Here is a 287,385-nt window from a genome sequence, read left to right as displayed (position 1 = left end):
AAATAAGTGCAGAAATCTTTGCTTCAAAGTGAAAAATTCATGCTCCAGTTAAACCTCAATTATATTTCCAAACAATATTTATCAGATTTTCGGATGTGTGCTTAGTGCAGTTCAATTTTGTGCTATCAGTCAGAAGTGGCAGTGCTTGAGAAGGGGGGCTGGGGGTGTTTTTCAGGTGGGAAATGGAGCGTGCAGAGAGGAGGAGGCAGCGCTGCCAGGGCAGGTGAGAGGGGCCCATGGCTTGGGTCCACTTCTAATGAAATATCAGTGCATTAAAAAAAAAAAAATAAAAAAAAAAATCTCTGTAATGTTTCTCCCCTTGTAATGTTTCTCCCTGCAGAACAAGGGAACTGGATCTGAATTTTAAAGTCTGCTCCAGGGGCTTGGAATGGGAAGCTATTGTTTCATTCCATAATTCTGGGGAGGTAAAAACCAAGCACCTCTAATTTCATGACTCTCTGAATTTATTTCACCTAATCTTTTTTTCTACAGCTATTTACCACATTAATTTAGCAAAAAACCTGACAAGTGTGCACATGCAGAATTTAAGCTCTGTCCTCAGGTACACATTAAATAAAGATTTAAGGTCTTAAATATAAGATTAATTTAACTCTCGCTTACAGTTCCATTGCAACATTGTTGATTATCTAGAAACTCATGTTTCTTGTTCATGTGAATCTGACCATGTGTAATTCATTCTATGTATAGTGCTAACACTTATGATCAGAGAAGTAAAACTCTTGAGCTGAATGGGAATGAAGTGTGTGTTTTGAGGCTGTGACATGGAAGTGTTGAACAGATTCTTCTCAAAGTTTTGAGAGGAAACTTGTGGGCTGGAGCTGTGACAGGCTGCATACGTGAGGTGCTGGCTCTGAGCTCGTGTTTTAGGCAGCGTCCCCAGAATCTGGTGCCTCCCTGAATGTTCCTACTCCCACTCACCCACCCATTTACACCTGGAGCAGCTTCTTGAAGTCATTTGTGCTTCTTCCATTGATGTACTAAAATTGGGCTGTTCTCTTTGTTCTAAGGGAGCTTATTCTTTGGTCCTGTCCTCAAGGCAGGAATTAAACATTCATCTCAAAAGGGATTTGCTTTGGGCATGGGTAAATTTGATTCTTCGTAGGTTTGTGGGAGCACAAATTACAGCTCTGTGAAAGGAGAAATGGTAGGATGTTTCAGAAAGTCTCTGAACATGCAAGGCACATATTGTTGTTTATCTTTGATCTGTGCTTCAGAACGGGGCATTTTATATAGAAAAAGGAGGGACTGAGACAAGTGTTGGAAAAAACCACCAGTACCCAGCGACCAGATTCCAAGATTCCCATTTCAGATACATATAAAGAGGGGAGCTATAGCAGTATCATTCAAATGTGACAGCAGTCACTCCAACCTTTGCTATTACGGCACAAAATTACATGTTCTTGCCAGAGAAATAGGAAGGGCTGATAGGGACGACAGCTGGGATTTGCTTTCTTATCTATATTTTACACACATGCTCTTTCATTTCCCTCTCTCTCCCTCTGTTCCAGGATCCAGGCTGGCTCTTGGAGCTGCTGTTAGTTTGCAAACAATGGGACAGCTTTGTATCCTTTCATCCTCAGCCCTATAGATCCAGGTTGAAAATTAAATTACTTAATTCCTGTGCTTTGTAATTGGTAGCGTGAAGAGTGAAGCTCTGCCTGCAATGGGCTGTTTGTCCTGAAATGTCTCCAGAGGTCCTTTCCTGAGCTGTGGGTGAGGGACCCAGCTCTGGGGAATCGATGTGTGGTGCGTTTGACTTGGCTGCAAGGAAATGGGAATGGCAATCTCAGCCTGCACTGCTTCATGGCATGTGCAGAGAAAATGCTGAGCTGAAAATCCTCAGCAGAACAGATTCTGGGAGCTTGCATGACCTTGCTCTGCTGGAGTTAATGGCAGCTATTACTTACTGCTAATAGCTCATCAAAGCACTTTAAATTATCCACCTCTTGGGTGCATATTATAGATTCTATAAGTCGTAAGATGTGGAGTACCCTCTTGTCTCTGCCTTCCTGCTTCTTTTCTTGATCTCTGCAGCACCTGCTCATGGGTTCACCCATCAGTACCATGGAGAAGTCCATCCCCACGTTTCCATTAGAGATTGCTGAGGGATCTCTGCAGGGGGAGACCCCTGTGCCAGGGCTGTGGAAAAGGTGTTCCAGCAGTTACTCCTGCTTGGGATTCCAGCAGTCACACTGGAGAGGAGTGATTCTGAGCTATATTAAATGTAAAATCAAAGCAAGACGAGGGGCGCTGATTTGATGGATTAATAGAAAAGTTAATTGGCCTTCCCCAGAATGATTATCATTAACAAAATGCAGCTGCTAACCTGCCAGAACCAATCTGTGTAGACAGTGTTTGGGGCTTTTTGTTAGGCTGGTTTTTTATTCTGCTCATGGCTACTTGGGATAAAGGTACTTTTTTCAGTCTTTGCATTCTCTCCTGATGGATCTTGGCGTGGGCTGCCTCAGTGGTGGCTCTGGGAGTGGGTGAGCTCCAGCTCTGAGGATGGCCACGGAGTTGGATCCATGCCTGTGGTTCAGGAAACTTGAACTGACAAGCACTGTGGGCTGGCTGTGTGAATGCAGGGAAGTTTTCTGTGCCAAGTCACTTCCATTAATCTTGGGGCTGTGACATGTCTGTGCTCTTATTGATTTCCCAGCAGGCTGATCATCACCAGGCTGATCACGTTAGGAGCCAATATGGAGAAGGCACAGGGGGGAAATGGGGCTGGTGTGTTTATCTCTAGGGCACAGGATGCTCATAATCAATGCCACTTGGAGACAAAGCCAGATGGGCTGAGATAATTGATGAAAAGTGCCTTTAAGTAGCAGAGGTTCTACATAACTTACAGGGAGAGGGAGAAATGTTTTGGTTTTGTTTTTTGTTTGTTTTTTTTTTTTTTTTTTTTTAAGGACAGCAGATAGCTGTGTAGTCCTGGTAGTCAGAGCTGGTCCAGGGAGCACAGACCACACCTGGCCAGCCCCACAGGCCAGGTGGGCACTCAGGCTGGCTTGTCCCAGGCTGTGCCCCTGGAGAAGGCTCCTCTTCAGGGTGGTGGAGGGCTGGACACAGCTGAAAAGGGTAAATAACAAACAGGAGCAGCAAGTCTGTCCCATGGTCTGCACAGACACCACCCAGTGCCACAGACCACCACAGAACCAACCTCAGCTCCTGCAGCTCTAGCAGGGCTTGTGCAATTCTCTTGCTGTGCCAAAATACACAGACTCCCCCCTAAGTCCTTCATTTGGTCTCCAAAACTCTCCTCAAAGTAGTCTCAAAATGTATTTTTCAGGAACTTAATTATTTCTCCTCTACTCAATCAATAATGAGCTATCCCAGTCAAGCCCTACATATTAAGTTGTTTTCTTGTTGTTCTTTAAGACAGCTGCTTGGAATTAAAACAGCTCTTAGGCAAATCTTAGAGAAACAATTAAAAGCCTGGTGCTTGGGAGATTTTTGCAATTATGAACTGATCATGGTTTGGTCCTGGAAAGACTTGTGCCTCCGGCATTACTGGATGGGAGCTGTGTGCAGAGATAAGCACAGGAATTTTTTTTTTTTCCTTGATTGTGGTCTGAATGCAAACTTGGAGTTGCTGTTTGTTTATTTAGTATCACTTAATTTATCTTGTTGTCTGCTTTGCACATCCTGGAGTGGCTTTTGGCCGGGGGAGTGAGGACTGGGACAGGGCAGGCCCTGGCAGAGCTGCCTCTCTGACCAGGTGTGCTCTGCAGAGGGCAGGGCTGGTGGCGAATCCTGGCTTTTATCTGCAGAGAAATTACAGCCCAGATCTGGAAACTCTTCCCTTTAGGAGCCCGAGGAGGGTGAGCTGCTCCCCTGAGCTGCAGGTGCAGCCCCAGGCGTGCATTGGCCCAGCAGAGCCTCATCCCAAAGGCTGAACTCTGGGCCTTTGGTCTTGCAGGGAAGGGAGGAGAGTCAGGCTGTGAGTGCCTGAATGGTGCACTTGGAATTCTTGTCCTGTGTCTCTCCAACTATTATATCAAAGAAACAAACCTTGAGTAGCACCACAAAAAAAAAAAAAAAAAATAAAAAATTCCACAAAAACAGAAAACAAAAAAACCCCCAAACCAAATACAAAACAAAAAAACCCCAACCAAACAACAACAAAAAAACCCCACAAACCCCAAAAAACACACAAAACCAAAAAAAAACCCAAAAAAACCACCAAAAAACCAAAAAAAAAAAGCTCAAAAAAACTACAAAAACCCAAAAAACAAACCAAAACCACCCCAAAATATTTGTGTACATAGAATCCCAGAATGGTTTGAGTTGGAAGGGACTTCAGAGCCCACCCAGTTCCACCCTTTGCCATGGGCAGGGACACCTTCCACTATCCCAGGTGGCTCCAAGCCCCATCCAACCTGGCCTTGGGCACTTCCAGGGATGGAACAGCCACAGCTGCTCTGGGAAATGTGTCAGGGCCTCACCATCCTCACAGGGAACAACTTGTCATTAGCTCTCTCTCTCTTTTTATGTATATGTATATATATGTTTATATACACACATATATATGTATATTTGACCTCACCTTGCTGATGGGAGGCAGAAGCTTGAAAAAACAGAACAGGTTCCATTTTCAAAATTAAATTATTGTCTGGATGTTATAACAATTTATTGTTTCGTGTTTCTGGATACCAAAGAGCTTTTTCTGCCTTCATAGAGTAGAGGAAAGAAAAATCTAATTTATTTTTCTGTAGCTCATAAAAGGAAGCTCCTTTCCCCATGGCATGGCTTCTTCCTGTCAGTTAATAAGCTCCTACAGCCAAACCTATTAGGAGCACTTTTAAGTGCTTGCCAGCATGGTTTAATTTGCAGTGCCCCAGCGTCTGTTCCCACCCTCTGAAACTTCAGGTTGACACAATTGTTAAACCTTTAAGCTGCAAATAATTACAGTTAGTGTCTGATCAGGGACACATTTTTACATCATCAATATCAAAAGTCTGTGCCATGGGGAGCTGCTGAGGGAGCTGGGAAAGGGGTTCAGGCCTGAGAAAAGGAAGCTCAGGTGGGACCTTCTGGTTCTGCAACACTTCTGACAGGAGGGGACAGCCAAGGCAGGGGCTCAGGCTCTGCTCTCATTGATGCCTCAGGATTTCAGCTTTTCTATTTTTCATCTATTTATAATCCTGCAGTTCTTTAGTGTATAACTCCAAACTCCACACACAGTGGGAGCTGCTGCTTTCCCATTTGGGGCAGACACAACAATTCCTCTCCAGGCCTGGCAATCAAGGACACCTCACTGCCTCAGGCCCCAGAGAGGGAAACAAAAGTGAGTTGGGGGGAACAAACTTGGGGTCAATGACTTCATTAGCTGAAGCTGTAATTGGAAGATGAACCCCCAGTATGCAAATGGACCAAACTGAAAAAAATGTGAAAACCTGTGACCCATTGTCCATTTTGGGTGTGGCCCTTGGGGGGCTTTGTCTGCCCTAAATGTACCTGAAGACCCTTCAATAAACAGAACTGATTTTTATTGCCTTAATTTTATCTGGCCTCTGTTTTTAGGTAGCCCAGAAAGGAATCACCAGGGAACAAGGACAGGAGAAGAGGAAACAGCCTCAAGCTGTGCCAGGGGAGGGTCAGGCTGGAGACCAGCAGGAATTTCCCCATGGAAACGGGGGGGTCAGACATGGAGCTTTGGAGTCCCCATCCCTGGAGGTGCCCAAGGAACACCTGGAAGTGGCACTCAGTGCTCTGGGCTGGAGATCAGGCACAGCTTGGACTCGATGCTCTTGGAGGGCTTTTCCAGCCTTAATGATTCTGTGATTTTCTGCACCTTGGAGAGAAATAACAGTGTAAATTCTGTCATCCCTATCCAGTGTCAGAGCTTATGAGAGAGAGCTCTGTAATTAATGTATTTCTTTCCCAGCTGTATTTCTTTTCTTTCCCTTTTTATAAAAGACTCTCATTCCCAAGGTGGGCACAGCAAAAGGTGGGCTTATAACGTGTCATTAGAAGCTTTAGACCTTGTGCCTTGCAGGCTGTTATTACTGTTCAGTGTGGGAGAACAGATGCTATTTTACTGGAAAAGCAAAACTGCATTAAATTGACAGCACTTTAATTTTTCATGGTAGTAGCAAGAATCCTTACTTCCTATTTTATTTGCATTTTTATTACTGAGGAGCACGGTGACTGAGCTACCTGGTGGTTTTGTCAGTGCTGCTCATCTAGTCAGGCTCTGACCATCCAAGTAGCAGCTGGACTATGAATATGTATCATTTATTCATATGACAAACTTTTGGTACAGGATGCTGAATAGATGGAGGCTTCCTGCAGTTAATGACCTGGAGAGCAGAGGGCAAAATGAAGTGTTCTGAAGTGGAACACTCCATCAAGGCATTCATTTTTACCTAGAAGTGCTTCTTCTCTTGTTGACATTCTTGCCCAGACCATTATTTGCTGATTTGGAGCACTGTTTAGGCAGTGTTTGATGTGGGTTATTGAAATCGAAGAAGATGCTGCATTGAAAACCACCAAGATTTTGGTGTTTTTCTGGCATTCTCCAGCCAAGAGTCCTGGTAGGCTTCAGAAAACTCAGGGATTTTACTTTTCCTTGTTAAATTTAGCTTACATTAAAAGTTACTAGGGTATCTGATGCCCTCTGACCCCCTTCCTACAGAGGGACATAATGCTGATTTATAAATAAAGGTCAATGATATTGCTGTTACTCAGCCTATAAAAGATTGACTGGAATCTTCTTCAAATGTGTAAAAAACCCCCCAAACAAACCCAAAAAACTCCACAAACCATAGAGGGAGGAAATTCTCTTGTGTGTTCTAGACTGGGCTAGGAGAAATGGTGTTAAATAGCAAAGAATAGAGGTTTAATTGATCTTCTGCAAAAGCTTTCCATGATGAACCAAGTGAAGCATGGGCTTGTCATGGCTGGGGAGCACAGGGTGCCTGACACTGGGTGTTCTTTAAGAAAGCTGAGCAGGGATTTGCTTGAAATTCTTGCCTGTGAGGGTAGCTACTCTTTCCTCCATGGATATGTATAGCTATGTAGTTATTTATAGCCAGAATGTCTGTCCTCCTGTGAAATTGTGACAGGAATCAGTAAAAATAGAAAAAAAACCAAAACTTGTGATGCTTCAGGGCTGCGTCAAGGAAAAAGTCTGGGAAGCCACGAGTGTGATCCCTGAGTTGGGTGGGCACCATCTGGAAGGGTCGGTCCCACTTCTCCTGATGCGGCTGATGATCCTCAGGGAGCCCCTCTGGGGCACTGCTGGCTGGTTTCGCTGGAGGGGCAGGTGGGTGAGCTGCAGCAGCCTGGAGTGTGCAGGGGTTCAGAGTAAATAATTGAAATGTCTCATGGCCTTAAGCCCTGTGAACCTGTGAGGGATTCGGTTTGCTGCTGGTGGGAGCACCAGTGCTCTGGGGATTGTTCATCCCTGTGCCTGGAGGGCGCCCAGGCGGTTCCAGCCCCTTGGTCTCTTTGCTACAATTATTTATATTTATAAAAAGAGTGAAGTGCCTGCAGCACTTTGCCCAAAATGGTAATAAACACTCCTCAACAATGCAAAAGACTTTCTTTTGATAAGATCATTTTAAAAGGTAACTGCTTATGATAATACAATTTATTCGTAATGGCTTGAGGGCAAGCTAGGATGGAAATGAAGCATGTCTTCCATTAGAACCATACAGAAACAAACTAATAGGCTGCAGAGAGAACCATTTGTAATGTTACTATAATTCACATGATTCATTAAACTGAAATGGAAAATGATAGCATTTCCCCCCGAAAAAAAAATCCGTATGGAATTACATGCTGCGATCACTTAGCTGAACTATTTTATTGACTAAGCATCTTGTTGTGCTGATGTGGAGATTATAGAGGCCTGCAGCCATTTATTTTTCTGATTTCTAAAATTAGAACTCCTTTTTCTTATGGGATTGTTGGGATGTGTTTCCTCTCTGGCTGTGGCTGAGGGGTTGCTCTTGGGGCATTTCCTGGCAGTGGGAATTACTGGTACCTTGGAAATGTGCTGCTGGTGCTCACCCTCGCAGGTCACTGCAGGGAAGTGAAGGATTGAAGGGCTTTGAGGCAGTAAAAGGCACACAAGTGATGGGTTTTTAGCAGCTAGAGATAAAAACACAGTTGCTTTCCAGGTGATTCATGTCTTTGGGATCTGGAGAAGTTTCTCTTGACATGCACACTCAGCCCTCCCTAGAATGTCACCCGTGATTAATGTCAGCAAACACGCTGTGCCTTTTAAAGGATTTTTGGAAAACAGCACATTGAGCAGGTTTTAATGCTGATTTTTTGACAGCCTTCACGTTTGGCCCTGACATCCTGCAGAGGAGACTCTGTCTTCCACTGGCCATTTATCAGAAGTATCACAGGACAGAGAAAGAATATTTTAAATGAGCTCAGGATGACCTCAGAGTGGATTAATGTATTTGGGAGGACTGATCAACCTGACAATCTCACATTCATCAGTGTGAAATCAATCTGAAAGGTACAATGGATTGTATCTACTTAACTGTTGATAGAGGATGCCAGAGCTGACAGAATAACTTGGCACTTGCTATTTATTGCATAGGGATGCAGAGTACTTGCCTGGATACATAAACATCTCTTCCCTCTTTTGCAACACATTGTATGGCAAGAAAAACTAATGTCAGTCTGGGATAACTGGGCATTTTCTGACAGACACACACACATCTCTTCAGTCATCTGTAATTCCAGTGAATTCCCATATCATGCAACAAAGGAAAGCAGGAGCTTTCCTTCATTTGAGTGATGGAATGTGACTCTTGTGCCAGTGTCATTTACATTTTGCTTTATTAGACAAAAGTCAAGTAATTAATCAGTTGATTGCTTAATTCAAAATTCAGTCGATTGCAATTGAGGCTTTATCACTCTGCTTTCCACATAATGAGATCTGGTTGATAAATTTGATTCTGTTTTGGTTGCCTGGCTCTAAATAAAGTGAGTTTGGGTACAGGCAAGCCAGAGGTTTCAGGTTTTGTGTGTGAGTAAAAATTGAAGAATTGGGCTGTGAGCAACATTCCACAGGGAGGCTTTCAGACAACCCAGCTGGATTTCAGAAAGTGCACTCGGGGTTGTGTTTTCAGAAATGCTGAGCTGATGCTGGAGAGAGGGAATCCCATCAATCCATACAAATATCTCCACAGGGTGCCAAGAGGATGGTGCCAGACTCTTTTCAGTGGTTCCAGTGACAGGATGAGGAGCAATGGCCATAAACAAAAATACAACATTTCATCTCAACACGAGGAAGAGCTTCTCTGCATGGTGTGAGGCTGAGCACTGGAACAGGTGTCCAGGGAAGACATGGAATCTCCCTTTCCAGAGACATTCCAACCCCACCTGGACACTTGCTCTGGGTTCCTGTGGTTGTGTCTTGGCAGGAGATTGGACTGGATCATCTCCAGGGGTTCCTTCCAACCCCAGCTATTCTGTGATTGGGTTTGCTCCATTTATTTCATATTCTCACTTTGGGTGAATTTACCTGTGAAAGGTCAGATCCTGTGTTTCCAAGTGGGCAAAGCTTCCCTACTCAAGCCAACACCCACCCCTTGTAAAATACACCTGAGCCTCTGTTCAGTCCCACAGGGAGGAATCAGGGCTCTCATCCAGAGCTACTTCTGGGCAGAATTTCTGCCTTTGTGCCAATGCCCAGAGGTGCCTTGTGCAGTGAAGGAGAGCAGTGGGTGCAAGCAGAGGGGGGAACGTGAGGGGCTGTGAATTCCATGGATGTGCTGGGTCCCTCTCCAACTTGGCCATCAGTGCCTCTGAGCAGCCCTGAAGCAAGAGCAGCAACAGAAGAGACTTAAATTTCTGCTACAGAGGAGACCTAAATTCCTGCATTTAAGCAAATTGAAGTATGAGTACAAAGAACAACCAAATGTGTGGCTTTGAAGATGCTCACTTCCCTGTGAAGAATATGCATTCAGTGGTCTCCTACCTGCAAAGTCATAAATCTGCACTCCAGCCTGGATTCCCCCTGTAAGCTCCAGCAGAAGCTGTCATTTCTTATTGTCTAAACAATTTACAGCTGCCTTAAAAGGGTGTCTCAGCAATCTTGACATCTCGACTTGATCATAAATTCAGAGCTATCGTTGAAGGAAATGCTTTTCCCTTTAGATAAGCAGGCCAGTGGAAATGTCCCCAGCCTGAGCTGCAGGAGAGTGGCTGTGTCTGCCCCTTCCCTGGGCTCTGCTGTGCCAGCCAGGCAGGCCCATGGGCCTTGTCGCCCTTACCCAGGGCCAGGGGCAGGTACAGGACTGCTGCTCTACCAGCAAGTATTTCATTATCAGCTTGTATTGCTTTAAGAAACTCTCCACAGTGGAATTGTAATCGGGTAAACCTGGGGCCCATGAAATGAGATTTTCAGTTCTGTGAGTTAGCAATAGGTGTGATACATTAAAGCAGATTTACTCCCCAGGTGAGGGAGATTTTTATGAGAAATCTGATAAATTAAGCACAGAGATTTCTGGTACAGAGCACAGCTCACCTGCTGACCCACTACCCTCATTTGGCTTTTTCATCTGCTGGCTGTGTTTGAGGGAGTGCTCCACAAATAAAATTAGCCATAACATTACTGATACTTTTCTGCAGTGGCAAGGCCAGGGAATTTATTCTTGAAGATGTGAGAGACTGTAAGAAGGTGAAACTGCAGGGATGTGTTCCCAGTGTTCATTCCAGGAATAAAAATGGGGGTCTGGAGCATCCTGCTGACATCAGGAACATCTGCTGAGGCTGCTTGGCAGTGCTAGAGCAATTCATTCTGGATCCCTTGTGCTTCCACAGCCCTGCCCCAGCTTCCCAGGAGGCAGGAGAGGGGCCAGGTGTGCCAGGACTGTGAGCTGTGGTGCAAGGAGCAGGTGTGGCCTTGCCCTGATGCTGCCCTGGGTGTCCTGGGGCAGTGCCAGCCCCTGTGTGGGTGAGTCCACACTGCCAGCCCTGTCCTGCTGCTCATCTGGGGACAGCTGGTGCCTTTTCTGGCCGCCTAAAAACAGAGGCCAGACAAAATTAAAGGAATAAAAAGCAGTTATTTTTACTGAAGGGCCTTCAGGTACATTTAGGGCAGACGAAGCCCCCCTCCCCCCCCGCAAAAAGGGGCTACACCCAAAATGGACAATGGGTCACAGCTTTTCACACTTTTATAAGTTTGTGCCATTTGCATTTTGGGGAGTGAATCTTCCAATTACAGCTTCAGCTAATGAAGTCATTGACCCCAAGTTTGCTGCCCCCACTCACTTTTGTTTCCATCTCTGGGCCTGAGGCAGTGAGGTGTCCTTGATTGCCAGGCCTGGAGAGGAATTGTTGTGTCTGCCCCAAATGGGAAAGCAGCAGCTCCCACTGTGTGTGGAGTTTGGAGTTATACACTAAAGAACTGCAGGATATAATGAAAAATAGAAAAGCTGGAATCCTAAGGCCTCACAGCCAGATACACTTGACACCAGGGCTGGCCCAGTGGGGCATCAGAGAGTGCAAAGGCCCAGTGACATCAGTGAATTTCTGCTCATCTTCCTAAAAACCACTGGGCTTTCTGGATTTCCACCATTTTGGTTTTCTTCTTTCCCTTGCTGTTATTACAAATTTTCTTCTTAATACTATTCCTCTCTCTCTCTTAGCCTTCCTGGGCCCTTGTGCCCTTTGCCAGGCTTCTCCAGCTGTGGCACAGATGGGGTCAGGGGGGTTCAGTGTCCAGCAGCCGGGGTCAGGCCGAGCCCATCTCAGCTGTGGTGCTGCTGATCTCTGACACCATGGAGACATTCCAGTGTTTACCTCTCAGCCTGTTTGGCCCTGCAACCACCTGAAATGAAGGGTCAGGAAGAATAAAGTGGCTGTTTTGTGCTCTCTGTGCTGCCATAAGCCTTGCAGGAGGGTGGCTGTCCTGAGGCACTGGCGGAGCTTTGGTGTGGAATTGTTCCATGCAGAGGGAATTGAGCAGCAATCTCCAGCTGCACTGGGCTTCATGCGGCTGAAAAGCATGTTTCTTACAAAGAATAGCTAGAAATTCTATTTCTGTGAGGGGTTCTCACAGCCCTCTGGGTGAGATTCCCAGCTGGGGTGGCAGTAAATGCAGAAGGAAACAGGGTGGTGCAATATTGACCACAGTGACCAGTGTCACTGGAGAGAGCTGGCAGGCGTGCGACCATGGAAAAGTTATGGGGGCAAAATTTATGTGATTCATCTTCCTATCCACCATCAGAGGACTAACAGGGATTGTCCTAGCAAACTCCTCACTAGACCTTGCCCTACATGACACCTATTATGTGGTAGCCCACTTCCACTACGTACTGTCTGTAGGAGCAGTATTTGCAATCCTGGCAGGTTTTACCCACTGATTCCCCCTATTTACTGGGTACACTCTCCACTCCACAGGCAGCAGGTCATGGGGAATCCTTGCAAGCGCTTCTGTGTGATTGCAGAGGGAGAAATGAGCCTTGTTGTGTGTCTGTGAGCTGGGTACAAGGGTACCTGTAATCACCCTGTGCAGGTGGGGTGTGGCACTGCCCCTCACAGCTGTGAGTGTTTGTGCTCACTGCACACAGACCATTCCAGCTATGTTCATTTATTTCAAGTTTTTAATAAGATGTAATTGGAAAGGACTTCTACAAGATCTGCATGTGGAGTTGACATTTAAGGATATGATTAAGTGAAAGCTGCTGAGGTCATTGCTTGACTAAATTGGCTTAATGAATGTTGATTACACTGTACAAGTTAATTTAATTTCGTGAGATTTTCATCTTCTGGATTGGGTATCACCTTCTGTTCTGTTATTGATTGAAATATGGAGGATGCCAGGACTGGTTCTGTCTGAGCTGATGGGTCACTGGTCAGCCCTGGCTGCTCAGCATGCCTAGGAGCAGGGGCTGTGTGCTCCAAGAGAAAGCCTTTTTCTCTCAAAAAATTCCTCCAGGACAAGGAAGGGCTGATGCAATGTTCAGATTCTCACAGGAGCTGCCCACGCAGACGTTTTTGGGCTGTGGTTGGTGAGTGTGTCACTGATGTGCTGCTGCCTTTGGACAGCTGTGAGAACAGCCTGGCCCGAGCTGCCTCTGCTCACACAACTTTCCTGGCTGGTGGGCAGGGATCTGTCTGCACAAGGGAGGGAAGAGAACAAAGTCGCCTCCACAAAAAGGCTGCAGGGAACTTTAGTCATGAGGAGATGAATTTGTCTGTGTGTGTCTTGTGCAAGGCTGTGCTGCCCTGGCCAGAGTTTCAGGGTGGTGAGGATGGAGCTTTGCTGGCTGACACGTGTCCCTCTGGTGTTTTGGGCAGGAGAGGACACTTCTTTCCCTCCATCCCTTTGCATTCCCACGTTTCTAGAGCCTGCCCTGTCACTCCACTCTGTTATAATTAATTTGTGGGGAATTTTGGAAGGAATTCAAGACAGCACCTCTGAATTGTTTTTGATGATGTGGTTTATTTTTTCTTATCTTCTACTTAAGCAGGAAGGGTGAGTTCAGCTCACATCTTTACTGCATGGTTCAGAAGGTCACAAGACCCTTAGTTACAAGACCTTTTAAGGAGTTATTGACCAATGAAACACTGCTAACAAGGATATTTGTGCTTTTGACCCAATCCTTAAATATTCTGTCTTATGGACCCATACTACAGTGTCAGCTTTCTTAGCCAATCATGTTATGACACACAAACCCACAGTACTGCATTCTAATTTTCTTGTTTACCTCTGTAACTACTTTTATCTTTTCTATATCTTAAACTCTAAAACTCTGAACTTACTTAGCTTAACATGTCTCTACTTTAAACTATAAATCCACATTCTTGATTCTAGCACCTAAGGTTGGAAGCCTTTTCCAAGGTCTCAGATCAAATCCTGTGTTTAATTCTAAGCTTTGGCTTCCAGCCCCAAAGTTCTGAGAGCTCCCTGCGCTTTGGATTCCAACACAGCCTGGGATGGCAAAGGAGCCCAGAGAGCCCAGGGTGTCAGGGCTGTGACACTGCCAAGGAGCCCCTGCCCTCAGCACAGTGCATGGGGAGCTGTGCTGGTGCCTTTGGAGAGAGCAGCTCCCGAGGGAGCCGTGCTCCATATGGAATGTTTCAGTGGCATATGCCCTTAATCCTGTGTGCTGAATTATTCAGCGCTTTGGAATAATGAATCACCGAACAAAGCCTGCCTGTGCAGCTCCACAGGCCTTGGGCTGCCTGGTGCAGCAATCCTGGCCTGTGCTCCTGGGTGGGAGCACTGCAGATCAGGGTGGCACTCTGCTGGAGCTGTGATTCCAGGGAAAAACTGGGATTCCATTTTTTTTTTTGGGCCATTGCTTGTGGCTGCTAGAGCAGCACCTTCCAGCTGGCTGCCCAGGCAAGCTCAGAGGAGCAGCTCTGGCTCAGGCTGCTCCTCTCTGCCATGTGGATTTGCTGGAAGGTTGTTTGGTTGGAAAAACCATCCAAGACTGAGCCCAACCATTCCCCCTGCACTGCTAAGGCCACCACTAACACACATCCCCTAGTGCCACATCCACATGTCCTAAATCTCTCAAGGGATTCGACTGCATCACTGCCCTGGGCAATCTGTGCCAGGGTTTACCAATCCTTTTGGTGTAGAAATTATCCCCAGTAGCCAACCTGAACTTCTGATGGTGCAGCTTGAGGCCATCTGCTGAGATCCTGCCCTTGTCCCCTGCCAGCAGAGCCCAACATCCCCCTGGCTGTCCCCTCCTGGCAGGAGCTGTGCAGAGCCAGAAGGTCCCCCCTGAGCCTCCTTTTCTCCAGGCTGAGCCCCTCGAGCTCTGCCCATGTTTTCAGAATATTTTACTCTATGTAAGTATTGCCATTCTTGTGATCTTTTAAGATTCCTGTAGTTCTACTGCTCATGAACTGAATTTGGAATTCCTGCCCACACCCCAGCTCTGGTGTCACAGGCCCTGCGTGGAACCTCACCATGAATCTTTTGGGTGCTCAGAGGTGCTACAGAGATGCTTTTAATTTCAGTGGCATTTAAAAATTAATGTTTTTTAAAAAATACAGTTCTGCTTAATATCTTTCCACTTGTTTTCCAAGTTGTTTATCTCCATTCTCCAGAGCATGCAGTGGTTCTGAACTGGTATCAGTTGCTGAACATTAGATTGCTCAGTTTAAAAAATGCTGGAGCTCTCTGGGGTGCTTCAGCAAAAATGTAATCAACACTTAAAAATGCTTAAAGACCAACCAACCTGGAACTTCTTGGGATGATGCTCTGACACTGTCTGACATCTGCACTGATAGGTCTCATCACCCACCACAAACCCTGACCCTGCAGTCATGGACTGTGTATGAAATGGAGAGGAAAAAAACCCAGAGAATGTAGGGCTACAATTCATAATAACTTCCAAAATAAGTTAAAGTCCCAGAGCAACCCATTTAATGAGGAACTGAGCTGAAATACACTACAGTGGAATTGCTGACATTCTGATGTTGTTCCCACAGAGCCCATTAAACCTCTTTATGTAACATTGCTGCAGCCACACGTTGCTGAAGATTTCCTCATTGTGCATTTTGCTCGATGGTTTCACGGATTTTAATAATTCTTCTTTTTGTCCTTTCAATTTAAAAAAGGGAAAATCACAGTTCAACAACTTAATAAGGGGCAAATGAAATGTCTCATTTCTTTTGAAGGCAAATTCTGGTGTTTCAGGTTTTAGCAGAGCAATTCCACCCTAGAAAATAAAAAGCAGTATTTGTTGCCAGCCCTGAGAAGCTGAGCAATAAGAAAACTGTCAAAAAGAAAACATTCAGCACAGCATTCTCCAGCAAGCCTATGAAAATTGCCACAGCCTGTTTATTGAAAGGAATGGGTTTAGCTTTGCACTGTTGCATGAGGAAGTGGTGGCCATGGCTCTTTGGGACCAGAGATTTTGGATGAGAAATCGAAGGCTGTGCATGCTCTGCAGGGATTTTGGATGGAAAACTGATGGCTGTGGGTCTTTGGGTGGCATTTTGAAAGGCACGATTACACCAGCCTGGAATTACTGTGTTCTGGTCCCTAAAAGGCTGGAGGGGGAGTGGCTGCTGTGTGGGTGCTCTGCTGCCTCTGAGCACCCCAATAACTCGTCTGTGCTGCTGCTGGAGGTGGGCACTGGTGCACAGTTTCTTAATCACTCTCTGACAAACACTGTTAAGCCTCATTAATGCAAATTACCAGATGATCTATTTTTTGCAGAGTCTCAGTCCCATCACTTGAACTTGCACTACACAGCAACTTTAGAAAAATCAATTTTTAGTCCTTACTACAAATTGATTTATGGCTTTTTCTGCTTGGAGCTGCTGGGACCTCGAGCCCTGATCAACCAGGCTGCACGTTCCCCTGTGTGCCCCTGTGGGGCAGAGGGGGAACACTGGCATGGGGGAAGAGTCTCTAGAAGAAAAATCAGCCTTGAGAGTTCTTTCTGAAAGGGTGTGTAAAATCTTACAAAGAGTCACAGGGTTGGAAAAGCCCTCTAAGGCCATCAAGTCCAACTGTTCCCCCAGCACTGCCAAGGCCACCATTGACCCATGTTCCCAAGTGCCACATCCACATGGATTTTAATTCTCCCCACTCCACCACTGCCCTGGGCAGCCCTTTGGATGAAGAAAAGCTTCCAAATATCCGGATGTGCAAAAAGAAGGAAAGGATTTGTGGTGGTCATGTTTGAGAACCCTGCAAACCTTTCCTTAAAATGTTAGAGTAAAAATGTTAGAGTAAAAATGTTCAGATTGGTGACTTGTTTGGTTACATCCCTGCTGATGCCTCGTGGTTATCTTGGTGACAAGAATCCTCAGCTGGAGGTTGAGGTTGGAAATCACAATCACTTCACTTGAAAGTGGTGTCGTCTCCTGGGCTCTGACCAAGTAATTACGTTTCAAACTTGAAATGAAATGTCCTCCTTGAAATGAGAATTTAAATGAATTAGCTGCATCTCTTGGCAGGCACTGGTTTAATTTAAACTCCAGGTATAGTCCTGGCTTGGCACACAGAGCTTAACTGCAGCCACTTCTAACAAAGAAAAACAAGGGGAGAGCAGAGCCTGGCTGAGGCTGTGCTGGGGTTTGAAGTCTTTTACAGCTATTGAAATTGCTCTCTAATTAATTAACCCTGACCTAATGGTTTGTCTGTTGAAGGATGTTCACTTGATCCCACAGCTGAGTTCTCATTTACCACTCAAATCTGAGCCATCAGGGCAGGGCTGAGGGAGCTCCTGCTGGTCTTGTTGATGTGGTGGGGTTTGTCACAGGTTGGACTCAATGATCTCGGAGGTCTTTTCCAACCTGGCTGATTCTGAGAGGCTACAGAACTCATTGCTGTGGGGGAGGCTGTCCTGGTGCTGTTTTTGGGGTGTAAGAGTTGGCATTTCCCCCGGGGAGAGGTGGCAGGAGGCCTGGGATGGCAGCAGCCTTGAGCAGGATGGCTGGGTGGGATCTGGGAATGGCCACATCCACATGGATTTTAATTCTTTGTGATGGGGCAGGGTGGAGTGACTGGGATAGTGGGAGTCAGCATGAAAATAAGTACATTGGAATATTGGAAATGTTTTTAAAGAAAGGGAAGATTATACCCCAAATGCCAAAGCTACAAGAAAAATCTCATTACTCCCTGACATGAAATTGTTGGGGGAACACCACGGAGCTTCCCAAAGAGAACTCTTAGCTAATCATGAAGTCATTTGTTGATACACCTCCTAATTTTGCATCTGATATTTATTTAGCAGCCTAAAATGTTTTTGTCACGTCCTGGAAGCCACCTCATTAGCTCTGTTATTTGTCCCATTAGTGCAGTTGATCACACATTGGCGTTGGCGGCGCGTGCCTCGGAGCTCGGGCTGGTGTGGAGGCAGATGTGTTTCACAGGCCTGAGTATGAGCTGGAGCTGGCAAAACAGGGAGTGATTTAATGAAGTTTTGATACAGCTCATCAGATACTGAAATGGGAAGATGCAATATTAATTTAGAAACGCATTATCATTTCAATTGTAGTCGTTCCGAAGAGTATTAATAACAGGGGAGCTTGTGGCGGTTTGGGAGGATGATGTATTATTCTAAAGGCAAAAATATTCTTCAGAATTATGTTTCATTTGACACCTAAACATCTAGCATATTCCTATTATCACTGTGTAATCAATTTTTTTTTTGCTGTGTCTTCCGTGCTTACAAACATAATCACTGGAGGCATTTCAGCACTGCACAGGAGGTTCTGGAGGGGGGAGGCAGGATGAGCTTAAAACACCAGGCTGACATCTTCTATCTTTTAATCCTCAATTCTTCTGTGGATTTAAATGACTTGAAATTGTTTTTGACAGCAGGAAGTCCTTTTGCTGTCACAAGCAAAAGAAAGAAAGAATGCAAATGTTGTCTAAAACTTGTTCCATCTGTGTCAGATCAGGCCATGTCCCATGGGAGGGACTGACCATCTCTGAAAGCTTTGATCCTTCTTACACAGGACTTGGTGGATCCTGGGACGAGTGAGGGGTGTCCCAGTCTGCTGAAACAGATTTGGCTCAACCAGAGCAGCATTCCTGGTGATGAGAGATGTAGGAAACATATCCTGATTTTTCTGACCCCAGGAGATTTGACAAGCCTGATTTGGACAAACCTGAGTTAACTGTTTCTTGGTAATCTATGAAACCACCCTCCTTTTTACTGTGACACTTGTTGAGGGCATAGCCCCACTCTAAGTGCCCAGCCTGAAGTTCTTATGGAACCAAAGACCATTCAGGATCATCGAGTCCAGCTGTGAATTGTGTGGTGCAAATGGTGAGCTGAGCCTCTGAAGAGCAGTCAGGAGGGGCTGGCAGGAAGGGATGTGCTTTAAAAGTCTGCTTGGGGATGTCCCTCCTGCTGTGCCTGCCCCTGTAGCATATCTCTGCTCCTCAGCTTTCTGAGATGAGGTAAAAATGAATGTTCTGGAAAATACTTAGATGGCTTGAACTGTGCATTGTACTGTTGAAGCATGGCAATATTTCAATGGCTCTCAGTCATTAGTAGGAGCCCTGCCATCCTACATCTGAATAGTCCAGATCCTCCTGTGATGTGGGGATGTGACCAAGGCCATCAGTGTCATCTGTTCCTGCTGCCCTTTGGACCCATCCCAGTGGGGCAGCTCTGGAGCCTGTGAAGAATCTGGGGTTTCCTCTATGGCTCGGGCTGTAATCAAGGCCTATTCACATCCTGATGGTGCTTTGGGAAAATGTACAGGTTCTGTCCAAAAACCCTGCTCATGGCTTGGGTGAGCTCCAGCCCAAACAACCACTTAATTACCACAGTCTCCTGGCATTGGTATACAAGCAAATTCCCAGATAACTGCAGAACAAAGCAATACTTTGTGTTTATTTGTAGTCACAGCCATGTAATGTGTGAATTCTTGAATCCTAAAGCTTCACAGTGAATCCCAGCCTGCTCCTTCCTGCCCAAGATGCAGGGCTGGATGCTGGGCTGCTCTGGGGCATTGGGGCAGTTGTCCAGCAGCCACACCAGCTCTGCACAGCAGGCACAGCATCCTCGGGTGTGCAGGGCTTCCCAAAGGGCTCATCTCACACCACGTCATCTTCTGTTTCCAGCTGCTCCTGAAGATGCCTTCCTGGCAGTGTCCCAGGAAGTTTCTGAAGATCTTACTGGATCTCTGGACTTCAGCTTTTCTGCCTGGGTTTTAATAAACCTGTTACTGCTGCCTAGCTGGATGCTTGGCAGCTCTGCTGGGCTCCAGCTGCTCACACTGCAGCGCCTTCCATAATTTTCCTGACACAGGCAGCAAAACAACCTTGGCTGGTTTCTCCCAGCCTGTGGGACCTGTCATTCCCCCAAGAAGGCTCTCAGAGCCTGCTGGCTTTTTTTTTTTTTTTTGCCAGCTACAGCTCTGGTGGGGACAGGCAGGTGATGGATGAGCAGTGTTCCCTCAAGTGTGCAAGCAGCAGTGCATCATCTCGGCAGGCAGAGACAGCTGGGCATGAGGCACAGCCTGTTTGCTCAGAGCACACTCAGGCTCAGAAATACGTTTGCTGGACACTGTTCCCCCAGGGAGAATGCTGGAATTGAGCTTTTCTTAGGGAGCTGTGAGCCTGCTCTTACAGGCAGGGTTAGTCTTTCCTGACGCTGGTTTTTAGTGGAAATGCCATCTAGTGCTTCCCTAGTTCTGAGACTGTCACTGTGGGGGCTCAGCTGCGCTGCTGTGCCCAAGGACTGCCATGCTGGGCACTGCTGGTGGCAGGGTTTTGGGCTCCAGGGAAAGGAAGGAATTTCAACCTGAATATTCAAATTAATATTAGGAAGAAATTCTTCCCTGTGAGGGTGGTGAGGCCCTGGCACAGGTTGCCCAGAGAAGCTGTGGCTGCCCCTGGATCCCAAGGCCAGACTGAATGGGGCTTGGAGAAACCTGAGAGAGTGGATGGTGTCCCTGCCCATGGCATGGGGTGGAACTGGATGGGCTTTAATGTTTTTTCCAACCCAAACCATTCTGGGATTCTCTGTCTGTCAGTCTGTGCTCAGGCCTGAGGGATTGTGAAGGACAAAGTCACCTCTGAGGATGCTGTGGGTCAGGTCAGGATGGGAGCATGGCTGGAAGATCTCACACACCTGATCCAGGTGCAGATGAGAAAATAGCTTTGATGGTTTTATGCAGAAATTTAGAGGCAGCAACCAGACATGTGTTGTTGCCTCCACCATCTCATGGAATGAGAAGGCACCCGTTGGTTAAAAAGGACCAGATGCTCCAACAGCTGCCAGCAGACACCTCCTCCTCCTCCTCCTCTTAGGGTGTCTGCTCTTGGAACGAGGACTTTACCCCGTTGTGTGCATATATATGCAAAAAGTAACCAAGGATGAGCAAAGGCAAATCTGCCACTTCAAACGAAATTACAAAATTCAAATTTAAGGAATGTTTCTGTTAGGTGGAGATTCGGAAAAATAATTTCCTCACTAATTTCTTTACTTGATTCCCAAACCATGGAAAAAACGGGCTTAAACATCAGCTTTTACAGTGGTTTTCCTCTATGGGGACTGTGTTGTAGCTGCCCTCTGAGTTGAACTTTGAGCCTTACTTGAGTTTCAAATCTTTTGCACATTTGGGTGCTCTGAGTGAGAGTGCTGGAGGCTGAGTGTGCTGGAAGAGCCCATCACACAGTGCTGGTCCTGAGGAGTCACCACAGGTCACAGCAGCCTCAGGGACAGCTTTTGGCATGTTCTCATTGAATGGAATCTATAAAAATAAATCTTTGTGTTATACTGCTGTTTTCACAATAATTTAAATCAGCAAAGGCCTGAGCTCCCTCTCCAGTGGCTGCTGCTCTTGCCATGTGATGGGGGAAGACAAATAACCAGGCAATATTTTACTCCTCAGGCTCTGCCACTGGCAAACGCTTCCAAACACGCTCTGTGAATTTATGCTGCTTGGTGGCAGACTTCCCTGGCAATCCTGGTAATTAATCACTCTGTTTAACAATGAGGAACATTTCACTGCTCTGATTAGCACCAGGTGAAGTGATCAGCACAATTAATCAGGTTCAGGGAAGGACTGGCATTGGATTTGGGCAGAGAAAGTTTCGTTTGAAATCAAAGAGTTTCCTGTGTGTGGTGTGAGAAGAGCCATGGCACTCAGTTGTCCCCCAGACTGGGGACAAGGGCAGAATAAAGTGCATCTGGGAAAAAATACCCCAAATATGGCACCAGGTCCATCACTCAGGGAATCTGGGATGGCCAAGTGACTCACATGAGCTGCTCACAAGTACCCATGTTTGCACGTTCCCCTGGGAAAAACTCCGAAACTTCCACAAGTCCCAAAACACCTCCTAAAAATACATCCTCTAAAGACACTTTTCCTCTTTTTGCTGTTTATACCAGCTTTCCACTGCCTGCTCTTTGACTGTAAGACTCTAACAGGCTGGTGAATATTTCATGTGGCTCAGTTGCCAGCAGCTGCTCTGGAGAGCCCTGAAGGAGCCGCTTGTAGCCGTCACTGCGGTGCCAGGTGATGTGACAGTCCCTCCCATGTAGCTCTGCCACCAGTGCCACAGCTCCTGTCCTGTCCTCACCTTCTGAATTCATCCTGGAGCCACAGCGTGCACTTGCAGTGTTTAAATTGCAGCTCTGGCCCCTTCCTGTGCCCCGCAGAGACTCAGGCTCAGGGTTTTAGGGTTGTGGAATTGAACAGCCTTAGGGAACCACTGTCAGAGCCAAGAGGCTCCCGGCAATGATTTGAATCTGTTGGTGAATTACAACATACATTTCTCAGATGTTCGTGTGTTTATCCATTCCCATGGTGCTGTGTTGCCTTTGGAGAGACATGCTGATGAATTACCATCACAGGCAGTGGAGAGGAGCAGGTTTCCTTTGAGCCAGGTGATGTGGGCAGCCTTCAGAATCACTGAAAATAACAGAACAGCTTGAAAACAACGAGAAATACCTTCATCTGTGCTTATTCTCTTACCCTGTGCCACCATGAAGCTTTTCTACATGTTCCCAAAGCTGGGCTGGCAGCAGAGGGGTCTGTCACTGAACATCCAGAGGTGGAATCATAGAATCCTGGAAAAGACCTTTGAGACATCAAATCCAACTATCAACCCATATTCACCACAAAACCATGTCCTCAAGTGCCACATCCACATGTTTTTTGAATATTTCCAGGGATGGACACTCTACCACTGCCCTGGGCAGTCTGTGCCAATGTTTTACAACCCTTTCTGTGAAAAAATGTTTTCTAATATCTCATCTAAACCTCTCCTGGCACAGCTTAGGGCCATTTCCTCTCGTGCCTGCAGCCCACGCTCTGCTGAAGCATTGCTGGCTGAGGGTGATGGTGCTTTCCCTTGGGATTCCTTGATACCTAACCAGGGGTTTTCCTCTCTGGGTGGCTGAGGTGGGAGGAGGTTTTTCCTGGTCATGCTCTGCCTGCTCCAAGGATCAGTTCACATCTGACCCAGTTCTGCCTTGCTGTGGTTCCACTGAGTGCAGGAATGCAATTCTGAGGGAGGAAATGCAAAAAAAAAATAGAATTAGAATTAGAATTAGAATTAGAATTAGAATTAGAATTAGAATTAGAATTAGAATTAGAATTAGAATTAGAATTAGAACCAGGCCTGGTTGTGCCAGTTGCATCCTCTTTGAGGACCTTGAAACAAGTAAGATACAGACAGTCCAGACTGTTTCCTCTTCCTATTCCACACGTTCCATGCTTCCCAAAGGCAGTGGGTGAGCAGGTGCAGGATGTGGCAGCACATGCAGTAATTTCTGTTAGGCTGGAGTTTCATTATTAAGGCTTTCAGTGCATACCAACATCTCCCCATTGTTACTGGTCCCTTCTGGAGTAAGAGGGAGGCTCTCCCAGGAGGCAGCAGCAGCAGCTGCAGAGCTGTGGAGCCTTTGTCAGCAAGTGGCAGAGGGGATCTGAAACATGGACAGGGTGATTAATCTGGATTATGGCAGGAAACATGTTTTCCTGTGTCAGATCCATCTTACAAATCCCAGGGCGGCCGCTGCTCTTCAACAGAGTTCAGTGAATCCTTTGCTTAAATTAAACAGTCCAGTGACAGGAGAGATGCATGAAATGGCTCTCATTCCCTTTAAGCTGACTGCTCACATTCCTTCCTGCCTCTGTTTGCCTTTTCCAAAGGTAAGGCCGACCATTAATTTAGTAATTTGTGGGCCCGACAGACTCAGAGGCTTTCAAAGGTTATTGCTCGCACTGCCTCGTCTCCCAGCCCTCTGGGACGTGCTCTGTGAAGTGCTGGAAATGGTGCATGATGAGGGGGATGCCCTTTGGAAAAGGTTAAGCCTGCTGCTGGCTGATCACGGCCCTGGAGCAGGGGGAGGCCGGAGGGAAATCAGGGAGATCAGAGGGAGGAGGCCGGGAGTGAGCCCGGGCCCAGGGGTGAGGGTGGAATTCAGAGTGATGCCTTGGGATTTCAGCTTTTCTACTCTTCATAAACGTGTAATCCTGGAATTCTTTAGTGTCTAACTCCAAACTCCACATGCAAGGGAAAGAAGAAAGCCAAAATGGTGGAAATCCAGAGAGCCCAGTGGTTTTTAGGAAGATGAGCAGAAATTCACTGATGTCACCTGGTCTTTGCACTCTCTGATGCTCCACTGGGCCAGCCCTGGTGTCAAGTGTATCTGGCTGTGAGGCCTTAGGATTCAGCTTTTATATCTTTCATATATTTATAATCCTGCAGTTCCTTAGTGTATAACTCCAAACTCCACACACAGTGGGAGCTGCTGCTTTCCCATTTGGGGCAGACACAACAATTCCTCTCCAGGCCTGGCAGTCAGGGACACCTCACTGCTCCAGGCCCCAGAGATGGGAACAAAAGTGAGTTGGGGGGCAGCAAACTTGGGGTCAATGACTTCATTAGCTGAAGCTGTAATTGGAAGATGAACCCCCAATGTGCAAATGGCCCAAACTTATAAAAGTGTGAAAAGCTGTGACCCATTGTCCATTTTGGGTGTAACCCCTGAGGGGCTTTGTCTGCCCTAAATGTACCTGAAGGCCCTTCAGTAAAAATAACTGCTTTTTATTGCCTTAATTTTGATGAGTGGGATCAGATGAACCCTGCCACTGCCCCTGCTGCATTTTAGCCCCTCAGCAGTGTCCTGTGAGGGGATGCAATGTCATTGTGGCAGCAGCTTCTGCAGCCCCCCAGCTTCAATGGGGTGCTGCTGATTTTGGCTCTGCCCTGTTGGTAACCAACAGCCAAATGCTCTGTCCATGCAGTGGCTGTGCTTAGTTCATTTTTTTTTTTTTTTTAATGCAAAAATCACAGAATTGTTGAGGTTGGAAAAGGCCTCCAAGGTCATCAAGTCCAACCTGTGGCTGATTCCCACCTTGTCCCCAGCCCAGAGCACTGAGTGTCACGTTCAGCCCTTCCTTGGACACCTCCAGGGGTGGGGATTCCACCCTGAGCAGCCCATTCCACTGTCTCACCACCCTTTCCATGGAGAAGTTCTTCCTGGATATGCATAATTATACATTTGCAGGTGAAACAAGCCACAGACATATTTTGGGTAACTGGAAGGAAGGAGAACGGGAGCTGATATTTAGCTATTGAAATTTTATACTCCAGCATTGTATGCTTAATAACTTCATTATTGCTGCCCCCAAGCCTCCATTACACCACAATTGCAAAACTGGTTTTAGTCTGTGTTTTCGGATTAATTCTGTTTGCTCCTGTTTCCATCTACTTGTTTTTTCTTTCAAATCAGGAGAACTGAAACCTCCCAGCAGCCAACACAAGGAGAAGGGGAAATCTGAACAGAAAATCCCGGAATCTGAAGCCTCACCCAGGGAGGTGAGCTGGGCTCTGTCACTACCCCCTGTCCCTGGTGAGCTGTGCCTGCAGTGGGAATCCTGCAGGTTCCTTCCTCATAGCCTGCCCTGGGAGGGAACGTTCTGCAGCTTTTTCAGCTCCATTAGGTGGCACAGCTGAAATGGATGGAGCTAATGAACATGTGCTCAAACTGGATGGCTCAGGAGCTGGAGAGCCTGGGAGCAAGCGAGGCAGAATTAGGCAGGTAAAGAACCTGATTGTTTATCAGGTGATGAAAGATTGGTGTGAATTGCAGGAGACACTGGAAATTCGGAAGATATGTAGATCTAAATGGGTACATTTGTTCCAATTAAATAAGGGTAAGAGAGCAGAATGCCTGCTCAGAAGCATCACAGACTGAGGTTTTCATCTTATTTACTCTGATTCCTGGAAGAACAATTAATGGGAATGGTCCTGTGGCTGGAAAGCCCCATGGTGCTGGTTAAAGCCTCCCTCACATGTCCTTGAGAAGGGAAGGGATGGCAAACCAAGGTGACATGGAAACCCCTTCTGATAAGTTGGTTTTAGTGAATCTGAACTTTCCCCTTTGCTATGAGGCTTGGTTTCTTCTCTGTAAAGTTTTCTTTGGTTTTTAAAACAAATTTTAATTGGGAATTTTACCAGGTTCATTTCCTAAGCTGGTATTGCTTTTTTTCCAATTACAAGTGTTCTTCCTGCAGCCTTTGGAAAACACAATATTTCTGTGAAGGTTTTGGGAAGCATCTCAAAGAAAATTTTGATTAAAATCCTGCGAAGTGAAGCATGTGAGAAGTGTGTTGTTACGGGCAGCCTCCCCAAAGTAATCTATTTTTATGAAAAACTGGAATGTGCTCATTTACACCCATTGCCCTAAGGGCACAGAACTCTCTTGGGAGGGGGGAAGGATGTTTCCAGAGGTTTTTGATACAGAGAGAAAACTCAACCCCTTGAATTTCTCTTCTTTATGTCCCATCTTGAAGCTCTTGCTGTTGCTGTCACCCCTGTCCTGTCACTGCTGCTGTGCAGAATGTAAACACAGATATTTCCCAACCCCAGAGCCCCCTGGAAAATCTCCTGTCAGGTTCATGCAGCCACTGCTTGGCACCTTCCTCCCATTCAGGGCCCAGGATTACTGTGGCATTGATTGAACAGGAAATTCATGGAGGAAAATTAAGCCTCCAAAAGATACAATAATTTAAATAATTGGCAATTTTTTGTGTGTATCTGAGAACATGAGAAATGCAGCTTGTTCATTCACTGTCAGCTCCTCCAGGACCGCATTACAGGAGCAGATGAATTCTTATATGAAACAAAGATTCTATTTTCATGCAAATATCCCTCAGTAATAAAATACCCAGGGAATAAAAATGACAGGAAAATGTATGAGGTACAAGCAGAGCTGTTTCCAGAGCAGTGTGTTTCCCACGGGGCCTCAGTGGCTCCTTACGCCCCAGGCTGTGGTGGGACAAGGCGCTGGGCAGGATCAGGCTCTGGGAGCAGTGGGATGGGGCAAGTGGCTGCACCTGCTGCTCATGGAATCAGGGAACCATTCAGGGAGGAAAAGATGCTGCTTCTGAGCTGTGATTTCTGGGCAGAAATGATCTTTTCTGCTCCCATATTGTGACAGGGATACCCCTTTGTACAGGGTTAGAAGAGGCTGCCTGAACTACTGTGAAGGGAGGTTTTCAGAGCTACAAATTTGAAGTTTTTCTTCCCTCTATTTAAAATAACTTTAAATGATTCTGTCAAAGCAAAAATCTTTTGTTCAGAATTCCTTTGAATGCCAAAGCTGTTAAGGAATACTCAATGCCTCTGTTGTGATCCAGGTGTGAGGAATTTTTCTGGAATGGCAGCTGGTGGGATGTGGGGCAGGCTCAGCCTGTCCATACCTGGGTGGTTCCCAAAGCTAATTCCTGCATATTCTTAATTGGTCTTCTCTTCTTTTCCCTTTGGGTATGCCATGTCCATCTCTCAGGCTGCTGGGTGTCCTGCAAGCCTGTTGCAACATTCATCAGTTTTTTCCTGCTGTATCTCTGGCCTTCCAAGCATGGATTTAAACATTAGATGAAACTAAATTAATCAATGTATAAATTAATTACCAAAAATGACTTCGCCTCAAAGGCTGAAGCAGGGATGGGTGAGAAGAGAAACCTAAATACCCAAATTAAAATCTCGATCAAACTTTAAAAATAATGGATAATTACAGGGCTTTTTTTTTTTAATGTTCATATTAAATTGTAAGGAATTATTAGATATTTAACTGACATTTATCCAGATAGCCCACAGCAAGTTAGGTAGCGCTTACATGCTGTAATAAATGTCAGCATTTAAAAATTAATTGCCGTGCTATCTAACTTGCTGTGGGCTGTCTTGTTAAATATTAATGGGATGTCTAAAAATATGTTATGAGCTGAAAGGATTATTTGGATACGGGATTGCGGAGTTCTAAGGCCTAGAGGGGAAAGCTGTGTTTGAGCATCACCAGTTCCTTGGGATTGCTGCGTGATGAGGCAGCTCTGGCTGTGTCCTCTCCAGCAGGAATGGGGTCTGGGAGAAATCCTTCCCTGGGAGGGTGGGGAGGCCCTGGCACAGGATCCCCCTGGATCCCTGGGAATGTTCCAGGCTGGGTTGGACAGGGCTTGGAGGAGTCTGGGACAGTGGAAGGTGTCCCTGCCCATGGCAGGGGTGGAATGGGATGGGTTTAAGGTCCTTTCAACCCAAACCTGTCTGGGATTCTGTGATCCTTCAGTTCCTTCAATAATGCATTAAAGGAAACCAGTCCTGCCAGAGATTGATAAGCTCCTCAGCAAGGAGATAGGTTTTCCCTCTGCTCACCTGGAGGAGAATCAGGAGCTGTGGGTGCCCTGGTGATGCCTTAAGTTTTAACTTTTATATTTTTCAGATTCTGTGCTGTTTTAGTGTGTAGTTCTAAGCTTTGTATTATGGGATGGTGAGCTCTGTGCACAGAGCAGGGAGACAAAACAATTCCTTCTCCAGCTGGGGACCAAGGACAAATGATCCAAATCTCAGGCCCAAGAACACAAACAACGTGGGCTGAAGAGAGAAAAACAAGAAGGATGGGACTGCATGGGCTAAAGATGGAATTGGACAATTAACTCAGAAGACCCCGTGAGCGGTCGTACATTTTGTGACCATTTTGGTTCATCTTGGGTGCAGCCCTGGCTGGGCTCTTGTGCTGCCCAAGGTGCATCCATTGAGGCCTTCTAATAAATCCCTACTTTATTCTTTAACCCTGCCTAGTCTCTGTTCCAGGTCAGCCTTCTCAAGGCATCACTGGGACCCTGCTGGTGCAGGAAGAGCCAAGCAGTTCACACCTGACCCAGCTCTGTCTTGCTGTGCTTCCACTGAGTGCAGGAATGGGATTCCGAGGGAGGAAACACCAAAAAAATTAGAAGTTAAGGCCTGGTTGCTCCTGTTGCACCCTCTTTGAGGACCTTGAAGCAAACTCAGTGTTGCTGTTTCATATCTCTCCTTCTCCCCCATCTCCAGGGTGGGGATGGCCCTTGAGCTCAGGCTGGGAAGGAGGAGGAGGAGGAAGGGAGAAAGTCTGAGCGTGGCCTTGGCTGCTCCCTGGCAGGAGGAGATAACACACAGTGGGGAAGACAAAAGAGGAGGGAGGGAGATCCTGTCCAACATGAGTGCTGGTATTTATTATTTATTTTGAGCAAGCCTTGCCAAGTGCTTTGCAGGGAACACACAGCGAAGCGTGTGAGGGGTTTGGTTTAAAGAGCAGCACAAGCACCAGGAGGGAAAAGTCTTTTGCAGCTCAGTGAAAAACTGAAGGGATATTTCTGTCCTGAGTCAGTCTCCCCTATGAATTATGCATGCTGGCCTCCCAGAAACACGGGGTAATCAGGAATATGCCTGCCCGTGATAAACACAATGCATGTCGCTGTAATAGAGCTAAAGACCATTCCCAGCCACTCTTACTATTAAAGCTAAGAAATGTGCAGTGTTTTCCCACTCAGCCACCACTTGAACTCCAATGCTCTGCTATTCCCCAAACACCAATAAAGTGTGTAGAGTGAGTGAGAGCTTCTGCATGCAGAGCAAAGGCTGCTATAGGATGGTTCTTCCTGTGGCTGCAGGGTTTGGAGCCAGGACAGGTGCCTGGTGGGGTTCCCTGGTGAGCTCCTCTCCTGAGGGTTCATTCAACAATGAGCAATTTAACCCTACAACCAAGGAACTCCCAGTCCTGGGATCATTTCTGATCATCCCCTGAGTCCCCCATGCTCAGCCAGTCTGGCAGGGAATGGGGTCAATCTAAGAGGAGGATCTGTGAGTGTTCCAGGTGCTGGTGCTGCAGGGGCAGGTGCTACAGCCTGGTGGGGTGAGCTCAGGGGCTGCATCACCCCTCTCTGCCTCTGTTCCACTCCTCTTGTTTTTGACCATGTTAAACAAAGTCCAATAAAATTTGGACTTGGTGATCTTGGAGGTCTTTTCCAACCTAAATGGTTCTGTGATTCCCTGATTTTGTAGCTTCTGAGATGAAATCCACCACGACGTAGCTTTGCAGTCAGCTGAAGCATGTGGAAGAGATCTGCATGGATTTTGGAGAAGTGGCATCTTGGAAATAGAATTGGTGGGACTGCTGAAGGAACACCTGCTGAGCCCTCTGCCCACCTTGAGCAGGAGAAGACAAAGCATGTCCTGCACAATTTCTGTCATTTCCAGCCTCAACCTGTTCCCAGCATGCTCTGGAATGCCCACACAAAGTAGAACATTCTCTGCAAACACTCATCCAGCACGTTGACTTTGATTCAAAAAAAAACCCAGCAGAGAATTGAATTGAAGATGATTCAGAATTCCCACTTCCTTTCCCCTGAACAGACCAAGGAATGTGATTTCATTCATTGTATACTCAGTTCAAGGCACCATTTACTGCTAAAGGATCGAGCAAATATAATTTAAAGTTCCACTGTGCATGTGACAGATTTAATTAGTGTACTTGGGAGCTCGAAGTAACTCAGAAAGTATTTGTTTGCATAAAACCAGGCTATGTCTGCAATTTAAACTGGAATAAAGTAATGCAGTTATGGAGGATTTAATGAGTTGTTGCGTAAACACCATCCTGGATGGTGAATTAGATTAGGAAATAAAACTGGGTTAGTAAGTGCACCCAAATCCAGCCTGCCACATTCTCCTGCCCACAGAGGCTGTTAATGCCATTCAGCTAACATGGATGGAACTGTGTGCCTGTGGGAGGAGCTGGGGTGAGGATCCCTGGTGTTGTTATCCTGTCTGTGCATCCACTGGAGCATCATTCTTCTGGCTGGAAGTGACAGTGGTGAAGGCACTGATGGGATCAGCTCCTTGACAGGAGGGAAGTCTCACAGATAACTTCACCCCTTGTGGGCTCTGGGAGGTTTGTCCTAAAACACTGCAGTGTTTTGTGCAGGGCTGTCAGAAACAGGTCTTGGCTGGGAAGGTGAGGCAGAGGTAGAGCCTGCTCTGCTTTTGCTGTCTTGTACAAATCTGTCCCTCACACTCACGGGCTGGGCTGGCAGAACCTGCTCAGAACCTGCCTGTGAAGCTGGTGAGGATCCAGGCTGGAGGGAAAGGTGATGGCACAGCCCAGATGTTGGAACCCTGGATGCCGAGAATTTGAGACTTTCTGTGTTTTTTAGGCACAGACCCTCAAGAGAGCACTACATTTCACCTGAGGCCGTGGAGAAGGCTTCCAAAATTGAATGATAGAACTGGGATTGTGGCATTACCCAGATTTACGTGAGGAGCAGAGAAAATGGCTCACAGGGGTGGGGAGCAGGGTCACTGGCTGTGGGCAGGATGAGCGATGCTCTGTGAGCCCTCAGGGAGAAACCCTCAGGTATTGATTAAAGCCAGCACGAATTTTAGGCATTGCAGGCAGATGGTTCTCTCTGCCCACTCCCCAGAGGAATTTCCATCCTGAACTTGGCATATAAAACCCATTATCTCCTACAGCCCAGAGCTGCAGTGATGAAATTGGGGGGGTGAACTCTCGTTTCCGACTTGGGAAGTTCAGTTGTTACCTGGTACCTCTGGAGGTCACTATAACAAAGAAAAATACAGATACTGGAAGAGGGTTTTAAGGTTTTTTATTTGACTATTTGCTCTCGAAGTTATTTTTTGTGTTATAGCATGTGCATGTGTGAAACCTGATCAATTAATGTGGCTGTTTTAATTAATTTCTCTGTGGAAAGTTCTTGATCCTGCATGATTTTGATTTGTCTGTCCTTTTTACCTACAGCAGTCAATGCCTGCTGTGCCTTCCCAGTTTGAAGACTTTCCCACTGGTCAGAACTGGGAAATCTAACCTGGCACTCCACATCCTGCCAATCTGTGCAGACCCCCCAAAAATCTGAGGTGTGAGGAAGGTTTGATACAATTTAATGTTTTTTACACTGATGCCAGAACTGCAGCATGGGGTTCTTAAGAGACGTATTCTTAAACGGGAATAGTTTTAAGGCAAATTAGCTCAAGTAACACCTAATGCCCTGTCCAGTAGGTCATGTTCCACCACTGGGGTATCAGTTGGTCCTTCTTAATAAAGCAAAAATCTTTATTAAATAACGAATAATAAAGGGGGCAAACTGCAGTGGAATTTAACAGCTGCTAATTGTCTTATTTTTGTGACATACACCAAACCAAGAAAGGACTCAATACTCTCATTATTGTTTCTCTAATGCTTCTCTAAACTGCAGAGTGGTCAAAAAGACCTTTGACAACACAGGAGCAGTAATTTCTCTTTACTCCATCCTGCGTCCCTCCTTACTCCATCCCAGATCCCTCCTTACCTTGTCCCCCATCCCTCCTGTCCCCTGGAGGTTCTCTGGTGTTTGCTGGAAGCTCAGAGCACAAGCTAAAGGCTTCCACCCTGTAATACTGCTGCTCTCTCTCCTCTCTCTCCCGAATCTTCTCAAGGAATTGGTTGCAACAAGAGGTTGACACCTGCACTCTGCCAGATGTGGCAGAAACAGGCCAGGAAATGAAGGGGTTACTGCAGGAAGAGGGAATGAAAACAGACTCCCCTGAGGCACTGTTACCTTGTTCCCTTTTTCCCTTAGCAGAAAAAAATAGTACAGAGGACCCTGCAAGGATCCACCCAGCCCTGGCTCTCGTGTCTCTGCTGCTGACACTGCAAATGGCCTGAAGTTTGAAAAAAAAAAAAGAAAAATAAATATCCCTACAAAGGGAATTTCTGTTAATGCTACCATTTAAAACGTGTTTTGTTTGAAGAAAGATGCTGATGGAGCCATTTCCATTGGTTTCTGTTCAACAGGTTCTCAGTCCTTGCTGGTAGAGATGGGTGCTCATATCAGCAATTTCCCACCCTGTGTTGTGTCTTTATTTCAGGGCAGACAATTGCGGCATCACTCACAAGATGCGATTTGGGAACTTTCCAGGAGAAATAAGAATTTTTCATCCTGGTGATATGCAGCATGACCTTCAACTCCCAACACCCTAAAATAAAGTTTGTCTGAACTTTCCCATTGATGTATGCAGGCTGTAGGATAAAGCCTGAAGGTTCCTCCTGCTTGGAAGCTTGTGCTCTCCAGTAGTTTATCACCTGGAAAGTACAATGTCTATTCCCTGATATGTCAGGATAGAGACACTATTTTTTGTTTGATGGCTCAGCTTGACTTTTCAATGACCAAAATTTACATCATGGGGTTTCAATCATCTGAGTTAGTTCTCAAAAGCCTTTGATCACTGCCCGTGGGTTAACTGCTCCGAGGAGTCTCAAAACTGTTGGTATTGTTAAACAGACAACATATTTTTCTTTTGATTAGACACCGAGGCCAGCAACACTGTCTGCTGTGCAGAGTTATCTGAGCAGTCTTCTCAAGTGCTGCAAGTTTACCCTTGAATATGACAGATATAAACCACCTTTTCTGTGTCTGTGTATCTTTCAGTCAAGTGATTGATCTGCCACATTAGTGTGAGCTCCAGCTTTGTCACCCTGGCACTTGCAAGCTGAGCTATATATTCTGCAAGGGGAGCTTGCCAAGGACACTCCTAGGATGGAGTAATCACCAGAAGAAACCTTTGCATCATTTGCAAATATATGAATTTGGTTTGTATACTAGCAGGCACAGAATGTCCCTAACAGAAATTGTTTTCAAGGACAAGCACAGAGCCCAGAGAAAATTCTCCTGCAGCTTCCAGCCTCAGTCACACCACTTAACATCTTAACTTTTCAGAGGTGCTGCCAACCAGCTGGTTAAAAACCTCTGCTGGTATTATTTCAACAGATCTGTAAGGACATACAGGAAGGACACGAGGAATGTGGTATGAGCTCTGATTCATAATTTTTCTTTAAATTAATTTTTGGAAGTGAATGCAAAAAAGATGAAGATGCATCGCAGAAGTGGGACAGAGCATGGCAAATTCAATCACTTTATTCAGGACACGGGTAATTCCTAATGACAGTAGGCAGGACAGCAAGGCCCTATCAATTAGTGCCAATCAGGTGCTAAGTGTAACTTCTGTTCCAGGGTAAATGTGGGCAGGAGATGAAGCTCCTTCCTTTCGCTGGAGGAGCTGTTGGAGGAGCTGCACGTTCTCAGTGCTGTCTTGCACAATAGTCAAGCAGGAAAAAGCCCACGGTGTCACCCGTTGGGGCTGAGCTTCCTGAATTTCAAGGGCTTTAAGTGTGAATTAATTTCTTTTGGTGAGAGCAGGCACAGTTCAGAGTGAACAGGACACATTCAGTGGGGGAGAGAGTGTTTCTTGTTCTGCCTTGCAGTCACTCCATGCAAAAAATAAGGAAAAAGAGCTCAGTAAGAGTTAAACAACTGTTCTAAAGCCTGCAAAGTCAGGAAACTGTAAATAGCAATTAAAAAGGATGGGTTTTACAATGGCTTTGGAAAGTGATTTTTTTTTTTGGAAATGAACATTTAAGAAAAGCAAAACTTATTGTGTGGTAATGGAAATGGAATTTTGTACAAGAATCAGCACCTGTGACCTGGTGAACTGGGGAGCAGCAGGTCCTGGGTGTCCTTCCCTCAGTTCTGCCTCTGGTATGACTGTGACATTCCTTTAGGATTTGGGACCTTTCCTCTCCAAGCCTGCTGGTGCCACAGCAATGGGTGGCATTTACCTGTGGGGAGCTCAGCAGAATACAAACTGTCAGATGAAGCTGGGGAGAAAAGAACCCTTGAAGTCTGAATGGCAGCTGTCAAATGTGCAACCTCTGTTTAGTTTGCCTCAAGAGATGAGAGATTCCTTGGTGACATTTAGCTCTGTCTCCAGAGGGGTAGAGGTGAGGGGTTCTGGAGACCACATCTCTGAAGTGCTACAGAATAAGTATTCAGTTCTCTTTTCTCCTAAAAGACTCTGGGCATCTTGTTGAAATACCAAGGAGAGAAAGGTAGAAAGACATAAAAAGGTCATTAGAAAAATTTAAGAAAGTGGCATTTAGCAGATGGAATGGCCCTGTGATGGCTGCAGTGGCAGCCTTCACCCTAATTGTGGCTCAGAAACATCAGCAGGAACGTTTATAGAGGAATCTCAGAGAAATGTTCCAAGTCTCATTTGTCAATAGGCTTTACTGAGGGACTGTTGATGGAGTAAAGCAGAAAGCAACACATCCCTCTTCACTGCAGGGGCTGGAGGAAGTGAACTCTTTGAAGTTACAGTAGGAATTGCAAACACCAACAGGTTCTATCTCCCAGCTCAGTTTCGGGCAGTCTCAGTGGGGATGTGGAGTCCTACCCTGCTCCTCACCTCCTGGAAGAGTGAAAAGGTGGACATTCAGTGGAATCACTGAATTGTGGCATGGCCTGGGTTGGAAGGAAACTAAAGATCAGGTAATTCCACCCCCCTGATATGGGCAGGGACACCTTCCACTAGAACAGGTTGCTGAGAGTCCCCTCCAACCCGGCCTTGAACACTCCTAGGAATGGGGCAGTTCCTGGAAGAACTGATGGAGATTTGGTGGTTCCTGGGTGGTGTTTATTTGCTTTCAGAATAATCTCACTGCTGAATTTTTCATGAAGAAGGCAAACAGGTATTAAAAGGAATTTAGTTTCTTTCTTTTTTTTTTTTTTTTTGGTCTGGTTTTGTTTATTTCTTTTTTTTTTCTTTTTTTTTTTTTTAATTAGCATTTTAGCATGAACATCCCCCACCCCATACAGAGTCCACGCTCTCTATCCAGGGGGGAATATTCCCATCCAGGATTATTCCCTGGTGCTGATGTTCTGACTGGCTGGGAGGAAAGCTTGTTGAGAGGATTTTTCCCCAGTTCCTCCAACTCTCCTCGTTGCCTTGTTTGATGTGGGCAATCTGATATGAAGGCAAACACACCTTCAAGTGTTCAGGAAGTGCGAGGATCTGTGGAGATAATGAATTAAAACGCTGCCATGGAGCTCGTTCCACCTCAGATGTGCATGTTTAATTATGTGACAGGTTTTGATAGAAAGTACAATGTTTAAGTGTCTGTAAATTCCAAGCATCCTGTTTGATGAACTGATCTTTATGTATTCCTGCCTCATAAATGGCTTTGAATGCACTTCTAACAAGGGACTGGATTAGGCATAATAGGACAGGGACAGCACGGGGAGAGCGTTTCAATTGGCATCTAAAAGGCATCAGTTTCTGTGTGGGGTGAGAGTGTGAAAGTGCCTTTTAGAATAACCCGTGAAAAATGCAGGAGATGAGTTAAATGTGAACCCAGGAGGAAGGTCTTGAAGATTGTGCTTGCAGCAAAAATGTGATCAATGGGGAGCGAGAGCGAAACAATGCGGGGCTGCCGGCGAAGTAGGTCACCCGTTAACGAGGCACTGCCTCACGCAGAGGGAGAATTTAATTTTTAAACACCAGATCCTGCATTTGCCTGAAATAAAACCTATCTAGAAATTTAACAGCTGGCCAAATAAGAAAAGAAAAAAAAATGTTTCATTCTGCTGTGTTCGGTTTTTATTAAATTTACTTGTATAGTGGTTTAATAACTTTTAAGTCTTATTAGATGTGACTCCTTTGTGTTGCTGCTAAGGATTCCCATGAACCAGGAGCTGTTGAGCGATGGTGGTGCAGGGATAAAGCTGTGCATTTCTTGCACTTATGCTATGGGAAGTTGATAAATTCAAGTTCTTTGTGTGCTGTCTGTTCTCAGAAATAACATAAAAATCTATGTGTGGGTATGAAAAGCATGAGGTACCCAAACCTTTGAGAAAGCAGCTGCTGTTGGAGTATCCTTTATGTTATTCCAGGGCTGTATAAAGTGTGAGTAAAGTGACATAATTCAGATTAAGGCTTTCCCAGCATACTTGCTCTCCATGAACAGTCCATAATTTAACACATTGCTGTTCCTCCAAGAGCAGCTCCACATTCACTCGAACCCCTTCCTGTTGTAATTAGTGTTTTATCTTATTGATTAATAGAGAAAGATCTATAAGGCCAGTCTTAAAATCATTTAGCAGTAAAACACTGTGCAATAATACTGTCTCTGTAATCCCTTTAATAATGACACAAAGAAGTTATTATTTCTTCTCAGGTGTCCACACTGGATTTATGTCAATGGGAGGGAAATTCCTTGTGGGTCAGTGTGGTCACAGGCTGCAGTTTTGGAGTGCCAGACCTGAGCAGCTGAGCTGTGTGTAGCCAAGGCTCAGAGAGCTTAATAAATGCTGATAAACCACTAATCTATAATATTTAACCCTTCTGTCTTCTTTCATCTGCTACAATTTTGTGTTAGTGGAAAAATATCCTGTTCCATGCCCATACATTTTCCGCAGAGCAAATTTTTTCGAGAGTGTTATTTTTAATTGTTGTTTTTGCTGGTTAGCAGAGGGTGTAAGGGAAGGTCCTGGAGAATGCCCAGAGCCCCTTGTCAGGGTGATCTGTTCCAAAACAGTGTGCACTGAAGGCAGGATGCTCCACTTTTGGTCACACACCAAGTGACTTTTTATTTTTTGGTCCCAACTGAGCAGAGTTAAGCCCACATCATCCCATTTTAAAGACAGTATAAAATATCCACATGAAGCCATGCCCCAATTTAATGGGAACAGCTCTTGTGAGCTGCAGAATTCTAAATTGTAGCTGGTGACTAAAGGTTGAATTTTTGCCATTGTGCTTGGGCTTCTGCATTATCCAGAGCAACTCATCATCACGAGGTATTTAAAAGTATCCTTGAGAAATGAGCACAAATTCTAGACAATGGCCAGCATTCAGCTGGCAGAAAAATGTTTTATGTCTGGAAAATATTTGAAAAAAGAGATTTGAACCTTCCCCAAGCTTCATTAGGGGATGAGCTACCTGAAGAAAACTTCAGTGGAAGGAATGAAAGAGGAATTGGGACAATGATTAAAACAAAAGCAGAGTAATTGTCTTCTTCTCACCTGAGAATTATTTTCCCACAGAGCCAAACCTGCCTGTCTCTCTCCTTGGAGCAATGATGCTCCTTTGGACCGTGGCAAAGGTTAAGATAAGGCCTGAAGGAATTAGGGGGGAGTCTCTGTGCCTTCATTTCTGGTAGGGTGTTTTTACAACTGTCTGCTCCTAGGCATTGGTCTAACATAATGAAATGCACATGTATTTTTAGAGGTGATATGAATTTTGGATTAATTAAGAATGTAAGTCCCAGGCTCCTTCTTTAGATGTTAGCTGTTATTAATATTTATAAAAAACCAATTCCATATTAATACATTCATAATACATCAGATATGTGGCACTACGCTGTTTAATAGATTTTTTTCAGAACATCATTGTAACTGTGAGGATGTTCTCCTCTGTCCTTCTCTGAGTTGAAAGAGTATTCATATGGATTTTTCTCCCAATGTTTAGACAGGATTTTTCTGAAAAGCCTCCTTTTTAATTACCTCACCAGTCCATCAATAGAGGGCCGTAGGCAACGCAATTTCAGCAGCGAGCAGAGGTATAAACTGCAATGGGAACAGTCAAGGAGCAGAATTGCTGCAGGTGTGGATTGGATCACATCCAATACCTGGCACTGGTGCTGGGGAATGTGAATGGATGTGGGGCTGGGGGCCTCAGCCCTGCTCTGTGCTGTGTCCCCCTCCTGGTGCCCACTGAGGGGCTGTCCTGGGTCACCCAGGGCCAGGGGCTACTGTGGGGGCACTGCTGGGGTTGGCACATCACAGGGACCCCAAAGGGCACCAGGGGTGTCCAGCTTAAAACTGAAAATTGTGCGCCAGAAATTGCTTGAGACCAGGGCTGGGAGTGAGGCACATGGAGGAAGGAATAACTGCTGGTTTTGAGTCCTTCACAGAGCTGTAGCACCATGGAATGGTTTGGGTTGGAAGGCACCCTAAAGATCAGCTATTCTACTCCCTGGAAGGGGTAGAACTGGGTGGAAGTAGAAGGTAGAAAGAGGAAGGTAGGAAGTGGAAGGTAGAACATCCTCCACTGTCCCAGGGTTCTCCAAGCCCTGTCCAGCCTGGCCTTGGACACTGCCAGGGATCCAGGGGCAGCCACAGCTGCTCTGGGCACCGTGTGCCAGGGCCTCACCACCTTCACACACCCAGGAACTTCACCCTGGTTTTTCTAACCCGGGATATTCTAATTCTTTCACCTAACCCTGCCCTGTGGCAGTGTGAAGCCATTGTCCCCTTGTCCTGGCACTCCAGGCCTTGTAAACCCCCTCTGTCCATCTTTCCTGCAGCTCCCTTCAGCCACAAGGAGCTCACAAGGCCACAGTGGGGCCACTCCAAAGCTTCTCCTCTCCAGGCTGAACAATCCCAACTCTCTGGGCCTTTCCTTGTGGCAGAGATGCTCCAGCCTCTGATCACCTTGTGTTTAACCCTAAAGCAGTGAAGGTGGGGGCCTTGTGGCACCGTTTCCTTGCTCTTTTGTGCTGCTCTAGGGCTCAACTTCCCCCAGCTCCTTCCCCTGCAGTAATTAGGATTCCATATTTTTTTAAAATCTTTTTAACATTCCTCATTTCAAAGTTAATTTGCTTTGAGAACAACCCAATTAGAGGTGAATCACTCTCTATATGTGCAATTCTGCACTAATTGCTTTATTTGATCATTTTATATTTATAAGCTAAATGCCTTATTTTCTTTAGGAGGGAGCTCTTGCTGCCTCCCACCTCTCACAGCTCAAGGTCTTTTCCATTTGTGGGTGGCTGTTGGCAATAAAGAAGAATGTTATTATACCGTTGTTCAGAGAATTATGTCATTTGCAAAAGAATCACAGCTCAGACCGTGTGAGGGGAGCTGTGTGGGGGCTCGGGGGAGCAGCGTGTCCTCCTTGCCATCACAGGCTTGGAGGCTTGGCTTGATCCCTGGCCCAGGAGCTGGGGAAAATACAAAATTTGAGACAGTTTTCTGTGGCACTGAGGGAGATCTGATAGCTCGTCATGCCCACAGTTACTGAGGGTTCACACTGAAATTTAGCCACACATGATCCTGTGTTCTGGTGATGCCTCAGGATTTCAGCTTTTCTATTGCTCATATATTTATAATCCTGTAATTTAGTGTATAACTCCAAACTCCACACACAGTGGGAGCTGCTGCTTTCCCATTTTGGGCAGACACAACAATTCCTCTCCAGGCCTGGCAGTCAGGGACACCTCACTGCCTCAGGCCCTGAGAGATGGAAACAAAAGTGAGTTGGGGGCAGCAAACTTGGGGTCAATGACTTCATTAGCTGAAGCTGTAATTGGAAGATGAACCCCCAATATGCAAATGGCTCAAACTGATAAAAGTGTGAAAAGCTGTGACCCATTGTCCATTTTGGGTGCAGCCCCTTTTGGGGGGGGTTCTGCCCAAAATGTACCTGAAGGCCCTTCAATAAATAGACCTGCTTTTTATTGCCTTAAATTTGTTAGGCCTCTGTTTTAAGTAAGCCCAAAAAGGCATCACTGGGATGTTATTTTTTGGGTTGAGATGAGTGTCTACAAGTTTGCAGTAAAGATAAATCAATAATTATAATCTGTTCTGTTACATGGGTTCAGGGTTGACTCTGAATTAGTCCCCAGTGGTTTTTAATAAAACTAGCTGTAGGACATTTTGCTGCTGTTAGCAGGAGTGTGAAGCCAGGCCTAGGGGAGCCAGCTCAGGACAGCAGCTCCAGCTGCTCACAGCACTTCCTCAGCCTGGGTTAATGCCCATCAATCCTCGCTGCCGAATTAACACCCAACATTTGCAGTTGGGATCTTTATTACCTAAGTTCCAGCAGTCTTGTTGGAAATGGGAATTTTCCCAATCCTGGTTTTCCCTTGGAGGGGGTTGTCCTGACTTTGTACCCATCACTGTCATCCAAATCCATAATTTGCAAAAAAGAGTGAGTGTACTGTGTGTACAGATCTAGCAATAGAGAAAACCTGAATCTAAAATATTGAGGAGGAGGGTAAAGGTGAAACAGAGACTGGGTAAAATTCCAGATTGAGTGGTGGGAGCAGCTCATGAACCAGGCCTGGCAAGAGCCAGATGACTGTCCCAACCCCTAATTATATGGCAAAAAATATATTTATCTCCTCTAAAAAACTCCAAAAGACTCCAACAAAACAAACAAAAAAAACCCAAAAAACCCCCAAAACCCCAAAAATCAACAAGAAAAAAAAAAGCCAAAAAACAAAAGAAACCAAAAAAAAACACCCACAATAAAGGATCATGTCGTTTTGAAGCTCAGAGAAAATTTACAGGGGAGAGAAAGAAAGTTCTGTTTGTTAGTTTTTTTAACGTAGTGAATAAATCAATATTTCAGTGAGTTTCCTGGTGGTATTTACAACACTGACATTTGAACTCTTGGTTTATTTATAATTCCAAGGATCCTGTATCCAACTTAGTAATATAAAGATTGTCACCTTGTCCCATTTCAGAGCTGCAGGCAGCGCTCTCCATCCCTAGCAGAATCCCATCTACCAGCCCAGCAGCAGGGAAAGAAATTGGCACCAATTCAATTTATTCAGGCTGGAAATAAGATTGGGAAATACCATCACCTTAATTCATTATTATTTTCACTATGTGAGTTGTAATCTTGTCATTATCCTTTATGCCAGCCTTAAGATCATTCAGTTCTCCAGGGAGTTTCAAATGTTTCTTGCCAGGTAGCAGCGCTGGAACCCCATGTTCCAGCTGGCACTGAGCCCTGGGGGAAATCAGGGGTGCCTGGTGTGGGGCTGGGGAAGGTGCTGTGCCCCTTGTGCCACCCTGTGTTGCTCCACAGGTGTGTGTTAGATCAGGCTGGTTGTTAATTTGTTAATTCCATTCCTGAAAATCACAACTCTGGGCACAGAAAGCCCCCAGGATACGGTCAGGCCATAAATGTGCTTCCTTACCACTGGCTGTGTTTGAAATGAGGAACTTTGGTGAGTAATTTCCAAACCCACTGGACCAAGCAGGCACAGGGTGAGACCCTGCAGCCTGCAGAGCCAGGACAGCTGAGGAACACATTGGGAACACACTGGGGGCACATTGGGGGCACATTGGGAACACATTGGGAATGCTAGTTCTTCCTGGCCTTGATCCAGGGAAGCTGTGGGTGTTAAATGGGGTCTGGGGCAGAGTTTGTGCCCCTGGCTGGGACAGGAGGCAGGGAGCTCTGTGTGGAACCTGCCTGCCCTACCCTGAGCTATCCCTGCCAGTTCTGCCCTACCTTTGGCATCCTTGGAGTTCTGTCGTGCCCTCGGCATCCTGACAGTTCTATCCCAGCCCCTGATCAGGCAGACTGGACAGCAGGATGGGGAACACGTGCTGATATGTAGGACAAAACCACTGTAATGCAGAGGGAAAATAAACCAAGCCCTGAGAGGTGTATGGGGCCCTGTGGATGCTGCTCCTGTGGCTGCCCTGAGTCCCCAGCAGCTGCCACAGCCCCAGCAAACACGGAACTCCCTCATCCTGCAGGCTATAAAAACCCATGATGGGAAATATCTGCAGGAGCATCAATCTTCGTGAATGAGGAGAGGATGGGGCAGGGGAGTCACGAGTGAGTTATCCTGTCACTCCTGACAAATGGAGATAAATGGTGCAACACCAGCTATTTATTTATACACTTTGCTGGCTTTGCATATGGGTGTGAGCAGGAGGAACAGCACGGTGGCACATGTGCCACTGCTGCTGCAAAGGGCTTTGGTCAGGGTTTGTGGATGCCATGGGACAGAGAGAGAGAAACAGCAAGCATTTCTCACAGTGGCTTGTGAGAATTTTTAGGGAGCTGTAAGGATGTGATAACTTGTTAAGTATAAACAATCTACAATTGGTGTTTTTCTACTTCGTCTTTCTGTTCTTCTCAAGAGCTGTATGTGAGAAAAATGTTTTTGTTGGTTAGCCAATCAAATAAAATCCATCATATCACTCTATAAAAAAACCACGCAGTTCTCTTAAATAAAACCTTCTTTGCTCTTTCTACAATCCTGCCTCCTGCCTGTTCCTGTGTCATTCTTGGCACAAGAGTAATAAGGGCGAGCTTTGGGAGGTTTTCACTGTGTGGTCACAGCAGGCAAGGGCTGGGCTCCACAGAGAGAGATCAGAGAAGAGCTTTTCCAGCTGATGCTGTCTGGGCTGGATCCCTTTGTTTCCTGAAGCCCACAGTGCTGTGAAGATTGAAATCTGTAATTTTGAGAGCTCTGTATTGTTGGAACAAGGCCCTGATGGAGGTAATCCCTGATGCTTTGCAGTGCTTGAAGCACAGGTCTGATGGAAGGAGCTGGGAAGCTGTGGGATGTGCATCATGCACTTTGCATTATGCATCTTAGAAATGCAAATTTATTTTCATCTTAACCCTCAGCTCAGTGCAATCCTGCTAATCCTTTCACAAAGGCATGAACTACTAATCCAAGTGCTGCACAGGTCTTGCAGATCTCTGAGCAGTTTGGGATTCTCCTCTCCATGTTGAGAAGGAAATTTGTATTATTTGGATATCAAGAGTGCAGCTGAAATTGGGGGGTGACTTTTGCTTCTCTGGAGAGGTTTCCTGGGAGTGAGTGGTGTGAAACCTTCCTTCCCAGCTGCCTGAAACAGGGGGTGGCTGCAACTGAGTCCTGCTTCTCCCGGAACTCCTTCTGATGGAATTGGACTAACACAAAGTGACAAAGAATCAGACAAACTGACACTGAATTTAGGGGGCTGTGGAAGCCTGTATTGCCTGTACTTGGCCTTGTTAAGGAACAGGAAGTCTGAGTGGGTTTAAATGTGTGTTCGTTCATGAGCTGGTTTCTTTGCTAAAAAAACCCCATCATTTTTGTTTTGGAATAAATTCAGTACACAAATGTAATCACCCAGAAAAATATTTACTGTGACCAGCACAATCAATTCCCTGACCCCTTTATCTTTATAAAATCACCCAGCAAGGCTGCTTTATAATTTACTATTGTTTTATTAATTTTATCTCACTGTTCTTTCAGCAATCATTCCTGTCACAGTCAGGGATTTGTGATCCAAGCCAGCCAGCCAAAAACCCAAACCAGTTTGCAAACACCCAAACAGGAGCATTAACAGGCCAATGCTGTACATGCATTGTTGGTATCTCAACTCTGCTGCCAGCCCCATGGTGGGGGGACATCCTTGGCTGCCGAGGGTCCTGCAGGGCTGGACATGCTTCAGTCACCCCTCAGAGCCTCTGATTTACTGTGAGCGAGACATAAAAGGTCCCATGAGGTTAGAAAATGCTGCCTTTGGGGAGAGAGGGAAGGAGCCCACTGCCAGCATAACAAAATTGCTGCCCCTCCTGCCAACCTCCCCCCTCTCTGTGCATCAAGGGTTTCTCTAACATTTCTGGCTGGAGGGTGTGTGCGTTCAAATTTCTATATTTATTTCATATTCCATGGACACATGAGATGAGACCAAGCTGTATAATTTTCTTCCCACTCCCTGTGTGCAGCCACTGAATTCATCTTAATTTCCTGCACCAGTGCCCATGGACTGGGAGCTGCTTTCTGCCCCCCCTGAAGTGAATGATGCTGTTCAGGAGCTCAGGTGATTAAAACAGGCAGACTCCAGCTAGGCACAGAAAAGGGCATTTTCTCATGTGTGCTCTTGGTGTAATGCAGCAAAAAGCTGAGGGATTGTGGGGTGGTGTGGTGCCCTCAGGTGCCACCACTCTTTTGGTCTGTCACCACATGGAGTCGTGGCAAAGCTGAGCCCCAGAGACCCCCCTACAAACCACAGCCTTCCCCCCATCTTGGCTGTACTTGAGTTTTTGATTTTGCAAGCCCTTTTTCATGCTCTGGTTGTGTATTTGTGGGGACTCCCGGGGTGTTTTGTGCAGGAAGTCAGGACAAGGCCCCTGCAACCCTTGCACGCTGTGGAAAGAGGTGCTGGCACATTGTGGCTCACAGCAGGGCAGAGATGGAGGGAGGTAGGTAGGATATTTCCCATTAAAGGAAATTTTTCTTCCCTCTTCATCCTCAGGCTCCTCCTGCCCAAACAGAGCCCCTCAGAACGTCTGGGCCCTTGGAAACTGAGCTGCTGCCTCCTGTGTAGAGTCAGAACTCCACAGAACCACAGAATCAGGGAAAGGCTTGGGTTGGAAGAACCTTACAGCTCGTTTTCTTCATGGCAGGGACACCTTCCACTATCCCAGCTTGCTCCAAGCCCTGTCCAACCTGGCCTGGAACATTTGCAGGGATGAGGCAGCCACAGCTTCTCTGGGTAACCTGTGCCAGGGCCTCCCCACCCTCACAGGGAGGAATTTATTCCTAATATCCCATCTAACCCTGCCCTCTGTCAGTGTGAAGCCATTCCCCCTTGTCCTGTCACTGCATTCTCTTGCAAAAAAAAAATTAATTGAAATAAATAAACAAAGAATGTTTTATGGGCAGCTGAAAGGTTGGCAGAGGTCACACCGGATCATTGCTGATGCTCAGCCATCCTTTTTTGGCTTCTTGTTCAACCCCAGACAGAGAAGCCACAAGAGTTGTGCCTGTGCTGCCCCAGGGCCAGGGCCTGGCCCTGCTGTAACCAGCCAATGCTCCCACCTGCTGCAGGGGATAATTTTTTGTTTATAGAAAAATCCATAAGGTTTGAGTTATCAAAAGCTGTGTGCACTAGTGAGAAGGACACAAAATCAATGCTGAAATATTGTCTTATTTAATGGCCGCTGTAAATAGCTCTGTTCTGATTCTTTAGTAGCACTGAGTTATGGCAGGGGGTGGGGGGCAGTGGGGTCTGCAGCTCAGAGCTCCACAAGCCCCACCTGGCCCTGGGGGGAGCTGACAGAGGCTGTGACAGAACAGGGGGAAAGGCTTCACATGGCCAGATGTCAGGGATGGGATATTGGGAAAGAATTGTTCCCTGTGAGGGTGGGCAGGCCCTGGCACAGGTGCCCAGAGCAGCTGTGGCTGCCCCTGGATCCCTGGAAGTGCCCAAGGCCAGGCTGGATGGGGCTTGGAGCAGCCTGGGACAGTGGAAGGTGTCCCTGCCCTAGGGATGGAACAAGACAGGCTCTAAGGTGTCACAGCCATCTTTTATGGAAAAATCCTTTCCTTAGGATTTTTCCTCCTGAGAAGCTGAGAGGCCTCAGGAACAAAATGTAACCAATGGTTATCTGCTGCTGTGGAATGCAACAGGTGCATCTGGGATTGGTCTCATGTGGTTGTTTCTAATTAATGGCCAATCACAGCCCAGCTGGCTCGGACAGAGAGCTGAGCCACAAGCCTTTGTTATCATTCCTTCTGATTCTATTCTTAGCCAGCCTTCTGATGAAATCCTTTCTTCTATTCTTTTGGTATAGTTTTAATATAATATATATCATAAAATAATAAATCAAGCCTTCTGAAACATGGAGTCAGATCCTCATCTCTTCCCTCATCCTCAGACCCCTGTGAGCACGGTCACACTAAGGTGTCTTCCAACCCAAGCCACTCTGTGATATCTCAGTTCATGGGTTCATGGGATTGAATTTAGCAGAATCACAGATGCCACATGCAGGGACACTTTCCACTAGGCCAGGCTGTTCCAAGCCTCTCCAACCTGCCCTGGAACAGGGATGGGGAACAGGGTTACCCAAGGAGGGTGACATCCATAACTTTTCTGGACAACCTGTGGCAGTGTTTCACATGTGTCCTCCCCCCTTCTCCTTTTGTAAGACCTGTTTGTAGAAACATCACTGAGGCTTATAAATGAAGCTTTAAAAACTGTTTAAATACCTGTTATTTATGGTTTGTTTCCACGTCATTGCATGCAATTATCTCCTGGAGAAGTTCTTTCTAGAATATATTCAGGTAATTTGGAAAACACTGGTATTTTCCCCCTTTTCTGGAAAGGCCTGAGGTCTGGGTTGGGATTTCTGGAGTAACCCAGCTGTGTTTCCAGCAGCAATAGTAATCACTACCAGCGAGAAGAAAATAATATTGCAGAGTTCTTTGCTTGAAAGTTAGAAGGAATTAGGAAATCCTGCTCTGCACCGCTCCTTGAAGGTCAGGCAGGCATTGCTCAGTCCAATCACATGTGCAAACTCCAGCATCTGAGGGCTCCCAGAAGCTGATAAAGAGTTTTCCCTGAAGTCCTGCCGCAGCCAGTGGGATCATGCAGGCATCACCTCTGTCAATATTTAACTCTGGGTCAATACAGCTTGATGTTTGGCTTAACAGAACTTAATATCTGCTGAATGTCAGCCAAGTTCTTGCAAGTGCAGGAGCTGCCTGGTTCTGTGGGGAAGGGGTTCCTGGCTGAGGAGTGGTGGGGAAGGAGCCCAGCTCTGCTCACAGGTGAGGGCTGGAGTGGCTCCTGCTCCTCTCCACCCCAACAGACAGGGCTGCTAGCCCAGGATGGGTTACTGGGCTGTGCAGGGAACTGGGAGCTGAATTCCAGGGAATGAGCCTGTCACTGGTGCATGGGGCAATCACCAGGCAGGGCTGCAGCTCAAGGAGCAGCAGCTTCTCAAGGCATCTGTCCCTTTCTGTGTGAGCTGCTGGGGCTCATGGAGCTCCATCTGGCACAGAAGATGCACAGGAGAGAATCATTGGTTTGGATTGGAACGGACCCTAAAGTCCATCTTGTTCTAACCCCCTTCCACTAGACCAGTTCCTCCACTAGGGACCTTCTGGTCCCATCAACATCCCCAACATGTTGTGAGTGCTGCTGTTTCTCCCTGGATTTTTTGTTCTCATGAGTTTTTCCATTGACCTGCCTGGCAGTGATGCTCTGAGGCTGCTGCAGGCTGCAGGCAGCTGCAGTAAGGCCGGGCTGCCCCTCTGCCCTCCCCTCAGCCTGGCACTGTCCCCTCCTCCCCACATCTTTGGGCAGCACTTAGCCAGTGCCAGGGGTTTCTTTTTATCATGGTTTTAATATTCATGCCACATGCAAATGAGGGAAAAAGGTAATTGTCCCAATTAAGACTAAATAGGTTTTTCTCACACATCTTGAATAATTCGATGCTTCTGCTTATCTCATAAAAAGTTTCCTGGTGGAACTGCCTCAGCCTTGGTGTTCCTACAGGAGCCTGCTGAGCCTTGGTAATTAAGCTGTGATTAGCCAGCTATAAATACATGGGGTGGAATTCTGCATTGCACTCGTAGGGCACCCGGAGATGCTAATAAAGTGATCAGATCAGTGAGCACCTCAGGTACAGCAGCAGTGCTGGGAGGAAGCTTTTGCTGTTAATGCAGGTCAGCTGCCATGGCTCAGCTCCTCTGGGCTCTGAGCTGTGGCTGAGTGCTGGACCAAGGCTGGCACCTGTTGGAACTCAGTGCATCCCTCTGGGTGTCCAGAGTTGCCAAGGACCCTGCCGGGGGCTCGGGACCCTGGCACACAGCCCAGAACACCTGGGGATTTAATTATGATCCCTGGAGCGGGTTGCCAGCTTTGTATGAGGACCTGAAAGCCACACAGGTTTGAATAGTGTGATAATTAAATATTCACAGGGTGAAAATGTAGATTTTAGGATTTTTGGTGTGGGGGTTATGAGGACAAGATGGAGGAACTTGGGCGTGTCCAGCCTTTCTCTCTTCTTCTTGTTCTCCATTTTCTGCAGTGATGTTGGCACTTTGGGATTGGTTTAGAGTAGAAGTGCACTGTCTAACATAGGTGATAGGCATTGGGAATTAAGTGTAAATATGTTATATGTAGTTTGTAGTATAAAAGGACAACACCACCCTTGGGGCGGTCAGAGTGCCTGTGGCTGCCCTGCTGAGCAGATCTTGGCTGGGCAGAAAGAAAATTTTATAGATAAGAATTAATAAACAACTTCAAGAGCGAAAAGTGAAGAGTCCAGACTCGTTCTTCAGTTGTGTGGGCCGAAGCAGAGACACCTGCACATCTCAGGGCAGCAATTAACAACCAAAACCCGAGAGTGCTGGTGGATCACTTCCACTGGGAGCACCAGCATTTCCTCACAGAAAGGGAGGTCTGTTGCCCTGTTCTTCTCAGTTCTTCTAAGCCTTCTAATGTTTACATTTTTGTAATAGAGTTCTCACACACTTTTCATGTAAATAATGAGTGTTTTGCATTCCTTTCTAGAGGAGGAAAAAATTGATAAACTGTTAGTTTAACCAGTGTAACTAAAAAAGTAACAATTTCATCCTCCAATCTGGGGTCACTATTAAAATTCTATATATATTGAAGTAAAAAAATTAACTTTCCTCTTTTTATCTTAAAAATCTCAGCATGTGTGTGTCATTCATTTTGTGTCCTATTGCAACAGAGGTCAGGTGTTGGAATGGGCTGCCCAGGGAGGTTTGGAGTCCCCATCCCTGGAGGTGACCAAGGAATGACTGCATCTCATGGCACTCAGCGCTGTGGTCTGAGTGACAAGGTGGGCATGGGGCACAGCTTGGACTCGATGGTCCTGGAGGTGTTTTCTGGCCTTGGGGATTCTGGGGTTCTGTGATTCCTATGAAGGGGACAGTGGTGGTGAACTGGCTTTTTGAGGAGGTGGCTCTTTGGGCTCCGCTGCTCCTCCTGCCCCTGGGGTTTGGGCTCCAGAGATGTGATGAGGGGTCCAGTGAGTGAGATCCTCCTCCCACCCAGAGCAGAAGACAACTCCTGGGCTTGAAACCAAGGGCCATGAGATTGTGCTCATTCAGCCACAGACATGATGGATCTCATGGCCTCTGGACCCAACTGCAGCTGTTTGTGATGTCGGGGGACTGCTCTCCAGTGAATTACAGCTGATACTCCATCACACACATTATTCTGTAAGGAACAAACTGGAGGAAGCCAGGACAATTTGGAGAAGAAAACGAACTGACAGTTCCCAAGTAAATGATTCATTATTCACTCAGCTCTGTCTGCTTATTGCACTTGCCCCGACTCCTGAACAGAAGTTGGCTCGTTTCAAATCCTGCTGCATTCCGATTTCTCTGCTGTGACATGACCTGGCAGCTGAAATGTTCATGAACACACTTAGGAATTAAAACTTCTGTCAAACCTGATTCTGTGAACTGCTCACAGGAAATTCATATCAGCTGCTAATTTCCATCCCTTTACGTCTCAAATACCATTTGTGAGCTTTCTAACTCAATGCTATTTCAGTTTTAAAAGCACTTCAGGAAAACAACGTGGGATTATTTGGCAGGAGGCAGTTGTCTAAAGCACTGTCAGAACAAGCACTTTCTCTTTAGCAGCCTCTTTCCTCACCATTACAGCTCCTGCAGGGGCTGCTACAGACTCAGCCCCTCTGGGCCTAGAGGAACCACGTGCACAAAATCCTGATGATTTTGTAGAGTTTGATATACTGTCGTGGAACTGTTCCAGTCATGTGAATGAGGAGGCAAACAGGGAAATCTGAAACTTCAGAACACTGTGCAAGAGCAAAGGGTTGGATGCAAAGGAGTGCAGCACCAGAAAAGGAATGGGCAGAGCCCCTGTGCCCAGGTGAGGGGAGAAACAGAGGTGGAACAGAAAACAGTGAACCAGTTTATGTAAAATCAGAACTGAACAAAATGTTCACAAATGTCACTGCCATATCTTCTGAAAAATCCATTTGCCAGGATTTCTTCTCCTGGGAAGATGAGAAGCCTCACAGAAAAATGAAAACTATAATTATCTGATTGCTTCTCCTGTGTTTTGCTGCTTTGGAATGTGGTCTAGAGATTGTTTACCAGCTTGTCATTGTTTGATTGGTTTCACATGAATTGTTTTGACTTAATGACCAATCACAGCCAGCTGTGTCGGGACTCTGGAAGAGAGAGCCACGAGTTTTCGTTATCACTCTTGTTAAGCCTTCTAGCTGTATCCTTTCTCTATTCTTTAGTATAGTTTTAGTATAGTATTCTTATTTATAATATAATAACATAAAATAATAAATTAGCCTTCAAAGAACATGGAGTCAAATTTATCAATTCCTCCTTTGTCCTGGGGACCCAGAAAATTCAACACACAAAGAAGATCCCAAGCAAGAAATTCCGAGAAAGGAAAAGAAAGCCTCAGCCAGGGGCCTGCACTCTGGACTGTGTCAGGAAAATTAATCCACAAACACCAGAGGTTTACGTCCAAAAAGGAGACAGAGGAGTCCTGGAACTTTATTCCAATCAAGGCAGAGGCCATGGGGCATTCCCCTGGGGTCTCTCCAATTTTTGGAGGACGCAGCCTCCTTTTTATCCCAATTTCCCAGCTGCATTTCCCTTCTCTCTTTCCCCATTTCTGAGGTACTTGAGAGGTTCAGACTTCCCAGAACACCTGATCCCAAAGATTCCCTCTAATGTACAACCCTCCCTTTTAATTTTTAATTCTTATGGAATTTAGGGATTTTTCTTCTCCATTGTTTCTTTCATCTTTCAAGGTCTAATTTAATTTATCAGCAAACCTACAGTTTATTTGTAAAAGCAAATCTCTTTTTCCATTCATCAATCAGTGGAATCCTTCCCGTTGTTCTTTTATCTCCCAGTGCTGGTTTTATCTACCAGCAGACCCAGAGCTGGTTTGTAAAGACAAATCCACTGTTCCTCTCAGCCCCGATGTGTGGGTGGATGTGGTGTTTTCCACGCCAGCCCTGGACGTGAGTGCAGATACCTGTGAGCATGAGATCCAAGCTGCCAGCAGGAACCTTCATGCAGAGGGCTGTGAATGCATCCCACGTCATCCCACACCTCTGCTCGCTGTTCTAGCCCCAGGCAGTGTTAGAATAACCACAGAGAGCACTAGCTCCGGTTTGGGCTGTTTGGCACAAAGCACCGTGTCCCTGTACGTGCTCATTCAGGCTGGGAGGGGAGATGGAAACGTTGCCTTTCATTGCTGATTTCTCCATCTGTTTTGTGTCTCTGCTTTGTTCGCCTGCAGCGCTGCGTGGGTGCTTGTTGGGGAAGGGCGTTCCAGAGCCCTTGCACAGTTTTCCTGGTAAACACGGTTTGATAGTCACTTCAAGTGTGGCTTTTGCAGTGCTCTCACATCTCACTCCTTTATGCTCTGCCAATCCGAGTCCTGCTGCTCCTTTTGTCCCTCTGCTATTCCAGCCCAGCCCTGCCCCCAGCCATGAATGCAGCCAGAAGTATTTTTTCCAATTTAACGCTGACCAATTTTTATGTGTAGCTGTAAGTGGGTCCATTAGCGCCGGTCAGAGGAAAGCTGAAGAACATTTGGCAGATAATTGGGCCTGGATCCATCAGAAGGTCCTGATGTGGAGCCTGCAGCTCTCTGTGCTGGTGAAACATCTGTGTAAAGAGCTCTGCAGCTGAGGCTTCGTTAGAACTGCCCGTCACCACAGTCCTCTTAAAGCTCTCAATACACCAGGGACTCCTCTGGGTCTACCCAAAATAGCAACTCTCCACTTAGGCAGCCGTGTGTGAAACAGGAGTCGTCTCATTTAAATGTTCCCGGCTGCAGGCACGACCTGAGCCTCTTTGTGGGATGTGCTGAGCTATCAAAGCCTCACTCTTCGCAGCTCTGGAGGACGTGGGGCTGGAGATGGCGCCCAGGTGTGTCCCTGAGCTGAATGTGTAGTTTTCCAGCCACATCTGGAAAGGGGCAGATGTGTAATTGCATGCAAATGGTCATTTGTCACAGTGAAACTGTCTTTTCTAGTAGGATTATCTTTGAAAAGAAGGCTGTACCTTAGGATGAGGAGATAATTGTAGTGTTTATGGAACTGAGTGACAGTCACATAAAATCTGGGCCACTTTCCCCAGCTCTGTTCAAATTCTGCTCATTCTCAGCCTGGCACACCGGTGCTGCTGCTTTGGGGCCCTTGGCACTGTCTCATGTCTGAGCCTTATTTCCCCATGCATTTTCCAGCTCTGCTGGGACCTGCTGCTGGCTTGGGACCTTCTGCACCTCAGCCCTTATCCATGGCACAAAACTCAGGGTGTGCCTCCAGAACCAACATAAAGTTTATTTAAGTGACTGTCAGGGGATCACAGCATTGTCTGGACCAACAAAATGAACCTTCCATAAGTCTCTTATTCAACACTGAAAGAAGATGCAGAATGGACCTGGCACATCTCTGCATCTCTTGCACAGGGCATGATGAGCTCCTCCAGAGTCTGATTGATAAAAACGAGAGCACACTCCCGGTACTAAAGTGATTTCAGCATTTATTATTATAAAAGAAAGGCCTAAAGCAAGGGGTACTAAAAGTGCTTTCAGCATTTATTATAATAAAAGAAAGGCCCAAAGCAGGGCCCGGGCCGAGCAGGAGCGCTCCTGTCGAGGATGGAGCAGCGCCGGCGCTGGGGCTGCTCAGCAGCGATGGCGCCGATGGTCCAGGGGAGCAGCACAGCTTCCCTGGGTCAGATGCCCCTTTTTATCCTGTTTTTTGTTCCTTTGGATTAGGTTTTTGTTTAGATCCTTCATTTGCATGAAGGTTTAAGGCGCTTGATTGGCCATTCCAGCTCTGTCCAGGCTGGCTCGTGGTGCACTTTACTGAGGTGTGTTATGGCACAGTTGAGTACCTTATTTCCTATAACTCCCCTTTTAACCCCTTTTAAAATATAACAACCAAACTAACAGTAAATGCCTAACGATCTATTAACTATTTAACAACAGTTTCTAACCTATTTTTAACACTGATCATCTCAAATGTCCTGGGATCCTCCAAAATCCCTTCAGTCACCCACCAGCTGTTCTGTTCTGCTGCCTGCATCCCGGCCCTCTCCATCAACACAGGGCAGTGTGTCATGCTGCTGTCTCACCTCCTTGTCCACCACCAAACCCTGCACACGCTCGTGGTGTCAGCCTGGGTTGTGCAGAGGAGGTGTGGGCTCCCAGCCCTGCTGATTAATCCGGAAGAGACATTATTCAAGATTATTGTTGCACCACTGCGATGAAGTCAGAGGATGCTGTTGGCTTGCTGGCATGTGGGATGGCTTCGTGCAGGATGAGCACACACCGAGGGTGATGCTGTGCAGGATGAATGCCAGCAGAGCAGGGAGTTTTCAGACATGCAGATTTGTTTTGTGGATCATCATCTGTTCCTTCTGTGTGCTACTTAAACTGGCTGTTGTTATGCAAATCCCGTAATGTATTTAGGAGTGCTCTCCAGAGATTTCAAATGGCATCTAATCTGGTTAGCAGATCCATTCTGCAAGAGACCTGGCTAATGTGTTCAGCTAAAGATGAGATATTGGTATTTTATGCATGTGACTAGCACAGAGGCTGTTTTATCCCATTCACCAAGCACTTAGAGCACTCTGACTGACCCAAAACCCGTGTAACTGCCAGGGAGAAGAATAAACACACCAATAATGGGAACAAGCAAGTACAATGTATTTACAGCTCCTGACAGTACCTCGGAGTCGCTGCAAACTCGAACTTGCCTGTTCTGAGTTAAACAAGGCTGGGCTGAGTCTGTACCTGGATGGGAAATCCAGGAGCTCCCAGAGCTCCTGATCTTGCCCTGCCTATGTCACTGTCATTTCAGGCCCCAGTGCACCTTCCCTCTGCTCCCTGGGTTTAGTTGTTACCAGTTTGATTTGCAAACAACCAAGGAATTTTTTTGTGCCTCCAGACTGATGAAAATTCCATGCCCAAGCTTCTTCCTGATGTCCTTCTGTCTGTCCTTCTTGGGCTGTGAGATGTCCAACGGGAAAGAGATTCCTGTCAAATTTGTTTTAGTGCAATAATTTTCATGCAAATAAAAGTTTCTATTTTACTGGGTGAACTCAAAACAATGTGTATCCTCTTGGAACGTTCCACTGAAACCACTTATTTCTAGCCCAAATGACAACCCAGACTTTTTGACCAAATGTCACTTTACTTTCTGCTAGTTAAAACAACTGTTTCTGATTTTTCTTTAAATGCTACATCAGAATTGGATCGAGATAAATTAGCTCAAAAGTACCTCATTGAAATAAAAAATGTTAATTGAAAAAATTTTTACTCTACATTTAAATTTAAAAGGCAAATTTGTCTTCAACAAAGCAACGTGAACGATTAAATAATTTTGATGTACATGAAACACTTTATCAAATTAATCTTTCATTTGAAGACTATAAATACATTAACATTCACATTTGTGTATGCTGAACACGCAGGGTTTGGTGGAGTTCTTGTTCCTGGTTCCATGCAGCTCTGGGCTGGCTCCTCATTCCCTTCTCCACCATCTGCTCTGTGTCTCCTACCCCAGAACTGTCCCACGTGCCACTGTAATGTTCCTTGTCAGATGACAGATTTCGGGGAGCTTTAGTAATTAGGAACTCCACTCTCATCAAGGAAAATAATTAGTGTGAATGCTTGTGGTTTACTAAAGCAGCTCAATTAAAGAGAGTAACAAGCTTTTTACAGCAACAAAGGAGGGACTAAGCAGGCCTTGGTGAGTAAATAAAGCTGTAATCAGTGTGATTAATTTAAAGTCTTAGGAAGGCAGGAATTGGATTGATATTCCAAAAGTTTCACATGTCTCATGAGATCTCAGAAGAAATCATTCCACATTTTAGGGCTAACATGAGGCCTCGCTAATTGTGAACAAGAAGAAGTAAAAACCTGACAAATGTAATTTGCTATTAATTTCCTCTGAAACACAGATTTTCATGAGTGTTTTCATGGGGCTCCTAAAAAAATCTGTGTATGTTTCCTGGCTAAAATAAATTCATGAAAGGTTTAGGAATGGACTGGATTTTAACCAGCATCCTTGAAACCCTCCCTCATCTGCATTTTTGCCCCCTGGCACTATCATGGGGACTCCCTTGTGCTGTTTTTGTTGCTCAAGAAATCACTGCTGCTGGTATTCCTTCTCTTCCACCTGAAATTTGGCATTCCTCCACAGTTTATTTAGGGATACAACAAACCCTAAACAGCTGGACAGGAACTGGGACTGTAAATCGTAACCAGCTTTAATTTCATTCATTCCCACTGGTGACTGATGGTTTTATGGTGCTTTACTGCACTTCATAATAATTTAAAGCAGATATTTAGTGTGTCTATAAAATCTCTTTCACAAGCTGCTGGGGAAGGGAAGGGAAATACTCTGCAGGTTTTTGTTTGAGTTACAAACTGTTGACAAGCCAATCTACAAAATAAGTCATTCCTGGGGCTGGAGGAGTTACTGAACCCCTTTGCTTATAGGAACTTGTTTATGGGGGATTCTCAGTTTTTTCTGATTAAATCCAGACAGGCTTAATGCTGAAATCAGTCTTTGAGCCTGGGAAACATCCTGATAATGCTTCAGTCTAGAAATGTCATATCAGACAATTCTTGGGTCTCGTTTTGCTACAGAACACAAGGATTGAATAATTTCCTTTGATAAGTATTTTCAATTCTTTCTCATTTTTCTAGCGTTTCCAGCATTCTCAAATTTCCTCCTCAGCATTTTTTAGTGGAAAAAGAAAAATCCTTTGAGTGTCTTATAACTGATGATTTCCATGACAATTATCTGAGAATAAGCACCTCTGATTGATGGCTGGGTCTTTCCCTTTGCACAAGGCAGAGCTCAGGGAGGTTCTGAGTGATTTAGCACAAACCCAGCAGCCCTGACAGTGAAACCCTGGGTGCACCCGGCTGGGTAGTGAGGTGAAATCTCCTTCTCGAATCACAGCTCGGGTTCTGCTCATTCAGTTGTATTTTTTCCCAGTTTCTTCCTGCTGAATGTGGTGAAATCGTGTCTCAGCTGATGAAGATAAACACGCCAGCGCTGTGTCAGTCTGCTGTGGCACCCCGAGAGGGACGTGGCATTTCCAGCAGACATCTGAGCAGGGAGAGAAGCAAAACAGACCCTAACTGAAACTGCAGCTGGATAAGGACAGCCCTGACGTGCTCCTGGCAGCCACTGGAGATGTGGAAATGAGGAGGGTCAGCCCCTGCATGAGCAGAGGCAGCAGTGATGGTAATGACAGGGCTTGGGTGTTCTCTGGAGAGACTCTGGTCACACCAAGGTCAGCCTCCAGTGGGAAACCAGATAAAAACCTGCAGAACAAGCATAATTCTCTATTCTAATGCTAAAATTTATTAAGTTGTCATGATACCTTAAGTTTTAGCTTTTCTATTTTTCAGATTCTGTGCTGCTTTAGTGTGTGGGTCTGAGCTTCGTATGAGGGGATGGTGAGCTCTGTGCACAGAGCAGGGAGACAAAACAATTCCTGCTCCAGCTGGGGACCAAGGACAAATGATCCAAATCTCAGCCCAAGAGCATAAATATGTGAACTGAAGAGAGAAAAACAAGAAGGATGGGACTTCATAACCTAAAGCTGTAATTAGACAATTAACTCCAATGTGCAAATGGAGCAGAACTGATCAAAGTGAGAGACCCCAGGTGTCCATTTTTGTGACCATTTTGGGTGCAGCCCTGGCTGGGCTCTTTTGGTGCCCAAGGTGGATCCATTGAGGACTTTAATAAATCCCTGCTTTATTCTTTAACTCTGCCTAGTCTCTGTTCTAGCTCAGCCTTCTCAAGCCATCAGTCACTTTGCAGGGTTGCCTGGACTGGCTGTGGCTCCTGAGAACATCCTGCCCATGCAGGGCCAGCTCATCCTCCATGGATGGATCCAGGGCATCCCCACGCTGCCACTCGCCCTCCCTGCCACGCTCCTGAAATCACATCCTCCTTGAGAGGGAATTTCATTTGCACGTCTCCAGGTTTTGGATTATCCTTCCCAATCCCCTGCAGTATTTTATGAATTATTTTCGAATTTAACTCGAGTGTTTCTGTGAACCCTGCCCGTGAACTCTGCAGTAATTTGTATTGTAATGGGAAGGGCAGCACAGCATGGAAAGAACCTTTCCATAAATAAATGCTGAGTGCTGGGGAGCACCTGCAGCAGGAATGAAAAATCAGAGGCGATGGGGCTATTTCAGCAAGTTCAAATTCCAACCAACCTCCTTTCAGCAGAGGAAAATACCATTCCAATACCTGCCTTGGTGTGTTCATTTGCACTGGAGAAGGATCAGCTTTTGCATTAGGTTCTCCAAATTTTGATAACCTCATTTCCCCTGAGGGAGTTTTTGGGCAGGATAATGTATAGCCCCATGTTGTGTGTTCCGAATTCCATTTGTGAGAGATCAGGATTTTATTGCCAGAGCAGCATTTAAAAATTGCTCTCTCTTTTCTTGGCTTTGTGGGAATTTACAGGCCCAGAGCAGAAAGAAAAGGATTTTTTGATAAGATGTAGGCTTGATTTTTATTTATTACTTTTGATGGGAATCTTCACTCCATGGATGAATCTTGCTGGTTATAAAAAGCAGTTGCTGAAAATGCCCAGCTCCTTCCTGCAGTGGTGCTGGAGCTGCCAGTGCAGGAAGGGCTGTTCTAGAGCTGAAACACCTTGGTGGTCTGAGTGCCCAGCCACCAGCATCACCAGGCAGGCAGCTCCAAGGGTGAGTGCTCAGCTTTTCCCAAAAATAGGACTTCTTTGAAGTGTTTTAAGTCTTTTTCCTTTTTTCTTGCCTTTATGCCATCACTGAGCAGCTACTGGGGCAGCTGAGTTGTGTGCTTGGGTCCCTCCCTGCAGCTGCTCGGATCCCTGCAGCCCCTCCTGCTTCTCTGCTCCTGCAGAGTGCTGGAGCAATCTCCTCTTCACTCTCTGCCTTTTTACTCTCTTCCTCTTCCTCCTCCTCTTCCTCACCCCAAGTGCACTCCTGCCTCCCTGCTCCCTATTCCCTGCAATGCCAGATTCCAGGGAGCAGGTGGGCTCTAGGAATTGCCACCTCCAGTGAGGCTGGGGGTGTCACAGTCACTGTCCTGTGCATGCTGGGCTCCTGATCCAGCCCAGATCCATTCTGGGGTCAGGAGGTGTCACAGTCACTGTCCTGTGCATGCTGGGCTCCTGATCCAGCCCAGACCCATTCTGGGGAGGCAGGAGGTGTCACAGTCACTGTCCTGTGCATGCTGGGCTCCTGCTCCAGCCCAGATCCATTCTGGGGAGGTCAGGAGGTGTCACAGACACTGTCCTGTGCATGCTGGGCTCCTGATCCAGCCCAGACCCATTCTGGAGGTCAGGAGGTGTCACAGACACTGTCCTGTGCATGCTGGGCTCCTGATCCAGCCCAGATCCATTCTGGAGGTCAGGAGGTGTCACAGACACTGTCCTGTGCATGCTGGGCTCCTGCTCCAGCCCAGATCCATTCTGGGGTCAGGAGGTGTCACAGTCACTGTCCTGTGCATGCTGGGCTCCTGCTCCAGCCCAGACCCATTCTGGAGGTCAGGAGATGTCACAGTCACTGTCCTGTGCATGCTGGGCTCCTGATCCAGCCCAGATCCATTCTGGAGGTCAGGAGGTGTCACAGTCACTGTCCTGTGCATCCAGGGCTCCTGCTCCAGCCCAGACCCATTCTGGGGGAGGCTGGGGGTGTCACAGACACTGTCCTGTGCATGCTGGGCTCCTGATCCAGCCCAGATCCATTCTGGAGGTCAGGAGGTGTCACAGACACTGTCCTGTGCATGCTGGGCTCCTGATCCAGCCCAGATCCATTCTGGGGTCAGGAGGTGTCAGAGACACTGTCCAGTGTAGGAATGTGTCCTCTGTTGATAGAGTGACAAAACTATTCTTTGTCTCCTTAAAAGGGAAAAAAGCCCAGAAGTTTATCTCCTCAATTAGGTAAAAAGACACCTCATAGGACGTGGACAGTTTCACCTCAAACTTAAGTTTAGCCAATTGGACAGAAGCTAAAAGTCTTGCCTAAGCAATTTACTAGAAAAAGAAGAGAACAAAAAAACTAATGGTTTTTGTGAGGTGTTTTACCAAGAGCAAAAACCTTTTGCACCTAGCTCAGTTTTTCTCTATAAAGACTTTGGTTATTTTGCCTTTTATTAAAACTTTTTTGTTTCCAACACTACCACAGAAGCCATCCTGCTGATTTTATACCTTCTAAAGTAGCTAAGCTATCTTAAGTGTGATATAGATCTCCAAAAGCTTATGAGACCTGGCTCAAAAAGACCAAATATCAGTCCAGTGCTTGCTGAGCTCCTGCTCCAGGCCAGATCCATTTTGGAGGAGGCTGGAGGTGTGACAGACACTGTCCTGTACATGCTGAGCTCCTGCTCCAGGCCAGATCCATTTTGGGGTGTCTGGCTGCTCCCCACTGCTGGGTCAGCTCCATGCTGGGCTCTGTCTCCAAGCTTGGAATGTGCATCAACTTTCCCCACTGAGTTTTCCACTTGTTTTTTATTTAATTGAGCATCTCTCACTGTGTGTCCTGCTTCACTGGGCTCCTGAAGGAGCGAGGCATTGATGCAGATCATGGGAATTATTCCTGGGACAGTGGTTTGGGCTGTTCCACTCCAACCCAGCTATGGGCTGAGATCCTTTAAATGCACATATTCCTTTCCTGAAGCATTAGCAGAGGAACTCATTAATTCCTAATTGCTGCTAATTAATCCTCTGTATGGTTTCTCGTGTTTATGAGCAGATGAAGTAGAACCTTCCCTCATCGACGCCTTGAGAACATTTAAGCTTTTTGTGTGGCTTGTTAAATCATCACATTTCAAACTTCCCAGTTCCCAAAGCAGTCAGTAATTAATTGATATCCCCGTGGTATGAGGTAACTTTATGTTGGTTTTCTAGTCCTGCTTTACTTTGTGTATTTTCATGTCTATGGCAAATTAACTCCAGCTTCTAAATTGTTCCCTGAACACTTTCAGAGCCATGGTCCCTGTGAGGCTGCTCTCTGAGGTCCCTTTGCCCACACAAGTGACCTTTTAAGAAGTCTTTACTCCAGCCCTTCTCCCCTCAAAGCCCCATTCTTCTAACCCAGCCAAAGAACAGCAGCACTGGCTCCACAAATCTCATCAAACTTGTTGCTTCTTGGTAGCAACTGGAGGTAAATGGATATTCCCTTCCCTCTGGGGGTAATGATGGTTTGAAACTCCCTGTCCTGCCTCCCCTTCCTTCATTTGGCATGTCTTTGGGAGTTTATATAATCTGGCCGTGATCCTCTGTCTAAACCCTGTCCAGCATTTCATGCAATAAACTTAATGAACTTTTCCATCTTGGAACAGCTGAATTCTTTCAGAGCAGCTGCTCTGGCTTATTGATGGGCTCATTAGAGCACTGCCACTGGCCCAGGAGGGGCTTTGTGCATATCCCAGTGTGGAACATAAGCTGGGCATTTCCAGATGCTGCTGCTGAAGGGCTGGGAGGGCTGGGATTGATGGCTGGGACTGCAGGAGCTCAGGCAGGGAGCCTGGGAGGTGGAGCTGTGAGTGCAGGGAAAGCCAGAGGGCAGAGGCAGTGTGCTGAGCCCTGGCTGGCTGGCTGGATGCTGTTCCACAGTCTTCTGTGGGATTTGTGTCTTTTTAGGGTGGGAGATTGCATTGAGAGACTGAGCTGTGGGTCCCCACAGCCCTGCCAGGGAAAGTGGCACTTCTCTCACTACTACATTTGGAGAAAATCTAAACAATTTGAGATTGTTTTTAAATTTTCTTTGGAGGGTTTGTAATGAAAGTGATTCCTCCCCAAGCAAGAACATTGCCTTTCCCACACAGCTCTGCTGTTTACTTCATCCATCATCCTTGCTCGGGAGCTCAATTCATAGGAGTGCCCTGACTGCTTGCCTGGGTGTGAAAATTGAAATTTCAGTTCTTGTCCTTGTCTACAGAAGTCACCTGGCCTGTGTCCATCTGTGAGCTGGTCCAGACTGTCTCATCAGACCTCAACTTTCATTGGAATAAAAATTCCAGCTTTATTTAATTTTATTTTTATGGGAATAAAATTCCAGCTTTATTTTCTGAGACTTCTGCAGCATCCACCTCAATCACGCTGTGGTAGAAAACATTCAGGATTGCATTTGTTTACAGGGCCTTTCTAGTGACCAGCACCTCCTGGGAAAAAAAGCCTCAGAGGAGTAAGAATAAACCCAAAAGGTTTCCAAATCTTGTATTTAACATTCATGATCATTTCAATTGTTCTTTAGGTTTTTTAGACCTAGAGAACAGCCCCATCTTTGCGGCTGAGCTGGGAGATCAGAGCGAGAGGAAAAGCCTCAAGCAGCCAGTCTGGAAGGGACAGCTCCTCTGAGGAGCATTTGGAGCAAGGCTTTAGGATAATTAGGGCTTGTGTTTGGGTGAGCAGGTGCCAAAGGCTGCTCTGTCCAAACTGCCCCTAACCCAGACCACCACGTGCTGTAAATCCTGTTGGAAATAAATAACTGAGCCCACAAAGTGGTGATTGAGCCCTCAGAACCTCAGACAGTTCTGTTTGTGCTATTTCCATTTGCCTGGGTAATCGAATTTGTTGGAATTAGGGGTTTGTGTAGATAATAAGGTTTTTCTCCCCCTCTGGCAGGGGAGGGGGATGTGGTGAATGCTGGATTGGAATAAACTGGCCCTTGATAGCATCAATTACCCACTCCTGATGGATGGCTGAGTGCAGGCTGCCAGCTTTGGATTGCACAGGATCAGCCACGTTTCTCTCTGATGGAAATGCTCTGAAAAAAATGCAATTGCAGCATTGGTGGAGACCACATGGGGCGACCCCACAGCCATGCTGGGGACAAGGACTGCTGCCACATTTCTCTCCACAGAGAAAAGCAAGGCACAACTCTTCCCAAGAACATTTCTGGGTTTCACATTCTCTGAACCTCAGAGAAAGGAAAAACAATTCTTATCTCATTTGCTGTGCCTGTGTTTGTGCAAAAGTAGAATGCAACGTGGAGATTGCTGCACCCACAGCGATGGGGTTTGGTTCCTTGGCCTGTCAGGGCCAGGTGTGTGTGTGTGTGTGCCAGGACTGTTGGTGACAGTCACGAGATTCTGTGCAGTGTGAGTGGAGTTGAGTGCTTGGCAGATTCAGTTTGGATGTAATGTAATATAATATAATATAGTAATAATAGTGTAATATACTGTGATGGTGTTCACAGGGGTCTGAGGATGAGGGAAGAGATGAGGATCTGACTCCCTGTTTCAGAAGGCTGATTTATTATTTTATGATATATATTACATTAAAACTATACTAAAAGAATAGAAGAAAGGATTTCATCAGAAGGCTGGCTAAGAATAGAATAGGAAAGAATGATAACAAAGGCTTGTGGCTCAGGACTCTCTGTCTGAGCCAGCTGGGCTGTGATTGGCCATTAATTAGAAACATCCAACATGGGCCAATCCCAGATGCACCTGTTGCATTCCACAGCAGCAGATAACCATTGTTTGCATTTTGTTCCTGAGGCCTCTCAGCTTCTCAGGAGGAAAAATCCTAAGGAAAGGATTTTCCATAAAAGATGTCTGCGACATTATAGCAATATGGTATAATATAGTTTAGAAAATACAGTATAATGAAGTAATTAATTAGCCTTCTGATATCAATGCAGTCCTCCTCATAATTTCCTCCCTGCCATGGGGGTTGTCTTGATTCAGAACAAGGACAGCCTGGCATCCCCTTAGTGCCAGTGGGCCCCGGGCAGTGGCAGCCTGGCCAAACCCACGCTGGTGACACTGGTGGCAGTGTTGTGCTGCACTCTGTGCCAGGCCACTCAGTAATTGTCCCTTTGCTGGTGTTCCCCGGGGATTGCAGGAGTCAGGCCCTGCCAGAGCTGTGGTGACAGCAACAGGAGCACCTGGAATGGCTTGTGGAGCACTCAGAGGCTGTTCCCTATCACCAGCCAGGGTCTCTGTACAAATCACAAACAGGATGGGGCTGCTGTGGAACACCTCTTGAGCTGTTTTATTTTCCATCAGTCTCATTACATGGTTATGACAATGGGAAGATGCCAGCAGCTCACATCCCAGGCAGCAGACCAAGAACTCAATGTTACAACTCCCTTTAAGAGTTTTGTGACCAATCACACAAAGCACATTGACAGTAGTTCTATCCAATCACTATAAGCACTCATACCTTTGGTTAAACAATGCTTACTTATTTCAAACACAATACCTGCTTGTAAGCCTTAAAACACAATGCACAGAGCTCCATTATTAAGCTTATAACTTCCTAATATCTCACTAGATGAACTTTTCTGCAGCTTAGAGAGTTATTCTAGCCAAGCATTAATACACAGACCATCGTTCTATTTGTCCTTACTTTTCTACTTTTTAAATATTTTTTCTGCTGGCCAATCTCATGGCTGCTGCTTAGCTCTAATCCCAGTTCTGCTGTCTCTGGGGCCTGCCTTTGGCAGCTTCCCCAAAACCCTCAGTTCCCCACCTGCTTCTCCAGGGGGAGGCTGGGCAGTGGTTTGTGGGTGTGAGTGTGGGTGGTGGCTGAGCTGTGCTGCGCCTGGTGAAGGATCCATGAGTGGGTGATGGTGCTCCTGCAGGCACCCCTCTTTGTTCCAGCCTCCCCAGGGCTGCTGGGTGATGATCCCTGGGGCTCGGGGGTCTGAGCAGCTGCTGGACTCTGCCACTGGATGTCCAGCCAGGAGGGGAGCAGGGCCTCTTTCTGCTCCATGGCTTGGGGGTCTCTCCCCATCCAAGGACAGCTTCAGGGAGGTTTGGGGGCAGAGTTCTGTGCCCTGGAAGCTCTGGTTCAGCAAGGGAAACTGGAAATTAGACAGGTGTGCATGGACAGACATAGCCTGAAGTGTGAGCAGGGCTGGAGGGGTGGTTGTGTTGCTGATCATCGGGGTCCAGAATTCCTGCTGAAAGACAAACTATCCCAGCTGTACTACCTATGGTAGCTGCATGATCTGCAGGATGGATTTGGATTAGTGTTGTAGCAACAACCTGCTGAGCAGCCCCTGGCTCCTCCAGCCTCTCTACCACTGCTGTGAGCCAAAGGAGCTGTGTGTGTCCCCATGCTCTGCTCCTGTGAGGAGACAAGAGTGGCAAAGCCATTAGCTTGGAGCACATTCCTTAATGTGGCATAAGCAGCTAAAGGAGATGTATTTATGCTCCTTCATTTGCAATTGATAATCTCAAGAGTGAGAACTGGTAATAAATTCCCTCACTGGGGCTCCTCTCCCTCCAGCCCCGCCACAGAGGGGAAGAGCAGCCTCATTTGCATGAGATAATGAAACTGCAGTGAAATAGTAAAATTGCAAAGCAACTTTGTTTTAATAATGACAGATGCTTCTTAAACACTTCAATTATGTCTCCCTGAATTGTTTTAGCAAGGCCACAGAAAGGGAGAGCAGTATTCCTGAAATACTTGGAATAAATCTCATTCCCTTTCCACAACATCTCCGAGTGGAAACTTTCCCCCTTTGTTCAAATGAAAGCATTTGGCTTTTTCCTGGCTCAGGGCTTGCCTGTTTCAGGTCCTGAGAGGGGACAGGTGAGTGATGCCAGGCAGGTCACCCTCCCCAGTGTGGGCTGGTGTGGGCTGTAGGCCCTGGGGTGCTGGGAATTACATTTCCTTGTGCTGTCCTTATGGGAATTGTAAAAATGGTGCCAATTTTCATGGTTCACGACCCTTCAGTGTCACAGTGTCAGCACCAGCCTCAACTTCCCCCAGCAAAACTGGCTCCCGAGGTGCTGCAGACACTTTGCCATAAAGAAGCAGCAAATGGTGCATCCAACAAAGCACAGGGAGCAAGATAAACACATTAATGGAAAAAAAGCCATTATGGGAGCACGCAGCGTGCATGGAGAACAGGGAGAGAGATTCTGGGCAGCAGGGGAGGATGATGAAAATCAGACAGCCAGTGCTGAAGGGTAAAAAGCCTGAGACAGGAATGGTCTGTGCCTGAAATCTTTCTGCAGCAGGTTTTTGTGCTTTCCGCAGTGATTCTCCGACCCTGTTCTCTGTTGTGTGCCCCCTTCCCTCCTCTAATGGTGCCCTTTTCCCTTCTGCTGGGGGCTGTGCTCTGCTTCCTCCCGCCTCCCTTTCAAGCCCATGAAAAGGAACCTCTTCAGACCTGCTCCTCCCCCGAGCCCGAGCAGGCTCCGAGGTGTTACCTGTGTCACATCACTTTGCTAATTTACGACAACCATTTCAAGGCACATTATATCCAGAGCCCATATGTCACCTCAGCGCTGCCAAAAGAGTTCTTATTTACTAAGCTGATGCTTTCAGCGTGCTTTAGAGTGTGCTAAATAGCACCATCGATACTGCTTAAAATAAAAGGTGTCAGCACCTTGTCTGCCCCTGCAGATTGCTCAGAGCTCTCAGCTCTGAAATGTCCCTGAGGCTGCGCTGCTCCTGCTCTGCTCCTGCCCCATCCCCGCAGCTCTGCCCTGCCCCATCTCCCCACCAGCAGCTCCTGGGGCTGTGACAGGAAGGCAGCTCTTGGTTTGGGGCAGGATCACACACTTTTAGTGTTTTTAATGTCTGGGGTTCCCAAGGAAAGCCAGGGCCACGTGTGTGCAGCTGCTGGTGCTGTCCAGCTCTGGCAGAGGAGCAGCCCTGGGGTGTGCGGAGCCTGTCCCTATCCCCATCCCTGTCCCTGTCCCCATCCCTGTCCCTGTCCCTGTCCCTGACCCCGTCCCTGTCCCCATCCCTGTCCCCATCCCTGACCCTGTCCCTGACCCTGTCCCCATCCCTGTCCCTGTCCCTGTCCCTGTCCCTGTCCCTGTCCCTGTCCCCGTCCCTGTCCCTGTCCCTGTCCCCGTCCCCATCCCTGTCCCTGTCCCTGTCCCTGTCCCTGTCCCTGTCCCCGTCCCTGTCCCCATCCCTGTCCCCCCTGTCCCTGTCCCTGTCCCCATCCCTGTCCCTGTCCCTGTCCCCATCCCTGTCCCCATCCCTGTCCCTGTCCCCATCCCCGTCCCTGTCCCCATCCCTGTCCCTGTCCCTGTCCCCGTCCCTGTCCCCATCCCTGTCCCTGTCCCTGTCCCTGTCCCTGTCCCCATCCCTGTCCCTGTTCCCCAGTGCAGCTGCATCCCCGGGATGTTCCCAGCACAGTCCTGAGAGGAACAGTGGATTTGTCTTTCCAAACCAGCTCTGGGTCTGCTGGTTGATAAAACCAGCACTGGGAGATAAAAGGAACAACGGGAAGGATTCCACTGATGGGTGAATGGAAAAAGAGATTTGCTTTTACAAATAAACGGTAGGTTTGCTGATAAATGAAATTAGACATTGAGAGATGAAAGAAATATTGGGGAATAAAAACCCCTAAATTCTGTAAGAATTAAAAATGAAAAGGGAGGGTTGTACATTAGAGGGGAATCTTTGGGATCAGGTGTTCTGGGAAGTCTGAACCTCTCAAGTACCTCAGAAATGGGGAAAGAGAGAAGGGAAATGCAGCTGGGAAATTGGGATAAAAAGGAGGCTGTATCCTCTAAAAATCTGAGAGATCCCAGGGGAATGTCCCATGGCCTCTGCCTTGATTGGAATAAAGTTCCAGGACTCTTCTGTCTCCTTTTTGGACATAAAACTCTGGTGCTTGTGGATTAATTTTCCTAACGTGGTTGTGCTGCAAGTCACTTCAATTTCCCATCTGTGGAGCCAGAGATGGAGGTGGCATGAGCTGGGATCAACCTGTCATGCTCAGTAAGCTGGGCTGGGATGAGATAATGCCACTGGTGAAAATCCCAGGAAGATCCTGGTGCTGGACAGCCAAGAGTGTTATTAAATGGAAAGTTATTATATGCAGGTGCTGCTCCCCATTTCCATGGTTGTTTGGGCTCTGTAATAGTGATGCAAACACAGTTTTTATAACATGCAGGGACTGTCCTGCCCAACCCACTCTGGCAGGCACTAGAGGAGGCAATGGATTTCCTGCTGCCATCATTCCCTCTGTTCCACCCCCAAATTTCCATTGAGGAAATCAAGTGTAATTTACCTCTGAAAACATTCAGGTCCAAACTTGCCTGAGTCCTCAGTGAGTGGCAGAGATTTTGCGTGGTTTGGCTTGGGGAGAAGGAAGGAGTTGGTGCTCATAGAGAGCGAGAGGGCGCAGAGGGGTCGTGGTGGCCCATGTCAGCTGCCTGTGAGAGGGCACAGGGATGTATCAGAGCACTGACACCCAGGGTCAGCAAAACACCTGCTCACAGATGTACAATTACTGCTTTGAAATGGGATTTTGCTGGAAGAAATCCAGGTTAAAAATTATTCTCTGCTGAGCTGACAATCTAAAATGTCTGAAGGTGCATGGCTGGGACTGGGAGGTGGGAGGGTGGGCAGACACCTTTCACCATTACCTGATTTTCTCCATATTTTGCCCAGAGGGATTAATTGATGCTTAAAGGGAAAGGGAACTGCTGTTTTATGAGTGAAATCTGTTGTCTCATTCATTATTCATCGGGAGGTGATTGGCAGCTTGCAGGCGGTGGGTCCCAGGCACTAAAGGGTGAGCTGCTGACTGACAAGGTTAATTGCTGCCTGCCGTTAATGCTGATAACGATTTATGTTGACAATTCCTGGTGTTCCCGGCGCAGCCGGGGGTTTGGCGTGCGGGGTCAGCCCCTCCTGGCCCTGCTGTCCCCTGCTGTCCCCGCAGCTGGGAGCTCCCATTCCCTCCGCACGAGGGAAGGGATTTCATTCCCTGAAAGGGTCTCTCATGCTAAGTGATGCAGAAGCAGCTTTGCAAAGGCAGCCGTTGCTTTTACCTTTTTCCCTTCTTCTTTCTTTTTGCTGTGTTCTTAGCATATTGATCAGGGTTCAGAGCATAAAAGTGAGGCTGGGCTTGGCTCTGCTGATCCCCCTCAGCACCAGCCTCAAAGCTTTGCTTTTCTGGGGGCTCAAGCGAATAGAGATGTGAGAGATTTTTGAGGGTGACCCTTAAAAACGCTTTAAAAATGAGGAGCAGTTGTCTTCACTTCTCAGTGTGCAAAGTGGGCTGTGCCACTGAAGCCCAGAGCCACCCCTGGGGCTGTGCCTCCACTTTTGGGGTTTGTTTTATCTCTGTAGAAAGGGCACAGCTCCAGCTGCACTCACTGCTCCCATCCCAGGAACCACAGAGTTTTCCTCCCTGCCTGGATATAACAAAGCAGAGCCATAAAGATTTAGAGTAATAAACACTGGCCTTTAGGGTGCTCTCAGCTTTTATGGGGCTAGTAAGATTTTTGACTTACATGGGAGGGAGAGGCAAACAGAGCCTTTATGAACCTGCAGGCCTTGTTGGGGCTCCTGCACCTCTCTGTGATGAAAAGCTGAGGCAGCCTGCAGGCAAACCGCAGGCAGAGAGAGCTCCTGTGGATGGCTCTTAATGGAATATCCAGGTTTAATTACCTGTCTGATATCATGCTGTGAGAGCAGGGAGAACTGCCCTGTCTGAGCCTCATTGTCTCTTCCCTCCCTCTGGCCAAAACTGAGACCTTCCCTTCTTCTCCTGAGACCATCACTACTGCCCCAAATGTGCCACAACCCCCTTGGTGAGCAGCACCAGCAGCATTTCCCTGGTGTTTGGGTCCAGTTGGGAACTGGTTTTATCATCACTGGCTTAATGGCTGATAAAGTTGGGATGTTGTTAAACAGTGGGAGTCTGGGACAGAATCTGAGCCAGAAGGAAGGGAGATGTTGAGTATAAACAGGCATAAACTTCATTATTTTCTAGAAATTATTTATTTAAAATTTAAAACCATATTACTTCATACAGCAAACTGTGCACTTTGATATATCACAGTGTCTTAAAAAGGAAAATAATCAGAATTTTTTCTTTTTTTTTTTATTTTTTGGAAATTGTATTTACATCAGTCTAGAATGATCAGCAAGTAACACAGTTACTATGAAACCAAAATTGTTACAAAATGTTTACAAAAAACTATATTCATAGAAATTCTGCATGTCCACAAAGGAAAATCCCCTGAATGTCACGGAGACTATTTTTTCCTTTTTCCCACTCTTTTCTGTTTATTTATTTTTTTTTTAAATTTTTTTATTTTCTTTTTTTTTTGAGAAACATGTCAAAGTAAGGTACAGAGCAGAGGGCTCGTGATGCCAATGCCTGGGGGTGCCCCTGCCCTGCCAGCCCCGAGCACTCTGGGTGCTGGGGTGAGCACTGGGTGAAGCCACCAGGACCCACAATGTCCCTTTGCTGTCACCTTCCTGGAGAGCCTCTGTGCTGGCACCCAGCCCAGTCCCAGGCGGAGCAGTGGGTGCCCAGAGCTGGCTCCCCTTTGCATATTCCATCGCTCTGTGGGTCTGTCCCCTCCACACCAGACCTGACACGCGCTGTTGGTTGACTCCAAACAGAAATTCCACCCTGGGGAAGCTGCTGGCTGTCCCTGCTCTGTCTCACGGGAGAGTTGGAGGGAAAAAGCAAGTGATAAGGGGATGGTGAGCCGAGGTGACAACAGTTTAGATACAGTTTAATAACCCAAACCTGCTTTTTCTGTACTTCTGCTCAGGTTTCCAAGTGAAGGAAGGAACAGCGTTGGAAGTCAGATGAGTTCAGACTGAGTTGTCGCCAGTCCCAGCCAGGTCACGGACGTGCTCAGGGAAGGCTTTGAGGCTTTGTCATCGGCTCTGTCCCTTCCCAAGCCCCCAGGGACGTGGCTGTGAGGCACGGGGCTGGCTGCTCCTCCTCTGGCATGAGCACACATGGCTTTGGAGCACACGGGGAGGCTCCGGGAGCTCTCCTGGCCGAGCTGCCCCCGGTCCCGCAGGAAGGCTGGGGCTGACATCCTGCACGTCCCCTCAGGTCACAGTGAGCGGGGCCAGGGGCAAAGGTCTGCACCAGCTGGGGTCCCTCTGCATTTTTTGGGTGCTGCAGAGCATTCCCTTGTTGGATGTCAAGCGTTCCAAGTGGTCAACACAAAGCCATGGTGTAGATGCAGGAATTTGGCTGCAGTTCGTGGCTGGTTTAGGGGTGTAGGGATGGAAGGAAAAGGGTTTGTACACCAGTAATTCCAGATGCTCACCTGTTACATTTGTGAGTAAAATCAAATCAGGCTGGTGTCAATAAATAAATGGGGTTTGTGGTATTAGCAATATTTATTTATTTTTTTAAAAAAACCTGCCAAGAAGCAAAACGAATGCTGATTTCTGTGGTATTTTACTCTCTGGACATTTAAAGCCAGTTTCAGGCTTTGTTGGCATCTCTGCCTTTTTTTTTTAAGAGCTTAGAAATCCTCAAGGAAAACATAAAATCTACTACTCTGACAAGCCTAAGGATTTGCAAAGGAACACAGAAAGCATGTCATTAGCTTTAGGAAGCTGCCCCACACTTCAGCTTGTCCTCTGCTCAAGGTATTTGTGCAGCAAACTAGTAAGAATCTGCTATGCCCATTGCATTGGCAACTTTCATCCCTAATTTTTCATGGTTTTTGTGAAAAGGTGAAAATGAATGTAAATTCTTTGCATATCTTTACTTGAGTCAAAATATGACACATCACCTGGCTTTGCTTGGGGTCACTCTGTTGTTTCTTTACATCATGGAAAAAGCAAAATAAGGACAAACTGTGTTCCATGGTAGGGCGGGGGAGCAGCTCTTCCCCCTCGAGTTAATCTGCTAATTCTGCTCAGCTGGAGACAGCCTTCCCAACTGAGCATGGAGAGGAAGAGGTGGGGAAAAATCCAAAATCAGTCAGGTTTGTTCCTTTGGGCAAGGATAAACTTTCCAGAATGGCTGTGCAGCTCAGGAGAGCTTGTGGTGGCCTCAGCACCCTCTGACCCATGGCCCAGGGCTTGGGCGCTGCTCCATCCCTGCCCTCCACACGGGTGGGGTCCTGCAGGGTCTCTGTCCCTCTTTCCCCTGCAGGGGAAGGCTGTTGCTGTTTTCTCCACAACCAGTGGTTAAACCAGAGCTTTTAAGCACCTTTGCATCACATGTGTGACATCCTGGGTTATGGTGGGCAGAGGAATTTCCATTTGTTTAATTTTGTGGATGATTCCCACTGGCTGCCAGGTTCCCTGGCAGGGATGGAGCTGAGGGAAGTAACTCAAGGGTTACCTTAGGTCAGCAGAGGGGTCTTTGGTAATTCTGCCTAAATTCATCTGCAGGACCAACCTTCTGGGTTAAGCAACCTGAAAATAAGAAGACAATTCATGGAAGATTTCCTAAAATCATTTTAGTGTGTGTTTGCTTAAATCCCATGGAGAGGCTGCCTGAGGGGTGGCAGTTCCTGGTCAGAGCAGGAGGGATCCCAGGCTCGGCTCTGCCTCTCCCAGGTCAGCTCTGGCTGAGATTCATCTTTCAGGTCCTTGATGCCATGGAGAGCACTTAGTCCTAAACCAGGCCCACAGTCCCTCCCAGTGTGGAGCTGCAGTTCAGCACTGCTGAATTTCATGGAAATCGGTACTTTTGCCTCTTGGAAGCAGCTCTGCTCCTGCTGCTGCTGCTGGAGCCTGTTGACATGGTCGCTTCCCATGCTTCTCTGCAGGAGAGACTGAGCTTTGCAGGAAGAGCAGAGACAGAGCTGAGGACCTGGAGATCACAGTGTCACCCTGGGCTGGAGCTTGGCTTGGGGAGCGTGGGTGCTGTCACTCGGAGGTGCAGGAGGTCCTGCGCATGCCACGCCGTGCCCTCCCTGGCCCAGAGCTTGGGTACATTTCAGGCTCACCTTCCCCTTCCCAGTCAGCTGCCCTGGATCTGCTGAGGAACTTGTGTCACCTTGTGCCACCGCGCTGCCACGTGGCTGTCCCGCTCCGGGGGGCTGCGGCCAGCACAGCCGCGAGCTGAGGGCCACCGCCAGCTGCTCTGGGGCAAGCACAGCCTCCCCCATCCTGGGGCTTCCCGGATGCCTCTCCCATTCCAAAAATGTGCTCTGTGTGTCGGTGTGGATCAGGTGCTCACACCTGACCGAGTGTTCCTGTTTATTGCCGTGCTGATGGAGCCACGCTCGCGGCTCCTCCTCACCCGCTCGGGGTTGGCTCAATTCTGCTTCACCTCCGCCTGTTTGCAGTGTGTAAACATCAGACTCCTGGGTGGTGGTTGGACTCCATGAGGCCTGGAGGATCGAAGCATTAAAAAAAAAAAAAGGAATGAAAAGTAACAAAACAAACGCAAAAAGCCCCAAGACCCGCGTTACTGTCCGTGCTTGGAAGTTCTGGCTCCTCTGCGGTGATGGATGCAGCTGGCTTGCAAAAGGCCTTGTTCTCGAAATGAACAAACCAGGCTTTTTTTTTTTTTTCTTTTTTTTTTTTTTTCTCTTGTTTTTTAATCCATTCTTCCCTAGTTCAGGGTGCATCCAGCCGTGTCTGCCGCCATTCCTTCCCTCCCACCCCCCCCCCAAGTGCCATTCCCTAGGGGAACACAGGTGACAGTCCGGTGTTGCAGGTCATGCTGTCCTTGCCGGGCAGCCGGCGGTCGTTGAAGGTGTGCATGTTGATCACGGCGTCCGTCTTCACCATCACGGGGGGCTGGGGCTTGTGCTTGACCCGGCGCTGGCAGGTGAGAGACAGCCGGATCTCGTCGGCCATGGCGCTGCAGAAGGAGCGCTGGGGACAGTGGGGGTGATGCCTTAGCATTGCAGCTTTTATAATTTTGGCTTTTTTTTGTAATCCTGCAACTCGTTAGCGTGGAACTGTAAAGCTCATCAGCCACTGTTCTCCCATTTTATTGGGGACAGTGGGGGTGATGCCTTAGCATTGCAGCTTTTATAATTTTGGCTTTTTTTTGTAATCCTGCAACTCGTTAGCGTGGAACTGTAAAGCTCATCAGCCACTGTTCTCCCATTTTATTGGGGACAGTGAGGGTGATGCCTTAGCATTTTAGCTCTTGCATTTTTCAGATATTTGTCATCCTGCAATTTGTTAGTGTGGAACTGTAAAGCGCCTCTCAGCCACTCTTCTCCCATTTTATTGGGGACAGTGGGAGTGATGCCTTAGCATTTCATCTCTTATATATTTTTTTTTTTGTAAACCTGAAATTTTTAGTGTGTAACTGCAAAGCTCCATAGCCTGTCAGCCACTGTTCTCCCATTTTATTTGGGACAATGGGGGTGATGCTGTAGCATTTCAGCTTTTATAATTTTCAGATATTTGTAATCCTGCAGTTTGTTAGTGTGGAGCTGTAAAGCACCTGTCAGCCACTCTTCTCCCATTTTATTTGGGACAGTGGGGGTGATGCCTTAACATTTTAGCTCTTATCATTTTCAGCAATTTGTTCATGTGTAACTATAAAGCTCCATAGCCTGTCAGCCACTGTTCTCCCATTTTATTGAGGATAGTGGGGGTGATGCCTTAGCATTTCAGCTCTTTTTTTTTTTTTTTTGTAATCCTGTAATTTGTTAGTGTGGAACTGTAAAGTGCCTCTCAGCCACTCTTCTCCCATTTTATTTGGGACAGTGAGGGTGATGCCTTAGCATTTTAGCTCTTACATTTTTCAGATATTTGTAATCCTGCAGTTTGTTAGTGTGGAACTGTAAAGCTCCATAGCCTCTCAGCCACCCTTCTCCCATTTTATTGGGGACAGTAGGGATGATGCTGAGACATAAACTTTAAGGAATTTAGAGATTTTAGAGGAGCTCCTTCTACTGGGCAGCTTTCCTTTCTCTGTCTAGTCCATCATGAGGGCAGCTTGCTTTGATTTCTGGTCATGCACACAAGTGCACGTTCCACTTACTGCACCGGGACAACCAGGGCAGGAGAAGGACATAAAAGCAGTTCTGTTGTTTCCTGGACACTGGTCAGCAATGATGGGCTGTGTCTGTGAGTGTGGCTGAGTTGTGGGACAGTGTGAGGCTTCCTGGTGAGCTCTGACTTGTTCCTCTTTGAATGGAACTGGGGAGAAGGCATGGGAGGTGATTTCAAAAGGGTGTAACAGCTGAGAAAGGCCCCTCCTAGGGACTTCTGCCTATATTTTAATGATTTTTTTGTCAGCTTGCTCTAAACCACCCTACCAATGTGTCCTGCTCTTGCTGCAGCAGCAGCAGACTCTGATCAGAGCAGATGTGACTTTCCCCTGAGTGGAGGCAGTCATAGGGACAGCCCAGTGAGCCTCTGGGGATGGCATTTTCGGGGTGCCAGGCTGGATCCCTCTGCCCTCTCCCTGCCTGTCTCTGGGGTCAGCATGCACAGCTGGGCTAAGGGGACACAGAGAACCAGGGGGAATCAGTCAGTACCTGCTCACGCTCCGCCGTTTTGCGCAGCTTGTAGATGAACTCCACCATGGCCACGAAGACTGACAGCACCAGGCCTGCTGCCAGGACAATGAAGATCCCCCCGATGTTCTGAACACCCAGAGCACTGGCCTCCTTGTTCTCATCCTCAGGGCAGCCATTCCCCCGCCACCACTTCTCCTTCATGACGTGGAGCTTGTCCTCCTCCTGGAGCTGCAGGATGGCGATGGTGATCTTGTCCCTGTACGGTGACCCTGGGGGTGGGGACACCGTTATACACAGAGGGAAAGGGGGACACAAATCCCACCCAGCAGGGAAGGTGTCTGTGTTAAGCAGTGCAGTTCAGACCTCTCTTCAACGGGCAGACAGTGGTATTTGGAAATTTGCTACTGGGAGTGGATTATCTTAATCACCGATTGGAATATTTACCAATATAACTGGATGGAATGTGCCTGAGCTTGTCTGGCCCTTGCTGCTTGATCAAATAGTGGCACTGTGATGTTTCACCCCATAGACACTTTTGGCTGGCTGGGTGTGTGGTGTTTCACCCCACAGACACTTTTGGCCGGCTGGGTGTGTGGTGTTTCACCCCACAGACACTTTTGGCTGGCTGGGTGTGTGGTGTTTCACCCCACAGACACTTTTGGCTGGCTGGGTGTGTGGTGTTTCACCCCACAGACACTTTTTCCTGCCTGGGTGCTGCAGTTGGCACGTGGGGACAAGTCCAGGCCTGCAGGAGCTCTGGTGGTGCTGGGATGGAGCTTCCCCCCATAACAGGGGCTGCTCCTCAGGGTTTCCCTCTGGCAGAGAAGCTTTAAGGGGATGGTGAAGGAAAGGAGTCGGTTCTGATGGAGGGTTTGGATCCAGAGCTTTATTCTGGCCCTCAGGCCTCTGAATGCAGCACCAGCTCCCACAGAACTCCCTGAGCCCGTGGCTGCTGCTCCTTTAACTCCGGGGAGAGGGGCAGGGAAGGGGCAGGGAGGCACCAAGCAGGGACAGGAGGGGAGGGACAAAGGGACAAAGGACACCTGGATGGCCCAATGCCCCCCAGGGGTAGAGGGCATCCTTTGGATCTGCCAATCACTCGAGGCCCTTCTGGAATTCCAGGAGTGCCAGACAGTGCTGGGAGGAGAAAGGAGAGGTGACTGACACACCTGGGAGGGAATTATCACGGGAGGAACTGGATTTCTGAGGTAAATGCTGAAATCACAACTCAACAATCACCTGTGCTGTGTCTGTGGTGACCAGCTCCCCTCGGGGGCACTGCAGAACTGTCACTTACCCATGGGTGTCCCAATGCCATAGCCTTTGGTGTCGATGAGCCCCCCGATCTGGGTGAGGTTGCAGTTCCTCTGGGTGATGTACTCAATGGTGGTGGACTCCATCAGCAGAGCATAATCAGCTGTCAGGGTTCTCTGGATCCCCTCCTCATTGTTCTTGACCAGTGCCGTGGGTTTGCTGCTCATGAACGCCCACATTTTTTCAAAAGTGGAGATTTTGGATTTCTGGAAAAACAGTACCCCCCCCAACCCCAAAATAAGAATGAATTCTCCATTTGCTGAAAGCTAGTAACTTTTCAGTAAATAATAATAATAATAATAATAATAATAATAATAATAATAATAATAATAGTGAGAGCAGATCACACAATGGAGCAACCATGAATTTGACTTTGTCTTAAATGCCTTCACTGCCCAGCATTGTTTAGATTTATGCTGCCTTAAAAAGACACAAGGGTTGCAGCAAACACCCCACTGTGCATGTGCTTCAGGTCCTTGCAGCCCAAAGCCCTGCAGCCCCCTCCACTCCCAGTCCATTGGCAGATCTGCTTAAATGTGTTCACTTCCTAACCAGCATTTGTTTACCCTGTAATGTTTCTGCATGCAGAAAGAACAGAGAGTTTTGGAGGACGTGGTTTTCTCTACACACACTCTGATATTTTTGTCTTTCCTCAAGCATGGCAAGGAAACGAGTCTCCTCTGAGATATGTGCAACTGCCAAACAGATTTAACGTACCCACGTAAACAGAAGCACAGAGATATTCAAGAAGATTGTCTTACGGCTAAAAATAAACATGGATATTCTTTCACTATCAGCAGACATTCTGTTGCAAAGGATGGAATATGTTTTCTAGCTCGCTATTCATGTGAATGTTTTTTTTCTCCTTACAGAAAATGTGTTGAGAGAGAAGAAATGTGGTTATTTTATGTCTTGCCATAACATTTGAAAAGTACCATTTATCTACGAGCACCTTCTGAGTTGTCCCTGTCAGTCATCACGAAAGGCACAGAATCTCAGAATCCCAGAATGGTTTGAGCTGGGAAAGACCTTGAAGCTCATCCTGTTCCCCCCTGCCATGAGCAGGGACACCTTCCTCTAGACCAGACTGGCTGGTCAGAACTGGCTTTAGCTCAGGAAGATTTCCCAGACAGGCAGAGCAGTGTCCTCTTGCCCCTTTGCTGGTCCCAGTCCCACTGACCCACAGTGGGTCAGTGCTTCTCCCTCAGACCAGCCCTGGGACAACACTTGGATATTCACACTCGTGTTCCCACTGCTGCCAGCTCCTTTGTGCCCCGTTCTTCTTTCCTGCCCCATTCCTTGCTTTTCCTGGATCTGTTTTTGCCTTCTTATTTCATAAGAGGCAGCTTAGGCAGCCAAACCTCTTCCTCCCCTGTGCTGCTTGGTGAGCCTGGAGCTGGCTGATAAGTCAGGGGGCAGATAAGTGCCTGTGCTGTGTCTGGAATCAGGGTGGCCTCTCAGCAGCTGCTGCACGAGGAGTGGCTGCTGCAGAGCTGTGATTTCAGCCTCGTTTATCTCTCCACAGGTCTCTGTCCTTCCATGAGAAAGCAGGAGATGGAGCCCAAGCCCAGCCCAACTGCTGCTGCCACAGCTCCCCATCATTTTGTCAGTATCACACAAAATGTGCCAGCACAGGTTCTTCTGATAAAACCACAATAAATAATGGTGAGGTAGCTGAAAGTCCCTTGTAATGCTTCGTTTTCCAAATGCTTTGCCCATCCACCTCCTTTATTCCAGCGTGTTTAGCCAAAGTTAAACAAAAGCTCATCACCCCGAAGCTGGGTAGTGCTGTCCTGTTCAAACAAAGGCTGTTCCTCTGCCTCTAACCCTGTGGGCCCCTTCTCCTGACTGAAATACCCGGGGATTCATTTCTTCTCCATTAAAGCTTGTGCTCGTTATAATCCACTTGATGAATGCTCAGCAGTGGATGTGCTGGAGCAAACTTCATTCAAGAGGCAGGATAATCTCCCTCGCTTGAAAATCTGGACCAGTGCCTGTAAGGTAGATTTGTGGCATCTATCAAACCTCAAAGAGCAGCAAGAAATGTAGCCTCCAAAAGGATTATTAAATATCTGTACATTACAATGGGTAATTGAAATGAATCGTGTGCTCAGCTGGCTGATAAGGACTTGTTTAACATTTATATAGTTCACATCAGAGGCCTCTGAGTTCCTTGGCTCTCCCTCTCTCTTCTTCTCTTTCTGCATTTAATGCTCCTTGAGTGTTGACACAGAGCTTTTAACATCAGTGTTCTCCCAGTTTAGAGCACAGAGCAAAATAAACTGGCAAAAAATCAATAGGCTGCATTTAGTGAAGCAAATGGGACTTGCATGAGGCACTGGACCTCTTCAGGCAACTGAAATTACACGAGACAGGGCTCCCTGGAAGAGAAAAACCACTTTTCTCTTCTTCTCTTAAATCACTACTCCTGACCAGCTTGAAAGGACTTAATTGTGTTTGGGATGCCAGGAAGAGCCCAGATTTGTCACTTCTGGCTGTGCTGCCCTGAGCCCAGCTCGGCCCTGCCAGGGTGGAGCATTCCTGCAGCTGGGGCACACCTGGGAAGGGCTGGCAGGGAGGATGGAGCTGCTGTCACTGCTGTCACTGCTGTCACTGCTGTCACTGCTCACTTGTGCCTAAAGAGAGCTGGGACAGAGATCTGGGCTCAGGGCTGAGACCTGTGCCCGTGTTCACAGGGGTTCTTGGATGAGGGAAGAGACGAGGATCTGACTCCACGTTTCAGAAGGCTTGATTTATTATTTTATGATATATATTACATTAAAACTATACTAAAAGAATAGAAGAAAGGATTCCCTCAGAAGGCTGGCTAAGAATAGAAAGGAATGATAACAAAGGTTTGTGTCTCGGACAGAGAGTCTGAGCCAGCTGGGCTGTGATTGGCCATTAATTACAAACAACCACATGAGCCCAATCCCAGATGCCCCTGTTGCATTCCACAGCAGCAGATAACCATTGGTTACATTTTGTTCCTGAGGCCTCTCAGCTTCTCAGGAGGAACAATCCTAAGGAAAGGATTTTCCAGTAAAGTTGTCTGCGACAGAGACCCAGCAGGGCAGAGGAGCTGGGGGTCCCTCCAGGAGGCCATTGGTGCTGCCAGGCCAGCTCACACCCAGCCCTGCTCAGGGCAGCTTCAGGCTCTAAAACCTGATGAGAAAACTGCTTTTCCAAGGGAAAATTGCCCAGCTGTAATTCCCAGCACAGCCCTCACAGGGTGATGGTTTGCTGCAAACCCAGAAGCAGCTGTGGGAGTGATGTTGGTCATCAATCCCCAATCACAGGAGCAGTGAGCGCAGGAGTGGCCCTGCTCCAGCTCACACACAATTCAGCCACAGAACATGTTTTGAAGCCGAAGGAAAAGTTCATTTCTCCCCTTCCTCCTCTCAAATACTTGGGCCACAGTGCAAAGGTATCGCTTATTGATGGGAATTTGGATGTTGTCAGCCAGGACTGCAGCACAGAAATAAGCAAAACCGTCTTAATAGTAATTTAACAATAAGAAATGCCTTAAACTGTGTTTATTTTGCTGATGTTTTTTCCTGTGTTCTTTATTTGTGTGTACATTTTATTTTGCTGGACCTCTGATTTTACCATAGTTTAACTTTAAAAACTGGGGTTAGTTCCTGGTCTGATCTGGTATTTGCTGGGCTGGGGCTGGGTGCTAATTTCTTCTCAAGAGATTCACCATTTACTTTTATGGGCTTCATAAAAGAAGCATATCTCAGTTGGCTGTGGGTAAAGTGACCCTCCTGTGCCCCCACATCCTCTGGAATGTCCCCAGGTCCCCCTCAGTGACAACTTTGCTGCCAAAGGCAAATGAGGAGGAGCTGCTTGGGTGCTCTGAAGCATTAAGACAAATGATCTGACACTGGCAGAGAAGTTCCTGTGTCAGGAGCCCCGAGATGTTGGGAATGATGGAGATATTGCTAATTATCAAGGGCTGCTGTGGCTTGTCACACACATCTTTTATGGAAAATCCTTTCCTTAAGATTTTTTCCTCCTTAGAAGCTGAGAGGCCTCAGGAACAAAATGCAAACAATGGTTATCTGCTGCTGTGGAATGCAACAGGTGCATCTGGGATTGGTCTCATGTGGTTGTTTGTAATTAATGGCCAATCACAGCCCAGCTGGCTCAGAGAGAGTCCGAGACACAAGCCTTTGTTATCATCCCTTCTTATTCTATTCTTAGCCAGCCATCTGATGAAATCCTTTCTTCTATTCTTTTAGTATAGTTTTAATGTAATATATATCATAAAATAATAAATCAGCCTTCTGAAACATCCTCATCTCTTCCCTCCTCCAAGAACCCCTGTGAACACTGTCACAGTGGCTCACACAGCGGGCTCGAGTCTCACTCCTGCTCACACGAGTGGAGCTTCTCCTTGATTTATTCAGGATAAATAACACCAGAATCTGCTCTGTTGTGCTCTGCATCTTAATCAGCCCGTGTTAGTGCTAAATGAGATGTGTGTGTGAAAGCAGAGTGCCAGCCCCTGCGAAGGCAGCGACGCCGACGACGCCTCCGAGTTCATTCTTCAGAGTCACAGCTCAGGAGCCACCTTTAATAAGCAGTTCTGCAGGGCCAGCCACCCAAATCAATTAATGGAATCGTTTAGAGGAGCCCCTGCGAGGCATCTTGCCAAGACATATACGCTTTTTTATCAGCCAAATTGGCAAGAAAGGAACTTTCAGGCTTAAGATTTTCAATTCCAGCCTGTATGAAAAAAATAAATTGATTTCCACCAACTGAAGATACTTAGTCTTGAGGATTTAACATTTCTGTATGAGTATCTGTGTACACACACTCACAGCCAGAATCCAAACTGCACATGAGATCTGGCCTTCCATTCAGAGAGGCAGCATCCTCTGCAGGGTGGGAAGGATTTATGAGTTATAATGAACTCTAGATGCTGTTCCTAAATTAATTGATCCATGTTTATTCCTGTAACTCAATCTGCATTGCCAGGGAGTAAAGAGCCTCTCAAAAGTTCTTTCCATGAAGTCAGAATGTGCCAACAAAGCTCTCTCTTCTTCCCTCTCTTGGTTTGCTTGGCTGCACGGGGCCAAATTTTGTGGGAGCAGAATCCCTCGTTGTGGGGCTGTTCCAGAGGGGTCCTGGTTCCACTGGGACCTTCTGCAGTGTCCCTGGTGACTCACAGGTCAGTGCTTTGGGATCCATCTCATGGAACAGCATGCAAGGTGTCTGCCTTCCTCTTCCTCTTCCTCCCATTGTCCATTCTCCCCAGGATCAGGGTGCTGCTCTCCTCCTGCACTCCTGGGGGGATCCAGCATGGACAGGATGGGCTCTGACAGAGGGGCTGCAGGGCCCAGGGGTGCTCAGGGCTGGTGTGTGCAGCTTGCAGCTGATTTCACAGGGAGAAAGGAAGGAGCTGGTGGGACAGGAATGAATTTGGGGAACAGCCACACAAAGAGCCAGGCAGCAATTTGGGCCAAGTATAGCTAAATATACTAAAATATATAGGTAAAAAATGCACTAAATATACTAAAATATACTAAATATATAGGTAATCCACGGAGCAGGTGAGATCCTCACGGGTGTGCTGCCATCAGCCTTTTGTCCCACAGTGATGGTGTGTCCAGAGCTGCTGGGATGGTGTGTTCAGAGCTGCTGGGATGGTGTGTTCAGAGCTGCTGGGGTGCTCAGGACCTGCAGGAATGATTAAGGAGCCCTGGCTGGTGGAGGCTGTCTCTGCTGGAACCCCTGGAGCAGGGCAGAGGAAGGGAGGGAAGCCTGGTGCTCCCAGTGCCACCCATCTGAGGGAGGGTGGATGCTCAGCTGCACCTGGAGCTCTGTGTGTGACAGGTGTCCCCATGGAGGTGGCACTGACAGAGCAGCTGAACCAAACCCACCTCAGGAATTACCCAGGTGAGAACAAAGACCTTGCTGGAGCTGGGAGAAATCCTGTCTACCCCAAAAAAATCCCCCTGGACAGGAAGGACAAGCGAGCAGAGCTCCCCACGTGGGAGCTCCCACTGCTCCAGTAATGGAACTGCTTGTCAGAAAGGACATTCCTGAGAATTCATCTCCATACAACAGTGATAATAAAAAGGGAAAGGAAAATACTCTGCATCAATAAACCATGCCAAGGCAGTTAGAAGCCTGAAGTATGATTCTGATGGATAATGATATGAAGCAATAAATATGCTGTGTCCTGATGATTGTTAAAAGAGACAGTTTCCTTTTATTCCCATATAAAACTCGTATTGGAAGGCACAGTTAAAGCACACAGTTACAGCCTGCCTTTCCCTGCTGGCTCTTCCAGGGTTATTTGGCTCTGGAAAACATCACCACACATCTGCCTGTGCCATGGGCAGAGCAGCTCCATGGCAGGAGGCAAACTGGGCATTCCCAGAATCACTAAAGATCAAACCACCCCCTCTGTGGCTCTTCACCAAGCTCTGCTGCTGCCTGTCAGAGTCAGGACACACGTCCAGGGAGGACAGGGGCTTCTCAGCCAGATCAGAGCCAGGAGACATGGGAACAATGCTCCCTCTGTCATTAAAATCCAGCATGTTGCCTTCCTTTAATGAGTCTTGCCAATTAAACTGCTGAGTCCTCGTCAAGCTGCCATCACCCTGTGCCTGCTCAGATCTTGCAGCACCAGGCACAAACTGCTTGGTAAAGCCTGAACTGTGCTAGTCACATGGATTTCCTTCTGCATTAGGGTGGTGGAGGGGGAAGGAGCCAGAGGTGAGGGGGAGCCAGCTCCCATTGCTGAGCCAAAGCCTGGGATCTTCCTTTGGGCCTCTTTTCTTGCCAAGGTGATAATTCCTTAATCATCCTTCATTTCTATTCTTTTATTCTCTCTCTTTTCAAACTGGGTTTTTACAGGCCAGCAGTGGTTTTAAAGGTCATTTTACATCTCTCAGTTTCTTTCTATTTTTGAGGCTGTGGTGGAATCTGACTGACTTCTGAATTTAATTATGCTTTAAATAGACGAAATTAATGCAATTGGATTGTGATGCACTGGTAGTGTTACCTTGCCCTGGATCTCAGAGGTTAATAAAACTGGATTACATTGATATGAATACCTGAAGGACAAGAAAGATATTTCAGCTGTAAAAAATACAGGTCAGGGAGGGCACATCTGTCCAGCTGTGGGTTTCATTTGGGCTCTCCTCTGTCCCTGAAGGCTGGCTGGGTCAGCCTGGGGGCTCCATGGGGCAGGGAAGGAGCTGGATGGGTCAGATGTGGAAATTGGGATGATGCTTTAAGGAATGTAAGATGTTTCTGCAGGGCTTTAATACAAGCTGCACTTTGGCACATGCTACATTTTAGGGTGTCCGAGCCAATACTGGGTAGAGCCTGCAAAAGTGTAAAATTAAAAATGTTTAATTTTGTACCTGTGACTTCAGTTAACAACAGGGACGGGGATTTAGCCTTGGTGGGACTCAGGTGAGCAACAGTCTCAGTCTGGGCAAGATGTGAGACTGCAAGAAGCTGCAAGAAGGAGCAGCAGGGGCAGCTTGGGAGGATTTCTGTCTTTGGATCTTTGTCCTGGCTCCCGTTGGCATCTCTGCCTGGAAGGCAGAAAGCCTCTGCCCGGTCTCACCTTGAAGAAGGTCATGGTAGCTCCATCCTTCACTGCTCCATACTCTATTTTTGTCTGCTTTGCCAAGTCATCTGCCGAGTCGATGGGGGACTCCATCCTCTCCACGGTCAGGAAGGCTGCGAGGTTGGCCGTGTAGGACGAGATGATAATGAGGGTGAAGAACCACCATATGCCACCAATGATCCGTGTAGACAGGGCTTTGGGCATCAGCTCCGAGCCTGGGGGGGACAGGGGAAGGAGGCCAGAGGAAATAGAGGGAAAAAACCAATTCTTTGTATCCATATGTACATTTTATATATTTTATATATATATATATATATATATATATATATATATATAGGTCAGGTTTCACTGTCAAAACTGTTACAGCCATGCAATTAAAGCCAACTGGTTTTGAGGCAAATTATCCAGACATTTTGCATGCAAGGACATCAGTAGACAGGGCTTTGGGCATCAGCTCTGAGCCTGGGACAGAGGAAGGAGGGCAGAGGAAATAGATGGAAAAAACCCGTCTAATGTATCTATGTGTACACTTAAGATACATATTTTTATATATATATGTGATCAGGTTTCACTGTCAAAACTGTTACAGCCATGAAATTAAAGCCAACTGGTTTTGAGGCAAATTATCCAGACATCTTGCATGTCAGGACATCAGTAGACAAAGCTTTGGGCATCAGCTCTGAGCCTGGGACAGAGGAAGGAGGGCAGAGGAAATAGAGGGAAAAACCCCAGTTTTTGTATCCATACATACATTTTATGTACATAAATATATATATATATGAGATCAGATTTCACTGTCAAAACAGTAACAGCCACGCAATTAAAGCCAACTGGTTTTAAGGCAAATTATCCAGACATCTTGCATGCGAGGACATCAGTGGGGTTTTTGTAGCATTTGCAGAAAAACCCTCTTCCTTGATTACTGACCTTGGGTACAGTGCCCAATTTACAGGAAACATCCAAACTGAAGTAATTAACTGGGCTGCTTTTATGAGATTTAAATAGCAAGCTATTTATGAACTTTTATGAGTGTTTTGTTCTGCCATTTAAAAAGGGCCCTGCTTTTATACAGATTATTTTCAAAAGACTCACTCTGGGGAGTGTGTTCAAATACACAAGGTTTAAAAAAAAATCAAACACCAAGAGAAAGGCACTATCAGGGTCCAGGGCTTTGAATGCCAGTCAGAAATGGGGAAGCAGGAGATGTTACAGCATAAAAGGTGTAGTGGGTCTGGAATGACTTTTATTGAGCAGACATGAAGGGCTAAATGGGTTGTGCTATTTTTGTAATCACCCAAAACACCTTTTAAAGCCAGGCAAGAGCTTTGGGTTTGAAACAGCTGTGCTCAAAGGATTTATCAGCCTGGAAAGTGCAACAAAGATTGGGCTTTGCAAAGCAATTTTAGGCAGTGTGGCATCAAAGAAGAGCATGGGGTGTAGTTTTCCTCCCTTCAGAGTGCAGCAAGGAGACACCAGGAAGAGGAGGAGTCCTGGATATTGAGGGTGCTTTGGTTCTCCTCAAGATCCTTCTTCTTCCCTCTTCCATCTCCGGCCCTTTGATGCATTGGATGCTGTGACATCAGTCTGGCTTTGAAATATTTTTCTTCTCAGATGCAGAATTGAGTTAAAAAGAATATAGCTCTTTTCATTTATCAGCATCTGATAAGAGGGATGATTCATGCTGCTAAACCGCCTTGCTGGGAACTGTCACTGTCCACGAGGGCAGCTGAGATCCAGGAGGAATCTCTATTACAGGCAGCAGTGGAGCTCAGAGCAGCTCTGTGCCTGCCACTGAGCCAAGGGTGTGCTTCTTTTGCTCTCTGGATGTAACCACTGATACATGGTAAATTAAAGTGTGACAAATGTTTGACATTTTCCACTTATTTCTATTCCTGGATTTTCTGCAATTAGATCGCAGCTGAATTTCGTTCCTTATTCAGAGCTGCTCCCTGCTGCCTTCTGAACAGATTTATTCTGTTCGTTGCATCTCTCTATTCCATTCACACACACAGGGGTGTAATCCCATCCCTGTCCCATTTCTGGGGTCCCTGTGACCCTGGTGGCTCAGAGTGCCACTGGCAGCTCTCCTGAGGGGCTGCTGGGCACAGGCTCCAGGGCAGCTCCTCCAGGCTGGGGGAGCTTCAGGGCATCTCACACCGCTCAGAGTGACCAGGGGAGGGGAAAAATGGGGATGGAGCAGAGGGCAAGGCACCCTCTCTGCTGGAAAAGTTGATTTAGAGCAGAGAGAGAGGCAGGTCTGAGATCCTGAAATGGAACAACACTTCCACAGCTGTGTTCCCCCACACAATGATATCAATATACTGTAGGTGCTCTGGAGCCTCACCCTTTTCTAGTGGCACACGTTGGGCGCCAAATTTTGTCCTGGTTTAGGGCAAATTTGGGAGAGAATCTCCAAAGGGGGGCCCCTCCAGAAAGCAAACCCACATGGCCCCTCCCCTCAACCAGTTTGGGAAGAAATGGTTGGAATTAACAGAAACAGGAATTTGCAGAGTCCGTGGGATGTGGGGGAATGAGGCAGCTGAGGGAGATGAAGGCAGTGCTCCTCCTTGGAGCTGCAGGGGCCAGGAGGTGCTGGGAGGTTGCATCCAAGCCAAATTTTGAATTTAAAAAGCCCTAAGAGCAGGGGGGTGGCCCTTACCTTGCTGCATCAGCGCTCCCATCCCAAACCAGAAGCTGTTCAGGAGGGTGAAGTTGTTCTCCACGATGTCTGAGCCCGGGTTACAGGGGTGGGCATCATACCACTCATATGGGCTGAACCTGCAGCACACAGGGAAACAGAGCTCCTGATGATGCCTTGAGGGGCTCCTAGGACAGAGACTAGTCAGGATTAAGAGAATAAAGTGGGGATTTATTAAAAGCCTTCAATAGATACACCCTGGCCAGCCAAAGCCTTCCGAGGCTACACCCAAAATGGTCACGAGTTTTTCATACAGTTATGAGTTTGGTCCATTTACATATCAGGGGTTAATCCTTAATTACAGCTTCAGGTAATGAAGTCAATTACCCCCAGTTTGCTCCCCACATTTCACTGTTGTTTATACTTTTCAGGGCCTGAGGCTGTAGGGTGTCCTTGGATCTCAGGCCTAAAGTGATTGTTTTGTCTGACCAAAGTGTGAAGATAGTTAACCAACACTTCTATATGGAGCTATGCACTAAGGCAGCACAGGATTTGAAAAATATAAAGGCTACAATCTTGAGGCATCACTTAATTGGGATGTGGCAGGACAAGACCCTAAAGGAACTGGAAAAAAAGAGTCTCAGTGCCTCTGGTGCTGCTGTGCGGGGGCTGCTGACCCTCTGGTGCTTTATGGAGAAAAAGGCAAATTCAGCCCAAGCCACCCACACAGCTGTAAATCTGTGTCCTGCATTCTGGAGAGCAGAGACCTGGGAAGCCAAGTCCTCCTGAGGTGTCTCAGATGGCTTCCCCAGAGCCTTTGGTCACTTTGGATCATCTTTTCACTACTGTGTCCTACAACAGAGCATGTGATGGTGGAATGGGATGGGATGGGATGGGGTCCAGACACATAACCTCTTGTATATACCAGTTCAAAAATGTGGGAAAAAATGGCATTTTTGGTTGACTAAGGAGGAGCCTTGGTCATTCTGCAGTATTAGCAGGGACAAATTTGGTATTTTAGGAGATTCTCCCACCAATGCACATGGGAATCAGGGTGGGATTTAGGTCACTGAGAAGCAGAACCTTCCATCATCCTGACAAGCAGGAGTTTGGCCCAGTCAGGGCACTGGCAGAACACTGGAATGTGGTGGCAGTTTGCTGTGGACAAACTTAATCCCTGTGGGGATGAATTTCCATGGATAGCCCTGCAGTTCTTGAGCAAGACTGAGGGAATTTCCAAGGAACATCTCTGCAAATTCTGCCCAAGATTGGCAGGCAAGCACTGCTGGGAATGAGCTCATTTAGCCAGGATCTGGGGAGGATGCTAAACAGGAGAGATGTTAATATTTTTAGAGCTGTTTATTTACATTTTCTGAGAGTCCCAAATTTTGCAGAGATTAAATTAAAAACATAATTGGTATAATTGCTTTTGAACCAGGCATTAATTATCATCTCTGCTTCCTTCTGGAATCCCTGGAGATTCACAACAGCCCCTTCTCAAAGCCCAGCCCACAGCCTCTATCAGGAGATGCTTCCCTCTGTAATTCCCCACCAGATGTGCCACCACCCAAGGAGAGGGTTTGTGGCTCCATTCCAGGGTGGCCTCGCTCAGACAGTTGGATTTGTTTGGAGAAGGGCCCCAGATCCCTGCCAGGAACCTCCTGGCACTGAAACCTGCCCTGGGCACGTGGGAGTGCTGAGCTGTTGTCCTGGCAGTGCCAAGAATGGGAGGGGTCTGGGGGAAAACCATCCCTGAGGATGGACAGGGCACAGCCCACAGCTCCTGTGGCTTTAGAAAAGGTTACCCTGGAGGGGCACAGCTGTGCCACTTTTTGCTTCTGTCTTCCACCTTCAAGTTACAGAGCAATGAGCTCTCCTTTCCTCCCTGGTTTATCTCACCTTCCTGCAGCAGGGACTGTTCCCTGTGCCGGGTTTGGGCATGTGGAACCCCAGGTCCTGCTCAGGCTGCACCCTGGCATTGCTGCTTGTTCATCCAGGTTGGGCTCTCCTTGCTGCTCACCCTCCTCTGCTCTCTAAATCAGAGGAAATCAGCAAGGAAACAAGAACCAGGCTGAACTCAGACCTGGCTTTACATGCTGCTTATTCCTTGGAACTTGCTATAGATTCACACCAGAGGTGGATAAAGGATGGTGTCTTGGTCCTTTCTGTCAGATAAAGCCAGAGTTCAGGAATTAGATTAAAACTTTCTTGGGCTGCCAATGAAAGACTATGAAAAAAGAAAGGGAATGGGTGAGATCAATGAGCCTGGCAAGATGACACGCTGGAGAACTTCAAGGTCTGAGCAAAAACCTACTGGTGCAGCTCAAATGACAGAGAAATATTCAGAAATCTGCAAAGCAGCCACAGCCTCCAGAGCAGAGAAACCATTAGTGGAAGCAAGAGGTAACGAAGGAAGGAGGGAGAGGAGCTCATTGACCCCAGAGCTCAAATCAATTGGGGAATTCAGGATCCTCTGTGGCTGGCTTCCCTCATCCTCACATGCACTCTGGGCTCTGAGAAATATTTCATCAAAACCTAGCATCATTCTCCTGCCTCTTTCAGCTTTTTGGGCGGGAAGTTGAAGCATTTGGAAGAAATTTGAAAGATCTAACACAAAATACTTTGGGGTCTAAATTGTATCTCCAGAGAAATTTTCAATGGACTACTTCCATTGTATTTGCAGGGAATGTCCTGATGAAGGCAGGAATGAAGCATCTGACTCCATGAAGAGCTAATTTTAGTTTTTGACTCCAGAAGGCTAATTTATTACTTTATAATACTACATTATATTAGAGAATACTGTACTAAACTATACTAAAGAATACAGAAAGGATACTTACTGAATGTTAAAAAGATAATAATGAAAACTCCTGACTCTTTCCAGAGTCCCAACACAGCTTGGCCCTGATTGGCCAAAGAGAGAAAACAACTCACAGCAGAACCCAATGAAACAATCACCTGTGGGTAAACAATCTCCAAACACATTCCAAAGCAGCAAAACACAGGAGAAGCAAATGAGATCAGAATTGTTTTCCTTTTCTCCGAGGTTTCTCAGCTTCCCAGGAGAAAAGGGGTGAAAGGATTTTTTTTTCAGAGAATGTGAATGCCACACCAGATCTTGCTGCAATTAGAATGAAGATTAAATCCACCCACCCACCCACCCTGCCACGCAGCCAAAGGGGTTTGGTGTAATTTGGAGGCTGTTTGAGCCCAAGGACTGGCACCAGAAGCTCCAGACACAGCAGGCCAGGGAGCTGTGAGGCCAGCCAGTGTTGGTGGCTCTCTGGGGGCCGGGAGCTCCATCAATAGTGAAGAAAGGCTGATTAAAATGACAGATGAACCAAATCCATCCTTTGCCTGCCTCTAAATAGTTCCTGAGTCTGTTTTAAGTGGCATTGACCTATGGTTATGGCATGAGCAGAGGGCTCTGGTGCCTAGTTCAGAAGAGTCATGTTTCTGAATTAAGGCTTTTCTATTTTGATTGTGGTTTTCTGCTGAGAATTGGATTTCAGAGGCCTTGCTGGGGTCAAAAGCAGATATTGTTTCCATTACTTCAGAATGCAATAAATATTTTCCCTGTGAAATCTCTTGCCTTCCATCTCTGTGTGTTAAAAAGACCATTCCAGCAGAATTTTAATTACCCCGAATACTTGGTGTTATTTGAAAAATAGGATGACAGAAGAAATGTCAGGAGCAAAATGTGAAAAAGGAACTGTAATTGCAATATTTTATGTGTTGAATTTAGTCCAAAAAAATAGCCTGATAGGGAAAAATTGTTCTACAACATCATAATTGATGTGATGGAGTGAGGTGCTGAGGTTCATATCAGAATAAAACCTGAGACAAAGCCACAGTTCTTCAGGTTTTCATCCCTCAACATCAGCCAAAAGCCAGGCAATGCTGCCATGCTGGGATAGACATCCCTGTTTGTGCAACGTGGTGACTGAGGGGCTTCACATCAGTGCCTGCCCCAGCATTTCCTTCAGCCTTTCTGCAGCATTTCCCATGCAGATGCAATTTGCACATTTAACATGCTTTGAAACTGGGATCTGGACAATTTGGGCTGGATTTGGTCATTATGAGCTGGGAAAAATAAGCTCCAAAATGTAAAATTGTATTTGGATTGTCCCTGCAGGCCACAAGAGCAGGTTGTGCCATCGAAACCCACTCAGCTGTGCCCTGCCTGGATGACAGGGACAGACAGACAAGGGCTGTCTGTCAGCCACCAGAGGATTTTCCTTCTCATGGTTACCTTGGGTGCACATGCCCAGAGGAGAGTCCTGTGCTGCTGAGAGCACCAGGTTATCCCTGACAGGCTGGGTGGGGAGGGAAGGCAAGGACAAGGCAGAGGGTGATTGCAGGATCTGGATCAGGGAGGGCCCTCCATATCCTCTGAGAGGAAAACTGGACGCTGACAGTCTGGTCAGGGAGAAAGTCAGATAAACTTTCCCAGGTATTGCTCTGAGGGAGCTTTGAGAAAGCTCAGAGAAAGAATTAAAATAGTCTTTAATCTTTGCAGCTGGTGTTTTGAACTTGTTGTTACTTGTAAGATGTGTACAAGAAGGGTGCTCCTCATTAGCCAGTGAGGTGAGGGGTGTTGATTGAGGACCAATCAGGTCCAGCTTTCTTGGAACAGTCCATAAAAGAATGTGATATTCAATAAACTTCACTTCTGAGGAGACCTTGGAGTCTGTGTTGCTTCATTCAGCTGTCCCTGATACAACAGTGACAGAAAACAAATGTCCAGCTCTGTCCCCGTGCAGAGGAGGAACCAGAGGATGTACCTGCCTCACCGTGCATGTTTAACATGCTTTGGAAGTGGGGTCTGGACAATGGGGGCTGGATCTGGCCATTATGAGCTGGAAAAAACAAGCTCCTAATGTGAGCACTGCAGGTGCTCACAGCACTCGTGCCCAGCTCACTCTGCTGCTCTGTGTAATTTGGATATGACAGAGTGAATGCAGGAAATCTGCTCTAAATGCCCCCCTGGACTGAGGGATGATGAAAATTGTAGATTTGCTGTACCATCAGGGTTAATGGAGTCTGTTTGTTCCAGCTCTGTATCTGATTTCTCCTTTGACTCCCTAATGCCAGTGGATGAGGGGGGAATGCTCCTGATGGATGCTCCCAGGGAGGTGCAGCACAGCAGGCCTTGAGACCAAAACAGGCAGGGTTCTGAAGTCCCCACTGCTATAAATTCAACTGGAAATAATGAGAAATGAGCATCAAACTGCAGAGTGGGCTGAGGAATGTTTCCTGGATGAGGTGTTTATGCAAAATATTCCATTGAGGGCTGTGTGTGGTCATGGAGGGCACCTGCCTGCAGGAGGGGGAAAGTGCTTTGTTTTGATTTGAAAAGGTGGGATCATGGATTGAGAGCAGCCCTGGACTGTGTCTCATCAAAGGCCCTGTGGAATTAACAAGACATGCAAATGTATGCAAATTCTGCCTTTAAACATAGAAGATTTAAACATGCTAATTAGATGCATATTAATTTTGTCAACAGACACAATGTCTGGTCCGTAGCAAAGGCATCTCCATTCTTTTGATATAGGGAAGGGTTTGTGTGAGCTTTACAGAGACAGAAGTGGGAAATGGTGGGGGAGATGGGAGCTCAGGTCCCAGCAGAGGCTGGGAAAGGTGTGAGCAGAGAGCATGAATGGACAATGACACAGAAATACATCTCTTCATACACCAGGAGGTGCTGACAGAAAGGCTGCAAAACTCCTGAAATCTTACAATTCTTCCAGGCTGTGAGAGTGTGAAAGTGAAACCAGCCAGCCCCATGGGGATGGACCAGGGGGGGATCTCAGGGGTGACAAGGGCTTGATGCTGCAGCTGCCAGCAGGGACCCCTTACCTGGCTATGACAAAGAGCACACAGCTGACCCCCAGGTAGGCCAGCAGGATGTACATCCAGATGTCAGGAGAGAGAGGGTTGAGGAAGGAGAACACGCTGGGGTTGGTCCCGTTGGGCTTCCTGTAGAGGATGCTGACGCCCAGGGTCATGAAGGGCTTGGAGAAGTCAATGGCTTTCTCCCGGACGTGAGTGATGGTCAGAGGAGCCACAGCCAGGTCAGCTTTCTGCAGAGAGGGGAGGAACACAGGCAGGGAGAAAGGAGGAGTCACAAACCAGGGTGTTTCCATCCCCTTGGAGACACCACAGCTCTCACACGGCAGAAACGGGCCAAGGACCCCCAGAGTGCAGCCCTGGGCTTCCCCCCTGCTGTTGCACATGTGGTACACATTTGGTGAAGTACAGATGTTGTGGGTACAGTGTTTGCTGTGAAATACAGATGTTGGGGGTAGAGTGTTTGCTGTGAAGTACAGATGTTGGGGTAACAGTGTTTTCTGTGAAATACAGATGTGGGTACACTGTTTGCTGTGGAGTACAGATGTTGGGGGTACAATATTCTCTGTAAAATACAGCACAACCAAATGGAGGCATTACAGCCTCTGCAGCTTCTGCCCCGATGTGATGAACTCTTCTGAAACAGTCAGAAAAATCAGATTTTGCAGAGTTCTAAAGTGTCAGTGGCCCTTGTCTTGCTTGCTCCTTGCCACAAGACTCTACACCAGCAAGCAGGCTGCGTGCAGAGCCTGCTGTTGGCAGCAGTGGTTTGTTGCTGTTGTTGTTGTCCTTCCTTTCATTTGTTGTTGTTCTGCCTTTCACACTGATGCAAGAGGAGAGGAGGGTGTGGATGGAGCTGCAGGGAGCCATGCTGTGGCAGCCTGAGCTAAAAGGTTCAATTTCTTTGTCCTCAGTCATTTCATGGCACAGCCTGAGGGGCTCAGACTCAGGCAGGAATGCTCAGTGCCTGTGGGTGGGAGGGAGCGAGGTGTGCAGGTGAGACCCTCTGAGGAAACTCTGTTTGATGAAGGACTCCTCAGCCCATCCTGCTGGAGTGCTCTGAGCTCCATGGAGAATTTCAGCTGAGCATATTCCTTATCCTGACAGCTTGTACGAAGTGTGCTTGTTTCCATTATTTCTAATTATTTACTAATTTCTGTGTTAATTCAACGAGCAGCCACATTCACCCTCTTTCTGTTGGTTAAGAGCTGCACTCATTCCTCTCACTAAACATTCATCCAGGTTCTTAAAAGCCACAAGTAAACACATCCAAGGTTTCCTCAATATCACCCTCCTTGCCTGAGCTTTGCAAATCATTCTTTGGGATTGTGAACTTCCAAGGAAACACAGACACATAAATTACAGCTCTGAAGTTGAGCAGAACCTCCCCCCATGCCAGGAGCCCGGGCGAGATTTATTTAACATCTGGTTCTGAAAATTAAAATTCTAAATTACCCATGAGTGATAATTACCTTGAGATACAGTAGATTTGTCATTATTCATGGACTTTAAATCAATACTGGCTGGAACATACTTTGCTTCAGCAGGAACTGGAGGAACCAGAGCAGATCCCCGGCCTGTGCTGGGGGTAAAGGTTGTGCTAAAGTTTTCATTTGACCTTGCCAATCTGTGATCAAGTCAGTGCAATATTTATAAATAGAAGAATCTAGGTCTTTTACTGAAGGAAGAATCTCTAAATGAGCTTTTTTTCCATTTACAAGTGTGTGTGTGTGTGTGTGTGTGTGTGTAAGGGACCCCCTCCAAAGAGTGCAGCCTTAGAGCTCCTGAACAGAGGCCTTCAGGAATTATGTAACAAGGGTAAAAATGATGTGGTTTTGTTCTAACATGGCTCTCCAGCTGCTCCCTGGTTTCCTTTCCTTCTCACTTTCCAGATGGAAATTCATTTTTACATCAGAGCTCATTTCAGTCACTGGCATTTGTCAAAACCTGTGGAAAATGGGGACAATATTTTCCCACTGAGCCCATTGTGCCAGTTGTGGTGACATGGGCAGAAGCTGAAGGGGGTTGGAGGTGGCATTGGTGGCTGCCCAGCCTGAGCTGGGGATGTTCTGCATCCTAGGGACCATCCTGGCAGCTTTGGAGCTTGGCTGCTCCCACCACCTCACAGCACACCTGGAAATTTTGGCTTAGTGCTCCACACAGTCACAAGGCAGAAATGGCAAAAGAAATGCAGCATTTTCCCTCCTCCATCACTTCTGTGTGGGTGTCCTGACTCACCAGGGAAAGGCAAGGAAGATGTTGAAGGATTTGGCTATGGGTTTTTTCTGAAGGAGGCAGCAAATGTTCTGTGGTCAGAGCTCACTGGCAATGGCCAGGCTGAGGGAACCTCAGCCAAATTTGTCAGAACAATACAGTGAGCTAAAGAACAGCCTGGAGTTTGTGCTTTGCCACAGAAAATGAAGAGAGAGAGCTCTGCATGGATGCCCAGGGATCCAACTGCTTTTAGCACAGAAATAAAATTTTACTGTGTGGCTCCAGCAGCTCCTGTGATGTGCTCCCAGCCCTGTGTCCTTGCAGGGAATGTCACATTCAGGCAGGACAGAGCAGGGATTCTGGAGCCTGGGCTGGGGTATGTTCTGAGCAATTAGAGGCAGCACAGGGCTGCACTTCCACATCCTTTTTATCAATGCAGATTTTTCTGAAGGTGGCCTCTAATTAAGGCTTTGCTGACAGAGAGGATCTAAATCAAACCCACCAAGGGTGAAGCTTTGATTTGTCGTGCTCTGACATTCCAAACTGGGCAGTCAATTACCAGACTCTGGCTGCTTCCCTTACTCAGCCCTGGCTCTTGTGCTGTTGCACAGTCAGGTGGGTTTTATTAAAGATGAGGAATTAGAGCAAGTGCCAGTGGCTTAGAGACCCTTGTCCAGCAAAACCACTTAAGCCTACACCTCTGTTTTACTGGAGCTCACACGTCTTCCAAGTCTTGTGCCTGTTCTTAAGTGTTCTGCTGAATTGAGGCCAAAAAGATGAATTCTGCCAAGGCACATCAAACACAGACACTTCTCTAACACACCTCCAAGGGTTTGGATCTCCTCATTCACCCAGTTCCAGCATTTCACTTGGCTGGAACAGCTGTGAGTTCAGCACTGGGTGTTCAGCACAGGGATGATCGTATTTGCTGCAGGGATATTTGGTTTTCATCAGAAAATGCCAATTCTTATCTCCAAGTTCTCACTTATCAGGGAGATGTGGCCTGTGGGTCAGGACAGTTCTTGTGCAGCCGTGGTCACTGTGGGAATCCTGCAGTGCCTGCCCTCAGCCAGAGCCAAGCTGCAGGCAGTGGCTGGTCATGGAGGAGCCCACCAACAGCATAAGCACCAAGATAAATATTTATTCAGGAAAAGAAGCTGCCTCTGTGCTTATTTTGCCAATCTGCGTTAGGTATTTACATAAACTAATCATGTGTGCGTTGCCTGAGAGACAGAAATAGTGTGTGTGTGTGTTTTACTGATTTAATTGTTACCCAGGTCTGGCACTGTCATCCCTCGGTGTCTCTTGCCACTGCCAGCACTGGGGCTTCTGCCTTGGGCCCTGTCTCTGCTCCCTGCCCTCCTTGCTTGGTTGCTGTGCCCTGCTCCTGCTCCATTCTCAGGTTTCTGTGGTTGAGATGACCCTGAGGTATCAGAAAGTCTCTTGATTAATTATTTTATGATATATATTATATTAAAACTATACTAAAAGAATAGAAGAAAGGATTTCATCAGAAAGCTGGCTAAGAGTAGAAAAAGAAAGAATATAACAAAGGTTTGTGGCTCAGCTCTCTGTCCGAGCCAGCTGGGCTGTGATTGGCCATTAATTAGAAACAACCACATGAGACCAATCCCAGATGCACCTGTTGCCTTCCACAGCAGCAGATAACCATTGGTTACATTTTGTTCCTGAGGCCTCTCAGCTTCTCAGGAAGAAAAATCCTAAGGAAAGGATTTTCCATAAAAGATGTCTGTGACACCATCCTGTCCCTAACACTGAGATCCTGCATTGTCTAAACAAAAGGTGGAAGACACATCCAATTAAACTGTTTTCTCCCTATCCTTGTCCCAGTGACATTAAATGAAGCCCCAGTTCATGACAAGTGAGGTAAAACATCCACCAGTGCAGGAGAGTTAATGGGGAGCTGGCAATGTGGTGCCATATGTATTTCTGCCAGAATTTACTGTCAGAAAATGCCCACTTATTGTGGAATTGTTAAATCAGCTGTCAGGAATAGTCCCTAAGGATGGATATTACAAGTCCTCCACAGTTGCCATTGGCAGGGATTTCCATCAGAAGCCCCAGTATTTGCCACATCTCTTTTATTCCCACCTGAAGTCTCAGATTGAATGGCAATGCGATGTGCACTGTCGCGGCAGAAGACAAGTTTTATTTGTGAACAAGTTTGTGCAAAATGTCCAGAACAACTCATTCTGCTGGTTTTATGGGATTCTGCCCACAAACAATAGGGAAGATTTGCAGGCATTGCTTTGCCAGACAACTGGAATTTATAAATCAGAACGGATGGGCCACGGTGTGCAGTGGAGCTTTGCTTGTATCAGTAATAATTTCTATGAATAAACATCAATAGCAGTTCACTGTTGCTGAAAGGAGGAGGTTTGGCAGTTGTCAGGCTCCCTGTTTGTTATGAATAAAGGGCTCAGGAGCTTCTCTGCATCACCTGGGTTCCTCAGACCTCCCTGAATACCTGAGTTCAGCTCTCTTGGCCCTTCTGATCAAGGCTCCTCTGCGGGAATGGCCAGAGGGGTGACAATAAGCAGTAGGCTGGGGTTACTTCTCCAGGGAATGAACTGAACTCCTCAAAACAGGGTTTTTTTGTGCTGAGGATGAGCAGCAGATGAAAGGCAGCAGGGCAGGGCTGTTGCATGAGGCTGCATGGGGCTGTTGTCTCTGGATCTGCTACTGGGGACCTGTCAGAGACAGGGTCGTGCTGTGGCTGCTCTGATTGCTGTTGCTTTTCCTGTTTATGCTTAAGGCCAGACTAGAAACACAGGGATTTTACAAAGGATCATAGCCTGAGGCATCCCTGCCTGTGGCCGGGCATGTCTGGATCAGAGGGAGAGGAGGGGGAGGATTCGTGACTGCAGCAAGCCCAGAGTGCTCGCTGTGTAAACACCTGTCCCAGCATGTGATTCACCTTTGGGGTGCCAACTTTTGGGCATTCACCCCTTTGGTGGCAGCACCTTTGTCCCCCAGACACTGCTGTCATGCACCTACCAAGGCCACCCTCCCCCAGCTCCTCTGATGCCATCTCCAGCCCAGGGGACAGGTGCCCCTTGCTTTGCCCATCTCCTCCTCTCCAAATTTCAGCCTCAGCTGAGTTGGCTGATTCCTGGCATGCAGAATCTGCTGATTCCTGCTACTCAGAATCTGCTGCTTCCACATCTCCCAGGCCCTCTCAGGAACAATAATCACCATTTTAGCCTCTCACCTCACCCCAGGAGCACCCCCTGCTCTGCCCAGGTCATTCAGGGAGCCCACACCAGTTCAGCCCACCTGTGTCACAGCAGTCCAGGGGGCTAAGTGGGTCTTCAGCAATGCAAAGGCTTTCTGCACTGAATCAGTCCTGACCTGGCTATTTGGACCTCACAAAATCCTGCCTGCTTTATGCTCCCACCTGAATGATTCCAATTTGTTTATGAGAAGGAGACACAGAGGAAAGGCAGCTCAGACATCAAACTCTGGATGTGGGCAGCCCTGCTTTCAGGGCTGAACACAGAGGAAAACCAGCTGAACACAGAGGAAAGGCAGCTCAGATATCAAACTCTGGATGTGGGCAGCCCTGTTTTCAGGGCTGAACACAGAGGAAAACCAGCTGAACACAGAGGAAAGGCAGCTCAGATATCAAACTCTGGATGTGGGGAGCCCTGTTTTCATCACCACCACTTGCTTTGAATGCTGTCTCTAACACTTTTCCTCCTGGGTGTGAAATAAGCTCGCTCTGGCCTGTTGCAGTGCCCATGGGTTGTGCCTTTCTCCACACCAGGGGAAGATGCTGCTGAGGAAGGGCCCATCTGGCCGCAATTCCACTTCTGAAGGCTTTACATAAACACTGCTATAAAAAGCAATGGCATGCAGATAAAGGAGCTAATGGCTTCATGTGGGGCCTGGGCAGTGTCCCTGCAGGCACAAGCTCAGCCATGCAGGACAGAGCACAGAGCTGCATCTCAGAGTTAACAACACAGCTTGCAACAAGAGGAGGTTTGGCCCTTTCCTGCTGCTGTGTGTTGATTGGCTTTTTTTCAGATAGTTACCCAAGAAATGCTATAATGCAGGTTTGACCATGAATTTTGGGTTATTTAATGAGATTGCTCCTCAAACCTCCTTCTTGTCTATCTCAGGTAGCTGACCATAGCTTTGGGAATGGCTGAAACCTCCTGAGAGCCCTGTGGTGTCTTGCAGGACACTGGAAGTGGCATGGTTTGACCTGAATGACCATAGTTAGTTGACCACAGCTTTGGGAATGGCTGAAACCTCCTGAGAGCCCTGTGGTGTTTTGCACGACACTGGAAGTGACATGGTTTGGCCTGAATGATTGTCTGCCTTCTGCTCCCTTGGGAGGGGTTTGTTCCTTGTGAGCCCTGCAGTGCAGAGAGAGCTCCAGAGGCTGCTTCCAGCAGTGAATGAACTCCAGAGCCCATTCTCAGCAGTGAATGAGCTCCAGAGGCTGCTCCCAGCAGTGAATGAGCTCCAGAGGCTGCTCCCAGCAGTGAATGAGCTCCAGAAGTTGCTCTGAGCACTGAGAGAGCTCCAGAGGCTGCTCCCAGCACTGAAAGAGCTCCAGGGGCTGCTCCCAGCACTGAGAGAGCTCCAGAGCCCATTTTCAGCACTGAGAGAGCTCCAGAGGCTGCTCCCAGCAGTGAGTGAGCTCCAGAGGCTGCTCCCAGCAGTGAGTGAGCTCCAGAGCCCATTCTCAGCACTGAGAGAGCTCCAGAGGCTGCTCCCAGCAGCAGGGCCAGGCAGAGAAGCCGTGTCCCGGGGGGCTCTGCCAAGGGGCACAGCTGCCACTCGGTGTCAGCTCTGATCTGTGTCACTCACATCACTCGGAGCAGCAGAGCTTCCACTGGGACACTGCCACTCATCGAACTCGGCAGGGCTGTTGTGTAAGAGGCTCTAAAATCTGTGCTTTGAGCTGCACGGAGTTTTCCAGAAGGAAAAGCACCAAGGCAGGTTTGCAGAGCTCCCCCATGAGATGGAGTCCTGCTCCCCAGGGCTGTCCTTGCCTGCCCTTGCTGCTCTCCTGCTCCCTGGGCCAGGCCAGCCCGGGGCTGCAGCGCTTGTCACAAACTGATTAAGCATCACTCTGTCCCTATAAAGGGACATAATCATGATCATCTGCATTTTACAGATGGAGGAAGCAGGGCACAGAAGCAACTTGTCCAATGTCATTTAGGGCAGAGAGAGCAGATCTGGAAGCCCAGCCCAGCCCCTGAGCCACTCATCAGTCCCAGCCAGTGCTTGACTCTCCACACACCACAGTGACTCACCCAGCAAACTCATTCTTCTCCCATGAATGGTAAGAACATCACAGCTCTACAGGGGATTATTTTTGTGTCTTTGCTGCTTGGGCTGTGGGTTCAGAATGTAGCCAGGACCTGGAGGTGGTCAAGGGCTGCCCCACTTGAGAAGGATTCTCAGGAGGAGAGCTCTCTGCACTGCCTGCACTGCTGCCTGTGCTGCAGGGAGCAGCATTCTTTTTGTCCTTAGCTTTACTTCCAGAGGCCTTCTCTGGGAATCAGATATTCATAAAAACACCAGCTTTCCTCACCTCCATAACTGGTCCCTTGGGATCACAGGATGTGCTGGAGGCAAGATATCTAATTAGCAAACTGAGCGAGCTCTGGCCGCGAGTGGCGGTTTCAGAGGCGGCGACGCTTTGGCGGCTGTGGGAGCAAAGCTGCTGCTCCAACAGGTTCCCTGGGGCTTAAAGGGCTCCTGGAAGTGGCCATGGAAGGAGAAGCACAGCTGCTGTGTGGCAGAGGGAGCTCTGTGTCCCAGGAGATTTTAGTAAATAAGTTGCTCTTATGGAAAATAAAAAATGAAACTGTCCAGGGCACATGTGCTCCCTCAGTCTGGATGTCTCCTCTGGGCTGGGCTGTGTCTGGGACATGCCTGGGCTCCCCAGGCTGCATTGGTGCTGTGCCCTTGCCTGTGTTTGTCCTTGGGGGCGAGAGCAGCTCATGCTGCCAGCCCAGGACAGCCCATGTGCCCTGGACCCAGGGGAAGCCTCTGCCCTCTCCACACACCCAGCCTGTGTCCCACTGTGGGACAGGCCGTGCCTGGAGCCACCGAGCCCCTTTCTGTGCTGGGAAAACAGCCCTTTTCAGGAATTTCAAATTAATATTTGGAAGAGCCAGACACAGGGATATTCTGGCAAGCAGTGTGACAAGGAGCCGAGCAGGGTCAGGAGCTTGCTGTGGGTATTCTGGGCCAGTGAGAAATTCACCTTTCCCACCCCAGAGAGCCAGCCCAGGGACGTTGGGAAGGATGAAAGTTTGACAAGAAAGTCTCACAGATATGTGTGCTTAGCAGAAAGATTTTTGAATGTAGAATCTGATGAAGGAATAGAAATGAAAGCAAGTTTTGATATAGAAGAAAAGAATTGCTGAGCCAGTCTCACTGGATAACCAAGGAGGCAAAGGGTGTGTTAGTTAGAAGGGGGTTTTATGGCTTAAAGCAAAGGATAAACCCACCCCAAACAAGAAGATGTTTTTACCAAGCAGAAAGAGAGCACAGGCAAACAAGTCAACAGATGTTGCAAGTAAAAAAAGTCTCAGAATTTTCCACTGCAAAAAAACTGAAAAACAACTTCTAGCTTAAACTGTAATGTACTAACTTTTAGTGATTGGAGAATAGTGACATAAATATGGTAATTATAGTAGTTATGATAGGCTGTAGATAAAAGTTAAGGTATAGATTGGTTCTACTGTATTGAGATGCTCAGCAAAGAAAAGTCTGTAATGCATTGTAACCAAAAGAAAAGTACAGAATGCAATGTAACCTAAACCAAAGGGTCTCCAGGCCTGCCTGCAGCTGGAGCTGACAGCTTTAGGCACGGGCTCTGTCACCCACAACCCTGGATTGCTGAAACTCTTGGATGGAATAAACTGCATTTTGGAGAGCAGCCTGGAGTCCCACATCCCTCATTTAGGCTCTTACAGTGGTGCCCAATGTGAGGCACCATTAGTAAGAGCCTGAATGAGGGATGTGAGTCTCCAGGCCTGCCTGCAGCTGGAGCTGACAGCTGTAGGCACAGGCTCTGTCACCCACAACCCTGGACTGCTGTAACATCTTGGATGTAATAAACTGCATTTTGAAGAGCAGTCCTGCATCTCTCATTCAGGCTCTTACAGTGGTGGGCACAGCCTGGCACAGCCAACCCTCATCAGATACCCAGGGGCTCACTCACGTGGTCGATGAGCTCCTTGATCATGCCATTCCACTGGCCCTTCTCATCCTGGGCCCCGTATTTGCCGTCCTCCACCAGGCGGATCTCGTAGGAGAAGCCCAGGATGATGGCCAGCTCCTTCAGGAGGTCGATGCAGTAGCCCTCAAAGCGGTCGTTGCCGAACAGCGCCGTGTCAGATTTACGGAACATCACAAAGGGCTCCTCCTGCACAGGGAAAGCAAAAATTCCCAGTTCAGGGTCAGCTGGAGGCAAGGCCACCTCTGCAGGTCAGCCCGAGCCGCCAGGCAGCGGCTCTCCAGGCAGGGCTGGCACTGTGACATGTTGGGAATAAATTAACTTTGCACAGCGCATCAGCTAATTAGCAACCTTGTTTACCCCACAAAATTTAATTTTGTCTCTTCTGAGCAGCCAACTGTTTTCCATTTGGTAGGATTTCAGGGAGAAAAATAACCATTTCATGCTCTGAAAATGAAGTGTTTGAAACAGCAAAAGAGGGGGAGGACAAACTCACCCCCGCGCCCTGCACACAGCACCTGCCATTCACCACAGGCTGGTGGGGGAAATGCAGGGTGAGGGGGCTGTGCATGGCTGGGGCCACCCCAAAACCTCCCCAGTGAGCTCACTCTGTGCTGGCACTGCCTGATGGACACTGCCCTGCTTCTGGCCAGGGAAACCTTGTGCTGTGTGCTGCACTTCTGGCTGTCTGAGAGAGCTGGGGGTGTGTGACCCACAGCAGAGCTCCAGCACAGGGGACAGGAGCTAAAGCACCTGTGGATCCCTCCCCTCGAGCAGGGGCTGGCAGGTGGAGTTGAAATGGACACACAGAGAAGTCCAGCATCCTTTGGTTCCTCTCAGGCTTGGGCAGCCACCGAGGACGAGCAACACTGGGGGAGCCTGAGGATAAAACGTGTGGAGGACAGATGGAAATGGAAAAGGTGGTGGGCAGCAGGCAAGAGCTGCAAGGCAAGAGGAGGTGAGGTACCTCCAGCGAGTCCCTGGCTCAAACTGGGGGTGTCTGCAGGGCTCCTGTCCTTGCTGTGGGGTGGCCAGAGAGGGAGGGTGAGGGAGGGCTGCGCTTTGTGCTGGAAAACGCCTCCTATGATTTTGCCCAGGCATGGGGGGGCGTGAAGAGGTGGGAGGGCAGGTCCGGAGCACTCATTACAGCCCTGTTACAGTGCCTGGCTTGGGGTGGGGTGCTCTGAGGAGAGGGCTCACGTGGGGCTGTGGAGGCTGCTGGTGCTTGTCTCTGCCCACCTGCCAGCCTCCAGCTCTGCCCTGGGGCTCTGTGCTCCCAGAGAGGGGCAGAGGGTGCTCCTTTGCCCCAGCAGCAGGGTCAGGAGGGGACGTGGCAGCACACAGAGCCCCATTTGCAGAGTGCTGAAGCCCAGCTGATCACATCACGCCCATGGAGTTTAGCTTGGCACGCGCAGCTCGGCTCAATCCTGCGCTCCCCCGCCGCCTCCTCAGCTTTCTGCTCTGGAATTAGTGCTTTGTTTGTGAATCAGCTGAATCTATGGATCTCGATATAAATCCATGGCTCCAGAGCAGCCATAAAGCACTATTAATTTTGGGAAGTGCTGCAGGGATTACATACATATTTAACAGCCGAAGCACTGAACATTAGGACGCCGCTCGCTTCAGTAATGTATCTCCAGGTCTCAAACATTTCCTAGGGGGTAATTCTGAACTCTGTGAACCACTTATTCACGGACTATTTCACAATTTATTACTGAAAATAGCCAGACATCCAATTCACAAGCTCTCTCAGTTTGCTAATCGATTTCTCAGTGAAGGTGCCCTCAATTTCATAACTTCACAGTTCCCATATTGCTTGGGGAGAGCGGCACTGGCTGCTGGGGTAATATTTCTCTTCCAACAAGTCACTGCAATATGAGCAAAAGGGGAAAAAATAGCCTTTCATGCTTTTTCTTTTAAAGGCTCCTCCTATGGCTCTTCTCTCGTCATTTACAGCAGTGCAGAACTACAAAGGGGTGTTGCAAATGCAAATAACATCCAGGGCTCTATTTTATGTTCCAGACTCCAGCACACGCAGCGCAATCACTGCAGAACTCAGGTCTGAGCACATTCCCTCCTCCCCTGGGCACAGGGATCCAGGACAGCCCTGGTTCCATGGTGGAAGCCCCATGGCACGTGTGCAGGCCCATGGAGTGGCACAATTAATGGGAACTGATCTCACCCCATGCCTTATGTAATTCCTACGTGCTTGCAGAGCTTGAGATGGAAATGTTGCCTGAAAAAAGCCTGTGAAAGGCAGATGGCTGACAGTCCCCTCCTGGCTCCATCATTTTGCGTTATGCCATGGCCTTTGAGGTGTGGTGGGAACCATGGCCTGGACCCAGACAATTCCACAGCCCTGGAAATGTTTAATGGGAAAAAAATGTCATGTGGTGGATGGGAAGTTCGTTAGGAGGAGTGGCTGATTTGCAAGGAAAGCTGCTGCAGCATCTGTCTTTGGCTTACGTTCAGCTCCCACCCTGCTAACCCCTTGCTGAGGGATACAAGACCTTTGGTTCCAGCCCTTCTGCCCCAGACCAGGTGTCCCCTGTCTCTGTTCCCCTCTGGGCACCTTGGTCCCGTTCCTTTTATGATACAAATCCACGCTGTATCGAGTCCCATCCTTTTAAAAGGCCCTGGGGTGCTGTGAGCTTTCAGAGCCATTGGGGATCCCTGGGGTATCCCTGGGGATGTGGGGAGGGACAGTGACAGGGTGGCAGTGCCCTACCAGCACCGTGGTGACAATCAGAGATCTGTTGCTCAGCGAGTCCGTGACGTTGGGCCCTCGTCCTTTGGAGATTTCTGTGATGTTCAAACCATCTGAAGGGCTCCATGCTCCAACCTGAGAGGAAGCAAAGCAACACAGTGAACCCCCCCATCTCCAATTCCTCAATCTCTACTGCATTCCTTAATCCCTGCCTTGCATTCCTCACTTGCTCCCAGAATCCTACTGGCCTGAAAAAGATAATTTCTTTTTTTTTTTTTTGTTTGCTTCCTTCTTCAGCAAACAGCAGCAAAACTGGAATTACCATGAATTAACCCTTCAGCTGCAGGTCAGTCCATGTTCCACATGTGACACATGTTCCACAGTCCCTGTGCTGCTGCAGTGGATGGAGACTGTGGGAGCTGGAATTTAGGGGCTGAATGAATGAACAATTTGCAAAGGCACCGCACAGAGCAACAATCAAACCACACTAAAGAGTCAAATCTGGGCAAGGATAAAGCACAACAAAAGAAAAATAACCACAAATCGGAGTCCATTTGCTTTCTTTTCCATTTCCCCACCAATTTGCTTTGGTGGGGAGGATTAAAAAGGGCTCGACCAGGTCTGCAGATCCCTGATAGGGCCCATTCCTGCTCTCTGTGCCGTGGCAAATCAGCTGGAGGTTTCCAACACCTCTCTAGGCAAGGCCCTGGGCCCCCCTTTGGGAAATCCCTGCAATAGAGGGGCCTCAATCCTGGCTGCAAACCCAGAGGAGGGGGTGGCACAGGCACATCAGCTCGATTTCAGGTGCTCTGTTTTCTCAAGCTGTCAAATGTAATAAATTATTAGACTTCAATGAAGTCTATTGATCCAGAAATGGCAAAGCATGTCTCTGTTTAAGGAAGTCATCTGGGCGAGGCTAAGCCTGTTAACCTGATCTCCACGGCGCAGGGGAGGCTTTGGGACAAACTTTGAAGGCAGGAGTGGCTAAAGGACTGTGACAGAGAGATAAAATGTCAGGAAAGCTGCAGGGATGTGGGAGTGCTGCCAGCAAATGGAGCAGGGTGGCCACGGAGCCAGCCTGGCAGTGAGAAAAAAACAAACCCCACCTGGAAATGGGAGCAGAACGATACATCTGTAGGGTCAAACTGCAAGGTGGGACTCGGAGAGAAGCCAAAGGCAGGCAGCTCAATCCACGAGGGAGCCAGCAGCTTCCCATCTTTTATTTATTGCTGTTTTTAAGATTCTTCAGCCTCTCCAGCAGTCCAAGGGGAGAACTTGGTTTTACTGCATCCCCAAAAAGAGACTTTGTAATGAGCAATGCTGCCTGGCAAAAAAAAATTGTCATAAATTCTGGAAGAGTTTCCGTGAACTTTGTGAAAGGTTTTAAATATTTCAGGTAAAACTGAAGCAATCCCCCATCTCTGCCTTGGATCACACAACAGCTGCAATGTCAAAAATTGTTATTATTGTGGATGGGAAAAAAGCAAGCCTGAGAGGCCCCAGTTTGCTGCACTGCAGCCCCAATCACTTCTGCCTTGCTACGTTTTCTTTAAGAAAATTAAATGCACGGCACTTAAGACCGAATTAATCAGTTTAAAATATTAAAAAAGGAAGAAAAAGGAAAAAGTGCTTTAAGAGAACTGTGTGAGTCAGATAGTCAAACTATATGTAATTAGGATTTGGTAATACTCCTGTAATCCCTGGAACATCCAGGAGGTATGAGGATCAGGGGGTTCAATCCTAAAGCTCAACAAACATAAGCTGTGATACATAAAGCACAATCCAGCTGGGATTTGTTTGTAGTTTGGTGTTTTGTTAGTTCAGATTAACTATTGACAGAATTCTGGCTTCAACAGAGATTTGACATCGATACTTTAAAACCCCTCTGGAGCTGACACGAAGCTTTCAGAAGAATAATGGTGGGAACTGTGAAATCTCTGAATTATTGGAGACAAAAGTTGATGGGGTGTGCAGGGGACACGTCGAGGTTTGGCAGCTTCCAGTGGGCTTGATGTGACAGAGAACTGCAATAACTCCAGCTGGTGCCAGCCCTGCTCAGCCCACCTGAGAGGTGTTGGTTTGACAGGTGATTCTGTGGCTGTGCTTAAACATTTGGATTCATGTGGTACAAAAAGCTGGAATGTTTTCTATTATCCGCCCAACACAGCTCTCCAGCAGCGCCTCGGTGCTGCTAAACTTCAAAAAGATGTCTTGTTATTTTTGGGTTATGCTCTATAAACAAAATATTTTGTAAGGAAATAAGGCTGCAAAGGTCAGCTGCTGCTCAGTTCTTGCAAGGCACCAGCACCTTTCTCAGCTCTGTCCTGCCTCCTTTCTTAACCAGCCAGACTGAAGGTCACTGTGTTGATTTGAAACGTTTCCTTTATTCCTTATTTGACACCAAAATCTCCCCAGCAGGAGAGGGCTGTGGTGACCTTGAGCTGTGTTACCTGAGGCACAGAGCTGCTGCTGTGGTGGGGAAATGTGGCTGCCATTCATTTCAAATCCCAGGAAAACCGAATGGTGAGGAAAGGGGGATGCGGCACGGGGGCCTCCCCTCCAAACAGAGGATGGATCCACGGCTGCCTCCAGCCCGGGGGCTGCCTCCCTGTGCTGAGTGATTAATTCCCTGGACAAGTCCCCTGTGCTCTCAGGCCATGCACAGGTAATTGAAATCCCCCCCTGCTACTCCAGCCAGGTGTCCTGTGGGTTCAGAACCTGTCCCCCTGCCCAGAGGGACAGAGCCAGGCTGCCACGGGCACCTGGTACCTGTCTCGAAGCAGACTCTGCTCTAGAAAGGGCCTTGCTGCCCTGCCAAATTCCTCCTGTACAGGTGATAGACACCTGTAGCAGGACAGGGACACAGAGCTGCCCACAGAGTAGTCAGAATCATGGAATTTCCTGGAAATCACAGCTCCCTGTGCTCTGGCCGCTCACTGCTCTGTTTGTCATCAGCTGATCTCACCTTGAAACCTGCATTCTAAGGGCTTTAAGGCTCTGTGTGTTGCCTTTTTATTTAAGTTTGCTTTTTTTAAGTAATTGAAGAGAAGGAAATTAAGTCCCCAGGCACACCTGGGATCAGATTTGCACATCAGCATGGTTTTACTGTGCCCGAGGAGATCTGCACTAATTTGGAGGACCTAAGGCTGCAGCTTTCATGCTCTCGACCCTCATGACACCCCCCAGCCAGACAGGCAAGGCCACACTTCTCTTTTTTCCTTATTGTCCCTTAGGTAATAAACAAAATACCCAGTGTATCATCCTGCAGATTCCAGGCTGTAATAAACTGGGGCTGTTCCCAGCCTTGGGCAATTTCATGGTGGGAAATGACTGCAGATGATGATCTCCAGGGCTGTGGTCTCCTCAGAGAAGAACTGAGGGTTTGTGAGCCAGGCCAGCAAGACGGAGTGGGACAGGCATCATTCCTGCCTGCTTAGGGCAGGGAGGGGTTAATGGATGCTCAGAAAGTTTCTTTTGCCTCCACTATCCCAGGAAAAGTGCCACAAGCACTTCTGCAATCTGTAATCCCACGCACTGGCTTCAGGGCGAGTGAGTCATGGTTGAGCATGGAAAAGGATCTGAGAAATCCCACAAAGTGAATATCCTTTTATATAAACCCCAGAAACCTGGAATCAATACAGCACCAACCATCTCTCTGTTGCTGAGCACCAGCGTTATCCTCAGCCACATGCAGATAAAACAAACCCTGCCTACCTTTTCAAGGCCGTCTTCTTTGAGACTGATGATATCCAAATCAAAATCTGTCCGTAAACCACTGGTTTTATTAAAGACAATGCGTCCCGTTAATCCTTCCCATTGGGCCTGTGGAAGGGAGAAAAAGTAGCAGGGCTGTTACTCAGTATCATAAATAATCTTTTGCCCTCCACTGTATGTTCTTTTAATTAGCCCTTATGCTGGTTCTTTCTCCCTAAAGAGCCTGATTAATTAATAATCCCTCTGCTGCTGCTCAGACTGCAGACGGAGCTGGAGATTTCCTTCCCTCTCTTGCAGTCCTTGCTACAATTTCTGTTCGCACCTTTTGTGCTCACCAGCTGTTGCAGGACGTGATGACTCAGTAGAAAACGACTTGCATTTATCACAGCATCCTTGTGAACTGCCTTCATCCTTGTGGTGCTGATAAACACCGGCTCTGGGGCAGCTCCAGCCAGGAGAAATCCCTTTGTGCACCAACTCGCTGCTGCTTCCAAGGTGTGTGGAAGCTTAAATGTTGGGGATGCTTCCCTCTGTCCTTCCAGAGGGAGAGTGGAGCAGAAGAGGCCAAGAATGTGTTCATGCAAGCAAGATCTGGGGTTTGGAAACAGGCACAGGAGTCTGGGGCCATGTGCTGCTGGTGCCCTGCTTCAGTTTTTGGCAGCATAAGGATGGGAAGGTGCTCACTGGGACTGGGGACATCCCATTCCCAGAGATTTTTCAGTGCTTGGCTGACTGAGGTCCTGAACAGCCTGGTCTGACTGGGACCAGGAGCAGGAGCTTGGGGTGAAGATGTCTCAATTCAATTCCACAAAAAAACCCCATGTAATTTGATTTCTTTCCCACTGCAGCACTCTAGAATGAATCTCTCTGATTTAAGAGGTGATAGAACCCCCAGCCAGGTGCTGTGTGCCAGCAGAGCAGGAGCTGGGGGACAGTGAGGTGCGCAATGCCTGGGGACAGAGCTGGGTGTGCTGTGGCATTGTCCTGAGGAGGATGCTCCTGCAGGAATGCCAGGCTGCTGCTCGGCATCACATCCCAGCAGTGGGGAGCTGAGCCTGGGGATCTCTCCCCTGAGCAGCCCCGTGCAGGCTGCTCACAGAGAAATGTGTTTATTTTATGGGTGGGGGAGCTTGAAATATTCCAGTGTGATCAAGGTGGCACAATGCATTCTCAGGGGGAGTAACTGGCGTCTCTCCCAGTAAACAGAGAGCTCCTCTGGCTCTCCCTCATTAATTCCTGAGGAGCAGTGACAGCCTGCTCCCAGCCTTGCCACCCTGGAGTCCTGGGGAGGCTGGTGTTTGCTCATTTGGGTGTGCAGGTGGTTTGCCTGTGGGATGTGCAGCCCTCGGAGCCCCCCGGGAGCCGGGGAAAACACGGAATGTTTGACGAGCCCAGCTGGAGCAGACACAGCTGCAGTGCTGAGCCCTGCAGCTCCCGCGGGGCTGATGCCTTTCTGGGCTACCTAAAAACAGAGGCCAGACAAAATTAAGGCAATAAAATGCAGTTATATTTTTTGAAGGGTCCTCAGGTACATTTTGGGCAGATGAAACCCCCCCACAAGGGGCTACACCCAAAGAATCGATGACGACAGGTTTTCACACTTTTATAAGTTTGGTCCATTTGCCTGCTGGGGGTTCATCTCCCAGCTACAGCTTCAGCTAATGAAGTCATTTACCCCAAGTTTTCTCCCCCCCCAACTCACTTTTGTTTTACATTTTTTCAAGGCCTGAGGCAGTGAGGTGTCCTTGATTGCCAGGCCTGCAGAGGAATTGTTGTGTCTGCCCAAAATGGGAAATATGTCACAGACATACTTAATGAAAAATCCTTTCATTAGGATCTTTTCTCCTGAGAAGCTGAGAAGCTTCAGCTTCTCCATGTTTTGCTGCTTTGGAGCGTGATTTGGAGAATTGTTCACCCAGCATGTGAAATTGTTTTTACTTGATGACCAATGACAGCCACCTGTGTCGAGGCAGTCACAAGATTTTATTATCATTCCTTTTCTATTCCTTGCTAGCCTTCTGATAAAATCCTTTCTTCTATTCTTTTAGTATAGTTTTAATATATCATTTTCTTTTAATATAATATGTATCATAAAATAATAAATCAGCCTTCTGAAACACAGAGTCAAGATTCTCATCTCTTCCCTGGTCCTGGGCCCAGCACAGCAGCTCACACTGCATATGGAGTTTAGAGTTCTACACTAAAGAACTGCAGGACTACAAATAGATGAAAAAAAGCTATAAAATAGATATAAAAGCTAAAATCCTAAGGCATCAGTGGGAGCACTGAGGGACTGCACAACCCCCGGTCCAGGGAGTTTTCTAACGCTGCACCTACCAATCCTCCACTACCTACCCCTGGGAACCTGCTCCTCATGGGGGGGAAATAATGCTTATAGTCAAACAGAACCCACGTTTTTACCTCTTTTATGAAGTTCATGAAGCGGCCTCCGAACCTCCAGGCCTTGTGGCGGTGGCACTGCAGGGAGTTGACGGTCATCTGCGGCGCGCGCTGGTAGCACACGGACACCACGTGCACCGCGTCGTACAGCAGGGCAGCGTCTGTCTAAAGGGAAGGGGGACAGCGTCGGTGGCTCGCCGTGTGAAAAACGCCAATTTTTGCGATTGGCTTTTGGCAAATATTCAAGTGAATATCGTATGTGTTGTGTTAGAAAGTGGTGCTGTATTAATTCTCTTTAAGCGGTGCGTTAAATGTAGTTTTGGGTTATGACAAAATGTTAAAATAGGAACTGTGCGATGCAGGATACTTTTTTTTTTAAAAAAAAAGGACTTGTACTGTGATAGCAGTCACAGGACACCTAAATCTTTCAGAGAAAGAGAATTTATTGCTCCATTATCAGGAGAAATGAACTTCTTCCCGCCTCGCTCGGGCAGGACGATGCTGTTAGGATTATGAGGAAGAAGCTGATGATGACCAGACAGAATCTGTGTTTGAATGGAATTTATGCATCATGTATGAGATATAGGAATATGCAACAGGCTGTTGCTTTTAAGGGTTAATCCTCTGTTAACGTGGCTCCTTTTTCAGTCTTATTTTGCCCAGAAAAAGGTACCGGGACTGTCCATAACTCTTTGTTTTTATTGTCTCATATTGTCCTAATTCAAATTGTCCAAATTATTATTACTCTAATTGTATTACTATTTTTATAACCATTAAACTTTTAAAATTTTAAAAACAAATTATTGGCGTTTTTCACAGTAGAAAAGGTGGAACCTGCTCTGAGTTACCCCTGCCAGCCCCAGGGTTTCTCTGCCTATGCTCCCTGATGGTTCCTTGGTTGTTTAGATCAAAAGCTCAGGGTTTTGTCTAAAATCAGCGATTCTGGAAGTGCCGTTTGTCTGTTCGAGTTGTTTCTTGCACATTTCCTGCTGTGGTGTCAAAGAGGGAGGCAACGGCTTCTAAATGTGGAAGGTAGTAACAGAGTTTTCTTAATATCGAGTCTGTTTTGTCTGAGTGTAAAAAAAACTATATGAGAACATATTTTCTACACTATTTTATATATGGGAAAATAAGAAACAGAGATGTTTGTGGGCACACAGTTTTCCAAAAATGACACAAGCTGTCACCAAAATCAGGACCTCATGGCTTTGTAACATATTCTAGCATTTCAGTAATCTGAACTAGGGAGAACTTTTTTTCCCCCATATAATGTGATGATTTTAGATTCAATTTGAGATGCCCCATCTTACATCCAAACACTGATCAAGAGAATTGGATTTATTTCTCACTCTGATGTGGTAAGACCTCCTAGTGAAAATACATTATTTGCTGGCTTCACGGAGCCACGAAACAGATGTGAGTGTAGCAGCAGCATAATAAACCACAATAAAACAAAATAATACAGCAAATAACTGAGCAAACATCTCACAGGACGTAGCCATGGAGAAAATCCCCCAGCCTTGGCAGCCATCCCTGTGACCTTCCCTTCCCTCAGCAACCAAGCATGAAGAGCAGGAGCCCCACCTGCATCCGTGGGCGAGTATGGACCACAGCAGGGACAGCTTTGGGAATTTGGGGCTGGAGGAAAGGGGGGCAAGGATATGTCCATGCAATTTCATGGTGAATTACAGACTGTAATGCCCAGCTGAGTCCAGGGCCTCAGTGGACAGACACCTGGCAAGGAGGAATCAAAGGCAGGATCCCTCTGAGAGAGCAAAGAGGGGATGGGGACCGAGCTGTGCTGCAGGCACAGTGGGGCTCAGCCTGGGGAGAGGTAGGAGCCTGCAGGAGAGTGGGGGTCTCTCCCCTAACAACAAACACAGCAGCAGGCATCTGAGGAGCCACTTCAAGGTGAAGGTCTGGGAGGCTTTGCCACTTTCTGGCAGATCTAAAGGGAAGGGAAGGAGGGAGGCAGTCAACAGTTCTGGGGGTCGGAGACAGCCTGGCAGGGAAGACAGATGGGAGAGCAGGTGCTGTACCTTCCCAGCAGTAACTCAGCAGAGCAGAGCTGCCATCAGGCCCTAAAAGGAGTCATCAAAGCTGCAGCTCAGCCCATCTCTGCCCATTGCTTTGGCTCTTTCCTCCATCTCAGTCTCAGCAGAGTGCCTGGTCCAGCCTGGCTGTATGCTGTGCTGCCAGCCCTGGGTGCTGGTGTCCCTTTGCTCTTGGGGCTGAGAGCAAAGCCAAAGGAGCTTTGAGGGCTCAAAGCTGGAGTCCTTTGGGACACATCCTGGCTACCTGTCTGGTGACAATGTGGCTACCTGTCTGGTAGCAATCTCTTGGCAGCTGGGCCCAAGCAGGATCTTTACCACAGCAGTGGGGTGTGGGCTTCACCCCAGACTTTGAGGGACAATTGTTAAAGAATTCATGTCCCTCTGCTCTTGGGGGCAGCTGGACCCCTTTGGGACACATCCTGGCTACCTACCTTGTCTGGTGGCAATCTGTTGGTGGCTGACCCCACAGCAGTGGGGTGTGGGCTTCACCCCAGTCTTTGAGGGACAGTTGTTAAAGAATTCGTGTCCCTTTGCTCTCAGGGACAGCTGGACCCCTTTGGGACATGTCCTGGCTTGTCTGGTGACAATCTGTTGTCAGCTGGCCCCACAGCAGTGGGGTGAATGTTTCACCCCAGACTTTGAGGAACAGCTGTTAAAGAATGCAAGAAAGCGCCTCAGAGCAGATACCTGGGATGAGTTGTTACTGGTACAAAAACCAATAAGAGTAGCATTTAGGCCTCAATGACTGTTCCTGCCTTCCTGCCCTGCTTCCCAGACCCTTGTGCCCTGTTTGAACTGCCCGTACCATCATCACACCATCCAGGAGCCCCAGCTCGGCCTTGGGCGCCGACTGCAGCCTCTCCATGGACCACTTCTCAATGATGGAGGACACGTGGGGGTTCTCCACGTTGAGGATCCGGAATCCGGTCAGGTTCACCCCAGAGTAGCGATATGGTTCTAGGTCTAATGCATAAAGATCCTTAAAAGAGAGAAACCGGTTTTAAACATTTTGCTTAGCTTTGTTTTGTTTGAGTTTTCTGCGTCGGTCGGTGTGTCTGTGTTTGGAGCGAGACAGCGGAGCCCACAGGAGGTGGGAGGAAGTACAGTGTCACACACATCTTTTATGAAAAATCCTTTCCTTAGATTTTTCCTCCTTAGAAGCTGAGAGGCCTCAGGAACAAAATGTAACCAATGGTTATCTGCTGCTGTGGAATGCAACAGGTGGATCTGGGATTGGTCTCATGTGGTTGTTTCTAATTAATGGCCAATCACAGCCCAGCTGGCTCAGACAGAGAGCCGAGCCACAAGCCTTTGTTATTAGTCTTTTTTATTCTATTCTTAGCTAGCCTTCTGATGAAATCCTTTCTTCTATTCTTTTAGTATAGTTTTAATATAATATATATCATAAAATAATAAATCAAGCCTTCTGAAACATGGAGTCAGATCCTTGTCTCTTCCCTCATCCCAAGACCCCTGTGAGCACAGTCACAGCACAGATCCCTCAGGAATTCAGAGGATTCTCAGAGGATTGTGCTGCCTGCTGCCGTCAGTGGCTGCTTGCAGAGGCCTGGAGGTGTTGGTGCAATTTGGGCGCCGTATGTGCAGATTCCCCCACACACAGCAGAAGGGAACTCCTACCAAAGAGCCAAAGAACCTGTTCTCAGCATGAAAGAGAGTGGATTGTGGGGAGAAAACCTGCCTGTGACCCTAGAAAAAGAGACTTGTGACCCAGGGAGGGGGGACAAGGCAGAGTTTCTGTGTCTGGAGCTCCCATGGGCCTCTCCACAGAGGATTTGCTGGCAGTGCTGAGGCCCACAGGGTGCTGGGGATGACAGAGTCACTCTGAATGCAAAACACCAATTTGCAGACTATCAAAGAGGAACTAAGACGCATTTCTTGACATTCTGGCCAGCCTACACAGTCTGCAGATGAATGAGGGTGCCCTTTATAGGATGTGAAAAGCAGAGCCAGGCAGTGCTCAGCTCTGCTGGCTGCCAGCCTGCCTGCATGGCTTGGCAAGGGGCACTGGGGATACTGGGGGGCACTGGGGAAGCACTGCTGTGGGGCAGCTCTTGGCTCTCCACGTGTCTGAATATCAGCTTCAGTGCTGAGGAAGGAGTTTTGGGTTAGACAGCACATCAGGAGCAGGTGGCAGCTGATCTGCTCCCCAAAGCCAGCTCACCCAAGGTGGGGAGTGAGGGAGTGGGGTGAGATGGCAGTCAGGGGTGAACCATTTGTTGGATGGGATATATTTCATCAGCATTTATCCTGAACAACTTCTGCAAGGGTTTCACGGCAGTTTAAACGCGGGGAGGCGGAAAGGCAACGCCACGAGTCTGCAATGGAGCGTGGGGGTGAATATGTGACACTCCCTGCTCTCACAAGGGCTTCTCAAAAATGAGCTTCAGTATGGGAGGAGATGCTGGGGCTGTGCTGGGGCTGTTCTGTGCTGGGGCTGTTCTGTGCTATGTGCTGGGGCTGTTCTGTGCTGTGTGCTGTGTGCTGTGGCTGTGCTGGGGCTGTTCTGTGCTGTGTGCTGGGGCTGTTCTGTGCTCTGTGGCTGTGCTGGGGCTGTTCTGTGCTCTGTGGCTGTGCCTGTTCTGTGCTGTGGCTGTGCCTGTTCTGTGCTGTGTGCTGGGGCTGTTCTGTGCTCGGGCTGTTCTGTGCTGTGTGCTGGGGCTGTTCTGTGCTCTGTGGCTGTGCCTGTTCTGTGCTGTGGCTGTGCCTGTTCTGTGCTGTGTGCTGGGGCTGTTCTGTGCTCTGTGCTGTGTGCTGGGGCTGTTCTGTGCTGTGGCTGGAACTATTCTGTGCTGTGGCTGGGGCTGTTCTGTGCTGTGGCTGGGGCTGTTCTGTGCTGTGGCTGGGGCTGTTCTGTGCTGTGTGCTGGGGCTGTTCTGTGCTCTGTGCTGTGTGCTGGGGCTGTTCTGTGCTCTGTTCTGTGTGCTGGGGCTGTTCTGTGTTCTGTGCTGTGTGCTGGGGCTGTTCTGTGCTGTGGCTGGAACAATTCTGTGCTGTGGCTGGAACTATTCTGTGCTGTGGCTGTGCCTGTTCTGTGCTATGTGGCTGTGTCTGTTCTGTGCTCTGTGCTGGGGCTGTGCTGGTGGGACACAGCCACACTGTGGGGCCTCCCATCTGCAGCCCCCATCTGCCCACAGGGGGCTGGCAAAGTCCCATATGTGCTGCCCTAAGCAAAGCAGGACAGCAGCACCACTTGCCAGCAACTGAGGCATCATTCTCTGTGGGGGAGTGAGGGTTCTTATGGCTGTTTTGCTTTAATAAGCTTTGGGGGTTTGATCTTTCCTGTAAGCCTGGCCCCAGCCTCTGCAGCCCCAGGGCTCACTGCTGATGGATGCAGTGCTCAAAGCTGCAGGTGCAGCAGGGACCAAATCATTAATCACCCTGCAATGGCAGTTGGGACTTGGGTTTTTGGGCTGTTTTTTAACCCTGAAAAATTGCAAGTGCAAACCTTCACCTTCTGTTAAAGGGCACTGTGAAGAACAGGCCACAATGTTGACTTTTAAATGACTTAAGGGAGCTAAGGGCAAATACAGTGGTTTGACCTCAGACAGGTGCTCGTGTCTCTGGCTGGGAGTGGGGACAGCAGTTCTGTGCCTGACCTGCTGGAATGGGTCTGTTTTTCTCAGGATTCATTTTTAATCAAACACTTCAGTTTGTATTCCAGAAATTGTTGTGAGGAAATAATTTTTGGTTGCAAAATCCGATGATTTTCCCCTCAGAATGTGACTGGGTGAGACAAATCAGATCCCTGAGCTGCAGCCCTCATGGTCTCTGCTGCCCATCTGTCAAACCAGCAGCCCTGGCCACCTCTCAGATCCCACTGGTATTTTGGGTGCTGCCCCTGCCCTGCTGCTCCCCACCTGACCCTTCCTTTCACCAAGTTCCTATAGAAACCAAGCATCCATCAGATCCCTCTTTGGTTCCAGTTTAAATCTCAGCTGCAGCCTGATTTATCACCTCCTGGAATCAGAGGATAATTCAGAACACCAGCTGAGTGTCAGGACGTGGGGAGGTGTGGATGGGAATCATCAGATCAGTTTCTTCTGGATTTTCTGCTCCTGCACAGCCACAAATTGAAACATCTGGTTCTATTTTCCACCTCATCTACATTCCCTTTCACTCATTATTTTCTGTACTGCAGATTAATTCTCCCCTGCACCCTTAATTTTGCTCTCAGTGCTCCTGTGATGCTCTCCCCCTTCCCCATTTTGCCCAGTTTGGGCTCTTTGGTGGTGGCAGCAGTGCTGGGACTGATCCTCAGTGATGCCACATCCTCAGAGGGAGGCTGGAAAAGTGGTCCAGGAAGGGCATCCCGTGGGTGAGGTGTCCCCACAGCTCTGCCCTGGGATCTAGCAGGGCTTGGCTGTGGCTCCAAAGCCCCATTTTACACACTGCTGAGTCTTTGTTTTTTCTCGTTGCAATTTTGCATTATCTCACTTCATAAATGTCAAAGAATTAACAGACTCAAATATTGAACAAAACAAGGAAAAGTGTCAAGATATAACTGAGTCTATGCTGTAGGAATGTCAGGGTACAAGAGTTTCACCAGGGCTTTGAAAAGTGTTGATAGAGTTATAGTTCCATCTCCAGAAAAAGGCTTCATTTTCTACCAAAAAAATGAAAAATATAGAAATTGCAAAAATACCTTCTGTAATATTGGCTTAAAACATGGAGTATTAAAAGAATAAATAAAATAAAATACTTTCTTCCTGAAAGAAGAGGGACAGAGATGATACGAAACACAATTTTTTTAAAAAAGGTTACTTTTTGCTCCCCATTAAGATTTTAACACCTGGTTTCCCATGTTCTGTGTTGAGTGCAAAAGGAAAGACCCTTTCTACTTCACCAAAACGTCGCATTTGGACCAGCATTTTCCACGTGTTCTGAGACTAAACCTGCAATGCAGCTTTTATACCTGCATAGCTCACCCAAAGCCCCCACAAGGGTGGAGATCTGGGGTGTTCCCTGAAGGGCTTTGGGTGTAAAATCTGCATGTGACAGGGACCAGTGCTCATCAGACATCCTCCTCCTCCTCCTGTGGTGGAAAAGGCTGATGGGGCTCTTCTTGCTGGAGTCAGTGAACTGTAGTCGTGCTGCCTAGCGAAATGTTGAAGCATTTCATGCCAAGTGTTGATACACTGTGCTCAGTATTGACTGGGGACCTTTTAGAAACATTCAGTATAACATAATAGACTAATTCATTAGCACCCCATGGGTCTCGTACTGGGGAAGCTGAAGCACAGGCATTGCAAGCTAGGAAAACATTGCCTTAAGGAATGACAGATTAAAATATCTTTCCCATGATATAACTGTTATTTCAGGAAAGTGGCATTAATTGTGATTGCTTATCTATTAATTTATTATAATTCCTCTTTTCCCACCTCCAGGCTGTACCTACACATGAAATGTACTCCAGGCTCAGCTGGGGCTGATTAATAGGAGGTTATCTGGGAAATGCTTAAAGCTGCCTGGAATAGATAATGGCAGCAGGGGTAATTAAAATGTCTTTTGCATTTGAAAAATAAATTTTGTAGTTTTTAAGGGTTAGTTTCGTCTGTTTCTTTCCTAAAGGCAAAAAAGATAAATTGGATTTTCAAAATCACACCAAATTCAACAGCAGACTAGACAATAGCATCTTAAATGGAGACAAAAGTGACCCTGCCAGGAAAGCCAAATGCCTCCCAGAGTCAGAGAGGACTGGCCCACGTTTAACAGAGTGGAGTTAGTGTCAGGCTGAGCTCCCCTCCTGCAAAATAAACCTGTAGGGCTGAGGCTTGGACCACAGCAGGGCTGCTCCTGGCTCCAGAGGGGTCCTGGGTGCCCATTCCCAGCTCCTGCTGCATCAGGGTCCCACCAAATCCTGGGTGGGGGCTGCAGCCTTGCACTCTCCCTGTGCTCACTGTCAGTTTGTGGGAGGCTACACTGAAATCAAAGTGACTGGGAGGGGAAATAAAACCAGAACCCTCATCTGTGCACTCCAAAGGAGGGACTGCCCCAAAATTCCTGAAATTCAGTCCCAAAATTCCCAAAATTCTGTCCCAAAACTCATGATACAGGAATGGGGAGGCATCCTGCAGAAAAAGGTGGGAATTCCCAAAATTCCCCGAATCCCCAGAATTAATTCCCAAAAATTCCCAGCATTCATGAAATTCAGTCTCAAAATTCCTGAAATTAATACCCCCAAATCCCCCAGATTCCTCATGCAAGAGAGAGGAGCCATCCTGCAGGAAAAGGTGGGGCTGACAGCTCTCAGGCAGTGCTGCAGAGCAGAGGAGTTACAGCCAGGCCACTGGGGTCTGACCCTGACCTGCAGCAGCTCCAGCCCTGTCCTCTCCTCCTGGCAGGGTCCCAGGTCCCTCCTTTTCTTGCATTTCCCTCCCCATGGCAGTGCAGTGCAGACCAGGATCAGACACCCATCCCACCCTCCACCTCCAGCTGCCCCCCACATCCCACCCCTCTCAGTGTGCACAGGTTGCTTTCTGTGCTCACATCCCAATCCCCATCAGTGTGTACAAGGTGTGTGCACAGCCAGATACTTTACCAGAGTGGTGAAGATGAAGTGGTAATATTCTGTCATCATCCCCATTGCCATAGCCTTAAGAAGAGGAGGGGAAAGGGGTTAGTAAAGGGGTACAAGAACATTACAGCTGCCATGCAACATAAAACTCAGATCTTGTAGGTAAATGTGGCAGGAGAGACCCAGAAACACCAAGTTTGGATTCAGGACTGAGGCCATGGAGCAGTGAAGAAACTGGAAACGCCAGGTTTGGATTCAGGACTGAGGCCATGGAGCAGTGAAGAAACTGGAAACACCAGGTTTGGATTCAGGACTGAGGCCATGGAGCAGTTAAGAAACTGGAAACACCAGGTTTGGATTCAGGACTAAGGCCATGGAGCAGTGAAGCCAGGCTCATCAGCAACAGGCACATGCTCAAGTGCTGAGCTGAGCAGAGTTGTAGTCCTCAAACCATTGTGAAACCATGGCAAAGCCTCAGTGTGCAGCTGCCATGAGGGCTGGTGGCATTTCTGGGTGACACTGGGTGTCCCTGGCTGTGCCAGGGTATAGGAATGTGCCTTCTGTTGATGGAGCGACAAAACTGTCCTTTGTCCCCTTAAAAAGGAAAAAAGCCCAGAAGTTTCTCTCCTCAATTAGGTGAAAAATCTCATAGGACTTGGAGGACTTCACCTCAAACTTAAGGATAGCCAATTGGACAGGAGCTTAAAAGTCCCACCTGAGCAATTTACTAGAAAAAGAAGAGAACAAAGAAACTAATTGCTTTTGTGAGTTGTTTTATCAGGAGCAAGAACCTCTTGCACCTGGCTGGGTTTTTCTCTGTAAAGAGTTTTGTTTCATTAAAACCTTTTTCTTTCCAACGCTACCACAGAAGCCATCCTGCTGATTTTATGCCTTCTAAGGTAGCTGAGCTATCTTGGGTGTGAAATAGATCTCCAAGAGCTTAGGAGACCTGGCTCAAGGAGACCAGGGCATGGTAACACTTCACTCATGGGTGCAGGATCCTCCAGGGCCACAGGCTCTGTTGGCACAGCTGGGAAAGGAGGTCACCTTTCCTCCTCCAACACCAAACCATGAGCAGCCTCCCAGAAACCTGTGCAGATTGACCATAAAGAGCCTGTTCTGTAGTCACACATCCATGTAGTGTCTAAGAAGGCAGCTGAAAGGGTTTTGATTCCTGACATGAGTAATTCTGGGGATCTGCATGCCCACCTTCAGTCCCATCTGTGCACTGAGTTCATGGAGCTCCTGCCTCTGTCCCTCCTTCCTGAACACAACAGTCAGATCCTGACCTAGGGCCTGGTTGAGGAGTGGGACTGTCACATTCATATTTTCTGAAAAATCCCTTCACCCAGGATTTTTCCCTGGGAGGCTGAGAGGCCTCAGAGAAAAAGGAAAACAATAACTATCCGATTTGCTTCTCCTGTGTTTTGCTGCTTTGGCATGTGGTTGGAGATTATTTATCCAACAGGTGGTTGTTTGATTGGTTTCATGTGAATTGTTTTGACTTAATGATCAATCAGTGCCAAGCTGTGTCAGGGCTCTGGAAAGAGTCACAAGTTTTTCATTATTATCTTTTTAGCCATCTGTAAGTATCCCTTCTGTATTATTTAGTATAGTTTAGCTTAGTATTCTTTAGTATAGTATTCTTTCTTATAATATAGTATCATAAAATAATAAATTAGCCTTCAATAAATAATAAATGAGCCTTCTGAGAACATGGAGTCAGATTCATCATTCCTTCTTTCATTGGGGCACCCCACAAATACAATATGGGTCAGTGAAGGTGCAGGCACAAGGATGGGGAGTGGGAACATCCCCTGTCCCTCAGCTTTAGGGGATAAGGGTCCTGAGGGCCCTTGGCCAGCACAGCTTGAGACTCCCTGCCAGCCCTACACACAGGATGGCTCCTGCAGATTGCTGGGATTTGCATAACTGAGCACTGGAGAGAACAGACTGTCTGGAAGCTCTTTCAGAGGACAACCATGGGCTGAAGGGGCCTTGGCTGGATGACCATGTCCAGACCCTTCACAACGTGGGGGGAGCACGTTTCAGTCTGTGAGAAAGGTCACCTTGAAACTGGTGGCTGGTGACAGGAAGATTCCTGTGGGTTTGGCTGGGATGCTGACTGTGTGAGCATGTTTTCTGGAGAAAACACATGCAAGAGCACTTTAAAATCCCCACTGATGGGAAAGTGACTTCAAGTCCCCCCAGGAAATGTTTGCTTCCCTTGGTTTTTTTGCTAAAATTACTAGGGCGGAATTTACCTCCGAGGAAGGAAGTGACAGTCTGAAAAGAAGTGAGATGTCAAAAAACAAGGGAAAAGAAAAGGATTGGGATTGCAAGCCGAGATATTGTGACTCCAAAGTGTGATTTCACCCCAGGTTTCCTGCTCTGGAAGTAGCTTTTGGAGAATCTGGGGGCTGTCCCTGTGGCCATTCACTATCCTGTCCCCCAGTCTGGTCAGTGCATCAAGGGGGCTGCAGTGAAGCTCCCTCCCTCCTGCACACCCTGGTTCAAAGAGCTGAAGCAGGGAATGGCACCAGTTAGTGATGGGGAACCAGTCTGGAGCAAATAATGAGATCCCAGTTCATGTTCTACATCTGGATCACTCTAGCCATAGCTGAGGAGCCCAGAGCTGCTGTCAGAAGGAAGCTCCAGCTTCCCAGCCCTGGCAGCCTGGGGCAGGATGCATCTGGGTTTGTGGGGAAATGAATAAATGATCATCCTGGTGGATAAGCCACAGGCAGTGGCTGGGATGAGAGCAGGAGCTCTGTCAGAGCTGACAGGCACAGCTGTGCCCTGTGGAGCACAGAGGCTGCTCAGGACAGCCTGGGAACAGACCTGGAGTGACAACAAGGGACCAAAACTGAGGAAGGCTGGAGAATCTGGGGTAGAACAGGAGAGTCTCACAAGCAGGACTCACTCTGTGATAGGTTTCTACAATTATTTGTTTTCCAAGAGGACAAACTAATGGATGGTTTGATGTGGTCACACCAAGGGACCCAGGCTGGAGCAGTAGGTGACAGTCTGGCTCATGTGGTGTTGTGCTGGCTCATGTGGTGTTACTCATGGATTACTAATCCATGCATTTTTTACTACTCCAATTTCAAAAACTGCCCAGATGATCAGTGCTGTGCTGATCATGGAACCTTGAATCCCTGGGGAGCAAGATCCTGACTAACATGATGGTGTGTGCACTGCTCATTAGAGCTGCTCAGCCAGCACAGGCTGTAGGTGCTCAAACCTTCTGTGTTTTCTGAAGATGTGCAATGAAAATCAGAGTCAAGGAGTGGAAATTTTAGCACAAGTCTTGTGAGAACCTTGTTGCCATCCATGGGGGTGGCAGCAGGGCCAAGAGACTCCAGGGACTCCGTCCAGCCAAATGTCTGCAGAGCTGACTGGTGTAGTGACCAAAATGTTACAAAAGGCACATAATGGCAATAAAATATTAATATTACTGATTCTGCCATAAACAGAATGCTGGGCCTTCCTCCCTGTTTGTTTTTTTTCCCCAGTCTATTATTTGTTCTGTGCATTGTTCTTCTGCTGCTATGAAGGGAAGCAGACTCCCCTCCTCTAGGAGATGGTTTTGCCTAGCTCGTACTTTCAGTGGAAAAGAAATGAAAGTGGCACCTCTAGGCATACATTTCTTGCTACAGGTAGACAAGTGAGGAAAATACGAGGTTTTTACACCTCCTAGTCTTCAGCAGATGCAGGTGACCTGCAGGTCATGGTGCACTGCTCTGAACCTGCCTGATGTTACACACCAGAGTGGCCAGGAATGCAGAGAGCAGTCAGGCTGTGGTTTGGGTTCATGCAACTTCCCAGACTCTGAAAATACACTAGTATTTCCCTGAGTAAAAATAGACTGTCTTTTATTGCTAAGCTGAAATCCGTGGCTTCAGGTCCTGACAAAACCCCAACACAGACAAAAACCCAGCCAGAAGGACTTAGAGAGACTTGTCTCCCCTAGTCCCCCCTCTCCTCCATCTTCCTCACTCTGCACCAGCGGTGATGAGCTGAGCAGATGGCACAATAAACTATAATAAACTGCATAATAAGTGAGCAGCACCAAACACAACCAGAACGGGACAATAACTGGCAGGAGACAATGAGCCCCTTCTATTGCTTCCCATAATAATCCCTCCCAGGCTTTCCAAGATCTCTGAGCACTTCCCTTCATTTTGCATCAAGCAGGCTGCAGGGGAAGGCTCTTGCCTTGTGCTTGCTTTCTCACCCCTTCAGGGATTTATTTAATCTGTGTGGTGGTGTTGTGCTGGGCTGATAGGAGCAACACTTCCACCAGCTGGTTTTTAGCATCTCTGTGAGAGCCTTTTCCTCTGCCTCATATTAACCCTGAAACACAAAGGCACTTGGGAATGAGGAGGAGCTGGGGCGAGCAGCAAGAATTCCAGTGGAGGAACTTGTGGAGGAAGAAAGGAGGGAGCCCAAAAGAATGGAAAATCACTGACATCTGGCTTAAAGTCCAAGAATTGCAGACGCTGCTGGGGAAGGGACAGAGGATGCAGTCCCTCCTGGCTGGGAGAGCCAGCTTGAATGAAGGGAGAAGGGGGAAGAGGGAAGAAAGCTGGGGCTGTGCGGCTGCAGGGAGAGCCACAGAATTGTCCAGCACCAGCCTGGGCTGGGTGCTGCATTCAGCACAGCCCCTTCTCTTCCTGTAACATTTTTTTGTTCTCACCCACAGCCACTTTTTGGTACTTCAAATTTTTCAGTGAAAACACCATTTTCTGTAGAAATCCAGCAGTGTCCTTGGAGGATGGACATGCTGTAGCTTTTAGTGTGGCTGTGGATTGCAGCCCAAGGGAAAGCTGCACCCAGGATGATGCCACTTTTCATCATGGCCACCCCACACCCAAGGACTCCTGGGCAGCCCCTTTGCTGTCCCGCTGGCCCCCTGCTCACCTGCTTGAGGATCTGAGCTGCCATCAGGTGGCTGCAGTCGAAGATGATGCGGAATTCCCGGCCCCGCTTCATCTCCTTGAGCAGAGGCCGGGCGTCATCGGTGTCCAGCGGGAGCTGGCGGATCTTCAGGCGGATGTTGTAGCGGGACGGGGCCATGATGAGCTCCTGCAGCCGTATCAGGCCTTCAGGTGTCACACAGAGACAAACCCACAGTGTTACAGGGCTGCCTTCCCCACTGCTGGGCCACAGCAGCTCAGTGCTTCCCCTGTTCTCCACAGAATGGGATCAGGGCTGACATCCATCCATCCATCCATCCATCCATCCATCCATCCATCCATCCATCCATCCATCATCCATCCATCATCCATCCATCCATCCATCCATCCATCCATCCATCCATCCATCCATCCATCATACATCCATCCATCATCCATCCATCATCCATCCATCCATCCATCCATCCATCCATCCATCCATCCATCATCCATCTATCATCCATCCATCCATCCATCCATCCATCCATCCATCCATCCATCCATCCATCCATCCATCCCTCCTTCAAATGGCCATTGCCAAATCAAAGCCAAGGCGCCACACGTCAACCATTGACCCCAGAGGAGCTGTTCTAGGACAGAATGGCTTTTCCTGGTGCTTCCCTGCCACCACTGCAGCCAGTAGAGCTGGATGGGGTCCCTGCACTGGGTAGGAAGGGGAGAACAGCAGGTTGGTCCTAACCTCACAACCTCTGGGATCACAAAAAATTTTCTTAAGCAGATGTGCCCTTGAGAAAGGGCAGGGTGTGATATAATCAGCTGCACAACAAATTAAAATCTGCATATTTACCATGCACAGTAGCAAAAGGCAAAAATGAATATTGGCTTGGATTTATGAGTCGCGTAGATCGTAACGGTCACTTAACCACAACTCGTAACTTCCTACTACCCTCAGAATTCATTTCTGTTTCCTGCACAAGGCAAAGAGCCATGGTGGACTCAGCTGAGCAGGAATTATTGGAATCTGAGGTTGCAAGGAGAATTTCAGCAGATGCCTATTGCAAGGGGGAAGAGAGAAGTGTGTCCCTCTGCACAGAAGAAACGCATTAGAATATGCCACGAAGGGAACATACTGTGACCCACATTTGCAAAACAGGAATGTCAAACTGTGTTCTCATCAGCCCTCCCCTAAAGAAACCATTTGGTTTAGTGAAATTAGGTTGGACAGGCTATCCAATGTGGCTTTTGTTTTTTGGGGGGTCTATATCTAGAGCTGTGCAGCACTTTGTTTTGTTTAACCATCAACAGCTTTCCTTACATGAAGAACTTTGCCAGCTCTGTGTTACAGAATTATCCAGAAAACAAAAAAAAACTTTCCAGAACTGCTTTTGGTTTTAGCTGGGAACTGCTCCCTCCAAGGCAGCTTTTCTGTTGTAGAGGGGCACCACAGTGCCAAAAGAGCCAGGCTGAGATGGTCACCCCATGCCAATAAACCCCTCCATGACCCTGTGCCAGTTCCTGGCCCCACTTGCTGAGAGCTTTGTGAATGAAATGCTTAGAAAGCTCCCAGGGCCTCCCACAGCACTGTGTGGAACTCCTGAGAACCCATCAATGCACGGGGCATCATTTGGCTCTTGAGAGGGTGCATAGGAAAAGCTCCCAAAGAGACCCAGGACAGAAAATCTCCAGGATTCCCTCTCTGAGCCCCTCTTTACCCACCTGTGCTGTCGTCGTACACCACAGTGGCTGACCTCCACTTCAGGTACTGCACCAGGTCCAGGATGGCGTGGCTCAGGGAAGCATAGTCAGGATACAGGTTGACATAGAAAGTGTCCTTGTTATCCAAAGGGTGATGCTTCCATCGGAGCTGGATGTGGGGCACTTCCAGGGCGTTGCAGATAGACTGGACAGCGTTGGTGCAGGAGCCTTGGGAAGGTCCAAATATTGCAACAACCCCTAGAGCGAGCTGGTCACAGGCTGGAGGGGGAAGGCAGGGATGTCAGCAAAGCCTGGGGGGGGCTAAGCATGGGGCAGCCATGGGGGCAGCCATGGGCACAGCCCAGACACTTGTGGGCACTGACCCAGCACAGATATTGGGTAATTACAGCAGTGGTTGAGCACAGAGAGAGGATGAGTTAGGCCAGGTGGGTGTAGACCAGTGGGTAGAGGTGCAGAGGAGTGCCAAGCTCCTCTGAGGGAGCCCCCTCCACAAAACCATCTGAAAAGGGGCTGGGTGGAGGCACAGAGGAGTGTCAATGTCCTCTGACAGAGCCTCCACCACAAAACCATCTGAAAAGGGGCTGGGTGGAGGCACAGAGGAGTGCCCAGCTCCTCTGAGGGAGCCTCCACCACAGAACCATCTGAAAAGGGACAGGGGGTCACTGGGCTGGCTGGGAGCAGACAGCTCCCTCCTGCTGACATCCCTCCAATAGCTGCCAGCTCGGGCAGCAGGTTTCCTTTCTCCCCAGCCAGAATCAAACTCCACGAGCCCTCAGGTCACCAGCTCGCAGCCTTTGCTGTGCAGTCCCTCCCCTTCAGCAATTCAAGTGTGCTGCTGTTATCCAGTAATCAAAAGTGACTGTTGTGAAGAGAACAGAACATCCACGCGATGGATGTGAGCACTGCCAGGGATGCAGCGACACAAACACAGGCATGGCCTCCAGACCTTTGCTCAGGATTAGAGCAGACCTGAAAGGAGTTTTCTGAGGTTTCAGAGGCAAAAAAAGGTAGTTGTTCCCCTTGTATTAAAATGCCTCTGGAAGGTCAGCTCCAGCAGGAGCTCTCATCCAGATCACTGGTGAGAGCAGGACAGAACAAGCTGCTGGTCTGGAAACCAGACCTTTCTTCTGCTGAATAAATGGCCACAAAGCTGCTCAGAAGTTTGCTCTGCTCTTACCTTTCTTAGTTGCTTCAAAGCTGTCGTGGAAGTGTATCCTCTGGATGTCATAGGTGAGGGTTGTGTTGGGCAGCAAAGTTCTGTTCCTGTTAATGATGTTGGCAGAGAATCTGAAGGCTTGCTCCTCAGCACTCATCACCTGTGTGTTGGGGCCATCTGCGTACTCAAAGATTCCTCCTGCAAGACAAAAAAAAATCCACATTTGAGCCACAATTTGTTGTTTCACAAACTTATGCAGCAAGGATGAGAAAACTCTTGGAATGTTTGCAGGTGGAGCAGGGCTTGCTTGAGGACCTGTCCTGTACTGAAATGAAGATAGGAAAACTTGGGTTTCTCTTATATTCTGGTCTATGAGAATGTTCAGGGTGGTAGCTTTGTGGGGCAGTAACGGGTGGTTTAAAATCTTGGAATATTTTTTATGAGCTAGATAAGTGGCTTCCCATAAAACTTTAGGACCAGACCATGGGAGGTGGACAGGCTTATTGCCATGGTCTGTGCTCTGAGGAGTTGCTGGGTACAAAACTGGCACTGCCCTCCTCTTGAAATCCTCCTGCCTCATCACCCATCTGGTCCTTTCATGGGAGACAGGCAGGGCAGTGCTGCTGATGGCTATTTTCAGTGCCATTTTCAGTCCCCTTCTCCTTTTTTATTGTTCTGCATGTTTAGTTCCCCGAGTTTTTAATTCAGACCAGCAGAGACTTCTGGATTTGCCTACCCTACAGCTCCTCTGCTCAGTAATGCACATCTCAGATGCAGCTTTCCTGTGTTCAGAAGTTGTTAATGCCATTACACCTCCCCAAGGGCAACAAGCTCATGTCACAACGTGGCTGGGTTTCTTGGCTCTGTGTCTGTGAGTCTTGTCCTCAGTTCCCACTGACAGCCACTCTAATTGGAGTGACTTGGTGCAGGCATGGGTTATGTAATGATGTGTCCTTGTCTCTGAGATGCAGGAGCCACCCTGAGCCCCTCACAGAACCACAGGAAGACACAAACCTTGCTCGTATTTTATTCAAAACTAAACCAAAATAATAAATGGATGAGCGAAAGAAGCAAGTACAATTGGTAACAGATGGTCTCAGGGTTCATTAGCAGAAGGAAAAACCTTCCTCTTCAATTTAAGATAGTCCTCAAATGTTTTCTTGTAGACAACAGATGTCTGCTAAGCCCTGCTGGCTTTCAGGCAATGCCATGAATCCTCCTCCAGCAGCCTGAGCACATTTTCTATAGTTTTGTGGCAGTTTGGTGCTAGCCAGGAGTTCCAGTTTGGCCAGAGCCAAGCTGACACCTTGGCTGATGGCCATGCTCTGGGTGTCCTCATGGAAACGTGACCAGAGCCGTGGACTGGGTGAAGCACAGGAGTGATGGTTGGAGATGTTCTCAGCAAGGAAGCAGAAGGATTTGCAAAGGACTTTCTGCTCCCCTTGATCGTGACAAGTCCCTTTCCTCCTCTTCCCCTGCAGCCTTTGTGCATCCTGTCCCCAGTTGTGAAGCGAGTGTGGGAATTAATTTACATTCATAGACATAAAATAAGTTTGAGCTGTTTCCTGCATGTCTCTGCTAGAAAAAAAAACCAAAAAAACACTGAACTCAGTGCTAATTTTGGTAATAGGCAGAAGAATAAAGAAAAAAGAGGCTGAATGCTCATTCTGGAGTGTCATTTCAGTCTCACGTGATTTTCAGCCAGTCACTCACGGGCAGGTTTTCAATCCAGAGTGCTGAGCAGCGTAGGAAGGAGTGTAGCAGAATTGTCCACGTGCCTCATTCTCACTGGATTGTGCCAAAACATTTGGGTTTTGACTGGTGCAAAGAAAATTATTCATCCACATCAAAGTTTGCATATGCTGGCAGCTCAACTTAAGTTTCTTAGGGCAGAAGAAAGGTCATCTACAATATTAAATCAGACACAATAAACAAAACTGAAGTGAGTGTGAGATTCACCCCGTCTCTCTGTTCAAAGCTTCACTGTCCAGACTGTTTAGCCAGTTTTTGGTTTTTTTTTTCTAGCATTGTCCTGAAGTGATAACTGATAAATGTTACATTGATTAACCACTAGCTGGCATTAGCCTTTCTCCCAGCCCAGCACTTTCAAAGTTGCTTTGGAGCATGTCCTATTATGAGATAATACAGAAGGGCTGGGAATGTGGATTATTGGTGTTTGATCCTAAAGAAATTCCTGTTCCAGACATCCAGCTGGATATAATGGGCTTTTTGGCAGGAAAGAATTTTCTGTGCAGCCACCCAGCACCTTGAGCTCAGGGCCAGGCAATGAGAGAGCTGACAGGCAGCAGGGATGTGTTTCTGTGCATTTCCCACTGCTGGGAGCACACCAGGAGTACTCTGGGACATTGGGAATCTCCCTGAGGTGCTGAGGGCAGCCATGGCATGCCCAGCCTGGTGTTTGCTCAGAAACTGGGGAGACTGGGAGCACCTGATGGTGCTGGGAGTACTCTGGGAATGCTTTGGTGACACTGCGATGTTTTCTGAAAAATCCCTTCGCCAAGATTTTTCTCGTGGGAAGCCGAGAAGCCTCAGCTTCTCCCTGTTTTGTTGCTTTGGAATGTGATTTGGAGATTGCTTATCTAAACACGTGAATTGTTTTTACTTAATGACCAATCACCGTCTAGCTATGTCAGGACTCTAGAAAGAGTCACAGGTTTTTATTATTCATTCTTGTTAAACCTTCTGATGTATCCTTTTCTCTATTATTTAGTATACATTTAGTATAGCATTCTTTTAATATAATATATATCATAAAATAATAAATCAACCTTCTGAGAACATAGAGTCAAATTCATCTTTTCCCTCATCCTAGAAACCTCACAAAAACCACACTCTGGGAATACTGGGAGTACTCTGGGACATTGGGAATCTCCCACACCTGCTGAGGGCAGCCACAGCAATGCCCCAGCCTGACGTTTGCTCAGAAACTGGTGAGACTGGGAGCCCCTGATGGTGCTGAGAGTATTCTGGGAATACTGGGAGTACTCTGGGAATACTGGGAATACTGGGAGTACTCTGGCACATTGGGAATCTCCCTGAAGTGCTGAGGGCAGCCATAGCATGCCCCAGCCTGGTGTTTGCTCAGAAACTGGGGAGACTGGGAGCCCCTGATGTCAGATCTGTGCCTGGCACACCCCTCTGGATCCTCACGTCCCTCTTGGCTGCGCGCCGCTCCTTCAGAGATGTTCACTCCCATCATTATTTAAAGAGCCTAATAACTGGCTTGAAACAGCTGATTAATGCATAATCTTCATCATGATTACACAGCATAACTGGCATTAATTTGCAAAGCCAGCTAATTATGAAAATAATTGTTGCAGTTCTTCCATTTGAGCAAAATGGGGACGCTCAGCTCGTGGCGTTGAGAGCACGAGGGGTGTGACATCAGCTGGCTGATGGCCAGGCTGGGGCACCCCAGGGCACCCCTGAAAGCCTCAGCAGGAGAGATGAAGGAGCAGGGCTGGGCAATCTGCTGCTGAGGGCTGGACAGCTGTGGGCAGCTCAAGCTGATCCCACAGAGACCTTGGGCAGAAACCTCACCTGGCTTCACTCTCAGAGATGAGAGTCAATGGGTGTGAAAAGCTCACAACAAAAGTCTCCACTTTTACACACCTCATATCAACAAATCCCACCCAAGAGAGTTGAACTGGAGCTCCTTTAGTGTTGCTGTCCCTCTCTAAATCTATTTTGGAAGCTCGATCCCAGTCTTGGAGATCACTGGATGCTCTGTGGTGCTCGTGGCCTTTCCCACTCTTTCCTGTCTGTGCAGGTCTCAGCTCCTCATTCCTTCTTCTTCCCCTCCCATGGCTTGGCAGAGAGATAAAAGATGGCTGTGACAAGGTCTGTCATGCTTTGTGACACCCTCCTGAGGTTTGTGAGAGGATTTGCTGCCTGATTTGTGTGTGCTGCTCCTTGACCAGTCAATAGAGCCCGAGGTCTCCCCACTGCAGCACCACACAAACTGAAGTTTATCAATTCAGGTTGACTTTGTTTGCATAGATATTTTTCTCTGGAAACCTTTTTATGCCATGTTTGGGGGGCCTTGGATGCAGTGGGATCTGGGACTGGGAGTCAGCCTTGTAGGAGATGCCTCACACAAGCTGTTGATGAAAGCTTTCGACCCTTATCACTTATTTTACATATTTTTTGATGAAGTAATCCATTATTATATCTGACTTCTTGGATTTTAAAATCAATCCCAGGCAGGTTAAATAATTATTCAGTTGTCTTTTACTCTTAAAGCAGACTAATTGCTCCCTGGAGTATGTCAGCCAGCGTATGGGAAAACACACTAATTACAATCAGCTTCGTGTCTGACTGTTTTAGGTTATTTTATTTGATGACCTCGACATCACTGCTAAGGTGAGGAGCTTTCAAAATCTGAAATGAGATCCCAGAGCAAGTGCCAGAAACTCCCTTTGGGTCTAGACCAGAGGAGCAGCAGTGGGGCTGGGCAGGCAGAAGGAGCCTGGCCTGGCACAAGGAGAAGTTTGGCTGAAAACCACAGAGGCTCTCCCTCAGAGCAGCAGAACCTGAGCCTCTCCAGGATAAAACCTGGATCCCACAGAACACCTAAAATCCCATTGATGGCAATCAGAACAGGCCCAGCTGTGTCTGCATCCAGCAAAACTGCCCTGCATTCTTCTGTCCCCAGGGATGGTGCTGGAAAACCTTGGGAATGGTTCCAGGAATGAGCCAGAAAGAGACCTGGACAATGTGCTGGGAACCCTCCTTCACTGCCCCGGCGATCCCAGGACATGGCTGCATGGGCTCAGTGCCAGTGCAGTTATTTTAATCTTTGTCAAGAGCTAAGTCAAGGAAGTCAAAGTATTTTAGGTTTTTATTTCTCCCCTCTTTTGCTTTTTTACCAAAACAAACAGCTTTCATTCTCAGAAAGAAAATTCCAGCAGCCCTCAGCGTGCGGTGTGATCTCTTATCTTCTACTCCTTATAAATCACGGAGTTATTTAGCTTTGAAGAACAACTATTTCTGATAACACTTTTCTCTCCCCCGCTGACAGTGTTGTTCACACATTTAGACAGCTCTGACAGCCTCTTTCCATGTGACATCCAGGAAGAAATACCTGGTTTGAGACAGCTCTTACCCAGGATGGAGCTGGCAGAGCTCCTCAGGGACACAGGAGCTCCCCTTCCCTCTCACAGCCCTTCCATGCCCAGAGCTGTGTTTTTTGTGGTTTTTTTTTCTCTGAGGTTATAAAATGTTTTTGCTGTTGCCTTCTGAGGTATGGGATTTGCCCTCTTCTGAGGACAAATCACTCAATTTTGGGGACAGTGTTAGCAAATGGGCCAATGAGGACAGGTACACAGAATTAAGTGTGTACTAAATTTCCCTGAGGCAGAGAGTGGAGAATCTATGGAGAGTCTTCCTCACAGAGCTGCCTCCTTGGGAAGGCTTGGGGAACCTGACACTGCTGCTTGGCTGAGAAATCCAGTGGGGAGAGTCTCACTGTCATGGCCCACGTCCCTGAGAGCTGCTGTTTATACAGCAGCATTATATAGAAAATGAGATAACACTGCTGGGAAGTGAAAGGAAGTTCCCTGGAGCACGAGGTTGTGCCTGGGAATGGAGCTTCAGCTCCCAGAGCCTGCCCAGGCTGGGGGACTGTGGTAGTCTCAGGTGCAATAATAAGGATGCAGAGAGAGCAGGGAAATCTAGAGGGCAATAAACATCAGCAAAACAGAAAGGGAAAGCTGTTGGGGAAGATGAAACAGGAAAGCCTTATAAATATGATTGCCTGGCAAAAGATTTTGACAATATGGAAACTATAAGTGAGACTGAAATGAAAGCAAGCTCTGAGATCCCTCAGTTCCTGAACAACTGGAAAACAATGGCATGGCCAGCTGAAGGTGATCCCCTTTTGATCAAACAATCCCCTCTGCTTGCAGACAGGCCCAAGGCTCAGAGCAGACCCTGCCAGCTTGGCAGAAGGGGCCCAAAGAGGAGTTTGTAGGGTTTAAAATGTAACCCAGTGTGGTAATGGAATGATTCTTACAGGCTGTATGGAAATGCTGTAGGATTTGTATCTTGGACTAGATTGGTTAGTGAGAATCAGAATATTCAGCACAGAAGAAGATTGATGGTACTGTAACAGGAACCTTGCTCTCTTACTTTTTTTACTCCCTTATGCTCTTACCCTCTCACCCTCTCATTCTCTCTCCCCCTCTCTTCTCTGGGGCCTGCTCTGAGCTGTGGCTGGCAGCTCCCAGCAGGGCCCCTTTGCAATAAACCCCAAGTTCCCAGCCCTGGCTACAGAGATCTCTGCTCTCCGTCTATTGCGACCATCCTACCCCTCGATGCTCCTACCGAAAGCAACGACAGATTAATTCACAAGAAATCTCTCCTTGCACCTTCCCCCGAGGAGCTCCTGCAGTGAAATGCTCCAGGAGTGTGCCCCAAGGAGCTGGTCCTATGCTCAGCCCAGCACAGAGCAGAGCCCCCAGGTCTGGTGTTGATGCCAGCTGGTCCCCAGACAGAAACAACCCCACCCTATAAACTGATGAGTGAGGGAAGCAGTGCCAGGAGCTCTGGGGGCTCCCACCCTTCCAGAACCCTCATTACTCCTGGGCAGCCCTTGCTGCCAGAGAGGTGCAGTGGATCCCTGCCCCAGCCCTGCACGGGCTCCCATCCAGCCCTGTGTGTCAGAGGCAGCGTCCTGGGATGTGCCCTGCAGCAGGACCACGGAGCTGCTCCACGCCAAGGCAGCGAGCACAACTTGTGAACTGATTGAGACAAACCTTCTGGGAAGGAGCTGAAAATAATTCCCGTGGCCTGTCAGTGGGTTCTGGGTTTTGACAGAGCGGCAGGATCTGAGTCCCTGTCCCCTTCAACTGCTGCTGATCATGCACTGGCCCTGTCACTTCAGCGTGGCACTGCTTAATGTGATGCAGCACAGCCACGGATCCAAAGCAATTTCAGGCTTCATCAACGCACATCACGCAAGAGAGCCCCGGCCCGGGGCTGAGCTGGCCCTGCCCACGGGAGCTCCTCGCTCTGGATGCTGATTGCTAAAAACCCAGGAGCAGGAGCTGCCTGGAATGTGGGGAGGGATTAACCTCAGAGCCGGTGTGTCTGCATCGCTCACACGCTGCTGCCTTCGCTCCGCGTCTCTTTTGTGTGAATTAAAAAGGCACCAGCCTGTCCCTGAGCTGCTCCCACCCTGGCAGCTTCCCTGGCTCTCAGGTCCAAGGCATTTCCACCTGCTTTTGCTGAGTTTCACGGGGCTGATGGAGCCCATGATGAACCTGCCCACCCAGGAGCTTTGCCCTACGATGCCCTACAGAGAAATGGAGCCAAGCGGGGACTCAGCACAGCCCCCCTGGCCTTGGGTCTGGGTGTTCCTGAGCTCCCCAGCACACCTGGCTGGATTTGCTGCTGGATATCCTTGGGAAGAGGCAGGACATGGAGCTTGAGTCCCCCGTGAGCTCAGAGGAGAGACAGGCACAGTGGGGTGGGCAGGACACTCCCCCAGTGCCCAGGAGCTTGCTGTCCCCAAATGTGACCAGGAACATTTCTATTTCAGCTGCTGTGACCCCGCATCCTGCAGCCAAGCCTGAGTGGGAGCAGTCCTGCTGTCACCTCCCTGCCCCAGCCCCCCAGTCTGGTCATTCTGGGGGTGTCCCTGGGACCCCAGGGTGGCTGCTGGAGGAGCTGATGGACAGAGATGCATTCCCAGTGCCTCTGATTCCACCACACGGTGCAGCAGGAGGCAGAGCCAGGTACTTGCTGAGTAATGCCAAGGAAATGAATTCAACCAGAAAATCAGATCCTCAAAGTGTGAGTGTGTCCCACGAGGAGGGATTTCCCACCTGCCAGGACAGAAATCCCATCACAGCAGGCTGAGCCATTCCCAGGAGACGGTGTCTCCTTCTTTTCTCATTTCTGTATTGAATATGCAAAATCCTATTTCATTTGCTCTGAATTAGGCACTTCATGTCACAGGGGGTGACATTCTTCTATGTATAAGCTGCTTAACAGATGAGCAGTCAAGTGGCAAAGCAATACATTATTAATGCTTCTGGTTAAATTAACTGATTAAAACCACTGGAGCTAAAATGTATGTATCAGCACTTTACTCTCACTAAATGAGGAATTAATGGAACATGGCAGGTTGTGTTTTTAATGAACAGTAGATAGGGAAGGTCTGGAAAGGTTTGTCACTGCTCCTGGGGATGACCTGTTGCATCCTCAGCTGGATGTGGCACTGCTCGTCCCCACGGGCCGGGGTGTCACCCTCATTTTTTACGATTTTCTAAGCCTTCTGATGTTTGCATTCTTGTAAGGAACTTTCTCACACACTTTATGTGAATAACTTATTGTTTTGCATTCTTTTATGGAGGAGGAGAAATTTCATAGACTGTTGGTTTGTCCAGTGTCATTGGAGAGGTGGCACTGCCACCCTCCAATCCACTGCCACTTTTGGGAACCTATAAATGTTGGAGTCAGAAAATAAACTTCCCTTTTTTCACCTTGAGAACAGAAGTGTGTGCACATCGTGTTGTTTCATGTCCTCTAGTGACACTGGGGCATGGCCAGCACAGAACAGAACAGGCTGTGGTGTCACCCTGATATTTTCTGAAAATATCCCTTCACCAGGATTTCTTTCCCTGGGAAGTAGAGAAGCCTCAGAGAAAAATATAAATAATAATTATCTGATCCTCTTCTCCTGTGTTTGCTACTTTAGAATGTGGTCTAGCAGTCATTTACCAACAGGTGCATCTTTGATTGGTTCCATATAAATTGTTTTTACTTAATGACTGACCAATCAAAGCAAGCTGTGACTCTCTGAGGAGCCACGAGTTTTTATTCTTCATTCTTTTCTAGCCTTCAGATACATCCTTTCTATTTCTTTAGTATAGTTTTAGTATATAATTTCTTATGAGATATGATATGATATGATATGATATGATATGATATGATGATGTGATGTAATATAATATATTAGAATGTAATAGAATACAATATAATGTAATATAATATGATATGGTATTATATAATACAATATGATATTATATAATGTAATGTAATCATTAAGAAATCTGTTGCTAACTTTATGCTGTAGCAGCATGGAAGGCTTTTGATGTAAGATTAGTAACATATAATAATAATGTATAATAATAACATATAATATAATAACATATAATAATAACATATAATAACATATAATAATATTATATTATATTATATTATATTATATTATATTATATTATATTATATTATATTATATTATATTATATTATATTATATTATATCATATCATATCATATCATATCATATCATATGTATTACATAATACAATATGATATGATATTATACAATATGATGTGATATTATACAATATGATATAATGTAATATCATATCATATCATATCACTCATGATATAATAAATCAGCCTTCCAAGAACACAGAGCCAGGTTCATCTCCTCCCTCATCCTCCCCAACCCCACCCTGTGGGTGGTGGGTGCTGTTTCCGAGGGTCCCCTCACAAACACCACACTGTGGCTCCTGGAAACAAATTCTCCTTGCAAGCCCTCCTCATTTGGCCTAATTGGCAGCGTTTCCTCTGCCTTGCTCTGAACAAGCTGTTCTGGTGTTGCACGTTTGACATCCGAGCGTTCGCGCTCGCTGCAGCGTAACCCCGGCCAAGGGAGCGGATCAAAGCGCTAATCTCAGATCAAAAGCTTTCCGTGCTGCTACAGCAGAAATAAATTAAGTTAGCAACAGATTTCTTAATGATATTTAAATTTCTGATTTGCATAACACATGATTAAAATGAAATGGGCTTGCTTGCTTTTTTTTTTTTTTTTTTTTTAAAGCGGCTCAATTAATTGAAAAAAAAAAAAAAAAAGCGGCATCATAATCTCAGAGGAACAGATTCCCAGCAAGATAAAGGCAAGGAAAATGCCACGAATCTTTTAATTTACACAATATTCAGCTCACAAGAAATGCAAATCTCCCAAAGTGGCTGTGGGGTTGCAGCCTCAGAACTCCCCTAGGGGCTGATGTCCCAGAGACACCACGTCCCACCATTGCCCTCCTGGCTGGGAAAGGCTCCCACAGGCTCTGAGTGGTTTATTTCTCTGTAAAATTATTTCTCTGGCAGCTTTGGCTACTTGTGCTTGTTTTGTTCCCACTGTGGGACACCTCACCAGGTATCTGGGCTCCCTGGCATTATTTACCTGCTCAGATTTGTGTGTGAGCTCCCTAGAACTCAACCATGGTGTTAATTCCAGCCTCCACTCTCTGCCACCTCCCTGCCAAGGAGGGGCAGCTGGACTGGACTGGACTGTGCCACCAGTCCCCCCATGCCCAACCCTTTCCTCCCATTTCTTAACTTTCAAAACCTCACAGGAACAGCCTGAACTCAGCAGAGGTGTCCTGGCAATCACTGAGGCTGGATAAATCAGGCACACTCAAATGTCACCTTTATGGCAGTGCTTTGAGCTGACAGCATGTGTTACACTGCAATATATGGGGGGGAAAAAAGGGGGTGAAAGCTTCAAATTATTGTAGATGTGCAATCCAGGGTTGAGGTGGCATGGCTGGGAGTATTTTCTGTGGGGTTTTATTGCCCTGTGGAGGGGTCTGGGGTGTCCATTGGGGTGAGGTGCAGAGCAGGGAGTGAGGCCACACTGAATCACAAACCCCACCTCGTGCCAGGCTTCTAACAAAGCCTGCAGGGTGATAAAATACTCTGGATTTCTCTTTGCTATGTGCTGGAGAGCTGAGGGCTGGCCCCGTGTCCCCCTGCACACACTGCCCAGTTTGGGGAGCAGAGCTTCTGCCAAGCAGGTGGCTGCTCTTCCCATTTATCCCAGTGCAAACTGGGTCCAACAGGTTCATTTGTGAAAATTCACTGTAAACTGAATACAGGGTGTTGGAAACCAAACCCCTCTTCTTTGGGGACAAAAATTGTTTTCCCAGGTAAACTGGATTTTGCAAATCTTTGAGCTCTGCACTGGGAGACCCCACTGGCTGCACACAGACCTGCCAAGCTAAATTAAAATGCCAATTATTGCATGTTAATTAAATTTTTCTCCAATATTCATTGCTAAGACGCAGCTAATAAATGTTAATACCCACCTGGTATGTAGCATGTATTAGACATAAGAAACCTGCATTAAATCCTGTTTTCCATTCACAGTGTAGCCAAACACCAACAGTCAACTTGCTTCTCACTCTTGCATTGATGCTTCCAAAAACTGGGGCCTTGACTGAGACAAGGCATTGAAAGGCAAATGCAGTTCTGCAAATATTATGACACATTGTTTGTCATCTGCCCTAAATATTTAACAGTTCCGTTTTGCAAGATTTTTTTGCCACATGCTGAGTATTTGCTCCTGATAGATGCTAAATTTGACTGATGGAATGGATTCCATTCAGGAGCTGACAGTCCCAAAACCTTGTGAGGATCTTTGCTGTTGGCATCTTCTGTTTAAAAGAAAGCAGAGAAGGGAGGGGGGGAAAAAAAACCCCACAGAATGCCCAGGGAAAATTGTTCCTGCTTTATCCCATCTCCTCTCCTCAGAAAAATCCTTTTTGTAGGAAGAGATCAAAGGTCTGTAATAGATTTCAACAGGTCTCCAGGAAGTGTGGGATGCAGAGGGAGTGTGGAGCTCTGCAGGACTGACCTGCCCCTGCTGCTGGTGCTTGGGGCAGCCAAAGGTGTAATTGGGAGATTCAGAGACTGATTTTGCCTTTTCCTCTTGCTATTTTAATGTTCAAGTGTTGTTAAGCAGTGGGAAAAAAAGATTTTGCCAGGATGTGGCGCTTGCTGGGCACGGGAGATGGGGGCAGCACAGGGGCCCACACTGGGACCTGTGAGAATAAAAGCTCACAATTTTATACAAATTCCTTCCCAATCTGTCTTGACTGAAATCTTTTATGGTGGGAAAGGTCTGCCTTGGGAGGGCATTTATAAAACCTACAATCTTCAATATATTTTATGAATGGCTATTTTCCCTCTCTTTCTTTTAACCATTTCTTAATTTTCAATTCTGAATGCCCAGGCTAATTACAGCTGAAAGATTTGCTGGCTTAAAAGCAGCACTTTATTCCAGGGAATGAAAGAAAAAAAAAAAAAAAAAAGGGGGAATGACAAAAGGATCTGCTGTGAAAAATGCTTTCATTATTTTCCTGTCATCTGTACTCTTGGTTTACAAACAACCACACACAGACCAGGGGATGTGAGGGGACGTGCTGGACCTGCCTGGCAGCAGAGCTCCAAAGGGAATCCACATCCCCTAAATGATCAAAACTGTTGGGGAAGATGAAACAGGAAAGCCTTATAAATATGGTTGCCTGGCAAAAGATTTTGAGAATATGGAAACTCTAAGTGAGACTGAAATGAAAGCAAGCTTTGAGATCCCTCAGTTCCTGAACAACTGGAAAACAATGGCGTGGCCAGCTGAGGTGATCCCCTTTTGATCAAACAATCCCCTCTGCTTGCAGACAGGCCCAAGGCTCAGAGCAGACCCTGCCAGCTTGGCAGAAGGGGCCCAAAGAGGAGTTTTTAGGGTTTAAAATCTAACCCAGTGTGGTAATGTAATGATTCTTACAGGCTGTATGGAAATGCTGTAGGATTTGTATCTTGGACTAGATTGGTTAGTGAGAATCAGAATATTCAGCACAGAAGAAGATTGATGGTATTGTAACGGGAACCTCACTCTCTCATCCTCTTTTACTGTTTCATTCTCTTTCCACGCTCTTGCCTCTCTCTACCTCTCTCAGGCCTGCTCTGAGCTGTGGCTGGCAGCTCCCAGCAGGGCCCTGCACCCAGGCCCTTTGCAATAAACCCCAAGTTCCCAGCCCTGGCTGCAGAGATCTCTGCTCTCTGTCCATCCTGACCGTCCTACCCTCATCACTCCTTCACAAAACCAGCTTTTAAAAACCTCACGGAGGGTGGCTGGGTGTCCCTGTCACCGTGGTGGGTGCCCTGCCAGCTCCCAGCCTGCCCTGGCAGTGGGTTTATCCTGCTCCTGCCCCTCTGCCTGGGGTCAGGGCTTGGCACGTGCCCGTGCAGAGCTGGGGGCTCACAGCAGAGCAGGGTCCTGGTCCTGTCTGGGCTGAGCTTTTCCCCTGGCAAAAGGGCTCTGATTGTGCCATGGGAGGGAACTGCACCCAAACACAGCCTGGGGCTGAGCTCAGGGGGGGTGCAGCACCTGCTGTGGGCACCCTGCTCCAGAGAGGTAATGGGCACCAAGTGCCATCAGTGCCACGTCAGTGCTGTGGGCACTGTGTCACTGCCATGGGCACCGTGTCAGCGCCATCATCACCACGTCAGTGCCATAGGTACAGTGTCACTGCCATAGGAATAGCATCAGTGCCATCAGAACCACGTCAGTGCCATGGGCACCGTGTCACTGCCATGGGAACAGCTTCAGTGCCATCAGAACCACGTCACTGCCATGGGCACTGTGTCAGTGCCATGGGCACTGTGTCAGTGCCACGGGTACAGCATCAGTGCCATGGGCACCATGTCACTGCCATGGGCACCATGTCACTGCCATGGGCACCACATCAGTGCCATCAGCACTGTATCAGTGCCATGGGCACCATGTCACTGCCATGGGCACCATGTCAGTGCCATCAGCACTGTGTCCCTACAGAACTGGGGACTGTTGCTCCAAAGGGAGATCCTGCTGTCACAGGATCCACTGCCAATGATCCATTGTCATAGGGATCCACTGCCAAAAGGATCCACTGCCAGTGGCCCCACTGCCAGGGGGATGCACTGCCAGTGACCCCCCTGCCAAAAAGATTCACTGCCAATGACCCCACTGCCAGAGGGATCCACTGCCAGAGGGATCCATTGCCAAAGGGATCTACTGCCAAAGGGATCTACTGCCAAAGGGATCTACTGCCAATGATCCCACTGCCAAAAGGATCCACTGCCAGTGACTCTGCTGCCACAGGGATTCAGTGTCAGTGACCCCACTGCCAGAGGAATTCAGTGTCAGTGACCCCACAGCCAGATGGATCCATTGCCAGTGGCCCCAGTGCCAAAAGGATTCACTTTCAGTGACCACAGTGCCAGAGGGATCTGCTGCCAATGATCCAGCTGCCACCCTGGCAGAGCTGAGTGTCTCAGTAGGAACTGAACCAAGTATCTGCTAATGAAGCTGAATATTCATTATTATGACTAAACACAGTGAATCACAAATTAAAATGGGTAAATTATTAGTTGGTAGATCAGAAAAGGGGGGAATTAGAAAAGCATTCCAATTCTAGAGGAGGTGGAAGAGGAAAGCTTTATTAAGAGATCCAAATCCAGTTAAAACTGAGTCTTAGTCACTGTGCAGTGCTTCACACAGCCCTTTGTCACTCGAGATAGAGGATGTCACTGTGCCCCTGGCAGCTCAGCACTGACCTGACCCTGGAACTGCTCACACCAGCCCTGGAGCCCTGATGTTTTGTGGAATTCTGAGATTCATCATCATGATGACTGTTTATTTAGTGCTGAGGACACTGTTTCCTCTGCTCCAGAGTTATGAATTACCAAGGATTATGTGTTCAGTGGCTTCCATTGATTCATGCAGAGCTAATTAATGGGATACATCAACCTATCATAAACATGAGCAATAACTCATGCCTCGTTAGCACCAATGAGCAAACTGCTCCAGGGAGCAGGCAGGTCTCTGGAAGGGTTAATGGATCTACTGATTGAAGTGAAACTTCTTTTCTTTTTCTGGAATAGGTTTTTTTCTGCCATTTTTTACATTTTAGGTGCGTCTCCTTTGTAATGGTGTAAACTGGGAGCTGTAAACTGGGAGTAGCATGAATTCAATGGAAAAGTGGTTTGAAGAAGCTTGAGAAAAAGGGATACTGGTGAGTGGGAGCTGCAAAAGGAGCTGAGCATGCAGTTGAGCTGAATTTGACTTTAATTTAAAAGCATATTGAAGGAAGAGATTTCTGACAGGAAAGCTGAGGAGTGAAGGGTTCCTATTTCCCACCCTATTTATAAATCAGTGAACACGAGCTGGCGTCCTCCTCTCACAGGGGCTGTACAGAAAGCAGATTGTCTGGGGGGAAACCACATCAAGTTGGGCAAAACAATCCTCCTCCTCTTCCTCCTGTGTGTGGGATGAGCAGCAGGGAACAGCCTCATGGGGGTCACTGCTCCGTGCCTGGACCATGGAATGAATTGGGGACAGCATCCCTGAATTTCCTCTCCTTTACAAATAACTGCTGCAGAACTTGAGTGATATCTTCAGTTTCAGAGTTAAGTGACAAAAAGCAAGATTAATAAGTAGAGCTGCCCATGTGAAAGCAAAAGCAGGGAGGATGCAGCAGACACCCCCCACTGCAGAGCCCAGCCAGTTCCTGCAGCACTTTCTTCTTGAGGCGTGTAATATATTTAAAAGCTATTTGGAAAAGATGCTTCTAGCATCTTCTGGCCCAGCAGTAAGTAGGACTGTGCTGGGCAGCAGCACGTGAATCTGATTAGATGAAGTGTCGGGTCACTGCCACTTGTCCTCTGCAATATTCAGAATTAAGCTGCTGCATGTCAGAACCCAGGACATCTCTCTGGCTGTCCTGGAGGGCTCAAGCCCCTGACAGGGGGCTCAGAGACCCTGGCACAGAGCCTAAGACCCCTGTGCCTTTGTCTTTGACCCATGGAAAAAAATTACCAACCTTATATGAGGAATTACAAGCCATGAAAGTTTAAGTGGAATGATAGTGAATTTATCACAGGGTGAAAATGTAGCATTTTAGGGGGTTTAGAATGGGGGTTCAGGAGGTAAGATGGAGGAATCTGGGTGTGTCCAGCCTTTCTCCTTCTTCCTCTTGTCCTCCATCTTCTGCTGTGATGGTGGCACTTCTGGATTGGTTTAGAGTAGAAGCTCACTGTCTAACATAGGTGATAGGTGTTGGGAAGTTACTGTAAATAATGTACATGTAGTTCTTAGTATAAAAAGCTAATACCACCCCAAGGGTGGTCAGTGTGCCACAACCCGACCTTCCAGACAGACCTCACCAGGTCAGAGAATGTTATAGATTACAAAAAACCAACCTTGAAAAGCAGAACAGAAAAATCCTGACTCCTCTTCAGTTGCTGGGCTGGGAAAAGAGACTCTGACACATCTCGGGGTCAGCCAGGAGCACAGAGACTCCAGGACTGCAAACATGTGAGTCCCAGTAAAATCCCAGCAAGGGGCTGGACAGGGGACACAGGGCATTCCGGCTGCATCCTCTAGCCCTGGTCTGTGCTCTCCTACAGCTGCTGTTGACCTTGGCTGCTCTGCCAGGGTGAGTGTGTGCACTTCCCCTGCTTTGTGGGATTCCCTTAGCTAAAATCTACCAGTAGCATCTTGGGCTCTAATGATGCTTTAGGATTTTAGCTTTTATGTTTTTCAAATCCTGCACTGCACTAGTGTGGAACTCTACACTCCATATAGAGTGTTAACTACTGTCTTCATATTGGGGTCAGACAATACAATCCTTCTAGGCCTGATCCAGGGATACCCTCTGCCTCAGGCCCCAAAAAGTATAAACAAAAGTGAATTGTGGGGGGAGAAATTTAGGGGCATCTGACCTCATTACCTGTAGCTGTAATTGAAGAATTAACCCCTGATATGTAAATGGACCAAACTTATATCTGTCTGAAAAACTTGTGACCATCTTCCAACTTGGGTGTAGCCCCTGGAGGGGGCTTTGTCTGCCCAAAATGTACCTGAAGGCCCTTCATTAAATATATCTGCTTCTAGTCTCTTCATTCTGTCTGGCCTCTGTTTCTAGGAAAGCCCAAAAAAGGCAGCAATAATGATGAGGATTTATGAGGCAGCACTGGGAATCAGTGGTGGTGTTCCAGCTCCTGTGGTCGGCCTTGGGGCTGAAATGCAGCAAGAGTGCAGAAAAGATCTGAAACTGAGCCAAGCAGTGATGTGGGGTCTGTCCTTGCCCCCCTCCCTGCTGCCCTAGGGGTGCCCCAGCCATGGAGGTGACCTTGCCTTCCTTGGAGCTCTGTGCTTCTCCAGGCTTTGCTCAGGTCCCTCTTGGGAAAATACTCCCAGGAAACGTGGTGTGAATTATTTCACTTCCTAAGCAGTGTTTGTGGAAATGCTGCAAGGCCTGACCTAAGTCAGGTCTCACCAGACAATGAGTGGGATAACCCAGCTTAGTGCTTTGCTCAGCTTTGTAGTAGAAAGAGAATCCTCCAGCTTTATAGTGCAAAGAGAAAAAAACAGACACCAGCTAGAAGGCAAGGGGAGGAGGGATGTGACTTTTGGAGCTTGCAGATGGTAGGATTAAGGCCCAGGAAGGTGATTCTCTGCTCAGGATCAGCAGTGACCCTGGCTCAGTGTGGATTCTCTCCCTCCTGGCAGGTATGAGGCAGCCAGTGCTGCCCGGAGCTCCAGGTGTGATCCTTTCCCATTTTCAGTAATAAAATGCTTCTACCCCAATAAACAGGAGTTCATTTCAGTGCATTCGAGCTCTTTGTTCAGTTTTGTGGATTTGGGAGGTTCTTCCCAAAGCATTCATGCTGAACTAACAAATTTTTATTAATGCTTTCAAATGGAGATGAAAATTATGTGTTATCTCAGAGATGTCAGGCTTGATGAAACCAAAAATCCTACAGCTACAACTTCTGTTCGTCCTGCTTTGTTTAGCTGAGCCTTAATGCAGTAATGATCCTGCAGTCCCCTTGGAGATGAAGACAGAAACCCTGACTGGATTAGAATGTTTATTCCAACTGGGTTTCTTTTGCTTTTGCAGCAGGAGCTGCTCTGAACTTCATTCATTAATGTGCTGCTAAAACAACTGAATGGGTTCCAGACATGAGTTTCATGACATTTCTTTCCTTTCTCCCCTCACTTAAGGTAAACCCCAACTCCTCATTTCCTCCAGCAGAGTAATCCAGACACAAGGGTGTCCCAAGTTAATCTCTTTGGCAGCTGCAGCTGGTCAATAGAATCCCCTGGCAGTGTGAATATTGGAGCTGGTCAGAGAGAACCCCACCCTCATCCCCTTCTCCCTCAGGGAGGGATGGCTGGCAGCACTCACAGCTCACCCTGGCAGCACAGGGGTTTGGGGACAGGTGGCTTTGGCTGCCAAGGGTGCCACAGCTCCTGTGTCACACACTTGGCTTTGGCTGCTGTGGAAGATTGCAATGCAAGATGTTTTCAGTTACCACCTGTATGGCAGATTAGCCTTTGTCAAGTGGGCAGTTTGCCTTATCTCTCTCTCTCAGTGACCACAGTCACACCTCCCTCGGGAGGGGACACCTGCTGATAACAGCTATGGAATGTCCCTGCATGGCTGATAAGAACTACAGCATGCCATTGGCAGATGGGAGCCCAGAGGGAGGAGCCAAGCATTCCTACCCGGATAGAATCTGGAGATTCTGGAACACCAGCACGGCTTCTGCACTGGATTGCCCAGAGGAACAGCAGCTGCCTCTTGCCCTGGATCTGCAGAGGCAGAGACTGCACCTTTCTCCAGGATCCCTGCTCCAGCAGAACCAGCCCTGGCACTGCAGGAGGGCTGAGCCACAATTCCAATGGTTCTGCTGCCACCAGCCTGACCCACAGGGTGTCAGGCTGGGTTCTGACTCTGGCACTGTTGCTTTAGTTCACTGCATTGTTTATTTTGTCCTTTTATTTTTCTTCTCTATTAAAGAACTGTTATTTTCTGCTCCCATATTTTTACCTGAGAGCCCCTTAATTTAAATTTACAGCAATTCAGAGGGGTGGAGAAAGCTTACATTCTCCATTTCAAAAGAAGCTCTTGCCTTCCTTAGCAGGCACCTGTCTTTCCAAACCAAGACAGCTGCTGAGGATATTGTGGCTCTCCTGGGGACACCAGGACATGTCCCCATGGGCTGGTGGCTCTGCTCAGTCACAGTGATGGGCCATGGGCCATGGTCATCAGTGCAGCCATGTGTGTTGCTTTGTCCTTCACAGATTTTACTGTTAATAATGTTATTTTTCGCTTTCCCTCCCAGAGCTCATCCAAGCAGGGGCTATTCATCTTGCTCAAGTGTGTTTTGAAGCATATTCTTACAGGGTATATTGCGTGGATATTAGAAACTTATTTTTTCCTTGGGTGTTCTTCAAATAATCCCTGCTTTGAAATGCTGAAACAAAGACACACAAAGGTCTGGCTCTGCAGGACGAGTGCAAGTGAAAGGTCACAGAGGAACATGGGGGTTGTCTGAGGAGCTACAGGGATAAACACAAATGCCTTTCTGAACTTTCCTCCTCCTCCTCCTCCTGCTGCTCACCCACCCGCACTGGAAACACTTTTCCAAAGGACGGGGGGAGACTTTTCTCTCTTCTGAATCTTTCTGCAAATTTTCATTTTTTAAAGTGGAATCAGATAGTAATACCTGTGTCTTTTCCTGGATTAATACAAGGAATCTTCCCAATGTCAAGGCAGTATTAGAACCGATGGGGCCAATTCACTCCCTGGGTTTTCCTGTGACCTTTCAAGTCTGCACAGAGCTACACTTTGTATAAATAGACTGAAATAATAGTGAAGGATGTGGGTTGGTTCTTTAGTTTAGAAGCAAAAAAGGCTTTGCTTAGATAAACATGGCAATCCTGTGCAGAAAGGTCAGAAACTGAGCCCCTTGGGCAGTGCAGGGCTTGGAATTAAAACCTGAATTGTCCCTTGGAGTCACCTCCAGACACCAGAGCAGCCCTGGGCTGCATTTTGGCTGCAGCAGGGCCAGCACCCAACATCTTGTAGGTTCAAACCTGATGCCTTTACACTTGTGGGGCACAGGGTGGAGGCTCGTACCTGGTGCTGTCACAGGAAGCTGTAACAGGAGCCAGGAGCAGCCCCGTGGATCTCATCCCTCAGGGAAATGCTGTGCCAGAGCATTATCCTGCCTACAAATTATCCTTTGGAACAGCCTGGTTGGGGTTTGCTGTGGCTCTTGAGGGCCAGGCAGGGCAGTGCCCCGGGCAGTTCAGTTCTCCAGCTATGCAGGGCAGGTATTCAGGGTCTCCAGCTGCCCAGAGCAGCTCAGCTCTCAGGTGTGCAGGACAGGTATTCAAGGTCTCCAGGTCTGCAGGGCAGTTCAGCCTTCCAGGTGTGCAGGGCAGGTAATCAAAGTCTCAGGTGTGCAGGGCAGTGCCCAGAGCAGTTCAACCCTCCAGGTGTGCAGGGCAGGTACTCAAGGTCTCCAGCTGCCCAGGGAAGTTCAGCTCTCCAGGTGTGGAGGGCAGGTACTCAAGGTCTCCAGGTTTGCAGAGCAATTTAGTTCTCAGGTGTGCAGGGCAGTGCCCAGAGCAACTCAGTTCTCCAGGTGCCCAGGACAGTTCAGCCCTCCAGATGAGCAGGACGGGTATTCAAGGTCTCCAGGTGTGCAGGGCAGGCACTCAAGGTCTCCAGGTGTGCAGGGCAGCTCAGCTCTCAGGTACCCAGGGCAGTGCCCAGGGCAGCTCAGCCCTCCAGGTGCCCAGGGCAGGCACTCAAGGTCTCCATGCCCACCCCATGCTGGGCTGGCAGTGCCCAAGCCAGGAGAGCCCTCTGCCAGGGCACAGCTGTGTCCTACTTGTGTCCCTGCTGCCCTGCCTATTAATGAGGAGGTATTTTAGGGCAGAGCACCGGGGAGTTGGTTTAATTAGCAGGTTACAGGGTATTTGTGCTTAAATTAACTTTGGCTCCATTTTCCTTCCATTGCACAGACTCAGTTGAAATAGAAGTTACTGGTTCAGGGTTCTGGGCAAGAGGCTGTGGCTTCACCTACCAGCGACCAGAGGCTGGACTGAAAGTTGTGATGTGACATTCTCCATGGGTGCATAAAAATAAACACATGCAATGGCCTTTCAGTAATTCTGAGCAGGGTTTGGGCATGGGGACAGAGCATAAACACGGTCATAAAATCACTGTAACATCACACTGCCCAATGACAATGTCTTGTCTAATTATGGAGAGCTCAGAGACATCCTCGAGAAGATATAAAATGGAAATGTAGGCCTGTGGATAGATCCAGGATGAATCCTGAAGAGACTGAGTGAAAGAAGTGGGTATTAATGAGTAGTGCAGACACAAGGACTTGAGGAAATTCAACTATAAAAAGATGGGGAAAAGGGATTGTCTGTATAACCAGGAAACAGCTAAAACAACAGACCAAAAGGGAGGCATAAAGCTGGAAATTGGGTAATAAATCTCTGCCCTCATCAAAGAAGAGACAGTTCTATTGGAAAATAAAAATAACATTCTAGAACACAACAAAGTGGAATTTATAGTCCAATTAAAAATGCACAACTGAAAAAAAAAACCCCAAACCTCAAATACTTTTCTTCCTACTTTAGGTAGAACACAGTGAGAACACAGCAGATGGTGGGGGCTGATCAGAAACTGCAAGGAAAGAATAGCTGGGATGTAAAATTGACTCAGGGCTTCTCTCTGCCTTGGAGGTGGTTTGCAAAGTCACAGATTGCCCCAGAGCTGCTGCCTCCCCTGGTCCTGGGAGTCATTTGCTCTGCACAGGCTGAAAGTCTGGCTCTGGTGCTCCAAGAGGAGTTTGGAGAGGGTTTGCAGGGGATGGCTGTACTGTTTATGACAGGACTGTGTGTGGGGGTCCCAGCTGTGGGTTTCTCTGGGTCTGCACTGAAGGCACTTGAGGCAGTAGTTCATGTTCACACTCAGGTGTTCATTATTTCTGATCACTAAAACAGTCTCACTGCTGTGAGTTCTGCAGCTTTTCATTAGAAGGCACAAAATGGCCAACAATCTCTTGGTACAAGGGCTTTTAAGACTAAACTATCCAATGAAGAACTGACACCTGGATTATTTCCCTTTTAACCCAATAACTGATCCCAAAGAGCCCGCAATGGGGACTTTTCTGCCCAATTACAAAATGCCACCCAAACCCATGGAGAAGGAGGAAGAAGAAGCATGAGGAAGAAACCCAGGACAACACCCTGTGCCCTCCATCTTGCTACCACCCACAACATACTGAAAATCCCAAAACCTCAATTTCTCACCAGGTGACACACCTACACTACTCTCTATAATCTATTTCACACTTTTGTGGATTCCAGTCTGTTCTGGAGTTCAGGAAACTTTCTCCATGACTGAGGGTCAAAGTCAGTGCTGCCCTGGCGGTCAGGGCACCCCAGAGCAGACAGGGAAATATTCCCAGTGCCCTGGGTTTCCACAGCTGTGTGGGGATCTTGTAGGTTCAAACCTGATGCCTTTACACTCGTGGGGCACAGGGTGGAGGCTCGTACCTGGTGCTGTCACAGGAAGCTGTAACAGGAGCCAGGAGCAGCCCCGTGGATCTCATCCCTCAGGGAAATGCTGTGCCAGAGCATTATCCTGCCTACAAACCCGCTGGAACAGCCTGATGACAACAGATTGTCTCATTATAGAGCCCACAAAAACATCTTTAAGCATCATAAAAAACAGAAGTGCAGGTTTGAGGATGAGCCTGTGACTCCCAAATGACACAGAAAAGGGGGAGGAACAGCAATGTGCTGCACAGGGACAGCAGGTCCCTCCCGTCCAGGGCTGGTGGTGGCACTGGGGAGGACAGAGGGGTCCCTGTGGGGAGAAAATCCCCCTGTCAGTGCAGGTAGAGCGAGAGGAAAGCAAACCCTGCTGCCAGCACAAACGCTCCTGAAAACTCAGGGCAGCTTTTGCACGAGCAACAAAAGCCACACTGGCCACACAAACCATCTGGAGCTCCCTGTGGGGATTCAATAAACTCCTGCAAATTGCTTCAGACATTTCCCACTCTCTCCACTCATTTTATGTGCAGAGTTCAGCGAGACACTGTTTCCTATTCAAACAACACTTGTCACTTACATTTGGGTCGTTTTTCTTCTCTCTGGCAGTTCTTTGCTTTTCTGGCTCTTTAGTTTCCTGCCGTGCCCTCAGTGTGGAGGGGCTGGGAGCCTTGGCAGGGCTCAGGGCAGGGCACAGCAGCCCCAGTGTGGGGTACAGCAGTGTGGGTGGTGCCTTTCCCTCGGTCCTAAAATTAACAGCCAGGCACAGTTAAGGGATAAAGGGTTTTATCTTGGTATTTAATAAGGATCTTTATGGTGCACTGTGATGGCGTTCACAGGGGTCTTAGGTTGAGGGAAGAGACGAGGATCTGACTCCATGTTTCAGAAGGCTGATTTATTATTTTATGATATATATTACATTAAAACTACACTAAAAGAATAGAAGAAAGGATTTAATCAGGAGGCTGGCTAAGAATAGAATAGGAAAGAATGATAACAAAGGCTCTGTCTTGGACTCTCTGTCTGAGCCAGCTGGGCTGTGATTGGCCATTAATTAGAAACATCCACATGAGACCAATCCCAGATGCACCTGTTGCATTCCACAGCAGCAGATAACCATTGGCTACATTTTGTTCCTGAGGCCTCTCAGCTTCTCAGGAGGAACAATCCTAAGGAAAGGATTTTCCATAGAAGATGTGTGTGACAGTGCACCGCTTTGCCAAGGTGGAGCGTGCTGAAATGCACACACGATAGATGACGTACGTAATTTAATTGACCTTGCAAATTAGCATATCTAATGAATATCCCCCAATTAGAGGCTTGAGTGAATAGTGTGACATCCTCCTGTTTCAAAGTATTCCTCCCTGGATGGGCCCAATCCTGGTTTATAGGATGTATTTTAGAGGGGACCTTGGTTTTTCAAAGATAGCACAGGGCTTTCCAGTCTCCAACTGGATATTTGCTTTCCTGACCTAACAGAATATTATGACTATGACTATGTTAAGTTTTTAGATTTAAGGAATAACAAATATGCATGTTAAGGGCATGTTACTGAGAATTCATCAAAGGTATATAAAAGAAAAGGCAAAAAATCCTCATGACATTGTGTGGTTCAGCAGTGTGGGGTCCAGAACCATCCACAGTGACACTAGTTGTGCTCTGGGGCTCAGTGCCTGCCTCTCCCCTCCTCTCCCACAGAATTGCTGTGGCTTCCCCTCCTGTCCTGCTCCAGCCCTGCTGCAGTGCAGGCAGCCCTGCCAGCAGCACCAGCTGGTCACCACATCCTGCCTGCCTGCTGCTTATCAGGAGTCCAGCCACAGACACTCACACTCCAGCAGTGAATTATGATCTAAAAAGAAGCCCAGGCCTGATTATTCCCTTTGTCTGCTTTTTGCAGAACAGATGCTCCATTATTTGTCGAGCCTGTTCTCAAACTCCACTGACACGTTTGTGGTGTGGGGTGTCTTAGATTTGCAGGCACTTTCATATCTTCATTTTTAAAGTGCCTTCCTTAAAATGCCCTGCAGATGCACATTGAGTGTGGTGTGTTTGAGTGACCCTGTGCCCCAGGACAGTGCAGTCAGCAGTGACCAAAGGCCACAGGAGTTTTGCTTCCCAGCCCTATCAGAGATGTAGGTCCCACCCCAGCCTTGACCTGGAGAAAGCATGTGGGTATCTACCACGGGCTGTTCCAGATTGCAGTGCAAGATGTGTTCTATTACCATCTGTATGGCAGATTATCTTTGTCAAGTGGGCAGTTTGCCTTATCTCTCTCTGAGTGACCACATTCACACCTCCTTCGGGAGGGGACACCTGCTGATAACAGCTTTGGAATGTCCCTGCATGGCTGATAAGAACTACAGCATCCCATTGGCAGATGGGAGCCCAGAGGGAGGAGCCAAGCATTCCTACCCGGATAGAATCTGGAGATTCTGGAACACCAGCACGGCTTCTGCACTGGATTGCCCAGAGGAACAGCAGCTGCCTCTTGCCCTGGATCTGCAGAGGCAGAGACTGCACCTTTCTCCAGGATCCCTGCTCCAGCAGAACCAGCCCTGGCACTGCAGGAGGGCTGAGCCACAATTCCAATGGTTCTGCTGCCACCAGCCTGACCCACAGGGTGTCAGGCTGGGCTCTGACTCTGGCACTGTTGCTTCTAGTTCACTGCATTGTTTATTTTATCCTTTTATTTTTCTTCTCTATTAAAGAACTGTTATTTCCTGCTCCCATATTTTTACCTGAGAGCCCCTTAATTTAAAATTTATAGCAATTCAGAGGGGTGGGGAGGGTTTACATTCTTCATTTCAGGGGAGGCTCCTGCCTTCCTTAGCAGACTCCTGTCTTTCCAAACCAAGACAAGGCTCATCTGAAGGAAGGAGAAACTTTGTTGTGCTGGCTCAGAGTCAGTTTTCTGCTGGACAGTGTGGGAATGTGCTGAAGGAGTGGTCACCAACCCCTGATCCTCTCATCTCATGACACACAGAAGGCTGAACTCTTCAGTGCTTGTTCTCTGCTCTGCTGGATGACCAAATAGGTATTTCTGGGGCCTGCCTACACTTAATTTGCTCAGCTGCAGGTTGTCTGTGAATATAGGCAGCTCACATGATGAAGAATTATTACCTTGTGTTGAGCACATTATCCCTTATCTATCTGCATGGCATATACATGGTAAGCAGATTCATTTAAAAGAAAAGGAGTTTTACATTGAGGATATTTGCAAATGTTCTGCCTACCAGGGTTGTTATGCACATGGTGGATAGAAAAGAGCCCCTGCCTGCTCATGGTGCTGCTTGTGACATTCTCAAATCTCGGCCCTGTCCCATCTACCTATGCTGCAAGAGTGTGTCCTGAATAAGGGGATTTGGTGGAGCTCTGCAGTACTCAGCAATTTCAGCTCCCAGGGATACAGAGGAGCAATTTCCCTCATCCTCCTTGCCATTTCAGGTTTCATTTCCAAAGAAACTTAAAGGAAAATTCAGCCCAAATTACTCTGTATTTGCCTCCCATAAGAGCAAAATTGTATGATAGCTTTTACTCGATTTCTGCATGAAACCCCGTGTCTTTGTTGAGTTCTTTTTGGTTGGATCCAGCTAAATAAGAAAGAAATGCAGGTGTTTGAATGGATAAAACCCAGGCTTGAATCACTCTCGGCAAGCGTGACTCACTGCAGCTCTCCAGCCAGGGAAAATGGAGGAGGAAATCTCCTTTCTAAAGTTCTTTCAGCTCTAGTGAGAACTTGTCCTGGAGTGAGTTCCTCTCTGGGTACCTGGAGCCCCTCAGCATTTGGCAGAGCTGGGAGAGGCCTGTGGATTCCTGTGGGAATGGAAAAAGCCCAGGCAAGAAACACTGACCTGGGCCAGGCTCTCTGCTGCTGGTGCCAAATCTGTTTGTTCTGCTTCTAAAATAATAATAGAACCAATTTTCTGAGCATCTTGGCGCCAGACTCCTCTTCCCTGGGTGCTTCAAAGGAAAGAGCTCCTTTTTTCAGCCCTGGCTGAGGTCACTGAGGCTGCAGCACAACAGCACTCCATGGCTTTCAAAAGCATTTTCAATTAACACAAAAATCTAATGAAAGCACGTAATCACAGGTGCTCAGCTGCCACGGGACTCATCGGAGACGCCGACTTCAAATGCCTCATCTTCAGAAACTCTGCTAAAAAAGGCTTTTTATGCCTGTTAGCCTGAGACTTGTGCCTTCAGCCAGTGGGGTGGTATTTACTTCATTCTGACAGAAGGAAAAACCACTTTGCCCTGCGGGGGCTCAGACTGGACCCAGCCAGCAGCAGCCCAGTGCTGAGCAGTGCCAGGTCCTGCTTGATGCTGCCCAGCCCAGAGCCACCCCTGGTCATTCTGCCTCCAACCAGGACATCATCCCTTGGGGGGTTTGGAAGCATCTCCTGGGTTCCTGCCCTTGGCCTGAAAAAGTTTTACTTCTATAAACCAGATTGAAGCCTTCTAAATGATGTGCAGATGCGCATGGCTGTGTTGGCTGAGAGGAGAACTGCAGCTCCTCCAAACAGCCACAAATTGCCCAAGTTGGGCCACTTGGTAGCTTTTGATAGCCAGGAAAAAGCCAGTGTAAATTCAATAGTGCTCAGGCTGGTCCCAGCCAGCAGCAACCCAGTGCTGAGCAGAGCCAGGTCCTGCTTGGTGCTGCCCAGCCCAGAGCCACCCCTGGTCATCATCATCATCCCTTGGGAGGTCTGGCAGCATCTCCTGGGTTCCTACCTTTGGGCTGAAAGAGTTTGACTTCTATAAACCAAATTGAAGCCTTGAACCTGGGTTCTTGCCCTTGGCCTGAAAGAGTTTGACTTTTATAAACCAAACTGAAGCCTTCCAAATGATGTGCAGACGTGCATGGCTGTGTTGGCTGAGAGGGGAAACTCCAGCCCCTCTGAGCAGCCATAAATTGCTCAAGTTGGGCCACTTGGTTCCTTTTAATAGGGAAAAATCTAGTGTAAATTCAACAGTGACCAGATTGGTCCCAGCCAGCAGCAGCCCAGTGCTGAGCAGAGCCAGGTCCTGCTTGGTGCTGCCCAGCCCAGAGCCACCCTCATCATCATCATCATCCCTTGGGAGGTCTGGCAGCATCTCCTTGTTCTTGCCTTTGGTCTGGGTTTGACTGCTATAAACCAGATTGAAGCCTTCTAAATGATGTGCAGATGCGCATGGCTGTGTTGGCTGAGAGGGGAAACTCCAGCTCCTCCAAACAGCCACAAATTGCTCAAGTTGGGCCACTCTGTTGCTCTTGATAGCCAGAAAAAAAGCCAGTGTAAATTCAATAGTGACCGGAGTTTGACAGTCGTGTATTAGATTTGTGCCCCTGGAAAAGCAAGTGAAAGGAACTTTTATTATTAAGTGTCCCTACAGCACAGAATATCTGAGCATGAATTCACCAGGCTGATTCAATTGGAAATAATGTTTTCAAAAAACAAGATGCATCTGTTCTCACCTCCCCTAATGCGATTATTTAGTGCCCTACTGTTATACTGTTGCAAGGAATAAGATTCACTGCATGCTAAAAATGACACCAAAAATTGATTCAGGCAGAGGAAGAGTGTCTGGAGCACCAGTGGTGACCTGAGCAGCTGTGCCACACTGGCACACTTCATGGGAAGTGCTTTTTATAGCAGCACCAGTAAGTGCCTCACAAATGGGCTGTGTTTTGTTCACAGCCCTCCAAACACAGCACATTGTTTGGAGTTCTTGGTGCAGGGACACATGGGATGTGTTACTTCCCAGCAGTGGGAACAGTTGGGGTGGGGGAAAGAAGGATTAAACCACAGAAAGCAGAGAAGAAATAGCCCTTGAGTGCCTTTTCTGCCAGAATGCTGTGGTGCTGTGAGCTCCCCAGGATGAGGTGAGAGGTGAGAATTTGACTCCAAGTTCTCAGAAGGCTGATTTATTATTCTATTCTATTCTATTCTATTCTATTCTATTCTATTCTATTCTATCTATTCTATTCTATTCTATTCTATTCTATTCTATATATACTGAAACTATACTAAAGAAAAATAAAGGATACATCAGAAGGTTAGAAAAGAATGAATCATAAAAACCCATGACTGACTCAGAGAATCCAACACAGCTGACTGTGATTGGTCATTAATTAAAAACAATTCACATGCTTGGATAAACAATCTCCAGACCACATCCCAGAGGAGCAAAACATGGAGAAGCTTGCCATAGAAGAAATCCTTGCAAAGGGATTTTTCAGAAAATATCACAGTGACAGAATACAATTTCTTGTTCTAGGATACAAAGCCATGGGTGGTGCTGGTGCTTTCTTCCTGCTCTAAAAACCAGAGACATCACCCCTTGCTCCCAGAATTGTGTGAGCTCTCCACCTGGACTGCTTCAAGGTGATGCTGTTTCTAAGAAGGGTTCAGAGATAGTGGTACAGTGATTTATTTTTTTTTCCCCTAAAATTAGACAGGAAAACAAGAAATGGCAATCTGCCCCTTCAGTCCCTTCCAGAGGCACCTCACCAGTTTCTGTTCCTTTCCCCATCCTCCCAAACTGCTCCTCACACCAATTTATGCCACCAGGCTCATTCAACACTGAACTCCAGCACTGGATAAGAGAGGCTGTATCACCCAAATCCCAAACCTCCTCAGAGAGCAGAGTCAGATTTGTTTGATGACTGTTTTCCATGGAAATGTGTGCAGCAGCATTACACCACTGCTAAATGCTCCAGCATTGGACTTTCCTGTCAGCTCTGCCAAGCCTGCATTAATGGGCTCGTCCTGCTCTCCCCTCCCTCACACCAACCACTTTCTCCCAACTGCTTGAGCTCTCCAGATCTCACACATTTTGTTGGAATCACCCCTTGCACCCAGAGCTGCTCCAGGCCATCACCCAGGCCTCGGGGCAGCTGTTGGGTTTTTAGTTTCTCCTTAAAACTGCAGTTTGGGCTCTATCTCTGATACCCACAGGAGAAAAGCGCTTCATTCCCTCATTGGCACTAGATGCCACGTTTCTTTCCATGTCTAGATCAGGAAATCTGTTTGAATATTCTCCTGGTTGCTTCTGCACTGGTAACAACAATTACATCATATTCCTCTGACAATCAGTTCAATAATTCCATAGGGTTCCACCTGTTCTCCTCTGCCTTGCTGACCGTGGATATTCTACCAGAATGCCCTTAGATTTTCTTATCAATTTTTTGCTTCACATTTATCTTTATTGTTACCAATTTGCCACTTTTCCTTTTCCTCGACAACGCTTTTTTGTGGTTTGTTTCTGCCTTTTAATTTCATTGCTGGCTCCCATTCAGGGTGGGCTCCCAGCCAAAGCTCTCTTCCTCTGTGATTTGCTGGATAAAATTTATCTCCATATTCTGGTACATTCCCTGAGGCTGGGGGTGCAGTGGCTGGGAGCTGCTGGCCAGGGCTGTGGTGCCAATGCTCTGTGAGCAGCTGTGCAGGACCAGAAAGTTACTTAGAAAGATTCCCCAGCTTGAGGAGCTGCACCTCAGCCCCTGGAGCCTCTGTGATGTTTAAATGAGAGAATCTGGGTGCTGCACTCCAAGTTCTCAGAAGGCTGATGTATTATTCTATTCTATTCTATTCTATTCTATTCTATTCTATTCTATTCTATTCTATTCTATTCTATTCTAATGTGAGGAAAAAGGTTCCCAATTCCCTGAGGGCAAAGTCTTTTCCTGGTGTGCCCATCCCTCACTCCAGAGCCCAAACTCAGCTCAGGGCAGTAGAGAGATGCTCTTTGGCTGGCACAGTTGTCTCTGTGGCTCTGCAGCACCTTATCCAGACAGTTTGGAGCAGGTTTTTCCTTTAGGCAGACAGGGATTGAGCCCTGTCCATGCTCACAGGTGTCTGACCAACCCACCTGCGTGCTCTGCCTGTGCCTGGATGGAGCCCACAGAGCACATTTGCCCCGTGCCCATGGAGCAGGCAGCCCTTGATACCTTTTTGGGGCTACCTAAAACAGAGGCCAGGCAAAATTAAGGCAATAAAAAGCAGTTCTATTTATTGACGGGCCTCCAGGTACATTTAGGGCAGAAAAAACCCCACAGGGGTTACACCCAAAATGGACAATGGGTCACAGGTTTTCACACTTTTATGAGTTTGGGCCATTTGCATATTGGGGGATCATCTTCCAATTAAAGCTTCAGGTAATTAGGTAATTTAACCCAAGTTTGCTGCCCCCAACTCACTTTTGTTTCCATCTCTGGGGCCTGAGGCAGTGAGGTGTCCTTGATTGCCAGGCCTGGAGAGGAATTGTTGAGTCTGCCCAAAAAGGGAAAGCAGCAGCTCACACTGCACATGGAAGTTATACCCTAAAGAACTGCAGGATTACAAACACATGGAAAACATAAAAGCTGAAATCCTGAGGCATCACCCTGTGGATGGGGAGAAGGCAGCTGGCAGAGCTGCTGCCAGACCCTGACTCAGGGGACAGGGACAGGGCATGGAGCACCCTGGGCTGGCAGCTCAGTGCTCCCACCCCAGTGTGTGTCCTCTGCCACCTGGCACAGGAAGGTTTTTGCTGAGAGGAATTCGGGGTTCCTTCACCTGCACTGCTGCAGGAGCTGCTGCACGACCCCACCACTCTGCAGGATCCCCAGTGCAGCCTGGAGGGGACACAGACCCGGCTGTGAGACTCTGCCCTGTGCTTTTCCAATGGACTCCCTTCTCCTGGGCCCTCTCCAGCCCTGGTCCTGGGTTAGCCCAGGGCAGTGGAACACCTCTGAGAGCCTGCAAAAGCATCTGTTGGGCTCCAATTTATCTTTTAAACCTCCTCCAGCATTTCCTGCCGTTTAGTGGGAGCTGCAGAAAGCTTTCAACAACCATGGAAAATTCAGAGTGTTGGGATTTAAAACCAGTGGTCACAGGGGTCCCGATGTACCTGGCTGAGAGAAGGTTCCATTTGCTTTGCTCTCTGCAAGCCCACTCCAGCAGTGCTGTTCTGAACAACACACCAGTTCCTGGAATCTCAGACACAGCCTGAGATTGCAGTGTTTTTAAGACATAATGAAAAAGGTAATTTTCCAGCCTCCCTGCAATCTTCATCATTGGGGAGGTATTTTGTGCAATTTTCAGTCCTGGCTATAATCATGCTCCCAGAGATGATAGCGTGCTGCTGTGACACTGGGGGTCCTTTGAACCCTGCCATGCTTTGGACCCCCAAGTAAATGGAAGGAAAAGGGAGTGCAGCCATTGAGGTGCCACCCCTGCTGGGGCTGCCTGTGTACAAACCAGCACAGCCTGCCACCAGGGCAAAGGCTGGCAGAACACCCAGGTCTGCCTCTGCTCACAGGGTGAGAAGGTAGAAGAGAGATCAAAGGTGAATGGACCCCTCAGATGTGTTGGCACACAGACCTGACATCCCATGAAGGGAGCACTGACCTGTCCCTGGTGTGGTCTGTTGTTCCAGGGGGAACACCCAGAGCTCTGAAATTGTGGCAATCATCATCATCATCATCATCATCATCATCATCATCATCATCATCATCATTTTGGCAGGATTAGTTGCTATGCAATGAAAGGGACATGCAGTCCTTCTGATGTCCAGCACCTTTGAACACATAATGGGGCTTGGAAAAGCTCCTTGCCTGCCAGGCACTCTGTAGCCTTGGCTTTGTCTGGGATGGATTTGCTGAAGCTGAAGCAGAAGGGGAGCAGAACAGGATTTGTGGGGGGGATGAGGTCTGGGGTACAAGGAGTATTGGAATATTACCAATATGGCCAATGGGACGTGCCTGAGCTTGTCAGGCCCTTGCTACTGAGCCAAACAGCAGCACTGTGGTGTTTCACCCCACAGACACTTTTGGCTGGCTGGGTGTGTGGTGTTTCACCCCACAGACACTTTTGGCTGGCCTGGGTGTGTGGTGTTTCACCCCACAGACACTTTTGGCTGCCTGGGTGTGTGGTGTTTCACCCCACAGACACTTTTGGCTGGCTGGGTGTGTGGTGTTTCACCCCACAGACACTTTTGGCCTGCCTGGGTGTGTGGTGTTTCACCCCACAGACACTTTTGGCTGGCTGGGTGCTGCAGCTGACACTGCAGACAAGTCCAGGCCTGCAGGAGCTCTGGTGGTGCTGGGATGGAGCTTCCCCCCATAACAGGGGCTGCTCCTGGGGTTTCCCTCTGGCAGAGAAGCTTTCAGGGCCATGGTGAAGGAAAGGAGTCGGTTCTGATGGAGGGTTTGGATCCAGAGCTTTATTCTGGCCCTCAGGCCTCTGAATGCAGCACCAGCTCCAACAGAACTCCCTGAGCCCGTGGCTGCTGCTCCTTTAACCCCGGGGAGAGGGGCAGGGAAGGGGCAGGGAGGCACCAAGCAGGGACAGGAGGGGAGGGACAAAGGGACAAAGGACACCTGGATGGCCCAATGCCCCCCAGGGGTAGAGGGCATCCTTTGATCTGCCAATCACTCGAGGCCCTTCTGGAATGCCAGGAGTGCCAGACAGTGCTGGGAGGGGAAAGGAGAGGTGACTGACACACCTGGGAGGGAATCTTCAGGGCAGGGACCCGAGGTTCCATCTCCTGAAATCACAAAGGTGCAGGGTCCTGAAACAAAGGTGCAGCTCTGAGGGCACCCACCCAGGTGCTGTTTTGGCCCCCACCCTGGCAGTCCCTGGGCAGGTGTTGGGTTGGGGAGATGCAGTGCTGGGGCTGCCAACTCCAGTGGCACGAGGCACTGAGCTGCCCACAGCCCACAGCTGGGTCCTTCACAGCCACAGGCTCCTGTGGAACAGCGTGTTCCAGAGCTGTGGGACACGACCTGGGAAGAGCTGTGAGGAGCAGCTTGCTAATGCCTGAATATGTAAATGTGTGGAGTATTAATAACAGAACTGCAGCTCTTTAGTCAGGAGCTCCCAGCAGAGAGGCTGCCTGGCATGGGCTCCATCTCCTGACAACTCCTGGTGAGGCTGCATTTCACTCCCCTGTGCCATTCACATTCTCTGGAAAAATCCCTTCGCCCAGGATTTTTCTCCTGGGAAGCTGAAAAGCCTCAGAGAAAAAGGAAAACAATTCTCATCTCATTTGCTTCTCCTGTGTTGTGCTCATGTGGAATGTGTTTGGAGATTGTTTACCCACAGGTGATTGTTTCATTGGATTCTGCTGTGGGTTGTTTTGACTTTTTGACCAATTGGGGCCAAGCTGTGTCAGGACTTTGGAAAGAGTCACGAGTTTTTATTTTTATATTTTAGCATTCTATAAGTGTCCTTTATGTATTCTTTAGTATAGTATAGTGTAGCATTCTTCAATATAATATGGTAATATTATATAGTATTATTGTATAATATATTCTTTAATATAATATAGTATTCTTTAATATAATATAGTATCATAGTATAATATAGTATATTTAATATAATATAATATAGTACAGTAATAGTATAGTATAATTACTACTAATAATATTCATATATTATAATTATATATATTATATTATTATATATAATTTTAATTATATATTATAATATAATTACTAATAGTAATAGTATAGTATAATTATACTATATATAGTATATAATATAGTATAATATAGTATATAATATATTCTTTAATATCATATAGTATTATAAAGAAATAAATTAGCCTTCTGAGAACATGGAATCAGATGCATCATTCCTGCCATGGGGGTACCCTGTGAATACAATACTCCCCAACTGCCTGTACCCCCAAATATGATGCTGACAGGTAGCACAGAGCAGCACAGGGTCTGTGATGCCCTTGCAGCAGCAGCTGATGGGAGAAAAGTGCAAAGTTGTGTTCCTGGCAGAGCAGAGCCCAGGAGCCCTGGCAGCAGCCTCGGAGCGCTCATGAAATAAAAACAGGCTCTTGTGCTACCTGCCAGGAGCCATTAGCCAGAGAGCAAATGACCTACAGAATGGTCTGTGAGGAGAGCACAGCTCGGAGAGGGGCTGCAGCAGCTCATCTGCCACCCTTCACTTCATCGGGACATCTCTGTCACAGCCTCACGCCTCGTGCTTCCAGTGTGAGGGCTTGTGATAGAAATTTGCAGGCAACAGGATGCAAACAGGCTGTAATGCTCAATCAGATGATGTTAAGGGTTTCAAGGAAAACAGAAATGAAAATGTCAAACCTGTTAAGCTGTGGAGTGCTTTCAGCAGAACGTGGGCAGAGGGACTCCAGGAGGGTGTTTAAAGCAGGAGCCAGGGGAGATTGCTCTCACAATGGCACCATTCTGGTGCCAAAGCCCCGCTGGGGCACGATGCACTCTGCTTTTTATAGATCTCTAAAGGAAAAAGTAAACCATGTGATGCTGAATTTATGAACCCACTCAAAAAGCAGGGGCTCCAAACTTGGCTGTCATCTCAAGTTCAGCCTTGATAGTGTCTGTGTCATTGTTCTGAGAGCCTGAACAAAGAGGCAGACAGGGAAGGTGAGGCACAGGCTGCCACATCCAAGGCTGGGGCCTCTTAGCGTTGTTTTTAGGACACTGACACCTTGGAAAGGTGGCATCTTACACCTTTTTTGCAGCTCTTGAGTGCAGATTTTCCACTTCAGAGCACAGAGAACTGTAGGCCAGCTGCCTGTGCTCAGCTCATGGGGGCTGCTCAGCTCTCTGGAGTTGCCTCTCAGCTGAAGCACAGCATGGGTGAGAAGCTGCTGAATTGCCTGAAAGCATGGCAGCAGGAATTAATACCAGAAATCTCAGGAACTTTCCAGGTTAAGGTACAGTTTCTCCTCCATGAGGGCACTGAGCACTGAAGAGATCAGGAATGGTCACTGAGTGCAGTTTAAGGCCATTTCATTCCCTGTATAACTCCAACATTTGCTCAACTAAAATATGCAGATGTGATAGCAAAGGCTTTTCTCATGTTTATTTACATGCAGAGCTTTTGCTTGTGCTATGCTCAAGAGGAGAGGCATTACTGCAAATCTGTTTAATGAAACCAGAGCGCTGGGAAAGGGGAAAGGGAGGATTCTCCCCTCATCTCCTGCCCCAGCTGTGACCTTACAGGACCCCACCGGGTCCCCAGCACTGGGGCCAGCCCCTGGTCACAGCATCTCCACTGAGGTGTCACAGGAGCTCAGGAAGGTTTTCTTTAGCAGCTCTTTCAGGCCACCAGGGTTCCCTAATGGTTACAGCTGCTCTGCTAACATAAAAGTGATTTGTTCCCAGCCTACAGACACAGAAACATTTTGCCTACCCCATTTTTCTTCTTGCCTGAGAGGAGGGCAGGCAAATACATCACCACCAGGTCTGCAAGCAGCATCACAGCCAGAACTGATGTGTGAAAATTCCCTGAATCCTCTGTCCGTGGCTCCAGCCACAGGCTGGGGACACTGAGTGTCCCCGCCCTGCCTGTCCCTGTAGCTGTCCAAGGTTCCTGCCACACAGGACAGAGCAGAAGCCCCTCAGCCCCTGTGTGAGTAAGGAGGGGTCTGCCCAGCTCCCTCTGTGCTCAGCTGAGAGCTGGAATGCTGTGCTTTGGGAGAGAAGGAGGGATTTGTAGCGTGCCATATGCTGTCCCTTGGTAACCACGCTCCAGCCACTCTTCCCTCCATCTGCATCACAAGGCTCCCACCCTCCCTCCCCTTCCCTGTCTCTCCTTTCTCTCTCTCAGCTATTTACAGCCCCAGAAGCTCTTCACAGCCATGGGTTTGTAGAGGCCCTCTGGGACACGATCCTTTTGCTGTCAGAGCCTCTCACTGTCCCTGTCCCTGTCCCTGTGCTGGAGGCAGGGACATTGTCAGGACCCAGGACATTCCTGCCTGCCCTGGGTGACTCCAGACCCTGGCAAGGGGCTCAGAGACCTTGGCACAGAATCAAAAACACCTGTGCCTTGGATTTTAGCCCATGGAAACAATTTCCAACTTTGTGTGAAGGTTTACAAGGCACAAGAGTTTGAGTAGAATGATAGTGAATTTGTCACAGGGTGAAAAAGGAAAATTTTGGGGATTTAGAATGGGGGTTCAAGAGCCAAGATGGAGGAATCTGGGTGTGCCAGTCTTTCTCCTTCTTCTTCTTGTCCTCCATCTTCTGCTGGGATGGTGACACTGTTTGATTGGTTTAGGATAGAGACAGACTGTCTGACATAGGTGATAGGTATTGGAAAATTATTGTAAATAAAGTACAGGTAGTTCTTAGTATAAAAAGCCAACACCACCCCAAGAGCAGGGACTGTGCCACAAACCAACCTGCCAGACAGACCTCAGCAGGTCAGAGAGAGAGAATGTTATAGATAAGAGAAAATAAACAACCTTGAGAAGCAGAACCAACAAATCTCAACTTCTTCTTTGGTCACAGGCTGGGAAAAAAGAGACTTTCTGATACCTTGGGGTCATCTCAACCACAGAAACCCAAGAGGACATCTCTGTGGTGGCTCTGCCATGGGTGTCAGTTCTTAATTGGATGGTTTAGTCTTAAAAAACCTTGTAACAAGAGATTGTTGGCCGTTTTGTGGTGCTTTCCCAGCACACTGAGCCTGGTGTGGACAGCGTGCAGGACTTCAGATAAGATAACAATAAACAAGAACCTGAAGACTGAAAAAGTCCCTTTTTTCCAGGCACAGAACTGCTACAGGAGGGTTTCCCCCATCCAGGGAGCCCCCTAGAAAACAAACATCAATAACTGATGCCCTGACAGTGCTGATCTGAGCCCCTCTCAGAGCTCTGTAGGAAATGGAGAGGAGGCAGAGCTCCAGTGGCTGTGAATCCTCCAGGGCTGGGATGGGTTTTGTGCCCTAGGAGAGAGAGGTGAGGAAACAAAAACTTCAGTCCCATAAAAAGTCGTAACGTTCACCTTATAAAACACACAAACTCAGTGATTTAAAGGGGGGAAAACTACTATTTGTTTCCAAATTTACAGGCAATAACACTTGATTTAGATCCCTGTCTGCCTCCTGTATAGACTGCAGTATAATTTAAAGGACAATAAAGTCTGAGGCCGTAACACCATCACCACAATAAATCAGGGCAGCTACCACCACTCAGAACAGAAATTATTAATCTGGGTTCCAAATGATATGCCTGCATATTGCTTATTTGAGCTGTTTATGCAGTGAGCTGAGATAGCACTTTCCCTCGTTATTATTTTTTTACTTTTGCAATGAAATACCATCTCCTCCTACCAAGGGGGCATTTATTACCCAGTATATATGGGGGCAGCCAAGTGTGCTGTGCAGAGCATCCAGCATCCATAGCACTGCCCAGAGTCCACATTCCAGGGTGTTCTCAGGGCTGAGGGCACCGACTCCTCCCCTGCCAGGGTGGCACTGCTGTGCCCTGGGCAGGGCTGCCAGGGCTGGGGAAAGGATGGTGCTGATGCCTTTTTGCGGCTTACCTGGAAACAGAGCCCAGACAAAGAAAAAGAGTAAAAGCAGACATATTTATATATTAATTTCATATATATTTATATATTATATATTTTATGTTTATTTATTTATATATTTATGCAATTTTATATTTTTATATTTTTGTATATTTGTGTATTTACATTTTATAATTTTATATATTTATGCTTGTATATTTGTGTATTTATAAAGGTATACATTTGTATATTTGCATATTTGTGCATATATTTTTATATATTATTTTTATATATTATTTTTATATATTTATATACTTATATATTAATATATTTTTATATTATATATTTTATATATTATATATATTCAATATTTATAAATATATTTATAAATATATTATAAATAAATAAATAAATAAATATTTTTATAATATATAATAAATAAATAAATAAATTTATAAATATATTTATTATTATATATAAATATATTTATTGAAGGGCTGTCAGGTATATGAAGAGCAGACAAAGCCTCCCCAAGAGGCTACACCCAAGATGGACAATGGTCATGAGTTTTTCAGGCAATTATAAGTTTGTTCTATTCCATATCAGGGGTTAATTCTCCAGTTAGGGCTTCAGGTAATGAAGTAAAATACCCCCAGTTTGCTTCCCCCAATTCACTTTTGTTTATAATTTTCGGGGCCTGAGGCTGTAGGGTGCCCTTGGATCTCAGGCCTGGAGGAATTTTTTTGTCTGACCAAAATGTGGAGACAATTAACTACACTCTATATGGAGTTTAGAGTTATGCACTAATGCAGAACAGGATTTGAAAAACAGAAAGGCTAAAAATCTTAAGGCATTGGTGCTCCCAGCACGAGAAGTTCCAGCTGGAGCCCCAGGACCCCCAGACCTGCTCTCCTCCCCCAGCTGTGGCACTTCTGGGAGGGCTCAGAGCCCCTGGAGCGTTTGTGCCCTCTGCAGTTACAGACCATCAGTGGCTTTGGCAAAGTATGTTTGAAATTCAAACTTTAAAAATTCACGTTTGAGGGGTTTTTAATGCTACAGGGGAGGGAGGAAAGTTTAAATTTTGAGGGAGAAAGCTTGTATTTTCATGAAAAAGTGCAGAGGGGAGTTTGCAGGAGGCTGAGCTCCCTCTTCACACCATTCCCCAGTAACTCTGAAGGAATGGACTGAAAATAGTGGTTTTTTTCTAGGTTAGGGGACATTTCATGCATCTTTACTGAGATTTGATTGTGCAAGGTCCACCCTCTAATAAAAAAAATCCTTGAAATCATATTTTCTGTTCAGGAATGATGAGTCCAGCCTGGAGCAAAGGCCACCCCTCCAGGGGTCTTCATCTGAATGCAAAATTTTAATGTTTAAAATTAGCAGAAGTGCAACTCTCCTGAAATTGCAGGGATTTCCTGCGAGGAGGAAGTGCTGCTGTCATAGGCAAGCCCACTCACAGCTGCACTCAGGATTTTGTCTGCATTACCCAGGGATTAGCATCATTTCCATTCAGGGGAATGATCTGCTTTCATCTGGTGTAAAACATGAAGATGTTAACATGGATTTTAACACACTCCCCAGGACGACTTAAAAATTTGTGTTTTTAATAAAGTAAAAATTTATTTGCTAAACAAACAGCATTTAGAAAAAAAATATTGCCACCTCCCACATTTTCTGCAAATCCCCTTCTGTCTGAAGCAAAGGGCTGCGAGTTCCATTTGTACATCATGAAACATTCAGCACTCAAATTGTCCCCAGGAATGTCTCCATCTGCTGCTAGCTTTCTCTTCAGCTAATTATTAAATATATCTGAACAGAAATAAATAATAGATTTCCTTTAAAGAACCAGAAGTAAAATTTAATGAGCGTTTTGGTGTCAGGATGTGTTTTTCCCTCTGAAGCTGCAGTCCCTTAACACGTCCTGAGCCACCCTGGGACAGCACACCCAGACTCCCTTTGGCCACTTGCTTTTGTTCTTTTTCCATTTGCCATCCAGCCCTTTTCCAAAGCCAGTCCTCAGCTAAAAAATGCCATTTTATGTTCTCAAGCAAACTGCAAGACCTCCTGCTCCTGTTGTCCCCAGCAAACCCAGACTGGAAGAGCTCCAGTTGCCTCCATCATTTCCCTTCCTGGTGAGTGAATTTCATGCCTTCACTGGATGTTTTATCCAGGAATAAGGGATTGTTTCTGTTACAAATCATCTCACAATATTGTGCCCTTTCATTTAAAATGTGATGGGCAGCATTAGGTATAATTATTTATATTGCATCACTTAATGCTGCAGGCAGGGCCAGGGCCGAGGCAGCGACACCAAAAGCTGAAAAAACCCAAACAGTCCAAAATTCCTGGCCCTGTTTCCACTGATTTTTGAACTCCTGGGAAATCTTTACTGAGCACAAGGAGCCTGAAGTTCCTTTGGTGCTGCCTTGGTAGAGCACAACAGTGTTGGGTCTTGTGAGAGATGTGATTCAGAGCAAGGCTCCTCTGGAGTGTTCTGGGGAAGGTGTTTTCTCTTCTTCCCTCACATCAAAAATATAGTGGAATTACTAAGAAACATGAAGGAATGACAGTGTTGTACTACAGGCACAGGAAATGTGGGAGAAAGAATGAGAAATATTTTGTTTCCCCTCAGAGTAATTATTGACAAGCCTCTAGAAATGCTGCTGAGAATAACTCTGTGCTGAGGGAGCCACTGCCACCTCCATCCCACACCAGGCCTGGATGTGTCCAGCCTGTTTTGTGGGGTTCTTGGCCTGTTTGGTGATGATTTATTGGGCTACCTAAAAACAGAGGCCAAAATTAAAGGAATGAAAAGGCAAAATTAAAGGAATAAAAAGCAGTTCTATTTATTGAAGGGCCTTCAGGTACATTTAGGGCAGACAAAGCCCCCCAGGAGCTACACCCAAAATGGACAATGGGCCACAGGTTTTCACACTTTTATATGTTCGGGTCATTTGCATATTGGGGGTTAATTAATTCCAATTACAGCTTCAGCTAATGAAGTCATTGATCCCAAGTTTGCTGTCCCCCACTCCCTTTTGTTTCCATCTCTCAGGGCCCTGAGGCAGTGAGGTGTCCTTGAGTGCCAGGCCTGGAGAGGAATTGTTGTGTCTGCCCCAAATGGGAAAGCAGCAGCTCCCACTGTGTGTGGAGTTTGGAGCTATACCCTAAAGAATTACAAATATATGGAAACTATTAAAGCTAAAGGCATCAGAGGGACCCAGTGATGAGGTGTCTGCCCAGAGATCTCCATCCCCAGGCCTGCTGCAGCCCGTGGGAGGCACTGGCTGCTGACACCATCCTTACACTCCACACTGGTGCATTTTCTCTCCTTTTACTGGAAGCAAATGTGTCCCTAATAGTGCAAATTGCTGCAGAAGTGTTAATGAAACACATTGCAGCTGTAAAGTCAGAAGAAATCTGTTACTATAAACTGCATTTCCATTTCCTTGTTTCCAGTCAGACTCAGAGAGTCGAGCGGGTCATGTTTGTGTACAGCTCATCAAGAAGAAGATTCACAGTTAAAATACCAGGAGGAAGAGTTGTTTAATTGTTTAATGTGACATTTTTGAGGGAAGGCATGGAAGGGTCTGGTTGGAATGCAGCTGTCTGTCTGTGGACTCCTCATCACGGATTTTCTTTACCCAAAATCCTAAATATTCCTGCTCTTAAATGAGGAACCTCTTCCAGCAATTACATATTCTTACCTCTAGCGAGATTTTCTTAATCCATTATTTATATCCCATGTGTTTCATGTTTTAGGGTGGTTTTAAAAATCTACAGAAGGGCGTCTTGTTGATGACAAATGTTGAAGTACAAATCCTGTTTGCAGCTTCCCCCCTTATGCCACAGGAACTTCCCAGGGAGGAAAAATGAAAGCCACAAATGTTAAGATAAAAGATCCCTGTAAATAAGGTTTGATTCATCCTTCCATAATTTCTGGAAGAAATTAAATGAATTGTACAACGCTTCATGGGGTACCTGTGCAACTGTATCTGTCCACGAGGCTTTCAGATGAAATCCTAAAACCACTTAAAATCAGTTTGTTTCTGGTAGAAACTACAGGTCAGATGGATATGATGAAGAAGATTTTTTGGGTTTATCACCTGGACAAAAAGGTGATTTTTGATTTTAAGAAAATCCCATATTCCTGCTCTGGAGATGACCATTAACTGTGTGGTAAAAGAGTTTGGGATCCCCAGCAGGCAAGGTCTGTCTGTGTGTCTGGTTTCCCACCACCTGGTGCCAGTGGAGATGAAATCTTTGTCTTCTCCCATGCTGGAATATCTCATTCGTCCTCACATCTGTTTTCCCCAGTTTATTCCAGATGACAGTGGGATTAACATATATAATGGCAAGTGAAAATCTGATTTAAAATGCTTTCCATGAATTTTATGTCCAAAAAAAATCAGCTGTGTCCCTTCCAAGTGGCTTTTTGGTTTTCTCTGAGGTAATTGCAGAGTTGTCACCGTGATAGCCTGTGGTACAACAGGGAGGAGACTGAGGCAGCAGCCAAAGGCTGTGAATTATTCAGAAATGTGCATTTCTCCAGGGGAGCCAGGTGATGTGTGTTCATGCCCAAGACCTCAGAAGACCCAGAGGAATCTTGGGAGTTGGTGCAAGCCTTTCAAGATGTCCCAGTCAGAGATGAGGTTTTGTCCATTAGCAGGTCCCTGTCCCTGTGCCCTGACAGGAACATCCCAGACACACACACCTGGCACTTCATTACATTTAAAAGCTGCTTCTCTGCATCTTTCCTCTTGCCCTGAGCCCAAACCCTGCTGGTGCTGCCCCCTTCCCCTGCTCAGCTTGGTGCTGCAGCTGCTCTCAGGCTCCACAGCTCAGCTCTGGAGGACACAGTGTTGGTGGCTCTGGGGACATGGGACAGGAGCTGTGGTGACCCCCAGGGTCAGGACCATGGGTTGTCACCAAGCCCAGAGCAGTGCCCAGCCCACTGACACATACCAGTACAGAATCCCAGAATCACTGAGGTTGGAAGAGCTCTCCAAGAGCACCAAGTCCAACCTGTGACCTCTCCCCACCTTGTCACCCAGCCCAGAGCACTCAGTGCCACCTCCAGTCATTCCTTGGACACCTCCAGGGATGGGGACTCCAAACCTCCCTGGGCAGCCCCTTCCAATGCTTTGTCACCCTTTCCATGAAGAAATTCTTCCTGATGCCCAACCTGACTCTCCCCTGGAGCAGCTTGAGGCCGTTTCCACTCGTCCTGTCCATTGTCCCCTGGAGAAGAGGCTGATCCCACCCAGCCCCACCCTCCTGCCAGGGAGTTTTAGAGAACCACAAGGTCCCCCCTGAGCCTCCTTTCTCCAGGCTGAGCCTCCCCAGCTCCTTCAGCTGCTGCTCATCAGACTTGGAGTGAGCCAGAGGATCCAAACTCTGTCACCCGGGAGGGCAGAGCAGGCAGGGGGAGATGGGACAGGAGGGACAAGGGCAGGGACAGGAGAGAAGTGCAGGGAAGGGAAGGAGAAGGGCTGGGAAGGGAGGGAGAAGGGCTGGGACGGGGGGGGAAAGGGCAGGGACAGGAGGGAGAAGGGATGGGAAGGAGGGAGAAGAGCAAGGAGAGGAGGGAGAAGAGAAGGGACAGGAGGGACAAGGGATGGGAAGGGAGGAAGAAAGGCTGGGACAGGAGGGAGAAGGATGGGACAGGAGGGAGAAGGGTAGGGACAAGAGGCACAAGGGCTGGGACAGGAGAGAGAAAGGCTGGGACAGGAGGGACAAAGGCAGGAAAGGAGGAAGAAGGGCAGGGACAGGAAGGGCAAGGCAGGAACAGGAGAGGAGCTGCACAGGGATGGGAGGCAGAAGAGCAAGGCCAGGAGGAAAAAGGGCAGGGAAGGGAGAGAGAAGGGCAGGGACAGGAGGGACAAGGGCAGGGACTGGAGGGAGAAGGGATGGGACAGGAGAGAGAAAGACTGGGACAGGAGGGAGAAGGGCAGGGGAGGGAGGAAGAAGGGCTGGGACAGGAGAGGACCCGCACAGGGACAGGAGGGACAAGGGCAGGGAAGGGATGGAGAAGGTCAGGGACAGGAGGAACAAGTCAGGTACAGGAGGGAGAAGGGCAGGGACAGGAAGGACAAGGACAGGGAAAGGAGGGAAAAGGGCAGGGACAGAAGGGACAAGGGCAGGGAAGGAGGGACAAGGACAGGGACAGGAGAGGAGCCGCGCAGGGATGGGGAGGCAGAAGAGCAGGACCAGGAGGAGCCGCAGCTCCAGGCGGGGCTGTGCCCGTCCCGTGGCCGGTTTGGGAGCGCTCCCAGCCCCACCTTTCCCGGGTCACCTGCCGGAGCCCGGCAGGGCACTGTTCCCTATCACGGCACAAGCTCGCGTTGTGTCTTTGTTATGCTAATGTCCCAGCGCCGCACAATTTAAATAGCACTTCCAGAAAAATTAAGTATGTTCATTGACACAGTGAAATGTTTTCACCCTCCATGTAACCTTCACAGTTTCTGTACAAAATCTATCAGTCAGTAAACTATTCATCTGCGAATGCTTACCAATTATTATGCTAATGCATTACAATACATTACAGTGAATTCTTTTTAAATGCCAGGAAATGCAGCTGTCTGGCATCCTACCTCGCCTGTATTATGGAGCTATCAATAAACAGCAGAGCATTTGCAACTGGATTTTGACTGCTTTGTCAGAACTCTGAAAAAAAAAAAAGGAAAAGAAAAAAATTCTTATAATTTAATATTATGAAGAAATTCTGGAATTAAAGTGGTGCACTGCATTCTTCAGGCAGGGACTCACTCACTCCAAAGCTGAGGCTGTTGCAGGGGTGTGCACTGAGCCACAGTGTGCAGGACATGGGGTGTGTGGCCCATGGCATTTACAGCATGCTCAGATGTGTAACTGCTCCCCAACTCGTGTCTCTTTTTGGAACTGAGTGACACTAAAACTTTGACTAGAATATCTAGACTGCAAGTGCAGATACAAGGTTATATATGGAGCATGGCATATTAGTAGTTCACACTGAGATTTCTTCCCCAGATCGTGGGAAGTGCTTCCAGGTACCAAAAAGAACTCTCTCTTTTGTTGCCTGAGAGAGGAAATATTCAATATTAATATAAATCTGGCTGTACTCTAAATCATCCAGGGATCATATGATAAAAATCCCAATTTATTATCTAGAATTAATATTGCTTGTTGGAAAGATGAAATTGCTTAGTCTGTGTATTTTAGATTTCATTGCATTTTTAGTGCCCTGCCTGTGCTGAGTGTGTGCAGAGCACTGAGCAGCAGAGCTTGCATTCCCAGCAGCACTCTCCCTGTTCCATTCCCTGGGAACATGTGCCAATCCCCATCCAGCCCCTCACAGGGCTGTGTAGGCTCCCAGAAATGTACGTACTTGGTATTTTTAAACATTTGCAATTGCATAATTCTTTAATGAATTCATTTATTCCTCCGTAGCACGACACAGAATATAGGAGAGAGACTGAGCATACATTAGTGCCACAGAAAGCTCCTGGGCTCCAAGGAGCCCTGACCACCAGGGTTTGCATCCCTGGAGAGCAGCAGCTGTCCTGTAGGACAAGCTAAGCCTGGCTGCACTCAGGGCTCTGTCAGATACGATAATCACATCCTTGAGGCAGAGAAAAATCTCCATTTTCTCAGAGGAGGTGACGCTTGGGGCCAGGAGGTGCTGCCAGAGCCTGGTGTCCCACAGAGCTGAGCTGGCTGGGCTCAGACCTGGCTGCAGCCAGACCTGCCAGGCATGTCCTGGCTGGCAGGAGATGGTGGACCCAGAGGGCAGAGCAGGAGCACTGGCACTGCCACACAAACAAATCCCTCTGTAGGTACCTGCTCCAGCATTCCAGCAGCTCTGTCTCCCCTGCAGGACACCCAGCCCTGGCAAGGGGCTCAGAGACCTTGGCACGGAGTCAAAAACACCTGTGCCTTCAATTTTAACCCATGGAAACAATGACCAGCTTTGTGTGAAGGTTTACAAGCCACAAGAGTTTGAGTGGAACGATAGCTAATTTGTCACAGGGTGAAAAAGTAGAATTTTGGGCTTTTTTGGTGCAGGGACAGTCAGGGTGCTCCCCCCTCCTCAGTCGTGGGGTGCTCAGCCTTCTGCAGCTGCAAAGGAGGATATTCTGCAGGAGTATACTGTGGATATTCTGCAGGAGTATATTGTGGATATTCTGCAGGAGTATATTGTGGATATTCTGCAGGAGTATACTGTGGATATTCTGCAGGAATATAATGTGGATATTCTGCAGGAATATAATGTGGATATTCTGCAGGAGTATATTGTGGATATTCTGCAGGAGTATATTGTGGATATTCTGCAGGAGTATATAGTGGATATTCTGCAGGAATATAATGTGGATATTCTGCAGGAGTATATTGTGGATATTCTGCAGGAGTATATTGTGGATATTCTGCAGGAATATATTGTGGATATTCTGCAGGAATGTAATGTGGATATTCTGCAGGAATATATTGTGGATATTCTGCAGGAGTATATTGTGGATATTCTGCAGGAGTATACTGTGGATATTCTGCAGGAATATAATGTGGATATTCTGCAGGAGTATATTGTGGATATTCTGCAGGAGTATATTGTGGTTATTCTGCAGGAGTATAATGTGGATATTCTGCAGGAGTATATTGTGGATATTCTGCAGGAATATACTGTGGATATTCTGCAGGAATATACTGTGGATATTCTGCAGGAATATACTGTGGATATTCTGCAGGAGTATATTGTGGATATTCTGCAGGAATATATTGTGGATATTCTGCAGGAGCCCCTCTTGCCACCAGCCCCATGGCTCCAACCCTACCTCCCCCTCTCAGATTATGGGAAGTTGCCTCAGCGTGGAAGATGTTTGGGAGTTTTAAATCAAAAATGCAAAGTAAAAAAAAAAACTGCAGCTAGAGGCATCCATCAAAACTTCTCTGGTTCCTCTATTTGTCTTTTCTCGGAAGCTAATATCCATGAATTTGGTTATTAGAGTCATAATGTTATAATTATTTCATTTAATACTCTAATTATCCCTTGTGATTAATCCTGACCATAACAGGAATATCTGGGAGTCTGGAAGGCATGTTCCAATGGCTTCTGCATTATGAATGTTAATTTGAGTTAACAAGTATGAGAGCCAGAGGAAAAGAAACCAAAGAGCACGAGGACTCTTTGCTTACAAGCGAGTGCAGGGTTTCTCCTGCCTGATTTTGGTGGTAACTGGGCCAGCAGCCACAGAGATTTCTGGGGCCTTTGCATTCCCACCACTGAAACAGTCTCTGAGGAATCAGGAATCCCAGGGCGTTGGGGAAGATGAAACAGGAAAGCCTTATCAATATGATTGCCTGGCAAAAGATTTTGAGAATATGGAAACTCTAAGCGAGATTGAAATGAAAGCAAGCTTTGAGATCCCTCAGTTCCTGAACAACTGGAAAACAATGGCATGGCCAGCTGAAGGTGATCCCCTTTTGATCAAACAATCCCCTCTGCTTGCAGACAGGCCCAAGGCTCAGAGCAGACCCTGCCAGCTTGGCAGAAGGGGCCCAAAGAGGAGTTTGTAGGGTTTAAAATGTAACCCAGTCTGGTAATGTAATGATTCTATAGGCTGTATGGAAATGCTGTAGGATTTGTATCTTGGACTAGATTGGTTAGTGAGAATTGGAAAATTCAACATAGAGGAAGATTTATGGTATTGGAACGGGAGCCTCGCTCTCTTACCGTTTTATGCTCTCACCCTCTCATCCTCTCTCCCCCTCTCTTCTCTGGGCCCTGCTCTGAGCTGTGGCTGGCAGCTCCCAGCAGGGCCCTGCACCCAGGCCCTTTGCAATAAACCCCAAGTTCCAGCCCTGGCTGCAGAGATCTCTGCTCTCCGTCCATCCTGACCGTCCTACACCAAAGATGATGCTCCTGCTGTCAGTACCTGAGGCTGTCTTGGAGCTCCAGTGTCTTCCTGTCCCCACTGAGGTTTTTGGCTCCCACTGGTGTTTTTTGGCAGCCCCCAGCCTGGAGAGAGCCCTGCAGGACCAGGTTCCTGCTGCACCTGGGGCTGAGCTGGACAGGGACCACTCACTCTCTGACATGCTACTGCTTAGAAACCATCACTGCTCAGAGGGAAGGAAAAGTCCCTAGTGGGGAACTGCCTGTGTTTCATCAGCTGCACAGCTCTGAATCCATTTGCTTCATTTGTTCCCAAAATGAGCTGCATTGTTTTGCAAAGCAAGTTTACCAGGGATAGATAAATTACCAAAATTTACTAACTAGCATAAACCACCTGCGCACACAAACTTACTTTTCTTCTAAATAAAGGAACACCTGGCACTGTCTGGCTTCCAGGGGTCTGCAAATGTTGTTCTTTCAATATTTCTTCATGTGCTTGCAGACGTTTGCACATCGACCTCCCTGGAGCTGGGAACTCCGGGACTGCAGGGATGGAGCACAGGGTCTAATTTTAGGTACAGAAATGTGAAAGATTGAGCTAAATGTGGCAAAGCCTCCTTTACAGCCTGAGGTGGGAAGTGAGGCTCAGGAGAAGCTCCTGAGGGATTCCTGTGCCCCTGGATGCTGAGGGCAAACAGGGAACTGCCCCAGGGCTGGATTATAGATAGGAAAATAAATGTTACCTGGTCTCTTCTCTACTAATCCCTGACCCTCACGTTTGTTCCCAGTTCAGTTCCCCTTGTAGTAAGGCCACAGCATTTGGGCTGGATTTGCCACCTCTGCCCTCTGTGCCTTTATGCACAGGGAAAAGAAATGTATGGACAAAGGGAGTGGGTGCTGCTGGCACAGACCCAGGGGCTCTGGGCTCCTGGAGAGAGGCTCTGCCTCTTTCAGCAGCATGGTGTCAAAGCCATGGGCTGAGACAGTGGCTGTAAACACAGCTCAGGGTGCAAAATGAGGGTGTAAGAAAGGTTCTGACCTTGTCTCCTATGTGCAGGAGTTGGACAGAGCCAACTTGGCCCTTGTGACCGTGTGCTGCTGCCCTGCTGGCCGCACTAAGCCCAGCTTGCTGCACGTCTGCTCACTGCAGGCTCCTGACCTTCCCCTCCCACCTCCTGCAGCATTTCAGGTTTCCAGAGCCTCCCACAACCCTCTCCTGGAGACAAACACACATTTGCAGGGCAGAGCTCCTGGCTGGAGCAGCTGTGCCCTGCCCAATGACCCATGGAGGAGAAGCTGGAGCAGTTCTGGGTGCTCAGGCTGTGCTGCCACCACCTCCCTAGCACGGACAGAGCCAGGCAGAGATCCAGATGTTGAGCAGCTGCAGAGGGCACGCTCAGAAGGCTGGCTGGTGGGAAGAGACTCTTCTGCAGGGGCACACAGGTGGCTCCTGATCCCTCCCAAATTCTCCAAAGCAGCTGCCCAGGACTGCCAGCACACAGCAGAGCTGCAGCCCTCAGCTGGTGGAAAGACAATCCCAATTCCACTGAAAAGTTCATTGTCACAGACATCTTTTATGAAAAATCCTTTCCTTGGGATTTTTCCTCCTGAGAAGCTGAGAGGCCTCAGGAACAAAATGTAACCAATGGTTATCTGCTGCTGTGGAATGCGACAGGGGGATCTGGGATTGGCTCATGTGGATGTTTCTAATTAATGGCCAATCACAGCCCAGCTGGCTCGGACTCTCTGTCTGAGCCACAAGCCTTTGTTATCATTCTTCTTTTTCTATTCTTAGCCAGCCTTCTGATGAAATCCTTTCTTCTATTCTTTTAGTATAGTTTTAATATAATATACATCATAAAATAATAAATCAGCCTTCTGAAACATGGAGTCAGATCCTCGTCTCTTCTCTCATCCTCAGACCCCTGTGAACACGGTCAGAGTTCATACCAAACAAAATACTTCTGCTGGGCTGTCTCAGCTATCCCTGGGCTTGTGGAAGTGCTGCAGGAGCAGGGAAAGCTGCTGGAGGAGGCACTTGCTGTGCTTCACAGTGCTGCTGAGGATGTGCTGTGCAGCACCTCCAGGAAAGTGCTGACGGATGCCTTTCAGATGGAGCCACATGAAGTTCCCCAGAAGGAGCAAACCTCATTTTCTGTGAGCAGCACCATCCCCTGCACTACACAGAAAGCCTGGGGGGGGTTTGCAGTAAGGAGCCACAGCAAGGAACAGGGTGCTGTACCCAGGGTGTCCCTGATGCCTCAGGATTTCAGCTTTTATAATTTTTATATATTTGTAACCCTGCAGTTCTTTAGTGTAGAACTCCAAACTCCACACACAGTGGGAGCTGCTGCTTTCTCATTTGGGGCAGACACACAATTCCTCTCCAGGCCTGGCAATCAAGGACACCTCACTGCCTCAGGCCCCAGAGATGGAAACAAAAGTGAGTTGGGGGCAGCAAACTTGGGGTCAATGACTTCATTAGCTGAAGCTGTAATTGGAAGATGAACCCCCAATATGCAAATGGCCCAAAGTTATAAAAGTGTGAAAACCTGTGACCCATTGTCTATTTTGGGGTGTATCCCTTGGGGTGCTTTGTCTGCCCTAAATGTACCTGAAGGCCCTTCAATAAACAGAACTGCTTTTTATTGCCTTAATTTTATCTGGCCTCTGTTTTTAGGTTGTCCCAAAAAGGCCTCAACCCTGACCCCCTCACAGTCTCCTCCTGGTGTCCCTCCCTGGACACAGCTGCTCACACCTTGCTCAGAGTGCAGGAGCTGCACACTGGGCACAGGAGGGAAACACTCTCAGGGGTGCTGTCCCCATCTGCTGTGGGGCAGGACGTGCAGGTGACATGGGACACACCCAGCTGGAGCAGGAGTGTCACTGACACATTTTCTGAAAAATACCTTTACTAGGATTTTTCTCCTGAGAAGCCTCAGAAATGAAATGTGAACAAGAATTATCTGCTGCCATAGAATGTGGCAAGTGCATCTTTGATTGGACTCATGTGGTTGTTTTTTACTTGATGACCAATCCCAGTCCAGCTGTGTCGGACTCTCTGGTCAGTCACAAGATTTTATTATCATTCCTTTCTGGCTTTCTGATGTCTCCTCTCTCTTTCTTTAGTGTAGGTTTAGTATACAATTTTCTTTTAATATAATATACATCATAACATAATAAATCAGGCTTCTGAAACACGGAGTCAAGGTTCTCGTCTCTTCCCTTGTCCTGGGTACCCTCAAACACCACCACACAGAGGAGCATGGGGAGCCTGGCAGTGCCCACACAGGAGCTGCCCACAGCCTGGCCATGCCCTCATTTGATTAATTAGCACACGAATTTGGCTCCAGCACCAGCTCCTGTACAGAGCAGCCAGGCTGGGGGAAGCCAAGTCCCCTTTTCTGTGTCTCTGGCAGCCAATTACTCATTTCCAGTGCGACAGTCTGTTCCTAATTTGGCCAGTCAGGGGTTGTTGAAGGAAATAATGCAGCAATGTCCTCGCAGAGGGAGTCTCAGAAACAATATTCTAAGAGACAAAAGAAAATTAATGCAAGTCTGTAATGTTTACCAGCCCCTGTCACTGCCCATGCCTGAAGGACTGGCTATTAACACCTGGTCAAGAAGAAGATCTTTATCTGCAGATGTTTTTTTAAAAGGCATCAGGGATGATATTGAGGTGCATGAAAATAATCTGATTAGTATGATGTCTCCTTGAAACATTCCTGAAATGTGTGAAGTGTTACTTTTACTGCAGGGCTCTTTTCCTTCACAAAGTGGAAATCAAAGTGCAGAACAACACAAAAAGCAGAGATCCTTACCACACAGAATAATGAGGCCATAAAACCAAACAATAAACTTAAATAATTTACCATAAATATCGAAAGCTCCGAAATTATTCTCTACATTAACTGCCTATGTTTCAAATGATCTTTGCATTCACCATGTCACAGATGGCAACATCAGACAAGAGAGTCCTTGACAAAATCTCGCTGTAATTATTCTTTCCACAGCTGCAGTTATTTTAATGCCTTTTCAGTTAAGCTGAAAGAGACGCACACGTTTTATAAATAAGGGCTTTTAACCAGTTTGACAAGGAAGCATTTGAAACGTAGTGTGGAAAAAAAAAAAAAAAAAGAAAAACCAGCCCAAAAACTTTCACTGCATCTTGAAACCTGGGAGAGCAACTGTGAGGACTTGGAGCAGAAAGACAACCCGTCTTTCTATAGCAATACTTAGCAATTAAGACCAAAATTATGTTGATTGTGATGGTCTGAGATAGCTGTTACTGGCAACTTTCAGACTTGCTCAGACACAATGCAACAATTAGGTTTATTTTGGCTGGCAGCTCCGAGGAGTCTTTTCTCCATTGAGAAACTGCCCCTCAAGGACAGGCAGGGACTGACTTCAGGAGGAAAATACAGCTCGGGTGAGGTGAAGGTTACACACTGCTCAACACCAAAGTGTCCAGCTGCAGTCTAGGTTTGTATGGCTTTTCTTTCATGTCCTGCCTTTTTCCAATGTGCTTTAAACCATTGTGGAAGGCCACAATGGAGCACCACAAACCCATGGCCATTGTGGAGGGCCACAATGGAGCACCACAAACCCTTGGCCATTGTGGAGGGTCCTTCTTCCAATGAACACCACAAACCCTTGGCCATTGTGGAGGGCCACAATGGAGCACCACAAACCTTTGGCCATTGTGGAGGGTTCCCTCTCCCCAATGAGCACCACAAACCCATGGCCATTGTGGAGGGTTCTTCTCCCCAATAAGCACCACAAACCCTTGGCCATTGTGGAGGGTTCCTTCTCCCCAATGAGCACCACAAACCCTGTGGCCTGCCTGCCCTGAGAGAATTTGGCCACTGGCTTACAACAGTGGCTCAGCTGTGCTGGGCTGGCCAAGCTGGGACCCTGCACGTCCCCACTGGAGCTGCCCAAGAGGAAGAGGATGGTGTTTGGAGCACCCTCTGCTCTCCTCAAACCCCCTTCTTCAGCCAGGTGACCCCCACCTCCCTCCCCAGCCCCGTGGCCGTGCTTTTCTTGCCCAGAATTCCCATTCCCTGCAGTGCTGCCCCAGCCCAGCCTGGCCCTGCCCTGCAGTGATTCCACTCTGGAAGCCCTGGCATGCTTCAGCACCTCAGGAAAAGCAGGCTGACTGTGGGGTGGTCCTGAATCACAGAATAATAGAATCACAGAATGACCCAGGTTAGAAAATACCTTTAATATCACCCAGGCCAACCCATACCCTCATCAGCTAAACCCTGGCACTGAGTGCCACCTCCAGTCTGTTTTTAAACTCCTCCAGGGGTGGTGACTCCACCCCTCCCTGAGCAGACAATCCCATTTCCCAGTCACTCTTTCAGTGAAGAATTTCTTTCTAACAGGCTCATTTTGGAGTGGTCCTGAATCACAGAATGACTCAGGTTAGAAAATACCTTTAATATCACCCAGCCCAACCCCTGCCCTAACACCTCCTATCAGCTAAACCCTGGCACTGAGTGCCACCTCCATCTGTTTTTAAACTCCTCCAGGTATGGTGAATCCACCCCCTCCCTGGGCAGCCAATCCCATTTCCCAGTCACTCTTTCAGTGAGGAATTTCTTTCTAACATCTCACCTAAACTTCCCTTGGTGCAGGTTAAGGCTGTGTCCTCTCCTTCTGTCATTCCCATGCACTCAGAGCAGCTGGGGAGTTTGGGACATATCAAACAGCACAGCTGAGGACTCCGACAGGGATGAAAAGTTGAGCTGAAGCACCAGAATTTCATTTCCCATGGGAGTTTGTGGAAGTGTAGCCAAGCACAGCAGCCAGTGGGGCTCTGGGGGACCTTCATTCGTGCTCCCAGCTCTCTGGAGAGCCTGCAGGACACCTCTGCCCTCAATCCATGTTGCAGGAGTCTGAATGAGTGGCCTTATTTTTTTAAAGCTCTGAGCACTCAACAGCTCTTGTGGAAAACAAAAGGAGCTGAATCCTCTGGAAGTGAAGTTCCCCTGCTCCCAACAAGTTGCAGCTGCTTCTCCTTCCCACCATAAGCTGTCAGTTAGTTTAAAAGAAACGTGTGGAGATGCAGCTAAAGCAGTGGGAGCTGTACTGGGAGGCTATTTTCCTGTTTAAACCTAAAAAAGAAGAAGAAATGAAAGAGAGGGAGATCGGTAGGAGGTTTTTCACTCTGGAATCCTGGCAAGCTTTGGTGTACAAAGAGGACGTGGCAGTCTCCAAGGCTTGTGGACTGGGGAGGCCTGATTAATGGAGGTTATTGTCAGGGAGGCCTGGCTTTTATGCTCAACACTGAAAGGCACCAACCCTCAAAGTATTCAACATCACACAATAACAGATTGTGTGCAGTTAGCCTCAGAAAACAAACGTGTTCTCTCTCTATAGGATTACAGAGCATCCATCAGTGGCTGGCATTAAATACCACCCAAGTGGATGTAATTACTGATACGTGAAATCTAAACATCATTTTAAAGCAGTTGGAACAACAAAAAACACCTGGAGGTTTCTGTTTCCCTTTCACTTTGAAGCATCCTTGCTTTCCTAACCAAAATGCCAGGGAACAGCCTTCTCTGGCCCTTCTCTGGGAGGGAAGGGCTGCTATCCTGGATTTCTGACATGTGGCTGCATCAGTCACCACGCCCAGGACTGGGACCATTCCCTGCCAAAACCTCCCTTCATCCTCTTATTAGATTCAGACTGCAAACAAAATAAAACTGCAGAGCTGAGAGGGTGTGGGAAATGGATTTGAAGAGAATGTAGAGAAGTGAAAAACACCTCTCAATTACCTCATCTCTGAATCAAAAAATAACCTTAATCCAACAAGAGGAGGAAGCAGGATTTTTATGAGATGCTGTGCACTGGGTTCATGGGCAGCTCATAAACCTGGGCTGGCCTAAAAATCCCCTGCAAAACCCAAAGAGCTGCTGCACACAGATCCCCCTGCCCTCGTTCTCTCAGTTCTCTGTGGGAGAAGGGTTTGGTTCACTCTGGGGGCTGCACTGGCACCACAGTGAGGGCCTGGACAGTGACCCAGGGAGCAGAGGGATCTCCTATCCTGCCTTCCTTGCACTGCACTGCAGGATCAGCCACACAATGAAGAGCTATATTTAAGCACTTGAATAAACAAGCTCCACTCCTGAAAGATTCAGGCATGCCTCGTGGGGTCCCTGTGTTCCTCAGTTTGGCTGATAAATTAAAAGCAAAAGAATCACTTATACAAATTAACTTCACATCCCGCCACGGAGCGAGCACAAAGCTGCTGTCACTTCTGGTTTCAAACAGCCTTGAATTAAAGGGGGCTTGGATTATTATTTTTTTTTTTACTTGAGAGAAGCAGAGCAGCCACTTGGTGGGATGGCAAGCAGCTGGCTGCAGACAGATGTCTGAGAGCTCTTGCACAGAGCCAGCCTGGCACGGGGCAGGGTGACCACACCAGCATGGCACTGTGTGCCACATTTGTGATTCCCAGCATGGCACTGTGTGCCAGATTTGTGATTCCCAGCATGGCACTGTGATTTATGATTCCCAGCAGGGCACTGTGTGCCAGATTTGTGATTCCCAGCTGTGGAGAGGCCAGGGCAGAGCAGGGCAGACCGTGTGATGCTCAGGCACACAGCAGGGTTCCCTAGGTTCCCATGAACACCACGCAGCTTTCTGGCCTTGGTGCACCTTCCAAGGCTGCCCTTCCACATCAGAACTTGCTGCCCTTCCACATCAGAGCTCCTGGCCAAAGCTGGAGGTGGCCCCTGCAGGGCAGGGCCTGCTGCTGGTTCCCATGTCAGGGATGGGCAGCTGCCTCTGAAGAACACCCTTGAGCTGGGACATTCCAGCCCTGGGGAGCTCTGGAATCCAGAATCATAAAGTGTCCATGGTCCAAACTCTCTCCCAGAGAGGAGGAGAAGACTGGAGCCATCCCAGATGGAGTGGGAGTGATCTCCAGGGCCTGAGAGACCTGTGGGGTCATGAGCCTGCTGATCCAGCCCCACAAAAACCCAGCCTCACATGGAGCAGCCCCATATGGACACAGCTCCACATGGAACCAGCTCCACACAGGTCCCAAATGGACCGGCCCCACACAGAACCAGCCCCAAAGAGACCCAGCCCCAAATAGACCCAGCCCCACACAAACCCAGCCCCAAATAGACCCAGCCCAACACAGACCCAGCCCCACACAAACCCAGCCTCAAATGGAGCAGCCTCACATGAACCAGCCCCAAATGGGCCAGCCCCAAATGGACCCAGCCCCACACAAACCCAGCCTCAAATGGAGCAGCCCCACACAAACCCAGCCCCAAATGGACCCAGCCCCAAATGGATCAGACCCACACAGATCCAGCCCCAAATAGACCAACCCCACACAGACCCAGCCCCAAAGAGATCAGCCCCACATGAACCAGCCCCACACAGCCCAACCCCAAATGGACCAGCCTCAAATGGACCCAGCCCCACACAGACCCAGCCCCAAATGGACCCAGCCCCACACAGAACCAGCCCCAAATGGAGCAGCCCCACACAGAACCAGCCCCACACAGCCCCAGGCTCACATGTAGCAGCTCCATGCTGCCACTGTGTCATTCCGGGATGAGCCTGGCACCACTGACAGGCAGAATCCTCCATCGTGTGGGTCTGGCTGAGGAGCCAAACAATTGGGAGCTCATTACAGCCTCCCTTTTAATTAAGTGTCTCAAATAGGATGTAATTGCAATGTAATAGCACACGCTATTGTACATTAGTTAAATACAAAGGGATTATTAAGAGTATGTTTTAAAGGCTTTCCAGTACTGGATTGAGTAAACAGTTGCTAAATTTCGATAAATAACTTTTAAAATCTCCATTAAATAAGCAGTTAAGTGTATTTAGGATACTCTTTTTTTTTTTTTTTTTATTCCCCAGAATTGCTCCAGTCAGAGAGTCCTGGGTTATAATCTCAGTATTTCACTGCTAATAGGGCTGTGCCTGCTCATATCTGTTTGTTGTGCCTCAAAGATCCTGCTGGGTGTGGCAAGCTCAGCTACTGACATCTGCAGGCTCTAAACCCTTCCCATCCCCACAGCCCAGAGGAGCTGGTAGCGTGCTCAGCCCTATTTTACAAGTACAGAATTAAGGAAAAGAAGAGCAAAGCCATTTGTTCAAAGCCATGCAGGGAGTCTGTAATAGAGCAGAAGAAGAGCCAACAACAGATCAAAAACTATTTCTCTAAAAATAAGGCTTTGAAAATCCATAAAGGAAATGTGGCTCTAACGAAGCGCTCTGTTACGATCAAAAATGCAATTAGTCATTGGTGACTTTGGTAACGAAAGTACAAATGTCCCATGACCCCCAAAGTCTAACAAACATCTCCATCCATTTGCTACCTGTGCCCAGGGGATGCCATCTGGACTGACAAGAGTGGGTGGGCACCACTGAGTGATCCCTGGGGGGCACCTCTTGCCTCTTTTGCACCAGGAAAGTCTGTCCAAGGTTGCACATCACAAAAAAGGAGGTGTCATCACCCTGGGAGCCACAGCCAGGAATAATTTAGTGCTCCCTTAACCTTTGTAAGGCTGATCTTCAGCTCCCTGCAGCTCCCTGCAGCCGGGGTGTTCCTGCTGTGAGTGACTGGAGCATCCCAAGGAGGAAAAGGGTAAAAGCTGCCGTCCTGTGAAGTGACACAGAGGCCCTGGTGACATCTGGGGGACAGGACACAACGAGGGGCGCAGCTGAACTCAGCCTGGCTGTCAGGGAGGGAGCAGGAGCAGTGATGGCTACACAGGGACCCCTCAGTGTCTCGGGATCTCTGCTGCTCACAGTGACCCCAAGATGTGTTAGGAAGTCTCTCTTTCCCAGCCTGGTGCTCAAAGGAGTCAGAGCACTTCGGTTCTTGGTCTCAAGGTTGTTTATTTTTTCTTATCTATAAAATTCTTACTCCTGTCCAGCCAAGGTCCACTCAGCAGGACAGACAGAGGCACTCTGCCTGCCCCCAGGGGCAGTGTTATCTTTTTATATAAAAAACTACCTGTACAATATTTACAATAACTTCCCAATACCTGTCACCTGTGTTAGACAGTGAGCTTCTACTCTAAACCAATCCCAAAGTGCCACCATCACAGCAGAAGATGGAGGCCAAGAAGAAGAAGGAGAAAGGCTGGACACACCCAGATTCCTCCATCTTGCCCCCTGAACCCCCATTCTAAAAACCCCAAAAACTCTCTTTTTCACCCCGTGATAAATTCACTATCATTCTACTTAAACTGTTGTGGCTTGCAGATCCTCATATAAGGTTGGTAATTTGCTCCATGGGTCATAATGGAGCAAATCATGATGGTCAAACCCACAGGGTGTCCTGGGCTCTGTGCCAGGGTCCCTGAGCCCCCTGGCAGGGGTCCTGGCAGTCCAGGACAGCCAGAGGGATGTCCTGAATTCTGACATCAGTGATGCTGAAAAGCCACCATGTGCTGGGGCTGGGACAGCTGCACTGCCCTGGAGGGCTCCAGGGTGGCTCAGCACAGGCAACCAGCCCTGGGTGATGGGAGTGTGAAAAATGAGTATTTTATTATTGGCTTTTCACAAATATTCAAATGAATATTATATGTGTTGTGTTAGAAAGTTACGCTGTATTAATTCTCTTAAGTAGTGTGTAAAATATAGTTTTAGGTTATAACATGATGTTAAAATTGAAACTATGCTATGTAAGATACTTTTCTAAAGAGAGGACTCGCACCAGATAGCAGCCACAGGACACCTGAATCTTTCAGACAAAATGAATTTATTGCTCTCCGATCGAGTTCTTCCCACCTTGCTCAGCCCTGAAGAGGCACCAGGATTATGAGGAAGAAGCTGACACTGACCAGACAGAATCCTATGTTTGAATGGAATTTATGCATCATGTATGAGATGTATGAATATGCAACAAGTTATTGCTTTTAAGGGTTAATCCTCTGTTAACCTGTGTCCTTTTTTGGGCTTATTTTGCCCAGAAAAGGTACCCAGACTGTCTGTAACTCTTCGGTTTTATTGTCTCATATTGTCCTAATCCAAATTGTCCAAATTATTATTACTCTAATTCCATTACTATTTTTATAACCATTTTATTACTATCAAACTTTTAAAATTCTAAAAACAAGTGATTGGCATTTTTCACAGGAGCCACCGGGCAGGCTCAGGCCACTGAGCCCCTGCACCAGCCAGCCCTGCTGGGGAGGCTAAAACCTCTCTAAAACCTTGTCTCTGCTCCCAGCTCCTTGTCCAGAGCTTCCTGCTGCTGTTCTCCCCCTGCAAAGCAGAAATCTCCTTTCAGAAGTGTCACCTCCCCTGCTGCACGCTGCTGAGCAGGTAACACTAATGAAGGAGCAGAGAAGTCGGAACTCTTCAAGCAAGTGCTCTGAAAAATTAATGAGAAGCAGCAGAAGAACATAAATAATCCGTGCTCCCCATTAGAGGTGGTTAGCACCTTTCCAGTGATCCAGGGAAAAGCTGCCCAGGCACCACCATTCGCCTTTGGAATCACTGTCCTGTAGATTTTGTCAGCTGGAGTCAAAGGACAGTTAACCCTTTAACACCTGAGCTGTTTTGAAATAATTATGGTTAATCTAAATCAAAAGTGACAGCTTAACTGGTGGCAGAAATGGATATATATATATATATATAAACCAAAATGAAGTTGCATGGCCTCAGAGGAAAAATCATTAGCTCCCTGGTGGGTTTACAAGTAATTTGGCAGCAATAAAAATGCAAAAACACATTTTGGTGTGCAATGATCATAAATAATCCTTGGACAAGATTTCTTTCTAGGACTCACAAGTCCACTCCCTTAATGGCAAGTTTTATTACCCTGGTTTCTCTGTGTTCTGTTACAAAATGTTGCTGTCAGAACAATTTACGAATTACAGCCCTGTTGGTATCAACTTCCATAATTCATATGGAAATTGGTTTCCCCACAAACCCTCAAAGAGCACAAAGAGTCGTGTAACCACATAGAGTGACCTTAATAACACAGAATATAGAGGCCTATAACACAAAATATAGAGGTGCCTGGGCCAGCATTAAATATCCATGGTCACCAGGCTGGGGGGAAACTTCTCTTTAAATCATGTGCACATAGTGCTGGGGTCAGTGTGGGTGCTGAGAGTGTCACCAGTGCTGCCACCCAGGCTGGTGGCACCTCACAGGATCTTTAGGAAGCCAGGAACATTCTGGGGGTTCTGTTCCCAAGTGAAAAATCTCATCCAGCTGCTGAGGAAACTGTATTTTCTTAAAATTCAGCATTTTCTTAAAATACCAGGAAGTACAGCTTGTTCAGGATTTCAGCTGTGCTCATCTCTTCCCTCCACTTTTGAGGCCTGGGGATGAGGAGGGGAGTTCAGCAGCTGAAAGTCACAGAGGGAGTGGCTGTGCCAGGGGCACCAAGTGTGTGTGTGATCCTTGGAGCAGGAGACCGAAGGAAAGGGAGTGACAGTCAATTAAGTGGGAATTGCCTCAGAAAAATTCTAAAGTAAATGCAAATCCAAAGTGTAAAGAGAGGGATCTGCAGCCCAGGCTGGATTTTGGGCTTGATTGATCCTTTATAAATAGATAGGCACACATCCAAAGTCACTCCTGGCTATTGGAATACGCCACAGGGTAGAAGGTAGCTGGTCAAAGAACTGAGCATTTTTTGTATTCAACACCTCATTTGTAACTTTAACCTAAAGGAAATTTGATAAACTGTGCAGGGATAAGCCCTCCATTTTAAAAAATATTATCTGCTTCATCTAAGATTTTGCAACACCCATTCCAGACAACCCTTTTGCTGTGATGTAGATGAATAGGAAAGAAAACTGAAGATCCTATTTCCATTCAAACATTATGAGCCAAGCTGAGATGCCACCCTGAAGCAAAACATTCAGGGTCTTACTTTGAATTTTGTCTAAGCAAAGATGACAAAAACTGCTTTTGCAGAAATAAAAACGCGCAAGAAGAAAAGTGCATAAAATGAGGAAGAAAATGGTTTTCTTTCCCTATAAAGAAAGAGCAGGTCCTTAAGATTTTATAGACCAGAGATTTAAACCAAGAACACCCTTTTTACAGGTCCCTGGTTCAGCTTAAAATGGTGATGGCATTGCTGCTGAAACAAACAGCACCTGGAGCTGCAGGAGGCGCTGGGCTCTGCAGAACTGCTTGGATGGGAGGAACATGGATTCAGAGGATTCTCTTGCAGGTTCTTCTCCTCTCCTCCCGTCCCAGGGACATTCTGGAGTGCTGCTGCCACCATGGCAAACAGGACAGCAGCCACCAGCTCCTGCTCCTGGGAGCTCCATGGGGCTCTGCCACACCAGGAGGTTCTCGGTCTCGGTCGAGTTCTCGACTTTTGAAGAGATGGTTCAAATCAGGAAAATCCCATCTCTGTGCCAGACAGTTAAAACTGAAAGTAATTAAGGCAAAATCTTTTCCTGCACAGAAAGTACCTAATGTGTGTGGCAATAACAAAATCATCAGCATTTCTGCCATAGTAAGCCCAAAAAACAAATTGGATTTTGAATGGAACAGTGACCTTTGTGTACAACTTCTCTTGACCTCTGAAATGAACGGCATTTTGTCTCCAATTCTACTGCTAATTGCAAATGCTGAATTCTGAATATTCACATTTGAGAGGGATTCATAGCTTGATTGTTTCAGAAATCTGAATGCCCCCAGGAGAAGTTCCTCTCCCGCAGGAACAGTGTCAGCTGAAGTTCCCAGACCTATTCTCAGAACAGTTTCCTGCCCAGCCCAAACCCCAGGAGCGAACACCCAGACTGTGGGAGGCTGAACCCAGGCTCCTCTTTCCCAGCTCAACCACCCATAAGCTCCAGATTTGGCAGCTGTGACTCCTCTTACTCCCTCCTACAGTTCCTTCCCTAGCTCAGCCCTTTCCCAACTCGGAGAGGACAGACACATCAAATTCCACATACCCCAGTTGCGAAAAATGCCTATTATATGATTGGCTTTTCACAAATATTAAAATGAATATTATATGTGTTATGTTAGAAAGTTCTGCTGTATTAATCCTTTTAAGCAGTGTGTTAAATATAGTTTTAGGCTACAACATAATATTAAAATAGAAGCTATGCGATGTAAGATACTTTTCTAACTAGCTCAAGGAATGGATAAAGATTATCAAGAAGTTCTTTGTGCAGAGATAACAACGACATTAAAATCCCAAAGAGAAGAAATATTGCAGGAAGAACCAGGCTCCTTCTGCCTCCTTTCAGGCTCCATGGAGCCAAACCATGATTTACAAGATGAAGGGGGAGAAGTTGGCAATAAACAGAAAAATCCCTAGTTTGAAAGGAATGTTTGCATCATGTATGAGATGTATGAATATGCAACAGGCTGTTGCTTTTAAGGGTTAATCCTTTGTTAGATGACATGCTTTTTTGAAGAAAGCATCCAAAGATTCGAAATTCTTTGCTTTTTTATTGTCCAAACTGTGATTGTCTAAATTCTTATTGCTCTAATTTTTATATATATAATATGATTTTATTTATACATTTATATTATATATTATATATTATATATTATATATTTCTATAATATATATTATTTATTTATATTTATATAATATATATTATATATTTATATTTATACAATATAAATTTTAGGTATAAATTTATTTTATATATTTATATATATGTGTGTGTGTGTGTGTGTATATATTACTATTTTTATAACCATTTTATTACTATTAAACTTTCAACAGTTTTAAAACAAGTGATTGGGGTTTTTCACACCAGTCCTTGAGCTGCACAGCACCAATGTAGCCCCCCAGCCATGGGGAATCACACCCCACCTGGGCTGAGCCCCCTCTGCTGGGCCAGGACACTGCTCCAAACCAGGGCAGAGACCTCAAAGCAGATTAAGAGCAGTTAAAGCAGCCAATAATGCAGAGCAGAGCAGAGCCCAGAGCACGAGTGACCTGAAGCATGATTTGCAGCGAATGTCTTTTCCTCTCATAAATAGGAGAGACACAGTGGGACGATTATCCACCCAGATTTATCTCCTCAGCTCTGTGTATATCCTTCTGTGCTTAAAAATGTCTCACTGCCCTTTGCGTTATTGCATTGCCCTTTACATTCATAGCACATAAACCTCTCAAGTACTGTAAAACTTACAAGGTGTAATATAACGTCGGGGGGTTTCTTTTACACACCATAAACAGAAGTCACTGGGAAAGGAAAGGAGCAAAGAAAGGGAGACATTACTTGGCCTGACAACAGTACAGGAGGAAAATATATATACAAGTATACATATATACACTTAAAATCCCGAGCTGGATTGATTATCTGGCGTTGATGGATCACCTGAATGTGTTACGTAGATAAGGAAATTGATTGTTCAATAAATCACTGTCCGCACTAAGAATCCTGTGTTAAAAAAGGAAGGGGAAATATTATAAATCTGTCTCGCACGGGCAAAGAAAAAGCTTAAGCTTTTAAGGCTAATCATGATGTACCTTTTGCTGCACATCTGATAAAAGAATATCATCTCAGAGCTCTGCAGTGCTAAAGGACTGGTGTCTGTCCCAAGGCTCTGCAGGGAGGGAACCTCCCTGGCATGGCTGAGGGGCTGTTCTTGGTGCCAGCAGTGGGCAGGGTGATCTGACAGAGCCCTGTTGCCCTGATTTTTTACTATTTTCTAAGCCTTCTGATGTTTATATTCTTGTAACGAGCTTTCTCACACCCTTTCTGTAAATAACTTATTGTTTTGCATTATTTTATAGAGGAAATTTGATGGACTGTTGGTTTGTCCAGTGTCATTGGAGAGGTGGCACTGTCACCCTTCAATCCACTGTCACTTTTAGAAAACTATAAATTAGAGTCAGAAAATAAACTCCCCTTTTTTACCTTAAGAACAACAGTGTGTGTGCATTGTTTTATTTCGTGTCCTATAGTGACAGAGCCCCAGGGGTACATCAGCCCCATCCCTGGAAGTGTCCAGGGCCAGGTTGGACAGGGCTTGGAGCAACCTGGGACTGTGAAAGGTGCCCTGCCCATGGCAGGGGGGTGGAATGAGATGATCTTTGATGTCCCTTCCAACCCAAAGCATTCTGAGATTCTATGACATCCAGCCTTGTCTCCTCTGCTGAGCAGGTGTTGTGGCTTTTTGTTCCATTCAGAACAGAATCCACCCTGTTCCCAGCACAAAACTTCTGCTGCAGGCAGGAAAAATCCCCCTCAGCCCAGGCAGGCACGGTGTCTCGCAGAGGGCGGAATTTAAAATCACTGCGGTGACTTCCCTCAGAGCGCTTTGAATTCACTGCAAAACTAACAAACAAGTCTAACACCTCAGTCCCCACAGACAGCCGTAACTCAGCTAAATTTGTGGGTTACACCAGATTTTATTTACTGCTTCATCCTGGGAGAAGAGTGCGAGCTGACAGCCGTCTATTCATTAGAGTGGGGGGAGCCGCCCACGGCGCCGCCGGCTCTCTCCCCGTTCACTTCCACGGCTCTAATGGAGTTTGGGCTCTGCAGAGCCAGCTCTGTTATTTTAGGAATGGTGTACCTTCCTACTCACCTGGGAGCTGGTGAGTTCAGAGATCTGGTCTGCTCACCCCTAAGTCCCCAGTGGGAGCAAAGGCCATGCCGCAGCCATCAGATGTCACTACCAGCTAATGAGGGCCAGGGCAGTCAGTGGCCTCATCCCAGTCCTTACTGGAGGCAGGAACCACCATTTCCACCCAAGCTGCTGCTTGCAGGTGCCAAGGAGAAATTGGACTTTGTCACAAAAGCCTGTGTAACGTTGAGTGCTCCAGTCCAGGCGAGATGGGTACCCTTTAGAGGAGATCCCCAGTGCCCAATTTCCAGAGCAATGAGCAAAGTGCAAGGCCCAAATTCACCAATTTATCTGAACACTTATGTAATTTTAAGTCTTTGTTTTGTGCCTTTGGTTTATCTGTCTGCTTAAAAACTTCTCCAAACGTCCCCACAGGGTCTGTGCCTTTGGAAGCCCAGTCCTTCCTGCTGCTTTCCAGGTCACACTGCTGTGCTGAATGTCCCAGGCACAACAAGCTGACACAGAATGTGCCAGTTGTTCCCTTATTACTTCCCAATACTTATTTTTATTCTCTGAATCTGACCCCACACAGGGGAGTGCAGCTTGTTGGCTGGGGCACAGCAAAAAAGCCGAAGCCTAACGAGGTCCCTGGGCTGAAGTATTGAATAATAGAGATACTGTGTGGTGCCCAAGGCTGGTGTCTGCTCTCCTCTCTTCCTGCCAGTGCTGCAGAGCTGAGCAGCGTGGGGGAAGCTCGGAGCAGCTCTGGGGTTGCCTCTGACGCAGGGGTACCCCACGCTCTCCTCAGCCGTTTGCAGCTGAACCACGTTTTGCTGATGATCTTCCCTGCCAGAAATAACAGAGCAGTCACATCCGTATTTGTGTGTTCATGCTCAGAGTCTCGCTGCAGATTTAAAGCACAAGGAGCCAGGTAATGCTGGCGAGGTGGGAGTCTCACAGTGCAAACCTGAGCACTGGAGCTGTGGCTTCCCCGGGGGCAGCACAGCAAAGGGGGGTGAGAGGAGGCAGAAGGGGTTAACAAATGCAACCACAAAGCAAAGCTGGTGCAGGAGCAATGACAAAGCAATGAGCTGAGCCCTCCACCTGCTTTAAGAGCTCTCGTTTGTGCTAAGGACCTGCATCTGTTTTAGTCTTTATTACAAGTGGTAAACAGCAGCACATCGTCCCTGTTTTCACTGTCAATAACACGAATCGGTGTATCAATGCATGACCCCCCCATCCCATTGAAATCCCCTCTGCACCGGCCCACACTGCGACAATCCCTGCCTGGCAAACCGAGCTGGATTCCCCAAGGGGCACAGCACTCCTGTTCCTGCCGTAGAGCCGTTCTTATCCTCTCGTTCAGCCCTCAATGTTCCCCTCTATCCCCCCTCCGTGCTTTCAACTCGCTATCTGCCATTCCCAGAGACTCTGCTGTGCACAGGGAACAGCCCAGACAGCATCGCGGTAAAGCTGCAGCCGAGAGGAGGCGAAGGAGATTGCGAAACTGGTGGAGACACACATTACACCGGATTAGGAGGCTTAATGCTGGCTACGAACGCCGCGCCGGGCGGATTTGCCATTGTGTCTCCTCCACGAGAGACTCCAGCACGGCAGCTCTGCTGGCACAGCTCGGGGCGAGCGCTGGAGATCCGCTCTGCCCCGGGAGGAGAGACTCCAGCATCTCCACAGCTCGGCTGGCACAGCTCGGTGCGAGCGCTGGAGATCCGTGCCGTTTTGAGAGACTCCAGCATCTCTGCTGGCAAAACTCCGAGTGAGAGCTGGAGATCCGTGCTGTTTTGGGAGGAGAGACTCCAGCACCCCCAGCATCTCCACAGCTCGGCTGGCACAGCTCTGTTCGAGCACTGGAGATCTGCTCTGCCCGGCAGGAGACTCCAGCATCGCATCTGTGCTGGCACAGATCTGTGCGAGAGCTGGAGATCCGTGCTGGTTTGGGAGAAGAGACTCCAGCACCGCAGGTCTGCTGGTACAGCTCTGTGCGAGCACTGGGGATCTGCTCTGCCCCGGGGGGAGACTCCAGCATCTCCACAGCTCGGTGCCAGCGCTGGAGCTCCGCTCTGCCTCGGCAGGAGACTCCAGCATTTCCAGCATCTCAGCTGGCACAGCTCTGTGCGAGCGCTGGAGATCCCCGCTGCTCCGGGAGGAGACTCCAGCATCTCCAGCATCTCCAGCATCTCTGCTGGCACAGCTCTGTTTGAGCATTGGAGATTCGTGCTGGTTTGGGTGGAGAGACTCCAACATCCCCAGCATCTCCAGCATCTCCAGCATCTCCAGCATCTGTGCCGGCACAGCTCGGTGTGAGCACTGGAGATCTGCTCTGCTCTGGGAGGAGACTCCAGCACCGCATCTGTGCCGGCACAGCTCGGTGTGAGCGCTGTGGATCCGCTCTGCTCCGGGAGGAGACTCCAGCACCGCATCTGTGCCGGCACAGCTCGGTGTGAGCACTGGAGATCTGCTCTGCTCTTTGGAGGAGACTCCAGCACCGCATCTCTGCTGGCACAGCTCGGTGTGAGCGCTGTGGATCCGCTCTGCTCCTTGGAGGAGACTCCAGCACCGCATCTGTGCCGGCACAGCTCGGTGTGAGCGCTGTGGATCTGCTCTGCTCCTTGGAGGAGACTCCAGCACCGCATCTGTGCCGGCACAGCTCGGTGTGAGCGCTGTGGATCCGCTCTGCCCCAGCAGGAGACTCCAGCACCGCATCTGTGCCGGCACAGCTCGGTGTGAGCGCTGTGGATCCGCGCTGCTCTTTGGAGGAGACTCCAGCACCGCATCTGTGCCGGCACAGCTCGGTGTGAGCGCTGTGGATCCGCGCTGCTCTTTGGAGGAGACTCCAGCACCGCATCTCTGCCGGCACAGCTCGGTGTGAGCGCTGTGGATCCGCGCTGCTCCGCAGGACGGTGCGGGAGCCGCGGCGGGGCACTGCCCTCTGCCGATGCGGGGCCCGGCTGGGCGCCAGCGCATATCGCGACAGGCGGGGAGGCTGGGATTCCCTCGGCAGCGCTAATTCCCTGCAAGCGCTGCTCTGTACCCAAGGAGCGCCTCCTTGCCCAGGAAAAGGGAGCCAGCTCTGCCGGGGACAGAATGAGCTCAGTGTCGCTCCGGGCGGGCTTTACAGGAACCTTCTCCCAACATCAGCCTCTGCTTGGTTTCATCAATAAAAACACCCGAGAGGCAGAGATTCGGGTCAGAGAGGGGGATTTGCACCTGCTGGTGGTAAAACCAGATGTGACACTGCAGCACGAGAGGAGGTGCCACAGGCACGTGTGACGCAGTGTCCCAGTGTGTGTCAGTGTGTCCTAGGGTGTGTCCCAGTGTCCCAGTGTGTGTCAGGATATCCCAGTGTGTGTGTCTGTGTGTCCCAGGGTGTGTCAGTGTGTCCCAGTGAATGTCACAGTGTCCGAGGTGTGTCACTGTGTCCTGGTGTCACGGTGTCCCACTGTGTGTCGCTGTGTCCTGGCACGTGTCCGTGTGTCCCAGAGTGTGTCAGGGTGTCCCAGTGTGTGTCACTGTGTCCTGGTGTGTGTCAGTGTGTCCCAGAGTGTGTCAGTGTGTCCCAGAGTGTGTCACTGTGTCCTGGTGTGTGTCAGTGTGTCCCAGAGTGTGTCAGTGTTTCCCAGAGTGTGTCAGTGTGTCCTGGTGTGTGTCACTGTGTCCTGGTGTGTGTCAGTGTGTCCCAGAGTGTGTCAGTGTGTCCCAGAGTGTGTCACTGTGTCCTGGTGTGTGTCACTGTGTCCTGGTGTGTGTCAGTGTGTCCCAGAGTGTGTCAGTGTGTCCCAGAGTGTGTCACTGTGTCCTGGTGAGTGTCACTGTGTCCCAGAGTGTGTCACTGTGTCCTGGTGAGTGTCACTGTGTCCTGGTGTGTGTCACTGTGTCCTGGTGTGTGTCAGTATTTCCCAGAGTGTGTCAGTGTGTCCTGGTGAGTGTCAGTGTTTCCCAGAGTGTGTCACTGTGTCCTGGTGAGTGTCACTGTGTCCTGGTGAGTGTCACTGTGTCCTGGTGTGTGTCACTGTGTCCCAGAGTGTGTCAGTATTTCCCAGAGTGTGTCACTGTGTCCTGGTGTGTGTCACTGTGTCCCAGTAAGTGTCTCACAGTGTCCCAGTGACAGGAGATGTGCACCCACCTCTCTCCACTCACAACCAGCCCCCCAAGGCTCCCCCACCCCTTAAGCTGTGCCCACCCCCTGCTGCCCCCAGCCCGGGGGTGCCCAAGTGCCCCGAGGCAGGAGCCCAGCACGGAGCTGTCTGCTCTGGTGTCTCTCCTGCCTCGTGATAAATGAGAGTCTATTCTTTTCTGCTGTGTGGTTTGATCTTAATTTCCTGTATGAAGTTCTCGAGAGAATGCCAAGATCAAATAATTAGACTATTCTGCGATAAAGAGTTAACATTGTTATTCAAATGTATTCAGAATTCATTTACCACCAAACAATTTACACTGCCGCCCTCCTATCCTGCTGAAATTACCAGAATGTGTTATCTGACACACAAAGTGTCTCGTGACCTGAAATAACTTTATCAACCATGAAATGCTTGAGCAGTGGGTGCACGGTCACAGAAATGCCCAGGGGAATGCAGCAGAAGCTACAAAGGCAATAAGTGATTTAAAACCAGCCTGGTGCCATCCCCTGCCAGCCTCCCCAAAGAGCTCTGGCCACTCTGGTCACCAGGCAGGAGCTGGGCAGAAAAACCTTGGAGCTGCCTTGCTGAGGATTCCCACTCCAGCATTCATGTCCCCTGTGGATGTGCAGCTCCCAGCCCTTGGGTGCTGCCTTTTCAGCCTGGAAAAGCCTGTTTCTGCTTTATTTTTAAAAATACAACTTCATTTGCAGAGTGTGGGAAGGTGGTTTCAAAATAAAATTCCTGACAGGCATAATAAGCCTCAGAAAAGCCAATCACACCAAGCAGAATAATTATCCCCAGAATTTGTTTTCTATGTATTTGTGTAAAATAATCAATGATATTTTTCTCACAGGATTTCCAATTTGATTGTATTTTCTGTGTTACTTGCAAATCATACAAACAATCGATGCTCTGACCCCTTCTCTATGCAAACACAGCTCCGAAAGACACTACAAGAAATAAAATCTGATAAATTCCTCACGCAGCGTTGTTTGTTTAAAAGCTTTGCTGGAGACTGATCCTGCTCACAGTGACTTCAGAGATACAGGAGTGGGACTGTCAGACATGCTTGAGGTGGGATTATTGCCACAAATATCAGCAGGAGTAGAACCTCAGTAAAATCCTGGCACAAAAGTGAAGATCCAGACGTGGAGGTGATGCAGCAAGGAAAATGAACCCATTCCCTGGCCTGGCACACTCCTCCTGCAGAGGGGCACACAGCTGGGCTTGGGGTGACCCAGGGGCAGGGTGGGACCCTGCCTGTCCCCTTGCCCACACAGGGGACACAGCAGGGGCACTCCTGGCAGGAGTGGGGTGGCCAAGGGCAATGATGGCAGCCGGGCAGCGTGGAGTCACTTCCTCAGCAGCTCCTGTGTGCAAACCCACTCAGGACCCCCCAAACCCAGCTCCTGAATGCAAACCCACTCAGGACCCCCCAAACCCAGCTCCTGAATGCAAACCCACTCAGGACCTCTGCCCCCAAATCCAGCTCCTGGGTGCAAACCCACTCAGGACCCCTCAAACCCAGCTCCTGAGTGCAAACCTACTCAGGACCCCCCAGATCCAGCTGCTGAATGCAGCACACACCAAACCCAGCTCTTAATGCAAACCCACTCAGGACCCCCCAGATCCAGCTCCTGAGTGCAAACCCATTCAGGACCCCTCAAATCCAGCTCCTGAGTGCAGCACACCCCAAACACAGCTCCTGAGTGCAAACCCATTCAGGACCCCCCAAACCCAGCTCCTGAGTGCAAACCCACTCAGGACCCCCCAAACCCAGCTCCTGCTGCCTGCCCAGTGCCCGGGGTCTGTTCTTTACCATTTACTGATCTCAGCCCATTGGCATCCGATCCGCACTGTGTCTCACTAACACATCATCCCCCAAAAGCAGCACTCGGAGGAATTCCCGATGATGCTTCAGCAACAAAATGGGTCTGGAGCCGCCAGTCCTGCTCCACCTATCCCAGCCATCCCGCCCTGCTTTGTTAGGGACGGTGCCATCAGCGCTGCAAAATGGCATCAGGCTCTGTCTGTGTGCTCAAGGGTGCTACAACTGCTTTTTAATCCGAGTGCAGGGTTGGACAAACAGGCTCTGCACGGTCCCATGAGCTCCTCCTGGCACTCCTTTGGCTGCGAGAGTGCAGAGGCTCAGCTGCTCCTGGTGCCAGGTGTGAAGTGCCCGGCTCAGCCGCAGTGAGGGCGGGCAGCGGCGCAGGATCCCTCAGCGGGGTGGGCACGGGCAGCTCCTCTCACCACCACCCTCCTCTGCCTCTGCTCCAGGGCACCTCGGAGCTGAATTGAGCGCTCGGGTGGTGTTTTCTGATACGGCTTTTTCAAATATTTAACAGATTGCGTAATAACCGAGCAGCTGTTGAAGAAGCTTCAGATACAAACTCCTGCTTTAAAAACCCATCCTGCAACAAGGCACAGATTTTCTTTGTACATGTGCATGTATAGATTATGTTTAGATGTGTAGATTAAATATTTATATTTTACTGGTGAGAGAAAGAGCGCTTTTGGCTTTTTCTTCCCTTTCTTAGATATCTCTCCCTGTATTTATTTTAATAGTCAGCTTCACAAGGAAAAAAGAGAGCTTTGAGAAGTTACCTGCTTTCTCTCTGGTTTGATTTTCAGTGCTAAACCAATAGTTACTTAAGTGTTCTGCACTTCTTGTTATAACCTAATAATTAAAATAATTACTTGAAAGCCAGGGCATCTTTGCACAAATTAATGCAGGGCAAGAAGCTGCAGTTTTCCAGTGGGCTGAAAAAGAGGTCACAAAATGATGCCAGTTTTAGCTGAGAGAGAAGGTAAACACAGATCTCCCTGCAGCCCCGATTAAAGCCTTTTCCTGATCTTTTAAGTTTCTTATTTAGTGATCAAGAAGGTGGCTCGATGAGGGGCTGACTGTTGTGGGATTTCTCAGCAGGTAAAGCCAGAGCGTTCCTGTGGAAGGCACGGCAGTGCTGGCAGTGGCACAGCTGTGCTCCTGCAGTGGGCAACGCTTCCTCCCTTCCTGCCTGCCTGCCTCCCTCCCTGCCTGCCTCCTCCATCTCTCCCTTCCTACCTCTATCCATCCCTCCCTACCTCTATCCATCCCTCCCTACCTCTATCCATCCCTCCCTGCCTCCATCTCTCTCTCCTTGCCTCCATCCCTCCCTGCCTGCCCGGTGAAGGGGAGCAGAGCTGCAGCAGACCCGAGTGTTTTCGTGGAGGGCTGGCAGCAGTGTCTGCATTGAAATCTCCTCTGTCCTTTTGTGCAATTGCTTTGAGCCTGGAAAATCCATTTGCAGGACAACTGAGGCACTGAGAGTCGAGACTAAACATCTCCACAGAGCCCCCAGGGATACTCCTGAGTATCCTGAATGTCCCCCATGAGCCAGGCGAGTGTTCCCTGGAGTCTCAGCAGCCGCCAGCCCCCGCGGCCTCAGCCCATTTCCCCACGAGCATCTGCCACATCTGCAGCCGCCCCTGGCCGCCTCCTCGGAGCTCCAGCCTGGCAGCAGCCGGCTCTGGCCACCAAGAATCGGCCCCGCCGCTGCCAAGCCCAAAGCAGGAGGAGCTGCCAGCCCGGCAGCCCAGCTGCCACAGCCCCCCCGCACACGGCTGTCGGTCCCAAAGGCCATCAGAGCCCTGGGACCTGCCGGGGAGGGAAACTCTGCCACCCCAGCACTGCGGAGCTGGCGGTGGGGACAGGCTGGTGGCACACAGAGCGGGGGTCTCACAGCAGGACGCCTCCTCCCTGCTCCTGCAGTGGGACTGTCAGCAGCCACGGAGCCTTCCTGGGAGTGGGTTTGTGCGGCACAAAACATTTCCAGCTGTTCCAGGAGGAGGCTGAGCATACTAAACAGCTTGGCTCTGGTGAAAGTTCAGCAGCCGCCAGGGCCCCAGGCCCGGAGGCAGATCCATTAACCTTTTCCACCAAGATTTCTGGCACTACAAGGTGCACGGGGTAACATCTGCCTGGAGCACCCCAGCCACGGAAGTCTGGGGGATACCAGATGCTCAAGCTGCAGGAATCAAGCCCTTGTCCATGAGACAATCTGGGCCATGCAGCCACTTCAAGCCATGCTGGAGGTGACAGTGTTCCACTTCAAAAAGCACCTGTCCCTCAGGAGCAGCATTCTTCTCTTTCTGGTTTTCACATTGCTGCTGTGCAGTTGCACTGGCTTAAGTAAGACCCATTTTTTTTTTTTTCCAGTTAATATTATTCACAAATCTATTCAGTTTTCACTGGTTTCTCTAAGATAAAATTTGAACTGTCAAAAGGCAGGTAAACCTGTCCTTGTAATTTTTAGTGGGCAGACAGCAAATCCCTGGGAATGTGTACCAATGGCAAAGTGCATGGGATGTAACAGAAATCAGCACCGTTCTTTACATGACATGATTAAAACAAGTATCTCGTTTAATTAGAAAAAGAAAGATCGCAGACTCATTCCCAGGATGTTATCTGTGCAATTACTTTATGTAACATTATTAAAAATTAATTTTCCCCAGAACCTCAGCAATTTAATGAAACACGCCTGGTCCTCAGCAGCAGCTGCAGCGGAGCCAGCCCACTGGCATCCTCCAGGCAGCGGGACTCGGTGCCGCGGGCCCCCCCGGGCTGTCTGGGCACATCCAGCCCTGGGTCAAAGCACCCCTGCACAGCACCCTCTTGCCGCAGGCTCAACAGCTCTCCTCGCACCGGGTACCGCAAGCAGCCGCATCCCCCTCTCCGGGGGCTCGGCATCCCCCACCTCTGTGAGCAAAAATCCTCCTTCTCCAGGGAATCAGCATCCCCCCTCTCGGGGTGCTCGGCATCCCCCGTCTTTGGGGGCTCAGCATCCTCCCTCTCCAGAGGCAAAGCATTCCTCCTCTCCGGAGCAAAGCGTTCCCTTTCCCCGGGGAAAGGGACAGAGGGACAGCACTCTCCTCTCCTCTTCGCAAGGTGCCCGGCACCCCCATCGCACCTCGCCCGGGGCGGCTGCTCGCACCGGGAGCGCTGCCCGCTCCGTTCCGGGACACAGCCCCCGCCTCGCCGCGCTGCCGGCACCTTCCGCCCCGGCCCCGGACAGCGCATCCTTCACCCGGGGACCTCCGCCCCGGCCCCGGACAGCGCATCCTTCACCCGGGGACCTCCGCCCCAGCCCCGGACAGCGCATTCCTTGGCCGGGGAGAACCTCCGCCCCGGCCTCGGACAGCGCATTCTTCACCAGGGGAACCTCCGCCCCGGCCTCGGACAGCGCATCCTTCACCCGGGGACCTCCGCCCCGGCCCCGGACAGCGCATCCCGCAGCCCCGGGTACCGCATCCCCCGGGCAGCGCGCTCTCCGCCCGGCCCCGAAGTTCTCCCGCGGCCGCCGCCGGTCCTTACCGATCCGGATGACATGCGGCATCCCGTGCGAGCTCTGTCCCCAGAAGCCGCCGACCAGGAGCGCTGCCCAGTATTCCCAGAGGACGCGGCGAAGCGCCGGCCAGAGATGGGGCATCGTTGGGGAGGGCGCGGGCCGGCGCGGCCCTACGGCCCCAGGGGCAGCGGGGACGGGGGCGGCTGCTGCCCGGGGCTCAGGAGCGGCCGCTCGGCGCCGGGGCCGGGCGGCTCATGGCACATCTTAGAGCGGCCGCGCCGGCCCGTCCCGCGGCAGCCACAGCTCCGGCCGCTCCCCTCCGCGTCCTGCCGAGCCGAGCCGAGCCGAGCCGAGCCGAGCCGAGCCGAGCCGGCTGTCCGGACCGAGCCGGGCTGTTCCGGACCGAGCCGTGCGGTGCCGGTGCCGGTCGGGCGGCACCTGCGGAGCCGGGGCTGCCGGTGCGCCCCAGGAGCGGCTCTGTCCCCTCCTACCGCTGATGCGCGGCTCGCGCAAAGCCCCGGAGTGGAGCGTGCACACACCGACACACTCACACCCCCCGACACACTCACACCCCCCGACACACTCACATTGACACACTCACACCCCCCGACACACTCACATTGACACACTCACACCGACACACTCACACCCCCCGACACATTCACACCCCCCGACACATTCACACTGACACACTCACACCCCCCGACACACTCACACCCCCCGACACACTCACACCGACACACTCACACCCCCCGACACACTCACATTGACATACTCACACCGACACACACCGACACACTCACACCCCCCGACACATTCACACCCCCGACACACTCAGACCGACACACTCACACCCCCCGACACACTCACACCCCCCGACACACACCGACACACTCACATTGACACACTCACATTGACACACTCAAACCCCCCGACACATTCACACCCCCGACACACTCACACCCCGACACTGACACACCGCTGTCACCCGCCCGCTCCCCCGGGTCGGGATGCCAAGGGGACCCTCGGCGGGCACCGCAGGGCGGGGGGCGATGACCAAGGGGTCCCGGGGGTCCCGGCAGCGCCTCTGCTCCCTCTGCCCCCGGCAGAGCCCTGTCCCGCAGGTCGCGGGGTGCCCGGTGTTCCCCAGGCGCTCGGGGGTCCCTTATGACCCCGGGGTCCCGGTGTCCCCCCAAACGCTCGGGGTCCCTTATGACTCCGGGGTCCCGGTGTCCCCCAAACGCTCGGGGTCCCTTATGACTCCGGGGTCCCCGTGTCCCCCAAACGCTCGGGGGTCCCTTATGACTCCGGGGTCCCGGTGTCCCCCAAACGCTCGGGGTCCCTTATGACTCCGGGGTCCCGGTGTCCCCCAAACGCTCGGGGTCCCTTATGACTCCGGGGTCCCGGTGTCCCCCAAACGCTCGGGGTCCCTTATGACTCCGGGGTCCCGGTGTCCCCGCCGTCGGGCGCCGGGAAAGGCCGGGCAGGGGGGTTTGGGGCTGGGGGCGGCATCCCGGGGGCGGCCGGGGCCGGGGCCGCTGCAGCAGCGGTCGGAGCGCCCGGGCCGCGCTCCGCAGCCGGAGTTTAATGACCTCGGTGACAGAGACAAAGGATTGCCCGTGCCGCGGACCGGGAGCTGCTTTGTCAACGTGCTGGGCCAGGCTAGGGTGAAATTCTTTTTTTTTTTTTTTCTTATTTAAATAATTTGATCTATTCCATCATTTCCAATCGTTCCCATTTGCCAGCTGTCTGCTCACTCCAGCCTGGAACAGCTGAAGAGCAAATCTTTAATTTTCTTACAAACATACTATTACTCTGTATCTGCTCATCTTTTTAATTTTCCTCGCCAGTCTCTTTCCCCAGCAGCAAGCCCGGCATGCTGAAACGCTGATCTCCAGAGCCCCATCCCGGAGGAGGTTTTGGGAGCCGGGGTGTGTGGACTGGAGGAGGAACACTGCAATAATGCAAGGCGTCATTGATCTACAACTCAAAGAGAAGTTGCTGGCTGTCGCCTCTGCGGGACCGCTGCGGGGAGGTGGACACGCGGGGGATTCCCCATTGCAGCGGTGTCTGGGCTCTGGCTGATGGGACACCAGCAATGGGGGATTTGCCAGGGAGCCGTCATCAGCACGGAATCCTAGGAAAAACTGGGAAAACCTCTGGCTACGCGGCCAGGGCAGGACCAGCCCCTGGCGGAGACGCTGCGGTGCCTCCCCGGTGCGATGGGAAGGTGCAGCTGGGGTCTCATCCCCGCATCGGGGTGGAGGGAACGCCTCACTCCTTCCTCCGCCCCGAGCAGAGAGGCAGAGGGGCTGCTCAGCCCCCTCCAGGCTCGGAGGACGGGGTTGTTGGTGTTGATTGTGGGCAGGGCCGAGGCTCCAGCTCCCAGCCCGAACCTTCCTGCCTGTGCCAAATTGGTTACAGAAAAGAGTGGCTCGTGTTAAGGATATTTTTATCCCTCCTGACATCCAGCATGGATAAGATTTAGCAAAAGGGCATGGAAGAAAACTTCTTTAAATACTGCTTAAGTGAAGGACAGCTGTTTCTGTGAACTTGTTATAAAATTAAATGTCACAACCTGGTGACTCTTTGCACCTGCAGATAAAAAAGCCCCACAAAGCTGTTGGGAGGGAGCAGGTAAAAAGGGCTGTTTCGGCTGTGGCTGTTCTTTGCTCTTTGCAGACTCCAGCACATGGAGCAGAGGTTTGATTTTGTGGAGAGTTTAAATTAAACTGTAGCTGGGAGGAAATATTCTGTTAGTTTGGGATGCTGCTTCCTGCCTTTCTGTCAGTACCAGGCACTGATAAGGCTCTGGATTCTACTGCAGAGCCAGCACAAATAGTTTATTTTGTATTAAATTATTTGATTAGTGGCGGATGGGTGTGTTGAGGTCACAGACAGTCCTCATCTCCTGCGTGTAGGTCAGAGAGGGCAGGACAGGAGCAGCCCTGTACCAGAAATTACCACAGCATGAGCTTGGGCACAGGCAGAGGAGCACTCCAGGGCTGCTCGTGGGCTTCCATGGCTTCTCCTTCCCAAAGCAACCCGAGGGCATTCAGCAGAGCAGCCCACACGGCTGTGCCACCCTCCCTTTGTGTCCCCACATCCCCACACTGTCCCCAGCCCACCATGGCTGTGTCTCCCTCCCTTTTTGCTCCCACACTGTCCCCATCCCATCCCTCTGGTGTGACTTGGCAATTCTCCCCTCTCTGGGCAGCACCCAGGCCTGTTCTGTGGCAGGATTACAGAGAGGGCACTTTGGAAACTTCTCTCAAGTGTTGCACCATCACTGCTTGGGGTTTTTTTTTTTCCCCATACAAAGACTCAAGTTCTCTGGTGCCCATGGAGGGGCTGTCTGGACCCAGACCTGTGAGCAGTGACCTCCAGCAGCCAGGCCAGATTTCCCCTGGAGCCAGAGCCAGGCTGTGAAGGACAATCACAGCACAGGCAGGGTGGCTGGACAAAAGAAGGAGGAACCTGGAAGGCTGGTAGAGCTCCTCATGGACCCAGAGCTCTGGCTGGGATGCTGGCCTGGGGAGCAGGATTTACTCCAGCTGAGTCAGGATTTTCTTCAGGAATCTTTGGCTGTGCCTTGAGGACGATCAAAGGTAGCAGAAGGGCTTTGGCTTTGGATGGCTTGTTACAGCAATGCTAAAAATACAAGATATTTGCCCAGTTCATAAGTGCTGTGAAAATAGCTTTAATGTGGTAATTCATCATTTAAGAGTGTATCAATTAATGCAAACTCTGGTGTATTTATAACTTGTGAACATAGTGTACCAGTGAGGAGAAGTCGATTCGTTATTTTGAGTTTGTTGAGAAGATATTTGGATGTTATTTTTTTCGTGCTGCTGTTTTTACTATGAATATGTGTGGTATTTAGAGCTCCAGGTATTACACAGGTCAGATTTGAAATTGTGTACATTTTATGGGGGTTTTATATACGTAAAAAATTCAGCCCTCTCACCTACAAATAAAGCTTTGTGGGTTTATGGGTGTTCTCAAGACACTGATTTAAGATCTCTTATTTTTGAGTATGAAAGGGAACCACTTGCAAAAGTGGGAAATAGTGTTGAGATTATTAATATCTAGAGGAAAATGCTGATTGAAGAAAGACATTTTCAAATCAGACTAATGCTTTAGAGCAGCGGCAGAACTGTGAACCTGGCAGAAAGAGACATAAGCATTTCTATAGCTACAGCATTTTTCAATTCTAATGAAGAAAAAGAGGCTTCTCTTTATTTCTGTAATGGTATCTAAACTGGTTCGTTGGAATTAGCTCCATCCACATGTGTTTTGTTTAGATTTATATGCATCAGGTCTAATAGAACCACAATCAATCTGAGTTATGAGGCTCAGTGCTCGCATTACCGAGATTCATGTGCCGAAGTCGGCTCCTAAAACATCAGAGAGGGAAAATACCTGGGAAATGCGGATTTCTGGGACTTGAGTGCCCTCTACTGAAACCGTCCCGGCTCCGGCCCTTCGCTGTGACACCCGCAGCTTGATTGACGGCTTGCTAAATGGAATTGAAGCCTGCGGTTCGCAGATCCATGATGAAGCATCCCTCCTTTCCTTCCTCCCTCCCTCCCCGGTCTCACCCCACACTCCAACACTCCGGTTAATCCTGGCTCCTGCAGCTGTGCCACAGCAGATTTCCTGGGTTTGATGGCAAGTTTAGATACTGAAAGGAGGATCCCTTTGGGTGTGTTAGGAAAATTGATCCACAAACACCAGAGCTTTATGGCCAAAAAGGAGACAGAGGAGTCCTGGAACTTTATTCCAATCAAGGCAGAGGCCATGGGGCATTCCCTGGGGTCTCTCAGATTTTTAGAGGACACAGCCTCCCCTTTTATCCCAATTTCCCAGCTGCATTTCCCTTCTCTCTTTCCCTTTTTCTGAGGTACTTGAGAGGTTCAGACTCCCCAGAACACCTGATCCCAAAGACTCCCCTCTAATGTACAACCCTCCCTTTTAATTTTTAATTCTTGTGGAATTTAGGGGTTTTTCTTCCCCATCATTTCTTTCATCTTTCAATGCCCAATTTCATTTATCACCAAACATACAGTTTATTTGTAAAATCAAATATCTTTTTCCATTCGCCAATCAGTGGAATCCTTCCCATGGTTCCTTTTATCTCCCAGTGCTGGTTTTACCTACCAGCAGACCCAGAGCTGGTTTGGAAAGACAAATCCCTCATTGCTCTCAGATGTAAGCATCCAGGAGCTGTGCTGGCACTGAGGAATGCTGCGCTGGGCACGGCAGTGCTGCAGGAGAAGCCAGCTCTGCCCGAGGAGTTTGGGTCTGCTCGATGCCTCTTCTGGGAGAGATTTAACTCTGTGCCTCGGTGCCTCTTTTGGGAGAGGCTTTAACTCTGTGCCTCTTTTAAGAGAGGTTTTAACTCTGTGCCTCGGTGCCTCTTTTGGGAGAGGTTTTAACTCTGTGCCTCTTTTAAGAGAGGTTTTAACTCTGTGTCTTGGTGCCTCTTTTGGGAGAGGTTTTAACTCTGTGCCTCTTTTAAGAGAGGCTTTAACTCTGTACCTTGGTGCCTCTTTTGGGAGAGGCTTCAACTCTGTGCCTCGGTGCCTCTTTTGGGAGAGGCTTTAACTCTCTGCCTCTTCTAAGAGAGGTTTTAACTCCATGCCTCGGTGTCTCTTTTAGGAGAGGCTTTAACTCTGTGCCTCTTTTAGGAGAGGCTTCAACACCGTGCCTCAATGCCTCTTCTGGTCCAGGCTTTAACTCCATGCCTTGGTGCCTCTTTTAGGAGAGGCTTTAACTCCGTGCCTCTTTTAGGAGAGGCTTTAACTCCGTGCCAGCAGCCAGGATGAGGTGATGCTGCCACCCACGCTCCAGCAGCTCCTGCAAAAGCAAACTCCAGCTCATCTGCCTTTCCCCCCACCCCAAACTCACTGCGATTTGTGTTACATTTGGCTTGTTGTGGGGCGGAGGGAAGAGGGAAAATTCCCACTTCCTACTCGGCGTTCCATCTGGAAGGGAGAGGCATTGTGTTTGTTTCTGAGCAGGGTTTGTGTGCTTGGGATGGAGGCAGGGTGGGGCTGGGGCAGAGGGAAGTGCTGCCAGCTCCTGTGTTGTGCTGCTGGGGTGGTTTTCTGTAGCCCCACATTTCTCTCCACAGAGAAAAGCAAGGCACAACTCTTCCCAAGAACATTTCTGGGTTTCGCATTCTCTGAACCTCAGAGAAAGGAAAAACAGTTCTCATCATTTGCTGTGCTTGTGTTTGTGCAGAAGTAAATGCAATGTGGAGATTGTTTACCCAAAGTCATGAGTTGGGGTGCAGTTCTGTGCAGTTGTGTGCAGGGTTGAGTGCTTGGCAGATTCAGTTTAGATGTAATGTAATATAGTATAATAAAGTAATTAATTTGCCATTTATATATATATATCTCTCTATATATCTATATATATCTCGACATCAATGGAGTCCTCCTCATCATTTCTCTCCACAGAGAAAAGCAAGGCACAACTCTTCCCAAGAACATTTCTGGGTTTCGCATTCTCTGAACCTCAGAGGAAGGAAAAACAGTTCTCATCATTTGCTGTGCTTGTGTTTGTGCAGAAGTAGAATGCAACGTGGAGATTGTTTACCCAAAGTCACGACTTGAGGTGCAGTTCTGTGCAGGGTTGAGTGCTTGGCAGATTCAGTTTAGATGTAATGTAATATTATAAAGTAATTAATTCACCTTCTATATCATCTATCTATCTATCTATCTATCTATCTATCTATCTATCTATCTATCTATCTATAGATATAGACATATCTATATCAATGGAGTCCTCCTCATCATTCTGTCCCCTCGCTGGGGTTCCCTGCAAACGCTACAGTTTCCCATTTAGGTTTTCATCAGGTTTATTCTCCAATCAATTCCCGCGGTGAAGGTGTGGCTGCTCTGCCCGGGGCAGGCAGTGCGGGGTTCCTGCAGCCTGTGCGGTGCTCACAGAATTGTTGCTTCGCTACACTGCATATATTTGTGTTGGAACACACCGCGGTATAATAGCTGGTTTGAAATGTATCCAGCTCTGCTGAATACATTATTGTGAAAGTCAGGAGAACGCGCTGGGAGAACGCGAGCTCCTGTCAAACCCGGAGCAGCGACGCCCCGCAGGAACCAGGAGGGTGGGAAGGGGCTGGGAGCAAGCGCTGCACTCCCTCCCTGGCTGGGCTCGGATCAGAGCCCTGCGTGCTGCCTGAGCAGATCAAAAGGCTCTCGGTGCTCTCTGATGCGGGCGGCATCACCCCAACCCGGCAAACCCACCCTGCAGGAGCAGGAGCAGCCTTCCTTCCTTCCTTCCTTCCTTCCTTCCTTCCTTCCTTCCTTCCTTCCTTCCTTCCTTCCTTCCTTCCTTCCTTCCTTCCTTCCTTCCTTCCTTCCTTCCTTCCTTCCTTCCTTCCTTCCTTCCTTCCTTCTTCCTTGTCTTCCTTCTTCTTCCTTCCTTCCTTCCTTCCTTCCTTCCTTCCTTCCTTCCTTCCTTCCTTCCTTCCTTCCTTCCTTCCTTCCTTCCTTCCTTCTTCCTTCCTTCCTTGTTTCCTTCCTTCCTTGTTTCCTTGTTTCCTTCCTTGTTTCCTTGTTTCCTTCCTTGTTTCCTTCCTTGTTTCCTTCCTTGTTTCCTTCCTTCCTTGTTTCTTTCCTTGTTTCCTTCCTTGTTTCCTTCCTTGTTTCCTTCCTTCCTTGTTTCTTTCCTTGTTTCCTTCCTTGTTTCCTTCCTTGTTTCCTTCCTTCCTTGTTTCCTTGTTTCCTTCTTTCTTTCCTTCTTTCCTTGTTTCCTCCCTCCCTTCCTGCCGTGGTATTTGCAGCACCAATTTCTGCCGCTGCCCCTTTCCAGCCAAGCAGCACTGGGGGTGAGACAAGGGCTGTGCTGGGGGTGCACACTGACCCTTCCAACAACGGCCACAGAGGTTTCCCAGACCTTCCTGCCTGGAGCTGGCATAGCTGAGGCTAGTGGAGCCTCTTTGAATGAGACAGTAAGAAAGGGAGTGAATCTTGTTGTTATTTTGAATCAGTTTTGCTGCAGTTTGCCCTGTCTGAGGGTGCCCTGCAGGCTCAGAGTGTCACACACCTGGCACAGACCCAGCGGGGTCTCTGCACCATGGATGCCAGACCCTGATGATCTGGCTGCTCCCACACGGCAGAGACAGAGGGGCTGTGGCACCACACAAAGGGTGTGAATCTTGTTATTTTGAATCAGTTTTGCTGCAGTTTGCCCTGTCTGAGGATGCCCTGCAGGCTCAGAGTGTCACACACACACCTGGCACAGACACAGTGGGGCCTCTGCACCAGGGATGCCAGACCTGGCAGGGCACAGTGGGGCTGTGGCACCCTTGGGTGGCATGGGGAGCTGGGAGTTTTGGAGATGGTTCAGCCACCCTGGCTCTGCCTCTGGGGCAGCTCCACCCCTGCCAGCTCTTGCATGGACCCTGTGCAGCCCAACACTCCCTGGGCACCCCTGGCAGGGCCTCTTTGCTCAGCCTTTGAGGGCATCTTGGTGCCCTGGGAGTCTGGACCAGACACTTCCCAATGGACAGAGCCAGCCCAGGAAGGTGAACAAGGGAGGATGCAGAGACCTGCCTGGCCTTTCTGGATGTGATGTGGAGGCTGTGAGCAGGGACAGAGCTGTCCTGGCACCTGAGAGGTGACAGATCCCTGGGGCTTGTGGAATGGAGCCACGTGCTGCCCGGCTGATTGGCAGCCCTGTGCAGCAGCAGCTGAATTTGTACAATTGCAGCGTGTCAAACGGGCTGAAAAGGGCAACAGGGAGCAAATGACTAAGTAAGACCAGTTCAAATTATTGTCTTTATCACCCCCTGTGCTCATATCTGACAGAAGAAGCTGTTTTGGCCAGTTGGTTCCATCAAGGTCTCCTGTTTCTGGGCTGCAAGATGATCTCTTTGAACTAGCTGAGTGAAAATACATATTTGTGTCAGACAGCCTTTGCATGTGTTTTTCATCCTCTTTCTGCAGAGGTAGGAAATCATCTTTTTTTCCTTTTTTTTTTTCCACTTAAAAAAAAAAAAAAAGTCCTCTATCTTTAGGATTGGTGGGAGAAGCCATTTGCAACTGATGGGTGTAAATTATGCCTGCTTAGTCAGACAAGAAAATTAGAGACTGCAGCATTAGCCTCTGCTCACTATTATCTTTGCATGGAACCAGTTTACAAAGAGACTTGGTATGCTCCATGGCATTCTGCTCCACTCTCACGTGACCTGTTTGTGACCTGCCAGCCCCAGCACGTGCCCATTGTACAGACCCAGCTCCTTTTTCCTCCTGAACAAAGGTACCAACTGGCACAGCAGAAGGTTGGGCACCTGCCAGCCTGGGAGTGCACAGGGCTCTTTGCTCCCCACATGGCTAATTACCCATGCAAAGATTGGGAATGAGTTGTTAATACCTTTTTTTTTTTCCCTTTTCCTTCTACACATGCAAAGGGCAAGAAAAGATCATGTTATTTCAAATGCCTGATAAATTCCACTTCAGTGGAATTAGGCTGGGAATTAATTTGGCCAGCTGCAGCCAGTTGTTTTGCCCAATCCCTGCAAATTCCGGCCCATTTCCAATTCACAGCAAATTTCTTGGTTGTTCCAGCATGTCCAGGGGAAGTTTAAATGTTGGGTGAGAAGCTGTGGGTGGATCTGGCTGTACCCACTGGGAACAAAATCTGGCCTGATGTGTGGGGACAAGGGGATCCCTGCCCTGGGAAGGGAGAGGGGGGCTGGAGGGAGCAGGGGGTGCTGCCCACAGGAGATGCTGTGGAATGTTAAATGAGGAGTGTTAAATGTGTGGAGGCAGAAATTATCTGCCTGCCAGAGGAAAATGAGCTGACCCTGAGCTACGGAGGGATCCCACCTTTGGGCAGGGCTGTGAGAGGGCACAGGGGGTGCCATGTCCTGCCCATGAGCTGGCTCAGGGGCTGGGATGATCCTTGTGCTCACCTGGCACCTCTCAGCCAAATTGCTGCCTGCAACCACCCCAAGCATCTCCCCCAGTGTCATCCTCAAACCCCAGTCTCTGTAGGAATTGCAGAGCTCACTTTTCCCCATGTCCTGCCTGGATAATTAAACAGCAATTCCCAGTGTCCTGGCTGTGTCCCTGCTTCCTGCTGCAGTGAGCAGTGCCAAGCCCAGCACCCAGAGCTCTGATGAGCTGTAGGGCTGGGGGCAGTATTTGGCAAAAACCGCCCTCAGATACAAATGTTTAGTTTTTCAAGGCTTGTTTGTGTCCAGTGAAAGCAGGGAGGGAGAACCTCTCCATCAGACACCACCACCAGCTCCTCCCTCCCAGCTCGGATCATGGAATCTGAGGAGCTGTCCTGGATTGCCAAGTCAATTGTCGTCTATTTGCCATCTGTATGGCAGTTGCCTTCTGTTCATTGGGCCTGATCTCTTCCACACCCACTCCTCCCTCCAGGGGGACACCTGCTGATAACAGCTCTGGAATGTCCCTGCATGGCTGATAAGAACTACAGCATCCCATTGGCAGATGGGAGCCCAGGGGGAGGAGCCAAGCATTCCTACCTGGATAGAATCTGGAGATTCTGGAACACCAGCACGGCTTCTGCACTGGATTGCCCAGAGGAGCAGCAGCTGCCTCTTGCCCTGGATCTGCAGAGGCAGAGACTGCACCTTTCTCCAGGATCCCTGCTCCAGCAGAACCAGCCCTGGCACTGCAGGAGGGCTGAGCCACAATTCCAATGGTTCTGCTGCCAACAGCCTGACCCACAGGGTGTCAGGCTGGGTTCTGACTCTGGCACTGTTGCTTTAGTTCACTGCATTGTTTATTTTACCCTTTTTTTTCCTTTCCCTATTAAAGAACTGTTATTTCCTGCTCCCATATTTTTGCCTGAGAGCCCCTTAATTTAAAATTTATAGCAATTTGGAGGGAGGGGGTTTGCATTTTCCATTTCAAGAGAAGCTCCTGCCTTCCTTAGCAGACACCTGGCTTTCCAAACCAAGAGAAGACCCTCTGGAGCAGGGATTTCCAGTGGCCTTGTTTAAAGCTGCTGTGAGACTCCTCCTAAAGCAGACCATTGTATCAGTTCAACCCCTTTTATTCCCAGTTGCCAGTGTCTGGGTTAATTTTGGCACTTTTCAGCTTAGCAAGCAATGAACGGGTTCAGGTTCTTTCCTTTGGGAAGGAGATTGTGCAGCATGTGGGGATTTGTGGATTGAAAGGGGAGTGTGGGAGGCTTCCAGTGTGTATTACCATTCACAGGAAGAAAGAAATACTGCTTTTTATATATTTTTTTTTTAATCTGATGTTTATTTGGCATTTTAACGGTGGTAAGAAAACAGAGAAAATTTAATTTCAAGAGATGGGAAAACAAACCGGGTTTTTAAAAATGTGCTGCACTCTGGCTTTCCTGCTTCTCCCAAATCCCAGCAGTGATGCTGGGCATGGCTGCTGCTGGGAGACACCTTTCCCTCCAGCACTGGCTGGTGCCACTGAGCACCTTGGGCAGCTGCTGCCATCCCCGTGGAGGAGGATGGAAGATGATGTGCCCCAGGCCAAGCTGTGGGTGGCTTTTTTTGGAAACCATTTCCAGACGGTTCCGTATGGCAGTGCAGCAGATGCAGGGCTCCAAGATCCCCCTGCAGAAGCTCTGGAGGTGCCTCATACAGGACATTTTCTTCTCGTGGCTGTAAATTGGAGCTAAATCCCTTAATTTAATTTTGCTGCTGTTTCTGTGTGTTGTTTCTGCTCGGTGATGAGGCAGGAGAATAATACATTTAAGCAGCTCTTAGCACAAGCAAAATGAAGCTGAAGTGGCTTTATTTTACACAGTGTACACAAAATCTTCACTAGATTGTATCTGTGCACGGTCCTCCATGGTGGGAGCGTGACTTGCATATTGAAACTTGGTGTGAAAATCCCTTGGAAAAATAACGAGCCTCCCTTCCTTGTTTATTTCCATAATTTTTCCATGGAAGCGTTTGCTTTTTCCAAATGTAAAGGAAAAGGCAGAACTGTGTCCAGTAAGCATCTGATATTTAAAGTATTTGTACACAGAGAAGCACTTTGTGTTGGCTTTTTACAGTATAAAACAAAACAAAAAAATGCATAATTTTGCATAACTATTTTTGGTTTATAAACATTCCCTGGGGGAAGGGAGAGTAAGGTCTTGGCAAAATTATGTGTTCTGCACAATTTTAATTTTATATTTTTCATCCCCAAAGCCTTTAATTGTATCCAAGACTCAGCTGGGGGTGTGATGCCCACTCTGCCCAGGATGGGGGGGAGGCTGATGCTGGACTGGGCTGAGTGGCTGTTTTCTAATAAATGAAAGGCAAAATCACACGTAATAGATCCGTTAGCACTTATTTCTACATCCCACCAGGGGAGTCGGATGCCTTTCTGCACTGACTGGAAGCAAATACATCTCTTTCCAGGAAAGCCATCACAATCCTCATATAATATTTCAGTGAGCCACAGCCTGAAAGTGGGGGCGAGCAAAATATCCCAGCTCTGCCCTCCTGGGGCTCAGCCACTTCCAGCAGGCAGATGTGGCCTGGAGAGAGGCAATTACACACCCTCATGTAGCAGTTTAAAGGTCAAGTACAGAGTAGTTGGACTAGAGATTAAATATAAAGATACCCATTTATGAATTGGGAAAAGAGAAGGAAAAACCCTGCGAGTAGATTAAAGTCTTGCAGGACTGACTAATAAATCAGCGGCTGGCGGAGCGTGGCAGCCTCAGCTGCCACTCTGAAGTGACTGAGGATGAGTTTAATAAGGCTTTGCACTTCAGAGGCTAAATGCAGAGCAGGCAGAGGGAGAGCAGCACACCCAATGGCTCAGGGTGGTGGAGAGGGACCCAGAAGGGGCAGAAGTCTTGGCTGGGGGGCCCCAGGGCTCTCCATGATATCTCAGGATTTTAGCTTTTATATTTTCCATATATCTGTAATCCTGTAATTCTTTAGGGTATAACTCTAAACTCCACACACAGTGGGAGCTGCTGCTTTCCCATTTTGGGCAGACACAACAATTCCTCTCCAGGCCTGGAGAGTGTGTATTCCTATTCAGAGGAAGAAAGAAATGCTGCTTTTAATTTTTTTTTAAATATGTTTTTTATTTGGCATTTTAATGGTGGTAGGAAAACAGAGAAAATGAATTTCAAGAGATGGAAAACAAACCAGGTTTTTAAAAATGAGCAGAGCTCACTGCCTCAGGCCCTGAGAGATGGAAACAAAAGTGAGCTGTGGGGAGCAAACTTGGGGTCAATGACTTCATTAGCTGAAGCTGTAATTGGAAGATGAACCCCCAATATGCAAATGGACCAAACTTATAAAAGTGTGAAAACCTGTGACCCATTGTCCATTTTGGGTGCAGCCCCTGGGGGGTTTTGACTGCCCTAAATGTCCCTGAAAGCTCTTCAATAAATAGAACTGCTTTTTATTGCCTCAATTTTGCCTGGCCTCTGTTTTTACGTTGTCCCAAAAAGGCACCACCATCATGTAGGCTCAGCCCTTCCCATTGTTCCTTTCATCTCTCAGTGCTGTTTGTATCTACCAGCAGACCCAGAGCTGGTTTGTAAAGACAAATCCCTCGTTCCTCTCACCCTGGTGGGAGAGGGACCTCACAGGGCAGGTGCAGTGGCACGAGGTGAGGCAGGAATTCACTCCAGCAGCAGCCCCTTGCTTTCCCTGAGTGCTCACTCCTAACCAGGCAGGTTCAATGGCCTGAGGTGAGGCAGGAATTCACTCCAGCAGCAGCCCCTTGCTTTCCCTGAGTGCTCACTCCCAACCAGGCAGGTTCAATGGCCTGAGGCGAGGCAGGAATTCACTCCAGCAGCATCCCCTTGCTTTCCCTGAGTGCACACTCCTAACCAGGCAGGTTCAATGGCCTGAGGTGAGGCAGGAATTCACTCCAGCAGCAGCCCCTTGCTTTCCCTGAGTGCTCACTCCCAACCAGGCAGCCTCAGGGGCCAGCAGCCTGCAGGATTGATTGCTGGCTCAGGGAGTGAGCAGCTCGAGGTGAAGTCAAGGGTGATCAGCCTCAGCCAGACAGTCAGCTCCCAGGAGATGCTGTGTGCCAAGGGTACCTCTGGCTATAAATTGCTTTGGATGTTTGAATATAGACCTCTTGTAAACCCAGGCACTGCACAGGACACTTGTGTCCTCGCTCTGCCATCACACTCTCAATCACTGCCTGTTATTCAAGGTCATAAGAGCCTGTAGTGATCCAGAATTAAATCAAATTTGTTTGACTGCTGTATTTTTTTGTCTTGTCTTTGCACACAGTTTGCACATATCCCTGTTCCCAGGTAAGAGCCCTGTGCAATGCCAAACAGGCTGGTCTGCACTGGGGACAGGCTTGGGAAGCACATCTTACCCCTGTCAGGAAAATTAATCCACAAACATCAGAGGTTTATGTCCAAAAAGGAGAAAGAGGAGTCCTTTATTGGAATTGGAGCTTCCCCAGTTTTCTGAAGGCTCTGCAGTTGTGTCCTGTGGGGAGCTCCCAGGTCCAGCTCAGTGCTGATGCATCAGGCTCCTCCTGAGCAGCCACAACTGGATTATTTCTGCAGGGTGCTCTCAGAATCTGCTCCAAGAGGGAGCACGGTGCTGAGAGCCTCTGGCAAGCAAAGCACTCAGGCCCCCATTAAAAACAGCAGAACAAGTTTAATCTCTGGATGGCAGGGGAGTTTGCATCGTCAGCAGGGTTTGATCCAAGTTTTCAAGGCAAAATTGAAATCGTTCTTCACCAGGCTCAACACATTGATCTTTAGAAGAGAGCACTTGTAAATAAGCTCCTTGAGACTGTGTCACCCTCTTTCTCCTCCAAAGCTACTCCTCAGTGGCAGTGAGAAGGGCAATCCCTGAGGATGCTCCAAAAGCAAGAACGAGGATAAGCAGAAATGGCTTCAGGGAATTTCTCTCTCTCGTTCCTTCTCCAGCCCACCACTGCATGCACACATCACATGCTCCAGATCACAAGCCATTAATAAGGAAAAACACTGATGCTCATTTCCCCTCTCCCAAAAGAAGGGCTGAGTTACTTTCCTAAGCAGTTCCTCCTCTCTGCTGTCAGAGCAGGCTCAGGGCAGGACTCACTGCACACCCGTGGGTCTTCTGTGGGTGCCAGGGGGACAAAAAGTGCATTGGTTGGGTTCTGGTGCAGGAGCTTTCTCCCCCACCACCCCTGCTCTTCCTCTCCTTAGGGCCATGGTTTTCCATGTCCTCCTTGGTGAGGAATCCTTCGGGCTCCCTGGAACTTGCAGAAATCTCCTTGTTCGTGCTGCTGCTGGCTGAGGCTCCTCTCAGTGCACAGGTGCCTGCAGGCAGCCCCCAGGGCTCTGCTCATCCTCCCTTATCCACATCAAGAATTTATTTTTTCCACCTGGCAAAGCACAGAGGCCAAGGCACCACCTCCCACTTTTTGGCAATTATTGGAAATTACAAAGCACTTAAGCAAAGCCCCCTCTGTCAAAGTTCCCCTCTATCTTGTCCAAGCCACCACCTCTTGTTCTCCAAATCTCATCTCTTTTTGTGCACCCCCAAAAAAAGGAGGAAACCCAGCCCATGGGAGGCACATCCCTGGGGTGCTGTGCTGCAAATCAGAGGCAATGGAAGGGATGCATTCTCCTGCCTTTGGGCATGGAGCTGTGGGAGCTGCATGCAGGTTCAAATTCCCTCAGTGCTGCTCCCATCCCATCCCATCCCCTCTCTGGGCTGCTTCAGTACAGCCTCTGGGGCACAATGAATGATCCTCTTAGGATCCATCAGATGTTTTTAGGAATATTTTCAGTTGAGAGGAGAAGCAGCTAACGTTAGACTTGCTCTAAGCATGAGATTTCCCTGGCAGGGCTGGATATATTTAGGGCATCTGAATGCCAGAGAATTATGAAGTGCTTTTGGGTTTTTTTTTTCCTTCCTCACAAAATGAAACACAGTGATCCCTTTCAGCATCTTGTGAATTGCACTTGAAAAATGGCAAAGTTTCCTGTTTGGAGACTTAAGTTTTTTATTTTTTAATTATCTCCTGGTAAACCTTGAGATTTCTCAAGGTTGAAATAGCTGGGGGAGTGTGGGGCTCCCCTGCACAGTGTGACTGGTGTGACTGGTGTGACTGGTGTGGCTGCCACCACTGTCTGCTGGAGTAACATTGCCTCTTGTGGGATGTGATGGTGCAAAATGCCGAGCACTTCAGATCTGATCTTCAAGTATCTTTGACTTCTCTAAGCTGATTCATTAGTGTCAAGTTAAGAACATGTTTAAATGATTTGCAGAATTGAGCCCAGCCAATGTGATTTGCAAATTAGATATATTTCCACGGGTCTTTTTCCTTAGACTTATTGGATTTTAAATGGGTTTGAAGGGATTCTGTGACAGTTGCTGTGACCTACTTCAGAGCAGAGGCTGGTGAGTCTATCCCATAGCTCTGTGCTGACTGACAGTGTTCTCTTGAAATCCAGACCTGGCCATTTAAATGTAATTTTCCTGTTAGGGGGGAAAAAAATAATCAGGATGTAAATGGGGCAAAATCACAGGAAAAGCATCTTTTAAGAGTGGAAGGTATCAAACCTTCTTCAGGACATGTTTTACCCTGAAGAAGGAGGATTTTCTCTCTCCCTCCCTCCTCATCTTATGTGGACAAATCTGCCTGACCAGGGACAGAGCCAGGACTGTGCTGACCAAGCATCTCAGTGGTGACACATAGCATTTGATTGCATGCTGTTCCAAAATAATTATTCCAAATTTCCTGTTGGTCCAGAAGGGCTGGCTGAGGTGGACTGGGGGTTGGACGATGCTCCTGCTGGGGAAAACAACTCTAATTTATTTTTTTCCAAGCAAAGCTGTGTCTGTGCTGAAAGTGAAAATGGCCATGATGCATTTTTCAGAGAGTCTCAGTGGAAGGTGCAGCAGTGCCAGTGTGAGAGAGGCCACGCAGCTCCCACTGGGGCTGGGATGGTTCTGGGCACACTGGGCTCCCCAGGAAGGGGAAAAGGAGCTTTTTGAGCTGGGTTGGCATCAGGGTTGTGGGTGCTCTGAGGCCGTGGGTGCTGCCTTGTGCAGCCCCTAATTTGTGGTGTCAGGGGTGCTGGGGTGGGGCCCAAGGCAGAGCCTGATCAAACCTGGCCAGCACTGGAGCCTCAGTGGCTCTGCCAGGACACAGGGCCAGGAGAACCTCTGGTGGTTCTGGAAACCCAGGGCACACAGGGAATATTTCTGTGTCTGCTCTGGGGTGCCCTGACCCCCAGGGCAGCACTGACTTTGATCCTCATCCATGGAGAAAGTTTCCCAGATTTCAAGATAGACTGGAGTCCACAAAAGTGTGAAATAGATTATAGAGAGTAGTGTAGGTGTTGTCACTTGGTGAGAAATTGAGGTTTTGGGATTTTCAGTATGTTGTGGATGGAAGCAAGATGGAGGGCACAGGGTGTTGTCCTGGGTTTCTTCTTCATGCTTCTTCTTCCTCCTTCTCCATGGGTTTGGGTGGCATTTTGTAATTGGGCAGAAAAGGCCCCATTGGGGGCTCTTTGGGATCAGTTATTGGGTTAAAAGGGAAAACAAGCCAGGTGTCAGTTCTTCATTGGATAGTTTAGTCTTCAAAGACCTTGTACCAAGAGATTGTTGGCCATTTTGTGGTGCTTTTCCAGCACGCTGAACCTGGTGTGGACAGCGTGCAAAACTCTAGACAAGATAACAACGAACCAGTCTCAGAATCTCTGCTGGTCAGAGTGACTCTGAGATATGTACAAATCTCTTTTCCCTAGCCCAGAAGTCAAAGAAGGAGTCAGGATTCTTCTGTTCTGCTTTTCAAGGTTGTTTATTTTTCCTTATCAATAACATTCTTTCTCTGACCCACCGTAGGTCGGGTTGAGGCACACTGGTGTTATCTTTTTATACTAAAAACGATGTGTACAATATTTACAATAATTTCCAATACCTATCACCTATGTTAGACAATGAGCTTCTACTCTAAACCAATCCAAAAGTGCCACCATCACAGCAGAAGATGGAGGCCAAGAAGAAGAAGGAGAAAGGCTGGACACACCCAGTTCCCTCCATCTTGCCCCCTGAACCCCCATTCTAAAAACCCCAAAATTCTACATTTTCACCCTGTGATAAATTCCCTATCCTTCTACTTGAACTTTCTTGACTTGTAATTCTTCATATAAAGGTGGTAATTTGTTCCATGGGTCCAAATCAAAGTCAGAAGGGTCTTGGGCTGTGGGCCAAGGTCGGGGCTTGAGCCATCCAAGACAGCCAGAGGGATGTTTTGGCTTCTGACAAACCAGAACCTAAAGAGCAAAAAGATGCAGTGTGTCTCTCTTTCCTGACACAAAACCACTCCAGGAGGGTCTCCCCCAACAGGGGAGGGCCCAGCCAGAATCGCAGAAGTTGGGGAATCAGCAACAGGAACCCAACAGGTGGTTCTGGAAACCTTGAGGAGAAAGGAGCTGTGGGTCTGGGGAAGCACAGGCAGGAGGGGAGAGAGAACAATGCATTGTTTGGAAATGAAATGAAGTCATCTTTAATGAGGCACTTCAAAAATAGCTTTGTCACTTTTACTCACAAAGGGAAGTCATTGTGGTGAAATTACCTGCTCATCTCGTGCTGGCTTCCCACCACGCTGTGCCTCCAGTGGAAAGGGACTCAAAAAGCTCTGTTTTGTTTGGTTTTGTTTTTTTTTTTTTCTTGGAAAGCCAATGCTGTGTGGGGGTGTGTTTGTAATCAATGGGGGCTGGTAGCTAATGGATTCGAAAAGTTTAGAAGCCAGCAACAAACTGAAGGCATTAATAACTGTTGCTTTCAAGTCAATGGGATTGATTAGCAAATTCCCTTTATTTCTGAATGATCATTGCAGAAAAGTGGAGAGCAAACCAATAGTGAGAGATGTACCTGCAAGCAATAACACATGATTGCAGGCTGGGCTGCAGAGCCCGGGCTGGTGACACAACAGATCATTCATAATTGTCAGCCAAATTACCCAGCTGGTATTGAGCTTTAAAAAATGAACCATAAGAAGAATTTCATATCGATTTTTGTTTCGTTAGAAACAATATAAGGCTGCCTTAAAGAACTGAGAACAGACAGCAATTGATTCTCTTTCCTTTTGAGCAAATTCTGGTAGAATTTTATATTGGTTATTAATGGAGGATTTATGAATGCTTTTCCTCTCTCTTTCACATCTCTGTTGCTGTAGGAGAGATTTGAAGGAACAGGACCTGCACTAGAACTTGGGGAAAATTGGTGCCATAGGACACAAAGTGCCTTGAAAGTGGATATTTCACTGATCTTGTAGAGAAGGGTAAAAAATTAAATCCAGAGTCCAATAGAAAGCTTCCAGGCCAGAGACTACTGATTCCTGGCAGGTAGGCAGGATGTGCTGCTGCCAGCTCTGCAGTTCATTTCTGCTTCTCTGCCAAATATTGGGATTATCACCGGTTCCTCCTCACTGCCCTTCCTCTGCTGTAAAGGTGCTGCCATTAAACCATTTATTTATGAAATATTAGGCCTGTATTTGCAAACAGACAGTTCAGATGTCTGGTTCCTAAATGACTGTTAGGCTTTAAGGTGAAAATGCCCTTTCTGTGACTCTTAGGTGTTGGTTTCATTGGGGTTTGTGAGTCCTCAGCAGACCAGGGCTCCTTCCCAAGGCAGACAGAGGCATTCCCTCCCCAGAACCAAAAAATTCTGTCACTGCATCCACAGTGTGTGTGGGATTAAGCTCCCCTGCTTTCTTCCAAACAGATCCATTTGCTCTTCCATTCCCCCACAATAAATACACAGCCCCTCATCCATGAAGGTTACACATCCATCCTTCCTCCTCGGAGGCACAGGCAAAGCCTGAAAGACCTAATGTTATTTAAGGTCCTCCTTACATGAAAATGAGATGTAATCATCCTTCACAGGTGAGGTATTCTGAGGGGATTCATTCCACATAATTCTACATTAAGCTGGCTCAGTGAGGATGTTTTGTGCTGGCTGTGAGGAGGGGGAGGCTGGGTGGGGTCTGGCCAGGTGGGCTGAGCCAGGTACCTGTGGCTGAGCATTTTCCCTTTTTGAGATTCCTGCAGTGAGGCTGTGGAGCCATGCACAGCACTGGTGTTTGAGATAAACCAAACCAAAGCAACCAGTTAGCTTAGAGTCACACTGAAAGTGTTTCTGTTTTTCCTTTAAAATACTTCCCTGCTGCCAATGGCAATATGATGTGAAACCAGATATTATTTTTCCTCTGCTGGCATCACCTGGAGGGTGATGTGGCTCTGTTTGAGGGCAGCCACTTGCATCTGCCATTGTGCTGGCTATCAAAAACATTTTTTTGGGCCAGGATGGTCATCACCTGGTGCCATGTCCACAGCCAGTCCTTGGCAGGGTCTGGTTGGGGTGTCAGATTCCAGATCTAAAATAACATCTGTGTGTTTCTGATTTCCTGGAATACCAGATGTGCTTCAGCTCAGCCCTTGGAGCATCAGCTTCTGCAAGAGCTGGTTTGTAGGGGCTGGTTATTCACACCCTCCTGTTAACGGTGAAGATTTAAAACTGCCAAAATTAATCACAGGATCAACATTACTCACAAACACATCAAGGCCTGAAGCTGCTGCAAGCTGGTCAGATTTACACAGATCATATGGCTAAATAATTGGAGTTGAGCAGATTAGTGTGTTATGCATCTGATGAAATGATCCCTGAATGTGCCACGGCCTCGTGCCAGGGCATTATGAGAGGTGGAAAATCCGTGTTTGCTGCCAGTGACATTCAAGTGACAATGAAAGCTGTTGCATTTACAGACGCTAAAAACCAAAAAATTAAAGATGTAAGGCTCTTATCAGGAGCCCAGGAAGAAAAGACGTATCAGGAAAAATACAAATCTCATATTTTTGTGCATTTTTGCGATGTTTTTGGCTCTAGGAAGGGCATGTGTGAGCTGGAGCAGCTTGTGTGGGGGACAGGACTGAGACCATGGCAGCAGCAAGGCTCTGCTCACCATCTCAGGCTGGTGCAGATGTGCTGATGTTCCCGTGGTTATCGTGGCTCTGGCATCTCCACAGATCCAGAGATGCACACAGCATCAGCACAGAAATCTATTAGCATAAATTACTGACAAATTCACCTCAAAAGCCAAGCCCCAGCTCCACGATTAAAAATAGTGACAGAACTTCAAAGGGGCAATAGGCATGATTTATTTTTAAGATAATGTGAATAATTTCAAGTACCAAAGGAAATGCTTATGCTGCTTTCTGTAGTGTTCTGCATAATCTGCTGTGTCCAGCTAAGATTAGATAAAAGTCAGCGCAGGATCTTTTATCCCTTCCACATTAACTCTTTGATTTTATCCAGAGATGAGCTTGCAGAGCTTCACATGCAGGTTGTTCTGGGCCCTGCTTGCAGATAAAACTTTTGAGGGTTTTTAGTTTTTAGTTTTTTGTTGTTTGGTTTTTTTCCTGCCTGTGATGCTCATGGCTGTCCCTGTGTGAGCTCTGGGGGTTGGGAGAGGCACAGGATGGTTTGGGTTGGATGGGACTGGAGGGATCATCCAGTCACAGTGATGATGCCCTGGAGTGGCTCCCTAGAACAGAGTCAGGAGAATAAAGTGGGTATTTTCTTAAAGGCCTCCAATAGATACACCTTGGGCAGCCAAAGCTTCCCAGAGGCTGCACCCAAAATGACCCAGACTATTGTATTTGGGGTGCCCCTGGATGAAGGCAGGAATGATGAATCTGACTTTGTGTTCTCAGAAGGTTAATTTATTATTTTAGGATACTATATTATATTAAAGAAAACTATACTATCTATACTAAAGAATACAGAAAGGATACTTACTCAATGCTAAGAAGATAATAATAAAAACTCGTGACTCTCTCCAGAGTCTCGACACAGCTTGGCCCTGATTGGCCAAAGAGCCAAAACAACCCACAGCAAAATCCAATGGAACAATCACCTGTGGGTAAACAATCTCCAAACACATTCCACATGTGACCACAACACAGGAGAAGCAAATGAGATCAGAATTGTTTTCCTTTTCTCTGAGGCTTCTCAGCTTCCCAGGAGAAAAATCCCAGGCAAAGGGATTTTTCAGAGAATGTGAATGCTACAAACAACAGGTCATGAGGTTTTCAGACAGAAATAAGTTTTGGTTACACATGAGGGGTTAATCCTCCAATGACAGCCTCAGGTAATGATGTCACATACCTCCAGTTCCTCCCATCCCCCAATTCACTTTTCTTTATCCTTTTTGGGGCCTGAGTCTGTAGGGTGTCCTTGGATCTCAGGCCTGGAGGAATTGTTCTGTTTGACAAAATGTGAAGATAGTAGCTAACACTTCATGTGGGGTTTAGAGTTATGCACCAATGCAGTAAGGATTTAAAAAATACAAAGGCTAATCTCTTAAGGCATCAACGGGCCCCAGCCATGTCTGTGGCAAGTGGGGTGTGTGGTCACATCCCTGCTGGCCAGAGGCCATCCAGCTTCACCCTTCCTGGCTGTTTTCATCCAAATCTTTTTATTTACTCACACTGGGTGCAAATGAGCCTTCCACACAACCATCAGCAGAGCTCACTTGCAGTGTGCCAGGCATCTTTAAAAGTCCATTTTGTTTCATCAGGCCTTTAATTCTTTGCAAATTACCCAGGCTCAAAAGGGAGTGAATGCTTCTGTAAAACTGACGTGATCTGGTGTCTCTTTTCCTGCACTTAATCTATTTTGGTTCTAATATCATGGCCATCTTTCTTGTTTCAGGAGCTCCTGGAACACACTGGTGAGTCTGTTCCCACATCAGAAACCTCCTCCAGGCCACAGTAACTGTGCAACATTGGGACAGCACTAATTAATTTCCAAGTTTCTCCAGGATGGGCTCCAGTGATGATGAACTGGGCTCTACCTGCACTCTGGTTTTATCCACAAATTTTGTTTTATCCCATTTTTATGGCAGAATTCTTCAAAACAAAGCAAAACGAACTTTCAGGACCAATCAAACCCCAGCCAAGAGCATTCTCTTGCCCCTCAGCCATGCAGGCAGCCCAGCCTCTCCCAGAGTGAGCCCTTCTCATCCTTCCACTCTTTCTCTTCCCTGTTGTTAGTGGCAGCAGAGGGAGGATCGATGCCTTTGGTGTCAGGGCATGACAATAGCTGTGTGTTCTGGCCATGATATTGACAGCTCTGCTGCTTTTCTTGTGTTGTCTCTGCTTCATTTGTGAAAAGTACCGCAATTATCCCCTGGTAGTCATTTCGGGAATGGCAACAGCTTGAAAAGAAAGCACAAAGGGTACACCTGATTGAAAGAAAACACTTTAAATATTGAACAATTTTTTCTAAATGGTTCAATATTTCCAGTTTTGTTCAATTTTCTATCTGCCTCAGCACTTAGCATGTGCACAACTGTTTTGTATGAGCCTTAACAATGGACATTTTACACCGAGGGCATTCAGAGCGGCAAAAATGCAGAAAGGTATCCTCATCCTCCCCACCCCTTCTCACTGCTCTGCATCTCTCCTTCCATGTACTCTCAGGCAATTACTAAACCCTTAAATCTGCCTTTCCCCCCCATCCATGCAGTTCTGCCCAGCCTAATTGTCAGTCTGTCTTTCATTAAGCCAACTGCAGACTTTTGATCTACTCCTTTGGAAGAGCTTTTGTGCTCAGCATTTGAACGAACCAGTCCCCTGTTTACAAGATTTACATCAAAATAAGGTTTCTGGAAAAGAAAATGCAGCTTAGCAAAATAAAAAATTGTGCAAAGCCCCGAGAGAACTAATTCATCTGCATCTCAGCAATAATAATAATAACAATAAAAAATAGCATGAGACAGGCTGGCTTGGCAGTGTGGAGCTGCAGTAGCGATGGGGTGTTGTCTGTTCTCCAGTTTTTGGGTGCTTGTTGAAAGAGCTGCAAGTCTGTAGGATCAAGGTGCTGCACCTCTGTGCCTCCTTTTATTTGGCAAATGAGTCTGATAGCAGCTCTGTGGGCTCTGTACTCAGCTAACTCCCAAGAGCTCTGAGCTGGAGCTGAGCTTGGGCAGGGGTTCCCAGCCCTGCTCTGGGATAACTCTGCTCCCTGGGGATGTGCTCAGCTCTGGAGTGAGGGGGAGTTCCTTGTGCCCTTGCTCTAGACATGCACCCTGTCACTTAGGGAAAAATCAATTTAGGAGCTGACAAAAGCCGAGGGAAACTGCAGCAGTTAATTAATAGCCCTGTGTCTCGCACAGTTGGCTCCAACAGCAGACTCCGGTGTCGGAGCTAATTGGGAAGTCAGGCCAGATCCTATCCTACAGACCAAGTTCATGTTAATAAGTGATTTCTGTATTCAAGGGTAGTTTTTATTCAATTTCTAGTACTTTATTTTGACTAGCAAGTCAAATATTCTTGAAGTATCAAAACAATCTTTGTAGATGTGGAAGAGGAGCGTGGCGATGTCGTTAAAACCCAGCCCAGCTCGAGCTGGATGCTGGCAAAACAACTTCAAAAGTATCCCAGTTACTCCAGGGGGAAGGCAACTGTGTTCTCTCAGGATGAAAGGATCCACAGGAGAATAGTTTAAAGGGATCCTGCCTGGAACCAGCCCTGGAATCTGAGGGTGGATTTTACCCCTGTAAGGGCTGGGGGTACCCCCTGAGGTCACACAGACCTGGGAAGGAGAGGGGGAGCAGCAATATTCTGTGCAGAGGATTTGCATTTGGTGTTCACCCACGTGGAGCTGTGAAACAGAGGGAAATGTTTGTTTTCAGAGCATGGAGGGCTTTGGTACTGGATGCTATGGAGGACCATGGATGGGAAGGGAGGGCATGGGGGATGTCCTTGGGTGGCAGAAAATCAGGAAATTCCTGACACTTTACCAGAGCTGGAAGTACACAGAGTGGAAAATGTCACTCTGCACATACATACTTTTAGTTTTTCTCCATACATCCACTTCTGCTGTTGTTGCAAGCAGGATGACAGGACCCAGTTTACCTCAATCTTTAATTATTTTTTTTTTTTAGTTAAAGTAAAGTTGTGAAAATGTTACTAATGATGAGAGACAAGGAAATGCTGGAGGAGTCTATGGAGAGTCCTTGTTACATCATTCAAAGCTATGTGCCTCAGGGTTTGACAGAGCAGCCAACAAGTAGAACAAAAAAATTAATTTTGTATCAGTTATGGGGGCTGGGATTCTCTGCATTCCCTCCTTGCTTTGGGATTTATGCTTGGTTTTCTTCCTGGATTGTCCCTTGGATTTAAGGAATAGCAGGGCTGTTATTTAGTGGCTTTTCTTGTCCCAGTAGAGAAAAGGAATGTCAGACAGGTTAATTCAACAGTCCTGTGGGATGAGACTCTTCACTGAAAAACTGTTAAGGAATTTGGGCTTAAATTTCCTCATCTGGTAACATTCCTGTATCCTTATAGAGCTCAGCAGGTACCTCTGGGATCCCTCTCCCGCACCAGCTGCAGACAAACGTGTCTAATTTTGGGGTTAAGGCATTAAAAGGAAGTCAGGATGGAGAGTGTTACAGGTCAACAAAACCTCTGTTTATGAGGCTGTGGAGGAAAACCCCAGAGGTGAGAGAAGTCAGTGTAGAATCTACATTTTCCCCAACATTTCTCTTGCCACTGTAAAACCTTGTTCACATCAGCCACGAACAGTTGTGCAGTCCTGCCAGAAGGTCACTGTGCAGTGAATGTGCAACACAAACTATTTCTGCATATTAACAACAAAAAAAAAAAAAAAAAAGAGAGAGAGAGAGAGATTTTTCTTTTTTGCATGCAATTTTTAAGAAGCAGAGAGCAAAGAGCCATAAAGTTTCCTTTTATAGATGGAGGAGACAGCAGCGGAATGCGCTAAAGGGAGCGAGGAAAACCCAAGGTGACACATAATTTTAGTGATAATAAGCAGTGGCAAAACTCCTCTTGTTAAAGACCTAAGGCAAAACTGTGCAGAGTGTGTGAATTCTGGAGCTGAGAACCACAGGGAGGGAAGGGAGACGGGGTGAGACACCTTGAGCAGGATTCAAAGAGCCAGGCTTTAATTTTAGGGGTGAAGGATTTGAATATCTCTGCTGAGCAATGAATGAATAATGCCTGTCACAGTGGGATGAGCTGTTCTGCTCCTCAGGTTCACACAAAGGGAATTCTCTGGGTGAGGTGAGGGCTGGGCTGGGCTGTAGCCCCTGGCACGAGGTTCTGCAGCTCATGGCCCCTGAGCATCCCTGCTCCTCCTCACAGCCAGCCTGTGTGAGCCACTGGAGGCAATTTCAGTGTTGGAAAGGCTGGCAGGGAGCTGCTGGCTGTGCCTGTAGCATTGAAGGGGCCAGTCCTGCTCAGGTGCTGCTTTTTGGGTCCAGACAGAGACAGGTCTTGAGGGGCCAGTCCAGCCAAATTATCCTCCAGGCTTCAGGAGACAGAACCTGCCACCTCTCATCCTAAAACCCTGCAGCCTTGCATGAGGGGAGAAGCTGGGTCAGAATTGGAGCTGACAGGTAGAAGGCATTCAGGGGAAGTGTTTTCTTTAGCAGGTGACCAGCTAGCAGGTCTGTGTCCCACCTCAGCCTCGTTTGGCAGAAATGCCCATTGAAACCTCAGCTGTAGGGCAGGAAGAGACAGAATTTCTTTGTTTTTACAGGCTTAGGGGTGAAGCACTCATAATTCCCATTTTGTGCTCAGCTCCAGCACACGGGGGTGCAGTCTCTGGGGCTGGGGGCTGTTGGTGGAGTGGGGGTCAGGTAATCCCCCCCTGGGGGCACAGAGCCCTGGCTGCTTCGTGCTGCAGTCCTCACCAGTTTCCCTTCACTCACTGTAAATTCTCCTGACTGAACGTTTCCAGAGGGACCAGGGCTCCTTCCACAGGGCTCTCTGCAGATGCTGATTCCTGGTGGCAGCTCTGTCTGCAGATAATTGCCCAACACCTATCTTGGCAGCACTTCCTAGAGAAGAATTAATAAACCCTAATAAGGCACTTAGAGAGTCTTGCAGCTCTGCTGGCTGCCTGTTTGCAGCAGGATATCGAGTGTCTGCTCCTCCCAGGGCTGCTGGGGCCTCCCTGAGCTGCTCCTCTGGCCATGGCACTCCTGGAGCTGCCCTGGGAGCAGCTGCTGCAGGGCTGGCCCACAGCAGGGTTTGCCAGTGAGCTCCAGGTGTGTTTGTTAGATCCACTTGGATGGAAAATAGACCTAAGAGCCCTGTGTGGCTGCTGCATAGGGAGGAATTTGCAGTTTTGCCATCTCTGTGCCTGTTCTGCTGTTGAGTGGTCCAGAGACAGTGCAGGATGTTGTGCTGAGCTTTGGGTGATGATTCCAAATCTGGTTCATTTCTGTTTGGTGCATTAGTGCACAGGAACTCACAGTGCCCTTCAGTAGAGGCAGGAGGATGTTTGTGATGCCTGTAAAAACTCACCTGCACAGAAATCACCATCTCTAATGTGTGAGATGGGTGCTTGAGCACCAAACAGCTGCTCCCAGGCTCTGCCTGTGGCTGTTTCCTCCCTGGAGCTCTGTGCACAGGCAGGGAGAGGGGCTGTGCTCAGCCCTCAGTCCCATCAGAGTGATCCTCGTTCAGCCCTGTGGCTGCAGAGAAACTGGGGACGATGCCTTGGAGTGGCTCCCTAGAGCAGGGGCTAGCAAGAGTGAGGAGAATAAAGTGGGGATTTATTAAAGGCCTCCAATAGATACACCCTGGGCAGTCAAAGCCTCCCAGAGATGGAAAATGGTCATGAGCTTTTCAGACCATTATAAGTTTGGTCCATTTATATATCAGGGGTTAATCCTTAATTACAGCTTCAGGTAATGAAGTCCTTTACCCCCAGTTTGCTCCTCTCCCCCCAGTTCACTTTTGTTTGTACTTTTTGGGACCTGAGACTGTGAGGTGTCCTTGGATCTCAGGCCTAGAAGGATTGTATTGTCTGACCACAATGTGAAGACAGTAGCTAACACTCTATATGCACTTTAGAGTTATGCACCAATGCAGTATTCAAAATATAAATTTGAAAAAGATAAAGGATTTGAAAAATACAAAGGCTAAAACTCTAAGGCATCAGTGACATCCCCAGTGCTCAGAGCAGAGTCTCCAGCTGTGCAGGTGGAACCCTTGTGTTCACCCCCCCTGAGGTGTGTCCATGCCCAGGTATTGTATTTATGCTGCCCCCCAGATGAAGGAAGGAATGATGAATCTGACTCCATGTTCTCAGAAGGGTAATTTATTATTTTAGGATACTATGTTATATTAAAGAAAACTATACTGAACTATACAAAGAATACAGGAAGGATACTTACAGAAGGCTAAAAAGATAATAATCAAAACTCGTGACTCTTTCCAGAGTCCTGACACAGCTTGGCCCCAATTGGCCAAAAAGTCAAAACAACTCCCAGCAGAATCCAATGAAACAAATACCAGTGGGTAAACAATCTCCAAACACATTCCACATGAGCACAGCACAGGAGAAGCAAATGAGATAAGAATTGTTTTCCTTTTCTCTGAGGCTTCTCAGCTTCCCAAGAGAAAAATCCTGGGCGAAGCGATTTTTCCAGAAAATGTAAATGTGACATCCAGGAGCATTTCAGACTCACTGTCACAGCCCCACGAGGCTGCTGGGGCAGGACCTGGCTCCTTCTGGGGGGCAGAAATGGATGGGGCAGCAGGGCACGACCTGAAACTTCCCCAAGGGAAACATTTCCTTCCCTTCTGCATCTGGCAGGGGAAAGGAGGCAGGCTGGACTGACAGCTCCTGCCAGGAGGGAACAGGGCAGGGAGATCAATCACTCCCAAATCCATTCCTGCACCTCTGCCTCTCTCCTCCAGCTGGATCAAAGCAAGGCTGCCTGGCCCAGACCTTGGCTCTGAATTTCTGATGTTGAGCTGCTTTATAGCAAGTCTGTGAAGGTGAGCAGAAGGCAGCAAGAAGGGGCATCCTGCTGACCAGCAGCTGCTGAGCCCTCAGCTGGCTGCAGAGCCAGCCCTGCCCCTGCCTGTGAGGACAGGGGTATAAATAGCCATGGAGCTGAGGGGATGAGTGGGTTACACAATGAACCTCAGCACTCTCAGAGCCAAAAATACCTGCAGGAATGATGGGCAGCTTGAATGGCACTCACAGAGCTCTGCTAATGGCAAAAAATTGCTGCCACATAGAGCAGAGTCCCTGTCACAGAGTGACTCATCCTGTCCTGCCTGTGTGAGCCTCACACCCCGAGCTCACTGTGCACTCCCTGCTCAATTCTGCCCAAGAAGGGAAAGGGAGCAACACACCAAAGGGTTCCAGAGCTTCATGGCATGCTCAGCCCCGCAGCTCAGGTTTCAGGTCAATGTTATTTTCCTTTTCCATTTTGCAGAATGACAGGAGGACTGATTGTGCTCACCTTGGCAAAGCAGCGAATCCTCCCTTTGTTGCTGGATAATAAGGGACAATAATTCTCAGAGAGTGAGCAGGAGACAGAGTTTTTGTGAAATGCTCCCATTTTGTATATAATCCTGTCTCTATTTTTCAATCCTAAATGGCCCTTGAATTGAAATCCCAGTGTCAGAGCTGTCTCCATTCAGTGGGAAAGCTGCAAAGAAATGAAAACTGTCCCGAGCTGCTCAGCCTCTGGAGAGGGGATGTGCTTCTCAATGGATGTCTGTAACTATGTCTTTCTGTGAAACTGCAGGGATTTGATGTTTATGATGTTGGGACAAAGGGTATTGAGCTCGTCCTCTGGCTGCATCCCTGCCCTGTGTGGCTTTGGGTAGTAACCTCTAACAGCTGTGGGATCAGTGTAGGGTCACCCCTGCAGGGTCCTGGGTGCAGAATGGGGACCTGCCCTTAGGGGGGGTCAGTGCAGCTGGATGGCCTGGGCAGAAAATGGGCTGTTCCTCCCCTCTCTTCACCTGGATCATGGCTCCTCTTGGCTGTTTCTTGGCTATGGGAGCTGAGATTCCAGCAGGACCTCGGTGATGGGTTGTTAAATGAGGTGTGCAGCAGGTTCTCCTGGCTCTGGGAGGGTTGAGGGCTGGCTGTGCTGAAACCAGAGAAGTCCAGAGCTCCTTTCCAACACAGATTCCGAGAGCATTCTCCAAAAATCCTAAACAGAAAGTAAGGATGGAAATTTCCATCTGTCTTGCAAGGAGGGAGTGCCCAGTTAGAGCTGCCTTCTTGAAACTCCACCCTATGGATTTCAATATTGTGTTTATTTTCTTCTCTTTGGAGTGGTGAAATGCTCCTTTGCTCCTGCCTGTACCTCTGCCTGAGCTCCTTCAACCAGCACCGTGTCCCTGCCTGCTCCCAACCTTTGGATCCTCTAGACATATATTAGTAGTTGCATGACTCAATTGTATGAGTTGTTGCATTAAATTACACGGTGCTACTCAAAAAGAATGCTAATTTAGTTTCCCTACAACTGTGTTCAACTTAATTTTTAATCAGATCTGACAGCAAAAATTTAAATCAAGTGCTGCATCTTGGCTCTGAGAGGGCCGAGTACCTATGAAGGCACTGAAGAGATCAGGACAGTTTGCAACACTGATACTCATTAGATGTAGGCTGCCTGCTGTGTGGGAGGCAGAAATTATCCCTTTTCTCCCACCAGGCTTCAGGGAGGAGCAGCTCTGGGGTTGGGAAGGCAGAACCAGGGATGTTCAGACCCCAATGGACACAGCAGCTGTAGCAGGGGCTGCTGAGACAGGGCTGGCAGCAAACATAAAGCAAAAGTAGATTGGAAATCAGGCTTTGATCTTTGTCATCTTTCCTTGGAATTTGAACAGTGCTGCAGGTCAGGGAGGGAGGAACCAAAAGCAATTTGCAGCCCAGAGGAGTGTGTAACTGCAGGAATGGAGGTGACAGGAGCTCTCTGGGCATCACTGAACTGCTCCAGGGGCAAGAGCATCTCCCTAAAGGAGCCAGGGAGCAGCCTGGTGTCTGCTCAGCACTTCCTGCTCTGCACTCAGGAGATCAGGTGCTGGAGATAAAGAATGACTGATTCATTAGGTGTGGTTGGCCAATTAAAGAAAAGATAAACCACTAAACCCGCAGCAAGCCAGTGGCCTGTTAATCATAGTAATGTTCTGGGGGGAATTCAGGGAGATGTGCAAGCCCTTAAAAATCCTGACAGAAACACTACACTGCTCCTCTTTTCTTTCTTTGTGGAGATGATGACATTTAAAGTGTGTTAACCTGCTGAAAATACCCATGGCCATTTGTCCAGCTGCATGGGTAGGGGCAAATGTGGCACTGTGTGTCACTGTGATATTTTCTGAAAAATCCCTTCACCAGGATTTCTTCTCCTGGCAAGATGAGAAGCCTCAGCTTCTCCATGCTTTGCTCCTCTGGAATGTGGTCTGGAAATTGTTTATCCAAACATGGGAATTGTTTTTAATTAATGACCAATCACAGCCAGCTGTGTTGGACTCTCTGAGTCCGTCAGGGGTTTTTATTATCATTCTTTTCTAGCCTTCTGATGTATCTTTTCTCTATTCTTTAGTATAGTTTTAGAATATAATATAATATAATATAATATAATATAATATAATATAATATAATATAATATAATATAATATAATATAATATAATATAATATAATATAATATAATATAATATAATATAATATAATATAATATAATATAATATAATATAATATATCAGCCTTCTGAAAACATGGAGTCAAATCCTCATTTCTCACCTCACCCTGGGGACCTCACAACACCACACTTGTGCTCTGGGTTTCTGTCTTTGTTCTCAGAGGCAGGAAAGGGTTTTCCCTTTCTGGAAGCAGCCTGCATCACTGTGTGTCTTCTAATAGAAAAAGCAAGATCTGTATAAATTCATAATGGCTGCAGTAATCTTTCTTCCTCGTGAGAAGCTGGTATTAATCAGGAGTGTCACAAACTATGAATTTTATTGTGGTGATATTCATTATACGTGATGTACAGAGGGAAAACGTGCTGCAGAAAGTGCAATGAATTGCATTTGTTGCAATGACTAGAGCTAAGTGGAAATAAATTAAGCATGATGTGTTTTAGGAGGTTCTGTGCTCTGTAACAGGTATAAAAAACTGTCCAAAAATGTTGATATAGAAAAGATTTCTAAGGTGTAAACAGAGCTACAAACAGAGCAAAAAGAAAAATAAATTCATTTTGATGCACACAGACATATCCTTTGCTGTGCACTTAACAGAGGGCTGCAGAAAGCAAATCTTCTTTCTATTCTAGAAATTTCCAGAACCAGGATAATTGCTACCTGTGGTTGCTGTGGGAACCAGAACTTTCTGATTCCAGATTTTAAGAGCATGAAGACTCAGCCAAAATGTGCCCTGTCAGGGTGACTGCTGCCACATTAAAGAAAATTGGGCAGTTTGTGGTAAACACAAACATATTGGGAAAAGAGGATTTTGTCAGAGTAGAGACTTGGGTGGTGTTTTTATCTGGAGAAAACCTGGGGTTTGGCAGCTGGATGGAGCCACAGGCTTTGTTCTAAGGCAGAGCTGTTTGACCCCAAATTGCCTTTTTTGTCCCGGAAGGAGGGAGAGGAGCCAGGGGCAACACAGTGGAGGAGCAGATGCCTCCAGAAGAGCAGAACCAGCCTGTGGGATGCATGCTTCAGAAAGCCACAAGACCCTTAGTTACGAGACCTTTTAAGGATTTATTGACCAATAAAATACTGCCAACAAGGATATTTATGGTTTTGACCCAATCCTTAAATATTCTGTCTGATGGACCCATGCTACAGTGTAAGCGTTCTTAGCCAATCACATTATAACACACAAACCTACAGTGCTGCATTCTAACTTTCTTGTTTACCTCTGTAACTACTTCTATTTTTTCTACATCCCAAACCAAAATTCTAAACCTTCTTCTTCTTAACTTAACATGTCTCTGCTTTCAACTATAAATCCACGTTCTCACTTCTACCACCTACGTTTGGGAACCTTTTCCAAGGTCTCAGATCAAATCCTGGGTTTAATTCTAAGCTTTGGCTTCCAGCCCCAAAGTTCTGAGAGTTCCCTGCCTTTTGGACTCCAGCAAACCATCACAAATGCACCTCTGCCTCCAGTGTCACAGCCCTGGCAGTGTTTGATTTTCAAGGGACAGTTTGAAAACCTCACCAAGGCAGAGTGAGAGCAGGAGGATGGAGCAGGGGAGGCTGGGCAGCAGCTGGAACCCCCAGTAACGAGGCCCTGGTGAGAACCTCCACAGGAAATATCACCTGAACTCAGAGTGGAGGAGAGGAGGCTCCAGCTTGGATCCATCTGAAGTGAAATTTTACTGATTGTGTGAAGCCCTTCAGGCAATTCTGCTTGCACCTGCGAAGGAGATTTGGGTTTGTTCCCCAGGATGCTGTTGTTTCCTGGCTGCCACACTGCCTGGAATAGTCCTTCTGATTTCTTTTGTGCTACAAGCTGCTGGAATAATCACTTTAAAATTCACATTTCTAGAAGCAGCTAGAAGGAACAGAGCTGTTCAGCTGAAGCCAGGCTTCCTTCAGCAGTGTTGCATTTCCAGATTCTTTAAGCTCTGCTCAAAGTTTGCTGTGTTGGCATATTTAGGCTGGGTTTTAGCAACTGGCACTCAAATATTCCCGTGTAAAAACTTATTCTGGTGAGTATACAGTGACTTGTGCTTCTTCATTCTCAAAGGGTGTTGCTAAGTGCAGTAGGAATAACAATTATTGTGCACAAATAACATAAATTAGAGGGAACACTTGAAACTCCAGCACAGCAGCTAAGTGACATTTAAAGTAGATGTGAAGAGGGTCCTATGTGTCAGCACAGTGAGTCTTGATGCTCAGGAATAAATTTGGAAAGAAATAAATAACTTTGGAGATAAAAAAAATATGGAATAAATGAATTTGGAAGAAATACCATGGGTTATTTTCTGTTCTGTATAATAAGGGTTAAAAAGTGCAGCACATCTGTTGAATTTGGGGGTTGTTGCTTGCAGAGCTTTGCTAGAGGTGGTTTATAGAGACAGTGGAATATAAAAATGAATTTAAAATGAAACCCACGGGCTGTTTGATATTTCCTGCAGTCCAGCCAGAGGTTCACAGGGAACTTGGGGCTGTTGGTTGAGGTGCCTGGGGTGTGCACATCTGGCATGGGATGGGGGTGGGTGTGTGTGCACATCTGGCACTGAGGGCAGTGTGTGCACAGCTGGAACTAAGGGGGTGTGTGCACATCTGGCACTGAGGTGTCTGTGCACATCTGGCTCTGAGGGTGTGTGTGCACATCTGGCCCTGCAGGCTGGGCTCTCTCAGGCCGTTGCTGGAATTGCTTCTCTGAGCTGCTGGTTTAGTAACCATCCTGTTCCCAGCTGTAGGGCAATGCCTTGGACTGGATTGAGCAGGAAGATTTTAAGCTTCTAAGTTCATAAACAGACAATGGAAATACCCAGAGCCTCAGCCATACATCAGTGTTTGCATAAAGAGCAGGAGTTACTCTCCTAAAAAAGCAATTTCTGTGCTCAGCCCCCTGCTAGGCAAAGGGGGCTTTTACTCACTCTGAATAAATGTTCTCATTTTAAAAGGAAATAAATCCATGAATTTTTATTGTCATTTTGAACGATCTTATAGCACAATTAAAATACTGGGGTTGGCATAATCTTACTGGGAAACAAAGGATTGTTTATGGACTAAAGGAAATAACAAGCTTGCTGCTCTTCTCTTTGAGGATTCTCCTTTCCAGGGAAGGAAGAAACCTGCCCCTGCACTGGAAATGGAAAGTAAAGATTTATCCTGAGCCTGGAAGTCAGACAAGTGGAATCAAAATGGCTTTTTCATTTTGAACATCTTTACTGCAGAATTTTAAGATACTCAAACTTGATGTTTCCTTTAACACTTTCGTTAAACACTTTTCATGAAAACAAGGTTTGGGCCAAAGCAAATGGAACCATCTTGGGATTGGAAATCTGGTTTGGATTTTAAACCCATGATAGTAAAACCCTTTCCAAATTCCAATTAACTAGATTATTTTTCTTTGCCTTTTTTCTCCATAAGCCTCTATTCTTTATGCATTTTTAATAAGCTTTATCCTGGGAAAACATGAGGGCGCTGACTGCAAGTGAAAAGAATAAAAGCAGTTGTTGGATCACTCTGAAAATCTGAGGAGTGCTGGCAAGCTTGGAGAGCAAAGTAAAGCAATGAGGAAATCTGAGCTCTGGTTTTATTAGAAACTGTGAATGGAGATAAAAACCTTTCACAAACCCTGTTTAGCTGAAAGAAAAAAAAAAGCAGCATAACAGCAGCAGATAAACCTGTGGCTGGGCTCACAGGTGTGCTGATAGCAGAATCAATGGCAGGAGACCTCCCTGTCCTTTTTCTCTCCCAAAATCTCAGAGCTCTGAGTTTGGGACTGGCTGATCCCTCCCTGAGGAGGAGGGGAGGATGCCCCAGGTCAGTGTGAAACACACAGAGGAGGAATCCCTCCCAAACCAGATCTTTAAGCAGTGATAGAGATGATCCATCCAGAATGCATCATTTGCATTTCTGTTTTCCTTTCAGGAGAATAGGTGGGCCCAGGGTGCCCAGCAGACAGGTTTGTCTGCAGTCTGTGTTCTGGGGGCTGCTGGGCAGGGAGTCACTGGCAGCAGAGCAGAGGTGGCTCTTGGGGGGATGAACCCACCCCTCCCCTTCCCACCTGTGCCATTCACATTCTCTGAAAAAATCCCTTCACCCAGGATTCTTCTCTAGGGAAGCTGAGAAGCCTCAGAGAAAAGGAAAACAATTCTTATCTCATTTGCTTCTCCTGTGTTGTGCTCATGTGGAATGTGTTTGGAGATTGTTCACCCACAGGTGATTGTTCCATTGGATTCTGCTGTGAGTTGTTTTGGCTCTTTGGCCAATCGGGGCCAAGCTGTGTCGGGACTCTGGAAAGAGTCACAAGTTCTCATTATTATCTTTTTAACATTCTATAAGTATCCTTTCTGTATTCTTTAGTGTAGTTTAGTATAGCATTCTTTAATATAATATAGTATCATAAAGTAATAAATGAGCCTTCTGAGAACATGGAGTCAGATTCATCATTCCTGCCTTTGTCGAGACATTCCCTGCAAACACAACACCCACCAGGCTGTGCATCCATGGGCATCACTGGGCTGGAGCCCAGGAGATGTGGTGAGGGGTGAGCCCCTGTTTGATGCCTTGTTGGGCTGTCTAAAAACAGAGGCAAGACAAAATTAAGGCAATAAAAAGCAGTTCTGTTTATTGAAGGGCTTCAGGTACCCTTAGGGCAGTCAAAGCACCCCAGGGGCTACCACACAAAATGGACAATGGGTCACAGGTTTTCACACTTTTATAACTCTGGTCCATTTGCACATTGGGGGTTCATCTTCCAATTACAGCTTCAGCTAATGAAGTCATTGACCTCAAGTTTGCTGCCCCCAACTCACTTTTGTTTCCATCTCTCTGGGGCCTGAGGCAGTGAGGTGCCCCTGACTGCCAGGCCTGGAGAGGAATTGTTGTGTCTGCCCAAAATGGGAAAGCAGCAGCTCACACTGCACATGGAGTTTAGAGTTATACCCTAAAGAATTGCAGGATTACGAATACATGAAAAATATAAAAGCTGAAATCCTGAGAGATCATTCCCAGGATGGGAGTGAGGAGCAGGACTGCCCAGGAGGGCTGTGGGGACAGACAGGCTCTCCCAGGCTGCCCAGAGCTTTCTGCCATGTGTTCCTTCCCACCTGTTTGTGTTTTGTAAACACTAAGAAATAATATTTAGCTCTTTACATGAAACAGACTCCTGATTTGAGACTAATCACTTGTAGTGGGTGGCTGGAGCCTCCAGAGCTGGTGCTGGGTGTTTGCTGCTTCCTGGCAGGTGCCTTCCCTTAACAGAAATGACACAAGCCCAGAAATTCCCCCTGAATTTGACAGATGAGCAATGCCATGGCTGACTCTCAGAATTAAAAGACAAATATAATGTGTGTATATATATATATATATATATCACAAATATAATGTTAAGAGAAGTTTTATAGATCTATAGTTACGTTTTACCCCCTTGTGTTGTTATCAGGGGTGCCCTGGGTTTGGGACATTTGGGGGGGGGGGGTCACTCATTACTATAGCAACAGTTGGCCTCCAATCAAGATTTTTAAAAGTTATCTCCACCATTGGGCAGAGAAGGAGGAGTTGATGGACAGAACTTTGGGAGGGGATAAAGGGTTAAAAGGTGAAACCTCCATTGCGTGGATGAGCACATGGTAGGGAAAATCCTCTGCTGTAATATTTGCTCCATTCAGTCTTCTGTTGTATTTTTCATAAGGTTTTAATAAACATTTTACATTTCTGACAGTGGGTATCATTTCCCACACCTGGATGGGTGCAGGATGCTGCAGGTGGCTCCTGCTCACCTCCTTGGTGGTCCCACAGCCCCAGGCAGGGGAGCAGCCTCGGTGGGAAAGCTGCAGCCCAGCCCTTTCCCCGTCAGAACTAATCAGCATCACGGCAGCTAATGGGGAGCACAAAACCTATTTAAAAGCTACATTTACCACTTGGCTGATTCCATTAGGTCGTGTAATAACCAGGTGTCACATTTCCTCTCCAAATGCCGATTTTAATGCTTCCCTGGCCTGCTGGGCTCAGCCCTGTGACGGGGTCCTCCCCCTGTCCTTCTTCTGCCCCAAGATGCAGCAGTGGCAGGAGGAGAAGGGCCCTGGGGATGGCAAAGGGCTGTGTGGGTCAAGAGGGTGCTTGGGTGGTGCTCCAGAGCTGGGGATGGTGTTGCAGTAGCTGAGCTGGATTTAAAGCTGCCAGAACTGAGTCCCGACAGCCCCAGGGAGCTGATGGGGGAGGTTCTGAAGCCTCACAGGTTTCCAAGGCTTTCCCTGGTTCTGGTCCACGTGCTGATGGCCTCAGCTCCCCATGGCAAAGGCTTCCTTGCAAGGGAGCATCCCCTGGGTGATTTCTGAGATCTGAGGGCTGAGCACATGTGGTTTGAAGTGTCTGTGTAGCCTCCGTTAGCACTGAATTATGCATGATCCCTTGGGAACAGGAATGCAGTTTAAGTTATCTGCATTTGTTGTTTTCAAGGGGACACATGTTCCCACCTTTCTCCACTGTAGCAGACAAACTGTGGCTTTCTGCCTGCTCTGTCAGCCCAGCAGGGACAGGGATATGGCAGCTGAGGCCACCCAGAGGGGTGCATGGGGCTGGCTTGGTGTCCCCCTGTGGCATTCACATTCTCTGAAAAAATCCCTTTGCTCAGGGTTTTCTCCTGGGAATCTGAAAGGCAGCAAGAGAGGCCACAGAGAAAAGGAAAACAATTCTTATCTGATTTGCTTCTCCTATGTTTTGCTCCTTTGGAATGTGTTTGGAGATTGTTTACCCACAGGTGATTGTTTCATTGGATTCTGGTGTGAGTTGTTTTGGCTCTTTGGCCAATTAGGGCCAAGCTGTTGTGTCTGACCAAAATGGGAAAGCAGCATATGGAGCCTGGAGTTACACACTAAAGAACTACAGGATTACAAACGTATGAACAATAGAAAAGCTAAAATCCTGGAAAGAGTCACGACTTTTCATTATTATCTTTTTAGCATTCAGTATCTTTTCTGTATTCTTTAGTATAGATAGTATAGTATTCTTTAACAGAATAAGGTAATAAATTAGCCTTCTGATGAGATGGAGTCAGATGCATCATTCTCTTCCCTCGTTGGTGGACCTGCATTTACAATATCCCCCCATGCAGTGCTGCCCTTCCCATCAGAACTCCAGGACTCTGCAATCACCTGGAACATCAATCCCTATTTTGCAGTAATTCTTGTTTTACAACAGATATTTTTGCAAGGATTCAGGTACTTAGTGAAAAGTAAATATCACTGGGGCTGCTCACCTGGGTTCCTACAGGGCTGTGTCAGGAGCGACTGCACACAAGCCCCAAAGGAGCAACACTCCTTCTAAACAAGTTCTGCTGTGGGATTGGGATAGACCTTGTAATTCTAAACTGAGATTTTTAAGTCCCAGGCAGAGCTTCCAGTGTGCAGGATTTCTCCCAAGGTGGGAACAATGTTTTTTCAGCAAACCAAATGACGTAACTCCTTGAGGTTCATCCCTGTACTGATGAAGCTGGAATTCCTTTCCTAGCTTTTGCTTTTCTTCTGTTTTCCTTTCCCTTTGGGCCCTGAAATCTCACAGATCTCTGCTTGTCTTAGTAAGTGTATCCAGAATTAGAAGAAAACCTTATCTTCAGGCCTCGCTGATACTTTCTGTTCTTGGTACACAAGTGCCAGAAAAAAGCCCGTGAGTTTGCAGCTTGCACTCGAGCTGTCTTAGAGGGATCTGAAGTTCCTGGGAGTTCTGAAGCTCCTTTCTTGGAGCCTTAAGTCAAGCATCAAAGATCAGTTGTCATTTTTTCCTCTCTTGTTTGTGTTCGTGCTCTGCTATGTGTTACTCGTGGTGGTTTTTATCTGTAGCTACAGTTTCACAGAACAAGATTAGGGATGTAATTGCCTTCTTTGATTCTTAACGAGATCAAACAGAGTGACAGGAACACCAGTAAAAGGTTTGGTAAACTGCTCAGCTTTGGGAGCAGCTGAAGGGCTGGGGCTCCTCGGGGGATGCTCTGCTGGAAAGGAGAGGCTGCAGCCCCAAATTTGTGCTGCTCAAACACAAATTTGGGCAGAGTAGGGCGATTGTATATGTGGGGTTCCCAGGAATGATGAATCTGACTCCATGTTCTCAGAAGGCTCATTTATTATTTTATGATATTATATTATATTAAAGAAGACTATACTAAACTGTACTAAAGAATACAGAAAGGGTATTAACAGAATGCTAAAAAGATAATAATGAAAACTTGTGACTCTTTCCAGAGCCCCAAAACAGCTTGGTTGTAATTGGCCATTAAGTCAAAACAATTCACATGAAACCAATGAAACAATCACCTGTGGGTAAACAATCTCCAAACACATTCCACGTGAGAAAAACACAGGAGAATCAAATGAGATAAGAATTGTTTTCCTTTTTCTCTGAGGCTTCTCAGCTTCCCAGGAGAAGAATCCTGGGCAAAGGGAAATATAACTGTGACACAAGGCTTCCCTCCCAATGCTTTTTATGGGTTGGAGACTGCACAAGCACAGAAAAGTTGGGACAACCAAAGGCTCAGCAGAGTGCAGGGAGATGATCTCCAGGAGTGGCCTGGGGACACCACCTGTCTCTCGGGGGATGCTGGCCACAGTGGTGGTCCCACCCTCCAGCTGTGCTCTGTCTGCTGCTCTGGGTGCTGTGGTGCCTTTTTGGGGCTTATCCAAAAACAGAGGCCAGACAAAGTAAAAAGACTAAAAGCAGACATATTTATTGAAGGGCCTTCAGGTATGTTAAGCCTCCCAAGGAGCTACACACAAAATGGAAGATGATCATGAGTTTTTCAGGAAGATAGAAGTTTGGTCCATTTATATAGCAGGGGTTAATCCTCCAATTACAGCTTCAGGTAAAGAAGTCACATACCCGCAGTTTGCTCCCTCCAATTCATTTTTGTTTATATTTTTGGGGCCTGAGGTTGTACAGTGCCCTCGGATGTCGGGCCTGGAGGGATTGTTTTGTCTGACCAAAATGTGAAGACAGTAACTAACACTATATGTGGGGTTTAGAGTTATGCACTAATGCAGTAGAGGATTTGAAAAATATAAAAGCTAAAATCCTAAGGCATCAGGGAGCCCTCACGCTGCCCAGTGATGTAACCTCATGTTCTCTGTGATCCTGGTTCTGCTGCTGAGAACATCAGTGGTTAAATACAGGGAGCTCTCCATTAGTCTGTGAGGAAAGGGGAATTTGAGGAGAATTCAGCTCACGTGTAGGCAGAGGAGCCTGGAGCTGGCAGCAGAGCTGCACAGGGATGTCCATCCCATGGCCATGTCCAGAGCATGGACATGGATCCTCTGGAGAGGGACAGGAGGATTGAGGGTAGTAGTGAGGATAAAAAATGCAGTTTAGCATTTGGGGTTTTGGAAAAAAACTCTTTGGGTCCTCTTAAGGTTGCTTTGTGCATGTGCTGTCATGAACTCAGCGTGAAGGTACTGACAAATAGTCGGGAGGAATGCAACCACAGTATCATATTTTGCACACCCTAAACACAGATATTCAAATAAACAGAAGAGGAGGAGTATGACAAATGGATGCAGAAGGAAGCGTTCTGGGTGCAGGTGCAGAAATAAAGAGAAGGGAAGTCACAGGATTTTGTTTTCCTCTTTGAATTATCCTTTGCTCCTCTGAGATATGGGAATGATAAGTCTTTGAGAAAGAAAAACCTTCCTCTCAGTGACCTTATGGATTTAAGATCTATTTCTAAACCAAATTTTCATAAAAAACCTGCCACACACAATCTCCAGATTAAACCTCATTTTATTTTCAGACAGACATGACCTTTCCCAGCTTTGGATATTAAATATCACAAAACCTGCTGCAATTTAAGCTGAGGATTTTCCATTCAAATAAATGTAACTTCAAATCAAAAGTAACTTCTCTGCAGCACATAGGGGACCACAGGGCTGGGAGGGGGAAGCACTTCCCCCTCTCCCAAGGAGGCCCTGCACCCTCCCTAGCCCCTGGGACAGCCTCCTTAGCTTGAAAAAAGGAGTTTGCTCTGCTGTCAGTGCCTGTGGACACTGTAGGAAGGGGAAAAGGCATCCAGGGAATCATTCCCAGTGCTGCTGGAATGGCCAGGGCCAGCACAGGGGCATCAGCAGAGCCTGGAGAGACAGGCTGGTTGATGGGCTGTGCAAAGAGGGAAGAGAAAACACCCCCTGGTGTGAGAACTCTGGGTTTGCTGCGCTCATCCTCCCCAAAAGATGCCTCATTATCAGGGGAATATGCAGCAACATCAGCAGATTCTGTCTCTCCCTGCTGGAGAGCATGTTCTCAGCTGTAAACCAAAGTTTGGCTAAATTAGCAAAAACTCTCAACTTCAGCAGGGTTTTTCCCTCCTTCCCTTTTCAGCTGGAAATGCTGTTCAGGTAACAAATGTTTTGTGACAACAAATCAATGCTGTTCTCTGTAACAGAATTAGCTTGACTCGCTCAGCTTTGGTCTCTGTCAGTGTCTGAGCTCTCAGGGGTGAAAGGAGGGCTCTGAGCTCCTTAGCACCTGCTGAGCTGAACCAGAGTCTTCCTCAGGAGGAAGGTAGATGTGGCTTCACATTCTCTGAAAAAATCCCTTCACCCAGGGTTTTTGTCCTGGAAAGCAGAGAAGCCTCAGAAAAAGGGAAACAATTCTTATCTCATTTGCTTCTCCTGTGTTGTGCTCTCATGTGGAATGTGTTTGGAGATTGTTCACCCACAGGTGATTGTTTCATTGGATTCTGCTGTGAGTTGTCTTCACTCTTTGGCCAATCAGGGCCAAACTGTGTCAGGACTCTGGAAAGAGTCAGGAGTTTCCATTTTTATCTTTTTAGCCTTCTGTAAGTATCCTTTCTGTATTCTTTAGTATAGTGTAATCTCGTATTCTTTAATATAATATAGTATCATAAAGTAATAAATGAGCCTTCTGAGAACATGGAGTCAGATTCATCATTCCTTCCTTCCTGCCACGGAGCACCCCCAAATACAATAGTGGGGGACTGTTCCAGTTGCAGGGAGCAGCAGGAGGGAGGGAGGGAGATGAAACGTTGAAAAGGGGATGTGGAGCATCAAATGGAATATTTCCACCCAGCTGGGCCCATGCTGTGCTGCGTGCAGGTGAAGAGCAGCATTCAGCCAGGTTCTGTGGGGTGTCTTGGGGGATGAAGGTGGGAGGGAGGAGGGCCCTTGGTGCACCTACACCCCTGTAAACTCACAGAATCAGAATGATGAGGTTGGAAGAGACCTCTAAGATCACCAAGTCCAACCTATGCCCTAACACCTCACCCAGACTATAGCACCAAGTGCCATGTCCAGTCTTTTTTTCAACACATCCAGAGATGGTGATTCTACCACCTCCCTGGGAAGAGCATCCAGTACTTTATTATTCTTTCGGTGAAAATTTCTTCCTAATATCCAACCTGTACCCTAATATCCAACCTGTACCTTCCCTGACTCCTGGCACTGCAGGGACAGGACTCCCTGGCTCCTTCAGACCATCCTCCCATTTACCCAGCCCTGAACTGGAGTCTCTGTCTGGGATTTGATAGGATGCTGCTCATGCCTTCCCCATCCCACCCACGAAGCCAGTCTTGTCCCCGACACACCCCCCTGCTTCCCAGCCTGCAAACCTGATTTACCTGGGTAATTCCAACAGAAACAGTGGTGCTGGAAACCCACAGGCCCCACACTGCTCCCCTGCCCACCTTCCCTACCCCCACAGCTGTGGAGGCAAGCTCTGAGCAAACCAAACCATCCTGAAAGTCCAGGAGAACCCCGAATTTCCTGACGCTCCTATTCAGGCCACATATGCGAGTTGCCATGGAGATGTGCTGAGCACAGGCACGATGCTCCAGTGATGGAGCCTCACAGCCAGAGGCATCTGTTAATCTTATTTTTATCAATTTTTAAAGAGGGTATGATGGTGGTATCTCCCCCATCTTCCCCTCATCTCTTGCAAACTTTGGCATTTGCACTCGCTGGGAGCACGGGCTGCAGCCACTTTGAAAATGAACCTTAACGAACACAGAGCACCAGAGTGGGGAAGGTGTGCTCTGAGGGGTGGAATTTAGTAGCAGGGAGCTGCCACCTTTGACATACAGCTCCAGCTTTAATAAGGAGGAGATTGACAGCCCAGCACAGGTAAAAGGAAGAAGAGTCTTTGCCTCTGCCTCGGGGGGTCATGGCTAAGCTGGGGCCCGTGGCCAGGTCAGGAGGAGGAAATGGAGCTTTTATTTATGAGACTCTGAGTCAGTGTCCATCTGCAAGTGGAGTTTTAATTGGATTTTCTTTTTTCTTGTCCTGAGTCCCTGGCTCCAGCCAGTGCTGTGTTCCAGAGGGGATGGGCTGGTGGGTCCTGGGGGAGTGCCTGGCTCAGCTGGAGCATCCCAGGCTGTGCAAAAAGGGGGACACTTGTGCCTGTGTCTCTGCCTAAAAACAGAGGCCAGACAAAATTAAGGAAAAAAAAAAAAGGTTATATTTATTGAAGAGCCTTCAGGTACATTTTGGGCAGAAAAAGCCCCCCCAAAGGGGCTACCACCCAAAATGGACAATGGGTCACAGGTTTTCACACTTTTATAGCTTTGGTCCATTTTCATATTGGGGTTCATCTTCCATTTACAGCTTCAAATAATGAAGTCACTGACCCCAAGTTTGCTCCCCCCAACTCACTTTTGTTTCCATCTCTCAGGGCCTGAGGCAGTGAGGTGTCCCTGACTGCCAGGCCTGGAGAGGAATTGTTGTGTCTGCCCCAAATGGGAAAGCAGCAGCTCCCACTGTGTGTGGAGTTTGGAGTTCTACACTAAAGAACTGCAGGATTACAAATAGATGAAAAACATAAAAGCTGAAATCTTAAGGCATCAACACGATCACCCACAGAGCTCCTCCTGCCCTGACCCTGTGGATGCGAAGGCCGGGTTGGGGCCTGGCCATGGCCCTGCTGCCCTGCTGAGCTCCTGGGGGGCCAGGCAGGGTGGGACCCCCACAGCAGGCAGGGGCTGGGCACCAGAATTTGTCTGGAATCACCCAGGGATGTCCAGCCAGGGTGTGTCTGTGGTTTAGCTCCTCAGCAGAGGCTCTGAACACACAGCAGCCTTTGGAGTCCTCACACAGCAGCCGCCGCAGGAGGATGGAAATGCTGACTACCAACGGTGTTCTGAGGAAGAAATAATTGTTTAATACAAAGAGAATATCTGTGTTTTCCTCGTTTCCCACATGATTTTATTTAGCTAAGTGCCATCAAGTCTCAACAATGGGAACATTTCCACTTCAGCTCTGACAAAAGCCAGCCTGTCTCTGGCAGTAAATCACACTCCCTCCACTGAGGCTGTTAGAAATCACTATAAAAATGACACAAAGAGCCACACAGGGCGTGAGCCAAAGCCAGCAGGGAGAGGGGGAAATAAAGCAGTTTCAGCCCTTATCACCACAAAGTAGGCTTTCCAAAGAGATTCCCAAGAAGAATAGCCTGGACTGTCTTGCTGCGAGCCAGACAGCGATGGCGTGAGGATGATTCTGCTCTTAGAGTGTCCAGATTTTCAGCATCTTGGTGGTGCCTGAGGACATTGATGAGGCCCTGGCCTTGTTAAACTCTGCAGCCATGTGAGGAAAGGCTGCTCTCCTGGGAGTGTCCATCCCCTGAGCTGAGCAGGGTGGCTCTGAGCCCAGTGGGCAGCACTGAGAGGATGGGTGCTGATGCCATGGGAGGTGACATTACCAAACTAGAAAGTAATTGATGCTCCTCTAATTAGCACAAGCTGAACCCTGATGAGTGTTCTCCAGAATAAAATAACCTCATGTTATTGTTTTATTGAGATCACCTTCCCTCCTGGGGCTGGGTCATGTCCTCACCTGTTGCTGTGGCTGCTCTGCTCCTGCCCACCCCAGACTCCACCTGAGGTGAGGGGACACAATTATTTCTGTGTCCTAGCATGCAGCTGTGTTCAGAAGTATCTCTGGAAGCCAACAGGATAGCACATAACACAGAATTATGAGAGTTGTTTGCCTGAGTATTATCTAATATTGGAGCCAGACTGAGGTCTGTGCTGATGTGGGCACATTTTCTACATGAGTAATCTGCAAAGAAGATGCTCGACATAAATGCCACCTGATTTTGCTTGGATTTAATTCCCTTTATTTATTGCACCCATTTATTATTTTGCACTATTCTGTTGTACCTGTTTTTGCACAGGTTCTGTTGTCCATGTTTATTATTTCCAGTTTCTCTTCTGGCATTTTACCTCACAGCACCTGTGGTCTTTCACCCTGCATCAGGACATCTGGCTGAGGGCAGCACAGCTCATCCGTGTCATTCTCTGCCTGGATGTGAGAGTTACAGAGGGAATGCAGAGAAAATAGATGCCAAAATAACTGTACATTCCAAAAATAGTGCCACAGCTCCTCACAGTGCTGGCAGGGAGGACTCTGGGGCAGCCACCAGCCCTGCCCTGCGCAGCAGAGCACCTGCTCTGGGTCAGAGCCAGTGTGGGCTCCCTCTCCCTGCCTGGGTGTGCCTGTGGTCCCAGCCCAGGGCTGCGATGCCTTAATATTTTAGATTTTATATTTTTCAGATCCTGTACTGCATTTAGTGTATAACTAAACTCCATGTAGAGTGTTAGTTACTGTCAGTTAATGTTGGTCAGCCAGAACAATCCTTCCAGGCCTGAGATCCAAGGACACCCTGTGCCTCAGGCCCCAAAAAGTATAAACAAAAGTGAACTGGGGGGAGCAAACTGGGGGTAATTGACTTTATTACCTGAAGCTGTAATTGGAGGGTTAACCCCTAATATGTAAATGGACCCAACTTATAATTGTCTGAAAAACTCATGACCATTGTCCAGCTTGGGTGCAGCCCCTCTCAGAGGCTTCAAGGGGTCAGAAGGCCTTTAATAAATACCCACTATTGAATAAATACCCATCTATTGAAGGCCTTTAATAAATACCCACTGTTTAATAAATACCCATCTAATTGAAGGACTTTAATAAATACCCACTATTGAATAAATACCAATCTATTGAAGGTTGTATTTAGTAAATACCCACTTAATTCTCTTAACTCTGTCTAGCCCCTGTTCTAGGGAGCCACTCCAAGGCATCAGCATCTGCCCCCCAGCCTTACCTGGCTCCTCCCAGGGTGGTCCCACTCTGCTCCAGCCCCAGCAGCACCCAGCACCCTGCAATGGGGAGGGGGGGCTGTAGAGAGCTGCCCAGGGTGTCCCAGTGCAGCCCCAGACCAGGCCAGCCAGGAGTTCTGGTCTCAGAGAGAGTGGGGACCCATCCAGGCACCCCTTCTCCAGCCAGGAGATTGTTCTGGATTCTCCCCCTCGAGCACAGAGGTGGCTCCTGCTGAGCTGTCAGACTTTTGTACAGGCTCTGTTGTCGCTGTTTATTATTTTTTATTATTTATAGGTTATGTCATTTACAGGTTCTGTTGTCCCTGTTTATTATTTATTATTATCAGACATTATTATGGCAATTAGCCCCCACACCAGGCTCCAGCTTCAGGCAGGCTTTATGACCTGGCAGTGAATCTCTGCTGGGCAGAGGGGCTCAGCCCTTTCCCTGAGATTATTGCAGAATAGTCAGCCTGGTCAGACACTGCTGTTTAGCACAGCTGGGGACAGTTTGGGTACAAAGGCCTTGGTTTGTGGCTGGTTAGGTGCCCTGCTCTGCAGGACTGGCATCAATCCTCATTCAAACCAAAGCCCCTTCCACACATGCTCCAGTGAAGTGGAATTTTTTGCAGAATAAGGTGTTATTAAGCCAGGCCTGCACTTCCAAAGGAGGAACGAGCCCTGCCACTGAAACCATTCCTCACCAGTGAACCCTGTTAAACAGCAATTATCAGAGCTTCCAGCACAGGCAAAGGCAAACCTCTGACCTTTCCAGCTCTCAGCTCCAGTGGCTTTTAAGACATATTTTCTATTTCTCTTCACAGAATTCCAAAAAACTGTGATTTTTACAGCTCTTCTCATCAGGTCATCCTTTTTCCATCTCTCTGTTTCAGTTTCCTTCTCCTCTCCCTCTTGCTCATGGCTCTTCAGGCACAGCCTGGAGGGAGAGCAGTGGGGAGAGGAGCAGGGACACCCTGGAGCTCAGGGACCCTGTGGCCTTGGCAGAGGTCACATCCTCACCCTCCTGAGGGACCTTGGATTCCTGGCAGTGCTGTGGCTCCCACCAGGGGAGCAGAACCAGCAGCCAAAATGGCAAAGCCTTTCGGGAGATGCTGAGGTGTGAGATGGGAATGGCCAAACAGCCCCAAACAGCCCCCAACAGCCCCCAACAGCCCTGTCTGTCTGTGACAGAAGCACCCAGCACAGCCCCAGGCTGTTTCCTGGGGGTTTGATTGGTTTCAGCTGACCTGAACTTGTGCTTTTTCACACAGAAAATTCCCAGCAGACCTGGCAGAGGGAAGTGGTGTCAGCTCAGGTACCAGAGCTTTTTCTTGGGGATAAGCTCTTACATCAGTGCAAAGAGCTAACAGCTGTAATTATTAGCTTTAGAAATGCTCAAAGTTTGAAATGAAAAGAAAGTTTCAGCATAAAGCAGAAATCTCTGTTATAGGTATTGACACAGTCCTCACCTGCGTGCGTTGTCATAAACAAGGACATGATAATTAGATATTTTTAACAGACAAAATTATTTTATTTGCTTCCCTGCCAGTTTCCATAAGCCCATCAGTCATCCCCTTCATAGACAAGATTTCTTATGTTCCCTGACAGGATAAATTATATGGTTCTCATCCAGCAAATCAGCTTTACTGTGCAACATTATCTCTGGCAAAGCGATGGCTGAAAAAATCATAAATTCTGTCCAGGTTTATTAGATCTGTCTTTTATTCACATATTTATTTTATCCCAAGCTGAGGTGCATTTTTTTCCATAATTAATGACATTCATAGAGGAGAGGATGTGGCTTTTGTTAAACCAAATCCAGGGCAGTGATGCTCGGGTCATGATGAATTTTGGTCAGAGGGTACAATGAGGTCTGATCCTGAGAGATGGTTGAGACCTTCCAGAATCAGAGTTAAGTGTTTTAGAAAATCTAAATTATTGGAATAACTTCATAATTGCAAGCTTCCATATTTTCCCTGGCGAGCTCCCTGACAGAACTCCAAAAATGAGCGGTGCAGCAGGAGGGGAATTTCTCCCTGCCAGCCTCTTGGTTATGAGAGGAATTAGTGAATCCCAGCATTGATCACCTCAGAATTCCAAATTAAATGAGGCTGTGATGGAATGGGACACTGCAGAACTGTAAATGAGAGACAAGGACCTGCTGCAATGTGAAGTGTGCTATTTTCTGAGACCCCCATCAAAGGGAGGAAATGATGAATCTGACTCCATGTTCTCAGAAGGCTAATTTATTATTTTATGGTCTATATTATAGAAAAGAATGCTATACTATGCTATACTAAAGAATACAGGAAGGATACTTACAGAGGGTTAAAAGATAATCATGAAAACTTGTGACTCCTTCCAGAGTCCCAACACAGCCTGACCATGAATGGTCATTAAGCAAAAACAATTCACATGAAACCAATGAAATAATGGCCAGTTGATAAACAATCTCCAAACCACATTCCAAAGCAGCAAAACACAGGAGAAGCAAATCAGATAATTATTGTTTTCATTTTTCTCTGAGGCTTCTCAGCTTCCCAGGAGAAGAATCTCGGGCAAGGGGATTTTTCAGAAAATATGATGGTGACAGTGAAGAGGTTGAAAACAGAACAGAGAAGGAAATCAGGAGCATGGCTGGCACTCAGAGATGATGACCCTCATCACCAGCCCAGCCACGTGGGCTCTCCTGGCACCCCTGGCCATCCCCTCCCACCACACACCTGCTCTGAGGAAGGAAATGGTGCCTTCCAGGTGTGATGTGGCCCTGGCAAGAAGCAGAAACCAGATTCAGAAATCAGTCAGAAATTCACCCTCAAATTCAGAAGTGCTGAATTTATTGACTGTGGGAGCAGCTGGGTGCCAGGGGCTGAGGCATTTTTCACATCACTTGTGTGTAATATGGTCGCTGTAATTCCACATCCTTTTATTCTCCAGGGCTCGTCAAAAGCACTGAGAAATGAGGCTGGAAACGTGGGCTGGGGTGAGTGAGGCTGAGTTATTGTGGAAGTTATTGATTGAAGAGTGGGAGCAATAGCATTAGAGCCTGCATCTCATACTATTCTGGTAGTGAGAGGAAACAACATTTTCTTAAACTGTAAGTCGATAAATAACTGTTTGTGACTGTTTTTTACCTTTTCTGATGATGGTTTTATGTAGCTCTGAGGCATTTTGGGAAGGAGCAGAGCTTTCTTGGCCTGTGGAGCAGTGAAATCCATCACATTATCTGGCTGGTTGATGTGAAAAGGAGGAGCCTGGGTGCCTTAAAGAAAATCAAATCTCTAAGCAGCCACAGAGGACAGGAGTGACAGGAACCACAGGCTGGGCCCCATGATTCTGGTGTCCTCACCCAGGCTCTGTGTTGAGATGTTCTCTCCATCCTCAGAAATACCAAAGGAACCTCCAAACTAGTACTTAAAAGATCAGCAATATGCAAGGTGTAGCTTATCCAGCAAATTAAAGGTTTCCTCCACAGAGATTTCTCTGAAAGAGCAGATAATTGACTCCTTTGTTCAGTCACATTGAGCTGATGAGTAAAGAGCAGGAGCAAGATTTTCATTTCATTTGGCACTTGCCATTGTGGGCTAGGTTTTGGGACTGGCAGCCCAGGAGCCACAGGGCTGTTTCTCTGTCATGGCTGCTCTCCTGACACTTTAAAGGAAGCCCTGCATCTTCCACTACAAGAGAGTTTAATCTTGTAATTAAATTAAACTTTCATTTTGAGCCAAAAATTTGCTTTTCAAGAACGTAACTCAGAAAAGAACCTAATTCTCTTATTTCGTCAGCTCCCCCAAAGTGAGCAGTGGAGGCATTTTCTGAGATTAAATTAATCACCGAGCAGAAATTTGCGTGTAATCGGCTGCCACCAGAGCAGTCACTAATGATTTTAACCATTTTACTCTCAGGGTCAGTGATTTCTCACCCTTTTGGGGCTGGGATGAAGGGGCTGCCAGGCTTCCTGCAGAGAAATCTCTTTTGTTAAAGGGGGGGGGGGTGAAGGGTGCTGGGGTTGGAACAGGTTGGAAGTGTTCAGCAGAGGAGCTGGGGATGCGCGGGATGGTGCTGCAGGGCATGGAGGGGTTGTTCAGGAAAATTAATCCACAAACACCTGAGGTTTGTGTCCAAAAAGGAGACAGAGGAGCCCTGGAACTTTATTGGAATAAAGGGAGAGGCCATGGGGTATTTCCCTGGGGTCTCTCAGGTTGTTAGAGGATGCAGCCTCCTTTTTATCCCAATTTCCCAGCTGCATTTCCCTCTCTCTTTCCCCACTGGCTGAGGTACTGGAGAGGTACAGACTTCCCAAATCACCTAATACAGACCCCCTTCTAAAGTGTACCCCCCTTTCTCTTTTCCTTGTGCCAATCAGTGGAATTCCTATGGAATTAATGATTCTTCCCATTGTTTCCTTCATCTCTCAGTATCCAGTTTTATTTATCAGCAGACCTACAGTAGATCTGTAAAGACAAATCCCTCTCATTCCATTTATCAATCAGTGGAATCCTTCCCATTGTTTCTTTTATCTCCCAGCGCTGGTTTTATCTAACAGCAGACCCCCAGCTTGTTTGGAAAGACAAATCTGCTGTTCCTGTCAAGGGCATGGAGGGTGAAGGGCACAGAAGGGTGAAGGGCATGGAGAGTGAGGGGCACAAAGGGGTGAAGGGCATAGAGGGTGAAAGGCACAGGGGGTGCAGAACAGGGAGGGTGAAGGGCATGGAGGGATGAAGGGCAGGGAGGGGTGAAAGGCACAAAGAGGTGAAGGGCACAGAGGGGTGAAGGGCACCAACAGTGAAAGGCACAGGGGGTGCAGGACAGGGAGGGATGTAGGGCACAGAGAGGAGAGGGACATGGAGGGTGAAGGGCATGGAGAGGTGAAAGGCAGAGAGGGGTGAAGGACACAAAGGGGTGAAGGACATGGAGAATGAAAGGCACAGAGAGGTGAAAGGCACAGAGGGTGAAGGGCAGAGAGGGGTGAAGGACATGGAGAATGAAGGACACGGAGGGTGAAGCGCACAGACAGGAGAGGGGTGCGGAGAGTGAAGGGCACAGAGAGGTGGAGTTCACAGAGGGGTGCCTGCCCACGCTGAGGGGTGCAAGAGAGGCAGGATAAGGCATGCAGATCCCAGGCAGCAGCTGTTTAGCAGCTCCCCACAGGGCTGGGATGGATCCCCAGGGCAGCTCTCTCCCGTGCTGTTAACATGAGCCACACTGAGAGACCTGTCATCTGCTTTCAAGGAATAATGTTCTCCTGCTTCTTCTAAGTGGCATTGTGGGAGATGAAACTGTTTCTCAGAAACAGGCACAAGATTTGAATCGACATTCCCTGAGAAAATGAAATCTGTGGCTAATTTCCCAGAGCGCAGGTTGAGCTGAGCACTCAGTGAATAATCCTCACGCAGAGCCCGGGTGTTCATTAAGATCCAACTGCAGCTGCTTTGTTCCTGCCGTGGTCTGACTGCAGAAAACTTTGGCCTTAGAGGCTGTGAAAAACATCAATTGCTTGTTTTTAAAATTTTAAAAGTTTAATGATAATAAAATGGTTATAAAAATAGCAATATAATTAGAGTAATAATAATTTGGACAATTTGGATTAGGACAATATGAGACAACAGAAACAAAGAGGAATGGACAGTCCAGGTACCTTTTTCTGGGCAATATAAGCCCAAAAAAGGACCCACATTAACAGAGGATTAACCCTTCAAAGCAACAGCCTGTTGCATATTCATACACCTCATACATGATGCATAAATTCCATTCAAACATAGGATTCTGTCTGGTCATCATCAACTTCTTCCTCTGAATCCTGACAGTGTCTTCAGGGCTGAGTGAGGTGGGAAGAAGTTCGTTTCTCCTGATAATGGAGCAATAAATTTTCTTTCTCTGAAAGATTTTGGTGTCCTGTGGCTGTTATCTCGCTGCAAGTCCTTTCTTTAAAAAGTATCTTACATAGCATAGTTTCTGTTTTAACACTATGTTATAATCTAAAACTATATTTAACACACTACTAAAAAAATTAATACAAAATAACTTTCTAACACAACACATATAATATTCATGTTAATATTTGCAAAAAGCCAATCATAAAATAGGCACTTTTCACAGAGGCCCAGCACCCAGAGGAACTAGAGTGGCCATTTGGGAGCACAGGGACCTGCAGACTGGTTTGCTTTTGTGAGATATGATCCTCACTTCCAAAAAAATGTAAAAGGTTTGTTAAAACCTTATCCAAAATACAAGAGAAGAGTGAATAGAGAAAATATTACAGCACTGAGAGCAGAGGATTTTTCCCACCATGGACTCACCTACACCATGGAGGTTTCACTTTTTAACCCTTTGGCCCCTCCCAAAGTTTTGTCCATCCACTCCTCCTTCCCTGCCCAGGGGTGGAGATCACTTTTTTAAAATCTTGATTGGAGATCAGCTGTTGCCATGGTAACAATCCCACCCTCCCAAATGTCCCAAGCCCAGGGCACCCCTGATAACAGCACAAGGGGGTAAAACATAACTATAAATCTATAAAACTTCTCCTAACATATATATATATATATGATATTTGCCTTTTAATTGTGAGAGTCAACGGTGGCATTGCTCATCTGTCACACTTTTTCTGGGCACATTTACCAAGACCACAGATATTTTTTAAAAGAAACCACAAAGTTTTTGAGGCAGAGGAGGCAGACATGGGTTTTGCCCAGCTCCAATGCCTCAAAAAAAAGAAAAGAAAGAAAATTTTCAAAAACTGAAAAATTTTTGATCAGCTGAGTTCACAGGGAGGTGCTGGGGAGGTGATCATCTCACAGCCAGCCTGTGAGCTACAGAAATCATTTCACTGAGTCTCTCGTTATCCACTTGCATGATTGACAATAAAAATAATTATTTTAAAGCAAGTAAGTAATCATTAAATCTCTGGATACCAATAGTGAGGAATTAACTCGGCATTAATGGGAATGCAATGTGCTATTATCACGGGGAGAGAAGTAAGTCACTAAATAAAGAATGAGATGGGTGGAGAGGCTGTACTGAAAGGAAGCAGCTGGATATTGATGCATTTGAAACAGGGAAATCCTTCAGAGCAATTGACAGAAATTCCAGCCAAGGTGTTTCCCAGAGCCCCAAAAGCCAAGGTTTGGTGATTTCAGACACATTTCTGTATTGGCTCTCTTTGTCCTGGGCGAACCCATACCTCAAGCGAAAGGGAACTGGCTGGAGGAGAAATTGCTTCTGGACTGGGGATTTGCACCCTGGAAAGTGCCCGCAGAGAGAGAGCAGCTTGCTGCTTTGTCAGGCAAATAATCCTTCATTTCCATCCTGATGCAAAGCTCACCTGGATTCCTCCCCGGAGTCTCTCATCATCATGTTCTCTCATTGTGCTGGAGCACAATCAGGGTTTCAAAGGGCTCGATGAAGCCATGGGAGCTGGATGGGGGATGTTTTTCTCCCCAACAATAGGCGTTGTTAAGGCTTTTGTGTGCAGCTCCTGAACACCGAGCGGGTAATCTTCGCCAAAGGAAAGGGAAAATCCGTAAAAACCATTCCAGCCCTGAAGATTGCTTCATTCCTCGGGGGGTGCGGAGTAAATTCTGTCTCCTGGTGACAGACAGGGCACAGACAGGGGTCCCACAGCCCGAGGAGGGGGATGCTCAGGGAGGAGAGGGCTTGGGGAGGAAGAAGCTCACTGCCACTCTGTCACAGACAGATTTTTATGAAGAATCCTTTCATTAGGATCTTTTCTCCGGAGAAGCTGGGAAGTTTCAGCTTCTCCATGTTTTGCTGCTTTGGAATGTGATTTGGAGAATTGTTCACCCAGCATGTGAAATTGTTTTTACTTGATGACCAATGGCAGCCACCTGTGTTGAGGCTGTGAGCAGTCACAAGATTTTATTATCATTCCTTTCTATTCCTTTCAAGTCTTCTGATGAAATCTTTTCTTCTATTCTTTTAGTATAGTTTTAACATATCATTGTCTTTTAATATAATTTATATCATTAAATAATAAATCAACCTTCTGAGACATGGAGTCAAGATCCTCATCTCTTCCCTCATCCTGGGACCTCTCTGAACATTACCACATTTGGTGACCCCGGGTGAAGAAAAATTCCACATTTGGTGACCCCGAGTGAGGAACATTCCCACACCACTCCATGCTGGCAATGGCAGGAGCAAGCAGGGAAGGTGCTGGAAAGTTCTGCCCTTCCTCTGGGCTGTGAGATGCTCCTGGAGCATCTGATGGGGTCTCCTCCCACAAAGCATTTTGCAGACTCTGAACGTGTTGGGTGTCCATAATCCAAAATCCTATTAAATGGTCTTTAGATTTCAATGGCCTTTCTTGAAGCCCAACATAAAGTCTTAAAAGGTGAATGCTTTGAGATGATAACTGGGATGGGATGGAATGGAATGGAATGGAATGGGGCAGGGTAAGGTGGGATGAGGATGTGGGCTTCTGTTTTACCTTTAGAATCAATGGAAAACTACAGCCTGAATGTTCTTAGGAAGGTTGAGTTATTTAAAGGTACTGCCAAGTGACGCCATTTCACTGGGCTGTTTAGGTAACAGGTAAATGGTCGAGAATGCAGGTTTGAAATAAAATACTTATGGCAAATTAATAAAAACCAAGAAAGAGGAAGAAAATTTTGATCAGTTTGGTCATTTTGATAGAATTATTTAATAAAAATCAGAAAACAGTGGAAAGACCAGTTCATAAGCTTTTTTTCCCTAAAGCTTTATATAAGTAGCAGAGAGTTTTCTTTCTTTCTGTTTATATTTAGATCAACCTCCTGCATCAGAGATAAAATAATTTTGCTTTATTTTAGAAGCCCCTTAATTTTTTCATTACTTCAGAAGCATTCCTCCCCATCCCCACGGCCTTCAAGCCCAAGACAGTTGCCTAAAGACAAATTAGAGCCCGCGCTTCCTTTGTCTGCTCTAATGAGTGGCTGCCATTAGCCTTGCAATGCTTCCAGGACTGTGAGCTCTTAAATGCCTCTTTTCAATAAAGGAAGATATAATTTTAGTTTTGAATGTTTAAAGTTTAATTACACACTAGCCCCTCTGCAAATCCTCCTTCCCCTTGTTTGCAGGTCTGTGCTTTAAAATAGCTGAGGCGGGGGTGAGCTGGCTCATCCCACCTGGGTGACCTGGGGACAGCAGGGGACAATGTGGACAGGTTCTTCTTTGGGCAGCTGGCTCCCAGAGCCCTGCTCTATCTTATGGTTTTGATGCCTTAGGATTTTAGCTTTTCTATTTTTCAATATAAAAAAATATATTTATATATATATATATATTATGTATATATATATATTTATATATATACATAATATATACATAAAATTCTCTGGTTTTATTTATTTTTCTATTTTTCAATATTAAAAATGTATATATTTATATATAAATATAAATATATTTATATATAAAATATATATAAAATATTTTAGAGTATTTTATGTATAATATAAAATTATATATAATATATATATATTTTATATATAAAGATATATATATATAGAGAGAGAGATATATTCTCTACTGCTTTAGAGTATGGCTCTAAACTCCATATAAAGTGTTAGTTACTGTCTTCACATTTTGGTCAAACAAAACAATTCCTCCAGGCCTGAGAGCCAAGGATGCCCTAGAACCTCAGGCCCCAATAAGTATAAAGAGAAATGAATTGGGGGGAACAAATTGGGGGTATGTGGCTTCATTACCTGAAGCTGTAATTGGAGAATTAACCCCTGATAAGTAAATAAACCAAATTTATATCAGTCTGAAAAACTCATGACCATTGTCCATCTTGGGTGTAGCCCCATGGGGAGGCTTCATCTGCCCTTAATGTGCCTGAAAGCTCTTCAATAAAAATATCCTCTTTTATTCTTTTAATTCTGTCTGACCTCTGTTTTTAGGTAAGCCCAAAAAATACAACAATTTTCAAAGTGTTTGGATGCCAAAAACTTCCCTCCCTGGCTCTTCCCTGATCCCAATCACAGCAAACCCCCCAGCAGTGCCAGCTCTGGGCTCAAGAGGGTTTCACAAGGCAAACAATCCATGTTAAAATGTGCCAGCACGATCTGTGTTAATAGAAGCAATTTTAATGCTGAAGTTGGTGCATTTTTTTTACAGTTATTTTTAAAATACTAATGCTTTCCATTAGGCAACCTGCAGGTCCCTCCTGGATCTTGTATTTCCCACTGGTTGATTGATTTCAGCAATTTCCCTATTACAGTAAACCCGGGACGTTCACATTGTGTTCCCTGCGTGTTTGTGGCATGAAAAAAAAAAAAGCAACTCTGATTTTCAAAAAATGATTCTACGCATTCCTTTATGACCGACCAGCTGCAATGGAATATTTTAAATCAAAATAATGAGATTTTTACAAGTGGGTTCTCTTCCCTGTACTTTCACTGAGAAGCAGCAGAGAAATCCATGCTGCTCTGGGCCCATCCTTGCTGGATTCACTCCCAGAATTTCAGGGAATGCAAATGTGAAGTGAGTTGCCAGCAGATTCCCCTCGGGCATGGGCAGCTCTGGTGCAGGGACCTGAGTGGGATTTTCTGGAGCACTCTGAGATTCCTGCTACTGAGAGGAAGGAGAGATTTGTCTTTCCAAACAAGCTGTGGGTCTGCTGGTAGGTAAAACCAGCACTGACAGAGAAAAGAAATAATGGGAAAGATTCTGCTGATTGATAAATGGAAATATTTGCTTTTACAAATAAACTGTAGGTTTGCTGATAAATGAAATCGGACATTGAAAGCTGAAAGAAACAATGGGGAAAATCCTAAATTCCATAGGAATTAAAAATTAAAAGGGAGGGTTATAAATATATATATATATATATATATATATTAGAGGGGAATCTTTGGTATCAGGCATTCTGGGGAGTCTGAACCTCTCAAGTACCTCAGCCAATGGGGAAGGAGAGAAGGGAAATGCAGCTGGAAAGATAAAAAGGAGGCTGTGTCCTCCAAAAATTTGAGACACCCCAGGGAAATACCCCATGGCCTCTCCCTTTATTCCAATAAAGTTCCAGGGCTCCTCTGTCTCCTTTTTGGCCATAAACCTCTGCTGTTTATGGATTAATTTTCCTGACACTACCTACAGTAATGAATTAATAGAAGGAACAGATCCTGGAAACCCTCGGCACTGTGACCTTCCTCCCCAGCTGCAAGAGCAGTTGAATGTCAGTTAGAAGGGGCAGGTCCTTCCAAAGGACCATTTCACTGCTCATAATCACAGGCTTTGGCAAGGGAGGCAAGGAGAGCCCTGCTGGTGCTGCTGAGTCACACCAGATAGTTGTTCTCAGGTCTGAAGCTGACTGAAAAATCTGAATTTTCTGCCAAGTTCCAAGGGATCATAAGCCCAGGCAGGCCCCAAGGCTCCCAGAAGCTGCCATGGCCATCATCCAAGGACCCTGCTGACCACCCTGGCATGAGCGGGGAACACAGCCCTGCCAGAAAAGTTCTGGAATGTTCTGCCCAGGGAGGTGATGGAGTCACCATCCCTGGGTGTGTTTAACAAAGCCTGGATGTGGCACTGGGTGCCAGGGTTGAGTTGAGGGGTTGGGGCTGGGTTGGACTCGATGGTCTTGAAGGTCTCTTCCAACCTGGCCATTCTGTGATCAGAGCCTCGAGGTGCCCATGGCCCCCTCTGCATTTCCCCAGGTTGCTGTGGGTTGTTCTGTACCCACCCCAGGGTGACAAGAGCAGTGGCATTGGGCTGTGGTACCAAAGCATAGGGGGATAGAATATAAGAAAATAAAGATAGTGTAGAAAGTAATCTTACCCCTAAGGAGCTGCTGCTGGGCCAATTATCAGGAACAGGCCTGAGTTTAACAGGCCACAGCTGTGACCAATGAGAAGAAGAATGCTATAAAAGATTGGATGGATGGATGGATGGATGGATGGATGGATGGATGGATGGATGGATGGATGGATGGATGGATGGATGGATGGATGGATGGATGGATGGATGGATGGATGGATGGATGGATGGATGGATGGATGGATGGATGGATGGATGGATGGATGGATGGATGGATGGATGGATGGATGGATGGATGGATGGATTGATTGATTGATTTGGGGCAGGGATTGCTGGCAGGTTGAGAAGGGAACTGGAGTCAGTGGCTGCTTTGTGAAGAAGAAAGAGTCAGTGCTCTGAGGAGCTGCCCAGGAGAAGCACCTGGTGTGAAACTTTTGTGATAAGGAGACAACAGAATGGAACCCCTGCCATAAGATGACAACACCAAAGGCTCTGCTTGGTCTCCCCAAGGCACAGAGGTGTCCTGGTGGTGCAGGCACAGCTCTGCTGAGGGTGACAGATTCTCAGAGTCAGCCTGGATGTGGCAATAACAGTGTTCAGGTGAAAAATGTTCCTGTTCTTCCTGGGGAGAAGCAGGCAGCTGGAAGGAAGAATTGCAGAAAGGTCTTTCTGCAGAAAGACCAGCAGCAGAAACCTTCAGAGGTTGCAGATGTTGCCTCTGTCTTTTCTTTCCCTGCAGAATCAGCTCTTCCCAGCAGTGGGAATGGCATCACAGCCAGGAGCTGCAGCTGGTGTGAGCTGGCCCTTCACTGCCAGAGGGTTCATTGGCCGAGCTGAGCTCTCATCGCCCTCTGTGTGCACCCAGGTGTGCCTGGTGTGAGCAGGAGGTGCTGTGACAGCTCAGCCAGAAGAAAACACCCCCTGCAAGGCTAAAAATAGGAAACATCTCTCCCTCTGTGCTGTTGCATTAAGAGCACAGACAGCAAACAGGACATGAACTGCTCTGTTTGCAGCTGCAGGTGATGGGGCAGGAGGAAGAGGAAGGAGCCCAGCTGCTCCTTGGGCTGGGATGGAGGGGCTGAGGTTGAGCGGTGTGAAAAATGCCAATCACATGTTTTTTAAAATTTTAAAAGCTTAATGATAATAAAATGATTATTAAAAATAGCAATATAATTAGAGTAATAATAATTTGGACAATTTGGATTAGGACAATATGAGACAATAGAAACAAAGAGTTATGGACAGTCCAGGTACCTTTTTCTGGGCAATAGAAGCATGAAAAAGGACCCACATTAACAGAGGATTAACCCTTCAAAGCAACAGCCTGTTGCATATTCATACACCTCATCCATGATGCATAAATTCCATTCAAACACAGGATTCTGTCTGGGCAGTGTCAGCTTCTTCCTCTGAATCCTGATGGCTTCTTAAGGCCTGAGCAAGGCAGGAAGAATTTCGTTTCTCCTGATAATGGAGCAATAAATTCTCTTTCTCTGAAAGATTTGGGTGCCCTGTGGCTGCTATCTCACTGCGAGTCCTTTCTTTAAAAAGTATCTGACATAGCATAGTTTGTATTTTAAGCTTATGTTATAACCTAAAACTATATTTAACACACTACTTAAGAAAATTAATACAGCGTAACTTTCTAACACAACACATATAATATTCATTTTCATATTTGAGAAAAGCCAATCATAAAATAGGCATTTTTCACAGAGGCCCAGCATCCAGAGGGGATGGAGTGGCTATTGGGAGCACATGGACCTGCAGACTGGTTTGCTTTTGTGAGAAATGATCCTCACTTCCAAAAAAATGTAAAAGGTTTATTATTTATGTTATTTATTATTTATTTAGGTTTATTACAGCATAACTTTCTAACATAACAAATATAATATTCATTTTAATATTTGTGAAAAGCCAATCATAAAATACGCATTTTTCACAAGCAGGAAGGAGCCTGGCTGGCCCTTGGGCTGGGCTGGAGGGGCTGAGGTTGAGCAGGATGGACCTGCCAGGCTGAAGGTGCTCCAAGGGCATCTCCTGGAGGCAGCAGCCCTGAGGGTGTCCGTGCAGGGATCCAGCAGACACACAGACACAAACGCCTCCCACTGCTCACTGTGCTCAGGGGTGTTAAACCCACTCCGTTTGGGTTCACTCCTCCTTTGCACTGGCGTTCTTGTTGAGGATGTCCAGGAACTTGGGCTGTAACAAAACACCAAAGCTGCAGAACAAAGTGCACAACATGGTGAGTTCTAACCATTCCAGAAAATCCAACCCAATGCTGATAGGACAGGCTGTGCTTTGAAACAGTGGCATGAACCCTTCACCCGAGGAAGCCACCAGAGACCTAGCAAGGTTATGAAATGCATTTCAAACACTTCATCATTTCTTATGTTCGGCCTTCAAAAATGGAGCCATCATGATATTTCTACAGCAGCATACATTTTCATATAAAGTTTAATTTAAAAAATGCTAAATGTAATAGCAACATCCTTCTGTTTTCTAAAATAACTTCTAAATTTTTTATAAATATATATGGGTGGCCAAACTGAGTTCAGAGTTCACTTACTTGGGAGAGAAAAGGAATGAAGGGCACAGTGGCCACTGAACCACTGTGCTGGCCCTGCCCTCTGGGCTTTTAAATCCAGCTCAGGAAGGGGCACACAGGGTTGGATGTACAAATACCTGGAGCTGCAGGCAAGGCAAGTAATAGATGTGATATATATATTTTTATGAATGATGGGCAGGAGCCTTGATTTCCATGGGTGAAACTGTACCAGCTGCCAATTCCTGCAAACCCCCCAAATAAATCTGTGTTTTGTGTACAGCTTAATTTCAACTTCCCAGCTCAAATGTCTGTGTTTATTCCTGGCAGTAAGCACTACTTGTAGTTCCCACACAATGCAGCTCATAATTTTTTCACACCTCTCAGCACAGGTGACAGCTTGTGTGCAGAGCCCAATTCATTCTCACGCTGAGCACTAAGTTGCAGTTTTTAATGCACCACAAACAGCACATCAAAACATTCCCACAGACAGATCATCCCCAATCCCAAATCACCCCCTCTGTGTCCAGTGAGGCCACAACCAGCCCAGCACTGCGAGACTTCATAATTTCTTGTGCCAGGCTCCTTTCTAATGAATCCCAGGAGGCCTTGTTATGCTAATTGTTGTTTTGCACTGAGTTAATTTCACAGCGTTGGACTCGAAATTAATCTCCCCAGGCCATGAGACACCATGGGATGGTTCTTTGGCTCCTGTGACCTCCTCCATCCCCCTGGTGCCCCTGGATGCTGTCACTGAGCATCACCAAGCATTAATGCCCACTGATGGTGACTTCTCCCTCCATCTGGGTGCAGGGAGCCAAAGCCAGGAATTCAGGATCCTTGCTGAGAAGTCTTTGAAGCCCCTTAAGCTGTAAAATTCTTTGATGTGCCATAATTGCATTTAGTCAAGTTTTAGGTGTATTGTAATGGTATTGATTGTTAATAACAAAGCTGTGGCTGCTTAATGCCAGAAGATGATTCATTTTCAGTGGGAGCAGAAAGTCCGGGGGCAAAGTATTATTTTTGACATACAGTAATTTCTTCTCGCAGGATTATTTTTCATTTTTTTCTTACCAGCTCTGTGTTCTGGAGGCCGATGAGCGAGGGGGCTCCTGGGCAGGGTGGGCTGTGTGTTCCCATGGGACAGGGAGTGCCTGTGGGGCCCCAAGGGCACCTCTGGTGAGGGGTTTAACCCTGCAGATTTAGAAAAGATGTTGTAGCCAGGTGGGGTTGAGTCTCCTCCCAGGCAGACAGCAGGAGGATGTGAGGAAACGGCCTCAAGCTGCTCCAGGGGATGTTCAGGTTGGACATCAGGAGGAATTTTTTCATGGAAATGGTGGTGAGGCATTGGAAGGGGCTGCTCAGGGAGGTTTGGAGTCCTCATCCTTGGAGGTGTCCAAGGAACAGCTGGAGGTGGCACTCAGTGCTGTGGGCTGGGTGACAAGGTGGGCTTTGGTCAAAGCTTGGACTCGATGGTCTTGGAAAGCTTTTCCAGCCTCAGAGATTCTGGGATTCTGTGAATGGGAAAACACTGCAGCTGGGATGGAGCCACCAGTCTGGGGCTGTGGGAGGGAGGAGGAGAGAGGGACAAGCTGCTCCCACCTGGAAAGGGCCTTTGCACTTTTAGTGGAAAGCCCCAGGAGGTGGCAGGGGCAACCCTGGGAATGGCAGCTGGGTTGGGATGTTGGGATGTTGGGGCAGATGTTGGGATTTTGGGATGTTGGGATGTGGGAATTTTGGAATGTTCGGATGCTGGGACATTGGGATCTTGGGACGTTGGGATGCTGGGATTTGGGGATGTTGAGATGTTGGAATGTTGGGATATTGGGATGTTGTGATATTGGGATGCTGAGATGTTGGGGAAGATGTTGGGAAAGATGTTGGAATGTTGGCATTTTGGGATAGTGGGAAAGATGTTTGAATGTTGGGATGTTGGGATTTTGGGATGTTGGGAAAGACGGGCTGTGGAGCAGCTGTCAGCTCCTGGATGGACGTGGGCCCACACTGGTCTGCACACCCACAGGCAGGTGTGATGAGCGAGGCCTCGTGGGGACTTGTCACATAAATAACAGAGAAGAAAACCCAGCAGTTTCCTCATCCTGAAATTCCCCCTACACGTCCCCTTTATTGGTTAATCCTCGCAGTTAACAAAATAGAAGTTTCTGATTAGCTTTTAACTCCCAGATTACTTATGTGCAATGTAAAGTGTATTAAAATGTAGTATACTTTTTAAAATTAGATTTTTTTGGTGATAATCCATTCAGCTGTAAATGCATTTCAGTCACAGTGAGAAGATGAAAGAGCCTGAGCCACGGCATTACTGTAAGTAATCAGGCTGGAGGCTAAGGGAGGCTTTCTTTTAGCTGACAAATGGAAGGAATAAATAACCTGGACACTAAAAGTTGCATTAGGCAAATAAACATTTCCACAAGAATTATGCGTGACATTCAAGGGAAGGCAAATAAACCTTGACTTATGGAAAGCTATCAAAGCTCTCAGAGAATTAAATAACAGGAGATCATGATGTAGCATTTGCAGCAGCTATTGGAGGCTGTCTTTTCTTTGGGTACTACTGGAAATTTGGGGTGGTCAGCTGGTACCTGGTTCTGAGCAGAATGAATGATTTGGTTTCAACTGAAACAATTCTTATTTATGAGAAAGGAGTTTTCCTGTACCTCTTCCTCTCTGTGGTGTTGGTGCTCCTGTCCCTGTGGGACCATCTCAGGTGTGATGGAGATTTTCCTGCGGGGCTTGGCACACAGGCAGGGCTGATGGCAACGACAGTGCCAGTCCTGCCTGGGGTGGGAACAGCCCCACTGGGGATTGCATGGCCCTCAGAGCAGGGCACACAGTGAAAACAGCTTCAGCTTGGAACTAAACCCCAGCTCTGACACAGCCAACGAGGCATAAACAGCACCAGCACTGCAGCCAGACAGCTCCTGTGCCTCCCAAGGCAAATCCCTCTTTTCCACCATGCTCAAACTTTTCTTCAAGTGCCCTGTGTGTAAAACCTTGGTAAACCAATATGTAAAACCTTGGGAGAGGTGGCAGGAATTGGAGCAGGTGCTGGGGAGGTTGGGAGGGTGCAGGGAAGGTTGAGCAGGTGCAGCAGGAGTTTTGCCACTCTGCAAGTCCACAGGGTCTTGTGAAGGGCACTCCATCATTATTCCCACTTGATCCAAGAGCCAGTGCAGCTGATGCTTTGAGCCAGCCTGTTTTGGGGCTGTTTTGGGGCTGTTTTGCAGTATCTGATCCCTGCAGGATCCAGCAGATCCTGCTACAACACCTTGTCAGCATGTCCTGAGCATCAAAGGCCTGGGTTTGTTGTTTTCAACTTTTCTGTGGCTGCACTATTTGGAAGAACAACTCCTTACTTAATTCAGATTATAAGAAGCTAATCAAATAACCTGATGGCAACACCCAGTGCTGTGAGCCCTCCTGAGGGCTGCAGGAATGTTTGGTTCCAGCAGCAAACACTCTGGTTTTCAGTTTAGCTGATGTCCTTGTGGTTAGCTGTGTGTTGTGCCTGCTGCCCCACACACACTGGGCAGTTTCTCAGCAGCAGCCACAGCATTTTGCCAGTTCTAAAAGACCATTTTTCCCTGAGCACACTTTCTATTTACTGATCCAGCGAAGTATTGGGATCAAAACCTGGAAAAGCCCCTGACTGATGTGCTTCACTCCTTACACAGCTGCCAAATGACCAAACTGTGGCAGTGCTGGGTTCCCTGACCCAAAACAGAGCAGAACACAAGGGCAGCACCTGCCTGGGCAGCCTGAATCCCTGCAGCATCCCAGCAGCATCAGCATCCCTGCAGTGTCCCTGGCAATCCCCAGCTGTAGCCATGATATTTTCTTAAAAATCCTTTCCTTAGGATTTTTTCTCCTGAGAAGCTGAGAGGCCTCAGGAACAAAATGCAAACAATGGTTATCTGCTGCTGTGGAATGCAACAGGTGCATCTGGGATTGGTCTCATGTGGTTGTTTCTAATTAATGGCCAATCACAGTCCAAATGTGTCTCTCTCTGGTCAGACACAGGATTTTGTTATTCATCCCATTCTTCTTCTTGCTTGCTAGCCTGTGACCGTGTTCACAGGGGACTCAGGTTGAGGGAACAGACGAGGATCTGACTCCATGTTTCAGAAGGCTTGATTTATTATTTTATGATATATATTACATTAAAACTATACTAAAAGAATAGAAGAAAGGATTTCATCTGAAGGCTAGCTAAGAATAGAATAGGAAAGAATTATAACAAAGGCTTGTGGCTCGGACAGAGAGTCTGAGACAGCTTGGCTGTGATTGGCCATTAATTAGAAACAACCACATGAGCCCAATCCCAGATGCACCTGTTGCATTCCACAGCAGCAGATAATCAATGTTTACGTTTTGTTCCTGAGGCCTCTCAGCTTCTCAGGAGAAAAAATCCTAAGGAAAGGATTTTCCATAAAAGTATTTTCCATATGACACCAGCCTTCTGATGAAATCCTTTCTTCTATTCTTTTAGTACAGCTTTAATATAATATACATATATCATAAAATAATAAATCAAGCCTTCTGAAACATGGATTCAGATCCTCATCTCTTCCCTGGTCCTGGGACCCCTGTGAACACCACCAGACCCAGCCCCAGGGAGATGGGACCTGCAGGCTGCCGGGTGTGCCAGGGCCTTCCCTGGCCTGGCAGTGGGCAAAGAACAAGAGGTTCTGTGCCACAGAACGTGGCTCTAGAGATGGCTTTAAATTAATCAATTAGGGAAAAATGAGCTGTGCCACGAAAAATGTCCTTACTCCATGCGAGTCTTTTGAACTCTTAGTTCTCTCGAGGAGATTAATTATGAGCGTACAGAGCTAATGCCCTCTTAATGGAATCAGTTATTCAGTTTAAGGAGTCCTGGGTACTGAGCAGGCAGGCATTAGATATTCATTGTGTAAGTTCCAGATCAAACAGGAGAGGATCAAGCTGATCAGGGCTCTTTACTCTGCTCAGCTGAGCCACACATGCTGATCTGAGGCGAGCCACAGACTGGGAGTTGCTCTAATTGTCTCTCCTCCGTATGTAATCCCAGAAACTGCCTTTTAACCTGCAGTAAAAGGGTTATTTACAAAGTGCATACATTTGCATCTCAACTACCTCTCCTCAGCTTGCTGAAACTTGGAGATGAGCTCCTGGCTTCTCCTGGCTGCTGGGTTGCAGACAGATTCCTCCCCACATCCTGCGCGGCTTTCTCTGCTTCTCATTCTGACCTGAATTATCCATTTTTAGTGTCCCTGCTTTTAGGTGCCCATTTTAAGGTAGCAAAGACCTGAGCTCACATGGCTCCCAGCAGCCTCGTTAGTAATTGGAACAATTAAGGATGCAATGTGCAGACACTCCAAATTGCAACACCAAGAGCAAATTCACTTATTCAGCAGCAAATTGCACATGGGGAATTGAAAGCAGCAATCTTTGAGAGAATTCTAGAGGAAGGAGAGGATTTTTCCAGAACCTGAAGTGCCTCTAGGACTCCTTCAGAAGGGCATGTTTGGGGCAAAAAGGGTTTGTTAGCTGGGGTGAGGATGTGAGAGGGCAGGGAGGGCTGTGAGCCTGGCAATCTGATTAAAGAGCCATGTTTTTTTACTAGATTTAACCCAGAAAGCTTGTCTGCAGCCTGGCCCCGAACACAGGCTTCCTAGAGAGGCAATACCTATTTTTTTGTAGGCCAGTCTAGTCAGACATATCAATTATGGATCTGACTGGTGGTGCAGCTTTCCCACTATGGCAGCCAGATCCATCTCCAGTGTTATTCTTTTTCCATGGTAGAAACAAAACATTTGCTAAACCGAAGAACATTCATTAGCACACAATGAAAACGACCCAGTATTTTGGTTTCCCACTTGTCTAATTAGTTTTTGCAGATTAGCAAGTAGAACAGCTGAACAATCAATTGGACATATTAATCAGGCCTATTTTGGAAGCTTTAAATAGAGAATATGTTTCATCTCTTCTTTCATTTAGGATATAATGGCTGGTAAATGGACACACACAACATAAATTACACCCTCTAACAAGATGAGAGGAGAAAATGGTGAAGTTGAAATAGGGAAAGCTGGAGGATTTATTGTCAACTCATTGAGCTTCAGCCTCTCAAGCTGATGAGCAAGGGGGGTGCTGAGCCCCAGCCCCACCAAATGCCCCAGCTCCATCCTCTCCTTCCTTCTTGGACCCATTGGTGAGGGCTGCTCTGATGGACCACAAGCTCCATCTCCCTTCCACGACATGTGAAAACAGTCAGGAAAAAGACCCAGCAGGGAACAAGAGACACGGATGGGATGGGATGGGATGGGATGGGATGGGATGGGATGGGATGGGATGGGATGGGATGGGATGGGATGGGATGGGATGGGATGGGATGGGATGGGAGGTCTGAAAAACCATTCCAGGAGCAGCTCCTGGCAGAAACATCCCAGCCAGTGCCTCCAGCTCTGCACAGGGATGAATTTCCATGTGGGATCCCAGCTAGAGCTACTCCCACCTCCTTCCTTGGAGGCTGAGGAATAGGCAGCCATGGCTCACATTTCTTTGATGCATTTCTTAGGAGAAAAGGGAGTGCATCCAGCTGGGATTGCTGGCAGGTACAAGTGGGGAGGAGGTTTGAGATGCTTTGTTCTTCAGGTGGTCGTGACACCGGCGGAGCCTTCTCTGAGTGACAGAATGGCAGAGCAGGGTGGCCTGGTGGTCACCGAGCAGCTCAAAGTTAAACTTGAGAGTGAGGTGCCTGGCTTAGGCAGGAGGGAGGGGAAGCAGAGGCTGTCTGTGTGCCCACAACTGCTGGGAGAGCTCTGGCTATCAAAGGAACGAGGTCAGATGAGAGAGAAATCTTTTGTATATGAAAACCTCTGCCATCAGATCCTGAGTGCTGCAGCTGACTCATACCTGAACAGTGCTGCTGCCTGTAGGTGTGAGGCAGACACAGAGATATGTTTGATACATTATTCCTATTTGCAAAGGTTCAATAAAAAAATGTGTGGGTTGTTGCAAATTATTTCTCCCATCCTTCTTGCAATGAAGTTAACAGCTGAGCGCATTCAAATGCATCAGTTGTATAAATTCGTAGGGCATTTTCATGTTTCAATCTAGTTATGCATTTCTAGTTGACCAAACATGTTCAAATTACCATTAACTGCAATCCTATCACTTGGTTCACTGAGCAGAAAGGCAATATCTGTGTTTTAACCCCTGCAGAGCTGAGGCTGGAGACGGAGAGAAAGGAGGGGAAGGAGGAAGGGGGGTACCCAGGTCTGATCTCCCTCCCATAATTGGGAATAAGCCCTAAAATCCAATTAAGGTGAGAATGAGGATCTGTAGGGCCAGGCCTGCCAGAGAGGGGGAAGGACCAAAGGAATGGAGGCAGCAATTCTTGGGAAGGGCTGCTGGGGTGGTCTCTGCAGGGCAGACCTTCAGCAGATTTGGTGCCTTCTTGGGCTAGCTAAAAACAGAGGCCAGACAAAATTGAGGCAATAAAAAGCAGTTCTATTTATTGAAGGGCCTTCACGGACATTTAGGGCAGACAAAGCCCCCCAGGGCTGCACCCAAAATGGACAATGGGTCACAGGTTTTCACACTTTTATCAGTTTGGGCTATTTGCACATTGGGGGTTCATCTTCCAATTACAGCTTCAGCTAATGAAGTCATTGACCCCAAGTTTGTTCCCTCCAACTCACTTTTGTTTCCATTTCTGGGCCTGAGGCAGTGAGGTGTCCCTGACTGCCAGGCCTGGAGAGGAATTGTTGTGTCTGCCCCAAATGGGAAAGCAGCAGCTCCCACTGTGTGTGGAGTTTGGAGTTCTACACTAAAGAACTGCAGGATTACAAATACATGAAAAATATAAAAGTTAACATCCTGAGGCATCAGGTTCAGTGCCATGTCTGGCTCCAGCAATGTGGGGACACTGTCCCTGTATCCCCCTGGCTGCATCCCTGCCTGCCTGCTGAGGGCTCTGAGTGCTCGTTTTATGAATGGCCTCGTTTCCTGTGTCCTTCCAAGAGGTCTCCCTGCACTGCTGGGTGCTCTGGGAATTATTTAATGTCCCACTTTGGTTTTTAAAGCTGCTGCATCCCACATGAGCTAAGCTTGAATGAGGCTCTGGCAGGAGGAAATGCAGAGCCAGGGCTGGCTGTCAGACTGGTTTAACCCTCCCCTCTGTCCCCTGTGTCCTCCAGCACCCCGATGGATGTGACCAACAGCAGCTGTTTGACCTGCCTGTCCCCCATGTCAGCACAGCATGCCATCTCCTCACTGAGGATGTCCCTCACTGGGGTGGCCCTGTGGCAGCACCACGCAGGCAGGGACTAAATTTGGGCACAGATTATGGTGCAGGAGCGCCCCAGTGACTCCCCCGGTGCTGCAGCAGCCCCAGCCTGACCCATGTACACATTTCCCAGGGAAATGGAACCCAAGAGTTTGCACGGGTGGAGCAGCTGTGGTGGTGTGCAGTACAGCCTGTGACACAGAACAGACATTCCTGACCCTTTCTAAGCCCCTCAAGGCAAAAGAAAAGAAAGAGAAATGGATGGAAATGAATGCTAAAATCTCAGTGTGTAGCACACTGGAGATCTGTCTGAATGCTGCTGCAAGGAAAATGAGACATGGTCTGAAGACAGCATGAATGACACTGGAATTACCTTAAAAATTCACCATATTTTAATCACTGTGATGCAGGAGAAGTGTTTTTCACCTGCAGTTTGGCACTGCTGCCCTGCTCTGCAGGAGCAGCTCAGCTCTGTTGCTGGCAGTCCGTGGGGCATCAGTCATTCCAGAGAGCAATTTCTGGGCAAATTAGAAGTCAAAATTCTCTTTTCATTGATAATGCCATTTGATGCCAAGCAGAAGAGGTCTGCTCCAGCTCAGCCAGGGCTCCCTCAATGCAAACCAAGCCCCATTCTTGCAGCCATGAGGAAAGTGCAGAGTCTGGGGTCTGGCTCTGGCAGGAGAGGTGGGGGCAGCAGGGAGATCCCTGGGCTGCTCAGGGAGATGCTGGGAGATTTGTGCCTGTGGGTGTTGATGACACTGAGGATAACAGAAGGTGAGGCAAGGCAGAGCAGACCCACTCATGTGTTCCTAAATCCCCCATAAAGGTTTGGGGTATGGGAATCATCAGCAGGCAGCAGGAACCGATAACAGCCCTGACTACTGCATGTGTCAGCTGGGACTCAAAATGCTGGAGCAATAAAAAATAGATAAAGGAACCATTCCAGGCTGCTGCAAACCCCCTAAATTGCACTCCTGACTTTTAACACCCATCTGCCTGGTGCTAAAAAATCAATTTCGTGCAGGTGGTGTCGGGATGTGAGTCTGGAGGAGCCGCCACTCGTGGCTCAGCCCTGCCAGGACAGCACAGCCCGGGAGGGCAGGACAATGCCAGCTCTGGGGGCACAGCAGGGCTGCCAAGGGGGCAGGTCAGAGCTGCCAAACTGCTGGAGTCAGGCCAGCCCCACAGCTTGTTCCAGCTCCTTTGGAGGAGCAGGAGCAGGCTGATGAGCTCGCTGTTTGATGTGAGATTTAACCTCGGGTCAGCTGGAAGCTTTCCTGCACCTGGCTGAGGCTCTGCAGCATGAAAGATGCTCATCAGAAAGTATTTCACCTTGATGATATTCTCTTGTCTCTCTTCTGGCAACCAGCTAAGACACACCATTATGGTTATTTTGAGAGAGAAGTCAGTCTAACACAGGCTTTTCTCTCACTTGGTGTATCCCTCCCACGAGACTCTGCCTGCCTTGCAGGGACCAGGCTCAGGCTCTTCATGTATTAGTCATTACCCAGGAAGAAGCTATAAATCTAATGAACATGCCAATGTTTCTTCAAGGTACCAGTAGGTACTTTCAGAAAAATTAATTCTCCGTAAAAATCAGATCAAATAAATAACGCTCGCCTGGAATGTCTGGCACAATTCATCATTCCAGGGCTCAGGACTGGGGAGGATCACTGGATCGTGTCTCTCACCTCGTTTAGAATGTGGCCCATCACACACAGTGTCTGTGAGGATGAGGCCCTTGTCTGGGGGACTGAAGCCAAGCTTTGGGGTTGGGCTGGGCTCCTCTCCCAGCCATGGAGAGCACTCCCCTTCTGTCTTGGTTTGGAAAGACAGGAGTCTGCTAAGGAAGGCAGGAGCCTCCCCTGAAATGGAGAATGTAAACCCTCCCCACCCCTCTGAATTGTTATAAATTTGAAATTAAGGGGGCTCTCAGGCAAAAATATGGGAGCAGGAAATACCAGTTCTTTAATAGGGAAAATAAAAAAAAGATAAAATAAACAATGCAGTGAACTAAGCCAACAGTGCCAGAGTCAGAACCCAGCCTGACACCCTGTGGGTCAGGCTGCTGGCAGCAGAACCATTGGAATTGTGGCTCAGCCCTCCTGCAGTGCCAGGGCTGGTTCTGCTGGAGCAGGGATCCTGGAGAAAGGTGCAGTCTCTGCCTCTGCAGATCCAGGGCAAGAGGCAGCTGCTGCTCCTCTGGGCAATCCAGTGCAGAAGCCGTGCTGGTGTTCCAGAATCTCCAGATTCTATCCGGGTAGGAATGCTTGGCTCCTCCCTCTGGGCTCACATCTGCCAATGGGATGCTGTAGCTCTTATCAGCCATGCAGGGACATTCCAGAGCTGTTATCAGCAGGTGTCCCCTCCAGAGGGAGGAGTGATTGTGGTCACTCAAAGAGAGAGATAAGGCAAACTGCCCACTTGACAAAGGCAATCTGCCATACAGCTGGTAACTGAAAACATCTTGCACTGCAATCTTCAACACCTTCCCTGGCAGAACTTTCATCTGCTCTAAGGACATCTCTCTCTTTTCTGCCTGATGTGAGCATTTCCTCCAATCCTCCTTCCATCTGCCCGCTTGTTTTGCAGGTGTTGCCCAGGAGCTGCTGGCCTCACTGGCAAGTGAGTGTTAAATCCAGAGAACAGGTGGGAAAAGCCACTTGTAGTGGTCATTGCTCCAGAGTCTCACCTTTGGAGGAAGGGGAAAAGGCCTCAAAGCATTGGCCTTAATTAGTGTCTAGTCTCTGTGCAACTTGACATCTCCATTTAATTTTGTTTGCAATATACATGCAGGGGAGAATGATAATGTAATACTGTGATGATCGTTCCTGAGACAGTCACTTATTCAAAATATTACTCCTGTTTAATCAGTGCAGCCAAGTGATTTATTGCCTTGCATAACCAATCTTGCCTGGCTGTAATTAAAACAATGATGTTCCCCGAGTCCATCACATGCAGTAAATTGTAAAGAGCCATGTCAGGGCCATATTAATGCTGATGATTCACAGGGTGACAGTCAAGGCCCTCCCAGCTGGGCTCATCCTCCTCCCTCTGCTTAGGATGGCAGGTCAGGCAGGAGCTGGAGCTCAGGGAATGTGGGGTCCTGGCAGGTGACAGGGACAAGCTGGATACTTTGGTTGTGTCCAGAGAAGGGACATTGTGAGGGTACCAGTTGTGGGTTTCTCTGTATCTACAGTAGTTCATGTTTGGACTCAGGTGTTTGTTGTTTCTTATCAAAACCAGTCTCACTACTCTGAGTTCAGCAGCTTTTCATTAGAAGGCACAAAATGGCCCACAAAATCTTGGTACAAGGTCTTTTAAGACTAAACTGTCCAATTAAGAACTGACACCTGGATTATTTCCCTTTTAACCCAGTAACTGATCCCAAAGAGCCTCCAGTGCAGACTTTTCTGCCCAATTACAAAATGCCACCCAAACCCATGGAGAAGGAGGAAGAAGAAGCATGAAGAAGAAACCCAGGACAACACCCTGTGCCCTCCATCCTGATTCCATCCACAACACACTAAAAATCCCAAAACCTCAATTTCTCACCAAGTGATCCACCTGCACTACTCTCTATAATCTATTTCACACTTTTGTGGACTCCAGTCTATCTTGAAGTCTGGGAAACTTTCTCCATGACTGAGGGTCAAAGTCAGTGGAGCACCCCAGAGCAGACAGAGAAATATTCCCTGTGCCCTGGGTTCCCAAAGGCATTTAGGGCTTTTCCCAGGAGTGCTCTGGGGGAATAAGTCTGTTTTTATCAGGTGATGTCTGATACCTTCTCAATTTATGATGAGTGTGAGGAGAAGCTCAGGGATGCTTAGTCTGGACCAGAGGAGACCCCAAAGCTGGGGCATGAACTGAGAGCTCTGAGTGAGCTGCTCACTTCTTTACAGGCCTTGGCAGGAGTGAATGAATGTGCAGCCCTAGAGGCAGAAGGCAAGGGTGGCACAAGTGTTTTGAAATGCCATGAGTAAATCTGGTGCTCCTGGCTGTGAAGAATTGGAAGGTCACACTCTGTCCCCCATTCTCCTTCCTGAGATCTCCCAGCAGCTCCCATCACATCAGATCATCCTGACCACTGATAATTTCACTTTTATTACTAGAGAGTTTGTGAAAATCAGTTTCTTTTTTTCTTGAGTCAAATTCCAGCAACCAAAACTCAGATACTCTAAAAAAAAAAATGTAGTGGAAGATGTCAGCTTGTCATTGAGAAAAGAACAACTGTCAAAACCCAAAGATTTTCTGCCAAAACCCACTGAAAAATGTTGGCTGAAAACTGCAGAGCATGAGAAGCCAGTCCAAGAGAGTCAGTTTGGGTGTTGTCAGCCTTTTTTTGACAAAAATTCCAAATATTTTGAAGAAAGGGGCAGCTTCCAGGAATTTCTGTTTTCAGCAGCTCCACATTCTGTAGGTTCTGACCCAGAATTCCTCAATGGGAGCCACAGTGGTGCCTGCTACAGCACTGACCCACAGAAACCATGGGGAGAAGGTCATGATTTCAATGATGGTGGCTCCTTGCTGCTCCCAGACCCTCCCCAGGAAGGGAGAGGTCAGGTGGGGATTGGAGAAGAGAGAGTGCCTTCAGTCTTGCTTCTCTTGCTGTTTTTTTATTGGTATGGCAATGCCCTGCCTGGGAAGGATGCTCAGAACTGTACTCATGCTCAGAGCTGTCCCCAGCATCAGCCACAGCAGCCCCTCACTCCTGGGCAGGAGGGAGAGGTCTGGGGGAGGCAAAGGAGACAAAATTCCTGTGTCCAGTTGTGGCCCCTCAGTTTAGGAAGATGTCGAGGTGCTGGAGTGCATCCAGAGTGGGCAATGAGGCTGGAGAGGGGCTGGGATCACAAACCCTGTGAGGAACCCCTGAGGGAGCTGGGGGTGCTTGTCCTGGTCAGAAGGACACTCAGGGGTGCCCTCATCGCTCTCTGCAGCTCCTGAAAGGTGCCTGTGCTTCTGGGCCCTCAGTTTGGGAAGGCTTTTGGGACTCCTGAGCTCATCCAGAGGGGCTGGGAACACAAACCCTGTGAGTGAGGAACCCTTGAGGGAGCTGGGGGTGCTCAGCCTGGAGAAAAGGAGACTCAGGGCTGCCCTCATCGCTCTCTGCAGCTCCTGAAAGGGGCCTGTGCTCAGCTGGGGCTGGGCTCTGTCTCCAGGAACTGACAGAACCAGAGCACACAGCCTCGAGCTGCACCAAGGGAAATACAGGGTGGATATTAAGAAAAAGTTTTTTATGAAAGAGTGATAACGTTCTGGAATGTTCTGCCTGGGGAGGTGGTGGAATCACCATCCCTGGGTGTGTTTAACAAAGCCTGGATGTGGCACTGGGTACCAGGGTTGAGTTGAGGTTGGATTTGATGGTCTTGAAGGTCTCTTCCCACCCAGTGATTCTGTGAAATTCCTGCTGAGGAAATGGAAAGCAGAGAGCAGCAGCCTGCAGTGAAACCATCAGCCCCAGGCAGTCAGCTCAGAGAGGGCTGGGGAGAGGCAGGGAAAGGACAGGAGGTGCTGCAGGGCAGAGAAAACCATCTGGATGGCTCTTGACTCTCACCCGAGGCTCCTGTCCGTGTGCTGGAGAGCTGTGAGGCTGTTTAAATCCACAAAAGGATTCACCTGGCAGCTCTCACCTGCCTCGGCTGCTCAGGCTGGGCTGGCAGGGCTGTAGCAGCCAGTGTGGGGTCTCCACTTCCAGCACAGACAGCCCCATGAGGGCTGTGAGTGTCACACTGTCCCCATGAGGGCTGGGAGTGTCACACTGTCCCCAGGAGGGCTGGGGGTGTCACACAGCCCAAACGGTGCTGCAGCCCCTGGCAGGAGCTGTCACCTCCTGCAGATGTCCCTGGGGCTGCCTCAGTGCCTTTCCAAACCAGCTCTGGGTCTGCTGGTAGGTAAAACCAGCACTGGGAGATAAATGAAATAATGGGAAGGATTCCACTGATTGGTGAATGGAAAAAGATATTTGCTTTTACAAATAAACTGTAGGTTGGCTGATAAATGAAACTGGACATTGAAAGGTGAAAGAAACAATGAGGAAGAAAAACCCCTAAATTTCACAAGAATTAAAAATTAAAAGGGAGGGTTGTATGTTAGAGGGGAATCTTTGGTTTCAGGCGCATCAAGGAGTCTGAACCTCTCAAGTACTTCAGCCAATGGGGAAAGAGAGAAGGGAAATGCAGCCGGGAAATTGGGATAAAAAGGAGGCTGCATCCTCCAAAAATTGGAGAGATCCCAGGGGATGCCCCATGGCCTCTGCCTTGATTGGAATAAAGTTCCAAGACTCCTCTGTCTCCTTTTTGGACACAAACCTCTGAGGTTTGTGGATGAATTTTCCTAACAGATGTGAGCAAGGGAAAGGGGGGCTCTGTGCAGCCCCTTCCCCAGTCCTCGGGCAGAGCCTGCGGATGGAGCTTTCTCCTCCTCCCGTGACAAGATGCGATTGCCACCTACAGTTCTGCTGGCACAGACAGCACAGACAGCGCCACACGCTCCTGCTCCAGTGCTGCACTCCGGGCACTGCCTCAGCTCCTCCCAAAAAACCCCCTTCTCCCAGGCATGGGAATTTTCCTTCTCTCGGGAATGGGAATTTTCCTTCTCCCAGGCATGGGAATTCTCCTTCTCCCAGGCATGGGAATTTTCCTTCTCTCGGGAATGGGAATTTTCCCTCTCCCAGGCACAGGAATTTTCCTTCTCTCAGGAATGGGAATTTTCCCTCTCCCAGGCATGGGAATTTTCCCTCTCCCAGGCATGGGAATTTTCCTTCTCCCAGGCATGGGAATTCTCCTTCTCCCAGACAAGGGAATTTTCACTCTCCCGGGCATGGGAATTCTCCTTCCCCAGGGCACAGGAATTTTCCTTCTCCCGGGAATGGGAATTTTCCCTCTCCCGGGCATGGTAATTCTCCTCCTGGATGCATTGGGCATTTTCCTCCCGGCGCAATCCCCCGCTCCTGGCTCCATCCACGGTGCCTGTGCTCCTCCTCCAGCCTGACAGCACAGCCCCATCCCCATCTGTGATTACAAATTAGCAGCCTAATCCTAAATATCTCTTTTGCCTGGAGATGCTTGTCTGAATCTGATTTTTAATCTGTCTTTACCAGCTGCTCCTGCTGCCGCCCTTTGCAATTTATTTTGCATGTGACTACGCTGGGTAAAAAAAAAAAAACAAAAAAAAAAATCTGCCTAATTTTCTCTGATGTCAGACATCCTTTTAGCTGGAGATGCTGCTTTATATGTTCCACAGCACATGGGGAGCTCTGCCAGCTCTCTCTCTCTGCTGTTCCTTGGGGTTTATTGACTACAGAGAGGTCCTGCTCTAATCTTCTCCTCTCACACCCCGTTTCTTTCCCTAAGAACCACTAAGCTCCTTGAGTCTCCCGTATCATCTGTGTGATGGGCAGAGCTCCTCGCTGCTCATCCCCTGCTCAATCCCATTGAAGTGCAGGGCAGCGCTCCGCATCCCAATCAGCACGGATTTTTTTTTTTTTTTTTCCCCTTGAATAGCCTGGTTTATGCACGCTCTGAGGGAGACAACCAGCCTCCTAAAGACTAAAATCCTTCCAAAAGGGATTTTAAGTATTTCAGATAAATCTTACTAATGGTAAATGTAGCTATTCACTCCCAGCTCTTCATACGAGGGATTTGACCCTTTTTTATGTTAATGCTGCTGCTGCTCAGGGTCCTGCTGCCTCTCCCTTTTCCTGCTGTCTGCCACCAACCATCCCTCCCCGAGCTGGGGGTCCCCCAAGCCCCCAGCCCTGTTTTATACTGGGGAGGGGCAGCCCCTTCTCCTTTTCCTCCGGGATCTCCAGGAGTGGTGAGTGCCAGGGGGGATGGCCAGCCCAGCAGCAGGGGCAGGGGCTTTGTGCCACCCACCAGTGTTGTCATTTTTATGCTCATTTTTATGTTGTCATTTTTATAATGGTTTTGTCTTTGTATCCCCTTACTTTCCCCAAATGGTTAACCCCAGATTGTGTCCCCTCCCAGGGATCAATGCCAGCTTTTGGGGACAGCAGGGAGGGAGCATGTCACTGTGATATTTTCTGAAAAATCCCTCCACCAGGATTTCTTCTCCTGGCAAGATGAGAAGCTTCAACTTCTCCCATTTTTTGCTGCTTTGGAATGTGATTTGGAGAATTGTTTATCCAGCATGTGAATTGGTTTTACTTAATGGCCAATCACAGCCAGCTGTGTCAGACTCTCCGAGTCTGTCACGGGTTTTTATTATTCATTCTTGTTGAGCCTTCTGATGTAGCCTTTCTCTTTCTTTAGTATAGTTTTAGTATATAATTTCTTATAATATAATTAATATCATATCATATATCATATCATATCATAATAAATCAGCCTTCTGAGAACTTGGAGTCAAATTCTCATCTCTCACCTCGCCCTGGGGACCCTCACAACACCACAACAGGAGCACCCCCTTTGGGAATGGTTTCCTTAGATGGTGTTTCTCTCCCTGGGCTGTGCCAGGTCCTGGTGCTGTGCTGGCACCCCGGGGGCTGTGCCCAGAGTGTGCAGACACTGACAGAGCTGAGAGAGAGCAAATCACTGTGTGCACACGTGTCTGCTCAGAGCTGCTGTGCAGTGATACCCTGCCACATGAAATGAGCAACAAATTACAGCAGGGTCTCACTACAGGAAGGGAAGAAGGGATGTAAGAAGGCTTCTGGAAATGTTCTGGAGGAATTTCTTGGCGATGCTCCCTCCTGCCTGTCTGGGGCTTGTCAGCAGCTGACAAGGAGCAGTAAATGGATCGGGCAGTGCTGTCAGGAGCGCTGGGCTCCTTCTCCCACTGTCACTCAGCTCTGCCAGCCCCATGGAACCTGCAAAGCGACAATCTCCGAGCTGCTCCCTTCCCTTCCCTTCCCTTCCCTTCCCTTCCCTTCCCTTCCCTTCCCTTCCCTTCCCTTCCCTTCCCTTCCCTTCCCTTCCCTTCCCTTCCCTTCCCTTCCCTTCCCTTCTCTTCCCTTCCCTTCCCTTCCCCTCCCTTGAGCCCAGGGCAGCACCTGGACAGAACTCTCCCCTCTGCCTTGCTCTCTCTGGAGGTAGCTGTGGCACTGAGAGCTCTTGCCCCAGAGATTTTCCCCCAGCAAAGCCCAGGGACTCTGCAAGGCTCAGGGTTCCTTGGAGGAACTCAAGCGCCGAGGTTTCTGAGGAAATTCTGCCTCTCACATGTTGGAAGTGCATTCTGTGCAAACACTGCCCTGGGAGCAGCTCTGGAGCCCAAATCACAGAACCACAGAACCACAGAATCACAGAATGATGAGGTTGGAAGAGACCTCTAAGATCATCGAGTCCAACCTATGCCCTAACACCTCACCCAGACTATAGCACCAAGTGCCATGTCCAGGCTTTTTTTAAACACATCCAGAGATGGTGATTCTACCACCTCCCTGGGAAGAGCATTCCAGTACTTTATTATTCTTTCTGTGAAAAACTTTTTCCTAATATCCAACCTATACCTTCCCTGCTGTAGCTGGACACTGTGTCCTCTGGTTCTGTCAGAGACCAACCCCACCTGTCTGCAACCTCCCTTCAGGAAGTTGTAGAGAGCAATGAGGTCACCTCTGAGCCTCCTCTTCTCCAGGCTAAACAACCCAAATTCCTTCAAACATTCCTCATGGGCCTTGTGTTCCAAGCCCCTCACCAGCCTTGTTGCCCTCAAAGGAGCACAACGAGCCCGAGTGAAGCAGCCAGAGGAGGCTCAGCAGCCACAGAAGAGAGGCTCAGCAGCCACAGGAGGCTCAGCAGCCACAGAAGAGAGGCTCAGCAGCCGCAGGTGTTTGCAGCTGAGTCCCTCAGAGCCAGGGGAGCCCTGGCAATGCCAGCCCCAGCCATCTCCTGGGCTGCAGCAGCCCGTGCTGCAGCAGGGTTGCCTTCCCTGATTGCTAATTTAGATTTTCCTGCCATCCCACACAGTGGAATCAGGGGAAATAAAATTACAGACTTATTCACTCTTTTTGTACAGCTGATGCGCTGATTACCTGTCAATCACAGAATTGCATTAACATCTGACAGTGTGTGCATAACAATTACCCCCATCAAATTAAGGAAACCTTTCACACTCAGAGACACAGAGAGGGAGGAAATTCAATCAGCGTAATTAGTTCAATCAGAAAAGATCTTCTTTTCATCAAGAAGGGGAAAAACGTACAGTGGGAGCAGGGTGGGAGCCAGGTACAGCTCCAGGAGGAGAGGGTGGCTCAGCCAGTGCACAGTGCCTGGCCCAGCATGGTGGGGTTGGATCCCCAGCCAGGGGTGATGAGGCTTTGTCAGGCTCTGTGCTGTTGGGGAAGATGAAACAGGAAAGCCTTATGAATATGATTGCCTGGCAAAAGATTTTGAGAATATGGAAACTCTAAGTGAGATTGAAATGAAAGCAAGCTTTGAGATCCCTCAGTTCCTGAACAACTGGAAAACAATGGCATGGCCAGCTGAAGGTGATCCCCTTTTGATCAAACAATCCCCTCTGCTTGCAGACAGGCCCAAGGCTCAGAGCAGACCCTGCCAGCTTGGCAGAAGGGGCCCAAAGAGGAGTTTGTAGGGTTTAAAATGTAACCCAGTGTGGTAATGTAATGATTCTTACAGGCTGTATGGAAATGCTGTAGGATTTGTATCTTGAACTAGATTGGTTAGTGAGAATTAGAATATTCAGCACAGAAGAAGATTTATTGTATTGTAAGGGGAGCCTTGCTCTCTCATCCTCTTTTACTCTCTCTGTCTCTCTCTCATCCTTTTACCTCTCTCTTTACTTCTCTCAGGCCTGCTCTGAGCTGTGGCTGGCAGCTCCCAGCAGGGCCCTGCACCCAGGCCCTTTGCAATAAACCCCAAGTTCCAAGCCCTGGCTGCAGAGATCTCTGCTCTCCATCCATCCCCACCATCCTTCCTCCCCAACACTCCTACACCAGGCTTCTTCCCCACCGCAGTTCAGGAGCTCCTGCACCTGGGCTCCCTGCTCTTTTAGCAATACTCCATTGTAGGTGCATTGTGTAGCATTGAAGGTGACATTTAAGGCACTTGGGGGTGGGACAGGATGTTCTGTCACTGGGGACAATTTTGAGGCAGGGAGGAGCTATGGAGTGAGATAGAAGGGTCTCATGAGGGATGTGAGGCTGGCAGAGAGCAGGATCCTCACTCTGAGCAGTTGGACTGAAAGATTGTCAGCCAGGGACAGTGAGGGGTGAACAGGCTGCTGGAGAGGGGTTCCTGATTCCTCACAGGGGCCCGAACATCTCTGGGACTGCTGACACAGAGCTGCAGCCAAGCAGCCCCTCTCAGTGTGTGTTGCTGTAGTTCTGATGTGCTCATTATTAGTTTTCATACCCCAGCTCTGCACTGAGATCAGGCCCAGCTTTGCGGGACTGTGCTGGAGGTGAAGGATCCCATCCCTGTCCTTCCTACACCTGCAGCTCCCATGGAGAGCAGGGAGGGAGGAGGCAGAGGCCTGTTAGGCCCGGCCTGTGCCCCTGCCTCTCCTCTCTGAGTGCAGATGTACAAAGTCACGTTCATTTTCTTTCCCCAAAATATGGTCTATAAATGAATAAGCAAGTAAATAAACCCATCCTCTCCCAGCAGCCTTGCTGCCATCTGCTTACCATTACCACCTGGCACCCACCCAGCAGTTTGTATCTCCCTTTTGCTCCAGAGGATCCAAAGCATTCTGCAAACCCGGGGCAGTGCTTGGCTCTCACTTGCACCTGTGCACGTGCAGAACAGCTCAGCGCTGGCTTTGTCCTTTGAGAAGTTAATTTTAAGGTTGTTTAATGCCCACTGATATGAGCCAGCCGCACAGCAGCTGCCACCTTGGTGGCCTGGGGTAGGCATTTAGTGCTGGGCTGCTGAGGGAGCTGCTGTCGCCCTGGTTTTTTAAGATTTTCTAAGCCTTCTGATGTTGACATTCTTGTAACAAACATTCTCACACGCTTTGTGTAAATAACTTACTGTTTTGCATTCTTTTATGGAGGAGGAGAAATTTGATGGACTGTTGGTTTGTCCAGTGTCATTGGAGAGGTGGCACTGCCACCCTCCAATCCACTGTCACTTTTGGAAATCTATAAATGTTGGAGTCAGAAATTTAAAATTCTGTTTTCACCTTGGAAGAGCTGCGTGTGCATGTCGTGTAATTTCGTGTCCTATGGTGACAACCTGCCATCCCATCAAGGTGCCCTGGTGGCTCACAGGGCACCTGTGCTGCTGTCACTGTGATATTTTCTGAAAAATCCCTTCACCAGGATTGCTTCTCCTGGCAAGATGAGAAGCCTCAGCTTCTCCATGTTTTGCTGCTCTGAAATGTGGTCTGGAGATTGTTTATCCAGCATGTGAATTGTTATTAATTAATGACCAATCACAGCCAGCTGTGTCAGACTCTCTGAGTCAGTCACGAGTTTTCATTGTTGAAGCTGTCTGTATCCTTCTCATTCTTTAGTATAGTTTTAGTATAGCATAATATAATATAATTATAATACATTATAATACACTATTATATTATTAATATAATATAATATCATATCAAATCAGCCTTCAGAGAACATGGAGTCAGATTCTCATCTCTCACCTCACAAACACCACATGCTACAGGATTCACCTTCCAAAAATCCCACCTGCTGGGCACAGGGGATGGAGTGGATGTGCTCTGCAGTTCCTCAGGCCCCAGCTCTGCACAAGAATTTAACTCCACATCCAGAGTCAGGCAAGGAGGAGCAGAGCAAAGAATTAGAAACAAATTGTGAACAGATGTTGGGCAGAATAATAAGGAATGTGTGGGAGGCCCAGCAGGATCTATGGATGAAGCAAAAGCAGCAGCAGCTGCTGTCCTGGAGGGAGCAGTGTGGGGAGCAGGAACCAGCCTGGAGAGAGAAACTTGTGCTGTGCAGGTTCTGCTCCCCAGGGCTGCCCCTGCAGCAGCTCCTGCTCTGCTCTGGTTGCACAGTGTGAAAAATGCCAATCAGTCGTTTTTAAAATGTTAAAAGTTTAATAGTAATAAAATGGTTATGAAAATAACAATATAATTTTGGCCATGGAGAGAGCCAGGGAGACTGACTTGGTGATCAGAATCCCATTTCATTGTGGGATACAAGCACTTATATCCTATTTCAGGGAGACTAGTAATGTGTACAGCAATGATTAGGTTAAAATCACATACACAAACTTATGCATGTAACAACATCTCTTGCTTACAGAGTTTAATGGGATTTTCTTTTTCTGGTAAACCCATTTGATTTAATCTTCTGGCTATCTAGGTCTAATTTTCAAAGTTCCATTTGCTTTTGCCAAGGCATCCTGCTATCAAATCTCTTATGTTAACCAGGTCCATCATCTGTTTTGTGTCCCCCAACATTCCAACAATATAATTAGAGTAATAAAAATTTGGACAATTAGGATTTATGACAATATGAGACAATAGAAACAAAAAGTCATGGACAGTCTGTGTACCTTTTCTGGACAAAATAAGCCCAAAAAAGGACCCACATTAACAGAGGATTAACCCTTAAAAGCAATAACCTGTTGCATATTCATACACCTCATACATGATGCATAAATTCCATTCAAACAAAGGATTCTGTCTGGTCAGTGTCAACTTCTTCCTCTGAATCCTGACCATGTCTTCAGGGCAAAAAATTCCTTGCATGGTGATAAAATCAGTTATTTGGTTCTCTTGCTTGGCTTGTGTCCCTGATCCTAGTTGGAGTGAAAACTTCATTGCATGAACAGCTTGGGTGAGTCCTGCTTGTTTCTGAGTAAAAACTTAAAGGCCTCTTGCAGAGCATAACGTAGAGACCCCTTGGACATGGGGGGGAAGAGAAGAAATCCTTGACAAATACCCCAAAGGGGAGTTTCTCTATTCACTCACAAGAGTAAAGTTCAAAATGTATTTTTTGTCATTAGCACGTTCTAAAATAGCCTGTAATGAGTGAGTCAGAGGAAATGCTGGGGAGAGAGCGAGGCCTGTCATTCAGCACATGAAAGGCTGGAAAAACTCTTTGTCTGTTTTACAGATTAAAGTATAAAGATTGGAGATTACTCCAGGCTGCAGATAATGGTGGAGCAGCTACAACCTTGGAGCAGTGGGAGGATGTGCTCTGGGCTGCTTCTCTTGTGCTGCTTCCCTTGTGCCAGAGCCCTGACCCTGTCTGTCTGTCCTGGCTGCCATCCCTGCTCTGAAAATACAATATTATTTTTCAAGGAAACGCTTATTTTAAGTGCTTATATTGATATTTAAGAGTGGGGGTTTTTTAAGGGCTCTTTAAGCAAAATGGAGCCTTATCTGTGACTCACCCCAGCTTGCCAGTCAGGCACAGAGGGGTGTGTGTACAAATCTGTGCACACCCAGCCATGGCTGTGGCTGGTGGAACTGGAAATCAGTCAATGCTGGGATGTAGAGACTGCTCATCACATGTGTTTGGTCACCAGGTTGGTTAATTGCTGCACTAATGACACCCTGTGTCAGAGAAAGGCAGGAGAAAATGTTAAAAATCTTAACAAATTAACATGGCATTAAATGCAAACTCAGTCTGGACATCACAGGATGGTTTTTGAAACCAGCAGCTGAATTAGAGATTAGGAGACACAAAAAGGAACCTTGTTTCCAGTTCTGTTCTCCATTTGAGCAGGTCTGAAAGCTCATTCATTTTGTGTCAGAAAGAAACTTCCCCAGCAGTAAGTGCCTGACACTGTTCAGTGGCTCAGGGTGGGAGCCACTTTTCCCTTTCCAGCAGAAAATGGGGCTTCATTTTCAGTGCTGTGGGTCAGGGTGGGAAGGGACCAGGGACAGGACATGGCCAGGGCCCTTCCCTGGGGCAGTGGGGCATGGGGGCTGTCCCCAGGGTGGAGGAAAGGGCTGAGGTGACAGCATGGGTGACAGCAAAGGCTGGGGCTGTTTTAGGGGCTGGCTGTGTGAGGAGGGAGCTCCTCTGCCCCCTCTCCACCCCTAAAGCTGGGGGTGCTCAGCCTGGAGAAGACTCAGGGGTGCCCTCATCGCTCTCTGCAGCTCCTGAAAGGTGCCTGTGCTCAGCTGGGGCTGGGCTCTTTCTCCAGGAACTGACAGAACCAGAGCACACAGCCTCGAGCTGCCCCAAGGGAAATACAGGTTGGATAGCAGGAAAAGGATTTTACAGAAAGGTGATAAAGTTCTGGAATGTTCTGCCCGGGGAGGTGGTGGAGTCCCCATCCCTGGGTGTGTTTAACAAAGCCTGGATGTGGCACTGGGTGCCAGGGTTGAGTTGAGGGGTTGGGGCTGGGTTGGACCCAATGGTCTTGAAGGTCTCTTCCAACCTTGTGATTCTGTGAATTCTGGGAATTTTGTGATTCTGTGAAGTGTTCAAAGGTGAACACATGTCGCTATAGGACACGATAAAACACAAGCTCACACCGCTGTTCTCAAGGTGAAGGAAAAGGGAAGTTTATTTTCTGACTCTAACATTTATAGTTTTCCAAGAGTGACAGTGGATTGGAGGGTGACAGTGCCACCTCTCCAATGGCACTGGTCAAACCAACAGTCCATCAACTTTCTCTTCTTCCATAAAGGAATGCAAAACAATGAGTTATTTACAGAAAGTGTGTGAGAAAGTTCACTACAAGAATGTCAACATCAGAAGGCTTAGAAAATCCTAAAAAGCCAGGGTGACAAACAGATGTGGCACTTGGTTTAGTGACACTGGGCTGTTTGTTGAAGGTTGGACTTGATCCTGGAGGTCTCTTCCAACCTGGTCATTCTGCCACCCCTCCCACCTCCCTCCCTGCTCTCCAGGTTATCTGCAGGTGGAGATCAGGTCCTTCACCTCCAGCACAGTCCTGCAAAGCTGGCCTTGATCTGGGATGTGAAAACTGTGTAATTTTGTGAGGAAAGGGTCAATTTGTGCATTCTCATCAAGAGGAGCAGGACCAGGAGTGGAATCAGGACCTGGGACTGTGATCCTGGTGCTGCCCAGAGTGCAGGCAAAGCCTATCAGAGCCCAGGTAATTTGATTAGAAGTGACTTGGCCTACATCAGAGCCTGAAAAATCCAACAGATTTGCTGCTGATAAAATTAAAATTAGAAACTGAATTGATTAGCCTGTGCCAGCAAAGGAACCAAAATGTCAGAGGCACCAGCTGCACATTTGCATTTGGTACTTAGCAAAGTTCTCACCAAAGCGAGTGAGAGATGTTTGACATTTCCATGATTTCTGCAATTCTAATGTATGTTTTATTGATATTAACTTCAAAATGCAAGAGAATAATGAAATGAGGAATGACAGGAGGCAGTTTGGTCATTCCAGTTCGGTGTCTCACCCAGAGTGTGGTGTGTGGCTCCTGCTCTGTCATTTTGGGGAGAAATTGGTGTTGGACTGGGTGTGTGTCATTTTTATGTTTATCATGCTGGGAAAAAAGAAAACTTGGGGAATGTAAATCCTGGTGAAGTTTTAATTGGGAACAGTTATTTTGAAACATTTTCTTCTCTGATGTATTTTTCCTTGGGGACTTATTACTGTGGGAAAATCCTATCACGCTTACGCAAAGTTTTCTGCCAGAGCCTATTGGGATATTTTAATTTCAGTTTCACAATGAGATATTCAGGAATATTGTGAATAAATTGGAATGATTTTACAATGGGAAATTACGAACATTTTCACCAAAGGGGGAAATTTTTGGTTGTTTTTTTTTTAAATAAAAAGCTCCAAAAGTTAGTTTTCCACTCCTCAAATCCAGGGGCATTTCCATGGTGCTGTGTGAAGCTGAGCTCATGATTGCTGGTATTCACCAGCTGCCCATTGCTGCCAGTGCCTTCCCCCTCCCCATCCCAGCTCTCTGCCATCCCTCACCATGCTTGGCTTCCCTTCTGTCCCTACAGACTAAAATTATAAATATGAAAAGCTTTGTTCTCTCAGAGTGAAGGTGAAGGAAAGCCTATAAATTTTACAGCCTGTGTCTGAGAGTCCAAAGGGCAGCTGCAAATTCCCTTTTAAAGAAAAATCCCTCCTGCTTTATAAATATTAATTGCAAGTCAGTGGTAAAGGAGAGAGAGGAGCAGCCTTTGGCTCTGATCTGTGATTGTTTGACTAATACAAGCAACAGTTTGAACACGCCAGTTATTATTTGATGTGACACTAAATTAGAAGTTTCACACTTCATATTAAAGCTTGGCTTCTCGAGAGCAGGAGGAATGTGATTCTGAGGCCAGGATGATGCTCAGCAGATCTGGAGATTAAATCACTGCCACATGGGTCAGGAAGTGCCACCTGGGTGAGGTCCCCAGGCTGTCCCCAGGGATGGCATGGGAAGAGTGAGGCTGTGCTGGTGCCTTTTTGTGACTACCTAAAAACAGAGACAACACAAATTTAAGGCAATAAAAAGCAGTTCTGTTTATTGAAGGGCTTCAGGGACATTTAGGGCAGACAAAGCCCCTCAGGGGTTACACCCAAAATGGACAATGGGTCACAGCTTTTCACACTTTTATCAGTTTGGGCCATTTGCACATTGGGGGTTCATCTTCCAATTACAGCTTCAGCTAATGAAGTCATTGACCTCAAGTTTGCTGCCCCCAACTCACTTTTGTTTCCATCTCTGGGGCCTGAGGCAGTGAGGTGTCCCTGACTGCCAGGCCTGGAGAGGAATTGTTGTGTCTGCCCCAAATGGGAAAGCAGCAGCTCCCACTGTGTGTGGAGTTTGGAGTTCTACACTAAAGAACTGCAGGATTACAAGTAGATGAAAAAATATAAAAGCTGAAATCCTGGGGCATCAGTGCCAGAGCACACTCCAGGAACAGAACTGCCTCTAAATCTTATAACTAGGCACTGGAAACGTGGGGAAATGGAATTTTTCTTCCTACCAGCAACGTTTCCTCAGGGTCTGGGGGTCCGTGCAGTGAAGCCTCAGGAGAGGGTGGGTGAGGCACAGCCCAGGGAAGGAGCAGGATGTTGGTCCTGCTTTCTCCTGAGAATCCTGGGGCTGGCAAAGAGCTCCTGCAGCAGCACAGCCAAAAATCAGGTCAGGTGTCTGCTCAGGCACCCGGGCAGCAGCTGATGGGGAGAAAGGTGTGGCTCAGAGGAGCAGGGAGTGGCCACGGAATCCGTGGTCATTTGGGTGATCCATGCAGAGCTGGAATTCATCCTCTGGTACATTAACTGGGCATTACTTGTACCCTCCTTCACCACAGGCTTTGGGGAACATGGGGTGTTGTTTCTTTTTTATGGCAATCATTAATTCAGCTGTTGTTTGTGAGGCAGGTTCAGATGATGGGTGAGCTGACAGCTTCCTGCAGTCACACCATCACCACAAACAGCACCAGTCCCAAAACCTGCCTGGGGCTGAACAGAGTCCTGTGGATCCCTTGGGAACAGGCATACAAGGAATAAGCTAAGGATAAGCAGAAAAACCTCCCCTGGATTCCAGGAGCTGCTCACATCCCCTCACAATTCAAAGCCCAAGGCAGAGCGACCCTGAGTGACTCTGACCATTTGAAGTCTGTGCTGTAATGCTGCTAAAATTACCAAACCCTCACAGCTCTTAGGAAATAGCCATTATCAGAAGCTACTTTTATTGCCATGGAAACGGAAAGATAACAGAGCAAAGTCCGGCCACATCTCTCGGCTGAAGGTGGATGTGTGTGATGGTTATGGATGAGCTGCTGGCCTGGGGGCGACTGGGGGCCCTGCCAGGACAGGGATGTGCAGGGTTCATGTGCACA

The 287,385-nt window shown here is 47.7% G+C and overlaps 1 protein-coding gene across 2 annotated transcripts; it reads right to left on the bottom strand.

Moving 5' to 3' along the window:
• Positions 1–68,824: 68,824 nt before the first annotated feature.
• GRIK3 (glutamate ionotropic receptor kainate type subunit 3) lies at positions 68,825–199,946 on the bottom strand. Of its 2 annotated transcripts, none has more exons than XM_036396940.2 (16): positions 199,622–199,946; positions 126,324–126,500; positions 125,147–125,404; positions 123,435–123,616; positions 118,536–118,589; positions 112,782–112,955; positions 109,944–110,087; positions 107,523–107,630; positions 103,830–103,943; positions 101,087–101,290; positions 91,672–91,895; positions 85,834–85,952; positions 83,172–83,389; positions 75,564–75,786; positions 74,285–74,535; positions 68,825–72,169 (listed from the first exon to the last, which is right to left on the bottom strand). In XM_036396940.2, exons 1-16 carry the CDS (start codon positions 199,734–199,736, stop codon positions 71,654–71,656), a joined length of 3,081 nt encoding a protein of 1,026 aa, XP_036252833.1. In that variant the 5' UTR covers positions 199,737–199,946; the 3' UTR covers positions 68,825–71,653. The 2 variants fall into 2 exon arrangements, with proteins under 2 accessions (XP_036252833.1, XP_036252835.1); XM_036396942.2 differs by lacking the exon at positions 68,825–72,169 and adding an exon at positions 72,455–72,659.
• Between the last annotated feature and the right edge of the window lie 87,439 nt (positions 199,947–287,385).

This window comes from Molothrus ater, chromosome 24 (assembly GCF_012460135.2).
Source record: "Molothrus ater isolate BHLD 08-10-18 breed brown headed cowbird chromosome 24, BPBGC_Mater_1.1, whole genome shotgun sequence".
Lineage (NCBI taxonomy): Eukaryota > Metazoa > Chordata > Aves > Passeriformes > Icteridae > Molothrus > Molothrus ater.
Note: the sequence above shows the minus strand (reverse complement) of the source record. Positions and strands in the feature narration are given on the sequence as shown.

Bases quoted from the DNA above. Each gene is read 5' to 3' on its own strand.
- GRIK3 (XM_036396940.2), bottom strand. From the start codon at position 199,736: ATGCCCCATCTCTGGCCGGCGCTTCGCCGCGTCCTCTGGGAATACTGG. The intron at 125,405-126,323 runs GTAAGAGCAGAG...TTCCCCCTCCAG, and splicing joins CTTTGAAGCAACTAAGAAAG to CCTGTGACCAGCTCGCTCTA. The intron at 110,088-112,781 runs GTACGGGCAGTT...CCTTCCCTTTAG, and splicing joins TCCTGGATGGTGTGATGATG to ACAGACGCTGCCCTGCTGTA.